The sequence below is a fragment of the Momordica charantia genome (assembly GCF_013281855.1).
Source record: "Momordica charantia cultivar OHB3-1 chromosome 4 unlocalized genomic scaffold, Mcharantia_2.0 BLBB01000004.1, whole genome shotgun sequence".
Lineage (NCBI taxonomy): Eukaryota > Viridiplantae > Streptophyta > Magnoliopsida > Cucurbitales > Cucurbitaceae > Momordica > Momordica charantia.
Genome location: NW_028275162.1, coordinates 24,510,861 through 24,786,232, shown reverse-complemented (window position 1 = coordinate 24,786,232; position 275,372 = coordinate 24,510,861). Strand labels below are relative to the sequence as shown.

Sequence of the window (275,372 nt, the reverse complement as noted above, 5' to 3'; positions counted from 1 at the left end):
GTTGTCCAAAGAATCATCCATCTGATAAGAATTCAAATTCATGCAGTGTTACTCCAGGTGATGTAACTGATAGTTACAATATGACTGCGAGTAAGGCAGAATTGGATGACTATACCGAGGCCGCTTCTCCATTCGGTCATTCTACCTCCTCGCTTTTCAGTGAGTGCACACCAATCAGTGCGACTGGAAGTTCATACGACGATCCTACACTTACTGAAGCCTTTTCTGGTAAGTTCTCCACTAGAATATTGATGAAGAAATTTATAATTACTTCTAATTTCAACTCTTACCTCGGTTGTTAAGGCGTATTGATCATTTAAATTACTCTTTACATACCTACCATTCATGTGTGGACTTGGATTTTAGTTTGCATTATAAGGGTTGGACCCTCATATTTTTGTCGGAGGAAGTAACATTATTGAATATAGATTTAGGATCTCACGTTTGATTACATGTTAAGTTGTGGTTAACTGTAAAAATTTAACTTGCAAACTCGAGGGAATTTAACGGTCTAGTTTATTCTTAACAAGAATTTTTGTGATATTCAACTTGGATACTCAGAAGATTCTTGAAGAACTGGTGAATTCTAATATTTGTTTGCATATTAGTTGAGATGGGACTATTTAATGGATTACATTCGGAGTAGCTGTATTCTGAGGTTACACATTTGAACCCCTGGTTTTTCTAAATCGAATTATAAAGTTTGAGTTTAAAGGACTAGTAATGTTGGACGGTATTGATTGAACGTTATATATCTACCACATTGGTTTGTGTGTTCTCTGCACTCAAAGAGTGTTATTACGCTTGAACTCTGCAGGAAGTAACGTGAAATCAGAACCAGTTGATCACACATGGACCCCAGATAGAGAAAAAGAGGCCAAAAGCGCTCTTGAATTCCCACGTCCAGATGCCTTGCTCGCTTCGGATTGGCCGGAGCGGAGTTCAGGATTTGTGAAGGACACAACCAATATGACCGATACTATCACAATGCTTCTAGGTGATGATTTGGCTGCAGACTACAAGCACTTACCGAATGGGATTTCAACGTCGCATTCGGGATGGGGTCTTGATTCTTGTTCATGGAATAACATGCCAGCAGTGTGTCAAATGGCTGATCTTCCTTAATCTCTCAGCAGTTGTTCAAAATGAAAGAGCTGAAAACTGTCTCTTTGGTTTACACGTCATCGACTTGTAAGAGGAAGACGGTTTCTCGGCTGCTTAGTCGACCAGGGGAGGTTAGTTATTCTGGTCCTTTTTCGGTAGATTTTGATTCCCTGTTTGTTCAACAGAAAAAAAAAAACAAGATCATTGTATGTGGAACTGTTTAGGTTTGTAATGGGCACAATGGAGTGCTTTCTAAGATGACTGTGTAATAACTTTGAACTTTGTCATGGTTTGTCATGGAACATTGGGATTCAATGGTCTATTCGTTTCTTCAAATTCTGGCCTCTTCTTCTTCTTTAATGGTTATTCTTTTCTTTTTTCTTGTCTTCCAAGACGAAAAATAACTAATATGGTGACAGCAAAAGGTGTATCGAGACGAGACGTTGCAGCGTAGACTGAATATAGAAAGAAGGGCTCGTATTCGACGGTTTGAGATGATTTCTTGCCCGTTTTTTACATTGTGCCTCTCTTGTCAATGCAGTTATTTGTCCATCTTGATAAATTGATGGACAAATATATAAAACTATTTGTGCCTGTCTTCTTCTTCTTTAATGGTTATTATTTTCTTTTTTCTCATCTTCCAAGACAAAAAAATAACTAATTTGGTGACAGCAAAAGGTGTATCGAGACCGAGCACAATGTAGACTGAATATAGAAAGAAGGGCTCGTATTGTATTCCACGGTTTACGATGATTTCTTGCCTCTCTTGTCAATATATGAATTTCCCCATCTTGATATATATATATATATATATATATACTTTTTTTCATTTCAATTTTTAATGTAGAAGGAAATTAAAAAAAATGGTTGTAATATTCTCCTTGTTGTGAGGTGGCATTAATTTTTTCTTTCTTTTTTTTAGCTCAACCGTGGGGATTATAATTTTTATCTTTTTATAAATGGAAGTAATATTTTTACTAACTAACTTATATCGTTAGATGAGAAAATATTAATTATTAGAAATGTTTTTGGAGATATTGGTTTAATTTGTCCCACACTTAGATATTTTTATTGTTATTATTATATAATATGTGTCTTCATCTCTAATTTGGTAGTGGTTAGATTTTCACCATAAGCATAGCACAATAGTTAATTATTGTACGTTGTTAGCTATTGCTTACTTTGATTGTTTTTTTGATCCATGTTCATAGCTTGGACCTTGAGATTTTTGTTGTTTTTTACAAACATAAAAACATATCATTATTAACCGAGTTTTGGATCCTTGAAATAATAAAATTATACCAGTAAAAAAAAAAAGGATCAATATTGAAATTATAGTTGAGTTTAGAACCCGCAAGAGAAAAGATAAATGATCTTTATTTAACATGTTTTCTTGTTATATATATTTCTAAAACTTAATAAGAACTAACACATGAAATTGAACCAAATCGAGCATAGTTCAATTAATTGAGACACCGATATTAGATTAAAAAATCGTGAGTTCAAATTCTCACTCATAGTCCATGGGCATATCCATGTATTTTGTTATGTGATTTTTTTCTCTAAAAGAATTAGCATTGACTTAATCGTTGACTTTATGTTTACGTGTCCGCTCATGATTGGGTTGATGTACATCATTTGACAAACTCTTGTGTACTGGAGCAGAATATCCACCGGCCAATTTTTTTTTATTTTTTAAAAATTTTTTTTTTCTCGTTGGCGTTTGGTTTTCGAGAAAGTGGCACTGGGAAAAAATTTTCCCGAGAAAACCCTACTCTTCTCCAATGAAGCTTCACTATTCTCTACTCTTATCACTTTCGACACTGTTGCTGCACTGCTCTCCTTAAGATGCTGTACAAATCGGCGATCTGAGTCTCGTTCTTCAATCCATTTGCTACAATTGGTAACTTCCTTTCGCTCATTCTTGGTATTTATCGCGAGCTTTCGAGTTTCTAAAATGATCATTTTGTTACCTCCATTAGGCCTCAATCTCAGTTTCCTCGGCTGAACTTGTGCTGGACGCGTGGTAAAGGTATTCATCTTCTCTCTCTGTTTAGCTGAAACTCGGATTCGGAGAGGAATTTGGATGGACTATTAGTTTGAGGAAGCCGAACTAAGTTAATATTGTAATATTGTTATATGTGTTAATAAAGAAAAATTTTCTTGAAGCTCTGATGTTTACTGATGTCAATTGCGTACTAAGTCTCACTTTCCTCATTTTTCCATGGAAATATCTGTTCTACAACTGCGGTTTTTGTTCATTTTTTGTTCATCTGAATCCGAAACTGCTCTTTTGAAAAAGTATAACATTGACTGCCTTTGCAAATGTTAATTTTCTAGTAACATTGATTTTCAACATGAATAATTTGGCATTGTAGTTCAAAGAGTGTATAAGATGTTTGTCCTGATATACTGGTGGAAACATTTAACTTAGTTTAGATTGATAGTTACGTGGAATTAAAGCTTTACAGAAAGGTACCTAAATTCAAATACTACTAGTTTCATTTTTATTTTCGAATTTTGTTAGAATTCTTATTTTTAGTTTACTACTCCAAATATATCCGCCTCCAATGGGCAGCCCAGTTGGCAAGGGCTGAGGTCTCAAGTTTGAATCTTCTAGTGAGCTTAATACCAAAAACCCTTGATGTCTCCCAGGTCTAGAACTTGGGGTAGTCGCGAGTGTCTTTGGGTATACGCAGCAAAACTCCAACTCCCAATTCTCGGAAAAAAAAAATAGTAATAACTAAATAAAACCACTACAAATATATCATTTCCATTGACAATTAACTTATCCGTTCTGAGAGCGAAGGTAAGTATTGTGAAATGGATTGTTTATGATGCATTCTCTCAAGTTTAGTAGTTCTTGTCTTTACGTTTGCCTAATTCAGGGCTTCATCTTCAATAAAAGGCATAGAAATGCCTGAGTTGGATTCGATTATAAGAATTTTTGCCACTGCAATTTGCTTTCGGTATATGTTGGGAAACAGTACCCTCAATTGCCTCTAACTATCCTTTAGCACTCCCCTCTTTATGGGAGAATTTGTTTAGGTTGTTGTACTAGTTTGATCAGCTGTAGCGCACATACGATGCTTGCTTTCCTGAGTAAAAAGTGATTGCGATTGTAATAATTTCATTTGGGAAGTTCTTGCTTGAACTTTGTTGGACCTTTCCTAACCTCCTGCAGATCCAATGCACCAGGGGTTGTCGTCTGTCGAATTGTTAGAGTCATGTACCGACTGCGGAAATGTTCTTTACAGCTATCCTTGTCATGTGATTTTAAGGGTTTTCTCCTTTTCTTCTCCATTCAAACAAATTGTTTGCGAACTAGTGTTAATTCCATGTCTAACTTCAGTGCAATATCCCATTGTCGTTCTCATTCTATAGTATCTCAATTATTTGTATGTTTTACTTCCATGATTGTTTCTTAATTCTTTTCAACTTTTATAGCTCCTGCTCTAGGAATAAGTACTGGATGTGATATTTGTTTATGTTCTGCTCTTAATTATTCTTTTGATTTTTTTTTTCTTTTTCAGTGGTCATCACAAGCATATATCCAACGCATGTCTCTAGATGACTAAAAGTAAGTAGACACTGACACGATATATTCTGGAATTGGAAGTAATTTCATTCTAATTTCCTCATTCAGAAAGTTCTCCAACTCCCATTTTAGATTAAAAGGCAACTGAATTGCCATAGCTGGTTGATGCGAACGAATTCCGACACTTTTTATACATTCTTCTTATACAGGAATGGAGTCATATGACCTTCTAGGGCAGAGAAGGGATGTAAAGCACAAAGGAAGGAATGTTGTTTGGTCAGTTGCAATGGACAAGTGCCTCATTGAAGCCCTTGCTGTTCAAGCCAGAACTGGGAATAAAATCGACAGATGCTTTAACGAAAATGCATATACAGCTGCTTGTATTGCTGTCAATTCTTGTTTTAACTTAAACTTGAACAACCAGAAAGTTATCAACCGCCTTAAGACGATTAAGAAGAGGTACAAGGTAATCAAGGATATTCTTTGTCGAGATGGGTTTCGGTGGAATCCAACTTCGAAGATGATCGACTGTGACAGTGAAGACCTTTGGAAGAGATATGTGGCAGTGAGTAGACGTTTCTCTCCCCATTTCTTCATGTTTAAACAGTCACAACTATAATGGAAATGTTCATGTATAACAATATTCAATTCGTGGAATAGGCGCACCCCGACGCGAGAGGACTCAGAGGGAAGCCGATAGAGATGTATGATGAACTGAACATTGTGTGTGGCAACTATCAGGCCCCGAGTCAATGGGCTAAGATGAAGGATGGAAACCATCCACTGCAGGTCAGGAATTTCGAAGAAGAGTCTGCATCGTTTCACTCCCCTAGCTCTGAAGATCTTAGTGAAACAGATGATACAGAGTCATACACCGGACCATCTGAATATGCAGAACTACCCAATGGCAGTCAGGAACCTCTGCAAAACAATCTACCGAGACAACATCCGAAGAGGCCAAGGGCATCTGAGGCTCTCCAGGATGCAATGCTGGCAGTGGCGTCCAGTATTCGTCGCCTGGCTGATGCAATGGAACTAAGCAAACACACGATAGATGCCAACGAACTCTTAGAAGCCGTGATGGAGGTCGATGGTTTGGAGGAGGCCAGACAGATGTATGCCTTTGAATATTTAAATGCTGATCCGGTGAAAGCCCGAGCGTTCTTGACGTATAACGCTCGGATGAGGAAAATATATTTGTTTCGCCAGTTTTGGTGGTGGAAGTGATCTTCAACTATCATAAAATTCTTGTGTACCATTTGAAATTGTATTGAACTTGTTTGATGGTGTTAAAATTTACACATTATTGGAACCATATCTGATTGGTAATTCTGAATGTAAATGTATAGATAAATTCAATTGAAGATGGATCATTGCCCAAATCTTTATTGCTTCCAATTCTGGTAGGGAATCAATTTCTTTTGATCAACCAATTCTCTGTGGAAAAATGTATGAAAATATATTGATGTTATTTACCCTAAATTAGGGCTACAAGTTTTCTAATCTCACGGATTGAAGACAAAATGGTTATAAACGAGTAAATCAGGATTTTGAAATAACCCTAGATCAAAGTATAAGAACTAAAATGTATTTTCTCTCATTTTTGTGAATAAATTCTACTATTGGATTGAATAAAAAATAATAAGAAAACTCATCGTGGAAATTAAATTATTTATGTTAGAGCATAAACTAAAATGCATTTTCTCTAATTTTTGTGAATAAATTCTACCATTGGATTGAATAAAAAAATAATAAAAAAATAATAAGAAAACTCATAGTGGAAATTAAATTATTTATGTTATAGCAGAAAATCAAAGCATACGCATAATCTTTGCACCTTGAAAAATGTGTTCGAGCCTTAACTTGGACAAGTTGAAGATGAATAGACAATCCGACAATACGTCAATTTCATTGGTAGAGAATCTTTTTACAGTCGACGACAGAATATCCGCTTAATGACATGTTCAAATATTCAACTAAGTTATATTTGACACCAGCTCAATTTAAGATATTAATAAGTATTCAACTAAGCAATCTTTTGTTTGTCGGTCGTTTGTTAATCTACTCAATCTCAATCACTCGCTGACGTGTAATCTCAACTATCGACAATTTCATAGATAAACTTTTATAAAAAAGAAAATAATAATAATAATAAATAAATATTCACCTAATCAACCAAACTGATGAACTCAAAAGAAGTTAGAGTTAGACTTCCAGACAAGTCTTCGGTACACGACAAAAATGGGTTATATACCATACATGCAAAACCATCTCACTCCATTATTATTATTATTATTTTAACAATAAAGATTTTAAACTTTTTCACAAAAAGGAAAAGAAAATATATTAAAATTTAAAACACCGAGGAAAAAAAACGTTGCTCTATAACACTTGAATAATTAAGGTTGGATTATATATTTTTGTCTTTTATTAAAATTAATAAATGTTTGAGCTATTTTTAAATGGACCAAAAATTCAATAATAAAAATTTAAAATTTTTAAACATATACTAATAATAAGAAATTAAAAATTTGAAACGAACATAGTTCAATGAGTCAAGACACTACTTATTTCTCTAAATATAAAAAGTTGGAATTTTTTTTTGCCTTAATCGAACTAGATTGAGTTTCATTAGGAGATGTTTAATAATAAAAAAAATTAACCAATTTACTTTAAAATGAAAAAAGAAGAAAGAAAATTGGCTTTGGAGCAATCTTGAATAGCTTGAGAATGGAGGATTAAAAAAATGAAATATTATTTTGGAAGGAGGCAAAAAAAGAAAAAAAAAATTAGAGGGAACAGAAGCCTCGTTAATGGTGGCAGAAGTAGACAAATGAAAATGGGGGGCTCATCATTACCGCATGAGGGTGCGAACATGGAACCATTTCCCCTTTGAATATTAAACAATCTCAAAGAACGAAGACTCAGAAAATTTGGCCAATTAAAGTTGGTTGTGTTTGTAAAATTCCTTTTTAAAAATGATTTTTTTTTTCTTTTTTTGCGTTTTCAGACAGTAAAAATTTCCCCTTTTGTTTTTCCCACATCCTCTCTCACACCTGGGCTTGTCCCTCTCCCTCTCTTCCATTTTTCCATTTTTCCCCCCATTTTGTTCTTCAGCCCCTCCACTTAGCTCTATTTTTCTTCCCCAATTCCTCTTCTGTGATGCATTTTTGATGCCTTCTTCTCAATTTCACCTCCTTTTTCCAACCCCACATTCTATCTTCTAGGCTTTTCAGATCGTGCTGTTTGTGTTCGTCGAATTCTTCAGGTACTGCACTTCAATTCCTTCTTCTCTCCCGTTTTTGGGTCTTATTTTTTGTTTCTCTGCATTACCCATTTGGGGTTTCTGTTTCCTGTTTGTTTTTCTTTTGCTTTATATTTCTGTCTTTCTCGGCTACTTGGGTTGAGCACAGAATGGTTTTCTCCTGTTTCCCCCATTTTTGATGTCTGGGAATTTTGAGGTTTTGAGTAGAACTCACTGATATCATTGCATGCAAACCCCTTTTCTTTGTATTCATCATCTGGGCTTGGGGTTTTGTTTATTGGGTCGCTTTGTTGATCGATTTATTCTCGTTGTTTTAAAAGTTGCGACAGTTTTTTTTTTCCTTCTTTTTTGGTTTGATCAGAGATTCAACATCTGTCAGTAATGGCCCTTTCCCCTCACCAAATTGTGACATTCTTGAAGTTTTCTTGAGAATAGTGGCTTCCGATTATTGTCTTGAAGCATCTCATTAAGCTGGAATTTTTCTTGTTCTCTTTGACATTTTTGGGTTATGGGTTTAGGGTTTTCTCAGTTCTTGATCAGTGGGGGCTATTGGCTCTGCATGCAGGGTTTCATCTACCATTAACTCTGTCCACTCTTGGCATTGGCAATCAATTTCTGGGTTTTATTGGAATGAGTATGTTCTTCTTTCTTTTCTGCCTTTGTCCCCCATTAAGATCAGATTTCTTTCAAAACCCTTTTCTTTAAGATGTCAGTGAAAGTTGTTGGAGTCTTAAAGTTTACTTTTGGGTTTCTACTTGTAAGCTATGTTACAGATCATGTTTCATGGGAGATTGTACTTTCCTCCAGTGCATTGCTGGATGTTGTCCTATTTTGGATCTGATCCAGTGATTAATCTAACCATCCCTTTCTCTTCCAGATTTTAAGATGTAAATATTTTTGAATTGGCACTTGCTTCATATCTTTTGCAGAAGCAGAACTTCATTGGCTTGTTTCAACCAGATTCGCTTGGGGTTCGCAAAATCAAGTTGAATGAGGTGGCATAACGTTCTGTGTGGAAGTTTGCATTTGAGATATGGATTAAAATTTAAGTTGGATTAGGTGAATGGGGATTCAAACTATGGGGTCTCAGGCCGGAGGTGATCCAAATGGCAAACAATCACAATTCCAGCCATTGGTTCGTCAAAACTCGCTATATAGTCTCACACTTGATGAGGTCCAAAATCAGTTGGGTGATCTAGGAAAACCATTAATCAGCATGAACCTTGACGAGCTTCTTAAGAATGTGTGGACTGCTGAGGCCAACCAGACCGCTGGTAAGGACAATGAGGATGATACTGTGTTGGCCCATCAAACATCCTTACAACGTCAGGCTAGTCTTTCATTGAACGGTGCTCTGAGTAAAAAGACTGTTGATGAGGTGTGGAGAGATATTCAGCAAAGCAAAAACAGTGAGGAGAAGAAGTCTCGAGAACGGCAGCCCACCTTAGGAGAGATGACATTGGAAGATTTTCTGGTGAAAGCAGGGGTCGTCGCTGAGACGTTGTCGGATAATAAGAAAGATGCGGGTCCTGTTGTTGAAATCGATGCGAATATCACACCCCAGTTTCCGCAACAAGGGCAGTGGATACAGTACCCTCAACCTCAATATCAGCAACAAGCAGCAATGATTTACATGTCAGGTCAGCCCATTACCCAACCACTACATGTGGGGACTGGTGGTGTGATCGATGTTCCATATGTGGACAACCAGTTGGCATTACCCACACCTTTGGTGGGAGCTTTATCTGACACACAGACATCTGGAAGGAAAAGGGGAGCACCCGAAGACGTGATTGAGAAAACTGTCGAGCGTAGGCAAAAGAGGATGATAAAGAATCGGGAATCTGCTGCTCGTTCACGAGCAAGGAAGCAGGTGATTTTTAAAATCTTCAGGTTTTGTAAAGTTTAAAGTAATTAGTACTTCATTTCTTTTTTCTCGTTCCGTTTTTCTAAGTTGCCACTTTGAACAGGCTTATACCAATGAACTGGAGAACAAAGTTTCACGTTTGGAGGAGGAAAATGAAAGGCTCAGGAAACGGAAGGTAAGTTTTCTTTAGATTTTGGATATGGATGGTTGTGGAATATTTTTTATGGCTAAATGGATTGAAATGAATCACCACGTATTAGGCAGATATGGTTTTAAGTTTCCACATTGTACTCGACCTTTCTATTTACTAGATCTTGTATAATGAATTTGAGGACAAAAGCACACACTTTAGATCTCAGTTCATCCCCTCACTAGTTTGCTGTTATTAGAACAAATTCTGCTAGTGGATACGCCTCCCAAAATTTATTTCTTCTTCCCACTCCGTTTAATTGGCAGTTAGCACAATACATTTGCATCATGGGAGGAGGTTTGGGATGTTTTTAGATATTATGCCTCTTTGGGCATCATTTTTTTTGCATCACTCCTTGGGTTAGATTTTGCTATATTGGGTTTGGCTCTTTTTCTTAGGTTGTTTTTTTGTATGCCCTCCTGATTTCTTTCAACTTTCTTAAGAAAGTTCAGTTTTTTCTTAAGAAAAAACAATACATTTGCATCATATTGAATAGGACCCGGAAGAGTAGATTTCCTTTCCTTTCCTCTTTTATCAGCTCTTATAGTAACCCCTGGCCATGCATCAGTAACAATTGAGAGTAGTCCAAGGAGCTTTCGACATCCACAGACATTGCCTCGATTTTTCAATGAAGTTCTCTTCCACAGAATCATCAAGTCTAATAAGAGTGCAAAGTTGAAAGTGCTTTACTTTGTCACCTCAATCAATCAACCATCCTGTTTACAACTTAAACAGCCACAACAACTTAGTCGAAGAAACCTGCTCATTCTGTTAGCCAATATCAAACCAGGTCGATAATTGTATAAGCATTATTTCTAACCTGGTTAGTTTCCCGAATGATATTCTTTTTGCGAGGGTTGTATTTGTCTCTTTCTGCATTTTGAACCATGCTAAGAAAAGACTGAAAGCTGTTTCAATGTTTCTATCATTGTCTCCTAGAAGTTTTAGAACATATCATTTCTTCGTGTACTTAAATTGGATACTGCACAAACTCCTCCATCTGTACAGGGGTGTTCCAAAATTTAGGATTTCATATTATTGTTAAAAGCTCTCTAACACGAGGCCGTTTGTATCTGTCAATAGCGAGAGTGGAAATGAGGCAGAGAAGCATTCCTCTCGTTAAGTTGGGATTCATTTCTGATGTAGTTCTCATGGAAGGGTAGGGAGGGAATAACATTTTATTCTCGAGTTCCTGTGGAATTTGCCAATCTTCATTCTAATTTATTTCTCTCTGGCCTTTTGCGTGGGTCCTGCATCGATCTTTCTATATACAAGACAGAAGTAATCCTCTTCATCCCATTCTGATTCAAAATAATTTTAGTAAATATACTACTAGAAGCACTTTTCTTAATCCTATCTATTTAATTTTGACTCTCTGCCTATTCTTATTTAAGGAATGGGCCCAATATCCACTGATATTACTTTTAGAATGTACTTGCATTTTTAACCTTGTTTAGCATTCAACATCAATCATGTATATGATCCAATGTTCTTTCTAGTGATTCTTTTACTTGAGATCCTCATTAGTCATCCCTTGGGTGGTTGTTAAAGCCGAAACACGATCGCGCGTGTGTGTGTGTGTTTTTTATGAAATAGCCAGCTTTCGTTGAGAAAAAATAAAAAAGAAATAATACAAAAAAGGAAGGCCCAAGTTGGTTCAAATGCTTTCCCCCATCTTTCTCCAACTATAGCTTAAACAATCTTTCCATTAGTTGGAGGGCCTTTTTGTAATTCCTGATCGGTTTCTCCCTTTTTTGTATATTTCATCATATCAGAAATATTTGTTTCTCATTAAAAAAGAAAAAAAGAAAAAAAAAAACCCAAGACAATTAGAGCCAGAAAACAAAAAGCTGTGTAACTACCAGACATGGGATGTCATTAGCAAGATTTCAGTTGGAGGACTTTTGCTTGACCCCTCTTTTTAGGTAAAAGGACAATTTACCCCTTTGTCCTTTAGGTTGTTTTGTTTTTGCCTTTGGCCTCTCTGAATGGATTTTTCTCCCTGTTTTTTTCTTTCTTTCCTTTCTTTTTTGATTTTTTTCATTAAAAAAAAAAAGAAGCAATGGTTCAGTTAATGAAACTGAGATATGGCTTGTTGGTCTTTTATGCTGTAGCAAGCTCTGAAGCTTGAAAAAATTTCAAGTGTTTTTTCATTCTTGGATCTTTTGGGAGCACCAACAGATACACTTACCCTTTCCTTTAGATTTTTAGTAGCCCAACAATTTTGTTAACAAGTAACACTTAACTTTTATCACCGACCCGAAAATCTATGGACAGCATACTACAGTGAGTAATAATAGTTTTTCAAATTGGTTATCTATCACCTGTTTAATAACATTCAATCATATATTACATAGACTCATTCCTTGCATAGCTCATTGTTCTTATTTTGCAGAGTTCTTACTTCTTAGGACCAAAATTTTATGTTTAGTGCCTATAGGGCTTTCTTGTTGTAAAAGATCATTCTGAAGGAACCAGTTCACCTGGTTTTAACTTTTAACTTTTAAGTAAGTGTCATTCTGACCGGGAGTTGAAGAACGGAATCTGTCTTGGATTGTGCATTTTGATGTTTAGAAATCTCGGATATTTGGTTATTGGTTGTGGATCTGATTGAATGTTATGGATATTTTGTGGTTGTGTAGTTTGTTAACCTTTATGCTTTTATACTGCCTAAGACATGTGGATGACTTGGCATTTTTCAACCCTAAATGTGGTTGGATTGGACAGTTTTGTACGATATAGAGGTATATTCAAAGTTCATTTAGATTAATATATCCGAACGAACACCCGTGATCTTTAGAAAAAAAGCTGCAAATAGTAAAAAACCAAAGAAAATAGGGCTAGGTAACCATTTATTAGAAGTTTTCCCTTAGTTTGTTGAAACAAATTGGGTAGTCCCAAGTTGATACTCTCTTCTGTTTGGTTTTCCAAAAGTTAACAACATAACAAGTTCTCATACAGTCTACTTTTCGTCGGGCTCAGACCAATACTCTACTCAATCAAAAGCGCCATCCCCATTCGGGTGTCTCGGCTATACAAACACAAAAAACTACTAATATAGTGTAACATTCTACCAATTTAATTGTCTTGTTTTTGCTTCAAGGAGTTTCTTTACCATGTAGGAACTGGAGAAGATGCTACCGTTGGCTCCCTCGCCCGAGCCAAAGTACCAGCTTCGGAGAACATCGTCAGCGCCGTTCTAACCTGCACATCAGCTCTCTCTCTCTCTCTCTCTCTCTCTCTTCCTCTCTCACTCATAAAGGTCTATGTTGGTTCTTCTTGTTGATAGTTTGTTTGTAACTATCATCAGGTTTTGTTTGTACTTATTAGAGCTCTGTTATATTAATCAGTGGTAGAGAGATTCTCATGGGACCATTGTAACTTTGAATGTCTCTATGATTTGTCATATAAAGTTTTTTAGTTGAGCTTCAAAGCAAAAAAAAAAAAAAATGTTTGAATGTAAATTTTCCCAGTTTCATAAGGAGAAAAAAATAATATAAATGGTAATTCTTGTTTCAGTTTCTGGGCTTCTCTTTGCTATATCTGATTACATTTACATTTTTCCCCCTGAAACTTTATATATATATATATATATATATATATATTAATGATATAGGGTGAATTTGGGATATTTTGGGTATTTTGAAAAAGGTAAAAGAATGAGTGCTTTCACTTTAAATTTGTTTAGCTACTATTTTGGTCGGTACTTTTGGAAGGTTTATTTTGGTTCTTATATTTTTAACTTATTTATTTTATTTATTTTAGTTTATGTACTCTTGAAGTATTTGGTTTGGTCTCTATATTCTAAAAAATGGTAAGATCTACTCAATTTTATTTTTATTTCAATTTTTAGATGTGGTTATAAATTTATAGTTTATTGGATGTAAATTTTGTGTTAAAAATTTTACAAATAGTGGCATCTTTTACATAGGTCAAAATAAACACATTTTGAGATTAAAATGAATAAACATTTTGAGTTAAAAATACACCGATTAAAAAAAATGTTTTGGGCCTGTCTCTCAATTGAACCCATACGTGATGGTCAACTTTTGTATATTGATTACGAAGCGCCAAGCGTTGGTACTTCGCGAAAGTACATGATTAAATGAACCAGAAACCACTCGAACCAAACCAAAATAACTATTTTTTAATTATTGTATGTACATCCTCATAAGACTATGATTTTTTTTATTATACAATTTGCTTCTACTTTTCACTGGTCAACGTTTATTTATTTATTTTTTTTAATAGGCTGTTTTCAATATGTTGTTTCATGGAAACTAGATACAAAATGTATTTAATAATAATGAAATATATTTATGATATATTAGATCATCAAGCATACATTAAAAGATCGAAATATAAATTAATAAAATTAGATTTATTTTAAAAAAATATTTTTTGTAATAGGTTTTTTTCACACGAATATATTGTTTTTTGAAATCTTTTTTCGACACGGGTTAAAGTGAAAATGATAAGACGCAATTTTATAAATTATTTGATTAAATTTTTTTTTTATAACAATTTAATTTTGTTAAAGATGATAAGTTAGAAAATAATTTATAGGAAAAGGACAAATTTGATAATAAGATAAGATAAAAGGGCATTTTCGAAATTTCGCCTATAAATTCTATCGTTTTACCGAAGCTTAATGGGCCGTTGTTCGAAGCCCAGCCCAAAGTTTCGTAGAAGAAATTCAAACGCCGGTTGCTGTGATACGATGCGTCGGTTAAATTTAATGGTCTGTTTGGCTCTCGATTTTCTCGATTCGGGAAATCAAATTCTGCCGCTGTATCGTCCTTTCTCCCTCCGAAAATTCTCTGCTTTTCCTCAGAAAATTCAAAATCTCAGTGCTCTCTCTTCCCTTTCTCTGCTTTTATGTTCGTACGTTTTTCAAATTTGATCTTCACTGTTAGGGCTTTTGCATTTCTGGATCTTTTCGGCTGTCGGAATCGTGACAATTGTCCAGAGAAATGTCGGCTTCGACCGTGTCGATAACGGCGAATCCGGCGGCGCGGAGGAGGCCGGTTTTGGCGACGGAGAAGAAGGGGGGTAGTATCGAATTGTTGGCCGCTGATGTCGCGAACCCTCTTTCGAATGCTGCTGCAACCGCTGGGACTGGTGGAGCCGCCGATGACAAGGTCGCCGTCGGAAATGGTAGGGATATGAGCCATCACTCGATTAGGGGAGAGGCTGTTCTTGAGCGCTCCTCTAGGGATCCACTTCAGATCAAGAAAGCCGTCGCGAATTCCACCATTTCCCCGCGGCGGAGTAGAAAGGTCCTTACGAAGCCGGAGAAGCCTCGATGGCTCACCATCCTTAGCGTCTTTACCAAGAATTTTGTTCTTTTGTTGGTTCTTCTGGGGTTGGTTCAAATGATTAGGAGGTTAGCCCTAAAGTCTGGGGAAGGAGCGGTGGGAAATCAGATGGGGTTTTCGGAAGTCGAGGGGCGGATTGCGGAAGTTGAAGCGTTCTTAAAGACCACCACTAAGATGATCCAGGTGCAGGTGGAGGTCGTCGATCGCAAGATCGAGAACGAGGTTGGGGGATTAAGAAGGGAAGTTGACAAGAAGATTGAGAAGAAAACTGCTGACCTTGAGAGCGGTTTGAAGATGCTGCAGACCAAGGGGGAGGACTTGGAAAGGTCTTTGAGCGAGTTAAGGGCTGTGGATTGGTTGTCAAAGCAAGAATTTGATAAGATTTATGAGGACTTGAAGAGGGCAAAGAGTGGTGAATTTGATGATCGATATGCAAGTTTGGATGATATAAGGGTCTATGCAAGGGAGATGATTGAGAGGGAGATTGAGAAGCATGCAGCCGATGGGCTTGGTAGGGTGGATTATGCTCTTGCTTCTGGTGGGGCTATGGTTGTAAAGCATTCGGAGCCCTATATAGGTAGGACAAGTAGTAGTTGGTTTCCGAAAAGTGCGAGGAATGGGGTTCACAATGATGCTGATAAGATGCTGAAACCGAGTTTTGGGGAGCCCGGGCAGTGCTTCCCCTTGAAAGGAAGTACTGGGTTTGTTCAAATTAGGCTACGGAGTGCAATCGTTCCAGAAGCTATTACTTTAGAACACGTTGCCAAGGTGATGCCTTTATTTCTTTTTATTACTGGTTGCTGTGTAATCTTTTTTTGTAATATTCAAATACACGCTTCTCTATAGTAAAGTAAGTATCTGCTGCCTTTGAGAATCTCGGAAATGTGCATGAACATTGATTAGAAAAGAGAAATAGATGTATAGATGCATAGATTGGATAAACATTGCAGTATACTGCAATTTCAGGCCTCTTCTCGAGTGTCAATGACTAAGGAATTTTGAGTAACTTATCTTTATTTGTCATAGATGTACTGGCCTGCTCGTCCACTTCCTTTCCTATTACCTTTTTTTTTCACTGAAACAAAACCGGCAAAGTTAAAGTGAAGGTAGAAGATAGTCATTGGATATTTGGGACTTGGGAAACAGATTTCCTAAACATTAACGGGTGTGAATTTTATATTAGGAGGGTATCTAAACGTTATTGTCTTCTGCAGTCTTTTTTTTTTTTTTTTAACGGTTGTTTAAAAGTGCTAAGAACTTGTTACAATCATCTATGCAGTAGACTCAATTTCATTGAAGGTGTATATTTATGGCATAAAAATTGATTTTCTAATGTTCTGAAATTGATGTATCTTATATTTTTTTGTCATATTTTCAGCTTTATAATTATATTCATACATAAATTTTCTTTTAATTGATCCGTAACCACTAGAGAGAGATACCATGCCCTCCAGAAGTGTTCTCTAGCCATTGTGCTTGGGACAAGTCCGCTTGCATGTTCTTATATTAATTTTTGTGGATCAGTGGATGTATGCCGGAAAGGATGATCTTGGTGACAATTTCTTATGGCTTGGTTAATAACTTTATAGTCATTTTGTGGATCGGAGGTGGAGAAGGTTTGAAAAGATTTTGAGGTGCAGAGGGCAGTGGTTGTGGATAATTTACATATTATTTAAGAATGTCGTACAAAGTACCTTCTTTTATTTATTTTGTGTGTATGAGACATACTTTTAGAAACATGTTTTTGAAAGGAGGATGATGAAGATCGGGTATCTTCTTTCTACTAATCTGATAGGGATTTCACAATACTCTTCAATGGCGTGTCTAAGAAAGGAAAACAGTACAGATGATCCTTGACCTTGACAAGGATCTCCACCTAGAAACTTGAAAAAAACATTGCCTCAAGGAGCGTCTTGAAACATTCTTTGCTTCCTCAGTTCCTCTGAATTCATAATCCCAAGTCCTGGCATAGCACATATTTCCGAAATACTTTCACTAGTTCTTCAATGTGTTACTAAGAAGAAATTTAGACAAATTATCCTCTGCATTCTGTGGGTTGCACCAGTGGTAGTTAGAAGGCTAAAAAAAACCTCCCTCGAAACTGCCTGGAGAAGTAAGACAAAGCAAGAGTGACTCTTTGTCCCAGTTACTCTTCATTCTTAATCCTTAAACAAACACTTTATGGCTGGGAGATAAGGGTATGTCTGGGATTCTTTTTGTGAATGTGAGCGTGAGTATTACTCTTTCCATGGTATAGAACCAAAAGAAGAATTTCATCTTTTGAGGAACTTTTGAGTTTCCACAGGTTATTGAAAGAAATCACTTGATGAGCTGTCTTGGTGATGCTCAGAGTTTAATTGTAGTTACTACCTGCTAGATTAGCTTTAGTTAAGTTGGTTTAGTTTCTTTTAAACGATGTACTTTCATGGAAATTAATTCAGGAGAAATAGAGAATCAGTTCATAAGATTCTAGTCCCAACTCATGGTATGAAAGACATTCTGAAACTTTCGTTCTTAATTTACCAAATCTGCAATAGCAGCAAACCCTACATCTAGAGTTCTTGCTTCTTCTTCTACAACCCCTTCTGCGGCAACTCTTACTCCTGATGCTGCTATACTTATATTAGACTTGAGTATCAGTTTGTTAATTCTTTGGTTGAGTTAGTAGGTAGATTTAAGTCTAAGTTGCTTCACTGTTGTTGTATGGTGTATTATGGATGGAAATAGAATTGTGGAGAGGCATTGTTCGGTCACAAATTGGCACCGTTTGTCTAGTAGACTAGTCCTATTGGTGGGTGATGAATATTCGATTTGGGATTTATTCAAGTGGTTGCTAGTTGCCAGTCTATAAGCTCTTCACCTACTTTTATTATCAAACATCATAATATTTTTGTTCTCAAATACCAAAATTTTAGGCGGTAGTTTTAAATTGGAGAACATAAAAAAAAAAGAACATATAACTGTTATTGGTTGGTCTTTCTGTCAAAACAAGTTCAAATCCTAGTGCTTGTCTAAAATATATTATTTTCATGATTATTTTCTTTTCTTTTCTTTTTTTTTTTTTCAACTCAGTCCCTTGGAATGATTTTTAAGTCTAGATTTTGTGAAGTCAAACAATAGTTCTTGAGATTAATTGAGGTATAAGAAATAAAGTAGAACATAGGGTGGGTGGAGGATTTCTGGCTACAAAAGGAAGAGAATTATTGGAGGAGTTAGAGCAAGAAAGCAGGTTAGATATATTCTGATCCTTCTAGTAATGGCATTTGGGCATTCGTAGGGAAGCTAGTTTTTTCAGCGGTTCCGTTAATTGGATCAAAAGTTCAGTGGTTCTCCATAATGGTGGTAAGCAGTCTCACCTCTATTTCCTGCCCAATTCTTTAATGTACGAAGTACAAATGGAGTATGAACCGAGGTAGTCTTTGTTTGGGATCTGTGCTCAGAATTACGAATGCTTTAAGCTTTTGATAATATTGAACATTTTGATTTAAGTTTATTTGCCAGTTTACTCTTAGGTTGATGAAATGCATATTTTATGTAATGGATGGATCTACGATTCTGGCTATATATGTATTATTAGCTTTTGCCATATTTCTGTTTCACCACCATTCGATTTGTTGCGTCGAATACTAATTAGACTTTGAAACTGACTTCTCTGGACAGAGTGTAGCATTTGATAGATCAAGTGCGCCCAAGGATTGCAGGGTATCTGGGTGGTTTGAAGGGCATGGTGCTGATGCCTCAGCAAATGCTGATAAGATGTTCCATTTGGCCGAGTTTACTTACGACCTCGAGAAGAGCAATGCTCAGACCTTCAACGTGGTGGAGACAGCTGGCTCTGGTCTCGTCAACATGATCCGATTCGATTTCTCATCCAACCATGGGGGCCCGTCGCATACTTGCATCTATCGCTTGAGGGTTCACGGACACGAACCATATTCTGTTTCTATGATGGCAATGCAGTCATGATGGATGGGATGGCCAACTAGCCAGCCCGCTTGTATTGGTTACCAGTTTGTATTATCCTTGTAACTGTTAAATTCCCTGTTCTTATTCTTTATTTTAGAACAATAGCCCTTTACACTTAGAATCTTCTTTTGGTTAGTGGGCACAAATGTTGTTCTCTACTTTTAACTTCATCTTCTTTGTTTTTCCTTGGGCCATTGTAAACAGATGGAATTTCGGGTTATGAATTTTTTGACTGTGCAGGCAAGGCATGTCGATTCGTAAACTTCTCGGAGTCTTACACGAAGGTGAGCTCCTAATTCTAATTGCTCTCCCTCTTGTGACTCACTGGACGCCTTCTTAGATAGTTGTTGGGTGGGGTTTAAACTTTCAACTTCAAGACAGGTATACTTGATCCGAGCTATGCTTGTATTGGTGCACCTAGTTATTGTTAAGTTGTTTTTTGGGGGTGGATATTTTGGTTTTGTTACTTATTTGATGATGCTTAATAATTACTTAAAATGAAGGTTTAAAATGAATAAGATGTTGACTACTACTAGGCATATACACATTCATAATAAAATTCTCAACTTTTTGAAGAGTAGGAGCCAAAAAACTAGTTACTGATGAATAACCAACTTTTAAAAATACTAAATGCAAATTTGTTTCCAAATGAATGGGAATGGAGTTATGAAATGACGATGTGAAGTGACAAAGAGAGAATATCTTTCCTTTCGACTTAGAAAATATTTAGTACAAGTCGATGATGATGTTAACAAGATCAAGCAAGAGAATATCTTTCCTTTCGACTTTGAAAATATTTAGTATGAGTAGATGATGATGTTAACTATTATTATATTCACTAGGGTACAATTGCTCCTCCTTTATTTAGTACGAAATAGGTTTTTTAAAAACATAGCTCAACTAGTTAAAGTCAGAAGTTTGAATCTCAATCTCACATGTTGTTGAACTTAAAGAAAAAAAGTATCTTTAACGCTATGAGAGTTATGCTCAAAGCAGACAATGTCATACGTACCATTATAGAGATACTTAAGTATACCATAGTCCTTAACAATTCAGTTACGCATAAACAAAAAGATTCCCGTTTTAAAGTGATTTATCCGAGATCTAACACTTTTGTTATCAGTTTGAAGCATAACTTTAGGTTACATATTCCTAGAATTGGCATCGAAATGCCCCCAAAAGGGTGAAACAATCTTCTTCATATCATAAATATCATAAGCTCATTTATTTATTATACTGTTCCCAAACATTATGAACTGAAACATCATAGTTGAGGACCACATTCTTCTTTCTTTCTTTAAATACAATAACAAAAAAAAAAAAAAATCAAAATTTCTTGAGAAATGAAGCACAGCCTGTCCAATTTCAGAACCAAAAACTAAGTTCCCTCTGCATTATCACCTTTATTTAAGGGCCTCTCTTTCTCTCTCTTTCTCTCTCTAACTTGTGAAAGAGGCAAACATGAACCCAACATTTGGTTCCCCTCATGTTTGGGTCCTTAATTATTATATAATTAAAAAAAAATTGGTGGATCACTAAGATATTCTCCCTCTTTCACTTTAATTGTTCTCTCATTTCTAATTATAATAATAATAATTTCAAGTTGAACAAATTGGGTGGATGGGAAATGGCAGTGTTTAATTATGTTTCTCATCTGTTTTTTAATCCTTTATGTTGAAGAAGAATCAAATTTGTTTAGGGGAAAAAAGGTTAATTTGATTGTGTGTAATGGGGTTTGCCAACTTTCCACTTGGAAAAAGGACAAAAATTTTAACATTTTATTATCCTTAACTAGAGAATTTCAAGGTTATAAAAAAAAAAAAATGTGTGTGTGTCTTTTTTTTTTTCCTAAGACATTTTTGTTGGTTTGATCCTTTGTTTCTTGCCCATGTTCATAATTATTGAGGTTGTGTTTGACAACTAAGAGTTGTTTTTTTTTCTTCACTTCTTTATGGTACAAAAGAGGGTATGTGTTTAATGATGTTTCATGGGTTTTATGTTCTTCAAAACATTTTTAAGAATTAGTGTAGGGACTAGAAATAGAAAATGATTGCTTGGGTTGGAAGATTGTTTTTCAAACCAGCTTCGGTTAGTGTTTTGAGAATTATGATCGGGTGATCTATAAAAGTTTTAAAGTTATTGTATACCTGAGATCGAGAACAACTTTAATTGTTATTAAAAAATTAGATTATTTAAAAAAGATAAATAAAATCAAGCGTAAATATTGCATGACATAGTGCAATCAATAAATGAAAGTTAAAAAATTTGATGGCAAGGAATAGATTATGTAATTGTGATAAAATAGGATTTACTAATCTTTTTATATTAAAAAAAAAGTGAAAAAAATATATTTGTTTTATTTTCTTAAAATTATTGATCCCAACAAATCCCTAAATTTCTTCCTTCTTGTTAATATTAATAACTTTTTAAGGGTTCCTTATTAATATTAATAAATAAATAAACATACCCAAATATTTTTTAATAAAATATAGGCACAATGAATGGACAAATATCAAACTAACCTTAAAAACGTGACAAATTTTTTAAACTCCAAATGGATAATTATTAGTATTATTCTTATTAGCTAAAATGAACATAATTCAACAGTAATTGACATATATCTCCAATGAAAATGTTCAATTTTTCATCCCTCTCTAATTAAGAAGCACCGTATCGTACTAAAAAAAACTCGGTAAAAAACAAAAAAATAATAAATAAATAAATAAAATCCCAAGAGAAAGAATAATGATTGTCCAAAAAGAAAGATACAAATAAAGTTGCTGTTTTATTTATTTATTTTATTTTTTGTGTTTTCAAAATAGTGAAAAGGCAGCCACAAAAACTATTGCCTCTTAGCTTTATTCAATTGCTTCATGCACTTGTATAGTGCACATAAATTTTCTTCCATCTTTTTCCATTGTCTTGAAACTTGAATGAAAAATTAATATTAATAATAAGATTATTTTTTCTTAAAACAATTATTATTATTATTCTTCCTAAAACAAGAGAGAGTGTGTTTTTTAAATGCAAATCTTAGCTTTCATGTCCAACTTTTTGGACACTATTTGGTCACCATCATACAATTCTCCATGTGCATGCCATCAATTCCCAAATTCATTCATACTTCTTTCCTACCATTAATCTAAACTTTGATTCATACTTTTTTTTTTTTAAGTCATTGGCATCTCTAAATCTTTGCGGGGAATGGGCTTAAAGATTATGTTTATAACATGAGAAATACGCTTCGAATTTACGAAATGAATTGCTCTTTATCGTATTTGAGAATCACGTTTTTTGCTCGTCTCTTCTCATCTTAAATTTCCTTTTATTTTTATTATTTTATAGCTTCTATACAACTGACTGAAATTTGAGTTTCGTTTTTTAACATTTAGAAGGTTTATTTCAATCTCTAAATTAAAATAATAATAATAATAATATTACTATTATTTTAGAAGGTTTATTTCAATCTCTGAATAAAAATAATAATGGTAATAACTACTTTTTTTGGTTCTAGAACTTAGAAAATGAACCCCTTTGGTCGTTATTTTTCCACTTAATATGTGTCTCACTCAATACTTGTTTTAATTTATTATTCTTATTATTGTTTATTTATTTTTTAGTTCATTAATAGTGTGTCAATTGGAGCATAGCTAATAAGGTATATATTCAGACTAAATATCGTAGGTTTAATGTTACTTTACACAAAGCTACCATTTTCATTTACTAAATCAAAATAACACTAGGAATCACTAAACTGACTTTTTTAAAAATTCAAAAAATAAATGGTTATGGTGAAAATTTGTGAATCAAAATAAATTTCAATTATTAAAAATGTACATTTTAAAAGTTTATAATAAATACAATCATCTTCTTAAATTTGAGACAGAAAAATGAAGTTGAAAGTTTTGAGTTCAACAAATACAAGATAAGAGATCCAACAGTAGAAATTGAATTGTTTTTTTTTTTTTTTTGTTTAATTTAACAAAGTTGAATTAGCTTTTCAAGTATTAAGAAATTATTATCTTTTATGGTTTTTTTTTTTTTTTAGTTTGCAATAACTCTTTTTGAGTACTTTTTTGTAATCATTTTGAATGACAAGACATAAATAAGTGAAAACTAAGAAACATAGAACAATACCCAAAACAGACTTTAACAAATAAAGGAGGAAAAAGTCCATGAACATAACTACCCAAATTAAAGTATTTGAATTTATTTCCCTTCAAAACTCTATAAAAAGGCCCCAAATTTTAGATCATCATTTTGTTGAGATTCACAAGATTCTTCATCTCTGAAATTTTTATGGAACGCATCACTTTCTTCTTCTTCTTCTTCTTCTTCTTCTTCCTCTGAATCTGTTGATGATCAACAAAATACCACAGCGGATCAAATGAATTGTTCCTCTTCCAATTTGCCGTCAACTTCTGAAGAATTTTGATCAAAGAAAACCTTTCAAGTGCAGCAGCAATGGCAGGAGCAAACTACAAACTGAAATCGGCGTTTCTTCAAAGGTGTTTTTGAGATTCTTTCTCTACTCTGCTTTTGACCGTTTCCAAATAAATAAAATTTTCTCTTTCGCTTTATTTTCCCGAGAAAATTTACCCCTCTTTTCAAAAACCCAAATCCCCCATTTGCACGTAAATCTAATCTATTGTCGATATTATTTATCAATCCCATTTCTATTCACGTAGAACTGTGCTGTGCCCCTTTTGTCAATTTCAATGCCATTCTATTTCTCGTTCGCTCCTTGGAACAGCAAATTTCTCGGACTATTCCATTGAATATAATCGGACATTTTGCTCCTTTCTTCTAGAATCTCCAACATTCAATTTCGAGTTTCTCTTTTCTCTTTCCGATTTTCTATGCATTTTCCGGGAAAATGTTGGAGTTCATTTTGTTTATATAAGCGATTGCTCCGACAGTTGACTTTCTCTGTGAATAAGAATAGCCTCCACCAACTTGTCAGCCCTCGTCATGGGTTGCCACTTCTCTTAGATTTGATCGAATTTGTCTCTCTTTGAACATGGGTTCTGCTTCTACATGTGGTAATTTTGATGTATCGTTGGATCATTGTTGTCTGTCTGTGTTCTGTTCTGTTCATTTTTTTACAGAAATTGATTTGGATAATGGCTGTTGAGATTTTGGAGCAGGGGATGGTTTTTGGTGTTCACTCCTCTGTTTCTCTCTTTAGTTTCTTGACATTCTTGAGACTTGAGAGTGACTATGAATTGTTTGTCATAATGTCATTTCAATTCATATTTACTTCTTTTTTTTTTCTCCTTTTTTCCGTAGATCTCTGATTTGGGTCAGTGGCATTGATGAGAAATTGCAATTTCAAGCATGACTCTCAGCAAAAAAGACTCAAGAAAGAAGGTTGACTCTCTCTCTTCCCAGTTTTTTTAATCCCAAAGTTCTTTTTGTTGCTTTGTTCTCTTGAATTTGTACACATCTTTTTATCTTACAAAGAAGTGGCACACATACAATATTGGCAACTTTTGAAGTAGTAATCATGAAATATCTTCTTTTTTCTCCTATGCTTTCAGTCCTTCATTAGAAAAATATTTGCCGTGGGAGAAAGAAATGGGAAGAAAGAGTTCAAAGGCTCATTTGAGTCCACTGGTGAGTTCTAAAAGGGATATGCTTTTAAGATAATTAACATCTTATCCTCATTTTTTATGATTAAGAAAGAAATCTCACTATGGAAAAGCAAAGTTTTCTTCAGATAAGTCATTGTTGATGATAAGTTTGAATTACCTTTTTAAGCATATTTTGGCTGACAACCTTTGGATTAGAAGAGATTTGGGAATGAAATTGCTTTGCTTGCCTGTGAAGATTAAAAAACTAAAACCGATAGTGATAGGAAGAGAATCTTGTCAACTAGGTCCAAATGGAGAATATATTCAATTCTCATGCTTAAAAACTAGTGTGCGAAAGGAAGCAAAGAATGGTATATTCTCTCTCTCCCTCTTAGTATTGTTCTTTTTCCTCAGCTGTTTCCGAAATTTTTTCGATCAGTTGGTTGAAAATATGAACTTTATCAAGAAATGAATTATCTTGGTTTGATTATTAGAAAGAGGCTTTGCTCAACTTCTCTGTTATGTAGAAAATAAGGTCGATGGATATTTGCTTGGTTCTTACGTCGATTTTGGCTTTTTCCTTTTCAATCTATATACAGAACCGCATTCGGACCTACAGCTAGACAGTACGTTCTTAAGCAGTACCGACTCTCTAATGGCCCCTGGTCAAGAAGTTCAATCTTTTCGGTACTTCTTATTATGACACTATGATCGCTTCGATTTTCTTTGGGGCTTGTTCTCCATTTGTGCATTAACATTCTTTTCCCTGGTGGAATTTGATTCAGTATTTTCGTTGCAACATGGAATGTTGGAGGAAAATCTCCCCATACCAATCTCAATCTGAACGATTTTCTTCAGAACGATAACACGGCAGATATTTACATATTTGGGTACGTTTCTTGCCTCTCTCTCCTTCCCTCTTTCCATCTTATTAATTTGGTGGTTGTTAGAACATAGAATTGGGTCCGTTCATCATGCTTTGCTTTGAAAGTTCATTACCAATCTTTCCTTTCCAAGAAAATGGATCAGTTTGTTTATCGGGATTGGATATCATGTCTACTCTGTTCACTGTTTGAATCCTCCATTTCATATTTTTTAAAAGAAGTCTCCGATGCTCTTGTTCTTCCAATGACACTGTGGATAGTAGATTTTATCAATTATTACCTTAATTAGTCGTTTCATTCTTTTAGTTTCCAATCATACCGGCAGATGGTATGTTCTTTATACTCCTTTTATTATCAGTTTTCAGGAAATTGTGCCTCTAAATGCTGGAAATGTTTTAGTCATTGAAGACAATGAGCCTGCTGCAAGATGGCTAGCCTTAATCAACCAATCATTGAACAACCCATCAAATGGCTCCACAAGAGGAGTGAAACCGACCACCAGTCTTGGAGGTTCACTTTTCTTTCCGAAACCTTCCCTTAAAAGCATCAGTAAAACTTTCGGGACGGTAAGTAGAAGGAAGCTAAAGAGTTGCAATTGTACACCTCCGGAACTCGAAAGGAAACGCAGCAAAGATTTCTGGTTCCGATGCCAGCCATCACATGTAAGTGAAGATGGTATTTCTTCAGAAGACGAGGATGACGAGGAGGATCCGAGCGTCTTTGATATTTCAGAAATCGCCATTCCTGAAAGCAGTAATGAGATGAAGTATGGTCTCATTGCAAGCAAACAAATGGTTGGCATTTTTGTCACAATTTGGATGAGGAAGGAGCTTGTTCCACATGTTAGTCACTTGAGAATTGCGAGTACGAGTCGCGGGATCATGGGCTGCCTTGGGAACAAGGTAATATTTGTATTTTTTTTGTTTGCTTGCCTACAAATATGGGATAATTCTACATAATATTCATCATAGTTTCATTTTGAAAACGGGCGGTTGGTTCTTGGCTTCCAGGGGTCCATTTCAGTGAGCATGTTATTTCACCAGACAAGCTTTTGCTTCATCTGCAGTCACTTAGCTTCCGGGGAGAAAGAAGGGGATGAGCTAAGGAGAAATTTGGATGTCATCGAAATTCTTAAGAACACTCAGTTCCCAAAAACCTGCAGAACACCTTACAGTCGAATCCCGGAGAAGATCCTTGGACACGAGTGAGCATCTTAAATTGTTTGATTTGAAAAAAGACATATATACATATATAAATAAGAACAACACTACTCGGTAATCCGTTCCATATGACATGTATATATTTTCTGGCTACTGAATTTCTCATTCGTATTGATGAAATGGCTCAAGACGAATAATATGGTTAGGAGACTTGAATTACCGGATAGCTTTGAGCTTCTCGGAAACTCGAAGACTCATGGAAGAGAATCACTGGGATGCACTTCTTGACAAAGATCAGGTAACCATTGGATAGAGTCATAATGACAATACCAAATCTCTCTAGCAGCATCGTTCAGTCAATTCTTATTTCTTCATTGTTTGAAACTAGGAGTGCTTACTGTTGTCTATCAAATTGCTGCCATAGACAAAATCCTATTCAAGTTTGAGATTGTGTTCGTAAATCAATGATGTCCCCTTTTTTGATTGGTGTTGTAGCTGAAGATCGAACGAGATGCAGGGCGAGTATTCCGTGGATGGAAAGAGGGAAAGATTTATTTCGCACCAACGTATAAATACTACTACAATTCAGACACGTACGCTGGGGACTTGAAAAAATCGAAAAAGAAGAGAAGAACTCCCGCTTGGTAAGTATGGCATATAAAAACAACTAACTCTTGTCTAATCCACCCTCGTGACACATGATCCTGAAAACTCCTAGGAGAATGCAGGTGTGACAGAATTTTATGGCACGGTGACGGCATACAACAACTATTTTACATTCGTGGGGAGTCCCGATTCTCCGATCACCGCCCTGTTTGTGCCACATTCTTAGTCGACGTCATGGTCGCCGAGGGAGGGCTAAAGAAGAAAATTTCTGGCTCTGATATGAAAGTTGGAGTTGAAGAAATTCTATCAACAAACAGTAGATACTACCCCTAAATCTAAACGTAAGTAGTAATATCAATTTGTTGAGTTATGAATGTCCATTTTAACCATATTCCATTCTCTGCCTCACATTTTCATTTATCCACAGATCCTAATATGCTCAGTAGCTTAAGCTAACCATTCATCACAACAACGATGAATCGATCGAAGTTTTGCCCGACACCAAAACGAAGTAGGATCGTGTAGAAAATGTTAGAAAACCAGAAAATTTCATTGGCAGATTTTGAATCCAAGGAAGGGATGTGATTCTCCATAACTTCTCTCTCTCTAACAGAAGAGACTATGAGAGAGATACATCATCATCATCATCGGCCATGGATGCAGATTGCTGCTCATAGATGCACCACAGCAGATTGCAGCCAATGGTCAGACCTGAAAAGGGAAGAATAGTTTAGGCAAAAGGTAGAAGAAACAGAGAGGAAAGAAACTTTGATTTATCTGAATGCAGCTCTCTCAGTCAAACCAGAGGGGCAAAAATGATCAGTTTTAGTTTTTTTATTTTGTTTTTTAAGCTCTGAGCATACTGCAGCAGTAACATTTGATTATCTGAATATAGTAATGGAATTCTTTTTGTTGGAGAGTAGAATCCAAAGTTTGACAACCAGGAAAAAAAAAAAGAAAAAAGAAAAAAAATTCTGATATTTGATCACGTGCTTGGTCACGTGATGGCAGGTGAACAAATTATTTTATATTTAGCCAAAAAATAAAAAGAGAACTCCCAAGTTTTGATTTTGCTTTGGAAATTGGAAGCTCCACAAGTCAAAACATGTATGTTTACATCACATGGCTCACACTCACAAATCCATTGGATCTGCATTGAAAACTGTGTTTGATCTTCACTTGACAATTTTTTTAGATTAATTGCAAACCACACCCTTATATTTTATTTCTTTTGCAAATCATACCCTTATAACTGGCAAAAGGGTATGATTTGTGAATTTGCAAACTAGTATATGGGTGTGATTTGCAAAATATACAAAATATGGGGTGTGACATGTAATATATCAGAAGTATAGAATATAGGTGAAAATCAGACATTTCAGTAGAATAACAATACTCAAAACTGAAGCAGAGAAGGCAGATGAAGACAAAAGTTGAGTAGTTGTTAACTTATATAAGTAGGCAGACCAAGTTGTTGGAATTGCAAGACAAACCAAAGACATTGATTCTCTCTGAGTTTCACAAAAAAACATGAAACCTTTGATCTCCAAATCATTGGTTCCAATTCTCCGCACTTTTCTACTGATTTGCTGCTGCTCTCTACATCTTCACACTCCTACTCAAGCTGCAAGAAGACTCATCCCATCTCCGTGCGTTTCTCCTACATCGTCTCCGTTGTTGTCGTTGTCGTCGTCGTATCAAGTTTCTCATCTTCATCTTCCTCGCATAGCTCGAAAGCTCGGCGAAACAGCATCGTCTACTTCCTCGAGTCTTCGTCGAATACCACGTAGCGGGCCAAATCCGACACAAAACAGGTAATGATTTTGAATCCTAGATAGCTTTTTGTTTTGTGTTTATGTTAAGTTTTGACTCAAAGATTCTCTCTGTTTTGTTTTGTTTTTTCGGATAGAATGAAGCCTAAGTTGAGAGGCTAAAGCTCAAAGTAATTAATCATCAAGATGAAGAAGAAGAAGAAGGTGTCCAAAGGAATCTCAAATCCATTCTAGTTTTCCTTTTATACTAAGAGAAAAGATTCATAGATAAAGAAATATAGTTTTAACTTTTGACTATTGTTTCTTTTTCAAGAACTTCTGTGTATGTGTACGTGTATGTGTACGTGTAGAGTCTCAAACATTAATCAACTTTTACATTTTTGAACTATTTTGTTCGATCTAATCAAAATTTCGAGTTACTCCACAAGTATATCCAATTTGACTCGTTTTATCATTTAAGCTTGGTCTGACTCAATCCATATTCAACTACCTCACATATTCATTTACTCGTAATGGAAGAAGATAGGACATCGAACTTCAATAGCCAGGTTGATGAGTTATTATCGATAGGGATGAGAGAGGAAAAAATTTGTCACTGATAATGTATACGTAGTTTTCGTGAGGTCCATGTAAGCGACCATTCGAGAAATAAAGACCCGTCATCTAATTCAATTTCTTTCTTGTTGGACATCATTTTCAAGTAGGTTCATCTATCCAAAGTGCGTTTTACATGAAGAATATGAAAGGCAAAATGCAAGGAATAAATTGGGGGAAAAAAGGAAACAAACAAATGAGAGAGATAGATGTAATCCTAAATCTTATGGAGGAGGGATGGCATAAAATCTAATCCAACCCATGTGGAGGGCCCAAACCTTAAGGATTGGGCTGGTGTTTGGATCTTAAAAAATTATCTATGTTTTCGAAATTACGTGAGCAATAATTCTTTTATTGGTTAAAATAATATTTCGGTTCTCAATTTTGGTCCATTTTAGTGACTTAGTTCATGTATTTAAACTGTTCATTTCGGTCTCTGTACTTACAATTTTTGTCTATTTTAGTCATGTACTTTCAAAACATTCATTTTGATCTCTATACTTTTAATAAGGAATTTTTTTTCTCTTCATTTTATTTTTTATCTTATATTTTCTATCACAATTTCAACACGACCCTACACTCAATATATTTGTTGAAATATAATCATGACTTTATATAAAAGATTTATGTTGTGTATAAAACTTTGTATTAAAATTTTACAAACAAAAATAAAAAGTAGTCACTTTTTAAAAGTAAAGGGACAAAACAAAAATTTTAAAGTAAGTAAAAACTAAAATGAACCAAAATGGATAGAAATCAAATTAACCCTTTGAAAGTAGAGGGATTAAAATATTATTTTAACCTAATTTTTATAAAAATGTGTCTTCTTATTCAAATCTGTACTATAATTTCTAGAGCGCGAAATATTTTGAGTAGAGAAATCGAAAGTGTAAATGTGTTCAAAAGAGGAATTGATGATTCAACGAAGGAATATAGATTAGTGAAATAAAGTTTTTATAGAGAGAAGTTAGTAAGAAAAGTATGTGGAGAAAAGATATAGAAAAAAAAAATTAATAGTAAGTATTATTTATGATTAAAAATAGTTAAAATAGGATTAATTTTTTTACTATTTTGTAATGTTCTCTAAATTATCTGTTTGTTTCTAATTATTGATTAGTTTTAGAAACATAAATTTGTTTTGTGTGTGTTGTGAATGTATAGAATAAATAATTGAAAGATTTAAAATTCTATTTAATTCTAAACTTTTGTGCTTTTTTCATTTAATTATGTCCTTAAAATTTCAAACAAAGCATTTATGTCCTTAAATTTTCAAACATTTGATTTTAGTATTTTAATTATTCTAGATGTCTACTTGGGATAAATGTAGGCTTTTATTAAATGGTTAATATAAAATTAACAGTAAATATAAAAAAAAAACATGCAAATTTACGCTAAAACAAAATGTATACATTTTCTTTTCTTTTCTTTTCTAAATAGACTATAACAAAATATTTGAAAATTTAGAAAACGGAAACAAAATAAATCCGAAATTTCAAGTATTAAATTTGTCGATAACTTAATTAGTTAAAACATGTATTATCGATTAAAAAATTAAATTAGATTCTCCACTTGTTAAACTAAAAAGAAAGACATACCTAAATTAATTATAAAAAAAACTCCTTAAAATTTTGAAGTGTTAAAGACGTAAATGATTCAAATAAATTATGGATATAAATTAACACCAGACAAACTTATCAATTTAAGAAAGAAAAGTGTAAAGCTATATTTCAAAAAATCAAGAATATATCACCCCGGTTGAATTTTTTTTCCCTTTTAAGTACAACACGTGGGATAGATATTCAAATTCATAATTTTTTTATCCTTGAAAATAGATGTCTTATCCAGTTAAATTATAGTTTCAAGTTGACACTACAAACGAAACCAATTAAAATCAAATCGACTTATTTTTCATGAAACCGAACCAACCGACACTATATATTTTGTTTTAATTTGTTGGACTTGTACTTACAAAACCATAATGTATTAAATAAAAAATAATCATTAAAATAAAAAAAAATAAAAACTAGCCATGAGAGAAGCAATATTATATGGGTCCTCCTCTTGAATGAAATCACATCGGCAATGGACGATGGCTTGACCGTTGACCAACTTTTATGGCTCTCGCCGGTGGGGGCTAACTTTTGACACGTGGCGCACTTACGCAACCCCTCCGAAACGATCCACACGTGGGCTGTGGGCCCCACCTCCTTGTCAATGCGGCGGCTGCGGACTCTGCCTTACATTTAAATCCGCTTTTGAAAAATCCATTGCAATTCCGCCGATAATTATTTATCAACTTTTCACTATTCAGCGGCGTCTAAAATAAGTTAAATCAAACTTATTCTTCAACTTTTTCAATTTTATAATTTATTATCCAGTTTTTTATAAATTCAAAGACTTATTATTAGACATAAAATTAGAAGTTGAAAAACTTGTCAGATACATTTTAAAATTTCAACATTTAATAAAGGCATCTCATACATCACTTAATTAAAATTTGAGAAAATATCTAAATAAAATGTGTATATTATGACCTTAATTCATACCATATTTATAATTTAACCTATAAATTGTGTAATTTATTTTTACTGAAAGTCTACATTTTAAATCATTTTATGAAAAGGACAATTGAGGGAGGTGATTTATAATTGTACTTTTTTTTATTTTTTATCTTTCTTTTTTTGGGTGGGCCCGGAGCAGACAACGTCGGTGGGTGGTGGGAGGCTTTTTTTGGGTGGCGTGGCATTGTCTAAAATGGAAATTTCCTGTACTACGGGAAAAATTACTCCCGTCTCCCAATTCAATAGTAACTGAAGAATAATGTGGATTTATTGAATAAAATAATATTATTTTTTGAAAAATTGCGAATAGCAAAAGTTTTTATATATATAAAAATATTTTTTAATTTTTAAATATAATACAAATTTTCACTTATATCAGTAGTATTTTACTGATATTAATAATATATCATATGTATATCACATACATATTGCTAGTATATCATACACTTATATCATTAATATATCAAATGTGTATCACATGCATACGATGTATTACATATATATTACAAATATATATCATTTGGGTAATATTATCATTCTAAAATCGGACCTTTTTTTTAAGTATTGTATTTGAAAAAACTAAATGGAGTTGTTATTTTGTTAATTTTACTAAATATTTAACTGCCTTATATTTCTTTTTAAATAATAAAATAATATGTTATTGATAATATATCAAATTGTAAATGGAAAGAGTATATACTCTCATTAAAAGTGTTACTTTTTCCCATAGGCTCCATCTTAATCGGAATGAAGATTTTCCGTTTAAGCCCCTTCGGAGCGAGGTCCGTGTAGGAAATATGTTCTCCATCTCTACCCTATTCATATTTGTATGAAAATTTGTCGAGACATTAATGTGATGCTAACATTTTGAGACTTATTTATCTTGAATTAAATTGTGAAATTTTAAATTTAAGATTGATTGTTTTATCAATTACGATGAGTTGTTGAAATTTTATAATTAATATTTAATTAAGAATTTTGTGAGTAGCAAAATGAATGGGAAATATAATTCACTTTCTTCGTGAGTTCTTACGTGAATTCCAATCCCGATCTCTACGAAATTTTATGAAAGTTTTGAGGGATGGATAACGATCTCATATCATCCTAATAATATTTCTACTTCTCGGTAGTACTAAAAAATATCATCTCAAATGAAAAGAAAAAGAGAAAATTAAATTAAAAAAGAAAAAATCACGTGATAAACTGTGAAAATTGAGTTGGTTTTCGGCGATGTGATGGGTTTTGGCTTTTGGGAAAGTAAAGTAAACACACCCTCCACATGAATTTATTTATTAATTTAATTTAATCCTAAACCCCTTTTATTGGTTGTCACGTCTCTCTTAATTAAATGTCAAAAGTAAATTAGTTTATATATTTTCAATTAAATATTAAAAGTACTCGAAAACTGAGTATAATTTAGTAGCAATTCACAATATTTCCAACCAATGGAAGTGTGTAGTTATAGACCACCTCACTTGTTGGAATTTTTTATTTTTAATGTATTTTTTAAATAATTAGTATAAAATATTTGTATTCAATTCTAAGATAAATAAAAAGCTATTGAAAAATCGTGATGAATCTTTTATTTTTAATTTTTTGTAAAACTACATTTATACGTGGAAGTGTTTTTGACAATTCTCCACTCATAAGTCATCGCGAGCCGAACTTAAAATTGCTTTTAGAAAAAGTTAAAATACTTTATGATATTTTGAAAGAAAATATTTGGTAGGCTACTTTTTATTTAGTGCTTGACTTGATAAGTACTTCCTAAGCATTATTAAACATCACAAATATTAAATGGTTTGTTGTAAAAGTGGTTTATGAAGAAAATACTTGGGCAAAAACATTCATTTTAAAAGCCTTTGAAACAAAACTTATTTTAGGTTAACTCAGTCAAAAGGTACGTGTCAATTCGAGCATAGTTAAATGATAAAAGTATTTATACATTCTCTGAAGTCGAAGGTTCAATCCATCATATTTGTTGAGCTAATTAAAAAAAAGGCATATCACGACATCATTTCATTAATAATATTAATGATCATAATTAAATAGAAGTATAATCCAAAGTTAAAAAGACATAATTACAAACTAATCTAATAATTTAATGGTTGAAGCATCGATTGATCTACATCTACAATATTGTAAAAAATAATACTTACCTCACCATTAAGTTAGCATAAGTTTGATCATGGCTAAAAATTTGACAACTATTTATCTTTCTGAAAAAAGAAAAAAATCTCTCCAATTGCTCCCGCTAACTACTGCTACAAATTCAACGACTATCTATCTTTTTTTAAAAAAAAAATATTCATTCTTACTCTCTCTTTTTGTATCCATTTATTCCACTTTATATAATATTGGTTAACAAGAGATTGAGAGGTAAGTACTATTCTCTGAAAAATGTAATTGAATTCTAAATATTCTATATTTAGAATTCATGAACAAATTCGTATTAATTTTTTTATTTTAGTAATTTGCTAGTTGAGTATAATGTTGGATGCATGACTAATGACCATTTAACGAGATTTAATTAAATTATAGAGATCAAATTAAAATTAAATCCGAATGATTAGAGGACCAAATAGATAAGTCCAAACCAAAACTTTTAAAATTATATTAACTAAATTCAAGCTCGCTCAAAATCAAATTTGCAATTTAATCTTTATATTAATACGAAATAATTTATAAAAGTTTTTTTTTAATTAAATAAGAAAGAGAGGGTGGGGCCCTCCAAGTCGAACCAAAGTGTTTGTGCTGTGCTGGTTAGTTGCCCCGTCACTCGCATTACCGAGCGTTGAAACCCAACGTGGGTCCCACCATTTACCAATTTTAATTATAATTCGTTTATTTATTGTTTAATAAATTATTATAACCAAAAAAATAAAAAAGTAGTAAAAAATGGAAGACTTTTTCCTGCTTCCACGAAGCCAGGCTTTCGCTTTCTTTCCCATGTTTCTCTCTTACACCTCAACGGATTGTTTTAATTAATTTATTATTACGACGAAATAAAGTAAGTTTTTAAAAAATATATTAATTCTTTCTGGTTGTATTATAATTACTCTTTAATTAAGTTAAATTAAAAAAAAAACCCTTAAATTTCGCTATTCATTTATAAGTTACTCTATCATTTTAGAAGTTTCAACATTACCTTAAATTTTTCATAAGGTTTTAAAAATACCATTTAAGCAGACATAGATTAATATTTTTAATAGAAAAACTTTTTTTAGTACAACGTGTGGAGGTGGGAGATCGAACTCACAACCTCTTGATTGGAGATATATATCAATTACCGTTAAGTTAGACTCGCTTTGATTTTTAATAGAAAAACTTGATGCAACATACTTTGAAACGACGTAGCAATTAACTTCTTTATTTTGTCTTAAAAGTCATCTTCCTTCATTATTAAAAGAGGTTGCTTCTTCGTTTTCAATCCAATTTTTCCCTTATTATTTTTTTTTTTGTGAAAAACATCGTAGCAATTAACTTTCTTTTCAAAATATAATCAATGTTTTGCTCAAAGCATATTTTAAAATGTCAAATATTGTATTAAAATTTTTGAAATGATAGAAATATTTTTTAAACAAATGGAAAAGTTATTTAGAGTATTTTTATAACAAAATCTAATAAGACATTGGTTAATACTACTTCTAACCTTCCAATTAACACTACAACATATTTCGTTACAGATTTTGCAATGGAAAAGTCACAATATTAAGAAACGAGGTCCAAGAATGAAGAAGGGGTAAAATGACTGAATGAATACGAGCTATGGCTAATACCCGAGGCATAAAAGAAGCATTTTCTACGGGATCCCGAAACCACCAGCCACCCCGACCTAATTCATGATGAGCCCACCAACTTCCTGGCCCGATTCGTTTCCGATATGCGCTTCCCTTCCATCCGACTACACTGAACTCCTCCTAAAAAAGCGCGTAAGGGGCAACCAACCCTTTCCCCTTAGCCCTCTCGTCAACTTCTCCCGTAGATAAATTTATGTATTTATTTAGTTATTATTATTGTCCACGAAATAAGGTAAGTTTCTTTTACGGAAAAAAATAAACGTTTGATTCTTTCTCGTTATATTATAATTACTCGTTTCCTTTTTTCCTATCACAGCAAATTCTATTTTTATTCTCCAAATTATTACTTAATTTACAATCATCATTTAAATTAACGCAAATAAAATAATATCTATAATTTTACCTTTTAATTTATTTGTTTTCCATGCACCTCCTGTCACTAAATCAACCATTCAAAACATTCATGTGAAAATATTATAAGTTTTCGTTGGCTTGTGTCTTTAAAATTTTAAAATATCTATTTTGATTTTAATATTCGATTTTTTTTATTGCAGTTGACATTAGTTTATAGTCGATTGTTTCTAAAATTGATATCTACGTGATTCAAAGTATGTCTACAACCTAATTATTTTCATTTACTAAATAATATATAGTATGAAAATCTAACACGTATGATTAAATTTTTTTAACACAAAGTTAAAAAATAAAAAATAAAAAGAACATTTATATAGATCAAAATAAAATAATTGTGAAAGTTCGAACTAATATAAACATTTCAATCATTAACTTGTGATTAAATCGAATTCTCATACGACATTCATTTGTCTATAACATATGGCTTGTTAGCTCGACTCGAATCAGACGATCGATGAAGATATGTCTCACTCATCTATATCTATTTTAAGGAAATCAGTAATAAGTTGTTACATAACTATAACTCTAAACTTATTTTATCACGGTATTATGCTCGCCTATCATGAATTATCTCTTGGCTGGATCTAAGTGTTCTGCTCGACTTTTGTCGCCACACAATAAACTTGTTCCCGCTCTCAAGTCTATCCCTAAGAATCCCTTCTTATCTTTATTTTTTTTAGTGTTTATCTCTACATGGCTTTTCTACATTAGGCAATCTCTTAATTTGTTATGGAATCTTATCAACACAGATTCATGAGCAATTAACAACCTTCCCAAATTGAAACCTTCATATATGACACTTTTTCATGCAATAAACGTTTGGTTGAATTTTTTTCAATCCCACGTCAGAGCGTTAGAATCACTTCAGAAAATATAAAAATAAAATTTTGACATCTACAAAGATAATATTTAACCCATTTTGACAAAACTACCCTTTCAACCCAACCATTGGGGTTATGGATTTTCAGTTTAGGGGTAGTATGGGATCTGTAGGAGGTGAGAAAATCACCCGTTTGATCGAGTATGCTAACAATCAATTTTTGAGCTTGATGCAAATGACAAAAATCTCTTCCGCTTTATATGATTATCAATCAAATAAAAAATTATTCTATGTATCAATCGTTACATCTCTTGAGTGACAGCTAGTTTTGGTATGCTGGAGATATCATTATTTGCGGGTAAAAGAGTATTTTTATCGTACACTTATAAAAAGTTCACACTATATTTTATATAATTTTAATTACAAATATTATTACTTTCCAAATAAGCCAATATTATTTATTTAACGAAGGAAATTAATTAAAATTAATAATTGGGCTGGGTGTGTAGAAGCCAAAGGGTACCTTTTATTAATAATTTGAAGCACGAAGGGTCGCCTCGCCTCGCACGTTTAATCAAAAAATGGAATTTTTTTTAAATAATTAGAACTAAAGGAGGACACGCGTCGGAAGGTGAGAGGCGAGAGCATGGATTTTAGTATGAGAACAAAACAGGGGAAAATAGCCTCACATGCAAAAGTCCAAACGGCAGCCCCCAAGGGATTTAACCGCGGTTAGAAGAGTTAACTCAACCAGGGTTAAATACTGGAGATCGTGTTAAGTCTCCTCCTTCCCCCTGGGATTTTACTGTTTGTCTTTTGCATTTGAGGCCCCACCATTTTCTCTCTCTCTCTCCTCTTTCTCTTTCTCTCTCTAGTTTCAGAGGAGAGGATAACAACAAAAGCCTCAGCACCGTCACTTCGTTTCTCTGTGTTCTGAGAGATTCAGTGGAGAGGTCAGAGTTCGGAGGAAGACTTTCAATGGCTTACGGAAGGTCAGGTAAAAATCTCGGCAACGGTAGCATGGTGTTCGTTCTCGTACAATTTCTTTTGTTTCTGGTTAATTGTGTTGATAATTGAATTTGATTAATGGAGCTTGGAATTGCGGAGTGTTTTCGTTTTTCAATCGAATTTGTTGGTGCCTGGTTTTTCTAATGAGTTGTTTTAGTTTTGTTTGTGTTGATCTCCTGCTGCTGTTGTTGAGGCCGGAGTTCGCGGTTGGAGGTTTTTGATTCTTCTGAATTGTTTGTAATTTACTGTGATATGCGTTTTTTTTTTCTAGGTATAGGCGTTTCGTTTGCTATTCTTCTGCTGTCTTTCTTTGCGAGTTCTGCAACTTGTTCTCTTCTTCAACGCTTTGATCCTTACGTTATTTGTTGAATGTCGTCGTTTTTCTATTTTTTTCGGGGAGGAGATTTGATTGATTCCGAGTTTCTCGATCCAAAGACGGCTGAGGTCTTCTTCTTATGTCACTTAAACAGATCATTTCAGTAGGCGTGAATAGGAATTCATGTCGACTCGTAACTCTATCTCTTTGTTAGGTCGTAAAGGTTAGCTTAGTTTTGCTTTAGAGATGGAGAAATTTGCTGGAAATTCTTTCGCGAAGATAATACGCGGATCGAACGTGGCGTTACTTACACGCAGAGTTTCAAATTTCAGTGTTAAGGGTATGGATTTGAAGCGAATAACCAGGAACACTCGAATTACTTGCAATCTGATGTTCGCGTTAATTTTTCTTTTGTGACGTTGAAAATACATCTCATGATAATTAGTTCTTGGATTTATTTTATATTATCTTCTGATTTTTTTCTCTTATTTAATATATTTTAATCTTCTTCTTTTTTTTTTTTTAATTAGTGAGGAAATGACGATTTAATGACGATTTCTCCTCAAGTATGAATGTTTTTTTTTTCCATTCTTAAAAATATTCAATTTATGGGTTTAATTCGCTTGTGCATATAGCTATGTGTTTCTTCTACGCTTCGTTTCTTTTATTTAATTCATCTGATGAGTTTGACTTTTTTATTATTATTATTATTTTTAAAAGTATTGGAGCCGTAACGAACTCAAAGTAATCGTGCTTCTTGAGGTATTATAGGATTATATTTAAGTTTTTAACCAACTATTGAGTTGTTAATTTTTGGACAGGATATCATGAATAATCAATTTTCTGGGATGTTTCGCCAGAACTTGGAATTTTGTGGATCCTAAGACTACTGCGACCATCATTTTCTTTGAACACTGCTTAGATAAGAGATTAATCCATCCACCAGCAAGTGGTTTGAAGACGAAGATACTGGGGCTTAATTAATTGGTTTGTAACTGTGGTATATTTATTTCAATGATGAACTCCATGGGAATCTTTGAAGATATTGGATTTTGCCGAAATCTTGACTATTTTTCGGCACCTCCTGGTGAACAAGAGATGGCTCGGGAGCATGAACCTGAGGCCACTTTGGAGGAAGATTATAGTGATGAAGAGATGGATGTTGATGAGCTTGAGAGAAGGATGTGGAGAGACCGAATGCTTTTGAGGCGGCTCAAAGAACAAAACAAAGAGAAGGAAGGGACTGATAATTCAAAGCAGCGTCAGTCCCAGGAACAGGCCCGAAGGAAGAAGATGTCTCGAGCTCAAGATGGTATCCTGAAATATATGTTGAAAATGATGGAGGTTTGTAAAGCTCAAGGTTTCGTTTACGGGATCATTCCCGAGAAAGGAAAGCCAGTCAGTGGAGCTTCTGATAATCTTCGTGCCTGGTGGAAAGAGAAAGTCAGGTTCGATAGAAATGGCCCTGCAGCCATTGCTAAATATCAAGCTGACCATGCAATTCCTGGGAAGAACGATGACTGCAATACAGTGACATCCACACCTCACACTTTACAAGAACTCCAAGACACAACCCTTGGATCACTTTTGTCGGCTCTGATGCAGCACTGTGATCCACCGCAGAGGCGTTTTCCATTGGAGAAGGGAGCTTCCCCACCGTGGTGGCCCACTGGAAACGAAGAATGGTGGCCTGAATTGGGATTACCCAAGGACCAGGGGCCTCCCCCTTATAAGAAGCCCCATGATCTGAAAAAGGCTTGGAAAGTCAGTGTTCTCACTGCTGTGATTAAGCACATGTCTCCCGACATTGCCAAAATTCGCAAGCTTGTTCGTCAGTCTAAATGTTTGCAAGACAAAATGACTGCCAAGGAGAGTGCTACATGGCTGGCCATTGTAAACCAGGAAGAAGCACTGGCCAGGAAATTGTATCCCGATAAATGCCCACCTGTGGCGATTTGCGGGAGTGGATCTCTTTTAATCAGTGACACTAGTGATTACGATGTTGAAGGAATAGAAGATGAACCCCATGTCGAAGCAGAGGAAAACAAACCGCACGATCTCAGTTTCTTTAATATGGGGGCTTCTGGAGCTAGAGAGAGGCTTATGATGCCACCATTGGGACCTCAGATTAAGGAAGAATTCATGGAGAACAATTCAGACTTTATTCAAAAGAGAAAGCAGTTGACTGATGAGTCGAATACAATGATGAATCAGAAGATATATACTTGCGAGTATTCTCAATGCCCTTATAACAGTCAGCGCCTCGGGTTTCTCGACAGGACTTCAAGAAACAACCACCAGTTGAATTGCCCATTTAGGAGTGATTCTTCCCACATATTTGGCATGCCGAGCTTTCAAACCAACGATGACAAATCATCTCCAGTTCCTCCATCCTTCAACCACTCTAAGCCACCTTCTCGGCCAATGAACCAGAATCATCCACCCTTCAGAGTTTCAGGACTTGGACTTCCGGAAGATGGCCAGAAAATGATTTCTGACCTTCTGAGCTTCTACGATTCTAACCTTCAACATGACAAAGCTTTGAATTCTGGTAACGTTGTCGAAGCTAGAGAGGATCATCACAACACACAGCTGCAGAAATTCCAACTTCAAGTCGATGATAACTTGTATTGCCAAGGAGCAGCAATGGTAGGAACTAGCATGCCAATCCAGCAGCACCCTGATTTTTCTTCAACAAAAGTCCCATTTGAGGAGTACAAGGCATTCGATTCTCCATTCGGCATGTATCCCAACGATAACATCGCAGACTTCAGATTCGGTTCTCCATTTAACTTGGCATCCATTGATTATGCAGTCGACCCGCCATTGCCCAAGCAAGATACACCCTTGTGGTATCTCTGAAGCAAAAAATGAGACAACTCGCATTGATGGCTCCGATGATCGGAAGTAAATATATTTTCAGAGGGAGGAGGAAGGCCATCTTCATGCCCTAAAGAAGGTGAAATCTTCTTCCTGTCTATATGCTAGTTGCTTACTATATAATTTATATATATGTGTTGTGTATTTAGATGTTCTGCAGCTACATACATTAAAGACGTTTTTACATAGTAGGTTAAAAAAAACAAGGTCACTGATTGAGGAATCTTAAGCTCTCAATTAATAGTGTATTTCTGGGTAACTTTTAGTAATGAATGAAAATAGCTGTTGCTTTTAGAATGTGGTTTTATGTTAATTATTGATTACTTTCTTAAACTAATGGATGCCAAATTTCCTTTTTGATGAGCATTTTGTTGCTCAAATTCCTTGTTCATGTTCATGCACTTGAATTTCACTTGAATGTTCTTGCTGGTCTTTTCTTTTTGGAATATTTGCATAATGGAATATCAAACGGATTCTGAACGATTTTCAATAAGATTTCTTTTGACCTTTCTCATTTGTATTGTTTTGTTTGATTTCTTACCCCTCTTTAAAAGATTGTTTTTACTTTTTAATCCACACACAGATCTTACTTCTTATTTATGTTGTAATATGAAATTTAATATAGATCAGCACAAGGTTTTAAATGTTTAAATTTGATGGAAATGTCGATATTTTTTGAAAAATTTGAACAAATATTTAAGTTAACAAAAAAATAAAGACTTTATCTTTTTTAAATGAGTAAAAGTGGTCTATTTTGTTGATATTTTTTATATTTTGTGGATTTATTTGTGATTCTATGAAAATGTTGATTTACCCACATAATGTCAACACGTTGAAATTTAATACCTTCTAAGGAAAAAGATTAGTTTGGATCTATTTTGGTCTCTAAAAAGTATTTATTTAGTCTATAAAATCATTTTGGATTTTACCATTATTTCCTTTTACAAAAGGGTAAATATGCTTTTTTAGGAAAAAAAACAAATAAACATGGATAATATGGCTGGGTACAAATTTCAATCACATCAATTGGTTGAGAAATATTGAGTGAACGTACGTCAAATTAGAGATATGGGAGTTTGAACTCGGTGCCAATTATTGTTAAGCCATCGGATGGTAGTGGTGTGATGATAACTATGATCAAAATAATTGTTTTTCTTTTTTATAATTTAGAAACTAAAAAATATATTTTTTATTAAAGTTTAGGATCAAACTTGCTATTTTAAAAAACTTTTAAGACTAAAATAGATATCTTTAAACTTGGCTCTTAAAGTTAAAAAAGAATTCTTTCCCAACAATGTTAAATATTTAACAATTAAGAGAGAGAAATGTAAAAATAATTAAAAAACTGACAAAATTAAATATTTAACAATTAAGAGAGAGAAATGTAAAAATAATTAAAAAATTTTAAACGCTTAAAAAGATTTTTTTAACCTTCAATCACCTCCAAAGTAAATCATTTCCAACCGTACTCGGTCTTTTCTTTTTTCGACAAAAATTTGGGATTTTTACAAAATTTGTCCCAACTCTTGTAAAATACTCGTCAGGTAGAAACAAGGAACCAAGAACACAAATGAACAAACATTTTGTTGTTGAATTTTTCATTTGTGGGAGTTAATTTTATTGGAACATGAATGTGTTTTTTGAGTTGTAAATTTTGTGGTCTTAGTTAGAGGCTGCGGAGTATAAATCAAACAAAGATTTTAGGGGAGGGAGAATATATATATTTCCTATACATTGAATATATAATTTAGTGTTGGAAAAATATACTATTCTTCTAAAAAAAGAAAAAAAAAGAAATCGATATTTTTTGTCAACATAAACATAGCTACACTAATCAAAGTATTATTTGTCTCCAATCTCCCTACAAGTTGGAAGTTCAAATAAGAAAAAGAGAAGGAAAAAGAAAAAAAAAATATTCCTTAATGTTCCAAGAATTTCTACCACTCTAAACATATCAGAAAAAATATAATCAAATATTTAGTTAAAGATTTGTATCTTTAAGCCATAATTTGAAAGCACTAATGACATTTTTCTAAAAAAAATAATAATAATAACTAACGATATTAAATATAAAAAAAATGTTAGCATAAAAAACATTATTTCCTATGAATGAGTGTGTTTTTAATATTAAATATCCACCTCATCTTACATACTTAGACCCTTTAATCGAATAGAAACTATTTTAATTTTCTAATTAAGTGGGTCCAATGTAAAGTAATATTCTTAAATGTTACCTTAATATTCCTTTTCTATGTATGTTGGATGGAGTAGTTAAACTTCAACCACCCATCAAACTTTTTCAAGTAAATAGGTGTTCAAAGCACTGTTTAAGATCCCGATCTTAACTGATCTGAAATTTGTATAAAGATAATTTTTGAATCATATGAATGAATTAAATTTACCCAACCTATTAGTTTGAGTTTTTGGATTGAATGGTTGTTTATTCATTTTTAACATGGTATCAAAGCGGAAGGTCGTATGTTCAAATCCCTGCATGGTTGTTTCCTCCCCATTTATATCTCTTCGTATGAAATAAGTTTGAAGTTTGATATTCACACCTTGATAAATAAGGCCAGAAGGGAAGGGAGGAGAACATTGGTTGACTTTTAACGGAAAACGCGGTTATAAAGGGCAACTTTCAGAGGAGAGAGAGAACAAAGTATGAAGAAAGGGGAGAGAGAAAGAGAGAGCTTCTATACAAAGTTCAAATTTGACTTTGTCTATGTCTGTCTTTCTTGCTCAACTTCTACTCTCCTTAGTTTATTCCCACAAATTGACTCATTTTTCTAATGAAAAATTCCATTAACAACCAATCCACAACTGCTCACTACAAAGCTTATGAAAGTTCCTCATTTCAGAACTCCCTTCCCTCGGTCTTGTCCTCTTCCTCAGCTGCTTTCTTCCACCTAATATTCTCAGATTCCTCTTTCTTTTTCCTCCCTTCTCCCTCTTCTGGCCACTTTTCCAGCAACAATGATACAGCAAGCTCGGAAACTCTCCGACGAGTACGAGATTTCAGATGTTTTAGGGAGAGGAGGATTTTCAGTAGTCAGAAGAGGTATCAGTAAATCCAGGAGAGAGAGAAGAGAAGTAGCCATTAAGACACTAAGAAGGATTGGAGCATCAAGTTTCTCAGGATTTCCACCAAATCGTAGTGCCCTGAGGAGCATGGCTTCCATGGTTCCAACAAGGAAATCTATGATTTCTGATGCTTTGCTAACAAATGAAATTTTGGTCATGAGGAAGATAGTTGAAAACGTCTCCCCCCATGAGAATGTGATCGACCTTTACGACGTGTATGAGGACTCGAATGGGGTTCACCTGGTGTTGGAGCTCTGTTCTGGAGGTGAGCTTTTTGACAGGATTGTGGCGCAGACGAGGCACACCGAAGCGAAAGCTGCTGCGGTTGTGAGACAGATTGCCAGTGGTTTGAAGGCTCTCCATCAGGCTAATATCATTCACAGGGACTTGAAACCTGAAAACTGTCTCTTCCTCGACGAAAGTCGGGACTCCGCCTTGAAAATCATGGACTTCGGGTTAAGTTCTGTGGAGGAATTCACTGACCCAGTTGTTGGATTGTTTGGTTCCATAGATTATGTCTCACCAGAAGCTCTTTCCCAGGGAAGTATTACCTCCAAAAGTGATATGTGGTCTCTGGGAGTGATTTTGTACATTCTTCTCTCTGGGTATGTAATGGAGTTTCCTTTCAATAACCTGCAAAAAATATAAATATATATATAACATAAATAAATTCAGGTCAAAGTTTCATAATTCTGCAGCTTGCTGTGGAAAATAAAGTGAACTCAAACAAGTTTCTTTGCATAGGTACCCACCATTTACAGCTCAATCCAATCGGCAAAAGCAGGAGTTAATAATGGCTGTAAGTGGTCTGCAATTATGTTTTCAAATCTATAAACTTGTAATTCAGATTTTTTTACTTTGATCAGAAAAAGAAAGAAAATGTTCTCTTTTTTTGGTGACTTTCTGGGTGAATACAGGGAGACTACAGTTTCCATGAGAAAACTTGGAAGACCATTTCTTCTTCAGCTAGACAACTGATTTCAAGTCTGCTGACAGTTGATCCTCAGGGGAGACCCAGTGCCCAAGAGGTATGAAATCCAGGAGGTAACTGGTAACCCCACCCCCGCAACAACACAGAAAACACACATAAATCTGAATGTAAAGCATCTGCAGCCAAGTATATTCATGTAACTGAGAGGAATATATTCTAGAAAGAGGAGGAGAGGGGGAGAGCGGCTGAGGTAAGTGGGACGTGGGGGAATCCTATTAGAGCAATGGGCCCGAGTTAGATAGGCATTATGGTAATTAGTAGTATACAGTATATGTGGGTTGGGAGTGTGACGTAAGGGCATCTTTTGTTTGGTTTTTGGTAGGATTTAGTGTGGAGAGGATAGAGAGCTGTCGAAATCTCCCTTGACCCTTGTAATTCCTCTCTGAACATAAATAATAGAATCGAGATTTTATCAGTGACCATGGATGCAAACTATAAAAACTAATAGTGAAATCCCAAACTCCAGCCCATCCACCAAATGCCTTGGAACAACCCCTATCTCATTCAATCCAAACTTAAATCGAAAGCCCACAAGTCCTTATTCCTTCTAGGAAAGGCAACTTCAAATTAAAAAGGAAAAAGGATGATCAGGAGTTTCATTCATTCCATTGCACATATCACATCAATCTAGAGACAGGATTTTCAAGATGAATTCCTTTCCAGTAATTTGCTGAAATGCCCTGTTGGTCTTACAAATGTCATGAAAACAGCTTCTAGAGCATCCATGGGTCACGGGCAATTCAGCCAAGCAGGATCAAATGGATGCTGAGATTGTATCACGACTCAAGAGTTTCAATGCCCGACGCAAGCTTAGAGCTGCAGCGATAGCTAGCGTATGGAGCAGCACAATTTTTTTGAGGACAAAGAAGCTAAGATCTTTATTAGGGTCTTATGATCTCACACCTGAGGAAGTCGAAAATCTCAGACTTCATTTCAAGAAAATGTAAGTTGTCATATATAACCAATTCAAATTTCAACCTTACTACTGTAAATAACAATGGCTTAAAAACATAGGCTGCTGAAAGTTATTGGCCATGCATATTTAAGTTATTGCTTTCTAATGGCACACTAACCTAATAACCTTATTAGACTAAAATTCATGAGAAATGATTTGGTGAACAAGCTAACTTGCCTAGTAGGATTTTTAAGAATTTGATGAATTTGCATACCTTACCTTGCAATACGCAGATGTGCAAAAGGTGACAATGCCACTCTTTCTGAATTCGAAGAAGTGCTGAAAGCAATGAATATGTCTTCACTTCTCCCTCTTGCACCTCGCATTTTTTACCTCTTTGATGATAATCGAGATGGAACAGTTGACATGCGTGAGATTCTCTGTGGCTTTTCGAGCCTTAGAAACTCACGAGGTGACGATGCTCTTCGCCTGTGTTTTCAGGTGCGTATTCAATTACAAAAGTACACCATAGGTACAATGCAGACATACACGACATTCCTAGAGAACATTAAAGTTGCAGAGTCTATTACCTAGTGGATATGAATCCACTGTAGCCCACATATTACACCTCAAGTCACATTAGAGTTGCATCAAATCTTGAATGAAACCCGAAAACTGACACTTGATTGAATATTGAAATACTTCAACAAGGAAAAAAATCATTCGAAAAAGAAAAACCAAGGACTTCTAGTTGAGTTATAGGAACAAGTTCGACTCTCAAACCAGGACTCTAGTTTCAACCTTTTTTTCTCTTTGGAACTGGTCATATTCACTGGAGTTAACTTTCTTTCACTCATAAGAAACCAAGTTTTCATTTAGAGAAATGAAAAAAAAAATATACAAGGGGATACAAAATGTAGTTAACTTTGTGCTAAAGAGAGTGATTGACTTCATTCCTTCTTCTGTTTCCTATACTGAGCCTCCCTCCCCTGAAGACTTCCCCTTCCCTAATTTATGCAGAGAAAATAATCTTTCCAAAACTAAGATTCATAATTACGTTGGATAATAGAGCATGAAACTGACCTTAATATGTCATGAAGGATGAAGAAATTTGTCATCAAACCCTTACAGGATGCCAGTCTCATCCAAATCTTCCCCTTCCCCAAAATTTCCAAGTGTTTTCAATGCAACATTGTGTCATGGCCTCCAAAAACGTAAATTGTCTGCACCCAATGGTCAGTCGTGGTGAGCACCTTCGAAAAGGTATTCACCTTGGCTGCCTTTTCTATTGCCTTTTGTATGTTAATAAGAAAGACAACTTTATAACTTTCAGAACAGCTAAACTAAAATATCCAGTTTTCGTTCATTATCTCCTAAAATGAAAATGGATTGCAAGAGTCAGCTATCAAACACAAATTTACATATGCTTAAACACATATATCTGTACGGTATTGTACAAAAAATATATATAAACTAATATGGAGTAACATACATATTTAGACACTGTATTCTTATTATGTTATATTATCCTGTATTTACAACTCACGTCTGGAGGAGCAAGAACCTCGTCGCCAAGAATATTCTGCACAAAAAAAATATTGTTACTGAATTCACTACTCTGCAGAGGATAAGGCAACCACAAAGCTTTAATGTTTATTATATTTGGTTGATAGATGTATGACGCAGATCGATCCGGGTGCATCACAAAGGAAGAAGTGGCATCAATGCTGAGAGTAATGCCCCCTTGATTTTTATTTCGTTCTTGGTACTTGGTAGTATGCTTTATATGTAGTTTCTTTAAGCACAATGACCTTCATAATTTTGAGCAGGCTTTGCCTGATGATTGCCTCCCAGTGGACATCACAGAACCCGGGAAATTAGATGAAATATTTGATCTGATGGATGCCAACAGTGATGGAAAGGTTACCTTCGATGAGTTCAAAGCTGCCATGCAGAGAGACAGCTCCCTCCAAGATGTTGTCCTGTCTTCTCTTCGCCAATAAATGTTGAACTTCCGACGTACACCATCAGCATTTCAGCAACAGATCTAGATTTAATTTCTAAATTATGTGTCCATTGCAGAAAATATATTATCAGTAACAAGGGGCAGCGGAAGTATTATACATTCAACTATTTGAAAGAAATTCAATAATTTTGACTCTCTTTATGGAATACGAGAAAAACTTCAGAAGTTTTTTTTTTTTTTTTAATCTCAAACCTCAAATTTTCTTAAATTTTGACACTTGAAGCTATATTTTCATAATATATTTCATTACTGTCAAAGCAAATCATTCAAGAACTTCGTTCAGCAAACATCAAAATAACCAAATTGAACAAGGGATACATTTTCAACCATCGATTTTTCCACAGATTATCCTTAACAAATAACAACAACCACTTCGAATTTGAATTTCCTTTGACTTCCTAACCTACAATCTCGTACAGTTGGACCTGCATCAGCTCCTTATATCTATTGATGGATAGTATCATTAATTTGGACTTCAATTGAGCTCTTCCAAATTGGGATCTAGTTTCTTTTCCAGAAAATAAATGTGTATAGAGCCTAATTCTTGCAACTGTTTGACAAAAACAAATTTATTTCCTTTTTTTAACTCCCTCAATTGAACAAGGTTCTATATCTGATGGAAATTAGATACTACGTACATTTAGCAGATTATAGAAGAGAATTAGAGCATTCATGAACTAATTATTTCTTGATGAGGTAATCAACTGCTTTAGAACAAAGCAGAGCCTACAAATCATTACCATCTGTATCTATTGTGTCCTCGCTGGCTCTCTCATCTGTGTTGTCAATACAACTATTCACATTGGAAAATTTATGTTCCACCGAGGTTTCCTGACTAGTGACCTTCACATTCATCCACCTCTTGTGCTCATCTTCCATTACCTCAACATCCGCCAACCAATCTTCCATCATCACATCAATGGCTTCCAAACAAACAGGATCAAGTGCACATATTGAGCACCTTTCTTTACCAATCTCCAGTCTCCTGCTTGAGCACAAATGGAAGAATATAAAGAAAATTCTATCATTTTTTATTCAAAGCATACAAATCCTTACCCCAATTCTTCTGGAGAGATTGAATTTTATCTTTTCCACTAAATTAATTCAAGGGCACAATAAGGACATAATTAGTGAATGTTGCAATTTTGCATTACGGTTCAAAGAAGAATGATTCTATACCTAGTCCATATAGCTATACGGAAGAAGAAGTACAACAAGGATATATAATGTAATATTAGTTGTTCATGAAACCCACTCTTTTTTCTTTTATAAGAATAGTATTAATCAAGAGAGCATGTATGAGAAGGGGAGATGAGATATCCCACAGTGCCAAAGGGTTACAGAAAGGCTTCCCAATTTTAGCTCATAATTACAAAATATCTTTTGAAAAGAGGCACCAAGAAGAAGGACATAGTTGAAGCAAAGTAGTCTTGCCAACACTTTCAAAGGATAAACATCTGAAAAAAAATGGAAGCAAAATAGTCCAAGTTACCTTTCCTGGAGTCGCAAGTTATAATGAACAAATTCAAGGTCATTCATCTTCTGCCTTTCTAGTCGGTTCTTCTTTAAATGGACATTTTTGAACATGCTCTTGCTTTTACGACATTGTATAATGCTGCAAGTCTGACTCAATATCCTGACGGCTAACCGTTGTAAATCTGGGTAATCAGTTCCATACAATGACCACCAAGTAGCTAAAATAAAACAGAACAGATGTTAATAGTTAGAATGTTATATCATGAAAGCATATTAGGAAGAAGGTAACCTGGGGCCAATGATTCTCGACCATGTAATGCCACCGACCGCCCAAAATCTCCAACGGCTTCCTCATAGAAATTTATGTTGCTCATAACCTGAGATGTTATGTCTGGCTCTAAGGCTTCAATACAATCAAGTAAACCCTTTTGAATTACTTTGCTGGATAAGAATGTAGGACTGTAGAATATTGATGGATTGAGGTAATATGCAGCCACGTGAAGTGGGCTCTGAAATTCCTTCTGCAAAACATGGTCAATAGCTTTCAGAAATGGCGAGTAATCAGATTCCTTCTCGTTAAAAGCAAGCATGACACTGTTCTTTGCTTTTTCAAATGCATCGTATATAAATCCAGCAGATGGCTTCTCCTCTGATTCAAGAAATTGCAACACAGAAAGTAAAGGCTTTGTTCCCGTTGTAACATGATCACACTTCGACCAGAAGAGTGGATCAGCAGTAATCTTTGCCACCTCAAGTCCAGCTCCATGCTTCGAGAAATTTGACTGCATCCAGTCACCACTGGTGAACGTCTGATGAAGATGATCTTTCAAAGACAGAATGTTATGCAGAGTCAAAAAGATGGAGAAAATTCTTGTAGATGCAAGCTGGATAATCTCTCTCCCACCAATTCTCTTCTTTATCAAATTTAGGACCCAAACATTGTTGTATATGAACTGAACTATCCTTTTAGCTTTCCCAACAACCTCTTCTACTTCTTCCATTTTCTCAATTTCCCCGAGGATTAACTCCAAACAGTGTGCAGCACAAACAGTTAAGAAAAATGTTTTGTATTTTTCCACCAAGAGTATACCTGCAGCTTTAAACAAGGGAGAAGTATCTGTCACAAAATTGACTATATTCTTCAGTCCAACTTCTTGAACAATGCTGTCAAATAAATTTAGAAGGCCCTCCGGTGATTCTGAAACTTCGGATAAATCAACAGACTTAAGGAACATGATACCCTTGGTACAATAGACAAAAAAGTTTACTACAAAACCAGTTCTATCCATCCACCTATCAACCAGGACTGTGCACCCGGTAACCTCCCAAGACTTTCTCAACTCTTCAACATATTCCCCAGCATTCTGGGCGCTTCTGTCAAGCAATTTACCCATCAAAGAATGATAGGTTGGCATCTTATAACCGGGGCCTACAGAAGCAATTGCATCAGCCATTTTTTGGAAATATTGTGAGCTTACGGCACTAATTGGTATACCAGCTTGATACATAAATCTGGCAACAGCCATATCAGCTTGTTCCATGCCTATTGGAGCAATATTATGGTTATCGGGTTGAGTAACAAAAGATGTTGGAAAAAATTGTTTCTTTTTCCTCTTTGCTTCCTTAGTACCTCCTTCTAATATCTCCTTTCCCTTTCTTTGGGAACAGCCTCGTCGAGTATTCCGAACCCAGTGTACCCTATCATCTATTCCTTCCCTGCTTGGAAAGCATGGTACTGCGTTCTTGTTACTTTTCTTCTGCCGTTTCAGCTTCTCCAGAACTTTAAAACCTAGAAGTTGTTGAATCTGCAGCTTAACTTCTTCTGGAACTTCCTCACATGGAGCTACATTTCCCCTTTCCCCGGCCAGATGCTGCTTTAGTCTGGATATGCCACCCCCAAGCATAACTTTATGGCAGTATTTGCATTTAATCTTCTGGCGACCCCCATTGACCATAATTCCATGAGCCCAACCAGGATCAGAAGCCCGGGAAGGTACCAAACCCTGTTTAAAATGTTCAGATACTCATCACTGCAATGTGACTAACTTCTTATTAAGAGGAAATTCAACCAACTCCAAAACCTTCATAACAAAACAAGCCATGCCTACCAGTGCACACAAGCCCACTTACTCGTTTTTCCTTGAATTGCACATCCGTGAGAGGCTCCTTAGGCTCCAACATTAGATGTTCATGACCTGACTAATCTTCTTGAATCAAACACAGATAATAGTTAAAATAATCAAATCATATTAATGGGATAAGAGTATGGTTTATCCACTGAAATCTTGAAATAACATGAATCAACTACAATTAATCAACCGATGTAAAAGATGGCCAAGAATTCAAAGAAAGCTTTCAGTCAATTTGAGATTACGTAACATAACAATATTATGCTATGCAACTAAAATTGCTTTTAGGAGACCATTTTATTTCCCAGTTTATTGTATTAGATATTATCATGACTTCAATCATTTCCATGGACATTTACTTTCAAACTGAAACAAGAAAAACCTAAAATCGGAGCTGGCATTCTGCACCAAATAACAAAATTATTTCCACCTTCAAAAAATGAACAATTAAAATTACAAAGGAAAAAAGTCTGCATGATTAAGAAAATAATAAAAATGCAAAAGCTCTGGATCTCAACAAATTCTTACATCATCAGCTTCCATCACAACATAGTTTAATATATGTCATGCTCTGTATATTTCCAATGCCCATTTCTAAGATATAGTAGTATCAGTGTACATAAAAAAATACGTACAAAGATACAACTATATTTGAGGTGACCATCTATCTATGATTTAATATCCTATAAGTTACCTTGACTACCAAATGTAGTAGAATTAGGTAGTTGTCCCGTGAGAATAGTCGAGGTATACACAAGTTGCTGGACACTTAGTATATAAAATATATATACACTATTCATATCTTCTAGCATTGCACATCACAAAGCATACAAGTACAACTATGATAATATGCAGTCAACACGTTACATGTCAACAAATTCCACTCAACTCATATCTATAATGCTTAAGCACCAGATTGTTGCATGGTTTAATCAATTATTATACCGTGCTCATCCAATTTCTAGACTGAATTTTTTAACTCGAGGTGTGTGTTTACATCATGAAACATGGCTCTGATGCCCGAGATGTTTAGAATAAAATTTAGCTAGCTTGTGCTTTTTGGGCAGTGTGCGTGCAAGGTTTGGTGGCCAGTGGCCCCCGTTTCTTATACAAGTTTTTTGTTGCTTGCGTTCGATTATGATTTCACTTCACCTATTGAAATCACTTCGTTCCATTAAATAAACTCAAGTAAGATTTCACCACAATAAGAATTCAACTTTTCAACCAAATCACTACCATTTCGCTGAACAACTGAGCAAATTTGTAAATCCGACATTTTCACCAAGGCAATGCAGACTCAATTAACAGTAAAAGTATGCATAGTTTGAAACCGTTGAAACTTAACCAAATATATGATCAAGTTCTCCAAAAAATTCCCCCCAGGTCATGATTCTGATAAGCTGAACTTTAAGGGAAGATAAACCAGTGCGCATCACCATTGTTGTAAATGACAATGATAAGAGGCAAAAATTGAGAAAAGAAGTTCATATTTAGTAACCAAATGAATGACAAAGAAAAGTAGAGAAGGAAACTTCATCTGCAGAAGAAGTTCAAGTAGACCTGATTGATCTGGACTAAGTTAAGCAAAGATCAAAAGTACATTCGCAAAAGAATTTCCCAAAATATAAATTTCCTTTGTTCTTCCTAAACTTCCAGCTAGCTGGACACAGGTTTTATCATTATCAAAGAACTTCAACTTTCGATAACGTTGGAGAATAAGCAAATCAAATTCAGCTGAAAAGTAGTTTCTCGGTCGAACTTACTCAATAACTAATGAACTCCGAAAACCCATGTTAATCCCGAAATATCGGACGGAATCGCCGGAGCAGGAGCGGAATCCGGCAAAGCATTTGAGAACAGAAACAGATTGATGGAGCTGAAAATGGAAGATTAAAAGATAAAATACTGTCGTAATCCGGAAGTTGAGATGAGAATCGACGAACAAAAAGTAAAATATAAGAAGCGTTTCGGGAACCTGAAATTTCCGAAATGAAGAGAAGACGAGTCTCGGGTTGAAGTTGGAAGTGTTGAACGCGAGATAACGCAGTGCGCTTACATATTGACTGACACGTTTCACAACTACACTATTTTTCAACTTCTACTTTACTTTCGTAGCTTGCATGGATTGTTACTCGATTAATATCACGAGGCAATGACATGGTTTTAAGATTTATATTCAATATTGGGTCAATATATTATTATTATTTAAAAAATACATATTACTCCCGTACGAAGTAATGACTTAGTCTGTAAATTTTAGTTTATAATAATTAGTGTCATTCTACTTTCAAATAGTTAGTAATTTAGTCTCCGAATTTTAATATGCATTAATTTAATCTTGTAATGGTTTAGTTGTTATTGTGAAAAATATTGTTCAAATTTAATGGAGTTTTTTATATATATAAATTAACAAATTGAGGAAGAACCAAATATATTTATAAATTACAAAGACCAAATCGATCCGTAATAATCAACACTTAATTTTAATGAGATTTTTTATAGTGGGACCAAATTGTTATAAAATTTAAACTGAACTAAATTGTTACCAATTTAAAAGTACATAGACTAAATTATTATAACTTGAAATTCAATGACTAAATCATAGGAATAACCTTATTTAACTTGAAATTCAAGGACTAAATCATGCAGGAATAACCTTATTTTTTATGTTAAATAATTACAAAAACTTTCAATTTCATAGCATCCAACCTGGTACATGGATGAGTATTTGAAAATTTCAGCTCTTTTTCTTTTTCTTTACAACAAATGTGATGATGGACAATTAATGTCTTAACCACTAAACTATTTAAGTTCATGATGGTCATTGTCATCCGTATGTGAAACAACCACCATTATCATTTTTAGTAGCGTTTATATAATTTGCAAGTTGATTTAGACGAGTTGAAATGATAATGTGGTTGGCCAAAATAATGGACAAGTTGAGTTGTAGCACATGCATACATAGCATGAATATGCCTAGTGAAGTCTCTATTGCGCTCGGTGATCTTAGCACTTAGCTCATGACTTGAACGAATAGTAGTCAAATTAAGCAATCATACATTTGATGCAAAGAGATCGAGACTTTGAGAGTGAATCTTTCGAGTCTCAAAAATCTTATTTCGATTAGTTTGAACATCCTTCAAAGTCCAAACTATATATGGTAGCAAGAATTTACAAGATTGTAAGACTAAAGTTAATGCAATATTAGACTTTTCTAGCTCGTGCGATTTGTGATAGATTATTATTGTAAATTTGCTTTATGTATAGCTAATCCAAACATAACTCAATTGATTAAAGCATATATCCCCGATCAAAAGGTTAGAAGTTCAAATTCTCACTCTTACAGTCAAACTAAAAAAAAAAGTTGTATGCTATAGGTATACACATGCCTCACTCATTTATTTAACCTTCTCATCATCTTAACAAATATTATTCCTCACAAATCAAACATAATTCTACAAGGTCAAAAACCAAATACAAACACAGTGTTCGAGACGAATAGTTTAAACTATGATGGTCACCTACCAAAAATTTAAAATCCATCGAGTTTCCTTATCACACAAATAGGTCTGAACAATTACAAATATTTGAAAGGAAAAAAAAACCCCACTAAAAAAGTAATCAAGGTGGAACAAAGAAATTTCCCTCAATTTTTAATTCAAATCAAGCAAGCAGATGGCATAATATTTTGTCTCACACAGCAGAGGCCCTACATGGGACAAAATTGACTATAACTCGGCTTCCTAGAGGATGAGAGCCACAAAGAACAACAAATTAGACCTAAAATTTAATTGAAAGAGCTGTTCTGATCTTTTAAGGAAGCATATTCATGTATCGGAAACTGACACATGTAGTAGAAGTTCATTCAATGCAAAGGGCTTCGGCTTCTTCACGTTAAGGGCAGAGGGCTTCTTCAATTTCAATAGGGCCTTTGCCTTTTCTGCTCCCCCTCCACGTGAATTCCTTGTGTCGTCTAGCAACTAAAAGCCTGCACTTCATGTTCTTTGAGCAACACATACCAAAATAATTTAGTCATTTCCCATTCACTTGGGATAATAATCTTTATCGTTCAAAATATTATTTTAGTCCATCTATATATTTTCAACTTTTGTCTATTTTAGTCTTTGAGGTGTTTGTTTTGGTCCATGTCCCTTTTAAACAATGATTGTTTTGGTCTCTTCATTTTATTTTTTATCTCATTTTTCTCCACCACAAATTCAACAAAAAATTGGCCCAATATATTTCTTGAAATGTAATCGAGTTAAAATTTTACAAGCAGGGAACAAAGACCAACATAAACGTTTTGAAAATACAAAGACTAATGAACCAAAGTTGTAAATTCACGGACCAAAATGGATGTTTTCAAATGAGGGGGCCAAAATGAACAGAAGTACAAAAATCAAAATAGTATTTTCACCCGATCCTTTCAATCCTCCTTAATTCAACTCACAAATCTAATTCAACAGATATCATCTATTCAGGAAGCAATGTTTCTAAAAAGAACACTTGCTCGTACGAATATTTTTTAACAAAGGAAAAAAAATCAATTAAATGCTCATCTTTGAAGTACTTGTCAAAAAATACCCTTTCACTTATCACCAAATAACATAAAGATTTCTAATTAGTAACAAGTACTCCTAAGATTTTATAAACAATCTATATAATAAATGGATACAAAGTTTCCCTATCTTATGCTGTTTTTTTTTTCTTTTTTCTGAAATCCGTGTGTCCGGACCAGTTTGCACGCACGTCGACTATAAATGAATGTAGCTACCCAAGCAATACATGAAAAAAAAAAAAAAGTATTGATGAATCCACGAGTCATCTCATATTTGTATTTTACAGGTCATGATGAGTAATAATAATCTAAATTTTCAAAATGTCTCGACTTCACATACATCCAAGATGCAGCAATTCAAAATTTGAGCTATATATACACTATAGAGTAAAATATATGTACCTGTGTACGTATGAGATCAAGTGCCACAGTTCATTTAAAGTTTCTGGATGGTCTTGAGTTTACTTGCCAAATCATGTGATCCTTCAAACCATGGCCGTGGATCATGTGAAGTGCAACAGATGTACCTCTTCCTACATTAAAAACTAACTCTATATAAAATGCTGGCAACATACTAAATCATCTGTCACCAACATTTCCAACAAACCTTGCAGTCTGTTTTCTCCTTTTGCTCTACCACTTCATTCTTCCAGGCTTCTGCATTATCAAAAAACAATGAAGAAATGTTCTCTGGTAGCTCACCTGTCTTTTATTTTTGTGGTTTTCTTCATCATTCTAATGATTGGCAGAAGTCTTGATGCAACATCTCGCTGGGAACACAGTAAGAAAACTCATCATCTATGCGGTTTACATTGTCTACTTATTTTGATATTCTAGTTGCGGAAGATATGCATCTGTATCCCTATAACGGATACACCGACATTTTTCTCTGATTTAATCAGTTATGACATCTAAGCCTTTCAAGTGTGTGATATTTCAGTGAGCTTTAATGCAGAAGATATTCACAGAACAGTGGACAGTTCAATGCACCAGAAGGTATTATGTTACTTTCAGCCCACATTTATCCACCCAGTGTTAAACCTTTTGCGAATAAATAAATAAAGGTCACCTAACTGAGACAATAATATGAAAAATATAAATAATAGATGCTCGCTTGAGAGTACAGTAAACAAGAAAAACCATGGCAACATACTGCAAAAAAGTCCTCATTCAGTTTCGTTATCATGTGTGACTGTGCAGGAAAGGGCTAAAGAAGTACTTGGTATGGAGTTATACCCTACAGGATCCAGCCTCCCAGACTGCTCCCATGCATGCGGTCCATGTTTTCCATGCAAAAGGGTGATGGTGAGCTTCAAGTGCTCTGTTGCAGAGTCCTGTCCAACTGTTTACAGATGCATGTGTAAAGGGAAATATTACCATGTACCCTCCAATTGAGCAAAAATTCAATCTGGAGGAATTTGCAGCAAAGAACAGAGAAATTAATGATTGGGTTGGCACTTAGCACTTATATGATGACTAAGGATATAACATAGACTAAGACTATAGTCTCTATTGGTTTCATTAGGGTTTATTTTCTTCTACCGGAATCATTTTGTAAGAGAAAATAGCTGAGGGAACAAATTTTCAAGCACGGGAAGTTTAATTAGGTAGTGATAACTCAGTTTGGTCTACTCTAGGAGTGTGCAAAATTGTTTCCCTAGTTATATAACTCTACTTTAAAGACATGTCGTGACATTTGGCTTGTCCTGTTTCTGCCTTCCCAGGTTTCTAAGTTGAGAATATACAGTTGAATGGAGGTTTGGAAAACAAGCCAGAATCAGAGGATAACCTTGTAAAGTTTAGTGTGTCAGAGGGACATACATCCATGTTTTCAAATTCAACCAAAATACATATTCATTCAGCCCGAGCTCAAGGAACTATGTTCTGCTCTTTAGGTTGAAGGAAGCAATACGGAAAAATTCATAAAAGATATGATCAAAACCAATGAACCAGGATCACTGTTTTTGTGAATGACCATCTGTAGAAGAGGATTTCCAAACAAAACAATCAATGAGGTAAATATAACAATAGTAGAGTATCCTATCATTACAAGAGCAAACAACAATGGCTGGTTTGCAGAAATTAATGAAAATGTAAACTAAGGGAAATTGTAGAAGAGAAAAAAAAGGCATAAAAATAGTGAGTTTTCTATAGCAAATAACACTTGTAATTCAAACATTCAAACAGAAATTAAACAGCTGCACGGACCCAAACTGCTAAACAATATGAATTTGAAAACCACCCAAAACTCGTTCTATAACAGATGGATTCTAGACCTCAAGCTCACTCTTAGGCATGAAAAAAACAAACTTTCTTGAGTCCCCGACAAAGACATCAGCATACTTCTGCCTTTATCAATGCTCATTCAAATATCACACTCACACCGAACAGGTTCGTAAATTCTTCATAACCTCAAACCTGGAATCCAGTACCCTATCAAAATTTCATCCGTTGTTAGTTTCTGATGGTTTCGTCATCGCAGACTATAAATTGCACCCTAATCTATGATATTCTTCTTTCTCGATGAGTGTTCAGAAGTAGGAACTTGGATAACTTAATGCAATCAGAACCCTAAGACTATCTCATCCACGTTCGTGAATACCATAAGGAACAGGGGAAAATACTCCGCAGGAATCATATGTACCATTATAGCAGATTTCGTGTTGATATCGAAATTCAATAGGAAATCCACAGACTAACCGAACCAGAATGAGAACAGACAAATTGATGGATGGAAATATTCTGTGAGAAATTTCCATGTAATTATGGCCGATTATCTAGCGAGATTAATTCCAGACAACCCCGAAACATGTCAAGATCAATAATTACGAATGCAAGACGATTATCCAGAGGATCGAAAATGATAAAAGGAACGCAAACTTCCACTGGTAAAACGATGGCACGTTACACCCACCTATAACGACTCGAATTATAGGGAAACCCCCTCGATTAGTAAAATAACATATCGTTGATCAATTACTTCGACAAACGGGAAAAAAAATTTAAGAGAATCTGACAATCAAAACGATAAAATCGCGAATTCTGTAACCAGCTTTACATCGAAATTCGGATTACCGACTGATTCTACTGGAATCATCCCCGCCGTTTCCCCTAGAGCAGCAAGGGCTTCCATTCTCGTGATTGTGATTATCCCCGTGGGCATCATCTTCCTGATCGCTGTCGTCCTCGTCAAACGGCTTCTGCTTGTGGAATATGCAGCACTTCTTCGAGCTCTTCTTCTGCATGAACTCGTTGTCGACGGTCCCTTCCTTCCAAGAAACCTTCTTCTTCTTCCGATTGAGACGGAGCACTAGGGTTTCGGGCTGCTGAGACGACGAAGAAGTGGACGAAGAGGATCCGGTGCCCAAGACGACGGTGCTGGTGAGGGAAGGGGAGGACGACGTCAATGCTCCGGCGGCGCTCATCGGTGCCCTGGCCATGGCTGATCCAGAATCGCTCTCTTCTCGGAATGAGAAATGAGGAAGACCAAGCCTGCTGCGATGGCCCTTTTCATTTCCCACCAACGGAATAGACGGCCCGCGGGTATCACCATCCTTGCCACCAAGTTGTATTCGAATATTCCTAATTCCATGCCCTAGCTGTTTTGCCCCGTTTTTCTTTTCATTAAATAAATGTAGAGATGGAAGATCAAGTTTTCTCGTAAATTTATTAGACAACTCTTAAAATTCAATAGTCATTAGACACGACGCTTGAGCTAAAGAGAGCATAGCTCAGCGGTAATTGACATATCATCCGATCAATAAATTGTGAGTTCGAATCTTTTCTTCAACGATACTTAAAATTTAAATATTCAACTTATAATTTAATCAAACATAATTAAAAAAATTGTTATCAAGTTTTTTTAGTACAACATATGGAGGCGGAGGATCGAACCCACGACCTCTTAGTTTGAGATATATGTCAATTATCGTGAGTTATACTCACTTTAGCAAATTGTATCAAGTTGGTTTTTTAACTTTCATAACTTAATCTAATAAGTTATTAAACTCTAAGTTTAACGACTTATTGACGTAAACAACGATACTAGAGAGGTGACTCCTGCAACCCTTCAAGTACAAGCACCGACTAAAAACGCAAACTAGAACATCTCACACGCACGAGTTTTCTTATAAGTAAAAAATATTGGACTTGAAGACCTAGTTTCAATCCCAAGATTCGAATCATTCCACACATTTGATGATCAACCCAAACTTTAATAATTCTAGGGTTTAACGTGCTTATGCTACTCACAAACGCAATGAGACTCTTTAACCTCAAATTTGAAGGAGATAAAACTCAACTCTTCATTTATGCGAAACAACTTTTATGCTTCAAAAACGAACATAAGTTCGCTTGCATATGGTCAACAAATAAACCCTAATTTGTGAATGTGCTAATGAAACCTCGAAACTAATATAGTAATTTTTTTTCTTTGATATCCGCAAAGGTTCAGACCAACTTACGCACACCTCAACTAATTACCTGACAATAATATTTGTTACGAAAAAATATTAAAAAAATTTATAAAATAGGTAGTCATCGTGTGGCTAACATAATAATTATGGCAAGTAAATAATGCCTAAATAAAAAGAGGTTTGGCCTAAGAGATAATGAGCTTATATATTGCAAAGACTACTAAAAGTCAAAGTCTAATGTCAACAATGTTGTACCTATAGACCAAAACAATTACAAAAGGAAAGACAAGTCCATGGATCCATTTGGTCTTATTGGCTTTCTTGGAGGACTGGGCCCTCTTGGTTTATACAACTTATTATAAACGAAATTAAAAAATGTGAGACTCGACCTTCTCGAAGGATTATAAAGTTATTAGGCACAAATTTATATACTCTATAGATCTATTGTACACTTTTCTCGATTCACGTATTTATTAAACAATTATCAAGCTTTTTATAATCGTGATAATTTTTTTAATACAATAATAATATATGTATGTGGAGATTCGAACCCATGATCTTTTGATTGAAGATTTATATCTTAACTAGCTAAGTTATGCTCAACTTGATTAAGTCGTGTAGATTTTAATTCATACCCTTAGATAAATATAAACAAGTATCTAAATGTTCAATTTTGTCTAATCTTGCGCTACTAAGTGCCTAAATTTGTACCAAATTAGTCTACCACAAAATTCTTAAATAATATATATCATGAGGTGGGAGTATTAAATTAACATAATTAATTACATCTATCTATTAAAATAAGATTGGAAGTTTAATGGCCTGCTTCACCAAACAAGCAAATGGAATTTGGTTAGATACAACATTAAAATACAATGAATGCATTTTTTTTGGTACAACATGTGGGATGAATGATTGAACCAACAACCTCTTGAGTCTTGATTTGAGGTATATGTCAATTATCGTCGAGTTAGGCTCGCTTTGATATAATGAATGTATTATAAACCTTTTAAAAGTACAAAGTATATATAGATGCAACTTTGAAAGTCAATGAATCAATGGTAAAAATAGGTGCTCCTCAACCAAATGAATTGAATTGACACCTATTTTTCTAAACCCAATAATCAAGTAGGAAAACATGTAATAGAAAAAGAAAAAAAAATGACAAACTCAAATCAAACCAAAATATTACCTAACCCATTCAAATCCTTACGGTAGATGGTTGAGTTTGGGTTGTTCGAGTTATCAAATGTTTTAAAGCACCCCTAAACCAAATCTCCAATATATAGCGATGCAGTTAAAGGAAACATAACTCGATCGTAACTGACATATATAGATTGTAAGTTTGATCCTCACCCCATATAAGGAGGTAAGGGAAAAAAAATTATGAACCATAAAAAACAAGAGACCAACATGTAATTTAAAATCATGAAAAGTCATATATATATATATATATAACAATATTGTATGGTGGGCTTTATAAAAAAAAGAAAAAAAAAAGGTACAGTTACAAATATGGCAAAAAAAATTTAAGGAAATAACAAATTTAGCATCTACAATTTAGATTTGTAAATATAGCAAAATTTTTAGAAAAAACGAAAGTCTAATAATAAAATGTCAAATTTATCCTCGTAGCATTATTTACTACTGATATATATATATATATATATACTTGATATACATTTGATTTACTACTGATATAGTATAACTGATATATTATTGATATAACTATGATATCTACTAATATAACTTCTTATATGATTATATTATTTACTATTTATTGATTCACCACTAATATATGTAATATATTATTGATATGTTTTTTATATACCACTGATATAATACTAATATACAATTGATTTACTTCTGATTTACCTATGATATTTACCAATATAACTTCTAATAGGGTTTACCACTGATATACGTATGATATAAATATAATACTGAAATACAATTGATTTACTTCTGATATATCTATGATATCTACTAATATAACTTATAATATGATTTACCATTGATATAACTATAATTTCTACTAATGTAAGTTATTGTATGAGTATATAATTTACTATTGATTTATCACGTTGATATAACACTTATATATATGTGCTATATACTTTATATGTCTTTAATTTACCACTGATATAATTATGATATCTACTAATATAACTTCTCATATGATTATATGATTTACCACTAATATAACTTTGATGCATCTATGATATATACTTAATACGTCTCTAATTTACCATTGATATAACCATGATATCTACTGATATCTAACATTGATGCATATGTGATCTACTGATATATATCAGGTATCAGTTACAAATATATTTAGTATCTCACTGATATATATCATATGTACATCAAATGTACATCAGAGATACATCAGATAAGATATACATAGGTATATTATTACAGATATATTTAGTATATCACAAATTAGAGGTACATCAGATGTATATTGGATGTATAATACATACATCTTATGTATATCAGAGATACATCGGATGTACATCAGATGTAGATCAGAAGTATATTAGAGATATATCAGATATACCTCTATCAGACGTATATCAGATATACATCTATCAGACGTATATCAGATATACATCTATTAGGCGTATATCAGATATACATCTATCAGACGTATATTAGATATACATCTATCAGGCGTATATTAGATATACATCAATGAGGCGTATATCAGATATACATCAATGTATATCAGATATCATAAAGATAAAATTGAAATAATAAAAATTCCGAAAATAAAAATTCAAATGTTTTACCATATTTACAAAATACAAAACTGGTTGACATTTTCGTAAATATGTATGAAAGTTTAGCTACCCAATATAATTTAAAAAAAAAATTTCGTGTGGGAATTAAAACAGTTTTTCAATTAAAAACCTATGATTCAATCAATTGATGAGGTAGAATTTGACATTAAAGTTTTGATACTAATTAACTCATGAACAACGAATCTAAGTTTATTAAATTAACGAATTCATACGAATGAATTCCCATTTCCCCACATGTCGAAGAAAAAATATCAAGGAAATGAATTGAACAGCCAAATACAGAAAACCCCAACCGTACGCTTCGAGCTCGTGGACAAAAGCAAGTCAAGAGCGAGTGGCGGTAGCTTCGCTTCGATAACATCGAGATCGAGGGCGCGGCGCTGTGGAGTGTAGAGGGAGTGAAGCTGTGCCTACTGCTCGAGTTTTTCGACGAACGGCGGCGGAGGAGATCGGCGGAGAAAGCTGAAGAATGGCGCTCCACTCGAGTTTCACAGCCTGTGCTTACGCGACTCCAGTTTCTCCGTCTCGGCAGCGGCAACGGCAACCTATTAATTTCCCTTACGTTTCGAGTAATTCGATATCGTCTAGCCGTCAATGCCGAGCCCTAGCTCTCCCGCGTTTCGACATTTCTCCGTCATTGAAGGCTACGTGTTCTCCTGTATTAATGGTATGATTTGATTGCGTTTCCATCTCGATTTGAGTCGATTATGGCGCTTGATTTTATCCGTAATCAGCGTTCTTAGTGTTAGGGGTGGAATTTAGTTGAATTGATCGAGAACAGGATGCCTGTTGCTTTGTTTGGTGATCGCTGGGGTAAATATAATGAAAGCTGGAGTTACTAATTGTTAGGGGACGGAAGAACGTTCGGCTCGAACTTAATTTACAATCAAACATGGTTTCGTAGCAGTACTTACAATGTCATGGTTTTATCGTTGCTAATTCACTTCCTCTTTCTAAGAATTCCGATAAAGCTTTGGAAAATTGCGAGTTTTGTTAGTTTTGACGATTGTGACTGGTTGTATATGTTGGCAGGTTACGGCGCGTGCAACACCAGAGCCTCTTAGAGTCATGATATCTGGCGCTCCTGCTTCGGGTAAAGGAACACAATGTGAGCTTATTACTCAGAAAGTAAGCAATCATTTACAATCGGGCCGCTGCAATGATCTATTCTCTTTTGGCCCTCACCGATTTGAAATTATGCTATTTGTTTTACATATATCAATTCATCGAGAAGAAATATAACCACTATTGTGTGTGATAGGGGGGAAAATCTAAATCTAGAGACTGTCAACTTTGCATGTGTTAAACACCGTTTATTTCGATAATTTCCTTCTAAAACTTTCATGATTTCCCCCCATTCGACGTAGTTTCTGAACCCTTGTTTTTTGGGAAAAGAATATCAACTGAAGTTTATCATACAAAAGGCTCTCCGATGTGTGATTGGAGGGGTACTACTTCATCTGCTCTTTATTATGGAAGAAATTCTCTTGAGTTTTTTATTTTTATTTTTTATTTATATTTGCTTTCGTATTAAAACACAAGTCTATTGCAAGGTGTAATAAAATTAAAGATTTTATATATATATGTCAAAATGCAAGAAATTTATTTTTAATTCAATATTGTCATACTTTGAAGCACCAGGTTAATGATTGTCTTCTTTTAACAGACTCAGAGCTGTTTATTTTAAGATACAGATGAAAATCATTCAATAATGACTAGAAAGTTGCCCTTCTTTTTCTTTTGCTTATTTATCTATATATATTTTATTTTACGCTTCCACTTTCTAGAAAAGTTATCAACGAGGTAACTGATTCTAAGGATTGAGAGAAAGAGAGTTAGCTGGGGTGTTGCCTAACATAGAGTTGGATCGTGTAAACCTTCCCCTCTTGGAGATAGAAGCATTATTTCATTTGGAAATCCTGCTAAAAATATCTTTTCTAATACAAAGTTCAACTGTAATCACATTTATACCAACGGTAACGGGCTTGCTGAGGTTGACTGTAAGACCAGAGGCATATACAACTCCAAAAAAGTTATTGGTTCTAGGCCACTTTGCTGAGAAAAAGAGGAGGGTGGGGTGTGTGAACTGAGATGGTTGTTCCAAATGTTCTCTTTCCCCATAAAGAAGTCCTAAAAGAGTTTAGAGTTAGCTACTCTAGGGAGAATATTTGATAATGTGTCGAAGAGTTTGGCGAGGGAAGATGTGAGTTGAGAAAGCAGATTATTGGGCTCTTCTCCATTTGTTCTTTTACTATTAAAAAAATGATAGAAATCGTATAGTATACAGTTGAAGATCATTTTGGTTGTGACTGTTTCTTACTCGGGAAAAAGGAGTATCAACCATAATTGCTTTGTGCGTTGAAACTGATTAGTTTCCAAATTAGTAGGTTTATATTACTTCATTTTTTTTTTCTCTTGATGCCCATATCTCCACTGTAGGCTGGTAGAAGGCTGTTTCAATTTTCTCTTTCCCCACAAAGAAGTCCTAAAAGAGTTTAGAGTTAGCTACTCTAGGGAGAATATTTGAATCGTGTCTAAGTATTTGGCAGGGAAGATTTGAGTTGAGAAAGCAGATTCTTGGGCTATTCTCCATTTGATACTTTAATATTAAAAAAATATAGAAATCATATAGTATACAGTTGAGGATCATTTTGGGCTGTTTCTTATTCGGGGAAGAAGAGTATCAAGCGTAATTGCTCTGTGCGTTGAAACTGATTAGTTCCCAAATTAGTAGGCTTATATCACTGCTTTCATTTTTTTTTTCCTTGATGCCCATATCTCCACTGAAGGCTGGTAGAAGGATTTGGCATCTAGTTATATGTTTTGATTGAACCTATCGTTTTCTCAGTTTGTACTTCAGTTTTGGTTTTGCCATTTTTTTGATAAGCGTACAGTCTTTGTTTATGCTTGCACTATAAATTTCTCATATTTGGTTGCCCAATGGAGAATAGCAGATTGAATCAAGTCATTCTCCTATATGCAGTTTGATTTGGTGCATATTGCTGCTGGAGATTTACTTAGGGCAGAAGTCAATAGTGGCAGCAAAAATGGAAAGCTAGCAAAACAGTACATGGAGAAAGGACAATTAGTCCCCAATGAAATAGTTGTGTTGGTAGGGAAATCTATACTATTATTTTGGTATGTGGTAATTTACGTCTGTAACTTGTCTATCAGTGTTCTTGTAGATGGTGAAGGAGCGGCTGCTGCAGCCTGATTCTCAGGAAAAAGGTTGGCTCTTGGATGGTTATCCTAGGAGTTATTCTCAAGCAACCGCTCTTAAGGAACTTGGCTTTGAGCCTGATCTTTTCATTCTTCTTGAAGTAAGAGTTGTTTCTTGATGCTGACTGAAATTCCAAAATTTGCAGTTTTACAATGAATTACCATGACAGAGGAATGGTACTCAGTACTGGTTGTTCTTTGTGTATAATTGGTTTTTTACCTGGAAAAGAAATAAAAAAACGAAATTTAATGTTGGCTGGTTGATTGCATTTGCATATGCAAATATGATCTTCATTTGTGGGATTTTGAATTTTTGCGTGTTTGATGTCTAGTGGATTAGCATAGCTTTTAGGAAAATGTCACTACATTTTGTGAATTGTACGCTAATGGGATTACAGCTTTTATTATATACTCTTAACAAACATCCCATCAAAGCTTGTGGACCATAACTTACAATAACCTCCACTTATTATTGTAGGTCTCCGAAGAATCTCTTGTTGAGAGAGTTGTTGGAAGAAGACTGGATCCTGTTACTGGTAAGATATATCACTTAAAGTATTCTCCTCCTGACACTGAAGAGGTTGCTGCCAGACTTACACAGCGCTTTGATGACACTGAAGAAAAGGTATTTTATTTAATACTATATCTAATTAGGTATCTCATTTCAAATCAATCTCCATAGTGGTATGTGTATTTCGGAAGTTTTTGTTTAGATCTTTCTTGGGCAATCTTCTTGATCTCTATCTTCTAGTTTTAAATGTTGCCGAGCACTTACATGGATGAAATATTGACCATGTTCCCCTGGACTTGGCTTTATTCAGGTGAGGTTAAGATTGCACACTCATCACCAGAATCTGGAGGATGTTCTTTCAATGTATCAAGATGTAACAGTTAAGGTATGTAATTTAGTCCCCACCCACCACCACACCCTTCCCTCATTGGGGCAGACAGAAAAGGAGGAATAAAAAAAGAACAAGAAAAATGTAGCTGTGTATTAAGTCAGGTGTCGATTTTTTCAACTTCTGGAAGAGGTCTCTGGTAAATGCCTCTATTTTACTCGAGAATCTGAATACTGAACTGAAGACACTATGCAATTGATTAATTTCCACTCATGACACTTTCTTTAGAGACTATTGTGGCATTCTAGATCATTCTTCGCCTCCATCTAATAGAAGAACTTATCACACACAAATTATGACTTTAGGATTTTTATCACACAAAAATTGTGACCCTAGGATTTTAAAACACACAGATTTCAAATCTAGGCCATTGACCTTAGGATTATAGCACACCACAAATAGACTCAAGCATCTAATCCACCACAGCAAATGGTGGGGAAAAAGGAGTCAAAGCATGCTTTGACCAACTGAATAGTCGTCCCAAAGTTCTTTTCTGACCATCCTTCAATTCAAAATCAAGTCTCTCCTCAACAAGTTGGCTAAGCCGTGGAAATACAAGGGCTGAAAAACATCTACATAGAGGCTTCTTTGTCGACCAACCATACTCATCTCTGCTCATACGTAATACAGCCAGTTTCACGTCCTAGGGTGAACTTCCTTGAAAACTGCCACTTCGACTTTGCTAATAAGGAACCATTCCTAAGGTCTTTGCCTAAAGTGATACTTCCCAACTATCAGGGAAGAAACAATGTTCCAGCTAGCCAAATGTCTTTGACTTTCCTAAAAGAAATCGAAAGGCAGGAAAATTATTGATTTTTATTGTAAGTATCAGCTAACTTGGTCATTCTGCATTAATTCATCAGTACTGTAATACTGGAGAACTGTTTTCCTCCTTTCAGGTGAATGGAAATGCGCCCAAAGCAGAAGTATTTGATCAAATAGATAGACTGCTATCCGGACTTATTGAGCAACGGAAGGCTGCTATAAAATCTCTGGCCGCATAGATAATTGTGCAGCATGGTTAGGTCCCTTTTAAGTGCGAGATCACATACTCATTTAATGGAAATTTTTTTGTTATCATTTTTCCCCTTCCGGTGGGTGGGTAAGGTGGCCCTTATCTATTATTTTTACATTTTTACTATGGCTTTGTACAGAAGCAATGAAAATGTGCAAATATCATTATGTAGTTATGTGGTGGCTTGAGATGCGAAAGCTTGAGATGAGAATAAACAGTACTGCATTCACTTTCTTCGTACCCAATGAAGCAATATCAGTGGATTGATTGAATGAATTGTAATTTTAAGGAAGAGTGATGAATTTATAGGATCAATATTTGATTTTCTCGATGGTAGACACTTAGTGGAACTGGATTGATGATTGGCTATGGAGAGAATGTCAGTGTGGTGCAAAATGTGATGCATTAAGTGAATGATTAATCGATCGTTACCTATCATCAACTGTTAATTCGCAATCTTTATATAAATTGAGATTATTGTTCTTATGAGTGTAACATGTTTGCTTGAGCATCCCTTTATGTTTAATTTAATACTTCCCTGTGGATCGGTTCCTAAGGAATTTTGTAATTATCAGTTTGGTATTATTTTAAAAAAAAAAAGTTTGCTTGAGCTAAATTGGAAATAGTTGAGAAACCTTTTAACCTTTATATCCCTGGCTTAGCACTGAGGACTCAACTAAATGTAGTGTTTGGCACCTTCTAACCTTAATATGCCTGTCTTATTACTGAGGACTCCAATTCAATGTAGTGTTTGCCTTTGGAATAAAATTGCGACTTAAAGCACAAACCAAAACTTCTACTTTTCTCTGTAAATCTCTTGCTCCTACTGTTTCAGCAAGCTGAGTTTTTCTAAAATTAGGAGGAATATGATATTAGTTGAAAATTTTGGAGACCAAAATAAAGGATGTGTAATATTATTTGAGGGACCAAAGTTCAGCTTTAACACTTTTTGGCGGTGGGTTTAGTCAATGATCTATGGTTGTAAACATTTTCAGAACACAACAGGAAGATATTCAAGGGTATCTATTTCCTCCAATCTCAATATACACACCCAACAAGACCTCTTGTCATTTTGTCTTCTCTGTCTTCTCCAATTTCTTGCCCATGTGCTTCTGTCTCTTCTTTTCTTTGCAGGGGAAAAAGGGCTCCTTGTGCAGAAGGGAAGGATGTACAGGATCTAACAAACGTTTCCAAAAGTGTGTTACAAATCAAAGAAACCTGTTTGTGAGAATTGCAAACAAATAACAAAGTTGTTGCAAACAGGCCGGTAGATATTCTCAATGCCATCATTGCAGGCAGGGAGGGTAGGGTGCAAATTGTTGAAAAGCAGCATCTGAGACTGTTTCCCACACGCAGCATGATCTCTTCTATTTTTGGTCATTATGGTTATTGGTTACAGTGATCTCATCGAGGGCACCATAGATTTCACTTGCTCTCTTGAGACTCGAAAATTTCCTGACAACACAATTCCAACTTGAAAGTTGGACCATGTTTTTGACAGCATCATTATAGTTGCTATAGCAGAAACTTTGTTTTTTAGATTGGAAGGAAGACGATTTATGGTAGTCTTCAGAAAAGAAAGTTATCTTATACACACTTAATTTGATGAGCTCTACAAATATATTATCCTTAGTTTTATGCTAAGGTCTGAATTCACGAGAGATCTCCAGAGCAGGATACAGGCCATTGCTCTTATGTACGATGGCCAAAGATTCTGATAGCAACCGCAAAAATCCTGAGTACTTTGATCATTACGGCAATGACCGAATCTTACATTCTCATTGATGAACTAAACAAAATCCTTCATGTTTTTATTTGAACTGTTGTTCAGGGACATTGACGAAGAGTAAGGATCAGCATCTAAAAGCATCTTCACTACCTCTCTCATTGAAGGGCGGAGTGATGGAAGCTTTGTCGTGCAAAGTACAGCAATCTTCAGGACTTTAATCATGTTGTTCTGGACGACTTCTGATGCAACTTTGATGTCTAGAAGCTTGAGGACGTTTTCACGGTCATCGAGGTGTGTTGAGACCCAATACACAATATCTTTTCCTTCTCCATATTCATCTTCGATCGGTCTCCTTCCGGTAACTAATTCTAGTAGCACCACACCATAACTGTACACATCACTCTTTTCTGAAACTTTTGGAGTATATGCTAGCTCTGTAGAAGAAAGTTGTTACCAGAATTAGTTCTTCATTTTCAACTTGAATCTTATAATGTTGAACAACATGCACAATACATCTATATCTGAGAGTTATAACAGAGCACAAACAAGTTGAGCCTTTGTAAGAAAGATGGCTAGTTGATCAGAATAAAATTACTAATATATGAATGTTAGGCTAGAAAATTTGAAAAGTATTGCAAGAGAAACTGGGAAGAAAAATAGGGGAGGTTGATTGGAAAGATATAAAACTCACCAGGAGCAATATAACCATGAGTGCCAGCAAGAGAGCTGTGCTCAGAAACACTTTGAAATTTCTCTGCAATTTTTGCAACCCCAAAATCTGCAATTTTTGGTTCATAATCTCCATCAAGAAGTATGTTTGTTGATTTTATATCTCTATGAATTATAGGTGGTGAACAATCATGGTGCAAGTAAGCAATTCCCCTTGCTGCTCCCAAGGCAATTCTGTACCTCTGAAACCAGTTCAATTCAGGCAGTCCACCTTTGATCTGTCTTTGAAGTGCTTCACACAAGTTGCCATTAGCCATATATTCAAAAACTAGATAACTAGATCCTTCTCTCATTAAGCAGGCATAGAGCTTCAATATATTTATGTGCCTTATCTTCCCCAAAATCTCCATTTCTGCTGCCAAAACCTTCATTGCATCTCCTTTCCAGAGTTGCTTAACCGCCACTGTTCCGCCATTTTTCTTCAGATCCAACCGATAAACTTTTCCCGTTCCTCCGCTCCCTATCAAGTTATCTTCTTCGAAACTGCATATTTCATCTGCATCAAATTCGACTTGATGGAATGATGCGATTTTCCATTCTGGAGCCCCTTCTCGGTCCCCCTCCGGACTACTGATCTCTAAGCCAGTCCCACCGAGCTTCAAGTAGTTACAACTTACCAACACTAACCCTGCTAATACACAAACCAATATGGATACTATGATACTGAAAAACACAAGTTTATCTTCAAACACCCCTTTCTGACTATGTTTTCCAGTACAAGTACTCAGACTGGTATTTACCCTTTCTCTGTAGTTTTCATCAACACAGAGTTCTTTGTTGTCCAGAAATGCTCTGTCTCCACTCATTGCCAGAAGACTGGAAGGAACTCTTCCAAACAGCTGATTTCCCGACAAATCTATCGAACTTAGTTTCATTTTCTCCAGGTACTCTGGGATTATACCTGTAAGTTTGTTGCTTGAGAGATCCAGTGAGTTCAAAGAGCTGATGAATGAAAATGAAGATGGAATGCTCCCACTTAAAGAGTTGTGAGTAAAATTTATGTCCACCAGTCTTTCACAATTGCCAATCTCTAGTGGGATTGATCCATTCAACCAGTTTCTTTCCAGATGTAATGATGAAAGTTGCCTCAGAAAACCAATTTCAGAAGGTATTTCTCCATAGAAGTCATTATTACTCAAGTGAAGCCTCTCTAAGTTTGTCAACTTGCCAAGCTCTGGTGGAAGCTTACCTGAAAACTTATTGTTTAGCAAAACCAATTGGCTCAAGTTGGTAGATAACCCAATGTTTGGGGATATGACTCCACTGAATTCATTAACACTGAAATCAATCATTTTTGCATAAGGAAGAGCCCATACCCCATCTGGAATCTTTCCAGACATTTGATTATTATTGATTCTTAATCTTTGCAGTGTCTTGCACTCAGAAAAGGAAAGTGGCAGCTCCCCTGAAAATCTATTTTCCAGAGCAAGTAAGAACTGCAGCTTCCTATTCTCACACAAGAACCTGGGGAAGTTCCCAGAAAATTTATTCTCCGATATGTCAATGCTGTTGAGCTGTGCGAATCGGCCGAAATTCGCTGGGAAGTCCCCTGAAAACTTGTTCCTATAGATTGAAAATGCACTAAGATTTTGCATATTTCCAAACCCTTCAGGAAGCTTTCCAGAGAAGTTGTTTTCATACGACTGAAAAACCACCAAATTCCTCAGATTCCCAACCTCTTCAGGCAACTCCCCACTCAAACTATTTGCAGAAATATCGATTTCTTGCAGAAGGGTAAGGTTTGCAATCTCTGGTGGGATTTCTCCAGTCAAATTGTTTACAAAAAGCTCAAGCTTATTCAGATTCTGTAACTTGGATATTGACTTGGAGATCTTCCCAGAAATCTTGTTCCTTGAAAGATCCAGTGTCTGTAATGCCTTCAGTTCATAAAGAGACTCTGGTATTTCCCCTCTCAGTTGTGCATTTGCTAGATATAGCCAAGTTAAGTTCTTCAGATTTCCAATAGATTCTGGTATTTCATCAGCCTCAAAATCATTTTCACCAAGACCCAGAGAAACCAATTCAGTTAAATTTCCAACCCAGATTGGGAATTGGCCAGAGAACAAGTTGCTTGATAGATCTAGAACCTCCAATTTTCTCAGCTGAGAAAGATCCGGAATCTTACCAACCATTTCATTGTCTGTAAGGTTCAGTACTCTAAGATTGCTACAGTTGATCAGTTGGTAGGGGAGCTCCCCAGAAATGTGGTTTGTGGCCAATGAAAGTGTTGTGAGACTTTGCAGAGCAGAAATTGACAGAGAAATCTCACCGGTAAGCGACTTGTTTTCCAAGGAAATTTCTACGACTTCTCCAGAAACCCGATCACAAGTAATCCCGGAGAATCCACAAGGGGATTCAGAATCAACCCAAGAATGAAGAAAACCCGAAGGGTCTTTGAGATTCTCTTTGAAACGAAGCAACGCTTGAGTCTCGGTCGGAAGAGGCAGACTTGTAACAAAAAGACTCAAAATGAAGAGAAAGATCAACAGAGAGTGGAGGAAACAACCAGGAAACTTCTCCATTGGAAACGAGTCTAAAATGCCAACTCAAGGAGTTGAGAATCCTCAGAATATATATGATGATTGAATCCGCTCGAACGATAACTCCATTCTTGGCAGCGGATTGGTTACTCTACACTCCAAACATCAGATATAAGAGAAAAGGAAAACAAACAGTTCCAAATCATCAAACTCAAAAGCTTCTAAAAGTTTGAAATATAGAACACAAAATCAGTGTGTTTGTTTGGATGAAAAGAAAAGAATCAAAAAGAAGGAAAATGAACAAGAGAGGGTGATGTTATGTTAGGATGTCACTTTTGCAGTGGATTTTTCTTCATAATTGGTAAATGATTCTCATGATTAGTGGAAAAGAAGAAAGAGATTTACTTAGAAGCCACTCATAGCAAAACTATTGCTCATTACGGAAGGAAAGTGGAAAGAAAAAAAAAGGTTTGGATATCATTCCATATTGAAATTATTATTTCAAACCCAAACTCAAAAATCAAACCTAAACCCAGATTTCAGATTCTTCCAATACTTCTTTTTTGTAGTGCTTTTAATCTTTAAATCTTACCTGGAGAAGTTAGTTCATCTCTACCATTTCCTCAGCCAGAAAGTCCATGAAATCCACTACTAGTTCCCATCTTCTCCTCAAACAGATAAAAGAATGCTCACAAATGACAAAATATTATAGTTTAGCCAATCAGAGCCTACCCAAGAAACAAACATCTTAGGAAGAACAAAAAAATCTTTGTGGGTTTCTGTCAACAATTCTTTTTCTTGTTCAGGGAAGAACAGCAAGAAGCTTTCACCAGAGAGATTCTTTTTTTCCTTCTTTTTTTCGGTCTTTTCTTAGAAGGGAAAGTGATGGAGGGTGTCTTGAGAAAAGGGTGTGTTTGGTTTGCTGGGGATTATAGAAGAAACGAAAGAAACTTATAAGTAGAACTGTAGAAGTGAAGTTCCTTGGTTTTGCTACTCACTTTGGTGGGACGTCACCATAATGAAAAACAAGAGAGGTGAGAGAGAGTAGAGAGAGAAAATACAGAGGAGAGAGTCGGAGAGAGACCAACTTTGTGACTTGTGAAGTGCTTCTGAATTGGTGAGAAAGAAAGTTTACAGACAGCAGAGAGAGAGAGAGAGAGGAGAGAGAAGCATGCAAACTGGTAAGGAAACTTGAGCATAGAGAGAGAGAGACCAACTCTGTGACTTGTGAAGTGCTTTTGAATGGGTGAGAGAGAGAGTTTACAGAAATCAGAGAGAATTTATTTGGTCATAGTTCTAATTATCATTGGTTGGCTCATTGGTCCCTGTTGGTCACTATATGTTTTCTTGGCAACCAACTGTAACAGGGTCAGACGGTTGTCTCGTGAGATTAATCGAGGTACATGCAAGCTTGTTCGAGATATCATCACGAGTTTGCTCATTGGTCCATAAAAACCAAGGTAAATCAGAAAGCATGATGACCACTTAGGGATTAATTTTCTATATGTTTTCTAAATATAGTAGGGTTATTGTCTCGTGAGATTAATCAAGTTGCATGCAGATTGAGATTATTTGGTCACAGTTTTGGTGTCTGACTGGGGAAAGTGTACAAACTTTTCCCTGTCCCATTTTTGGATCAGAACATACTAATTCCACTCCCTACTTGGCTTCTTCCACCATCCAACCATAGATTCCTCCTGGCTGTATATTGTGACTGCGAGTGGAATTATCAATTTTGGGATCACCATAGCTTCGAATTTTTCTGAAAACCTAATTTTTAATTTTTACCCTCTCTTTCAGCCCAATCATTGGAGATTCGAGTTATTATTATTCCATCCTTTTTTCCTTTATTTTATTTCTCTAAAATTTACATGTGACAGACTGGCAGGATCTCCAGGATTGGATCAAAATTCTTATGATTGCCATGTAAGTTTACTTCCCTTATATATACTTCTATTAAAATTTTTAGAACTGGTGAAGTTTTAAAAATATTTATTATGAATTCAATTTTGGGTTTAAATTCTATCTTTGTGGATGAATGTTCATGACAATTTTATTTGGTTTCTAAAATTTACACTCTATTTTAGTCCCATTGCATACAAATAATTTGTCTTTTGTCATTAATTTTCATGTATTTTTCTATTTATAGATGAATAAATGTCTATAACAATAAAAAAAAAATTGAATTTTGAAGTTGGGATGGGTCAGGTTTCATGATTATTCTAATTTATATAAAATAATATTTAATAAAAAGCTAACAGCAAAGGCTAAAAGAATTTTTAGGTTAAACTATAAGTTTCCCTCTAAACATTGTGTCTGATAAGTCTTAACTTAAAAAAAATCTGAACTTGTAATGGAGCGTCTAATAGATCTCTACATTTTTTTTTAAATTAAACATTGAATTATTAAATAAAAGTTAAAAGTTTAGAAATTTATTAGATACAAAATATAAAATTAAAAGTTTAGGAATTTATTAGATACAAAATTGGACGTACAGAGATTTGTTAGAAATGAAGTGGTTGTGAGCTCGATCCCCTACTAATATGTTGTATTAAAAAAAAATATTGAGTAAGTTAATAGATTTTTTTAGTAAAAAAAATATGTGGACATCGATATTGAATATATATATTTATAACTTATATACATAGCATCCTTAATAAATAAATACTTAAGGCCACCAATTTTTTTTTTAGTTAAAGTAACAAACAAAAATGGTTTGTTTATGAGTAAGCTTCCTAAATTCAATGCTTGCGCACAAACAAACCGGCATGCAAATTAGAAGGTATTGGTCCTCAAATCTTATACTAATTCTTACCATTATTATTATTATTATTTTTTAGTACAACATGTTGGAGAGAGGACTCGAACTCAACCTTGTAGTTGGAGGTATATGCCAATTATCGTTGAACTATGTTTGCTTTGGTTAATTTTTACCATTATTTCTCCTTTCCTTCAATACAAAGGGTGAATCCAACCAAAAATTTGACATTTTTTACACCAAAGTAAAAGTGCTTTAGAGAAACCCAAAAAAAAATGATCAACAATTTTATGGTTGCCCACTAGTAAAAATGAGCTCCTATTGATTCTTCCCTCTAATATACTTTTATTAAATAAAATATCAAATTACAAGTTTAGCACAGGTTTCTTAACTTTAAAGAGTCTCTAGCAAGTTCTTTCAATAAATCTCTAAATTTTTAAAAAATATTTAGTATATTTTAAAGTTTTTAATTGTGTGGTATGTATATGTGAACTATTTACTTTTTAAAAGTTGAATCCATTAGAATATTAAATCATAAATAAAATGGATATTTTAATAGTTACGAGAGTGACAACTACATTGTGAAAATCATATCAAATACTCTCCTTTTTTAGGGTTGTGAAGGGTTGAAAATGTTTTCTTTAAAAAAAAGTTATCCGCACCTTTGTTGAGCATAACTAAAATTTTTATAGGTAGGAGAGAGATAAGAAAAAAAAAACCAAAAATTTAAGGTACTAAATCTTGAAGAGCTCAATATTATTCTTGATAATATGTTAATTCCACCCATATATGTTTGCAAGTGAGACAATCGTGTCTTGAACAAAGTAGCATCTCTTTTCATAAAACGGTTGAGTCTCCCATCTTTTGTTCCATCCTCGAGCCTTCGAACTTATAGTCGAGCCATTCTCTATTACCAACTTTTTTTTCGGTAGTTAGCACAAAAATAAATAATAATAATAATAAAGAAAGAAAGATGAGATTTGAAAATATGAGCCGCACATGCATTAGGTAGGAGAGAGAGAGAGAATGGGAGCCCATCAGCATCTCTGAATTGTGAATTGCTGGAAATAGACAACCTTTCAAATTCAAAATGGCCCTTTTCGTTTAGGGCATGGGACCCCATTTTAGGGTTCATATCACAATATCAATTCAAAACCCACATTACACTCTCTCATGATTTACACGTTTGGCCGACACAATATAACACACCCAACCCTGTTTTCCCTTTTTATTTATCATTTTTTTAGAGTTAAAAAAAATACACGTCGGGTCCCCTAATTCTTACGAAAGTAACGGTTTCAGTCTCTAAACTTACTTTTCTATGTAATTATATAATCTTGTTAAAACCCTATTTATCAACGTATTGTCCGATGATCAGATGCATTTTTAAACTACATGTACTAAGTTATTGCATGGTAAAATTCGACATTTGGCACAAAGTTGGCAGGCCCACGTGTGAGGAGGTTACTTTCAAGGTGTATTGAAACATTACATTTTTTTTTAAAGGAAATTGTTGCATTTTTTACTCATGTGTTTGTATTCTTGTGATTGAAGTAATATTGTGAGAGGGAACGAAAAGAACCCACTAAAAAAGTAGAGGAAAAAGAGAAAGTGGATTGTGACAAACAAAAAAAAAAATTAATGCACCATATAATATCCAAGAAAAAAGAAAAAAAAATTAATCTAACATAGAAATACCCCAATCCAACTAAAATAAATATTCAATCCAATCTCACCGAGGTTAACATCCACCACCAAATGTAGCATTTTTTTTTTAGTATTTTTAAAAAGTAATGAACAGAATTAATGCTAATTTATAACTGTTTAAATATTGAACAAGTAAGATTGAATATTCTTCTTTCTCTGTTTTTTTTTTACTACAATGCGTGAGAATGAGATTTCGAATTCACAATTTTTAAATTAAAAATAGCTGTTTTGATCGGTTAGTTGAGTTAAAAGTTGATTTTTTTTTTCCTTTGAGAGTATAAACTTAAAAAGTTGAATAAAAGTTGACGTGAATTTGATTAAATTTGAAGTAAAAATCATCCTCCCAATAATTAAGGATAAAAGAAATGACAAAATAATTAAATTTCAAAAAGGAAAAGCAAAAAAAAAGAGAGAGAAAAAAGAAAGATTTTCTAGAAGAAGTGGATGTACGGAAGTAAAAAATAAAAGAGAGACGGCACGAGAAAGGAAAGAGGGAGGTGGGGCCCATAAGCGAAAGCTACTCTCGGCAAATGCCACGCGCGTGAACTCCACTTTCGACAAACCTATTATGTTCGTGTTGACTTGACCATCATCATTATTTTGGGCAAGTGGCCTTCCGTTCCCACACAGGCGCGTCGCTTTCGTGATCCAATCGAATCTCTATTTTTTGTCATATTCACCATCTTAGATTTTGAAGGGATTTTTTTTTTTTTAAGGTTAAAACAACATTTTGATCCGTGGAAATTGAGGTTAAATACATATGTTCAAGCAAAATATGTAGATTCAAATATTACAAATGAATTTATTGTACTTAAATCAATGAAAGAAGACTTTTAAGTGAACAATACTAATCGAGAGAATGTGTCGTCTAGGAGGTCTTGGGGTCGAGATGGTTGAATTGATATAACCACCAAAATCATAAGAGTTAAGTGGTCGATCCGACCTCAAGATTAAGAGGCTTTGACACTCTAACGTCGTTCGCAGATCATTAGTCTTTGGTGGTACGACATTTGATAGTTCATATATGTCTATGTAAGCTAGGTAAATGTTAAACCAATTCTTTTAGCCTCTTATTCGCATATCCAAAGAGAGCCGTGCAATTGGATTCATGCTTGAAAGTCCACAACTTATGCTTTTGAGTGCGGTTGTCCTCCTCATTGTGTGGAATTTTTGTGTCTCGTCACTTGTCTTATATCGAACACATTTCCTTTACGTATGAAGTACATTACACAATTATATTTCTTGCAATGCTCTACTTAACCTATTGTTTGACCTAGGCATTAGAGTGTGTCTGAATTTAGTACAAACCGATGTGCATAGTTTATTTGTGTGTAGGTGTTCGTTTGAAGCTTCTCGTATTACAACCAAAATCCAAATTGTGCGTCAACATTCAACCTATAGTTAGTGTGTAATTTTTGAAATGGATTTCAAAATGCTAGTATAAGTTTGACTAATTTAACTTGTAAAATTAGTAGATATCAATTATAGCGAGTTTGAGATGATTTTTGAAAATAATATTTCGAGTGAAAATACTTATCTTACCGAACATTAAAAAATAAAACTAATGAAAAGCTTCTCTTACGAATACTTTGAGTGCATTTTAAACGTTTTTTAAATTTCAAAATCACATACGAAATATTATAAAAATTACATTTAATGGCTAAAAGTATTGTCAAACTCACCCTTCTCAAATCCAATTTTTTTAACCACTTCATTTTTTAATAAAAAAAAGTCCAATTATTTCATCTTACTTTTGATCTAGCTGATAAAATTAAAATATATTTTTTCCTTTTTTAAAAATTACGACATATCATGTTAATATTTCAAATACTCTTTTATCGTTTCGTTGGGCTGCGTTCAAATGTCTAGCCCATAGGCCTTATACCGAGTAACCCAATGGGCCGACCGTACTGGAGTTGTGGCCCATAATTTTGAGCTTCATTTAAATACCTAGCCCAATGGGCCGACTGGACTGGAGTTGCTGCAAAATATGAAAAAATCCAGCTTATTTATTATTATTTTTTTAATTTTTAATCCAGCTGTTTCTCGGGTTTTCAAATTCTATAAATTCCCGAAAGTTCTGGAAAACTCCAGAAGGAAATGGCGCGATCCATTATCAAATTTCTTTTCTTACACAGATGCGCCAACTGAAACATTTCAGGAAAACGAAAACCCAGAAATCCCCTGCATTTCGACAAAGAATTCGAGAGCCAGAGATTGAATTCCATTGCTGAAGCTTCGATCTCGGCATTGTTCGTTCTTCGAGTCAATTAATTTGGTGAATCTTCGTTCAAATTCTTTCCATGGCTGTGGGACTGGAGGAGGAGACGGAGAGGAAGGGCGGAGTAGCGCTGTATTTTCCGGCAAATGACGGTGAGGCTTCGTCTGCATCGTCTTCTACTCCTCCTAGGCTGCCTCGTAGACTTCGCCGTCGTCTTATGGAGTCTAAGGCTCCGTCTACTGCCGAAGAGATTGAAGCCAAGCTCCAAAAAGCCGATCTCCGCCGTCAGGTTTATTTTTCTTATACACATTTCTGGTTTTTGTTCCGATGGTTGTTCTTTATTTAGCTTTGGAAGTAGTTTCAAGCATGAAGTATCATACTGGATAAAGATAGTTCAACTTTGTGAAATTTTGGAAGAAAGATATAGAATATATTTTTGTCGGCTAGCCTCAAAACAAAATCTAACAGAAGCTTGGCGACAACCTTCCCTAGGGGCTTTTTTGTGTGAATTACGTTTGACTTTGATTTCCTCTGTAGAGAAATTTGTTCTGACTCGCTTGCTAGTCGTTTCAATTGTTTTCCTTCTTCCCATGAAGATTTTTTGAATAATTTGTTTTCTTATGTAAATAGGCTAAGAGACAAAGAGCCGCGTATCTGATTCAGAGGAGAAGATTATGTGATATTTTTCGTCCTAATACAAAAGGGATGCCTAAGAAAGACCCATCAACAATAATAGCAAGGTACTAGAACACTGCTTTCTGAAATCTATCGTTGCCCGCTGACTATAATTGTAAATTTTCTCATTTAGCCATTTCGGATGATAGAATTGTCTTAATTTCGATTGCTTGTGTGTTATTTGGTATTTTCCAGTGGTATTGAAAATCTCGATAAGGTCAAACAGGACGCATATTTTAGCGTTTGCATTCTATCATAGACTGTCAAGTCAATGTAAGAAATAATTGAGTAGCAATAATAAGTACCATCATTTTCAGGGTAGGTATCTACGGCTCATAAGAAATCAGTTTTCTCTAATAGATTAGGATATTAATTGCACATGACTGATATCCCAAATGGTATGCTCAACTCACTTACCTTCCAAAGATGGATACGAAACAATGAGCTTAGCGCAACGCGGGGGTATAATGAAACGATTGGACATGAGTTTGATATTGCCTCTCATTTGATCCTTGGATCGCTTCCCCTAACTTCTTTTTTTCTTGAAAAGACAAATGGGCCATGTAAGTGAGACTTAATTAATTGACAACTAAAGTTAATGGTGGTGGGTAAGGCATAGATGAGGATATACTTAGATTGAATTTATGAAAGAATCAACGATTTAGGGGGTGATTGGGTTGAAGGAGCCATTGGAAAGGTCTTCTAGCTTAAGTTGGTAGTAAATTGTTACCTGACAAATGGTGGCATGATATGATAAATTTATACCCTACTGCCTAGTTGCTGTTGCTGTTGATGTCCAGCTGAGGTCATATTTGTATTAGTTGTTTTGTCCCTTAAGATAGGGACACAAACATCTCCACTGATTTCACGAAAGACGAAATGAAAAGTATTAAAGTAACGCCACGTTTTCGGTTGAAGCTAGAAAGGAGAATGTCAATGCACACCTGTTATTTCCTCTTCTATTTATCTAAGAACCGATTGAATCAAGTATGATGGGAGAAAAAAATTCCATTTTCCCTTTGTTTTCTGTACTCAGATTGTCAAATGATTGTCTGCTTGGAATTGTAGGTAAGTTTTATTAGGTGTAAAATCTAATGCATGGCCTTTCATTTCTCGGCATAGCAATTTGAGGCTTCATGGGTTAGAGTAGAAAGAAATGGTTTGTCCTTTGGTGGACTTGAAATGGAAATAAAGATTTCATATAGTTTTATTGCATTAGATTTAGACCTTTTAAGATGGCCATAAAGATGGTTTAACAAGTTAGGAGGATCCAAGGAGGAAAATCTCCAGACGTTGGTTTCTGTAATACTGTACAGCTTAATTGCGACTATTTCTATTGCTGTTGTGGATATTAATTCTGTTTTAGATTGTCCATCTTCTATGCTTTTCCAACTTATGTTCCCTCCAGTTGTTATTTATTTGTTTTGCCTGTGAAATAAAATAATGCAATCTGTACCATCTTCAGATACTGGAGGAATTTTGTACATGCGAGGAAAACTACTTTTGCTTTGGCAAAAGCATTTCAAGCATTAGATCTTAGTGTAGAATCTGTGAAGTCGATGGAATTTGAGAAGCTTGCTTCTAAGATCAATGCAACTGCAACCATACAAACTTTAAGAGCTTTGCTTGTTCGTCTAGGGAGTCGATATACGATCTTGATAACGACTTCTGGAAATAAATTGAGCACGGAGGATGTAGATCACCTTCTCAAGCGTGTTGGATTGCATGGTAGAAGCAGAAATCAAGTGACAAAAACAAGTAGGTCAGGGACTATTGGCAAAAGGAAAGCTGCAAAAAGCCCCTTCAAATTATCTAGGTACCCTGCTAAAGTTGTGCTTTTTGCTTACATGATACTGGGGCATCCAGACACGGTTTTTATTGGGAAGAGTGAGTTTGAGAATGCATTGCTGGAGTCAGCATCAAATTTTGTTCAGGAGTTTGAGTTGTTGACTAAGATCATATTAGAGGGTCCCTTGAGGACCCTTCATGAGGGCCAACAACAACAATCTTGTGCACCACCTTCTTTTAGATCCCAGTTGGAGATATTTGATAAAAGATGGTGCTCTTACCTTCATCACTATTTGGCGTGGAAAGACAAGGATGCTATATTTTTTGAGAAGAATATGACAGGTGTTGCTCACCAGTTGGAGCTTTTTATGGCGCAAACTTCTAAGCTGACGTTGGAAGGTGATAATGGTAATATCGCACATGATATGCAGGTAATTCACTTTGGCAGTAGTTTCTAAAGCATTTTTAGCAACAAATTCCTAGTTTGTTTTGCTAATGGTTTATTGTACATGCACTCCTCTGGTTGATGCTAGGCCAGTGAAGAGCAGAAGATACCGAGAGAAAAGTTACAGCGACTTGGGAGTTCAGAAAATTCTTTATCAATTTCAGGGTCAAGCTCCTCTGAATTTGATACTGTATATTCACCGGAGTCCCGACAAGCAGAGAGTTCTAAGTCAGGTATGCATAGTTTATCTGATGTTTTGTTGACTTCTTTGTCTACAATGATGAATAATCTCACTGAAGATAGATGTTTTAATTCTTCCTCTTTCAGTAAAAATGACAATCTCTCTTCTTTCAAACACGTTGCAGAACAACAAATCAGCTCCAGCCAAATGCTAGTCACTGAGAATGAGTTAGTTGCAAACGATATTGTCCATGATTATCACCATTTCCTTTCTGTCACCACAAATGCTCACACTGAGGCTGAAAATAGTTTAAAGGTTGACACTTGTAAATATTTCATTTTCCTTCCTAATATGTAAATGATAAGTAGGTAAGGAAGCATGGCTTTGTAATTCCTGGATCTTAACTATTTATACATACTCATTCATGTAGGCAAAAGTGAAAGAGACAATTGAAAAAGCATTTTGGGATGGCATCATGGAATCTATGGAACAAGATGAGCCTGATTTCAGCTGGGTTATTAAGGTTCTGAAGGAGGTCAGGGATGAACTGTGTGAGATGTCTCCTCCATCTTGGAGATCAGAAATTGCTGAGAAAATTGATATTGAAATTCTTTCGCAGGTACTTCTAAGTTGAATCTTTTTGTCAACAATTGGTGGCCACATTAAGCAGAAATTAAGTATTATCCCTCTGACTGACCTCTTATCCCTTTATCGGTTGAAGATTCTAAATTCAGGAACTCTGGGTGTGGGTTACTTCAAAGAACTCCTGGACTTCAGTTTAGTCACGCTGCAAAAACTTTCTGCTCCAGCTAAAGAGAAAGAGATGGAGGCAAGTTACCAGAAGTTGATGGAAGAGCTGGGGGACGTTACCCGTTCTGGAGAGAAGTCAAATTCTTCGTTTGCACTCTTGATGGTCAGAGGTCTACGTTTTGTTCTACATCAGATTCAGGTCCACATTTATTCAAGTATTTCCATATAATATGATACCTCACGTTCTGAGTATTCTACTTAAAAGTCATATATCAATTCCAAGCCAAGTATGAATCTAATGCAAGGGATGATAGGATTAAATCCTTTGAAAGGTGCATCACTCTCTAATGCAAGAGACGATAGAATTAAATCCTTTAGAAGGTGTAACACTCTCCCATCCATTTCTTTAAACTTATGATTGCCATAACCAGCATCTTCCTCGTGAGAAATCTCCTAAACATTTTTCGAAATAATGCTTTTATTATTATTTCTTTTTTTTGAAGTATCATAGTATTAGAGTCTAACCTTCCTTAAATTGAGTTCTTGAGTAACTTTCGAGGAGATGAAGCAATAGCTTTTATACTCTTCCACCCATTTTCAGAATGAAGTCTTCGTCGTTGTCTCAACCGTCTTTGCTGCTGAACAAGAAAGTTCATAAATGGAATTTATTTGGTCATGCATGCTAGATATCTTAACCACGTTGATTGAACTGAACTTCTATATTTGATATCAGAATCTAAAAGAAGAAATAGCAAATGCTCATTTAAGGATGGTGGAACCACTCATCAAGAGCCCTGCTGGTTTGGAATATCTGAGAAGTTCATTCTATAAGCGATGTGGATCTCCTGCTGATGCACCTACCTCTTTACCCCTCACAAGGCAATGGATCTCATCCATTCGGTTGGATGCGGAGCTGGAGTGGAGAGAACACACCGATTCCGTGGCTGCTATAACCGAAAATGCAGGAGCTCAGCCGAAGATCCTGCCCTCTACCATACGAGCTGGCGGAAGTAGTCTGATTCCATCAAAGATCAGCTCATCTTATTTGGGAACAGGTTTCCATGGTAACCCCAGTAATCATATTTATGCTCATATTCTTGTTCCAACTTTGTACGGTAGTGTTTATTAGATTTAACTATGGATCTTTAATGTATTTAGGAAAGGAACAGCCGGAGTGTAAGGGAGAAAGACTTGATTTATTAATTAGGCTTGGGTTGCTAAAGTTGGTTAAACAAATAAGGGGGCTGACCAGTGATACTCTGCCGGAGACTCTTAAGCTTAATCTCGCCAGGCTCAGGATTGTTCAGTCTCGACTTCAAAGGATCATTGTGATTTCTACCAGGTAGGTGAAACTCGCAACTTAAGGGTTCATTTCGTAATGATCTCATTATTTTGTTTCTTGTTTTTCGTTTTAAATTTTTTTAAAAACATGAGTGTTTAGTATTTCTTGTTTGTTATTTATAAGAACCGTTCAAAAAATGGGTCGAAATTTTGGAAATAATAAAATCAAATTTCTTGTTTTTTAACGGTTGCCTTTGAGGATTGCTTTCCCCCTTCTTTTGTATCTTCTTCTCCTCTTTGATAATGCATTCTAGATTATTGTTTTTGTTCCTATTTCTAGTTTTTTCAAAACCGATATAAAGACATTATTTTATCATTTTACCTCTAAAATGCATAGTACATATCAAGGATTAAATATAACATAAAAGATTTGCATATTTAATTTAAAAAATTAATTTCCATATAAAATTTTTACTTGGTTTTAGAAACAAAAACAAGAAAGGATTTCGTAGGAAAGAAAGAACGAGAAATAATAAACAGTTATAAAACACAATTATGTTTTTCTTGATTGAAAAAGAAGAAACGATCAACTAGAACAGTAACTGAGGAACAAGCAACAAGCAACAAGAAACATAAATATTACCAAATGGGTCCTAAAAGTCCTATTTTATTCTATAAATTTTCGTATTTATTCTACTTTTATCTCTAGACTCTGCATGCAACACATTTTAGTCTTTTGCCTTTTTAAGTTTTTTTTTCATAAATTATTTGACACAAGCTAAAGGAAGGCATATATGGAAGACATATTAACTGAAATAATGTCTTGCCTAAAATAGCATCTAAATAAAATTTGTGTTGCATTCCTGTGTCTAAGATTATGATAACATATGCCATAAAATCTAGTCTTAACATGTAAATATCCTGTCCAGCTTGTTGGTCATGCGTCAGATTCTTCTCCATGAGAGTTTGGTCTCCAATCCTAGTGAAGTTGATAGTATATTATCGACATGTGCCAAACGCCTCTGCGACCTCTTGGACTCGGTGGAAAATGCAGGAATACTGGAGATCATCGAAGCCCTCGGTAGGGTCCTTGAAGATCGCGATTCGGACCCTGGAAAGCTCGAAGCAAGAAAGCAGGTGATGGCAAACATGTTGATAAAAAGCTTACAAGAAGGAGACATAATATACTCGCGGGTGTCACGCAACGTTTACCTGGCTATGCAAGGAGTTGTGCTCGGAGGAAGTGGCACGAAGGGAAGGCAACTGGCAGAGGCGGCACTTTTGGCCATCGGAGCAGGAGCTCTTGCAGATAAGGTGGTTGAGGCTGCAGAAGTTCTGGTTGTGATGGCTGTTGTAACTGGGATTGTTCATGGAGATTGGTACACAGAACTGATAAAAAATTGGTGAGAATGTTTGTTTAAATGGTATCATATGAACTCTAAAATATTTGTACAAAGGTTAAATGCATATATAAGTGCTGCTATAAACAAAAGGAAGTGAAAAATAGTATAGGAATAATTGATGTGTCATGGAGGTTGGAGAGAGAGCTAAGATTTGTTTGAGTATTTTTTGTTTTTTTTTTATATTAGATTTGTTTGAGTTTGATTGTGCAATAGTTAAATAATATAAAGTTGAATGTTTGGATACATATAAGTATATAATATATGTTGTGTAGGTTTAATTTATGAAATTTGTATTTATCTAATTGGTCACGTGAAAAAACTCTAACTTAACCATATTATTGGTTAATTTTCTAAGCTATACTTATTTAATGTACAATGATGAATCAAATTGATTCAGTGTCAAAGCGAGCATAGCGTTTGACATATATTTTCAACTGAAAGGTTGTGAGTTCGTTTTTCTAACCCAACATATTGGATTAAAAAAATTGTAGTAGTTGACAGGCAAATGTTAAACAAGTCAAATTGATAACTAAAATATTCAAGGTTTAAATTAACTCAAAGAGAATAACAAAAATTTAAAAATGTATGGACAACTGAAATATTTCAATTTTTAGTATAAAAGTATAGTTTTTTTTTTCAAAAATTAAAAAATATACGAACAATAAAAGTAAAATGTTTTAATTTTTAGTATAAAAGTATAGTTACCTTGAGCGACCATAACTCGGTGGTGTTGGACAATATACGTCCAAATTACAACATTTATTTAAGTTTAGGTTTTTTCGATTATAGGGTATTAAAAATGTAATAGAACAATTTTAAAATGGCGATTGGGGTTATTGAAATTGAATAAGAAAAACGCAAAATTCATTTGTAAACCGTAAGGTTAAAACTATCGTCAACGACTCCACGAAGACGTTTCAAGAATCCCCCTTTTTTTTTTCTCTCTCCTCGGAGAGAGAAACCCGCCGGCGACCGCCATTTCCGACCAACCATGCTCTTGAAGCCCCTCAACACCGTCGCCGTCGTCTTCATGCTCGCTTTCGCATTCTTCATCCTCTTCTTCGCCGGCTTCCTCGAATTCCCGCCGGCATCCACTTCTATCGTACCGGCCGCCGACGATCTGAATCTTTCAGCAACCGAGTTTACTTCCGAACCTTTCTCTGACTTGATCACCGCCTTCAAGAAATGGGACTCTCAGGTCGGTTGTGATCGATTCCGGGATAAAATTTCCGGCGGTTTGGTCAATAGGTCTTCATCTTCTTCGCTGCAACAGGTCAGCGGCGACTCTGGTTCAGAATGCGGGGGGCTGAAACTGAATCACGTTGCGGTTTTGGTGAAAGGATGGACTTGGATTCCCGATAATTTAGACAATTTGTATTCGTGTTCCTGCGGATTGAGCTGCCTCTGGACTAAGTCTTCTGTTCTTGCCGATAAACCTGACGCCTTGTTCTTCGAGACCAGTACGCCTCCACGGCAGGTAGATTCTTCTAGTCCCCAAATTCTTTGCCCATTATTCTTTTCGAATTCTACAATTTGTTTGCATGCCGACTTTTTAAAGATCTGGATCTTTCTCTCTGGTAGTTGTAATAGAAAGTGCATTCCGCTGAATTTTGGATGATTATTCTGCCTCATTGTGTCTATATGATCTGTTTGGATGGAGCGTTCTAATGGCTTGAACCATGGAGGATATTGAACAATGCTTGGTGTTTTGGATTAAATCTCTACAAAGTGCTTGAATTACTGGTGTTTTTCGCCGTTTTTCATTAAGGAGTTTATGGCAAGTAGTTTTTAGTTTTTGAACAGATCACTATTAGTGTTTTTTGTGCTTTGTATTACGAATTTAGTGGAGACTGCTGATGATGTTACTTAGTACACTATGATCTGAGTTCTGATGGGTCCTGGCCTGCCTTGAAGCTGTTATTTAGTACTTATGGTTTGTCTTAAATCGGTTCTTCAATCGTTCAAATGAACATGAAGATTGCAGAGGATTCGAATTTAATGGTTTTTGGGTTTTGGATTTGACTGGATAAATATTCAGGGCTTTGTTTTGTTTTGTTTTTCTTTCCTGTCATCATATTCGAACAATTGATGTGGCTGTGTTCTTGTTGTTTCAGTTACAATGGCCTGCTATACCATTGCATAATTAGGGTTACTTTGTTTTCTTTGTTACGAAATTGAACCGTCTTTTAAGCATTGGTTCTTGCCTAGGAATTCATAGACTTCAACAAACAATTAGATTTTGCCTTGTCAGCCACACGACACCACAGATATCGAGCAGGTAGGAAGTTCTGATGCACCATCGACTCACGTTTATAAATGGCCACTAGGCAAAAAATTTCATATTTATCCTGAAAATTCAAATAGACGGGGATCCATTGTTGAAATAGTACAAATTCATCCTGTTCAAAGTGCAGCTAACATTTTGTGAGCTTCAAATCGAAAGGGGTATCTACTTGAATATCGGTATGTTGTTTGGGATTGTTTCAACCTGTTGTTCTATTGGATGATATTATTCAGATATTACTTTTGAGAAAAGAAAATCGAAATGAATCCATAGATAGTAGAATAGATTTTCTCTACCATCATGTACGCTGAATGTGCCAGGTTATTGTAGGGTGGAACTGCTGTAAGCTAATTTGTTGTGATTCTAATCCTAGTAAATACCCTTCGTACATAATTTCATATGATACACCTTGTCAGCTTCCTCTTTGATACTTCATTATTTTACACTTGACAATGTGGTCGGTACCAACTCCTTGGTCATGGTTATTGTCATGTCGTAGTTGGACCAATTTAATTCACTGTTCTTTTTAATGTTTGTTAGAGGCGCAAGGGAGATCCTCTTCGCATATATATGGATCTTGAGTCTGGTCGGAAGCGCTCGGGTTTTGAGGATCTATTTGTTAGTTATCATGCAGAAGATGATGTTCAGTCAACTTATGCAGGAGCACTCTTCCATAACGGTCGAAACTATCATGTATCTTCTTCTAAAAACAATGTGAGTTTTCTGGTTTCCCATCCGATTCTTGCCTTTGCAACTCCACCGATTCTCTCGTCTTTCCCGTGCTTTACAATGAACGTGATAAAATATTGAAACTTTTTTAGGATACACTTGTTTATTGGTCGTCGTCCCGTTGTCTTCCCCAACGAAATCAGCTCGCAAGGAAGCTTCTAAGCTTGCTCCCACACCATTCATTTGGCAAGTGCTTGAACAATGTAGGCGGGCTCGATATGGCCCTTTCTATGTACCCTGAATGTGCAAATGATGCCAATGTCACCCCAAAATGGTGGGATCACTTGCATTGTGCAATGTCTCATTACAAATTCGTTCTCGCAATTGAAAACACGATGACCGAGAGTTACGTGACGGAGAAGCTATTTTACGCGCTTGACTCTGGCTCGGTTCCGATCTATTTCGGTGCCCCTAATGTGTGGGACTTTGTCCCTCCACATTCTATAATTGATGGATCTAAATTCAGCTCTTTGGAAGAGTTGGCTTCTTATGTGAAACGACTCGCAGATGACCCGGTAGCTTATGCCGAGTACCATGCTTGGAGACGATGTGGCACGTTGGGCAACTATGGAAGGACACGGGCTGCAAGTCTCGACACGCTGCCGTGCCGGGTTTGCAACGCAGTGAGCAGAAAGGGTGGTAGAAATGCTTGAAGGTCATCCAGTTTTCTTGTTTGCTATTTTCCCACTCTCGCTGTTTATTTGCTGTGAGTTGCTGTATAAGAAAATGGATGTAGGTAGTAAGATCATACAGTAATGAGAGTAAAATCTATTTGTTTAATTACAATTAGTTGGGGGTATAAGTTATATTACCTTCTAGAGATTTTTTTAATTAATTAATTAATTATATATTTTTTGCCAAGGTCTTGGAGAAATTTTAAACTTAAATGTATTTTCTTCTTGTAAGTTTTCGTAATTACTTTTTTTTTATTGGTTATAAAACACTTTTAGTGTGTTTTTTTTCTCTGATCTACTTTGGTATTTGGTTAATGTAAGCTAGAGAGTTTTTTTTTTTTTGGTTGGCATAAACTTTATAGATTCTCAAATTAAGACAAAAATAATTCTTTATATAAAGTTTTAGAGACTAAAATAGTATATTCTAAAATTTAGAGATAAAAACATGAAAATTTAGAATCAAAATAAGTCTTAAATCAATAATTACTTTTTTTTTTTTTTTAGTTTAAAGATGGTTTGAAATTGAGAAAAAACATTCACTATTCTTTTTTTAGTTGTGGTTTTATTTTTAGTATAAATGTGAAATATGTAACATCATTAAAAAAACAAATTGTAAGGTCAAATGAGAATTTTAATGTTGTTTTTTTTTGGGGCAAGTTTAATTTTAATTTGATTCTTTTAATTTTGACTGTGTCATATATACTTTAACGAATTAGCTACGTTGAGACTGACAATGATAAGTTCAACTAGACCAAATTGAAGTTTTGAATTATCTCAATTCTTAATTTAAGATTCTCAAAAAAAAAAAAATCGTAATTTAATATTTTTGAAATTTATTTTTAACATTTACTAAGGATAATTGGAGTCAAAATTAGAAGAGGTTGAAAATTAGAGACCGGGCGGGAGAAGCAGTAGCGTAGTTTTGAGGTTCGAGGGAGCGGCCATGGAATTCCAATTCCTTTCTACAAAGCCATGAGAGTGATTCTCTCTTTCAGAACAGCTCTGAAACTCAGCGCCATCATTCTCCCACCACTTTCTCGCCGCAGTTCCATCGCCAAATTTTCGACTTCTCTCGGCGCCCCTAAAATCACCAGAAGCAGAGCCCCGTTGATTCTGCATCCGAAAGCAATGGCGTCGTCAATCTGTACGATGAAGCCGGTGGTTCAAGTGAAAGAGAAGATTGAACTCACTGAAACCGAGGAAAAGATTTTTGATAGGCTTCTCGGGACTCTTCGCCACTTCAATCTCCAAACCCAGCTTCGTGTTGCCGGCGGTTGGGTTCGCGACAAGGTCCTTCTCTCTAATTCTCTCTGGGATTCTGTATGTTGTTGTTTGTTTGCTTAAACAATTCAGTGGGGTTTTGGATATTTTTTAATTTGATCGTGTTTTTGATGATTTTCTGGATTATTGTTTCTGCAGCTTCTCGGGAAAGATTGTTACGACATTGACATCGCTCTAGACAATATGTTGGGTAGCGAGTTCGTGGACAGGGTTAGAGAGTACTTGTTGACAGTTGGGGAAGAAGCGCAAGGAGTCGCTGTTATTCCATGGTATGAGAATCTCGTGCCATTCACTCTGTTGAGTACTTAAAACTAACGTTCATGCTCACCCTTAATTTTTATCTCTGTAGATAATAAAGATGAACTTTTATCGTTTTCCGTTTTACTGTGTGTTTGTAGATCTCAATTGTTGGTCTTGGGCTGGTGTTTTGAATCATAATTTTCATAATCTATTGGTGCTTGCGCTTTTCAAGATTATTAGATATGCTAACAAGGAGGAGTACTGAAGAGGACATTGGATTAGGAGGAAAAATTTATTGAAGTACGAGATAGTTTCATTTTAATTTTTCAAGTTTGTTATGCCGTGGCCTTGTTTTCACTGTATGAAGTCACTGACAAAATAATATGTCTTAACCGCATGCTTTTTTATGATTTTTGGGTTTTATGAATTGTTTGGATGCATTTCCTAACTTCCATTTATATTTTAACAGTAACCCTGACCAATCTAAACATCTAGAAACAGCAAGGATGCGTATCTTTGATATGTGGATTGATTTCGTAAACTTGAGGTGTGAGGAATACAGTGAGAATAGCCGTATTCCTACTAAGGTATGTAATCATTTTCTGTTTTGTGCGTACAGTCTAATTTTCGCATTCATATTTTGTGGTTTAAAAGGTAAATTTCATTTGTCCTTAAAAATATAGATAAAAGTTTTAGTGGGCATTGACCTGGGAGACCAATGTCCTAAAATGTCAAATGTTGTAGGATGAATAACTCTTAAGTTTTTTGGACCATGTGTTTTCCCCGTTAATTGTCAATATTTGTTCTTATGGAGACAAAAGTTTTCTACTTGAGACTGTAAGAATAGCGTCTTTTTGGTCAGTAAGATGACTGGTTTTTAGAGTAGAAATTTTCCTCAATTACGAAATTTGGGCTGAATTATGGTTAGGTTTGCAAGTGCTTACTCAGGCACCTTTCATAAAACTTTTGTATTTAATCATGTAATCTGCAACATTTTGTATAATTAATGCTTCATGTTCTGTCTAAATTTATGTCATATGCATGAAAGTTAATCGTTGATTTAACCTCACAGCAAAAGTTTGGGACAGCAGAAGAGGATGCATATAGAAGGGATTTAACTATCAATAGGTATGTGTCCTTATCACATAGCCCATTGTAGATGCTATCTTCCTTCAAGATTATATATTTTGTTTTGTTATATTAATGCTGGTCTCCCTTTTTTTTTTTTTTTTAAAGCTTGTTCTACAACATCAACTTGAGTTCAGTTGAAGATTTTACCAAAAGAGGTTTGTATTGATTTACTTTCATTTATAAATCCATGTCAAGAACTTATTTGTTTATTATTTTGAAAAAGAAACCAACTTTCATTTCTTATCAAAAGAATAAGAGATGAAATGGACTATTTAATGCATAAAAATATGATTGAATGTTACAAAATTCCTTGATGATTGAGGTCCAAAAAGAGTACTAATTGTTCATTTTCTTTATTTCTCCCCTCCTTATATGACCTTACGTTGCAGGCATTTCGGATCTAAAGTTTGGGAAAATTGTGACTCCTTTACCTGCTAAAGCTACATTTATGGATGATCCGCTCCGAGTACTTCGAGCCATACGTTTCTGTATGTTTATATTTATATTTATTTATTTGTCTTAATAGTTACATGAACCTAGCATCCGTTCTTCTATTTGTTTCTCCTCTATGTACGTGGGTAAATTGGCATTGTTTAGAACTCTTATTTCTATTAAGTGGCATGGCTTACTTGTATTCTCTGTTTTTAGATAAGAAATTCTTTTGAAGGCATGCGACATGGCTTACGTGAAATAGTACCAACATATGGAATCTAATATATCTTTTGAGAACTTGATGTCGTTGTAGATGATGGTATGATATTAGGGATGGAGATATTTATTCTAATTATGATCACTCTAATTGGTTTAGTTGGTGCTTTTTCAACTTGTCTACCTTCTTCCTCACTCTCTTCTTCTTTCCTAAATTTCTATCAATTCTCAGGCGTTTTGCATTATTTTGGTCTTAGAGTGAAATTTATTATCATTCCGTACTACTTTTTACTCTTTCCACTGTCTCTTTATATTTGTTCAGTGAGGTACACTTTCCTAATTTCCACTCTATAATTACGTACACCAATCATCTATCAATATTGTTCACTGGAAAAGTAGAGTCTATTATTTCTGATCCAAGATCTGTATTTACACTTGATATTTATGGTGCGCTGATGTTTACTTTATCCATGATTTTTTGTATTGTCATGGATACATTAATGTATATCTCCCCTTACTTTACTCCCTTGTCATTATTTCAGGTGCAAGATTTAAGTTCACATTAGACGAAGAACTTAAAGAGGCTGCTGCATGTGAAGAAGTAAAGGCTGCTCTTGCTGCTAAGATTAGCAGAGAACGTATTGGAGTTGAAGTGCGTTTCATATTGAATATCTCATGTTCTGGTTTCTCTGATGAATGATTCAAGTCCAATATAGCTTTCTGTTCAGAAAACTTCACTCAGCTTTAGTTGCTGTTTTACGTAGATTGACCTCATGGTTGCTGGGAATCAACCAGTTAAAGCAATGAGCTACATTTGTGAATTGACGTTATTTTGGACCGTCTTTACTCTTCCTTCTAACACTGAACTTGAAATATCTGAGGTGTGTAATAGGTATGATTAATTCTTCTTGCCAAAAAGCTGTTTAGGTAGTTTGCTAAGCGTATCATGTTGCATAATATTTGCATAAGATTCTGAGAAGTCAGAAAGCGGATACTCTGGGTGCTATCACCTCATACTGTATACTCGGCATTATACTTAATTTTCAAAGAAAGAAAATTGACGCTTATTTTAATGAATATATATCATTTTAGTTTTTACCACATGCCTTATAATCAGCCTCAGAAACTTGGTCTCTCTCTCTCATGCTTTTGGGTTACCCCTTTTGTTAGGCTTTGCATTGCTTGTCTGGATGCTACGTGGAGCCTCATTCATCTAATAAAATGCTTTACCTTTAATGTAAGTGAAAAGGCTATCGAATGTTGCAGTTGCATGTCCTTGCAGTTTCTCCTACGATGGCTTTATTTCTTTTACATGGATAAATTGATTATTGGTATTTATTTAGTTATTTATTTTTTACTAATTTTAATCTTTAACATTTGAGTTTTAGGAAGAACAGAAAAGGCTCTCTATGTATGCTGCTCTCTTCCTTCCATTCAGAAAATTCACATTTCAAGATAAGAAATCCAAAAAGGTATTCATTTAAAGTTATCTTGGTATTTAATGTTTAACTCATGTAGTCATGTTATATTGTATTTATAAGATAAGAAATCCAAAAAGAGAGTCTTTAGTGATAAGGAAGTTTCCTTGAGAGAGATTTGGGGCTTGACTAAGTTCCATGCTTTCCTTTGGGCTTCCATCACTAGGATTTTAGTGAGATTATCCTTTATCTCTCATTCTTTTGAATTGGAGCTTTTTTTTTTTTTTTTTGTTCTTGTAGCTTGTTGGATCCTTTTGCCTTGGACTTTCCTTTTTGTATTGCACTCTGTATTCTCTAATTTTTTTCTCAATAAAATCTATTTTTCACATAAAGAAAATATTCTTGGCTGCCTCAAAATCTGGATTTTCTGCTCTGCAGATTCCTGTTGTCAACTATATTTTTCGGGATTCTCTCAAGCGGAAAGTTAGCGATGCTGATACAGTTAGTTATACTCTGACCTTTACGATTATATATATCTGAGTTTTCACACTTCCACGAATTTTGAATCTGCAGAGATTGGTTAACAGATTACATCTTTCCCATGTAGGTTGTTAACGTACATCAGGCCTTGGAGAAGTTTTTGTCCTTGATTCCGATTCTTGCATCAAAAGAGGAAATCCAACCGAATGGAGTTGATTGGGGTGTTGAATGTGCAGATGTTCCTGTTACGTCAAGAATTCGAGTATTGACTGGTATTGTATAAAACTCTATATATAACAAATTTTAGCAATTACTTCACAATCAAGATTCTGCGTAATTTTTATCTTTAAAAGTAAATTTAGCCATTTCCATGAACTTAGAATGTAGATTCATAATAAGCTTCTTTTTTTTGTCTAGTAATTATCATAATTTGATTTTCTCCCTATTCATTCATCTTAAGCAAACTCACGGATATAGAAAAAAGTAAAAACAAAAATAAGTTATCCATAACAGGGAAATGGAAGAATATTATGAGTTAACGTGCTTTTTCGCTGGGACTTTGAGGATAACCTCAATGATCTACTTCTAATCCCTTGATTGAATCTTCTGTTGGCCTCTCCTATCTAACCATAGGGGGTAAAAGGAAAAACTTGTTCCAATGCCTTGTTTTTGTCAACACATTTTTCTTCCTCCGCAGGGCTTCTTTTGCGGGAAATCAAAGACTTCTGGCCTGTAGCTTTATTGATGGCCACTTTGTTATATCCTGCTAATGTAGATTATACAGAAGATCTGTTAAACAGGCACTTTGAACTGGAGAGGCGAAAAGAATTATTCGACGTTGCTTACAATGAGATTGTTAAATTAGGTGAATCCAAGAACCCTGTAGCAAAGTATTATGGTAAACGTCATTTTTCTTTGTCGATCTGTGGCATCTAATCCCTCTCCTTGGGCGCGCTCCCGTTCCCTGTGGCTTTCAGGTCTGGAAAACGTGTGGGAGGTGAAACCTCTAGTGAATGGCAAGGAGATTATGAACATTTTGCAGCTAAAAACAGGAGGACCACTTGTCAGAGAATGGGTGAGTGAACCTTCAAGTGAAGGCTTTACCAGTCGTAAAATGTCGATACGTTGATATTTTCATAAAATAAAGGATCTGATATTGGTATTAGGTGTCGGTCAATCGAAATTTCTAATATATCGCATTAAAATGGAATATTAAAAATGCCACTAATATGTGTATATAGTAAATAGGTCCAATGATAAGATTTATAGTTTTTTCCGCCGTTGCAGCGAAAGTAGAAACTGAAACTGAAGCCAACTTCCTGGTACTGATCGTTTACATATTCTGCAGCAACAAAAGATACTTGCATGGCAGCTTGCTCGTCCCTCAGGGACGGCCGAAGAATGCCTCGACTGGATTCGACAAACTCACACAAAACGCATCAAGTTGGAATGAGGTTGGCTCTAATTCTTCAAACTCTGAACATTTTTTTTAGGTTCTGTTTGTGGTAGAAGAAAGGAGAGGTAGTTTTTTTTTTCTTTTTCTGTTAACAATGATAGAAATGGGAAGAATGGTGAGTTTTGAAGTACTAATTTCAATATGAATGAGTTGGAAGATGGGGCAACTGTATATAGTTAATAACTAGAACCTACAGGGGGAAAAAGGAGGATTTAGAGGGGATTTTATTGTTCATTTTGCATTTGTTTTTATTTATTTAAATATTATAAAGATTTTTTTGTTTAATGGTATTTATTTTTTACTCTTAACCTTTGGAGTTCATTTTTGTAATTTTTGTTTTGACTAAATAGTTTACATTATTTTGGTTAAATTCATACCTCAGTTTGGTAGAGCACCTCGTTTACATATGTGCCAATATTTTTTTGGGTGATCTTATTGGGAAATCGACGTCTTATATTTATAGGATTTATATTTATTATAATTAATCTTTTATTTAAATGCAAAAGATTAATATTCCAAATTTGATTTTGTAAACATTAAATTTTTGTGAGGTCTAAATCAATCATTCTCATAATTCTCCAATTTACTCCTTTAATATATTCTACTAAAGAATATATATTCTATTAAATAATAAAATTTATTACAAAATATTCAATTATTCTCATAATTCTCAAATTTACTCCTTAATATACTAAATAATAAAATTTATTTCAAATATTTATTCATTTCATTACAATTTTTGTCAAATTTTAATAATATAGTCATTATAACATACACTTATATGGATATATTATCCGGCTACCTTTTCATTTATATGAAAATATAAATTATATCTAGCTATAAATTTAAAGCAACATAAACTTAACAATGGTGATATAAACTATAATCATTATAACATACGTGATGGGTACCAATCAAATGGACAATCTGATTTTTTCATCTAACTTATCAAAATCAAATTGAAACCTTTTGAAATTGACAGAATCAAGTTGATCTTTCTGGATTTTATTTTTTTAGAAAACCAAATTAATCAAACCAATTGAAATTGACAAAATCAAAGTTGATATTTCTGGATTTTATTTTTTTCTCGTTTGATTTCTTCGATTAGATTTCTTAGTTGTACACCTTTTTATTAAATTATTTTGTTTTCACTTTGTATTTTTCCAATCACAAAGTAAAAAATGTGTTCGATGCTTATAGATTTTCTCTTCTACTCCAATATATATATATATATATATATATATATATATATTTTTTTTTTTTTTTTTTTAATTTTTATACTCGAATTTGACACCCTTACTCCATGGGACTGTTTCTTCTGTTGACGAAGTTTCGGGCAATTTGACTTTGTTTTCATATGATTTTATGTTATAATTATTTAGATAATTAAACATAACCAATTTTAGTCTATTTGGTGATCTAAATTATTCAAACCAATACTTCTTCTTCTTTATTTATTTGTTTTTTCAAATTGGAATCTTTAGTTTATTTATGGCATACCTGTCCAATTTGTTCTACATTCTTTTTAAAATAGCTATAATGGCATTCAAGTCAATAAATAAAATAAAATTTTTAAAATGTATTTATAAAAATAAAATAATGCACATCCAATTAGAAATAAGAAGCTATGATTCTCTCACTAATTAACCCCTAGGCTTCAACTTGACTAGTAAAACTTGGATTAGGTGAAATTTTATCATTATAATTTATTTATTTATTATTTTTTTTAGGGATCGTAAGGGGTCGTTCATGTCATTTATTAATCTATGTTTTGTACTTAAAGTTATATATCAATAAAACAATTTAACAAAAATTTAATTTAAAGACGTAAAATTTTATGAGTTTCTTGACATTTATTTTTTAATAGAATTTCTTGATAATTATTGGAGTCATATGATAGTATGGAGAGATTAAGTTGATGGGTACATAAGCTATCTCGAATACTCATGTATATTAAAAACAAAAATAAAAATGGACTATTAGTATATTATATTTTAATCTATGGCTTTCTTTTTTTTTTAACAAAAGATTTTAATTATGTTTTATATAGCTATAGTACATGTAATATACCTAAAATATAGATTAAAAAAACTTTTGGTCCTTGTACTTTCATTGAAGTAGTGATTTAGTCATTTCACTTTCAAATTAATAAACAATTTAGTCCCTGAACATTAGTACGTAACAATTTAATTCTATAGTCTAAAGTTCGTAACGATTTAGTCATTGTTGTAAATTTTTTTATTAAATTTCTTATATATGTAGATCGATAAGTGATCAAATGTGTTTATAAATTATAAAAACTAAATCGTTATATAATTAAAATCGATATTTAATTTTGATGAAATTTTTTAATAGTAGGGCCAACATGGTTATAAAGTTTAAATGGTAGAAACTAAATATAATTATCAGTTCTCTCTTTTTAATTTTTTTTTATTATGAGGAAAAAGACAAAAAATAGGATCACGACACGTAGGGTTGGAAAATGAATTAATGGCTTCAAATTGGAACCCCGCGAATTAGGGCAAAGAAATATCTCCGTTTTGTATGTTGTAAATAAATCAAATCTGTTTGGTAGAAAAGAAAATTTGACTGTTCTGAGAGTCGTTTTCCTTACAGACCCGAGAAAGTTGACCGGTGGATTGGATTCACGAGTGGAAGAACAAAGAAATTACAATCCAATGATTTCATGGGCATTTCCATTTTCCAGTCTTCTGTTTCCAGATGACTGCGATTTTTCTTCTGTACTTTATATGCACAATCCGTTGCTTCGATCGGAGAAGCAAATTCTTCTGAGACTTTTCCAAGCTTCTCCTATTGATTTTCTTCGATTTCGTTGCGGATCCTGTGATGCGAGATCGAAGAGAAATGAACCTCCATAGCCATTTGGTTGTTTTCTTTCTTCCTTTGCTTCTTCTTCTTTCAATCTCTTCATCGGCAGCCGCCATATCCCTTGGTTCATCGTTGAAAGCTTCCAATCTCGAGCAGGCGTGGAATTCGTCTAACGGGGATTTTTCTTTTGGTTTCCGTCCCTCGGGTGTATCCAGTTCCTCTCCTTCCTTCATCGCCGGCATAGTCTACACCGGTGGTGTTCCTACGATTTGGTCCGCCGGCGGCGGTGCTGCAGTGGATGCTTCAGGTGCTCTTCATTTTGATTCCGACGGTAACCTTCGTCTTGTCAATGGCTCTGGTGCCGTCGTTTGGGAATCTAACACCACCGGCCGTGGCGTCGCCTCCGCTGTACTCGATAACACCGGCAACCTGGTTCTTCAAAACAGTAGCGGCGAGCCCGTCTGGTCTTCCTTCGACCACCCGACCGACACGATTGTTCCATCGCAGAATTTCACGGTGGGTATGGTCCTGCAATCCGGTCGGTATTCTTTTGAACTACTTTCTGTTGGAAATATAACTCTGATTTGGAATGGAAATGGACCGAATAGCGATGTAGTTTATTGGAATCACGGCTTAAATACGTCGATCAATGGGACTTTGAATTCTCCTAGTCTACAATTAGATCCTATCGGGATGTTGGCTGTTTTTGATTCCAAAATACCAGCCGGATCATTTGTGGCTTATAGCAACGATTATGCAGATGGGGCTGATACGCTTAGGTTTCTGAGGTTGAAAAATGATGGAAATTTAGAAATTCACAGCGTCGTTAGAGGCAGTGGGTCCGAAACAGTGGGATGGGAAGCTGTTCCAGATAAATGTCAGATTTTTGGATTCTGTGGGGAACTTAGTATTTGTAGTTATAATGATACAAGTCCGATCTGTGGTTGCCCATCTGCAAATTTTGAGCCAGTTGATCCAAACGACTGGAAGAAAGGGTGTAAGAGGAAGTTTGATATCGGAAACTGTTCCATTGGCATTACCATGTTGGAGTTGCCAAATACAAAGTTATTAACATATCCAGTAAATACAGAGGTTTACTCGATGCAGATATCGGGGTGTCAATCGAATTGTCGACAAAGTTCTGCTTGTGTTGCCTCCACTGCCCCATCAGATGGAAGTGGGTTTTGTTATTACGTACCATCAGGTTTTATTAGGGGATATCAGAGTGCTGCACTGCCAAGCACTGCATATCTCAAGGTCTGTGGACAAGTGATCCCAAACCAACTGCAATCCCCTGATGTTCCAAGGCAGAGTGAGGGTAGAAATGTGAAGGCTTGGGTATTGGCAGTCGCGGTTTTGGTCACCCTTTTTGCCTTGGTTGCTCTTGAAACTGGTTTATGGTGGTGGTGTTGCAGAAACAGCCCCAATTTTGGAGGGATGTCCACTCAATACACTCTTCTTGAGTATGCTTCTGGTGCTCCGGTCCAGTTCTCGTATAAAGAACTTACGCGCGTGACCAAGGGTTTCAAGGAAAAGCTTGGAGCCGGTGGATTTGGAGCTGTTTACAAAGGTGTTCTCACTAATAGGACGGTTGTTGCAGTGAAGCAACTCGAGGGAATCGAGCAGGGAGAAAAGCAATTCAGGATGGAGGTAGCAACTATAAGTAGTACGCACCATTTGAATCTGGTGAGATTGATTGGTTTCTGCTCGGAAGGACGCCATAGGCTATTAGTATATGAGCTCATGAAGAATGGCTCTCTTGATGGTTTGCTTTTCAAGACAGAAGACGGACACTCTGGGAAGTTCCTCAACTGGGAAGATCGATTCAAAATTGCAGTTGGAACTGCCAAGGGGATCACATACCTTCACGAGGAGTGCCGGGATTGCATCATTCATTGTGATATAAAGCCAGAGAACATACTCTTAGATGAGAATTTGAATGCTAAAGTCTCAGATTTTGGCCTGGCAAAGCTCATAAATATGAAAGACCACAGATACCGAACATTGACTAGCGTGAGAGGGACGAGGGGATATTTAGCACCTGAATGGCTTGCGAACCTGCCCCTGACTTCAAAATCTGACGTTTTCAGCTATGGCATGGTTCTATTGGAGATTGTAAGTGGAAGACGAAATTTCGAAGTTTCTGCAGAAACAAATCACAAGAGGTTCTCCTTGTGGGCTTATGAAGAGTTTGAGAAGGGAAATGTGATGGAAATTGTTGACAAAAGGCTTATGGATCAAGAGATTGATATGGAGCAAGTGAGTAGGGTGGTTCAGGTGAGTTTTTGGTGCATCCAGGAGCAACCGTCTCAGAGGCCAATGATGGGAAAAGTGGTGCAGATGATCGAAGGAGTCGTCGACGTCGAGAGGCCTCCCGCACCCAAAGTTACATCCATGGTGTCTGCAAGCGGAACAAGTACTTATGTCAGCAGCAACGTGAGTAATTTCTCTACCACGGCAGATTCAACGGCTACACCCGCTACACCGGCCTCGTTTTCATCATCTCTTGCTGCTGCAGACTTGACTTCTGGTGGCAGGAACCTTGAGAAAACAACTTCATCCCTTCTGGAATCAAGGTACGACTAAGCCCTTCAGTTCTTGTCACATTTCATACACCGATCTTGGTACAAAAGTTGCTCAAATGTTTACTAAAAAGCTTACAGTTTCAAGTCATGGTGGATCAACAATCAAAGTTATCTTTCCATGTAAATGTGAAAATATCTTGTAAATAGTTAGTTGCTAAGTTTTGTTTTGGTGTTGAGGGCGCAAGCCCAGCTAAGTTCCTTGGAAGATCTAATTATAGTAACTCCAAATAAAACTGTATTGATCGCCAAATTTACTGTCTCCTTTATTATTTGTATGATCATTATGATAAGTAATTGTGTGTGTCTATATATATATTTCAAAGGAGTTTACATTAATTCACTACTTTGAATTCTAAATTCTTAATATTATATTTCGAGTGTTTTTTCCTTTTCTTGATACAACAAATGTGGGGAATTTAAGGTAAAAAAATTAAATAGACACAGCCAGGAAAGTTTAAGACCCATTACAAACATTCAAAGACAAAATAAACACATCCCTAAAAATTAAGTGCCCACATTTATTATTTAGCCTAAAAATTTTAATTCAAAGACTTTGAAGCATTACATTTTTTTTTTGGTTAAATATAAAGACTAAATTTTTATGAATAAAAGTACGATGTGTTTAAAGGGAGAGTATAGACATGATAATCAAGATTAAAATTAGAAATGTCAACGTCTTTAATTTTATGAGAATGTATTAAATATCGATGTCGATATCGAGGGATATTTCTGCATGGACATATGAAAATTTCTATCTATATTGACAGAAATTGAATATCACGGTAATATATATTTATTTTTCTAACGAAGAAAATGCATTAAAAAGAAAGATGACCACTTACTGTCAAATAGTTGTTTAAAGAACTAAGAATATGAATAAATTTTAGCCCACTAAATACTTTCTCCAAAGTCACAACATCCTCAATCTCATTAGATGATGTCGGGGGAGACTCCTCAATTAATGAAGGTATCTTGTAAATTATGACACCATTATTCACAATTGGAAGGAAAATAATTGTCTCCAAAGTTGTCTTATTCTCCATCATGACAGGTAATGAACAGTTAAGCAAATTCTCTAAATCACGTTGGTTACATATCTCAATACAATTAAGACGGATAGCCTCCTTAGATTCCAAAACGGTATTTGAGCCAATCGTCGCTGAATCTCTATCGTCGCCCACCTTCTACTCCCTCATCGTGGACTATAGACGTTCTCTGAACCAAGATGTAACGAAAAAGAAAAGTGAGCCTCTGATAACTCTTCAAAGAGCCCAAACGAAGAATACATACATACCAATGTTGTTTTTATTTTCTCAATCGCAACACCACTATCAACCTCCAACCGGAAGATGTCGACAACTGACCATTATTCGTCGTCACAAAAAGCTGTAGGGGTGAAGGATTCTCTCCAAAAAAAAAAAAAGAAAATCACGACAAAATCGATATAAAGCATAGAAGAACCTCTTCTGAAAAAAATTCAATCGGAGAATTGGAAGAGAACGCACCCCCTCCGTAGAGGAAGGGCCTTCAGTTGGAGAATTGAAAGAAAACTCACCCGCTCTCCAGAACGGAGAAGGCCTTATGACCGTGACCATCCCCGAACTTTGTTTCTTACTGTAATAAAATTTAAATTTAATTCTCTGGTCTCTCTATTTTTATTGAATTTAGTTTTTTTAGTACCATTTTTATTTTAAATTTATAATCATAAGAAAATAAAAAAAAAAAAGAAAAAAGAAAAAAGATGAATGAGTCTGAATGACTTCAAATTTGAAGTTTGGAACCCGCAAATTGGGCATAGAAAATCTCACTCTCATTCTCAGTATCTCATACGTAAGAGTAAATTATCAATCAGAGATCAAAAAAATTCTACTGGACTGGCTTGATCTACACCAAGAGTCGTTTTCGTTTCATTTCAAGATTGACTGATGGATTCGTGAGTGGACGGAAGAACATTCCAATGAATTCGCTGGTAAAATATCTTGATTTTCCATTCTCTACTTTTATACTTCCACTTCCAGATTGCTGCCATGTTTCTTCTGCAATTTGTATGAAGCGAAATCATCACACTTCGATCGGAGTAGCAAAATCTTGTTTCGGATTCCGTGGTGAATTATGTTCGGATTCCGCTGCTGAGAAATTTCCCCTCCGTTTTCCGTTCTGCTGTGTCGTGAAATCTAGGAGAAATGAACCTCCATTGGCGTTTGTTTCTCTGCATTCTTCCTTTGCTTCTTGCATTTCCAGTCTCTGTTCTGGCAGCCGCCATATCTCTAGGTTCATCTTTGAGAGTTTCCAATCCCGACCAGGCGTGGTCTTCGTCTAACGCCACTTTCTCTCTTCGTTTCATTCCCTCGAGTGTATCCAGTTCCTCTCCTTCTTTCATCGCCGGCATTGTGTACTCTGGCGTCCGCCGGCGGTGGTGCTACCGTGGACTCTTCTGGTGCTCTTCACTTCCAATCCGACGGTAACCTTCGTCTCGTCGATGGCTCCGGTGCCGTCGTTTGGGAATCTAACACCACCGGCCGTGGCGTCGCCTCCGCTGTACTCGAGGAATCCGGCAACCTCGTTCTTTTAAATAGTAGGTCACAGCCCGTATGGTCTTCCTTCGACTACCCGACCGACACGATTGTTCCACCGCAAAATTTCACGGTTGGGATGGTCCTGCAATCTGGCCAGTTTTCTTTTAAACTACTTCCTTTTGGAAATATAACTCTGATTTGGAATGGAGATGGACCTGATGTAGTTTATTGGAATCGCGGCTTAAATACGTCGATCAATGGGACTTTGAATTCTCCTAGTCTACAATTAGATCCTATCGGGGAGTTGGCTGTTTTTGATACCAAAATACCAGACTCATCATTTGTGGCTTATAGCAACGATTATGGAGATAATGCTGGGGCCAATACGTTTAGATATCTGAAGTTGAAAAGTGATGGAAGTTTAGAAATTCACAGCGTCGTTAGAGGCAGTGGGTTCGAAAAAGTGGGATGGAAAGCTGTTCCAGATAAATGTCAGATATTTGGATTCTGTGGGGAACTTGGTATTTGTAGTTATAATGATACAAGTCCGATCTGTGGTTGCCCATCTGCAAATTTTGAGCCAGTTGATCCAAACGATTGGAAGAAAGGGTGTAAGAGGAAGTTTGATATTGGAAACTGTTCCAGCGGATTTACCATGTTGGAGTTGACAAATACAAAGCTCTTAACCTATCCAAGGGATGCAGCCATGTACACCATGCAGATAGCAGGGTGTCAATCAAATTGTCGACAAAGTGTTACTTGTAATGCCTCCACTGCACCATCAGATGGAAGTGGGTACTGTTATTACATACCATCAGGTTTTATTAGGGGATATCACAGTCCTTCACTGCCAAGCACTTCATTTCTGAAGGTTTGTGGACCTGTGATCCCCAACCTGGAATCTCCTGCTGTTCCAAGGCTGAGTGAGTGTGGGAGTTTGAAGGCTTGGGTGTTGGCAGTTGTGGTTTTGGTCACCCTTTTTGCCATGATTGCCTTCGGGGTTGGTTTATGGTTGTGGTGTTGCAGAACCAGCTCCAATTTTGGAGGGATGTCCACCCAGTATACTCTTCTTGAGTATGCTTCTGGTGCTCCGGTCCAGTTCTCGTATAAGGAACTCCACCGTGTGACTGAGGGTTTCAAGGAAAAGCTTGGAGCCGGTGGATTTGGAGCTGTTTACAAAGGTGTTCTTACTAATAGGACAGCTGTTGCAGTGAAGCAACTCGAGGGAATCGAGCAGGGAGAAAAGCAATTTAGGATGGAGGTAGCAACTATAAGTAGTACGCACCATTTGAATCTGGTGAGATTGATTGGTTTCTGCTCGGAAGGACGCCATAGGCTATTAGTATATGAGCTCATGAAAAATGGCTCTCTTGATGGTTTGCTTTTCAATGCAGAAGACGGACACTCTGGGAAGCTCCTCAACTGGGAAGATCGATTCAAAATTGCGGCTGGCACTGCTAAGGGGATCACATACCTTCATGAGGAGTGCCGGGATTGCATCATTCATTGTGATATAAAGCCAGAGAACATACTCTTGGATGAGAATTTGAATGCTAAAGTCTCAGATTTTGGCCTAGCAAAGCTCATAAATATGAAAGACCGCAGATACCGAACGCTGACTAGCGTGAGAGGGACGAGGGGATATTTGGCACCTGAATGGCTTGCGAACCTGCCCCTGACTTCAAAATCTGATGCTTTCAGCTATGGCATGGTTCTGTTGGAGATTGTAAGTGGAAGACGAAATTTCGAAGTTTCTGCAGAAACAAATAACAAGAGGTTCTCCTTGTGGGCTTATGAAGAGTTTGAGAAGGGAAATGTGATGGAAATCGTTGACAAAAGGCTTATGGATCAAGAGATTGATATGGAGCAAGTGAGTAGGGTGGTTCAGGTGAGTTTTTGGTGCATCCAGGAGCAACCATCTCATAGGCCAATGATGGGAAAAGTGGTGCAGATGATCGAAGGAGTCGTCGACGTCGAGAGGCCACCCACACCCAAAGTTACATCCATGGTGTCTGCAAGCGGAACAAGTACTTATGTCAGTAGCAATGTTAGTAATTTCTCCACCCTGGCAGATTCAACCGCTACACCGACATCGTTCTCATTGTCTCTTGCTGCTGCAGACTCGACTTATGTTGGCAGGAATCTCGAGAAAACGTCTTCATCCCTTCTGCATTCAAGGTACGACTAAGCTCTAGCTGCACAAATCTTTGTGCAGAAGTTGATCAATTTTTAACTAAAAGTTGGTGCAAAAGTTCGGTATCCAAGTGTGGAAGATGAAATTATAGTAACTGTAATAGAAGTATTGTTTATTATTTGTATGATGAGTGAAGAAATTGTTTTTATTAGTTCTTGTCCCATTGGAAACTGTAATAGAAGTAATTGTTTATTATTTGCTTGGAAATGGTTACAAGCTTTGGATATTATTTTTGCCCATTTGGGATACTTCAGATGTGCATCTACTTGGAATAAAGTGACAAACTTTCTCCTTCTTTTTGTATCTGATTTTTTATTTTTTTTTTGCCCAAGTACGACCGAGTACAACAAATTGGTGTATGGGATTTGAACGTCAAAATAAACAATAAGTGTCAATTACGTTTATGGTGGTTTGTCTCTAAATTTTTATTTTGCTTAACAATGGACAATCAAAGCGTATTACATTAATGCCTCTCGATTGAATTTATAACCTTCGTAGCATATTCTTTTCTTTTATTTTCTTTTTCTGAAATTTCCTTTATCAAACCATGCATGACATTGAATAAGGAGTTGCGACAGCACGGAAAATTAAATTTCTAGATGATCTAAAATAAGATGTTTCACCCGTATAATGTTATATAATTTTATCATTAGTTAATTTTGTGAGAAATTACATTGAAAAATATTAAAAAAATAAGAGATTAAATTGAAACTTTATAACGCTAAATTAAAAATTCCACTGATGATTCACAATTTGCTTTAAAAAATCTAAAATTTTATTTATTAACTTTATTTGTAAAAACAAATTTCCAATTTTATTACTATTTTCATAAATTTAAAAATTCCACGTTTCCATAGAATGTCGACAAAAAAATGGTATATATACAAAATTTTTGTTTATAAATGAAGTTAAAATACTTTTGCGCGCCATTGAGACTTGAGAGGTTTCCCCGCCACACCATTGTAGGGCTTTGAGATCTTGAATCAAATTAGGGTTTCGACTTGACCTCGTCCATGGAAGAAAATTCTTTCAGAGTCTTGGATTGCAATTTACGACGAGGATAGTTTTTTCCTTCCCTTGCATTGTCTATTAATTGAAACTATCACCTTCCATTGAAGGTCAAAATCTTGAAGAATTCTTTGTCAAATATTGCAGGCGAACAAACGGAGACTCACCAGAGGACTCGCATGATGTGTTCGATCGTTCGATTTGAAGAGATCGATCGCATCCGTTTTCTTCAATCCGAGCAACACGGTAAAAAAAAAAATAATAATTCTTATCAGTAATAGCTTTCTGAATGTTTTATTAAATTTGAAGCGAATTTTTCTTTCGCTTCGTGTCCTGCTTCGTCCTCTGTCATTCTCACTTTCCTCATCAATCCTCTTTTCAAAATATTGGAAGGAGAATGAAATGAAAATTAGTAAACATAGGATCATTTGAATAATAGCTAAACAAACAATCTACATTTTCGAATTTGTTTTTCGAAGAATTTGAGGTATGGAATTCATATAAATCCAGTGCAAGAAGAACAGTCTCATGTATCCTCTCTGTTCATGTATACACATTGACATAGAGTGAAATTGTTCAATCATTCAATCACAATATAAACAAATAATGTTAAATTTTGGAAAGAGCATCATTATATTTGCACCAATAAGTGCATATATCGTTTGATATCATTATCATTTAGTTTATTGGAGGATTTTATTCCACAAATAGAATCACTATAGTGGGTGCTAGATTTCTTTTCTATTGGAGATTGGTTTTCTTCTTTTCTTTATTTTGAATTTTCAACCCCATACTTCAAGCCAGATTGTTGATAGTCTTTTTCTTGATGGAATGGTTTTTCACCTCTTGATAATTCTTGTGGACACGACTATTTATATTTTTGTAATCTATTATATTGAAATACAATTCTTGTGGTGTTAATTGATGTTGATAATTATTTAATGAGAAAATTCTAGGTAGACTGACATTTTTTTTTTCTTTTTCTATTACGTATACTTCCACATTATCTTTTTAGTATTATTTTAGCCTTCTATTTTCATATCAAAAGTATTGAAATCTTATTCAAGATTCTCTTGTTTTACAACATTTTCTTTCAATTGATTTCTTTTCCTTAGGTTGATGTCTATTAGAGGTGGAAACTTCGAGTTACTATAAAACAAGGTAGAAAATAAAATAGAGATTAAGAACTTCTTTTGTTTTTGTTTTTTTTAGCAATTTTGATGAGTACTCCAATTTTGTTACCCATAGAGTTAGCATTTAAAGTTATGTAGGAATCATTAAATAAAATGATAGACAGACAGTAGTGTAATTAGATATAAAGAGAAATAGTATATAGGAAGAGTATTTCCATGTGCCATATAGGATATTCGTTGGACTGTATGAAACTTAAAGCTTTAAATATTGATGTAAATGTCAATATCTCAATTTTATGAAAATGTCGATATTGATTCGGTGGATCTTTCTAGAAAAAAAATAAAAGTTGAAATTTATTAATATTAATATCATGTTAATATTAGTGATATTTGGTATATTTTGTCAATTTTTTGTAATATTATAGAAATATTGATTTGCCAACTCTTATATTGTTGAACTCAAAATAGTCATGTGCATTATCGAGAAAGATGTTTAAGTTAACAGAAACCGGTACGTACAGGTCCACAAAAATCCATTATTTATAGTTTAGACTTGCAATTATTTAATACCTTTAACCTTTTCTATTCATCAACATCTTATACACGCCCCGATCAAACTATGATTGTTGCTAAAATTATAGTCGGATTCATGAATTTTTACGTATCTTCTATTTTGGTTCATTGATTGCCTAGATAGACAAATATTGAAAATCACATGTAATGAAGTATTAAGTTTTCAAGTAGGCCAACACAAACATAGCTTATGCATTGGAAAAATTAATAAAAACTTCCCAAGTAGATTAAGATTCTTGGTATATGATTAATGAAAAAATATATTATGATAGACATCCAAATTAGTTTTTGTACCATGCTAAGAAATTAAAATAAGATATTTTTAAAATAGACGACCAATCCTGCGAGGGCATTTGTGAAAATTCACGTGAGTATTATTACCTACTGTGCTGCCTAAGAATGTTAGAAAAAAAAATATACAAAGTTCTTGTACACAACCAATTCCTCAAAAAAAAAAAAAAAAAAAAAAAAAAAAAAAGAACTAAGTGAGCTTCCTCCAAATAGTTGCTTTGGACTGTGTTAAGCTCTTGACCCTTGGGAAAACAAAACCTGATTTTGGGGGTTTACCTCCAACAAGCGAATTCTCGTATATCTCTCTGCACTCTTGTACAACCTGTTGCAATCGCATATACACCACCCATCATTTTACTTTTTCATAACCAATCTCGTTTTTATACAATTTCATTACTAACAATTTTGGTTTTCCATTCCCTCCATCATTTTTGGTCTTCTGTTTACCAAATATTCTATGGTCAAGCAATAGTCAAGGTTTTAGTTTAAAAAGATGAAAAAAAAGAAGCTTCACTAATCAATATATGATGATTAAAATAAGTATGAGAAATAATATACCTCCTTAGCATCCTTCTTGGGTATGCCTTCCCGAAGTCCAACAAGCTTCTCCACCACCTCGGGCTGTAATTTGATATCATCAGAAATTCAGTTATAAGGTTTTCAAGATTGCTGTCCTGTGTTTACGTATTTGGTTTCACTACTTTCGCCTTTGGCTCGTTTTAGTCTCTTTACTTTAAAAAAACGTTCATCTTGATTCTTGTACTTTCAACTTAGGTTCATTGTAGTCATTGTACTTTCAAAATGTCTATTTTAGTCTCCACACTATTGAAAAGTGACCAATTTGGTTCCTACTTGAATAATTTTAGTGAGTGAAATTTCATGCAAAAACTAGATCAAAAGAAATGAGTTAAAAATTAAAATAAAGAGACCAAAATAGTCGCTTTCTAAATATACAGAAACTATATATACATATATGTATATATATATATTTTTTTTTCTCAAAAAGAAAAAGAAGCTATATATAAATATTTTAAGGTCAACTTTTTTGAACCTCAAGAAAAGGAGTAGGACCACTAAAGTTAATGCTCGTATTTGGCAGTATAGGGTCAATTTGCAGGTAGAATAGAATACTGATTTAATTTTTGGTAATTAATATGTAACCTATAAAGGACATGATGAAGGTGAAGAAAGTTTTACCGGGCAATCTGGTTGGTGCTCAAGGATATTTGTATAAATGAGGGTGAAAAAGTCCAAACTCTCAGCCGAAGCAAGTTCCCTTAGATCACTCAGTATCCTTACTCTGCTTTCTACTTTCTGTTACAAATAGAGAATACAAAAAATAAGCTTAAGAACTAAAAATAAATAAATAAGTAAAGTAACGATAAAAAAAAATCCAGAAATTACTTACAGAGATGCTTATATACTCCCTGAAAAAGTCCATGAGGACCTCTTCATCCAGCCTCATCCGCTCAATAGTTTCTTCCTTTATGTAGTTTTTCTAGAATCACAACATTTTTTTTTTAAATTTAGACAATTGCATCGTATGGGTATAAGAAGTCGAGATTAGGCACGTGTCAGGCCAGAATAACACCTGTGTCAGCAAATGATCTACATAGACGATGGCAGTTTCCTCTAGGCAAGCCTCGACAAATCTCCTAAACGATCTTTCTTCAATGTACCTTAAGTATTCATATATACAGATTACAAAAAAAGCTTAAAGACAATAATCATGTTAAACCAAAAAGATAAAAGATTTTATACTGTAGAAGGCAAAGAATGAACAGAACTGGTTAAATAGATAGGCAATTGAGAGCCCGTTCGGTAACGTTCGTTCTTATTTCCGTTTCTTCATTCTCAATAAATAAAAATGAACTACATTGCCCCAACATCATGAATTTAATTATGATAGAACAATCTTTTTATTTATGTTTTGGAACAAATTAAAAATGAGAACAAGAAAGAAGAAACTTGTTTTGGTTGTTTCCAAAATTTTAATATAATTTTGAGAATGTTCTCAAAAAAGGAGAATGCAAAATGCTTAGGTTTCTTAAGCATAGAGGCCATGTCTTAAACATGATGATGATTTCCTGTATAAAATCTGTAATGTATCTATGATTTTTTTATCATGCAGGTTGCATTACGGAAAATTTACTCCAAGAAAAGGAGTAGATTTAACTCAGTCTAACACTGATGTAGGGTAGCTTATTTTATATATATTAAAAATAAAAATAAAAAAATCATGACCAAATGAATAGTGACAGCGCATGGTCTAGATTTCTATCTTGGATTCTTTTCATGATTCAATAACAAATGATTTTCTTCGTTCCGTTTTTTTTTTTTTCAACAATGCTTTGTTTTGGACTAGAATACTGAAGGAAAAAAAGAATGAGAACTTACATCTTCACATCTGTGAAATAGTCTCCAAATGTTGCGACTAGGTATTCAGTAACGAGCCCTTCGCACCATTCTAACATAGGAAAAAAGGGTAACTTTTGTAAGAAAATAAGGTAATAGCACAGCGTTTAAATGGTTTCAAACTATTCATAGATGGAGGACCGAAGTTAATTTGGAATAATACGTTTAAACTATTCATAGCTAAACTCTTCATGCATTCTTGTTGTTCTTTTTTCTTTTCTTTTTTTAATAAACTGAGCTTTATCCTTCTCCTCTCCCTACTATTTATAACAACTCACCCCTAACTAATTACCATAATACCCCTACTAATATACTAATAATATTCCCAAAATATCCCTACTAGGACTCTTACATTTTCGAAGGCTAACTATACAATATAACTGGAAGATGACAAACACGACGCAACATAGGGCATGGTATGATCATAAACAATATATCCTCCAAACCAACCACAACGCAAATACAATCTGCCTAAAGAGAGAAGAAATATTACCCTTCTGATAAAGCTTGACAAGTAACTCCTGCACCCCAGGATCCTCAAAAATGACACTGACGGTTAGATGCACAGCTTCCTAGCATCAATTAATATGAAATAATTGTTCAGTCCATCTTTTCCATAGACAAGCTAATGAGCAATTTAACACACGGGATGTTGAAAGACAAGATCTGTGTCTACAGTCTCTGGAATAACACAATAATTGGGGAATCATGCCTTTTTTTTTCTTTTTCGTTTTTAATTAAGAAACATTTGAATTAACAAAAAACCTAAATTACAAAAATAAGGGGGCAAGGAAGAGACTTAATTACACATTTTTTATGCCTGACATTGCAAAGGTTTACACATTATTTAGGTTTTAAAATCTTCATATAGGTAATCTGCAGGAGTACTTAGTCTAGGGTCAGGTAATATGGTATTTCGTTGGAGAACTGACTCAAACCTATCCCAGAAATATAATATGTTGGTGCATAAGCGAATAGAAATATAATATGCTTGAAATATCCGGTACCTTGGCAACTTCTAGGAAGCCTTTGCAAGTGTCTTCAAAATTTATCTGTGAAATATACGGAGAAAACAAACCAGGATCAAATGAAGTTCCCAGGGCCCTATCTTTGCTTATTGGTATCTCACATTATTCGTGCGTTTCCTCTTCCACATGAGTATGTGGCCCTATCTTCCAAAATGATCTAAGGATTTGGAATACTTGCAGATAAGGGACCTATTATCTTCATTGAGTAATACAAATGTCTCGCACCACATACGATGTTCAAAATTTTTGAAATATAAGGACCTAGAATTTAATCAAAAAGGAAGAGATATTGGCCCACATATTCACACTTTTTCATTATCCAACTTTAAGAAAAACTGGAAATGGAAACATTTAGTGTAAATTACATATTCAATATCATTCAAAATTCTATATTAAAAAAAATTGTATACAAATACAATCCAAAAATAGGGTAGTGATTATTCATTAATAGGCAGGTTCAGTTTTTTTTTTCCCTTTAAAAAAGGAATCATTAGGAGACTAGATTTTTCTTTGAAAATAAGTAACAAAAGTTATTAATAGCAGAAAACATTTAAAAGAAGCATCAAGGTACAAGATGAAATTCAGAAGGAAAACGCACAAAGAGATCAGCACTGCATCACCTGTTCAGCATAATTCTGAGGGAGCGCTTCTATCGTGCTATTACTTAGCTCCATAGCAAGATCATAGCAACGCAAGTTGTTGTTGATCTGTAGGCATTTTCAATATCAAGTAATAAGAGCACGAGTTTCAATGCAAACATTAAAAATATAATCATTCCTACATAAGGGAAGACAAACCATTGCACACAAAGGTTCTAGACCAATTTCGGAAGCAGGTTCTTCAAGTCTCTGCCTCTCAGCTGCTTGAAAATCAATCATTACCTTGGAATAAAAAACTGCCTCAATAACCATTTAAAAGAGGAATTATAGTAACAAAAAGCAAAAAGTGCATGTTATACTTAATAAGTTAAAATTTCCAGCTACAAAAATTAGATAAGCATTATACAAAAAGTGAAAACTTTAAAATGAGCAACACTAACGCCAAGACTTCCAGAAAAATCTACATATTTCATTCATTTACTACAGAATATGTCTCCATGTGATTTGAGAAGAATTCCTCATGTTATCGAGGCAACAATTGAAGAGCAATCTAAATCTAAAGTGCCACTGAAATTGTAGCAGGGTAAAAAAAATTCTGACCTGAATAATTGCCAATGAAATCCTGTAAAGCATGACATCCGTGCTATTATCACGAACAATTTGCACTTGCTCACCAAGAATCCTAAACAAATCAACAGCAGCAGGTGTATACAGCTTTCCATCTTCAGTTTTTTTGGGCGGTTGAACCTTATCAGCCTCCAAGATATTCAAGTACCATTTCTAGGAACCATAAGAATCAACAATGGTAACAGCTGAAAATGATTAGCGACCCCAGCATTATCATCCTTCCAATTACTATAGAAGATTCATATTAAGTCATTACCCTCATTGTAGCTTGCATTCTTTCAACGTACGAATTCATCAGAGGATCCATAGAACCGCTCTCAGAACAAACTTGAGCCAGGGACTCATCAACACCTAGTCCAATCAGATTTTCTTGAAACTCTACAACCCAACCAGTCACCTAACTCCAATAGTGAAGTAAGAGTAGAATCTAGGAACTAAGATTTTCATGTGATGATAAAAACTCAAATAAAAGGACATCATTTATAATTACATACAAGCAGTTGGGTCACTCCTAAGATGTTAATTTTTTAAAATTTTTCTCACAAAGATTAATGCCAAATACGTATGATGTCATACTACATAGAGTGCTAAATAATAATTATCCTGAAACAATTTGTTCACAACGGAAGGGTCAATCCATCTGGCATCTATTAAACAGATCCAATATGATCTTAAAATAAAGTTATCTTGCGATGAACCAAAGCTAGGGACAAATCCCTTCTTCGACAGGGATATAAATTATCACAAAACCCATGAATTAATCAAGCTATGTATTTAATAGCAAGCTTTGTACAAGTTTTTGTTCCACTCCTGAAATATCAATGGAAAGTATCTACATATGAAGCAAACTATTATGAGATCTCTTCTCTAATCTATATTTTCTGTATTGAGAGTAATTCTATCGAACTATAAACATAAATGTACGTGTTTGTCAGTTATTCAGTCAAAACTAAAAACCATTTCTCTGCCCACAAAAAGGCCGCTGTTACATGGAATCTAGAAGGAAAAGGCAACATTCATCACCCCAAAAAAGGATTATAATTATTAGATGGAAAAACTGACTGCTTATACAGTACAAGTACCTTTAAAGTTTCTATGTTGGTTAAATCATTTGCCCTGTCACTGAGTAATCTGAGCATCTGAATGAACCTTTCAGTGTACAGATTGACCATGAGTTGGAATATCTCATATCTACAAAAGCATAAAGATCAGAAGTTACAAGGTATTATTTCAAAGAAAAAAGGATACTTTTTTCCCAGAGAAACAAAGTGTCTTATCAACAAATAAGAAACTTCAAAAATAATCTTCAAATCATATATTCTTTACAAGCTGAAATGAGTAAGGACACATACGATTAATGTGGATCTTTTGTTGGGCTCAATGAAGTCCTTGTTTGTTATAAAAATAATAATAATGAACAAATAAATAAATCTTAATGAGACCACTAGATCAGCAAACCTTGGTGGGAAACAAGGAGCCACATAGTCATAGACATCACCAAGCTCTTCTCCAATCTAAAATGTTAAAAATGAAAACTCAATGCAAATATGCAGAAAAATGTAATTCTAAGAGGAAGATTAAAGCATAATTGCTCATCCTCATTTGAAACCATATATAAATAAATAAACCTAGAACGCTTGATTGATGATGCTTACCGTTCGAGCTTCCGCTAAAGCTGCCTTCAGGTCTTCAAAAACTAGCTGATGAGAAATAGTTTTCATGAGATACAGTTACAAGAAGCCAAAAAGGTAATATATATATATATATATATATATGTATGGATGTATGTATGTATGTATTTCAATTTTCTCTTTTTATACAAAATTTTGAAGATAAATACCTCATTCAAAAGTTTACTAAACCTTCCCTCAACAGTCTTCCTTATTTGTTCATAGCATTTGTCTTTGTATGCTTTCCCCTGAGCCTTCAGTTTTTGCTGTGTTAGGTTTCTTGAAGAAGCTGTTGCTGTGGTGGATTTTCTGGTTTGATAAATTGAAAATTGATTGATCATCAGAAATGAAACTAAATCAGTTATCAAAACGCGTGTAAAATATGTCAAGATAATTACTTTGTGGTTCTGCGAGGGTTTGCTACAGTTGCCATTGCACCACCTCCCTCAGCCTCAGCTGCTTCCTCAGCAAGTTGTTGATCGAGAATTTCTTGCATTTCGACGACTCTAAAAAAATATGATTGAAAAATTATCCGTAAAATCATTTCAATTAATCAGATAGCAATCACAGAAATTCCTATCAAGGATTTCCCAGGAACTTCTATCTGAAGATCAGTGGAATTAAAGAGTTGAAAGAAACAATTCATTGAGGATTTTTTTCATTTCACCATCTCCTTATCAAATGGCAGTTGTTCTTTAATTTAGAAAATATAATCGCCTCAAATAGTAAGAACATCAAATTAAAGGCCTTACCCACCTTTTTCTTCCTTTTTTTCTGGGTCATTAGGTTGGAATCAATTAATTTAATAGATAAGATATAATAGTTGTTGCTTCAATTAAAGGAAAGGACTTAAAAGTTCATCGCATACCGTTCAGAAAATCGACAGCATTAAAATAATGGACAAGAAAGTCTAGCTTACATGTAACAACCTACGACCTATATAAAAGAATTACAAATATGCCTTCCAATTGTTTGCAATAAAAGGTCAAGATTAATTTTTAAGGATGGTACATGCCCATGCAAATTTAATATGCAACTACTCTAAACTTTTTCTGTTTTTCTACTTCACTTTTAGACTGTTTCTAAGCGCCTAACGGGCAGCCCAGTTGGCAAGGACTTGGAGTCTGTTGGTCATAATAGCTTAGAGGTCTCAAGTTCGAACCTACTGGTGAGCTTAATACCGAAAATCCTTGATGTCTCTTGGGTCCAAGCCTTGGGACAGGCGCAGGTGCCCCTGGATATAGTGGACTCCCAATTGTCCCAAAAAAAAAACTTTTAAGACTATTTCCAACTTTCCATCCAAAATTCCCAAAACAAAACCACATTATATTTGGTCTAATAGTAATGACTGATAACCAATGGAAGCTTCATATATTCAACAGCGTTCCATATCTTCACTGGGCCCTTCATGTCAAGAGCATACACATAGGGTAGCAATAAGAATGAGTTCCAATTTTTACATTTGTGTAAATGTATTCAGTTTCCAATAAACCAAAATGTATATACGTGTACAAACGTTACTTAGGGACTTGCTTTCCATAAAAGTTTTATTGTATGATCACAAGATTGAACAAGAGAAATAATACTAGGTGATCTCTTTCAGCCTCTTCGTGGAAGTTAGAAATTAACAATCACAGAGAAAATTCCATCATTTTTGACATGTTGAAAATTGGTTGTCCTGTACTAAAAATAAATAAAAAATAAAAGAAGAAGAAGAAAAAGAAGGAAAGAAAAGAAAAGAAAAAATAAAATAAAATCGGTTGTCCCATTTTATATTTGTATCCAGTTGGTGATTATATAAATTTTTATATAACTTGGTAGAACTCTTAGTCCTCATTTTTAACAAACTGCTAAACATCAGACAACCGCTTTTCCTTTCTCTTTTTTTTTTCCCTTTCTTTTTCCCCTGGGAGTATTTAAATACCATACCAGCTTCATTGCTACTCACGTTATGCATTATTAAGCCACCGAATCATCTTTTATCCTTTCAGCTTAAATAGTAAAAAAAATATTTGTTGGAAACCACTTCATTTGTTATTTAATAAGTGTCTTTCTTAAACAAGATAATGAGGAAATTTGAAACATACAAGAAGGATGGGTGATTCTAATTTCTATAAAAAGTTTTGAGTTCTTTCTCAACACTATGATATTCAAAGCATATGTATGATTGTTCTAACTGAATTACAATAAACTAAATTTACCCCCATGCCAATGGACGTACCTTATAGCACGAACCAATGTTTGTGGACTGCAAAATGGAAAAATCACACAGTTGGAAAATAGTACCAAAAGGATCAAAATCATATTTATAGCTATTAATGAAGCTTTAACAATGAATGAGTTCTGTAACCTACTGTTTTTAACAATATTAATCCATAGTTGATTATATCCCACACACATACACACACACTGTAATCGACATTAAATATTACCACAACAATTTGGCAAGATTTCATCTACATAAAACTTGACTACTCAACTCCATATTGTTCAAAGCAAATTATTTGGGGGAAGGGGGTGAGAGAGGAGGAATCATCTTGCAACCTCAAGGAAGCCAAAATTGCTCTCCTATAAAATTTTCCCACATCTTCCTCAGCAAGTCACTATCCCAAAAATCCTTCTACTGTGCAAACCAGATATATATATATATATGTATAAATTTTTTTATTATTATTCACACAAATAATAGTCACGAGTCTAAACATCAAAATTTTGAAGCACGGATATCATCTTTTGAATGTCCACCAAAATGAAATTGTATAATGATAATTGTTGTTTTGGATTTGCCAAATGCCCAAATCAATCCAATGACTCAACAAGCTAACCTGAAGACATTAATTTTAGCATATTTGCAAGCTAGATAATACACACCAATGATGGGATAAGAAAAGACAGTTTAAAAAGCATGCATCCCAAAAAAATCCCACATAGGCTGTCAGAATTTCACTCCATCTGTTTGCAGATTTACTAGCCCATAGGTGCACGAAGCATAGCCCCAAGATTCTTTTGAGACGAATGAATGCCAAAGAATGAGAAAAGGCTTAGGGTGGATACCTAGGCACTCAAAAGTGAGGAAGGGTTCAGTAAAGGGACGAATTGCTTCGAGAAGTTGAGAATAAGTGTAGACCCAAAGGTGGGAAGACAAGCTTCATACGCATGAAATTAATTTTTTGTTAATGTCACCAAAATTATACACAACATACCTCTCTTTAGAAAGTTTATAAAAGTTGGATATATGTTCCCATAACGTCTTCTCAAATGTTTCCCATGTTCGATCCACATCTTCAAAATATTCTCTGTTGTTTATTCCAAAGGTTAGAAGGAAGCAAGGAATGTCACGCTATGTATCAAGAAAAAAATTGATGAAACTATTATACAAAAATTAATTTTTTTAAAAAAAAATAAATAGGAAAAAAAAATGAAACATAAAATTTCACTTTTGCCATCAAACCTAACCACGTTCAATTTAATTGTTCATTAATATAATAAAATGACATTAACCCATATAGAGTTTCTAAAGATTGAACTATTCTATCTTTTGTCTTATCATTGTCCCACAAACTATATCTAGTTCCTTTAAGAACTTCAAACACTCCCGAATAAACAGGCCACTTAAGTCTATCATTAAATTCCATTCTTATTCTAGTCATGGTTAGACATTTTTCTTAATAAGAAACGGATTCCATTGAAAAATAAAATGTACAAAAGGAGGGAAGGCCAGGCCCTCGAACCAAGTGAAAGAAGTCACAGATATAAAAATTATAAAGATTATTATAAAATCCCATTTTTCAAGGTAACCACAAATAAGGAATTTAAATAGATAGAAAACTAAAGGATATTTGCATGTAATTGCTAATAGTAAGTAGTTTTTCCTTTTCCCCCAATGAAAATAAGATAGATCTACATACAGAAAAGAACAGATACCTTAATCTTCCAACCTCTTCTTTGTGAGATGCTGCAGCTGCTAAAGCAAACCTCCGTTTTCCATCAAGTGCGGTTAGCCTCTGTGACAATTGTGCACGTCATGGGAAAAATTATGAGGACCAAATTATAATTGCATGAAGATGCTACTCTTATATTTTAAAGAAAAAGAAAGAATGAAATGTCCTAAATGATGAGAACTTTTTCAACCTTAATAACTACAATAAGACCACTTCACCTCATAAGTATTTATAAGCTCTTTATCATCACTCAATGAATCACGGGCCTCAGCTGCCTCAACAGATATGGACATCATACCCTCAACATCCTATTCAAGGCTAGAACATTAGTTCTATAACACCATATAATGCAGCCAAGCACCAGAGAGAGAGAACAAAATAGATAGAATTAAAAGTTCTCAAACTTAAAGCAATAAAAATCAGTTTCTGGATTAAATATTTCATGCAACATTTGTGGAATAGCAGTTGATTGAAAAAAAAAACAATTTTAATATAATAATAGTGTTGAGCTAGGAAACACGGACACACATTTTTGGGCGAAGTATCTGTGTCGGACACGTGTCCGACACGGATACGCCCGGACACGTGCCGGACACGTATCAGACACGCATTTTGGCGTGTCTGATTTATTTATTTTTTTTTAAATCGGACACGGCTGGACACGGTATGGACACGGGATGGACACAGGATGATAGTTTTGTGGGTTTTCTGAGCCCAAATAAGAAGGCCCAATGCCCATTAGTAATTAAAAAAAACAAATAAATGATAAATAAACTAATATCCACCCACGAAAATGAAACACACCACCCACTCCACGAAGCCGACGCCGCTCGCCCTTGCCGCTGCCACTGACGCCGACGCCCGCTTGCCCTTGCCGCTGCCGACGACGCAACCCTGCCCTCTGTTTTTCTTTCTTGCTTCTTAGGTAAACTCTAATAACCTAACTTTTTTATTTTTCAACCCTCTGTTTTTCTTTCATTTTCATATACTAAAAAAAATTCTCATTTTTTAAACTGCTTTTTGAATTTTGACCATTTTATTTCACTAAATTTAAACTTTATTTTTCTTAGTACCTGCGTTTTGTTTCTGTCCCTTTCTTTTTTTTTTTACAAGGACTTGATCTCTGTAAAAAAATATTAAAAAACTTTTACAAGGACTTTTTAAATATTTTTTGTGTTAAATTTACATATATCCTAAAAAAAAAATGTATCCCAACGTGTCCGTGTCCTAATTTTTTAGGAATTGACGTATCGCCGTGTCCTATCGTGTCCGTGTCCGTGTCCCGTATCCGTGTCCGTGCTTCTTAGGTGTTGAGCATGTAAAACTAGACCAACTAACCTTATTAATAGTGTCTACAAAATAATCTCAAAGGTTCTAGCATAGAGCATTAAGATGGTGCTCCCTAGAATGATTTCTAATAAGCATTTTGCCTTTATTAACGAGGGAAAATTTTTGGACCCTATCCTTGTTGCCAATGAGGATATTGAAGACTGTGCTAGAAGAAGAGTTAAAGGTTGAATTGTTAAGTTCATTGCCCGAGTACTAGATGATTAACTGTTAAAGAATCTTCGAAGATAAGCTCCTTGATTGGATTGATTGTTTTCAACTCATCAATCATCAAGATCAAAGTCTTTCGTTGGTGCTCTTTATCTTAATTTTTTTTTATACCTATTCACTTCCAAATATCTGTTCCAGTTGGGGGGCTTTTTTGTATGATTGTTCTTTTGCTTTCCCTTTATCACTTTTGCTTTCTTCTTTTTAGTCTACACTTAATAGACTTAGTATTTTTGTACACTTTTTAGCTTTTTGAAAAGTTATGTTTCTTGTTTATAAAAAAAATATGCGCCTAAAAACAATTTAAAAACAATTTCTGGAGGTTTGCGCCTAAAATTCTATCAAGATCTAAAAGATGGTGAAAATAATAAGATCAAAAATGATAAAAAGACAGCCACATAAACCATCCAATAATGTGTTCAATACCAAGGTACATTTGAGATATACGTTAGAATTTATTTCATTTATAATTAAGTATAAGAGCCTTAGTGTAACTCCATTCGTTGGGCTTATTCCCTTTTTGTAATTTCATACATCAATAAATTGTTTCTTATCAAAAAATAATAATAATAATAATTAAGGAGAAGAGCTGACCTTCAAGGTTGTTAACAAGTTATTCCTTGCATTGCTAAGGAGCTTTATCTGATCATGGTTCTCTATTAATGTTTGGCATTCTTGACATAACCTGAATCCAGAGACAATCAAGTTATCGCAATACTTGAATCAAAAAATTTATGTGAAAGCCAATGCATCTATTTTCATACTTCTCGATAGAAATAAAGTTTTCTCGAATCTGGTTTATTGACTTTTCAGATAAAGAAAGCGACTCCAACCCAGCTTGTGCTTGTTCAACCTACATTCATGTTGGGAAGGCAAGACTATTTGAGCAACACAAGATCCTTTATCTTCAAGTGGATCTCAGAACGTTTGGTCCATTAGTAAATATAAAAAATACACAATGGTGAGACAGCAGATATATTCAAAAATTATGGAAGAAAGATGTCTGCTATACCTGCTCTGCAACCATTGTACTGAGTTGTGCATCATTTGCCTGAAAATGAAGTATGATTGCAACATTCAGAAGACAACTTTTAAGTTCAGTCAACCCCACAAAACAAGGCCAACATTATATGATTAGCAGAAAGATAAGACATTCATAAGCATCACAGTAATTGTGCCTGAATACAACATCGGAATCTAGGAAATTATGCTCCAGCTGTACACACAAAAAAAAATTGAATAACTATGAGCATTGAGCCCTGGTACCATTGACCAATACTATGGCAGGAAGTTGAATTGAATCTGTCTTGACACTGTCTCAACAACATTAAACTACAAGACTTCCACATCAATTTGTTAGACCTCCTGTTATAAATGTGTATGTTAGGAAGGCTAAGGAGGGTAAATCCACTTTATCAGTTAGTTAAGTGGTTAGAAGAGAGAGAAAGGAGAAGGTGGGATAAATAGGGGGAAGTTAGTAGGAAGTTCCTATCTTTTGGTATTTTGTGTAAGCAGTTGTACTTGGTGGAGAGGTTACCAGCCCTCCCTGGAAGTTGTTGTGTATTCTGTATTAGTGTTTGTATTTTGAATTCCAAGAAGTAGTAAGTTGTTGTGTATTCTGTATTAGTGTTTGTATTTTGAATTCCAAGAAGTAGTAAGGAGTATCCTTACAAATTGGTATCAGAGCATTCGTTCCTGGAGATTTTGACCACAATGGTTTCAACACGGTTGGAGGAACGGTGTGAGGCTACTGAAGCGGAAGTTTCTGAGTTGAAGGTGTTAATGTTAGCAATCCGTGAACAAGTTGCACAGAATCAGAAGGCACTAGATGCTTTCATGGCTGAACAAAACACTATGGGACAGGTCATGACGGACCTTATCAAGGGGAAGACACCGCACACTGTTTCAGTGGGTGAGGCATCTACCAGGAGGCAAAAGGGAAGTGATGGCGACATCAGGATTGTGGAAGTTCCGGATTCCAGTGGAGATCGAAGCAAATTCAAGAAGGTTGAAATGCCCATTTTCACGGGTACTGATCCAGATTCATGGTTCTTCAGGGCTGAAAGGTATTTTGATATTCACAAATTGACAGATGAAGAGAAGTTGACAGTGGCAGTTATCAGTTTTGAAGGGATTGCCTTGGCTTGGTTTCGATGGAATGATCATAGGCAGCATTTCACAAGTTGGGAAAATCTCAAGTCCCGTATGTATCGTCGATTTCGATCGTCCAAATCTAGGAAAAGGTGTGCGCAGTTGCTGTCTATAAAGCAGGAAGACACTATCACGGCTTATCAAGAACAATCCGAGGCACTGGCTGCGACGGTTCCCCATCTGTCCGAAGAGGTTCTTGAGAGTGCTTACTTGAACGGTTTGGATTCGGTTGTGCGTGCAGAGGTGTTGGCTATGGAACCGAATGGGTTGGATGAAATTATGTGCAAGGCTTCACTTGTGGAGGTCATCAGTGTGGCAACGATTGAGGCAACCGACGTTAGCCATAACCGTTTAGGAACCAAAGCGGTTTCATCTTCTTCGAAATCCGCCCCTACAGCCATCGAACTTGTTCCTATTCGCACAGTCACCATAGCAAGTAAGAACGTTCCGACGGTCCCCATACAACGAACGCCTGCAGGTCATAATGAGAAGTGATTAACTGAGGCGGAGTATTTAAAGAGCAAGGAGCAGGGGCTCTGTTTCCGCTGTGAGGAAAAATATTCCATTGGGCATAAGTGTAATAATCCTCAACTTCGTGTTTACGTCGTGCACAATGATGACATTGGGGAGGACGATGATGAACAAGAGGTAATTGAGGAAGTGTGTGCGCCGGTTGACGAGAAGGGCAAAGCTGTTTAGTTTGTTGCCTTCAACACGGTTGTAGGGTTTACAACGCCGGGGACCATGAAGCTAAAGGGAAAGATACAAGGGCGTGAAGTGGTTATTCTTATTGATTGTGGGGCGACCCATAATTTTATTGCTCAATCTTTATCAGAGGAGTTGAAACTACATTGCTCGGAGACCACTCATTATGGAGTCATCATGGGGACTGGATTAGCAGTCAAAAGGGAGAGGCATATGTAAGGGAGTTGTGCTGGAATTGCTAGAGTTAACAGTTAAGGAGGACTTCTTACCACTCGAATTGAGCAGTTTGGATGTCGTTTTGGGTATGCAGTGGCTGAAACGAATGGGAACAATGAAGGTTGATTGGCCAGCTTTGTTAATGACGTTCGAAAGGGATGGCTGGAAGATCCAATTGAAGGGAGATCCATCATTAACTCAAAAGGAAGTCACCTTCAAATGACTTTCACGAGCATGGGATCCTCTTGATCAAGGTTTCTTGGTTGAGCTTCGTGCTATAACAACTGTGGACGGGGACGGATCAAATGAAGCTGGTGAACAATTTCCCGATGTTCCGATGGAAGTGAAGAATTTATTGACAGAGTTCGATACGCTTTTTAGGCAGCCAGATGAACTTCCTCCATCACGGGCTATCAACCATCGCATACAACTGAAAGAAGGTGAACAATCGGTTAATGTGAGGTCATATAGATATGCTCATGCCCAGAAAGCTGAAATTGAGCGTTTGGTCGGGGAAATGTTAGCCACCGGCATAATCAGACCTAACATCAGTCCCTATTCAAGCCATGTGATTTTAGTGAAGAAGAAGGACGGGAGCTAGCGTTTCTGTGTGGACTATAGAGCTCTCAACAATGCTACCGTGCCGGACAAGTTTCCTATACCGATCATTGAAGAGTTGTTAGATGAACTGTATGGATCTCGGGTGTATACCAAGATTGACCTTCGGTCAGGGTATCATCAAATACGGGTGGCCGAGGCAGATGTTCCTAAATCGGCATTTCGAACTCACGATGGGCACTATGAGTTTCTCGTCATGCCTTTTTGGTTAACCAATGCTCCGTCCACTTTTCAATCACTCATGAATCAGGTTTTTCGTCCCTTTCTTCGACATTGTGTGTTGGTTTTCTTTGACGATATACTGATTTATAGACCTGATATGAAGTCTCATTTGACTCATTTAGCTATGGTGTTCAATGTCTTGTGGGATAATGGTTTGTTTGCTAACTTAAAAAAGTGCAGCTTCGCACAAGACAGAATTGAATATCGGGGCATTGGATATCTACCAATGGAGTCGAGGCGGATCCGAAGAAGGTAAGGGCAATGTTGCAATGGCCTCAAGCTAAGAATCTGAAGGAACTTCGAGGATTTTTGGGGCTCATAGGTTATTACAGACGTTTTGTGGCCAATTATGGTACGCTAGCAGCACCTTTAACTCAACTGTTAAAGAAGGATTCTTTCATTTGGAGTGAGCAAGCTACACAAGCTTTCAAAAAACTCAAGCAAGCCATGGTTACTCTACCGGTCTTAACACTACCTGACTTTAGTGTTCCTTTTGTCATTGAGACAGACGTTTCAGGTTATGGTTTGGGAGCTGTACTGTCACAACGACAACGGGCGGTGGCATACTTCAATCATACACTTTCTCTTCGGGCTCAATCCAAATCAGTTTATGAAAGGGAGCTTATGGCTGTGATTATGGCTGTGCAGCGTTGGCGACCCTATTTACTAGGTCAACGTTTCATTGTCCGAACGGACCAGCAGGCTTTGAAGTTTCTTTTGGAGCAGCGGGTGGTGCAACCAGAATACCAGAAATGGGTCTCCTCGCTACTCGATTATAGTTTTGAGATTCAATATAAACCCCATCAAGAGAATAAGGCCGCTGATGCATTATCTAGGGTCACTCCGGTTGCTCTCTTGGGTGCTTTAACAGCTCCCACGCTCTTGGATGTTGACCTCATATCTAAGGAAGTCGCGGAAGACCCTTATTTATCAGCTATCCTAGCGGAATTATCGGCCACACCAGACAGTGGATCCAAGTTCCAGCTCCATCAGGGTGTATTGAAATACAAAGGGAGGTTAGTTCTATCAAAGACTTCTTCTCTAATACCAGCTATCGTAAACATGTATCATGACTCAGTGTTAGGGGGACATTCTGGATTCCTACGAACATATAAACGCCTCACGGGCGAACTGTATTGGCAAGGTATGAAGGAGGAAGTTAAATCCTATGTGGCTCGTTGTTCGATACGTCAAAGCAACAAGACTTTGGCTATGGCACCAGCAGGGTTGTTGCAACCGTTACTCATCCCTACTCGCATTTGGGAGGACATTAACATGGATTTCATTAAGGGGTTGCCCAGATCTCACGGCTTCACCTCCATGCTAGTTGTGGTGGATCATTTGAGCAAGTATGGATATTTCATTCCTATCACTCATCCTTATACGGCCAAGTCCATTGTTGCGGTGTTTGTTAAGGAGGTTGTTCGCCTACATGGTTTTCCTCAATCCATTGTTTCTGATCGGGATAAAATCTTTGTTAGCCATTTTTGGTCGGAATTGTTTCGCGTTCAAGGAACACAACTACGTCGCAGCACCGCATATCACCTTCAATCTGATGGGCAGACCGAAGTAGTGAATAAATGTCTGGAGACTTATCTCCGTTGTTTCGGCAATGACACTCCCAAACAATGGAGTTTGTGGGTTCCATGGGCTAAATTCTGGTACAATACTACTTATCCTGTATCGATTACTACTACACCATTCAGATTGTCTATGGTCGAGCTCCTCCTCCACTTATATCTTATATCTTATGGGAGTCAAAAGACTGCTAATGCAACGCTTGATCAGCAGTTAGTCAATCGGGACTTGATGATTGACCGACTTAAGGAATCCTTAAGGCACACTCACAACCGAATGAAAAAATTTGCATACCTGAAAAGAAGAGATGTCGAGTTCAATGAAGGAGATTGGGTCTATCTGAAGATTCGGCCCTATAGACAGCAGTCTGTTGCCAAACAAAAGAATGAGAAGTTAGCTCCAAAGTTTTTCGAACCTTTTGAGGTGCTACAATGCATTGGAAAGGTGGCTTACAAACTTAAATTACCCCCCAGGCAACTATCCATCCGGTGTTCCATGTCTCTCAGCTCAAAAAGGTTGTGGGCTCTCATGTTGCGGTTCAACCTTTTACTCCTTGGATCACTTCGGATTTAGAATGGGTTGCGGAACCTGAAGATGGTTTTGCTACTCGCCTGGATCCGGTTACTGGAATGGAAGAGGCGCTAATTAAATGGTCTCATTTGGCGCTAATTAAATGGTCTCATTTGCCTGAAGAGGAAGCTACGTGGGAATCAGTTGTTGACCTTCGGCACCAATTTCCAACATTCCATCAGAAGTTCTTTGTTGATCCTCACTTGGGGATCAGTTAGTTAAGTGGTTAGAAGAGAGAGAAAGGAGAAGGTGGGATAAATAGGGGGAAGTTAGTAGGAAGTTCCTATCTTTTGGTATTTTGTGTAAGCAGTTGTACTTGGTGGAGAGGTTACCAGCCCTCTCGAACTGGCTGGAAGTTGTTGTGTATTCTGTATTAGTGTTTGTATTTTGAATTCCAAGAAGTAGTATGGAGTATCCTTACACAATTAAACATATGTTGCATCTGCACCAAAAATTTTATAAAGTACCTCAATTATGCAACAATATTAGGCACAGGCATAGGAAAAACGGGAGAACGTAAGTTCTGAAGTCCGCATGAGGTGAAGTACCTGAATTGTGGCATAACGTGCAACATTCAAACTTAATTACCAGATAAATTCAGTGCAGGCAAAAATTAGCCTCAGCTTATGGAAGCTTACTTGAGATCCGCAATTGATAACATGGACAAGTGTTTTTGTTAAACCCTGCACTCATGCTTTGTGTGCAGCATTGTTTTTAATTTACCATTTGTCAATTATTTAAAAGCATCGACTACTGAAATTTAGTAGACTACATACCACAAACGTTCCTAGAAATGAAAAATCGAAAAAGATTCTTAAGTGCAAGTGCTATAAACTCTGAAATGCATAAGGCAGAATTCTGTAGGTGAGGAATTAAGAACTTTTGAGGCTAAAAAATAGCTACGACCACTGTCCTGACGAGTAATGATGCAACATTCTGGAATTTCTTGACTAAACTAAATCAAAGACTCGTCGTCATCGGTAACTCTCGCAACAAAACGTAAAACAAAAATTGGGTTACTTGCTCAACATCCTACCATTAGCATCAATACCTGCAAAACTCCAGCACAAAAACGGGAAACAAGAAATTACGCGGGAGAAAATTCAGGCAGAAGCTAGTACCTGCTGACGAGTAATGTAATCGGCCTTGATCGAACTAATTGAATGCAGAAGCTCCGGAAGCGGCAGAAGCTTGGCAACCTCGCGTACGGCTGCTTCCTTCGCTTCGATTCCGAGATCCTCGACCATCATCTTGCACTAAGAGATTGCAAAACACAGAGAGACTCGAAAATTGAGCAGATAATCGAAGTAATGAAATGAAAAGTTGATTTCTGAAAATAGTAACGATCTCTGATGTTTGATAAACAGATTTTTTCGGCTTCGAAACAATCTTTTTCATCCGAATGAAGATGGATCTGATTGACGAAGCAGCTCCCAGAATTTTCTTACCAGATGGACGACGTTTATTGGGCCACAACATGAAATGCCAGGCCGAACGAAATTACTTCGAAATGATTTTTAGACTTTTATCTGTCGCCTGTAAAATGATACATTATATTTGTTGAGAAAATAGCAAATTGTAAATCTTTTTTTTTATATATATAAAGGTAAATTAAATTTAGTTTTACATTCTAATTCAACTTTTTTTTTTAAATTAAATTTTTAATATTGTCTTTTTTTCAAACTTATTTTAAAAATAAGTTTACCACCAAATGTATTGTAAGAAAAATGCTTGAAAATTCAAAGTTCGACCTCCTAAATATGTAGATGGTCGAAGCTTTTGAGTATACTTGAGAATGAAAGACTCTTGATAAGTCTCTGGTCAAGATAATAATTAAATCTCCAGGAAAGTACATGATCGATGGGACAAGATCCTTGACTGACTTTTTTGTCCTTGTCCGACAAGATAGGACAGGACCCTTGTTAATGGTAAATCTTATGTTTATGAAATCTAATACAAAAGTGGAAAAGTAAATACACATTATTACAATTTGACAAATAACTTTATAAAGATAGATCTGCATTATCTTCAAGCATCTTATGTCTTGTCATCAGGAAAGCATCGAGAAATCGATGACTTATTAAATGACTTTCCAATGACTAAAGTTGTTGCCACTTGGAAGTACCTTCTAGACTTTTCTTTGACAAACTGCATAAGCAATTGGTGTGACTCCCTGGAAAAATACTGTGAATCTTGCCGTCCTGGTTAGTTAAAGTAAAAAAAATTTCTTTATAATGTATTTTTATTTATAATTTTTCAAATAAAATCCTAATCAAAAGATCCAATTTTTTTCTTTATACTGTAATTTTAATTTTAATTTTGCCAAGAAAATCCTCAATCAAAAAATCCAATTTTGTCTTCATTGTTGAACTCAAAAGATTTCATTAATTAATTAATTTTTAAAATAAGGTTTAGTTTTTTTTAAATCTCTAAATATCATTATACTCCTTGTTTCCAATTTTCTCTAAAGAAATCAACATCTTTCACCACATTAGAAAGATGTTAGTCTTGGTTGACTCTAAAATTAGAAAACTCTAGAAAACCATTTTATTTTCCATTTTCCATTTTTAAAAATTATACTAGCAACTTTCGTCAATGGTCGTTTTATAAATTTGGTTAAAAGTTTAAATATATTTTTAAAAAATATAAGAAATCTACCAAAAAAAAAAAAAAAAACTGAGAGCAACACAAACTAAATTGACCAAAAGCATGCAATTATTTTCAAGGAAGGGCTTCTCTCATTGTCTTTAGCTCTTCAAGACTTCAGTAAATCTTTGATGAATGCAGAGCTTCCCAAGCTTGATGCAAGCCTAAACATCATACATATCAATAGAAGCTAAGCTTGGTCCAACCACTTCACACCCATAGACCAACAATTTGAAGTTCAATACAAAGCATCATACAGCAACAAGATATGAAAAGGTCAGTGGAATCACTTCCCTACTTCGACGGGTTCGGATCCTCGATCGAGTGAGGCCTTCACTGCATCGACCACGAGCTGAGTCTTCCGAGAGATGGTTGGCCACTTTTTCTCAGGTTTGGAGCCATTTGCTTTGATCTCTTTAACCAAATGGGAAAACTCTCTCACCATGCGAGCCTCCTGAGGAAGATCGGTTGGGACGATGTGTTTGCTTGGTAATGGTTCCCAACCAGTCACGAGTTCGGTGAAGCCAGATTTAGAACCAGTAGTGAAATGGGCCTCCTTCTCTCCGTAAGGTATGATAAAATCATTAACATGTAATGCCCCATTTGTTCCTATGGCAGTCATATCCATGGTCAAGTTTGACAAGAAAGAGCAATGGAAGGTTGCTACTTTCCCATCATCCCAATAGAGAGAAGCTCCACACGACAAAATCACCCCCGATTCATTCAAGACGGGATTAGGCAAGGCAATCACTCTTTTAGGCAGCTCGAAGTCAGCAGCAAAAAGGATTGAACGAATACAATACCACCCGGCATCTCCCAAAGCACCAAGGCCATCAAGGTCGGATTTAACACGAATATCATTAGCCAAAAAGTCAGCATCAGCAGTAAAAGAAAAAATGCTGTGTACCTAAGATATTCAGAACATAAAATAGACAAACCATTTGTCAACGAATTATCCAAATCCAGAAGAAAATTTCAACTTTTAATAACTGACTGGCTTAAGTACGACGAAAACAATGTGCAAAAAGTAGTAAATAACACAAGAGTTAAATCTTCTCCTCAGCAATTAAATTAACAAACTTTTAGCCTAAAAGTTCAAACTAATTCACTGAAACCTTATAAACACTTTACCATATGTCAGCACTCAGCACTACCACGGCATATAATTGCAATGTTAGGATATATAATAACAAATATGAAGTTATCATCAAATTTGGAATAGCAAAGCCCAATCTGATTGTGACGATAAAAAGTAAAGAGCAACCCATTTCATTTCATCTTGTTCAAACAAGACAGACCATATACTCCTGCTCCTGCACACCTATTTTCCAAGTAGGAAAGGCTGCACTAAAAAAAAATCCTTATTTACAATCTTTATTCCTGTGAAAGTAAGGGTGAATATTGGATATCTTAAGTGAAACTGCAAACACTTATAAAAGAAAACTAATTAAATGTTCTGTACAAAAGCACTTTTAAGTGCTTTTTATCTAATTTTATAATTTTTTAAAATACTTTGAATAATAAAAAATTTTGTAAAGTACTTTTAATTGGTTAAAAACACTCTTCAAAAACATCGCTACAAATCTTTAAATAACACTTTTAGTTATCCACAAGCATTTCAAAAGGCATGTCATAAAAAAGCATTTCAAAGTGGATAACACTTTTAGCTATCCACAAGCATTTCAAAATAACACTTTTAGTTATCCACAAGCATTTCTTGACTCTCCCTACTGTTTGCATCATCTATTTTGTGCTTACTCTAACTACCTCGCTCGAATGGGTCCCACATCCTCTACTGTACAAAAGATATCCGCCCTATCGCGATATGAACTAACTAACTAGTCATGCAAATTTCCTCCATTCTTCCTCCTAGACTACCTATACTTGATAAGTGGTTAACCATTCCTGTCAAAAGGACCAAAGGAACTGAACTCACATAAGATGAAATGGTTTTAACCTTCAGGGAAATCCAGTGAGTTCAATAATCAGCAAGGAAAACCCCAAAGAACAAGAATAAAAACAATTCAATTATAAGATTGGGCTGGCTGTCCCGATAGCAGACGGTCCACTACTGGCTTCCGCGTATTTCTATTTTGTAATGACAATACAATACTTTTTGAAACTGATATGATTTTTCGAAAAATGTAACAAACTATCATCAAAGATAGATATCTAGATACAAGGAAGAACGCAGACAAGAAATCTCACTTGCAAAAACAGAACAACCAGGTAAATATCACATCAAAACGTCCAATAATACATAATTATAAGTAAATAAATGTAATAAATCAACCCCATCATCAAACTTATCAAATCCTTTTGTTTAGTTTCCTTCCAAATGCTCTAAATGACCATACAGAATTTCACAAAGTAATCACATGTTCTTCCTCTTCTTTTTCCACAAAATATGAAATCATACCTCAACTCATTCTTTTGCCCGCTGCCATCTGTTATCGTGATTGAAATTATTATGCTAAACAAAGTCATTTTTAGAGAAGTTTCTATCTCTCAACTTGATTAAGCTAACAACCCATATTTTGACTCCAATTTTTCTAAACAAAAATTTCAGACTAGTGGCGCTCCTAACAGGCCGATCTGCAGTGTATCATATCCATTATACAAGAAATAACAGAGGCGTTCAGAAATTACCACAAAATTGATGCTTAGCATAAAATATTAAAACTCCTCGAGTAGGAAACCAAATTATTCAAATTGCATTTAGGATATTTCGAATTTCCCGCACGAGCACATTCAGTCATAGATTCAACCAGATGAATTACAACGTTGTAAATGGAAATTGACTCGCATACCGATTTGAGCTGCCCAAACTGGTCTGCATCGGAAAGAAACTCCTTCATCTTGGCCGTGCGAGGGTTGTGCATCCACATGGTACCGTCCATGAACTGAACTCCATTGGACTCACACGCTTCGAGTATCTTGTCCAACTCCGCTACATTAAGAGCCACAGGCTTCTCGAGGAGCAAGTGCTTCTTCTTCTCTGCAGCAAGCACGGCCCAGCGCAGGTGAAGACTAGTCGGAAGGGGGACATAGACGGCGTCGACTTCGGGATCATCGAGGACAGCTTCATAAGAGCCATAGATTTTGACTCGAGGAGTGAAGCCATTATCGGACGCAAATTTCGAGGCCTTCTCGAGTGTACGACTACCGATTGCCGAGAGCGTGGCGTTGGGAGCAAGGGCAATGGCTCTGGCAACCTTCCGAGCTATCTCGGCGCAGCCGATGATTCCGAAACGGACGGTGGCGTCGGCCATATCCGCGCTCGCTCGAAGCTTTGGACGTTGCTGGAAACAGTGATGGAGATAAGGGAGCAGGTGATGACTGATGGGGACGTGTTTGAACTTTGATGTGAAATAATTCATGAAATTTATATGCTCCAAAAATGGGGAAAAGTGAGGTAAAGGTCAAATGTTTTTTTTTTTTTTTTTAATATGGCTCCTCGAAGTTGAGCAACACCGCTAAATATGTCAGAACTCATTATTTTTTTATAATTTTTTTAGTTTTACATTTCTTTCTTAACTTTAAAGAGCAAGTTTTTTTTTTCATCCTCGAGGGTGACAAATGCGATTAAGGTTTGTAATTTATACTCTTTGGCAAGTTTTCAATTGAAAATTTATTATAATTGGTATGAATTTGATAAGATTTAGATAAAAATGATATTGTAGCTATTTGTTTTGTTGAAACCGGTAAATTTTAACAAAGTTATTTAATGGTTAATTTTAGTGCCTAGAGTTTGAATGTAGTATCCCTTTGTTCTTCGCCCTCTTTTGCTTAGGTGGACAATAAAGGTAAAATACTATACTAGGAATTTAGTATCCATTTGTTTTAATACTCCTCTAAAGTTTTAAAACGTACACTTTTAACTCTAAAATTTGAGAGCCAGATTTGGCTGTTCACCGAGGTCACTAAGCTAATAGCCTGTGGTGCAAGACTCTTGCTAGATGGTTTTAAATGGTTCAGAATCGTTTTACTGTTAGTTGACTAACGCAATCGTAGCAAATAATACTAATATTATAATAATAAATATGGAACGAAGTCTTAATAATCCTGATCTTGCAATTTGCCCTTTTATAAATTAGCCGAAGTAGGAACAAAAAAAAAATAGCACACAACGTAACAAGAACATGTAACGGAATTGTTTAAAAAAAAAAAAAGAAGAGAACATGTAACGGAAGGAACAGGAACAGCACGATTTAAAGAACAAAAAGATCCAAATATAGAAACGCAGAATGAACGAACTCATTAAAGCGACAGCTCGAGGATCTGAAAACGACGATAAGAACGTGCAGTAAGGAAATTGGTGCAAAAGTTGCAAAAAATATAATCGAAAATCTAGCGGCCAAAAAGAGAGATCCTAAAAAATCAAAATTCCTCCACCGTTGGATTTTCCCCCCTTTCTTCATTTGATATTATTCAGGCATTATCACTATAAATCACAAACTTGTAAACCTTACATGAATGTTGTTGTTATGAAGAAGCTCATATGGGTTGGCAGGACCCGTTGCCTTCGACCCGTCCGGTAAGCAATAATTTTACAGGTGTTTAAACTGTCGCTGAATCTTTCTGGACCCGAATAATTTACAATCTACTAAAGCTGAATCTGGTACCTGCCAGCATCGGTTGCCCGGAGCGGAGCTGAGCAGAGCATTGATCAGCTGCAATCCTCTTTCTAGGATGGCCGAATTTGATCTCTGCGAAGTGCTTGCTGGAGTTGAATAACTTGCTGTCTTTGTTCGAGTGGCAATGAGTTAAGCTGTTCGGGAGTTAGATTCAAAACTTGTTGCAGTAGTGCAGACTCGACGTCGCGAGGAAGCTGTGGAGGAAGAAGGTACAAGAAAACAAGAAACAGAAATGCTAGTTTCTTCAGTTGTGATTCAGAAGAAATTGGAATGAACTTCACCAGAATGTTAAATTTCAAATACGCCCAAATCTTGCCAATGGTGATACAACTTACTAACAACACGTTAACACATATCTAACAACAGTAACAATTTTATAACCTACCTAAGAGTCGACGAATTTTCTTGCCGATCAAATGTAATAGGAGTACTTGAAAGAACAAATTTATCTTGATTTTTTTCTTTAACATACGTGGGTGTCTAGACTAACCTAACCCTAAAACATTTAATCGTCAGAAAATACGTACGATTTTTATATTCTAGATAGGTGACTCGTAGAATTTGAGCGTGCTCCTAAAAACCTTTCTACTTTTTTTTCATGGCTCGATGCTCAGATTGGAAATTGGCGCCACGGTGCAACCACATGAACACGAGTGAGCACACATTTTTCAATTATTGATAATGCAATAAATCACATACCATCGCAGTTGGTTTCTCAGAGTTTGGCGCCAAACGGGGATCTGAAGCAACTCCAAGTTGTCCAGATCCGTTGGTATCTACTGATGCACTCAGGCCTCCAGCTGAGAAAGAGCTGCCTTTCCCATCCTCTAGTCTCATCTGCTTTACAGGGCGATTGATTGTTCCTGAAAAGCTAGTTTTTTTACCATCTACACCAAGAGGACCTCGAGAAGGTTTATCAACATCACTGCCCACTATCTGAGATGCACTGTAAGCTGTGGAGGGGCCGGGCTGTTACCGAGAGCAAGTCAGAAACAAGAAGACATCACCACAAAGAATAAATAACATCAGATTTCCGAGGGGAGCGAGAAACGCAAAAGTATGCATATAACCATACACTACAAGATTACAATTATTCAAAAGCGAAGTCATATTTGTTGATCATAAAGAGTTCTCCCTAAGTGCATTCATAAACAAAATAAAAAGAAGAAAAAAAATAAGAACACTTCTACTATACTACTATCAGCCAGCAAAACATAAACTTAAAAGTTAGTTGCATTACTGTTTTCCCTCCACCTTGGCCACCTGCTCAGTTAAAATCAACTTATCATTACATGTACGGTAAACTTCTTGGATGGGAAGCAGTACTACTAGTCTTTTGCTATACTGAACCTACCTGATTTCCAAGTAAAAAATGGTAATTTTTTGCCAAGGTGACACCTATATTCTCATTCTGAGTCATTTATATTTTAAATTATATATGTAATAATTATTTAAAAAAAAAAAAAACAATAGCATAACATCAAACCTGAAAGTCTGCATCTGACAAGGAAGGGTGAGGCAAAAGAGAAGGTCTAGCTTCTGGATTAGCAATCTGAGCATTATGCGCTGGAATTACAGCTCCACCATGCCCTGAATATTGTTGAGAAGGGGGACGCATGTGCTGCTTTAAAGAAGAGGAGGTGGGCACCTGAACCTGTTGCCTAACAGGTAAATTTCCCTGCAAATTTATGGAAGGAAGTGATGAGGTTCCAGGCATCCCAGTCAAAGTGCCTTGTAGAGCATGTGATAGCTGAATTTGAGACTGGAGTGGAGGCCGTTGGGATGCAGAAAACTGATGTGCCAAAGGATTTTGAGGCGGGAGAGATATTTGAGTTTCTTTAACTTTAGGTACAAAACCAGTCTGCATCCTGTTAGGTGCAAGAGGGGGCAGCCCTGGTTGAATTTGAAGAGATGATGGCTGACCCTGCTGAATGTCTTGCGAAGGAAGCTGAGGATGAGTAGAAGGTTGCCGTAAATTAGGCTTCTGCAACTGCAACAATCAGAGAATGGGAATTTTTCGTGAGAAATTTAACAGCTATCGATAGAACACCGGGAAAAAAGAATCTAGCCAGTGAAGAGAAATACCACTTGTGGTGTGACCATTCCAAGCATTATCTGTGACTGCAGACACAATTAGAGAAAAGGGGAAAAATAAGATGTTTAGCTGGTGTTGCATACAGGGAGAGGTATAGTCCATTAAATTGGGAGGAACAAGAAAGACAGACTCTTGTCAAAGAAATCGGGTGAAACTAAAAATATAAACATATTGCAGGACTCTTCTTAGTTATTTCCCAAATATTTATTGAAGTCTTCTTTCCCTATTTCTCTCTCTCTAAATTAGTTATCTACTAACAATTGAACACAAAAATTGATTCAGAGATTAGGACCTAAAGAGGTTTTGAGGCCTAAAAGTTAAAGCTAATGGTCAAAGAGTAGCTTAACTTAAACCTGATGAGAATGGTTCTGGGGTGTACATTTCTCATATCAGTGTTCTAGAAATTTCACATAAGACAGGTTCATCCACTTATGTCCTTGCAAAATTTTCTTAATTTAAGTCCTCTAGTTATGAGCATCTGCTAAAAGAATGGTATGTGACAGGAATGTTCTATAATGGTGTGTTTTCCATTCAACTAGATCCTGTACTTATCAAAATGTGACGCACCCTGAAGTGCAATAAACCTATGGAGCTTAAATGCAAGTGACAAATATGAGTGTGTTTTTTATACTTACATTCTCAATATCATATATAAGGATGACAGGCCAAACGAAAAAATAACTAGCATGAAGAGCACCAAATAGATTTTTTCACCATTAATGTTAACCCAAAGAAATACTATAGTAGGAAGAAACGGATTGCATAAACAAGTTTAGAAAGTTGACACACACAGACAAAAGATCATAAGAGTAACATAAGGCAAAAACTTATCAACATCTCTTTCACGCAGAGATATTGGAATTGGATGCAGAGCTGAGAAAATAACTTTACTTGTAATGGATAGAAAAGTAATATTCTAAAGAAGAAAGAAAAAAGTCACAAACACATGATATTATGGAGGATCTCCACGCTTGAAGAAACTACAAAAGAGCAAAGATAACTGTACATAAGTACCTGGAAAAGAGCTTTTGCCAATTGTGGTCTTGCCAACAATAGCTGACGAGCCAGATCCTTGTTTTGTGTAGCCATTACCTAAGTCCAAACAATGTACCAATCACTAGGAGCCATTCAGGAAAATTAGGAGAGAGAAGGGAACATACTCAAAAGGTTACCTTCAGCCCCGACATAATTTCAGTAAGCTGACTCCTAGAAAGTTTAGCCAGATGTAAAGTTAAAGGATCATTGGGCATTGCTGCACTCTGCAAAATATTCTGATTAGTAGCAGTTTGTGCACCACCAAGGGCTCCTGCCATGACGGCTGCAGCAGTTATTGCTATATGAAGACCAATTGGTTGATGTTGACTGGATTCCCCATGGGCTGTTGGGCCGCCTAATTGTTTTTGAGCAGCTTTGAAATTACACAAAAATTGCAGAAAAAAATAGAAAACTAACCAGCATTTGCAACCAAACTATATGCCAAGAAAACATTTAAGATAGAAAACTAACCAGCATTTGCAACCAAACCAGGTCCACCACGACCCTGCAAGTGGGAAAAATGTTTCAAATAAAATAACAAGTAACGTGCTACAGAACTCAGTGGATATTGGTGGAAGGGCACATAAAATGAGGGTTTATATTTTTAAAAAAATATGTTTAATCTCAAATTCATGGCTTTAGCAATTTTCTGAGTCATTTGATTGGAGAGGAACATAATGATAACTGAAGAAAAGGTAAATGCAGCTAAAGATGGGTTATTTCACTTATAATCAGTCAGTGTATTTGATCTTTGGGACATTTAATTTGCATTTATGCATTCGAGATACCTTTTATAATTTCAGTTTTCAACTCAGAGGATTTCTTGAACTCTTAATTCTTTCCGTTTTTTTCATCACTAATAAGTAATAACATAACCTTTCCAAAGAACTGCTTACTCAACTTGCCTTTATGTTTTTTGTAATAACATTATTAAAATAAGATTGAAATGTTATGTAGAACTTTTAGTTTCGAAGTACAATTATTCTCCTTTCTCCTGGAACGACATTATCAACATTCCCAAGAAATCCTATAATTAACGTCACAAGCACCAATTTTTTCATCCTTGTGAATAAATGTCAGGACAATATCAGTCTTTTTTTATAAAGAAAAAAAATATTCAAATTCTTAAATCTATTACAGGCACCTAAGAAGGCTATAGAAGCAATCGAACATGCATTTGAACTGATACCAGAGTAAAGACTGCAAAAAAGCTTCCTTAGAACCTGTCTTTTTAAACTACTGGTTGAAAATTACTCTTGAGCAGAGTAATGAAAACAGCCTCCAAGGTTTTCAAAAATTAAATCTATATAATATTTACAGGATCTTCCTTGAAAATATTGGCTGCATTGTAATCTAGAATTTCATACTATTCCGTCGAGAATATTTTAAAGTATTTCATTGAGAATTATACCAAAAACCCAATGTAACTACTAACTAGCTGGATGGACAAGAATATTCAAAGAGTCAAATTGACAAATTGCAAGAGTTTAAATCCTTCACCTGTTCTCTATTTCTGTCCGAACCCTTGTCATTCTCAGCAAAATCAACTCTTAACTGCCGACCATTAATTTCATAACCTTGAAGATTACGACGAGCACTCAAAGCTGTTTCTTCATCCTTGTACTCACAAAACCCGTAGCCTTTCGGTTTTCCAGTTTCTCTGTCGATAACTAATCTAAAAATAGGATGGAACTGTTAATTTTAACATTAAAATATACTGGTAAACAATAGATGGAAATGATAAATCAATATGACATTCAAATTATTTTTGGATGGGAGACTCAGGATATTATGATTTTCATAATTGATGTCCTGCACTTAGTTTTTTTTCCTTCTTTTCTTAGGACAAGAGACTTAGATTATAATAATTATCAAGATTCATGCCTTACAATTAGTTAAAAGTTACAGCTTCCAATACTGTGCTCAAATTCCAAAAGTAGTACATTAGTTCAATTTTTACAGATCAGAGAAAGACCCCATTATCATGCCCACTATACCATGACAGAACCAAAAAATGAGTTACATTTGTTAAATAAAAAGGCTGTATATCTGTGATGTAATAAGAGCAGTATAAACACTAGAACTTCAATCAAGTACCCTGTCACTCCACACCACCCCCTCGATCATGCATTCTGATAATATGATTATAATTCGAATTAGATCAGACAAAAACAAATACTCGGGCATGTCATAGTTTTAATTAGAGTATATCACTTATTTGATAAAACATTGTCATCTTGGGTAACTGACCTAAAGAAAGCCATTAAGAAATGAAATCTCAACCCTTGGCTACCATAACAGGGTTGGCTACTGAAAAAAACTAGAAAAAAAGAATAATTCTATTATAGCATGGGATAGCCACTGTGTCTGTCTCAAATGCAGAATGACAGAAGGACAGAAGTAAACCCCCATAACAAGTCTTAAAAGCGAAGCAGAGATACAAAATCCATGCGCAGGCCGCAGAGGAGAAAATGATGAAGGTAAGAGAATAAAAGAAAGAAAACTACATAAAGTTCAAGGAGATGTTTAGGTAACTATTCTCTACGTGGTAAGACCAATAAACTTTGAAATGGGGAAAAAAATCCAACTTTACGATTTCAAAGCTCCCAATCTCATTCTAGATCCCAAATTTCAACCCAATAGAAATTTTAGGGTTCAGTTCCCCAAAAAGAAAAGAGCAGAGAACACGGACCTGAAAGACACTACGGGCCCAACTTCTTGGCAGATTTCTATTAGCTGCTCTTCAGTAGCATCGTATGGTATATTGCCAACTGAAATCAAAATTCAACAAGAAATTAAGACGCGAAAAACCACGAGCAATCAAATCACCAGAAAATTCCAAGCTTCCGCGCCAAGATTAAGAAAGCCCCACACAATTAAAACTAAAATAAAATGAAATAAGAAGCAACACTGAAGATTTGACAAGATGCACTACTCAAATCCGCCTTTCCCCAATACCAACCAACAGTTCCCCATCAATGAAAGAGCAAAAACAGACAATCAAATTGGCAACGTACCGAAAACACAGCGGTGCTGAGAGGAGGCCATGAATCAACAGAAGAAGAAGAAGAAGGTGAAGCAGTGCTTCATCTTCTTCCTCCTCAGCATACTTTTAACTTATCCTCCTACAACTAATGCTGTGTAGGTCTAACTGCACAGAAGCTCCGCAGATTGAACGCAGATCAATTGAGTTCGTAACTGAGCGGCGGTTCGTGCTCGAGAAACAAAGATTTGTGGAGAAATCGAACGAGAGTTTGAAGATTACGAACAAAACACGGCGACGGCGAGGAAGAAGGAAGCGCTCCGAGAAGATCCTGTTCCAGATTTAATTCCAGAGGTCGCCCCTCTTTCTGTAAGTGTTAATATTTCTTCGTTTCTAGTTTTATAATTAGAACAAATCGGCCGGATTTTCTCTTTAATATCTTTATTAAAGTTAATTCAAAAAATAAAAAATATGTGTATGTATATTAGCGACGAAATTAAACTATATATATTTAATAGGGGAGTGGGAACTGAAAAAATAAAAAGAAAAAATCAATTTTAACAATTTTCACCCCAAATTTGTAATTTTATACTCTTTGATAAGTTTTCAATTGAAACATTAACAGAAAAAAAAATACTATAGATATGTCAAATAAATTATAAAATTTATAATTGGTATGAATTTGATGAGATTTAGATAAAACTGATACTATAGCTATTTATTTTGTTAAAACTGATAAGTTCTAACAAAGTTGTGTATGAATCAAACTTAATTTATGCTTGATTTTAATTAAATTATCGAGTATTTAGAGTTATACATAGAATCAGTAAGCAAATTAACTGAAATTTGATAAAAGGTAAACATTGCTGCACTTATATAAATTTTCCAACACTTACATAAATTTAAGGTTTTTGATAAAATTGAAAGCTAAATGTGAAAATGGATGAGCTGGCCAAATAAGATAGAGAAAAATGAGTACATTTGTTGCCTTTTTTTTTTCTTCAATTTGATATTTAGATAACCAATTAGGATGGAGGATATTCAAATTTGGCATTTCGAAATTGATTATCGAGTCAATAATGAAGAAACTCGAACATGTCGCTAAATTCATGCATATCATTACAGGTTAAATTATATATTTAACCTAAATAATAGGTACTATTTTATTTACTAATCAAAAGACAACTCTTCACACTCACTATTAAATTTCATGATAGAAAATAAAGTAAGATCCAAACTCGTTACTATAATTTACTAGATTTATAACTCTCATCTATCAGCAGCCATGGCTGGATTACTTTGCATCCAATATACAGATTCCAAGAAGTCGAAGCTTCCATGAATATTGGAACTACAAGATATGCATATAATAAAGGTATAAAAGAAGTTGGCAGAAACTTTCGTGAAATAGTTCATGAGGCAATGCATCTTCCCCACAATCTAACATTTCCTATCAACACCCATAAAATAGCACACAGTACTCCAAGAATCGAAAAGAAAAAGAATCCCTTGTTCATGCCCGTTCGCCTTGCGCCCGTACCTGGATTACGTACGGCGACATTGGTGTTTAGGGTATTTAGTCTTAATCTGCTAAAACTAGACATGCGCTCGAAAGCACGGTTGACATTCTCTGAAGCTGATGCGGGAGTGGTCGGTATTGACTCCACGAAGGCCCACAAATTGGAAGAGAACCAACTTGCAGAACTGCCTCCTTCGTTTGCTCTTTGGTTTTCGCTAGTTCCTGCGGCTGCTGCTGCAGAACTTACAGATTCACATCCCACACCTAAACAAGACCAGAAAGTTTCAGAATTAGCAACTGCCTACTGCCTCACATTGATAAAATGGCACCTGGGATTGGCACAAAAATGGCAGTTTATGATGAAGTCGACAAATATAATTGGAGAATAGCTCCTTTTGAATCAGTGAATTCGTTAATGCACGAGAAGAATACTCGTTCTAGGTAGCTGTTGAAGCTGGCTCAACATTTCACAGAGGGGTTCTTGCCATGTGGAGTATAGTATGGCTTAACAAACAAACCCCATTTATCTCAACAAGACCTCTGTGCAGATGAGCTAATCGAGCCAGCGACTTTGTGAAAATCAAACAGAAAGAGATCGCTCAGTAAAAATAGACTACGGATGGTTTATAAAAGAGGGCATAGATATCAAGTTTGAACTGAATTATATACCTAAAGTTGGTTCAGTATCAAACTGTTGACGCAATTCTGGAAAGCCAAAGGCATTTTCTGTCTCATTGTTCTTCCAGAACAGATTCTCCATCTGATTTTCGACATAGGGACCAGATTGCAAATGACCATTTAAATTGTTCACCAAAGTGATATCATCAGCATTTAAATATGGGTCCAAAACGGTTTCTGGGATGATGGGTCCCAAGTCACGAAGAAACATATCTGCATCATGGAACAGGTCTAACTCACTCAATCCATCCAACTGTGAAGGTGGCACATTTTCCAAGGGGTGGTTGTTTGACATAGAAGTTGGTTCGGGATCAATGAGATCGTCAATCTCCAAGAAATCTTCTTCTTGTAGTATATTGGAGGCCCCAGAATATCTGGGAGCTGATGATACCTCGCCCTCAAATGATTGCAGTTGAGAGATACCTGACTGGGTAAACTCGAAGTTTCCATGCAAATCACTTGGCCGGCCACTTAAGTGAAATTTATCTGCTTCAGGAGCTACGCAATCCCGAGAGTATACATTGATCATAGTACTTACAGTTTCTTCTTCCTCATCAACCTATACAGAGAATGAAGGTACACAAATCATAAGCTACCCGACAAAATGAACAAATAAAGCACACAAAGAAAAGAATGACTTAGAAGGATAATCTAGTAAGAGCATCCCACTGACCAAATAACCAATGAAATACAGCATATACGTCAGGTTAGAGCAGATGTTTCTCCTTGAACCACTATCCAGAATATCACTTATAAAGCTTTTAACCATTATTGGCAAAAGAAATTATTTTTTATTACAACTTAGATGTTAAGATATGCAGTTCATATGTTCCAATGTCCCAATTCCTACTGCTATATTTTGATATCAAACTGATGACCAGTCTATTCATAATTCACCAAGGAAAGTTAACATGGTAATGTAAACAGAATATTGGAATGCAACTTTCAGAGCAGCCAACCTGCAGATCAGAGTCAAATTGACAATAATCATTGACGGACGGCAACTCTAGCACAGGATCATTTGCAATTTGTTTCATGAACTCCTCGATATCATCTGACGAAAGCAGAGCTTGACCATTCTCTTTTTGATGAGCTACAGAAGTAACCTCATCTGTTATATTAACTTGTGGTTCCTGAACATCAGAGACATTAAAACCTTGGCATAGGTCATCAGCCCAATCTTCCTCTCTAAATGGTGCCCCATATTGCTCACCGTTTTTAGGGCCCGGTCCACTTTTCTTATAAAGTTTGTAGAGCGCATAGTAATCCTGCAATAAAGGCTCCAGATTAATTAAAAAAAAAAAAATCGCACAAGAAAATTTTAAGTTAGAAAAAGCTTAAATAATAAACACGCAGTTACCTTAACATTCTTACACCTCTTGAGTTCATCTTCATCCAAGGTATACTCATGCATGACCCAGTCAGTGCGGTCACCATTGGGAGCACGGCCTTCATAGAATACTAGGGTCTTCTTCACTCCAACATTACGTGAATTGCACCTTATTATTCGATCCTTTCCAGTTGCTTTCCAGTAGCCACTTCTGGTAGCTCTACTCAATCTTGTTGCGTTTGGATATCTTCGTTCCCTAGGACTGAAAAAGAACCATTGTCTATCACCAGTTTTTAACTTAGATTGACCTGCATTTAGTCATTCAATGATTAGAAAAACCATCAATATTCATTGATATCTGAAAATAAGAGAAGCATAGAGCAAGACTTAACATCTACAGAAAGAGAGAGACCAACTCTCTAAAATTCTGAAAAAAAAAAATTATAATCCACGATCAGTTATCACTATCAACTTATCACATAGATGATGAATTGGCTCTACTCATCAAATTCCTGATTGGGAGGTTCAGGGGGCTTATGTCTTCGGCAAGTACATGATTCCCTTTGGGTAGTAAGGAATGAGTAGATAAAAAAGATTTACACGGAAAATAGAGACCAACTCTCTAAAATCTATCATACACGATCAGTTATTATTATCAACTTATCACATAGATGATGAATTGGATATACTCATCAAATTCCTGATTGAGAGGTCCAGGGGGCTTATGTCTTCGCCAAGTACATGATTCCCTTCCGTAATAAGGACTAAGTGGATAAAAAAGATTCACATGGAAAATGATGAAAAAAAAAAAGTAACAAGAAATAGCTACAAGCCTACAACTACGAATCAAGAGTTTAAATGTGTGGCCTTCGGCAACAACCAACCAAATCGGAAAAATGTATCGGAATATACAATTGAAAATTGATGATAAACTTGAGTAGCCATCTGAACAAATCTTTGACTTCCAGCAAAGCAAAATCATCGAAACACGAAAATATAATTCAATGGCAAATCACTCAAATATCCCAACATCCATCCTAAACAATTAACATATATCAATCCATGACAAACTTTATCAGAACCAGTCGGACAAGGTCAAATCAAAGATAAACCGCAAGAACATCAATCGACCAGATCAAGCAAGGGAAGGAAACTTTACCAGGCAATTCCTCGGGTTCCCACTTGTAGACATCGGTATCGCGGATGATATCCAGCTTTAGCTTGCGTCTACAGATCTTGAACTTCAAGTAATACAAAACCAGCTCCTCATCCGTCGGGTGAAACCGAAACCCTGGTGGCCAATCCCCCTCGTCGCAGAATCCCATCCCCGACGACACCGTTGACATCAAATCGTTCACCTTAACCACAAAAATGAAGAAAACAAAACTCGGAATTACCGGACAAAATCCACAGCGACGCTGAAGAAATTCGTTCCGAAGTTCAAAGAATCTACATAATAGAAATTGAACTTGCGAAAGAACAGCAGATTCCGATTACCGGCGACGATCGAGAGAGAGAGATAGAATTATGGTTTTTTGGTCAAAACAAGTAATGGGATGGAGCAGCGAACGGACAGTGGTGGCGGGCTTCTTATTATATTATTACAGTAAAACGCCGAAATTTCCTCGAACCAGAGGGTGAGATTATTTATTTTATTATTTTAATTATTTAATTATTCTCTTTTTCCTTTTTTCTTTTTCTTTTTCTTTTTTAGCGGCAAAGACCGGTGAGCCTGAGTCAACTGCTTACGTTGGACTAATTACGAACGGATCAGTGGTGAGGTGGAAGGATCCTGATGGCTTCATGGAGGAAGGAGCACGGATCACCGCTTGATTAGAGGCAGATGTTTCGGTTTCACGTGATCCCGGATGCAGAGGATTATATCGGTTCACTGTGAAACAGAAGTAGGTTCAAAGGCGGTATCAGCCACCATGTTTCAAATGACCAAAAAAAAAGCTATCCCATTTTCAAATTAATTATTTTACAAATAAAATTTATTAATGTTTATATTGTTTATTAGTTTAATTAAGTCTTGGACTTTCATACTTATTTGCTGTGTATTTGAATAATTTTATATCCATATCCATTTTAGTCAATATTTTATTTTATTTTTTGACAGCATTTTAGTCATTATTATTAAATTTCAGTAGTGTGCTAAAAAAACCCACATTTCTATTGTCACCTAGACTAAAAAATTTAACAAAGACCAATTCTTTTGTAATAAAAAATATAGAAATTAGAATAGAGTATTTAAAAAACAAGGAAAACAAAATACATTAAGAGATTCAAGTTGAAATAAAGTATTTTAAAAGTACAAGAATTAAAGCAAAATACCAACTTAAACTTAGCGATTAAGATACTCACTTTTTAGAGGTTGAACGTTCAATCTCTATCACTATATTTATTTTACTGAAAAAAATTATAGCAAAATATATTTAAAAGTTCAATAGGTATGTTCTTTTTTTTTTACAAAAAATTGGAGCTACGAGAGAAATAAGTGCTAATTATTGCTGAGTCATGTTCATGTTAACCTTAGTAAACTTTCCAATGGTAAAGAGAATTCTATTTTTGTCAAAAAATCTTAGATTATTACTTTTAACCAAAATAATTGCCCATTAAGTGACGAAGAATAAACATAAAAATCCGAAGCGATAAATTAGTGTATAATACATTAAATCCGGACCACAAAAAAAGAGGGCGATATAAAATAGGAGGTTTTGGAAAAGTTAATCCATGGAATCTAATATCTTTTTAATGTCTCTGCAATTTAATCACTAAAAAAAGAGGCAAACATACTATAAAATAAATATAGTAGAAAATTTAATATTTTACAAAAATATCATAAGTGAGATTCAAAGTAAAACTTGTAATGTAAAATACATTTAAAAAAGTCAAAATTATAACATATTAAGAATACATATTAAGTTTGTGCATTTTATTTTAATATATCGTTTCCTTTATTCAAAAATAGAAAGTTTATTTTACAGATAGTATTTTTTTTTAATTTTTAATTTTTTTAAAATAAACTTATTGATTAACATTTATTTTATTTTGTAGTTTCAATGAGAACACGTGAGGGAGAAATGCTTTCCCACTTGGGGTTGTCTAATTTCTACCTGTTTCTTTTTCTTAATTTGAATTAGTTTCTTTTGCCTAAAAAAAAGCTGAAAATTAAAATGTTCTCAAGTAGATCACCCTTTATAAAATTAAAAAAAAAATAGAAAAGAAAAAGAAAAGGAGTAGATAAACCAGTGTCAATTTTCCAAACAAAGCGCGTTATTTGCGCAGCCCAAAAAGGGTTCCTCTATTCTAAACATGTTTATCTGATAAGACACCAAGAAATGAGTACTAAAAAAAGAAACAAAAATCTGATGAGACACTTATAATTTAATTAATTTGCACCTAAATTAGCAAAATCAATAGATTCTCATCAACCTTCGGTAAAAAATTTAGACGAAACTACGAAAATATCATAAAATATGTATTCACCATTATAAATATTTGATAATTAAGAGAGAAAGGTAAAAATAGAGAATTTTTTTAAATAAAACAATAAGTTGTCAAATTTTTAACGGTGGTGGTCAGTATATATAGATAGGTCCCTTGCTAGTCAGAACAAAAAAAAAGGTTCTAAGACAAATTTAAAGACCAAGGAATGATGAAGAATCATTCTGACGACAAGCAGGATTTATAGGAATGATGAAGAATCATTCTGACGACAAGCAGGATTTTTATAAAGCCAGTATATGCTCGAAGAAACCACAGTCAAGCTACAAACTCCAAGAAAAGGATAGGGATTTACCAGATTCACTGCAGATTGTAGTTGTCCATTGCCACTTTTTGTCTGAATCTTCAAAGGAAATCGATCCCGGTTCCAAGTTCTATATTCTGTTGTTCTTAGCTGCCTTCTTCCTCTGTCGATTTGCACCATTTCTGTTATCTAAACATCTACATTGAATAGATTTCACTAGGGGTATCAGCACTGAATGGAACCGATAAACCGAACCGAACACAAAAATCAACAAAAAGGTAGATTGATGAAGCTGAAGTGATGTTACCATGATTGATTCATCCTTGGCATTGGAATTGCATTTCTGAAAACACTGCCCACCTCTCCAAATCCTTCACTTTTGCTATCATCAATGTGGTAGAGCAGTAACATGAAGAGTCCTGCAAGGCCTGGATATATTTATATTTATATTTCTTTTCAAGCCAGAAGTTCGGTGCTTCGGAAACATTAGACATAGAACAAGACTTACCTGCTAGCATTCTGAAGAACATTCACTGCAAGTCTAACGATCTGCTAAAGCCCAGGGCAGAAACTGCACATTGCAGCATGAAATGGTTGTATTATAATTAAATTCATTATACTAGTTAGTCTAATGAACATATGACCTGGAGATGAGATACATTAGAGAAGGCAGTTCAGAAAAGATCTCACTGGGGAGAGATATCCAAAGTCTTGAGTCCAAATCTTTAAGTTGAGAATTTAGTAACTCAAAACTTTTGTTGCCTCCCAAATCTTGACTCAATGGAAGAGCTCGGTAATTCTACACCAAAGATATGTGATGTTTTTCCGAGACGATTTCATCTCGTTTTGAGAAGTATTGAGCCAATAAATATCACCAATAATCTTTGCAAGAACACAAACCTTCTTTAAATCGGTGAAATCGAGTTCGGTCCCTTACAATAATTTCTCGATTATAAATCTTTGATATAAGTTTAATCACAACATGACAATCCACACAGATCCTCAAATTCTTAATCACTTGAATTAGGGTCCCCTCTTCCGTACAAATCAATCCAAAAGCCACAGCGAGCTTCTCACTGTGATAACACAGTGCGTTCTCCTTGTCCTCCTCTCCAATATCATGCAATACATTGCCAGTTTCAGCTGCATACCCGCAGGCTTTGATCCTGAACTTGATCTCATCAAGCTTTGCATAAATCTCATGGCAACTCGAGTGGTTTTGATCACCATATGCAAATTTGTGCATCTTGCCTTTTACTTCTGTGTAACTAAATCCTGGTGTCTTCTTCACATCCCTTCTTCTCATGGCGTCCCTAATTCTCCCAACATCATCCCATCTCTGACAAGCCGCATACACATTCGACAACAAAACAAAATCACCACAGCTAATAAATCCCATCTCTACTAACTTCCTTGATGCCAGTTCTGCCATTTCTACATTCCCATAAGTCCTGCAAGCACCAAGCAAAGTCTGCCAAAGTACCATATTAGGGAAAGGCATTGAATTTACAATTTCATAAGCTTCTTTCAGACGCCCGGCTCGACCCAACAAATCAACCACACTTCCATAATGCTTTATATTTGGTGCCAACCCCCTTTTCCCCATAGAATTGAACAGCTTAACCCCATCCTCTACAAGCCCTCCATGGTTGCAGGCGCAAAGCACGACTAGATATGACACTGCATCAGGGGAAATTCCAGATAGACCCAATTTTTCAAAAAGATCCAGCGCTTTGTATCCATGGCCATGAATTGCAAATGCCATTATCATTGTATTCCATGAGATTAAACTTTTCTCACACCTCATGTTCTGAAACACCCAATACGCTTTATCCACAGATCCACATTTAGCATACATATCAATAACGACATTGCAAACTTGAACATTCATGTCTAGATTCTCCTCTATTATATATTTATGAACTTCCTCACCTTCTTTCAGAGCACCCAATTGCGAACACGCCAACAGAGCACCTTGAACGGTTACTTCATTGGGTCTCAAATATCCATCCTCCTTCATTCTCTTAAACAAGGCTATAGCATCGCCCGGTCGACTCCCCTGAGCAAACCCAGCAATCAAAGCGTTCCACGAGGCGATATCTGGTTGCGGAATTTCGTCGAACAGTTTCTGGGCACGATCAAGATCCCCAACTTTCGCATACGCATCAAGCAATGTAGTTTGCAGGAGAATATCCGCATCGAACCCGAATCGCAAAAGCTGTGAATGCAATTGCATCGCTTCAGAACGAGCCAGCGCGCGGGCACAGGCTTTGAGAGTAAAGGAGCAGGTGAGAGCGTCGACTCGGTGAGGCCCAATTGAGGCAGCCATGGCCCTGTACCAGAGAACAGCATTTGCGGGATCGGAGCTCAGGGCGGTGCCGCGAATGACGGCGTTCCAATCGTTGGTGGGAGGGGCGCGGATATGGCGGAAAATACGGATAGCATGGGGAAGATCGCCGAAGGGGGAGATGGCGCAGAGCTCGAGGAGCTTGGTGCGAGAGGAAGATAATTGGAATCGGCCATTGGTAATGAGATTTGCTTGAAGTTGCTTGATTTGCGAGAAGGAAGAACATTTCTGTAAGAGAAGGTCGAAGTAGGCCATTCCATGGAGACTCGCTCGCGGTCTCTGCGCAATAAAGGGCGGGCTGGCTTCAACCTTTTGGTTTTGAACTTTCAATTTTCCATTTTTGTTTAAATCAATTTCCACAGTGCAATCTTCAATTTCGCCAATTTATATTTTAAGGTTTACTTTGGTCGTTGAGTTTTGGTTCAGGTTAAATTTTCTATTATTTTTTCTACTTTCAACTTTAGTTAAGTAGTTTTGAAAAATTATGATTTCGGTATCTTAATTTTATTTTTTATCTCATTTTTCCACCACAATTTTAACATGACACTACATTTAATATATCTATTGAATAAAATATATTCAATAATGAACACGACAAAAATGAACTAGAGTTGAAAATACAATAACCAAATATTTTGAAACTACAGGGACAAAAATAAATAAAAGCGTAAAGTACAGTGACAAAAACAGTATTTTAACTTTATTATAAAATTAAATATTTATTTTATAAATACTTTGAAAAGAAACTTAATTAAATGTTGGAAAAGTATTTTAAGTGTTTTTTCAATTTGTTTTTACCTCGTCTTGAACTATTTTGAATATTGCGGACTTGGTGTCGCTCAAATAGTTAACGCACAAAAGATTCGGATGTTTGATTATTCTTCAGGCATGTTGAACTAAAAAAATCATTGAGAAAATTTTTTAGTGGTTTTAATAAGTTAGAAATACAAAGTTTTTAACAAAATATTACATGTTAAAAAAAACACTTTTAACATTTTTAAGTGAAGTACTTGTCATATCAACACTTGAAATAAAATAAAATCAATCATATGCTCTCTAAATATACTTATAAGTGCTTTAAGAGATTCATGACTTTCAACAGATTTTCAGTCCCGATATCTCTTAAATCTCACTTGAAATTCTTAGGGTAAAATTCTCAACGACGATTCAATTGTTCTAACATTTTCCTTTCTCCTATTATCAAAGTGGGGTGGTTGGTTTCGATTCGACATACCTGGTTAAAGGTCCAAGTAGGTAGCATGTATTTTCGTGTTGGTTCCCGAACAAGAACGAAAAATAGGCGATGCACCGTCCTTATTGCTACCTACATTTACCTTGACTTGGAATAACATAAAAACGATAGTCATGCCCAAAAATATTGATGATCCAAAATTATCGAAATAGAAATTGCATTTACCTTAACTGCATATATTATTTGTACAAATAAGATTAGTTTTAAAAGCGTAATATAAACTAAAATATAAAAAATTACGTCAATTTGAATATAAATTATATAACTCAATTGATTAAGACATATATTCTACCGAATTAAAAGTCTAAAAGTTGAAATCTCCAACCCATTGAACTAAAAAAATCAAATTTACTATAATTTCATTATAATATTAAAAAAAAACCGTTTGCAAAATTTGCATTTATCCTTCACTTCGGCGAACCGCCATCCCATTGTTTTTATCCCATGGCTTTGTTTCCCTCGCTCCATCTCTCTCCTTCCGAAGCGATTAAATTATCAAGCAAATCCGAAGCGGCGGAGCTGTGCAGCCTGTGTTCGCGATTCCGTTCATCGAGTTCCGAAGATGAGGTAATTAATTGGACAGTCGTTATTTCAATTCTCTTTGTTGCTTGTTCTATATCGAATAGAATGACGAGGAATCGATGATGTTTACAAGTTAAATTGAGGTGGTAAGTTCTTGTATCTGTCCGGTCGATTCGGAAGTCGATGGAAATCGAGAAGAATGGAGAAATTAGGGTTAATTGTTGGAGTTGTATGTTATTGTGATTGTTTTCTGCATGTTTATATACGATTGTACTTGAAAATGGAGTTTCACTCCGATGCGATGATGAAGAAACTAGAAGCTGGATGATCGGGTTGAGTATTTCACTTTCCATCGTCGAAACTGATACTCGATGTTTAAGAAGTTCTGAGGCGTTGGTGAAATGTGAAAATGGCGGTAAATCGCTTTATTACGGAAGCATATTTTTCTTCTTGAAAATTACAATGGATCGTGCCCAATACAAACTCGATTCCTGTTCTTTTTCTTTTGAAGTTTTACTTTTAGCTATCCGAATTTCAGAGTGTAAATCCTGCTTCAACTGTTAGAAATTGAGGTAATATATTCCCCACTTTTTATTATTATTATTATTTTTTTAATGTTTTGTATGGCATGTTGACTACTAAGTATTCAACATATTTATTGAATATGATGGTTATCCCTAGCTATAAGTTCACAGGTAGTCTAAAAGTTTTCGTTCAACTTCGAACGATAATTCTAAGTCATGCAAATGCTACACTGTACATTCTTTCTATAATAATGAAGTTTTTAAGTCTTGTTTGATAACTATTTTGTTTATGATTTTCTAAGTCATGCAAATGCTACACTGTACATTCTTTCTATAACAATGAAGTTTTTAAGTCTTATTTGATAACTATTTTGTTTATGATTTTCTAAGTCATGCAAATGCTACACTGTACATTCTTTCTATAACAATGAAGTTTTTAAGTCTTGTTTGATAACTATTTTGTTTATGATTTTCTGCTTTCGAAAATTAAGCTTACAACCACTCTTTCCACTCATGTGGCACTCTTTCTACTCATGTATCCCTTTGCCTTTGTCTTGTTATCAATTTTTTGAAAACGTTTTTAAAATCCAAGCCAACTTTTGAAAAAAAAAAAAGTAAATTTCAAAAATTTATTTTTGTTTTTAAAAGTCGGCTAAGAATTCAAATGTCTTATGAAGAAAGGTGAAAAAGAAAAATACTGAAGAAATGGTGAAAAAACAAGCATAATTTTTTGAAACAGAAAACTAAAAACAAAATCATTATTAAACGGGACCTTAATTATCTCTAATTATAAGTTTTGGTGCCATGTATTAGTGTCATTCCATCTGAGTTTTGTGTGTATTTATCTTACAGCCGACACCCTACATTAAGATGGGCACAAAGATCAGACAAGCTATTCGTAACAATTGACCTGCCAGATGCCCAGGATGTGAAGCTTAAGTTGGAGCCTGAAGGGAAATTTTTGTTTTCTGCAATCAGTGGAGCAGAGAAGATACCATATGAAGTTGACATTGATCTCTATGATAAAGTTGTCATAAATGTATAATCTCATTAACTTTTTGCCTTTCACTCTTCATTTTAGTTTTCCTTTTAAAAGCTAAGGCACTAACCGTTGAAACACAATAATTGCAGGAGAGCAAGGCTAATGTTGGCATGAGAAACATTCGGTACTTGATAGAAAAGGCTGAAGAGAAGTGGTGGAGCAGGTTGTTGAAGCAAGAAGGGAAACCTCCTGTGTTTGTGAAAGTTGATTGGGACAAATGGATTGACGAAGATGAGGAAAAAGGAAACAAGCGTGAGTTTGTATCTTTTGGCAGCCTTCTCTAATAGTCTCTTTTTTTTTTCCTTTTTTTAATTTCTTTTTCCCATTATCTGTTGGCAAGTTTTGATTGAAGAGGCTTTCTTACCCTGTTAATCTAATTCGCAGCTGGAAATGATATGGACTTCAGTGACTTGGACTTTTCAGTAAGTTTATTTATTTATTTATTTTTTGTGTTATATATAAGATCATCTCAAATGTCATATAAATTTCTAATCATATTTAACTTAAGCTTTGTGAATATTTTTGCCAATTGGAGTGCTTTCTTTTAGGGGTTCCATCCCCTTTTGTAACAGGCGATAATGAAATCTACCACAGTTTCTTATTTCTATAAAAATAATGTTGTGATCATCTTTGATCTCTAGAAACTTGGTATGGGTGCTGGTGGAGGCATGGATGCTGATGACTTGGGAGAGGATGATGGTTAGTTTGACGAGTTTCAAATCATATATCTGAATATTTCTAACGCATTTGTGTGTGCACTGAAATCGTGTTTTTATCGCTGTAGAAGACGATAAAGAGGGAGAACAGAAAGACCAAGCACCTCTTGCAGAAACCATTGAGCCTGGCTCTACAAGCAGCGAACCTGATGCTAAAGCTTAACCTTGTGCAGCTCATGCCCTGCAGCCAGTTGATGCTAGCTTCTCCGCGTGAAAAAATGCTAAGTTTTGGGTTTTGTTTTTTTTGTTTTCTCCTACGTTTTAGTGGCAAGTGTGGGTGTAGTGAGTTGTGTGTGTATTTGAATTTTGGAATTCTGAGGTCTAGAGGGGGAGTTTTCATATTTTCTTTGCGTTTAGTTGTAGGATTCTTTACTTTGAGGGTGTTGATATCTTCTCCACGTTCAGTTTAAAAATTGTTGCTTCTATTTCGTACCATAGGCATTGTGCTCTATAATTTCATCTATTTGTATACTCGAAGGGAAATTTTAATTTATAATCTTATAGCAGTATCTACTATTTTCATCAATATCTTGACACATCTTTAAGTGATATATTATTTTATCTTACGAATCCCGTCCCAATTCCACCATTCTGATAATTGAGAGTTGGAGCTTTGCACTCTAATACTCAGGGGCATCCGCGTCCACTCCAAGGTCCGACCTCGAGAGACATCAAGGACTTTTGGTATTAAAGTCACTAGAAGGTTCGAACTTGAGACTTCTAAACCAATATGATCAAGAGATCTCAAGTTCTCAAGTTCTTGTCAACTAGGTTGTCCCTTGAGGTTGAATCCCACGCCATTCTTAACATGTAGCGATGGTATCAAACAGCAAATTGTAGCATGGAAAGTTTTTGGTACTACTGTAGACAAGAAATTTCCTCAAATTGCCTTTCACCATATCTTGCCATCCATTTTTTAGATGAACACAACTTGGAAGGTTCCTATTAGATCTTTATTTTGATTGCTACATTGTATTTAATAAATTAGAGGGTCTCGTTACTATATTTCATCTGATACATAGAAGCCAGATCAAAAGATGTGGTATTTTGTAGCATTAATAATGAAAATCAGTTGACATTGTAATTAATTAGAGATGCAAAATTCTCTCCTTTTTAGTTTAATTTTTTTTATAATTAAACAATAACTAACTAAATGCAACCTTCAATTTAGAATTGGGTCCCAAATATGCAACATGACAACTAAACTACCAAGCCTACAATACAACCAATCAGTACACACACAATTAAACAGTATTTTTTTAACATGAATTAAGATTTGAAAGGACAATCAAAATAAAATCACACTGTTACAGCTGCATTAAAAAAAACAGACTTACAAACTATCGAGCCGCTATGATGCAGTATCAGCAGCAGCCCTCACTTGGCGGGTCTCATATGCACCACTTCAGAGTGTGGTCGCAAGGTGCAAACCATCTCTTTTGTTTTTCCAAAATACACCTGTTGAGAACATCACATAGTATAATAATGGCATGAGGATCAACAATCAAGAGATAACAAGGCAAGAGAGAAATGAAATATCAAGGTTCTGTTTGATAATGATTTTGTTTCTAGTTTTCTGTTTCTAGAAGTGGTTAGGATGACTTCCTCACGATTTCTCTAGTATGTTTTTCAGCTTTCTTAAAGACATGTTTTAAGCCAAATTAAAAAATAAAAACTAGTTTTTAGAAACTGCTTCTTCATCAAACATATCTTAGGGGAGACAATTACCTGATCTAGTGAATTCCTCAGCTTGCTTTCCATTTCTTCGATCATTCGTCCCATGTTACAAAGATGACCTTCTGCAACTGAGAGCTTCATCTTCATCTATCATGGAAGTAAGGGAACTAGTATTACAGACTAACACATACACGCATGGATGAAAAAGGAAAACCATCAAACTAACATGGTAGAGCATGGCAGAACTTTTAACAGAGGAGTCCTATTTACAGGCATCTTTGTTGTTGACTCATTATGGGGGCAGAAGGTAAACTATCAAAAAATACAACTGGAAGAAAACTGTGTAATGGTTTCACTACAGGCTTAACTTTTACTTCCAGTAAGGAAGGGAATTCTTGAAGGTAGTCACATTTATATCTTTTAAAATGGATGTTATGTAGTGCCTAAAACACTCACTCAAACAGTCAAACACATGATCTAGAATGAAGAGAACAGGAGTAGATGAAAATAGAGGAGTTTTGGGCCCCGTAGAATTTTTCTCAGGAATAAGGAGGTTGGAATGCTGCTCCCACCCTGGTAATTATTCATGCAACATCAACTATTTGAATCTACAGAGTCAAAATACAAAGTTCATTCCAATGTACCTGTCTTCTAAGCGAACCAGACAAACTAAAAGTTCCCGATGCGTTGTTATCAGTTGTCAATGACAGCATGACCGTACTTGTTAAACAGTAACTAGCTGTTCCCTCATCTTCAAGCCGGACCTGAATTTAGAAAGAGATTAGCAGAGTACATGAGAGCACGTGGCTCTAAATTCTAATAAATGATCTGTCATCGATGATAACAAAAACTACCTCAATAACATGAATAGCATCCCATGCTCCCTCCTGTAGAAACCCCCTTCGACCGTGACCAGTCTTTGAGCCATCTTTATCCTCAAAAATAGCATCACATGAGTAAACCCATCACTTTTAATAATGCTCACACTCCTTCACTGGTTAGTCTTACCTTTCTTTATCAAGAAACAGGCTACAAAACTATCACTGTCATCTTCCCACATATAGACAGATGAAATGCCACCTTCATAATACCTAACCAAGCATTTGTTTAAAGCAGCTGTCGTAAGAAATACATAATCGCACAAGGCAATTGGGTCTTAAATTCAAGGGAGTAGGTTTTACTTTTGAAACATAAGAAAAAATTATAGAAAATGCCTCTTGAATTTAGAAGTATACACTGGCTGCAGGTAGTATCTAGAACGTAATAATATTCTATTGCACAGGTGTCAAAAAGGAAGCAAGAAAAGGACCTCACTGGTCACGATAGATTGTGAATACATCATTTGCTTCAATTTCAAGTTTCCTCAACTCTATAGATGGCATCGCTCCATCTTTCAATGGTGGATGGTATTTGTTTGACCATGGTGATCTATATGGCAAGAAAAAGAACATGGCATCATACAGTGCATATATAAATTAATGACCCAAGATATTGTAAAAAAGCAGAAAAAAAGATTCAGTCAATAACCTATTTTTTCAATCTACCCCAACAGATCATACAGTCGTATAAATATTTCCAAACTTGAAATTCTTGAATTTTTCAACAGATTGTGTTTTTCTGATACTTAAATGCTGTAAAATTTGTTAGCTTACATAATTGGTGGTAGAAGGGAAAAACAGTGGTCATAGACTCGTAGCATTCATTTGACATTGAACCCCAAGAAATGTATGCTCTCCAATGGCACATATATATAAAAAAAATGGATTTATATATTGCACACCCACTGGCTTTGCCCATTTAAAAGAGAGGTACAAATACACATGGAATTGTAAAACATGCAAAGAATTTGTCTTGATGTTAGGAATGTATGTGAAACATGCTAAGTGCTAGTCATAACTGAACAACCTCTAATATTAAGGGCAAGGCAGATATTAAAATATCTATTAATTTAGGAAACTTGCTAAAACCATTGTGATGCATATTTATCATGCCTGGTGTCCAGATGCTGCAAAAGTTGATTCAAATACTTACCTATATGAATCAGCATCTCTGTTGTATTCACACAAAATGAACTCCTTCCCATTGTCCATATCACATATAACCTGTAAATGTTGTGATTTCTAATTCAGAAAACTTGGAAACTTTAATTAATTTTAACAACCTGAAGGGCTGTCAATTGAAATGAAAGACAAAACAATTCACGTTATTATAGAGAACTTAGCACCAAAGGTGACTTGGACAATAGTTATTAGCATGGTAGTGATAATCCAAGAGAGGGCCAAAGAGGGGAAAAAAGGGAAAGGAAAACAGCACCTATACACTATAACTTAAACAAGAAAGACCTTAAAAATGGAGTAAAAGAGAACTTGAAAGCGAATTAAAGAACCACTAACACATCCAACCTTGCCACCACAAAATATTCATCCTTAAACCCGTGGTTTTAGAGTATGTTATTGAGAAAACACAGAGAGTGAGAAACTCTCCTCTTATGATTATTGTAAAAGTTTGGTTTCAGGGTATCGTCTTCCAGGGGCCTTTAGAGATTAGTGAAATATTCGGATACAACCTTCGTTGTTCCAGAATTTGATCCTCAATCCTCATCATTTGATGCAGAGCCCACTTAATGAGAACCAGCAGGCAAGATAACGGCAATAGTTATGGGAATTGGGTTGAATCCGAACACAATAAGGCCGACAAACAATAATGGAGCGGGAAATTTCATCAAATCCCACCCCACCCCAAAAAAAAAAAAAAAATCGACAGATTAGAACCCTAAAATCCCACGAAATTTTCTGCGAGGGAGCACAGACACCGACAATAAACAAAAACAAACAACATTTCAGGGAAATTTCAAAACCACAACCGATTAACAGGGGAAAAGAGAGGAGAAACAGCACCTGCAGAGGCTGATCAATCTGGGACAGTAGATCGGAGGAGTGGTGGGGTAAGAGAGTAAGAAGAGCGGAGAGAGCAGTTTCGGAGTGCTTCGGAGGCATTCTCCTCATCAATCCCATTGCTGCATCCATTTTTTTTCCTCGTTTTTCGTCTCAATATCAACGCAAACACCACCGCGAGACGCAATTTCTGAAACCAGATTCAAATGAGAACTGAAAACGAAGGGAAATGGAAGAGAATTCGAAATGAGAGAGAGAGAAAATTTTGTCTCTCGTTCCTTTTTGTTGGTTTTGCCGAGAAAAAAAGGGAGAGCCTCTCGTTTGATCCGAGCTTCCCTCGCGGGAACGAGATCTTTCTCTGTACTTCGGATAAATATATTTTTCAATTTGTTAATCTTTTTGGGTCGCAATAATGACTTCACGTAATATTGTATTATTGTTTGAACAATAATAGAATTCACAATTGTCCCCATTTTCTTAGAGAGAAAGTTGTCTAGAATTTAACTCCAGGTCATTTTTCCATTTTTTTTTGGTTAAAAACAAATATGAACATGTGGCTTGTGTAAAGGCACGGGTGTCGAGCTTCAACTTGGACACATCGTCTGCGTAAGAGTCAACGTGTACTTGAACAGAATTTAACTCAACTTCACGTTACCTCGTATTTCTATTTGTAGGTTGCCAACTATGCTCACATCAACCTTACATCAAACCACCCGCAGACATGTCCAATAAGCCAAAACTGTTAAGGATCCCACATTGATAAAAGAAGGGACTTGTTTGTAATAGACATGGGCTACTCCTCTCATTGCCAATTGATTTTGAGATGGAACCCCATGAATATTAATATGGTATGGAACCCCATGAATATTAATAAAAACTACACCATACATATAATTTTACTCAACTAAATGATTGTAACGGAAAAAAACAATTTTCAATATGTTAATTATATAATTTTGTAAAAAATAGCCTTAACCCACTAATCTTGGGAAGCTGATCTATATTTCAAAAGTAATTTAGTCTTTTTTTTTAATTCCTAAAAAGTGGTTGGGTAGAAAATAAATCTAATTTTATAATAATTGTTCAAATATATGATTTCTTATAAACATCTTAATGAAAATCGTTTTCAACAAAATGGTCAATCTAATTTCGGTTCAACTTTTCAACACTAAGTCGCCCTTTTTGTGTTTAAAAAAAAAAGTTACCTTTTTAGACCTTGTTCTCAACACACTTTGAATCAAAATTAATTGTTTTAAATCGTCTTCTTATTTGGACAAAATATTTTATTAATTTTTTTACATTTCTAAAAGATTCAATATCTCAATTTCAATAATAAATAAACTGATATAGACAATTTTACTTCGGTTCAATTAATCATCGATCTAAAGCATAATTCTGTTCAAACCCATCTCTCTACAATATAATTTATTTCAAAATGAAAAATATTAAAAACCAGATTCTTTTTAAAAGAGTTTATTAAAAAATAAACAAATAAAAAATCCAGTGGGGGCACGAGCAAACAGTAAACTAATGGTTTCCCCACATACGATATGGAAAATTGAGTGTGTGACTGATGATAGAAATTTGACTTTAGGTCTTGTCCTGGTTGTCTTCTTTATGAGCTGTTCTTGCCTTCAATCTACTCATTCTTCCTCATTACGAGGAGAAAAGAAAAAAAAACAATTAGAAAAATCTTCCCTTTTTAGTGTATTAAAGATTAAAGATGAAGTTGCAACTTCCAAGTAACTTAGAAAATACTTTTTCACTGTATTATTTATATAATTTAACAATTGTCTATAATTTTAATATATAACAATAATATTTTAGTCTCTACAATTTAATTCAAATCTCATCAAAACTAAATATTATTTATAGTAAGAAACAATTCAAGTTTGGTGGTTTAAAAACACATTTTATCAATTAAACTTCATTAATTTAACAACATTTTTCACAATTGAAACTAAATCGTTACAAATTTCAAACCTTACGTACTAAAATTTAAGTACCAAATTGTAAAAAAAAAAAAAATACAACAATCGAATTATTACAAATTAAAGTTCAATTACTAAATCGTTATTTCCACGAAAATACAGAGACCAAAAATTATTTTTCACCTAAAAAATTTAATTCGAACATAATTTAATAAATAAAACACCTATTATCTTCTTTAATGTTCTTAAATATATCCTAAAATAATTCGAATTAATTGAGATACTTTTAAGGAAGATAAAAGTATACCATTGAACCCAATTCAGCTTAGTAAGGATGATTAAATGAAAAGATTAGAAGATTGCGAACATTATGTATAATTATTATTCAATATGTACCGATTTTGACAAGTTTAAGACAGAATCATAACTTTTTTTCTAATAAGGTTAAAGTGAAATCATAATTAACTTGAAAGATCTTTTTTTCTTTTGACCAATCACATTGACCCTATTCTTTGGCATACCCAAAGTAAAAAAAGCCAATCAGCTGTGATGCAATTACCTGATATCATTGCTATAATTGTCATACTAAATTCCAAGACTTTTTATGCATTAAGAAAAAATTTAACTTTTAACCATAGTAAATCAATATAACTGCTCTGGTTAATTATCAATCATCTGATATTTTTGCTATTATGCCCCCTTAACTAATCTTGTCTCAAGCACCTAACTCAATGACACCAATTGGCCAACTCAGCCGGTTAGATCGCTACTCTGATTTGAATCTCTTCTCTTTAAGCCCTTTGCTTATCACTAACCCCAATGATACTACGCCAACTCTGAGTAGTTCATCTCAGATTATTATTCAGAAGCAAAGAAAAGAAAACCTAATATTTGTGACAAAAACAAGTTGAACTTTTTGCTGAGTTCAGAACATTAAAAAACATAAGGCACAGAACGATCACTTGTCACAGTCAATATAATAAAACCATAAAAAATCATTAGGCCAACCCAGTCAGTTAGATAGTTACCCTGGTTCGAAGTTCGAACCCATTTTCTTAAAGCCCTCAACTTATCACTAACTCCAATGCAGTGCCCCAATGACACTGCAGGGTAGTTCATCGCCAATCATTTTTCAGAAACAGAGAAAAGAAACCTAATCTTTGTGACAAAAACAAGCTAAACTTTAGCTTAGTTTGAGAACATTAAAAAACATAAGGCAGAGGACCATCACTTGTCACTGTCAATATAATAAAACCATAAAGATATGAATAATAATTGGAAGGAAGGGGGGGGCAGGGTAAGTGAGAAAAATGATTTGGTCTGAGTTCATGCACCTGGATTCATGATGATGGTGCAAGTTGATGTTTAGGGACTGGTTGGGCTGTCAGCTTTTGGTCGCAGGAGGGATCGGCTGGGTCGCCTCCCCTTCATTACCGGTGCTCATGATTACTGCCTTCTGCTCTTTTGATGTTTGGCATTCAAAACTCTGCAAAACTACAGATACAGTAATTATTAAATTTTACTCCCTGTTGTACTCATTTTATTTTTACCCGATCGAAATTATAAGTTAATGTAATCCTTTAGTGAGGGTGGGTTTTTTATTTCGAGATACAAGAGGGCTTGAACTTGAACTGCAGATGTCAACACGCAAGTCTTTTGCCACCGTGCCTAGGGTGAGTTATAAGTTCACTATTAAGAATTCTTCTCGTACTTCTAAAAAAATTAGATTAAATAATAAGTTAGATCACTAGTACTACACAAAAGTTTGTGCATGTTTTTGAACTTCTTTTAACTTTTAAAAATATTTAATAAGTCTCTAAAGCTTTCAATATTGTGTCTAATAAATCGCTAAACTTACAATATTGTATCTAACAGATCCATGAACTTTAAGGTGTCCAAAAATCAATTTTGTATCAAACAAGTCTCACACTTTTAAAAAATTTAAAGATCTGTCATGAAAGATTAGGAACTAATTAGACACAATTTTAAACATTAAAAATCTGGTAAATATTTTTTAAAGTTCAAAGAACTATCGGAGAAGGGACAATAAATTTAGGAAAAAAATATTGAAGTACTTTCTTTAAACCACTCTTTCTAAGCCTCATAATGTTTTATAAATTTGAAAAGCGATTATAATGTGGAAAAGTATGTAATTCATGCGCTATGTTACCCATGCCTACGGAGATGTATTTGATCAACTCCTCTTTGAGGCTGAGTCAAGCTTGGCACGCCGCTCTTCATATGAAGCTGGACACAAGTAAAATTAGTTGTTAGATTTAAAAGAAAAGAGAACAATAGGGTTTAGAACAGTATCTTCAGTTGTGTAGTCAGTGGTTATTTAAGGTATTGTACTACATGACATTACCGAATAGATAATCCCTAGCCAACTGAGTCTTAGGATGCAGAACTTACGCTCAGTTGGTCTTGACAATAGGGCAACATGACAAATTTTCTTCTTTGATTTTCTATTCTCCGAGGAACTCCGATCTGGAGGGAAGAGAAAGTGGCCACATCAGTATCATAAATCAATTGGAACAGAAAAGACTCATGAATTATAATAGGGAAACTTTTCAATTCCAACCGTCTGTGATGGGCAAACAGCTTAAGAGAGCTTCTTTGAAAATTGCAGCTTGGAGCTCGTATGCTTGGACTTGATTCGTTAAATGCGACTCTAGAGCTTCTCCAGCATCTACGATCAGAAACAATGTAGACAAGAAGATCCATTAAATATAGAACAATAATATAGTGACAAATGAGGTGAAAAAAGAGAGTATATATGAGGCAGTAATCGGGTTATCTTTATGATCACTTGTTAAAGGTTTCATGTAGTAGTAAACATATTCATAAATGTACCTGATGAACACCCAAACTTGACAACTTCAAATTCACAAGAATGAAGAACCAGAGGATTTTCTGAAGCCATAACGTATTGAGGCTTCCTTGGTATTCTTGATGGATCCAGTAGAATATCTATGACCTACAAAATTTACTAGTCCACTTCATCTGTTACCGCAATCATTGAGGAAAAACAACAGATGCCTTAAAAGAGCAGTGAAGTCATGCTTAGGGTTTACCAAGACCAAGAAATAAGAGTAATAATTTGGGTGTCAAATCTTAAAAACAACATCTGACGGTTACTAGATTTACCATTATTTGTTTGTTTTCTATTTCCATGGTCAAATGCAAGTACTTTTAACGTATTAAAAGCAACTTATTTAAGCAGGATTCAGATAAGGGGGAAAAAAATAGAATTCAAGACTTCTGGCACGCACATCAGGATCCTCAAGGCCTTGGCCAACCATGAAGACTACAGCAACCATGCAGCGGACCTGATGCCAAAGGAAAGCACTGCCTTCTATGTTGAATACCCATAATTTATTGCCTTCCATCCTGCCAAAGTGCCAAAAATCTCCAATATAAGAAACTAAAAGAATCCGAATTTCTCATTTTCTTTTTAAGAAACAAAATATTTCCATAGATGCGTGCATGTGAGCGAGAGAGAGATAACTTTATTTTAGATATGGTGATGCACATTTTTGGGCAAGGTGACATGCCAATAGTCGTCCTGTGTCACTCTGACGTGGGCTTCAACAGAACTTACAAACAAAAACTTGTACCGGTGTGGTGCTCAGCCAACTGTATTCCGACACTTAAGTTAGTACTGAATAGTTAGAAAGAAGTTGTCTCAAGCCGAGCTGAATCGGATTGCAAGAGATTATGCACTCTGCCGTTATAAGAGGAGAGTTGTAGCTCTACCACTGCAGTTCCAGTATATGTCCTTTAACTGTTTTTCAACAGGCAATTAGAAAATCCTTTCATAGAAAAATTGTACTTCCACTGCCTCTGTGCCAAGGAGAGCTCACCTTTAGGAAGGGCTTACCCTTTGGACTTGATCATAGGATGGTCCCCAAGCCTCTGTGCCAAAGAGAGCTTGTTTCGCAAGGGGTCATCCTTTAGTCTTGGTCTTGGGGTGGACCCCAAGCCTTTGCGTCGAGGTGATCTTCTTTTGTGAGGTCCCATCCTTCCCCAAGTCTTTGTGCCGAGGAGAGCTCTTTTTGTGATAGCTCATCTTATATGCTGGTTCTTGGGATGGTCCTTGAGCCTTTGGCCAAGGTGAGCTCCTTTCATGAAAGCTCATCCTTTAGGTTTGTTCTTTAGGTGGGCTCCGAGACTTTGTGCCGATGAGAGCTTGTTTCACAAAAGGTAACCGTTTAGTCTTGGTCTTGAGGTGGTCCCAAGCCTTTGGGCCAAGGTGAGCTTCTTTCCTGAAGACTCATCATTTAAGCTTGATCTTGGGGTGGTCCCCAAGCCATTGTGCTGAAGAGAGCTCATTTTGCAAGGAGTCATCCTTTAGGATGAAATGGACTTAAAGGTGGTCCCCTAGCTTTGCGTTGGGGTGCGCTCCTATCCCAAGGACTCATCCTTTAGGAATGGACTTAAAAGGTCCCCAAGTCCCCCCTTTGTGTCAAAGAGAGCTTTTTTCGCAATAGCTCATCAATCTTGATCTTTCAGTGGTCCCCAAGCCTTTACGCCAAGGTGAGCTCTCCTTTCGCGAAGGCTCATCTCCTTTAGGGATGGTCCTACGGTGATGTCCAAGCCCTGGTGATAGTGGGAGCTCTTTTCGCAAGCGTTCATCCATTAGTCTTGATCACGGTGTGGTCCCCAAGAGTTTCCACAAAAATGAGATCCTTTCGCAGATTTTATCCTTTAGGTTTGGTCTTGGGGTGGTCCCCAAGCCTTTGTGCCAAGAAAATCTACTTTCACGGGTGCTCATTTTTTAGGCTTGGGCTTGGGGTGGTCCCCTAGTCTGTATGCCAAGGAGAGCTAATTTTGCGAGGGCTCATCCTTTAGTCTTGGCCCTAAGACTTTGCACCGAGGTGAGTTGTTTTCGCGATGGCCCATCCTTTAGACTTGGTCTTAGAGTAGTCCCTAAGCCTTTGTGCCAAGGAGAGCTTTTTTCGCATGGGCCCATCCTTTAATCTTGGTCTTGGGGTGGTTTCTAAGCTTTTGAGCCAAGGTGAGCTCCTTTCGCAAGCATTCATTTTTTATCTTGGTGTTGAGGTGTTTCCCAGGCATTTGTGCTGAGGAGAACTCCTTTCGCGAGTGCTCATCCTTAGCTTTTTGTCTTAGGGTGGTCCTAAGCCTTCGTCTCGAGGAAATTTTCTCTCACAAGAGCTCATCTTTAATCTTGGTCTTGGGATGGTCTCGGAGCCTTAGCGCCTTCTTGAGCTCTTTCTCCAAGGGACGGAAAAAAGTAACATAAGCTTGATCAATAGCTACAAGATAGTTAATTCAGATGGCCCGAGAAGCAAACACGCAAAGCAACCTTGAGAATACAAATTGTTCCAGTTTCCAGTGACACCGAAGGCATTTTTAATTAAGCATGGCATAAAAAGTTCAATTGAAAAAGAGATTAAGAAGAACTGGTACCAAAGCCAACCTCATATCACAAGGAGAGATGTCAAATGACAAGATACGTCGCCTGTAATTGTGAACATTTGCTGCATCCATTTTGCAGAAATTTCTAAAGTCATGTTCCCCTACAAATTTCTTACCAGCCCTCTCCATAGCCTGGTGAAAAACACATATCAAAATTTTCACAAGCACCATCCAAATTACTTGTGCAAAAAGATTATAAGCTTAGTGCATAGTAGTTTCATACCGAGATATTCAAATTTGCTCCCCAAAATAAATATTTATACTTTCTCCTTAAACAACTAAATCTGTGCTGCACAAAGAGGCAACAAAAAATGCCAGAGTTAGCATTAATATTATGCTGAAATATTATGCTAAATAGACAAGTTTTACACTTAAAAGGAACGAAAAAACACAATAAGTTATTTAAAGAGGCATTGGCCATGCATTAAGTGTATGTGTGTGTGGAGCATCATGAAGTACTGATATGATTATCGGGTATAACACTTGAAAAGGGCATTATAAATGGAAGACGAACCTTGCACTGAAGCCAACTGGTACAGCACACCAGCCCAAAACCCGAATGTCATTAGGCAAGACTCTATTCATTACTCTCACATAATCAATTTCTTCATCTGAGAGTAAATATGAATGGAAGTGAAATTAAGATAATTGAATGGAAATAATAAATATGCACTATTCCAATTAGATCTTAAAAATTTCAGAATACAGCCATGTAAAAGAGAAAGCAAATTGTCTGACGTGCTCGACGTCATCGTTCAGCTGATTATAATGTCTCAAGTATTCACAAGTTATTAATAATAGGGAACAACTTTGGCAACATCAACTACTGACCGTGTTGCTCTTCTGCATTATGATTATTATTTTCAACACTGGAGTTGTGCTTAAGCTTTGACCGTAAATAAAGAGCGATTACCTGCATCAGAGTATGATTGCTATGAAATGAGAAAATTGAATTTAAATAATGAATGAAATGTCAACAGTCGCCTAATTAAACTTCTGTTCCTACCTCCTAGGTGACTAATGACTTACGGAACCAGAAAAGCTTTTGTACTTGGAAATTAATTTAAAAACCAAATTTCGTCATGAAAACTGTAGCCTTGATTATAATATTAGAAGTATGGTAAAAAAACAAATAATTGAAAGAATTGCGTTATCCATCTTCATCTCTTTGGTTTTCATATTAAAAAAATTAAGCTTTTTGAGCCGGATTCACGTGTGCATGCGTGTATGTGGATATAAATGAGGGAGACATATAGAATATTACAATATTTTCCTAGTCAACTTCATAAAAGAGATTGTATTAGATAAAAACTTTCATGCCTCAACAAAACCCCCAAGGACATGGAAGAGCTGGCAGGAAATATCATTTTGAACAGCTAGTAGAATAACCAAAGGTGAATTAATTCATGACAAGAAACTCAAAGTATTCTGAAAATAAGCATCGGCAACATTACAGTTATTATATAATGCTATCTAGATGTACAATCTTATTCCTTACATATTTTAAATGTCTTACTTGTCCAACAGATGAGACCCCCCTGTCTGTTCTCCCACATCTTGAATAACAAGACTCCTTCCTACCACCAACAAGAAGCCTAGCCTTCTCAAGAGCTCTGAAAATTTCAGACTGCAGGAAGATGACATAACAATTAAAATTTATTTTCACCCAACATTCCTCACATCCACCAAATCTACCTTCCCCTTACGGCCTTACCCCTCCCTTAAAACAACTTGGTGCTAAATGTTTACACCCACATGGTCCATTGCCTTAAGCATGAGGTCATATATTCCCTGGTTCCCTCAATTCTTTTTTCCTCAAAAAAAAAAAAAGATACACACACACAGAATTTAATTTATGTAATGTATTTTGACTTGTGAGGAGGGGAGGAAGTCTCAAAGAGGTTAGAAAGGCCCTCCACACTTCACACACACACACACATATATATATATCAAAAAGAGACATGATCTAGTGACGGCTGCAAAAATGGCTTGATCTAGAAAGTAAATGAGATATTATCTACGCCAACAAAAATATGATGGTTCTTATCTATCCTGGTGTTCCAAATAAAGCTTCTTATAGAGCATTTGCTTCGTTCTTGAATGGATTATGGACTATATTACTATTACTGGAGTGAAGCTCTAGTTGGGAGAGTTCCAAGCCTCTTGCAAACTTAGAGTCTGGTTACCTCATAATTCATGCTTAGAAATTCAAGAAATTTATGGCTCAAACTAATACATTGGTCAGAAGAATCAAGATGGACTGTTGAATGTGCTAGCATTCTTTAGTAAAATCCAAATCCGTGATTAAACAAACCATCAAAATAATCTTAATGGTATTCCTAGGCAACCAGGGATGGAAAGATATTTGTCAAAAAAGAAAGCCTTATATTAACTATTGGCATTTGCATGATGCGCATCCTAGCAGATGGTGTGATCAACAATTAGAAATAAAGGCAAAAGAATTGAACTAAGAATAGATCCTCTAAAAGGCATTATTAAATGTTTAGGCACTCCCAGTGAACATTGACAACCAATATTGAGCATTCTTGACAAATATTCCCACTACTAACATCATAATTGATAAATCATAAAATAAGATGTTGGAGCTTAATGTGAAACTGCACCTCAACTGTTGGTTCCATTTGGGCCTCTGAAGCAAAACCGTAGAACCTATACAGATGAAGTAACCAGGATTTCAGTCACTATCTGGGACAATGTAGAGATTTTCATAGTGCAGCAAAAAGAAAATAATTTTAAATACTATTTGCATGGATTCATCTTTTTACAAGATTTCTCTTTCGACTATGGGAGCAGATATTGAAGGACTTTGATGTACGGAAAAATTAATACAGGGAAAGTAAAAGGCACTGGTGTTGTCCATTATGGTTAGATTACATACCTCTGGCCGAAATACATGACTTTTAGAGCAATGTATCTCTTTGAATAGTGATCCATGGTCCTTGCATCATATCCTTCATTAAAAGAGAAAAAAAACTAAATTTGAGAGTAGAAACAGGCAAAGCATTCCAGTAAAATAATACATACTAGAGAAAGATTGAGGACTTTTGCGATATATGATAAACAACGTTGTAAGGTTTAATACGTCTTTGTGGGGTTCGGTCTCTAAGGCCTTTTATAATTATCAGTTAGGTGTCAATCAAGCCATTTTCTTTAATGGGCATCCTCTTCTTGGGCTGTTTTTTTTATGTCCTTTCTTGTTCTTCTTTTCATTTTTCTCAATGAAAGAGTGGTTTCTTATCAAAAAATTAAAAAAATAAACAACGTTGATGATATGCATGATAACTACCATGCATGATAACTACCGTAAATTATTTGATCTAAACTCTATAAACATTCCAAATTTGCTCATAAAAAGGGCTTGCCACTTTTAGACTGAAGCTTGCCATTTTCACCTTTCACTCAAAGTGGTAGCAACATCATTTTACTGTAGTTCAGACTCAGAGTCTTGGATTTCATAGTAATCATATATATATTTCATTGTTATGTATTACAATATATGACAGCTTATTTCACGATCCCATCACTACATTCTCCTCCATTCATATTTACGTGAGCTAAACCTACCCCCTAGGGTAGGTGAGAAAATGGCACCTACGCTGCTCAAATAACTGAGAAAAAAGGTACTTGCTCACCATTATTAATCTAGTTAGTTAATGTCTTATCCAAGTGATACTAAAACAAATAAATATTGTATATGAGATTTAGTTTTGATAACTTTTTTGTGAGTTGTTCTAAATCACTTTAATTCTTTAAGATTGTAAAAAGTGAGAAAGTGTCGGACCTTTGTGTATCCACCTCTATCCTCAGTCTCACAGTTGCCTTTTGGATCTTATCACAATGCGGCAGGACCTAAAAGTTGACTTTTTAATGGAGTTTCTGTAGATAATAACGTGACCAAAAGAGCAAGAAAAAGTTAAGAATTTTCTTTGAATAATTGGTTCGGAAGTGTCTGGAACTTGTTTTGATTTTTTTTTTAAATAAACTAACAGAAAACATGTTTGGTAATATTTTCTAGAACTCCTTTTTTTTTTCATAATTTTATTTTACTTTGTCCTCCCTTCGGCATCTCTCCGCCCACTCTTATATAAGTGAGCTACACCTATTCACCAGAGTACCCTGTTTCGGTATCCTCTTTTACACAAAATTAATAGGATTTTTATCAATATGATGAGCAAATAGACTATTCGTTCATAAAGTAACGACTGACCTGTTTTTTCTACTGCTTTCTTCTTAATAGTCTTGTCTCTCGGACTTTCATATTCCTTGCTTTTCTCGATCAAGCTATTGCCGTCCTCAAATTTTATCTTCCTCTGCACGAATTCATGTTTAGTCCCTAACGGAATGTCTACCATCAAAACTAGTGTAGGATGACAGCTAAAGAGCTCTTATTTCAATTCTAATATATGCATATCACGTAAAACACTTGTTACGCCATTCTACATTGATGAATGGACATGTCAGGAAAGGGAAAAAAAATTACTATTAGTTATTAAAGAATTAGTCGACCAAACCTCAGAACAGCAACAACTTGAAAGCCGAGTGGATAGTTTCGAATTTTCATCTTCTAATTCCTGTTTCGATTGGGATCAAACGTCAGCCATGGCTCTGTCGATACTTCGCCAGTTTTCTCTTTAGAAAACGAATGTTGCAATAGGAGTAGCAGGAAATAAAGTCAAACCTTAACTCTGTCTTGGAGAAGACGAATCTGGGATTTCAGATTAGCGATTAGGTTTTCATCCGAAATTTGAGACTCCATAGCTCCTGACAACGCCTCGATTGCTCCGGCAGCTTCTCTGCGGTCGAGAGAACGTTCCGCACCGTCCATTAATCCTTGTAAGTCAAGAAATGCAGCCCCAGAGTTCAGAAGGCCCCTGCAAAAGAATTATTGCGAGGCAAAATACGTAAAACGGCCCCAAAGTTCAGACGAAATTCGGAATTCATCGCGAGGCAAGAGAAAATCCACGAGAAGCAGAGAAACAACACGTACTGTAGCCCTTCTTGCAAGGCAAAAGAAACACAGTGCTACTGCAATGGGAAGATCACGTCACACAACTGGTTGCACACAGAAACCCTAGAAAAACCCTAACAAAGAAACTTCTCTGAAAACTGAGATTCAGCTGTTGAAAACGATAAGAAAATCGACGAAGAAACAGATAAATGTGAAGTTCCTACTTCTTGGAGCCATTTCAGAAGGCGGGAACGTATTTATAGAGCAAGTATTCATGTACGAGTTATCGGACTTTGTACGCTATCTGTCGTGGGCTTAAGCTAAAGGCCCAATTCTGTTCGGAAGCCCACGTTACGAATCCATCCAGATCGACTTCTGGGCTTTTTGTATCCCACGGCCCACTATACCATCTCTCTTTTTTTTTTTTCTTTCAATCAATTTAAAAATATTATAAACATTGTAAAAACTAGATGCCATTAAAAAGAAAGATGTCTCAATAGCCTTTCCTTTATGTGTCCAACTTTTCCATTTGGTTAGTGTCCCCGAGTTTCAAATTGGTCAATCTCCAAGTGCTTAATTTTCAAATGTCTCATGTGTTTCTTTTCTATCTATTATTAGTATCAAAATGTAACACGTCACGTTGTATATATTACTTATAAATAGTGGCAGTTCATGATTCATTTAAGACGTTGACTTTTTTTTTTTGAAAGTTCATGTTGAATTTCTAAGTAAATTTGTATTTTCTATTTTCAATTTTCAATTTTATATTATGTTCAATCCTGTATTCTCCCGTTATTCGTGTACTTGTGGTGCCTTGTTTTGTTCCATAATCTTACAATACAAATAATAATTATTTATGTTAGTATATGTATATATGATATTGCATGCTATTCTGGTATGGTACGAGAAAAAATACATTATATTTATAGACTAAGGTAAAACATAAATGAACACAATTATGAATATGATCAATGTAATGCATCAGGAGTCAAGATGGACGAGTAGGTAATCTCGTACATTACCGTATCCTGATCACATACGAAGCTTAATTTAATACTTATTGTGAGCTGGTGTTGAGTCGAGTTTAGTGAGATTAGATAACCATTACTCATACATCAATGTCTACCAATTGCAATTAATACATATGCTACCGAACATTATCACATTGTGGAGTTGAGCTTCTATTTAGTGTTGGCTCATTCCTTCTTAGCCATGTGTCCAAGTTTAGGCAAGTTTTAGGTGCATTCGTCCTACCCTAACACTAATAATAAACAAATTTCGCGTGTTAATTATGTTTTATCTTTTCTTATCTTTTCATTGAAGGTTTAATTTGATTAATTTATCTATTAATCAATTAAAACTTTTCAAATTAATAGATTCGATACTTTAGCAAAATATGTAAAATAAAATTAGTATTTGTCTCAATCTTAAAAGTATTTTAATTTAGTTTTCAAATCAGATTTTTTTAATACAACAAGACTTGGAATTTAAATTATTTTTTATGGGAGATGACGTGGAGCTTATTTAAGGTGTAATTTTTAAGTCGAGATTGATAAATTTTTTAAATATGTAGTGACATTTTGACAAATATTCATATTTAAATCATTTTCGACATTTTCCTTAAAAAGAAAAACCAGTTTCGACATATTCGTTTCTTGTACTTTGTAGCACCCAATTTCCCAAACAATTTCCGGTTACAAATAAAATCCTCAATTCACAACCGTACGTCAACACGGGGCGCGAAAATGGAGAATCCACAGAACGAGAGCGAAATTCGAGAAATTGAAGAGACAGGATCGAACTCCGAGCAGCAACCTCTTCTTCAGAGCCAGAATCCGAGTTCAGACTCAAAAAACGTGAAGACGAAGGTTCCGGAGGTTGAAATCCATCTTTATCGGCAAGGCAAAGGTCCGATCGATGTGTTTAAATCGAGCCTTGGGGGTTGGGATCAAGACCAGCTCGAGATCCGAGAGATTCTCGACAAATACGGGTTCAAGTCGGCATTCGCCTTTAAACCTGAGGCCGGCCGTGGCGTCCCGATCCGATTCAACCCTAGAAATGGCAGGTCTATACTGACGTACAGAGATGGAGCGGAGATTTACATCGACGGAGAGCCCAAGGTAAAGGTTCACTGTTCTATTCATTTCGAATTGCAAATTTGATCCATCTTTACTCTGTCTACTGCGTGGGTCATAGTAACTCATAATAGAAACTGGTAGACCAAAGTCAAGAGGGAAGAAAAAGCCATTAATATCCCGACTAATAGATTTTTTCGTGGTTTTAATATCCCATCTGTTCGGTGCTGGAGTCATGAGTTATGGATAATAATCATAAGATACAATATAACATGTTTTCTTGAAAGTTGTTATTGATTATATGGGTGCATTAGTTCTGCAGATTGTTTTCTTGAAAGTTGGTATTGATGAAATGGGTGCATTAGTTTTGATGTTTGTTCTCTAAGCCTATATTTCACCTGGGATTTTACTATCAGCAGACCTGAAATGAACTGTAACTGTAAGGGCAGCTTAAGATTTGGTAATTTAGGCTTTTAGCCCTCAAGAATGTGGGCTCTTCTTACAGTATGCCTTGGTGCCCGATACCGTCTTGGTTCCTGCACAAGGTTGTTTCTCTTTGGGATCCCTTGGAAAGCTATTTCTCAATGTTTCCCTCGTTTTTTTAAACTTTATTAAGTTTCATGTTTGGAATTGGATGATAAGCAGACTTGAGTTTGGGATGATCACCATACTAATTCAGCTCTAGTCCATCCTGGTCTGTTTAGTCCTTCAGCTACTTGTTTGGAGGGTCCTCGTTTCACAATTTCCAGTTTAGAAAAGCCTTATCTGACTTGGAAATGATCGAACCTTTCTTGTTTGTTCCTCCCCCTTTTCTCCTTTTTCTCACCAAGGTTTGGAAGGTTAACATCTAAAAGAAGGTGAAGTTATTTTCTTGGCCAATTATCCTTGGAAGGCTCCAGACTGCCAATGTTCTTAAAAGGTTTACTTCTTTTGTGCTTGGGCTATCATGCTTAGAGGAGCATGTTTACCGCTCGTCTGTGGAGAAATGTTTCGAAACATTTTTGGCGATGTTGGCTCCCTCTTAGAGTTGTCATGGTATGATGGAGGAAATTGTCTTACATTTGCTGTTCTCTGGAATATTTGTGTCTTGATATATAAGAGGACTTTTTAAGAGTATCCTAGGTTTTTGGAAAAGATTTGTGATGTAGTTCAGTTTAACGCTTCTCTTGGATCCACGAGTGAGTTTGGAATGGCTTCTTAGTGGATTACTTTTTAGTTGCTTCGTCTAGAACTTAAAATAATGTTTTTAGATATTTTGGAAGTACTTAGTTTTAGTCATCAAGACAAACATTACAGTAAATTTTATTGTGAAAAGTGCTCTTAATTAGTTTAAAACACATTTCACAGTTTTTTGTTTTAAAGAGTCTGAACATTTCACTGTTCTAAAAGTCAATACCAAACACACTCTTAGTATAGTATCTAATATTCACCGTATTAATCTCATGTGACAACTGTGTAGCATAGTAACTTTTGACAATAAAAAAGATTGAGTCAAAGGAGTATCTAATTTTCTTTTGCTATCATTTGATTCTTTTGGCTAGAATGGAACAAGCAGGTTTTTGTGAGTGTAGAGGGATTTGTAGAATGAAGTCAGGGATGTGATATTTTTTACACTTCCATTTAGGCTATTTCATCTAAGTCCTATTTTGTGTTCCTTTATGCTTGATTTATGTGCATTCAAGATAATTCTTATTTTTGTTCTTTGCCTATTTGGAGGGATCCTCTGCTTTGTCTACGATCTTTGTTTCTCGCTGCCATCCGTCCATTTTAGAAAATGAGGACACGAATGTAAATCCTTCCTTCTCGAAACTACAAATTGCTTGATGAAGAATCAAACTTACCTATCAGAAATCAGAGGAAGGAATTGATTAATAGTTGTTCTATCCTTCCTTTGGAGATGGTTCTCTATAAAACAGCTATTTCTATTTTTGACGACAAAGGTGTCCAGTTATCACGTTGAGATTATGTTTGTCAATTGGCAAATGGGTGGCCATTTTGATGTAGATATGCACTGATTTTGTTTGATGCTGTCCATATTTATTGTTTTGCATCAGATTCAAGCAAATAGCTAACTTCATATTTTATCATCTACTGTAGGATTCCCTGATCAAACCAATAACCAGGATTATTTTTGGCGTGGCGATTTTAACGATTTTGATAACTTTTCTCTCTCGAGAGTCGCAAGGATTGATGAAGAAATTAAATATAAGTGGGAACTTCCCTCCTTGGATTCTTGCCTGTGTAGTTATCGTTTTTACACGCTCAAGGAAGAGAACAAGGGACTTGCTGAAAAAGTTCGGTTGGTAAGATCCACTTCTCCAGTTCTTCCTCAGTTTTCTGAAATCCAATAGGAAATGGAATTCAAGTAATATATTGATTGTTGTTTCTTGATTTAGAACTTGGGAAGTAGTAGATTTGATACTGTTATTGCCAGAAACAATGGACCATGAAACATTTTTGGTCCATTACTGTAAACGTCCGGATTGTTGCTCTCATAAGTTCGCTGCCTCGTTTTGTTCTTTGACATATGGGGAAAAGCAGTTTAGCTTACAGGTTTGAAATATTTTCATCGTCTTGGTGAACATATATAAGGAATATGTTTGACCCATGGTCTTAATTAGCTCAGTGATAGATTTCATTAATTTGAGTTGTATATTATTTGGATTAATGTTGCTAGATTTTATTTTATTATTATTTGTTTAAGAACAACAAATGGAGGTATATTATTTGTATTAATGTTGCTAGATTTTATTTTATTAGAATGAACATAAGCAAATGTCAAATGTCAAGTAAATAATCTTCGGGTGTTGGCACAGTGACAAGAGGCTCGGGTGTTGACACTCAAGATCTAGGTTCAAACCCTCAGAAATAAAAAATAAAATAAAAAAACCTTGCCTCACCATTTATTTTTTTAGCATTATATGGTATAAAATATAGTTCTTCAGTCTTTAAAACATTAACATATGGTGGGTAATAAATTCATTGTCATTTTAATTAAAATTAAAAAAAGGGGTAAAATGAAGTAGCTATTAATTCCTTACATAGCTCTTTTACTGTTATACTAGTCCCAATGACCACCCCAGATATTTGTACTCGCATTAAAAGGAAAAATAAAAATAAAATAAACTTTACTTGAGCATAAATCCACTTGTTATCAATATTCTTGAGATTACATTAATGCCAACATAAACTTTATCATTAACAAGGTTTAACATTAACAACTAATCAAGATCGCAAATTTTGCAGTGTTTATCACGAAGATTCGCAATTGTTAAGAAAAGTCTAGAGTTACTCCGATGGATGTTTTGACGGTAGGATGTACGGTGGTAATCTTAGGCGTGGATAGCCATTTGTTCTAACCTTAAGGGTCGAGACTTATGAGTATACTTATAAGACTGGCTCACAAGCGTGATCAACGAGAAATCTTATCTTTGAAAAAACTTTACAAAAGCAAAATAAATATATATTCTACATTAGCTTCAAGCATCTTTCTGCTCCATCTTTGATAAAACAGTTTGATGACGTCATCCAGCTTCTTCAAGATACTTCGCATGGTCGTAAGACAAGAATTTATAGGTAGATACTCCTTCGAGATTCAGGATGAAGAATTGCGGACTTACAAACGGCTATCAACGTCTAAAGTTGCCGCCATACATCCTATCGTCGAAGGATCCATTTTTAATGGCGGATTCCTTCCTTCTTAGATAAGCAGCTCATCATCTACTTTAATTTACTATTATTTTTCTTTCATTTCCAATTTTGATATGAAAATTTGTTATGAAGATATCATTTAAGATACTGTTATTTATGTTTCTTTTTCAATAGAATCTTGGCTTGGGATCAAGTAGAAAGTAGAAAGTTCTAGAAAAAATTTATCTCTTCGCCCATACGTCAATCTAGTTACGTTTTAAGCACCTTTTATTTAATCGTTTTTACCCATTATTTGACTTTGTTAGTTAACTGGTGAAATCAATACATATTTTTACTTAATTTTTTTTCCCAAATTCATGGGTAGTTGTAGATGTGTAATTAGTTTTATTTAAGTGGATGTTCATTTTTTAAGTCGTGGTTATTTGATTTTGTTTCTCTCAAGCTTAGGAGGGTATTGATTTAATTTGACTACTTATTCTAAGTTTAAATTTTAATTAGATGAAATCAACACTTAAAAAAATGGTTATTTAAAAAAAAATTAGAGATTAAAATAGACTTTAATGTAAAAGTTTAAAGATCAATTTTGGAAGTTTAAATTAAAAAAAAATTCTAAATGATCCCTATGGTGTGATTTTTTAACATCAATATTGACTTTTATTATTATTTTTTTTAAATCACGAAGTTTATAAGGTGAACTAGTATATTTATCCAAGTTTTTATACCCATTTTAAAATTTTAAATTCAATTTATGAAAACGGCAAAAAGTATATAAAAATATTATTTTCATAATTTTCACTGCTTACAAAATCCTATAACAATTTTCAGAAAACAAATTTGACCAACATAATCTTATATATTTTTTTTATTTGTTATGATTTTAATTTTTTTTAGAAGTTTGTTGTGATTTTGATTAATATTTTTTCTTGTGGGTATTTGAATTAGGTTTTTTTTCTGTCTGGTACGATAAGCGGGGCGGGGATTCGAATACATGTATTAATTATTGTTGAGTTAAATTCATGTTGGCAATATTATAATTAATTTCGATAAGTTGACATTGTTTTCTAAATGCTAGGGTAGACTACTAAAAAATTGCTTGGGCAACACGATTAAGTAAATATAGAAAATTGAATATTCAACGTCTCTAATTAAATTGAGGTTTGTAATTTGACACGACGTAACAATAAATGACGTGAAAAAGTAGGTAAATATAATACAATTAAGCCAACATGTAGTTGAGATTTAATATAATTATATATATTATTTATAGACGGTGACTAATAAATCTCAATATATAAATGAGCTATAGAGAAGATCAGTTACTTTTCAATTTTTCCGTCAATCGTTTAATAAATAATTATTTTATCGTTATATCTTTCATGGGATGCAATTGTTAGGTCGAGATATCTGTTGAAAAAAGTAGTGTTTTCATTCATAATTAGGATTGATAACTATTTATGTATAACACGACAGACATATATACATATATATATATATCTTTATAGAGATAAGTTGACTCGGGAGGTGCCATTTGATATACGTCATTTCTCAAATAGATACGATTACAAACCTCTATATAACAGGTAAGAAAAACAAGTAGTTATGGTGTGTGTACTTATTTTACCCCAAAATGCCTACGAAGGTAAAAAGATTTGATTAGCAAAGAAACACTAAAGTTTTGAGAATTAATTGATTTATTTTATTTGACTATAAGGTAGAGTATAAAACTACATTTTAATTATATTAATAATTTATTTTAATTTTAATGTTTGTATTTGTCATGGTTGCTATCACGTGATAAGTTAGTTATGACCAGTAGTTTATTTATGCACTGCGATCATATCTTAGTGATTATTTCATTAAAAAAATGTTACAAAATTTAAAATTTAATATAACTTTAAAAATTTTTTAGAAATAATTTTAATTTTGTTTACATATGATATATAATTAAATTTATTAAATGTCAATTTTTTCTTGAACAAAATTAAAGGTGGTCGTTAATTTATGAGTTTGAAGATAGGTTTCTATTGGGTCAATAAATTTAAAAAATGACACTTTGATCTCTAAACTTTGAAAAATTGTTCTAAAAGATTCTTGAAATTAAGATTAACAGACGTGACACTAATGAGTTTGATATATATTAATTTAATATTATTTTTAATTATGTATCAATTTTTTTTTCATTTTCGTAAGTGGGGAAGTGAGAGAAAAAGAAAGAAAAAATGGAAAAAAAAAATTGACCCATAATTAAAAACAATATATATGAAATCAACGGGTTGTTGACATTCAAAGAGCAGCGAACTCCCTGATCAATAAAGAGTTGGGAGTCGAAGTCCTCCTTCTCCTAATTCATCATTGCCACGTCAGCATTCTGTTAGTGTCGGAATGTTAATTCCAAAGACATTTTAGAACCATTTTTCAAAGATTAGAGATCAAAGTGTCATTGTTTGAAACTTTAGGACTAAATAGAAATCCACGTTGAAATTTATGGACTAAGAATTTATTTTAAATAAATATTTAATTCTACCGTGCAGCACCACGTGATATGTTTAGAAAAAAAGCACCGCGTGATTAGCAATTATTGGTACGTGGTCCAGTCCCATCAATTTTCCCCGTCTTCTCCATTAACTTCCGACGTCTTCAATCCCTCCGGGTTGCTTCAGTTGGCTCCCTGTCTCCCTCTCTCAGAGCAGCACCGCGTCTGCAATGGCGAGCTCGGCAGTAACTGGGTGGAGGATTCTGTTCGCTGTGTTGGGCTGTACAATGGTTGCAACTCTTGCATACACAATCGCCATTGATGGCTCTCCTTTCCGCAGGGAACTTCTGTCACGGTACTTTCTCTTCTACACTAGACGTTTTCATCTATTTTCTTCCTTATAATTCCGTCTCCTTCCTCGTCTTGCTGCCTCCCTCCTCCCTCTCAATGTACAGAATCGAGCTGCTTCATTTACTCTGTTCATGTACCTACTGATCATCTTATGTATATTTCTGTGTCATGAGTATGACTATGAGTAGCTTTTTCTTTATGCGATCAAAATAATATAGTGTTTGAAGAACTGCCTTGACTATAAAGCGAGTTAAAAGTGCCAGAATCCACAGGCATGGCGGTTTTGGGAATTTTCGGCAACTGCCCTAAGAAACACATAATTTTATCTAAATTTAAATTATATATTTTGTAACTCAATTCCGATGGTCGCGAATATTTAATGATAAACTTCAAAAAGTTTGAATTGTGATGTTATGAAGCTGATATCGTTAATGATGATATGACGTTGCTAGTGGACAAATTTAGGTTGGTTTTACACGACCTTATATTACATGGTGACACATAACATACCATTATGTCATCATTTAGTTGATAGTGTCACAAGAACTTCATAAAATCACAATTGAAAGTTTAGAAACGTAATTATATTATGAGTTTGATGAGCTAATTGTATAATTTTTCGAGTAAGGAAAAGAGGCTTGTTTGGATAACTAAGGCCTCTTTAGGCGTATGTTTGAAAACTGTGTTGTATTTCACCTTTTAACATTGTTTTCTACTTTCTGGAAAAATATTGCTCCGGGAAACCAAAACATTTTGTGGATATTTGGATTTTGTTAACAATATATTGATATCTGTGTTGAATTTTCATATTGCATTTAACATAAATTTGGCCTATAACTATAATTCTCAAATTGACTCCATCCTTGTGTTGTGACTAAGATATTTATTTAAAGTCAATTTTTCTATATAAAATCTAGGGATCAAGATAAAATATTTGTAAGTAGTACTACACTACAACAATAAAAGTTAAATAATTAAAACGGAAAATTATATATAAAAAATTCTTATATAAATTTTTTTTTTCCTTTGACTGGAACATATATTGTCTCTAAGACTTGCTCAAACCGCACGTTTTTCAACTTAAAAATTATAAAGCCAAGCTCTGATCATGTAGTTTATTTTAAGAAGACTGAAAGTAATTAGTCATTGTTTAACTAATTGCTATAACATTCTCATTGTAAGCAATTAATTACTGGGGAAAGTTGTGTAATTTGGTGTTCTTTCTTTTACTGTCATTACAATGTGGTGTCGAGTCATTATTATCTTTTTTCTCTTTTATTATTTCTACAAGTCTGAACTTGTTCATCTAAGTTTCTAGATATATGTTTCAGGTTAATGGTGTCAACCTTGATTGATTTTTACATCAATGTCGTGGCTATTGCGGTATGGAAAGTTTAAGCTTTCATTCGTAAAGTTTCCATTTTACGAAATTTTGACTTTGCATACATTTAGTTATTTCTATAGCTTAACCCATTTATGTCGTGAATAGAGCTGCTGTAGTGCTAGGAAAAGGTCCTGCTGGTGTCACTTCATGTTATGTTGATATGAAGTCTACAAGTTCGCTTGCTGCCAAATTATTGTTTTGAAATTGATCATTAATTTTTGGTTAAGATACACTCTTAATCCCTGAGTTTTGAACTAAGTGTCAATTTGGTCCATAGAATTCAAAAAGGGACACTTTAGTTCCTGAGGTTTGAGAAATTATTCTAAATGCTCTCTGAGTACTTCAATTTTAAAAAATGACGTGGCATCTGAGATGTTAATTTTTAAAGGTGGTAATTTTTAATAATTTTATATTAATTTAGATTTAGTTATTATTATTTTTGTAATGGAAAAAAATAATAATAAAGCTAACTAAATCTAAATCAATATAAAATTAATAAAAATTGCCACCTCATCTAAAAGCACCTCAAATGCCACGTCATTTCTCTGTTAGTCAAATTAACAGTAAAATTGACTCAAGGATTATTTAGAACTATTTCGGGACTAAAGTGTCGCTTTTTGAACTTGATGACGAAATTAACACTTCTCTTGAAAGGGAGGGTTTACCCTTAATCTTTTCTTACTGTCCTTCCACAGTAGCCTTTCTCTTTCATTTCTCTTACTGTTTTCTTAATCATTCTTTTTAGGAATCAAACTCCACCAATTTTTTTCAATCTCTCTCGTTCCTTCTCTCTCCGCCATAATCTTGACCATCTCTCTCGTCAGTTCATTATGCTTTATAAATTTCATCACTCTAATTTAAGAACCTATCTTAGGTTTTTGCTCATTTTTTGAGATTTTGATGTACTTTTTATGCAGAGAATACTCATATAAGATTGTTGGTTCAAAATTATAATTTTTATACCACCCGTTTATGCTCGTCATTTAACAAGCTCAAAGGATAAGCATCTAGCCATCTACTTCAGAATCATCTATAGACAGTAGAATTAATCTTACATACGTGTTCAAAGTAAATTTTCTCCTAAAGTCTTGTATGCTTGTTCTTTCTCCCCCTAATTTATCAGGCATGGGTTTCCTATAAGGAATCAAATTGGATTACTGCAACCATTTGGATAGCGTTTCTTGTATGTTTTGGCAGGTAATTACTTGTATCCTTATCAAGCTCACCTTCCTGTGTAAACCTTGTTTAACCATAGGATATGTTAGTTGAATAATATTAGTGAATTCTTCTGAATTTAATGTTATTTCTTGTTGGGGTTGATAACATCTTGATAATCTTATTTTTATTTATTTCCATTAACGAATGGGAGAAATCTCCTATGTTTTCTAATGCCATTATCTAAAGTTTAGAATTCTTTATGCATTTAATTAGTTAAAATATTTTTACTTATTTAATGTTCTTGAATTTCCTTTTCAACTTTATTCACAGATTCTAATTACAGTTACTGTTTTCTTTGTGCACATGTGTTTATCTGTTTTATTGTGCATACACAAATCTAGAAACTGTGATCAGGTTTGTCAGAAAAGGTGTAATAGTTATTTTATATTAGTAACGACTTTAGTAAAAAAAAAAAAACTGTTCAAGGTGGAAAATTTCAACTAAAACTGAATATGTATTGGTGGTGAACATTTTTTATGCTGATTCTTGAATAACTTTGATGAATCTTTAATTCTTACTTGTTACTAAGACCGAATTTGTTTCTATTATGGGCTACTTTATTTCAATAAGAAGTGGCATTGCTTTTTGATTGGTAATATAACCGTAGACTGAATCTTCATTTAATTTTTATTACGTTTATTTTAGAATTGATTAACTCTTCTTCCCTTCTCATTTTCCTCAGCATTGCTACATGTGTCTACATTCTTTGGCAGTTGTGGCAACTATCATCTCAGGAATCCTTTGAAGATATCATGTACCATGTTCTGATCAAGAATCCAAACAAGTGTGTATGCAGTATACCTAGTATAGTCTGTATTTTGAGTTTTAGGTTTCTTAAATAGTTAATAGAAAGCTTCCGTCATATTTTATATTTGGAAGTTTTTTACTGATATTCCTGACTATTATGCTGCACAGTTAAAGAAGTCCATTTTTTTTCTTCATCATGGTGTTAAGAAATTGAATGAAATAAAAGAATGTTTTTTCTTCACTCTGTTAATAACTTCAGCATCTCTGATTTTTTTGGACTATAGCTTATGTTGGGCTTGACTTGCTGCTATTACCATAACTCTTTAAATACCAGATGGCTTGGCCTTCCCATAGTACAGTTTCCTGGTTTCCTTTTTACAACTCCCTTCCTTTGGCTTGTGGGGTTTAGGGTGATTCCTTATCCCCCTGCTTTTTATGCTTTGAGCTCTCTTTTACCGTAAGTATTAGTTTCCTATCTACCACCCCCCCCCCCCCCCCCCCCCAAAAAAAAAAAAAGGAACTTGAAATAAGGGTGTGGAGTTGTGGTCTTAGGATTCTACTTTAGAAATAGACTAATATAAACTATGAAGTTTAGATAGAGGAGTCCTTCTGCATCTAAAGGTGTTTTTTTCTTATTTGTCGTGGATTTTTGTTGGTCTAGAAAAAAAACAATTGTTAAACAATTATTATGTGGTCAATCAAATATTTAAAGGGTAGACAAAAGTTCAATGAGTATGAACATTATTGAGAATTTCAGTGGAGGGATTAATGTGAATTTTTTTTATATCTTAGACATGAAGCATTACTTATATAGTTTTATGTGATGGTATGGTTATTATTTGTAGAGTTTTGGAAGCTTCATTATTGTTTTTCCTCATCCTTAAACATAATTTGCTTGTTGGCATATAGGAATGGCATGGAGCAGCACGGGAAGCACTCTGGTGTTATGATTGCAAAAATAATTTTCAGTGCTTTGGGCTGTTTGATGGCAGTAAATTTGGTCTATGTTTTCAGTGATGGTTTACCTTTTCGCAAGGAGTTTTTTACACCGTAATTTTGCTTTTATTTTATTCGTAATTTTATTGTTCTCTATGTGCTAATGCTTTGGAATTATGTTTTCTCATTATGGAAAAATGAAAGAAAAAGAAAAGTGGTGTTAATACCTAAACTAATAGTTAATTCATCATACTTCTGTAATCCACAGGTGTATTTTAGAGACTTAGTTTTACTACAGTTTATAAAGACAGTTAGAAATAATACCATGGATAACACCTCTTCCTACATGGAGAGAGAGAGACTCTAGCCAATTGTCATCAAAAGCTTGAAATCTTTGCTTATATGAATTGTTTGAGAGTGAGATATGTGTACCCATCTTTTGTAGCAATACCCTTAGTTATACTTGTATATTTTTGGATACCGAATTACATGAGGTGTTTAATAAATTAGATGTTTGGAAATGAGCTTTATTTTGTAGAGACTTGATCTTAAGATCTTTTCCAGTCTTTTCTGTTGGAGTAAGGATGGAATCAGTGGACTCATTTCCATACTTGAAGTGTAATTTGTCTAGCATGAATAGCACTTCTATAATTTAAAAAACTAGACTCTAAAGTGATAATCTCTGTTCTTATACTGCATTTGTTTTGTTAATTTGAGAGAGTAAAAAATATACTCCTTAATTCAAACATGTGACTTAGGTCTTCTTATATAGGAGAATGACCAACTACAAACAAGGAAAGTAATAAACACCATAAAGACTGAATATCAATAATAAAGACTAAATATTGACAACTAATATTGATACCTAATATTTACACAAATATTGATAAATCCAACATGTTATCTTTTAGAAGTTAACAATCTTTTAACCCATTTGCAGTTGGATGGTGGCTACACTGATCGATTTCTATATAAATGCCACAGTTTTGTCGGTATGTCTTAAATTCCTTATCATCTACTCTTGTTGCTTTTAGATGGTTAAATACACCATTTTCTTGCTAGGATGCACAGATTCAACAATGCCTCTGAACTGTTGAAATTAAGCCTAAAGAAAATTTACATCTTTACTTAAAACTGGGATAATTTCTTGATAGTTGTTTTTCATGACTTTGTTAGTCATCTGATAGCTGAATAACATTATTTGTCTTTCCATATGAGATCAGGTCTGGATGTTCTATAAAGAATCATGGCTTACTGCAATCTTTTGGATAGTTCTATTACTAGGTTTCGGGAGGTAATCTGTCACTTTTGTGCTGAAAGTCACATATCTTTCTTGCATTTGAAACCTGCCATTGGTCAAGCAAACCATGTTCCTTCCTACTTGTAATTTGTGCCAGCATATGTATCTCTATCTTGACTGTTTAAGATTCTATCAACTTAGTAACTGAATATATATGACTGACAAACTAAATAAAAAAAAAAAAGGAAAAAACTAATCAACGGTGGTCTAGTTGAACATTTGATAGCTCTCTATATCTCTAACACTTTATTACCCTCCCAATATTTCAGCACCTCTACATGTCCCTTTATTGTTAAGGAACTATTCAAGCTCGGCCCCGAAGATCCAGCATACCTTATTTTATTCAAAAGTTTTAACAGGCAAGTCCCAGTCTTCTTGTTAGATGGCATAAGATGAAAAAAAATTGGTAAAAATTGCTATATTTTAAGTTATTGGAATCAATTCTTTTCTGAGCTTTGGTTTTTCTTATTTTATGAATATGAACCTGGAGGACTGTCACCCGTGCTAACTTGTAATTTACAATTTCATCTACAGTTTTTTTTTTAAATCTTGATTAATATTTTGTGATTAAGTTTCTTTTTTGAAAGATTGTGAAATGAGTATCTTGGTTGTGATGAATCTATATAAAATTCTTTCTTAAAAAGTCGAAACCTGAAAAAAAAAAGAGGCTAAAATGAAATTATTTGAGGAAGCAGATATGTATCTAAACTTTAAACAGGACTAGTTCAAATTTCCACTTAAATGTGCAGATATTATTTTGATCGCCATGCATCCTAGCAGTTATGTTTACAAATTGTCATTATATGTCAAATACATAACTTCAAGTGATATAGCTCAAATTAATGTCACTTATGACTCCAAAATTCTAAAAATAATGCGGAGGAAAGTAATGACAACAATGATTTAAATGATATAAAGTGGCAACACGAGAGAAGCTCCTGGAAAGAGAGGAAAAGAATTGTATTCTTTAAAGTTAACTTCTTTATGGGAACTGAAACCTCGTTTAGGCTATTAATATATTTTTATTACTTAAAACTCTTCCTATTCAATCAATTACCATTTTGGATTGAGAGGAATAGTAGAATTTTTATGGGTGAGAGGTCGTGGGAATTTAGGAGCTAGTTAAATTTAATACCTCTCTATGGGTATTGATTTCTAAAGCTTTTTGTACATTCTTAGATTGGGATCCTTTCTTATTGGTTGGTCTCCTTCTGGTGGACTTGTTTTTTGTATGCCCCTGGTATATTATTTCATTTATCCTCAATGAAAGTTCAATTTCTTATTAAAAAAAAAATCTCTCTACATATAATAATAATAATGATTGCCCTGTATTTATTCATGTCTCTCTCACTAAATGTCAAAGGTAGTTGATTAGTTGGATCAATGCCACTGGCTCTCTACTAAGCCTTCTGGACTGACAGAGAAAAAACGTCACTATTGAATTCAGGTCAGAAAGAAGATATGAGAGAGCATTGTCCTCATAAGCTGCAAAGGAAGGTAGAGGGATTTAGCTCATTCCGGTACGTATCGAAATGTTTACATTGAAAGCATAATCCATAAAATGTCATACATCTTGTTTGATGGAAGAGGTCAGATCTTATATTTCTTGATGAATTCGTAAAAGAAGTTTCATAGCATAGAGTGTAACTTTAATGTATACAGAAAACAACCATATGATGATAAATCTGTAGTAGTACTAAAGCAAGTGCTATGTTCAGTATAAACCGATACAGTTTTATGCTACCTTTTGTTGTATATAATGCATGTATCTCAAGTTTCCATTTTCCATCTTAAGGATAGATTGCAAACAGAAGTTAGTACCTCTGGGATTTAAAGATATTTGAATGCAGGAACTTGACATTACTTCTGAATCAATTGAGGGTGTTTCTCTCTATTTGTTAGGAAATAATTTAGTTCCTAAAATTTAAAAAGTTTCAATCATGTTGGTAAATTTTGGATTATACTTCTATTTAGTCCTACATTTGTTATAATATACTTATTTAGATAAGTTTTAAATAATAAACCATCCATATTAGCCTTTCATAGCGGTGTTAACGGCAGAGAGAAAACATAAATATAATTCAATAACTACTATGGGTTGGTCGGTTGATCAATCTGGACAAATATAAATAGTTAAGGGTTAGAAAATATGAGTTCTATCTATATTGGTCACCTACCTAAGATTTAATATCTCACGAGTTTTCTTGTCAACCAAATATAGTAGGGTCCTGTGAGAATAGTTGAGATACGTGCAAATTAGCCCGGATACTTACGGATACTCAAAAGAGAAAAAAGAAAGGAAAAACTTTTAAGATACTCAAAGTTCGTTCGAGGACTACACTCATAACTTTACCATATTTTAGTTACCTGTTCGTTTGTTTCTTCTTAGCCTTTACTTTGCCATATTGTTTGTATATAATTTTTATGGAATTTGAAATAATATTTTTGTGGTATAGGGCACAATTCAAGAATGTCCAGGAAATGATTATGGTAATGTTCTCACCAAATGAACAACTCATCTCTTTTATTTTCTGTAAACTAAAAACTTGGTCTGCTGTCTCTACTACCTAAGGCTGTGTTAATAGGTTGAAAATCTTTTAAGGAATTTGTACCATTTACTGGAATTGAGCTTTTTATTACGTATAATAAAATTTAGTGAAATTTAACTTTCTTTTCTGTTTATATGGGGAAGCAAGCTGATTTGCTTACCATTTCATAAATAAATAGGCTCCACTATTGGTCTGAGAAATAGAAATCGAAAATGGTTCTTAAACAAACTTCTTAGAATAACGGGGAAAGACGAGAATAACTCAAGTAAATAAGACATGTATTATCGTATAAAAGAAAAAAATCTTGCTCTATTCATGCTAAATCAACTTTAACTTAACCACATATCTAGGTCAAAAAAATAATAACGTTACATTAGTGATATATCATACATACAATGAATGAAAGCTTTAGGGTGTGTTTGGTTGGTGATTTGAAAACATAAATCTATAAATTACAGCGTTGTATTTCGTATTTCATATTTTGAGTGTTTATGAATATGTGTTTGGTAGTTAATTTAGAAATTGAATCTTAATTTAAAAAATTGTTCAACATAAACCTATTTTAAGTGTTTATGAATATGTGTTTGGTAGTTAATTTAGAAATTTAATCTTAATTTAAAAAATTGTTCAAGTTGTTTGGTAATATATCTGTAAAATAGTGTGTATATGAATGTATGTATATTTATATTCTTTAACTATATTGATAGCTAGTTTGTACATTTGGATGGAAAGTAACATATATGCTCGTGCGCCTAGAACGGGTATGTACTTCTTATTGCAAAGTCTTTGTCGAGTTTAAAGGCTGTCACATTCTGACTTCTTCCGGTCTGAAAAAATGACTTTTTCTTTTGGCGGCTGTTTTACTTATAATTCTCATTGTCATTTTCAATCATCTTCTTCATCTTCTAAACTCTCAACAATTATATTACCTTAAATATCAACTCCTCCAATGTTTTTGCTTCTAAGTTTTGAAAATTAGGACTCAAATGATGAGAATCAAACGATGCAATTCACACAGAATCAAGCTAGGACAGAGTTTCATTTCGAACGAATGTGACAACAAACAGTTTTGATGACATATTTTGTGGCAAAAAGCCATCCAGAAGAATAATAAATTTTTCAGTTCTCGTTGAATTAAAATTTTATTATAATTCGAATGCATACTATATGAATTTCGATCATGGAATCCAGGTTAAATCTCTACAAGTCATTATCCCGATTTTATGGAGAATTTAATATAATTTTTAATTAGTTTGAAATACATTCAAATTAGTTTGATTACTATGTAGGTAGATATTTTAGGAATTCACAACTAACCAGGAATCTATGACTACTTAGATGTAGGGGTAAAATTGATAGATGAGTCTAAACCTACCTAGGGACGACATATGTGGGTAGAGGTAAATTTTAATTTATCTCCTCCCATAATTTTCTTTAGAAAATATTGATTTGACCATTTTTTAAAATTATTTTTCAGAATTGTGGAGGTAGTCATTACTCAGTATTTCGCTTTTTACTATTTAAATCATAGAATGTAAAAACAAATTTGCCACATACATTTACAGAATTCGAATCTCTCTTTTTTTCCTTATTTCTTTGTTTAGAATTTTGTTGGGAAATAATTTAATGGGCTTGAGTTGAAAGCCCAATATTGCCTAGCGGACGTTACAAACCTCAGCTTCTGGACTTGTTATATCCCACGGCCCATTCCAGGAGTTCTTTCTTTTTCTGTTTCTTTTTCTTTTTTTGCCATAAAAAAATGTTTTCTACAGCAATAAATATGAATTTTTGAGTATGCCCCCGTTTGATGAAAATGTATTAAATCAGACCTTTTCCTAATAATCATTATACGTGGATTTGAAAATCTTCATGTTTTTTCTAATGGCCGGATATATCATAACTGCTGGATATAGATTCGATATACTTTCTTAATCTCTCTCGTAAATCTATTAGTGCAGAATTATTAGTCATATTACGGTGGTCTCATCAAATAGTTTCTCCCGTGGTTTAGAGATTGTACTTCCATCTCTACTCTTTAGTATTTGATTTGAACAACTGTATGTGAATATGTGGCTGCCATTGAAAATTTGAAATCAATTACACCCTTGTCATTTAAAAATAAAGTTTCTTCAAGTCCATTAAATTAAAATTTTTTTAAAAAAAGTTCATATTGATTTCCTAGCTTTCATTTCATTTAGAATATTAGAATATGGTTCTAAAATCACGTCGACATTTTCATCGACATATCCATATGTTTCCAAGGATTTGACATCAATATGATGGATAAATCGACATTTTCATCATAGTACAAAAAATTGACAAATATGAAAAATATCAACAAAATGTCACTAACTATATACATAATATTAATATTAATTATTTTTAACTTATAAGTTGGAAAATGTTTATTTGTTAATTTAAATATCTTTTACAATTTTTTAATTTATCTAATTTTTACATAGGTATCTATCAATATCGACATTTTATCAATATTTTCGTAAAATTGAAATCCCGACATTTACATCAACATCGACATTTAAAATCTTTCGTTATATTAAAAAAAAAAGGAATTAAATCCTTCACGTGGTTCATGCCTGTATGGACCGAAGGGAACAACGTTGAGATTTCATTTCTTATCATTGTCAGAAAATAAATATATATATATATATATATATATATACCTCGTCCAAATTAAAATATTCTTTTATTTTTTAAGTTAAACAATTATGGACATCAACCATCAATTTTTTTTATATTATATTATTAAAATATTTTATTCACTTCAACTATTTGTTTGAAATATCATTTTATTATCTAGTATGATGTGATATAAAATCATTGTTCGTGCAATATTGTAAGTATATTATTCTCTTTTAATGAATACTTCCATACTTATTTTCTTGCTTAACAAATTTTTGAAACACACACATTATATCATCATTGTTCACATAATTTACTTTTGATAACAAAAATGCCAACACGTTTTGGTTGTTCTCATCGTTACACTTATTAAAATTTTCCTAACTTTTTAATATGTCAATAATTAATTTTATCACGTAAAAAAATTGTAGGATCGTTTTATAACGAGTGAAGTGTTCAGGTTGGTTTGTGCACATGTTTGATAGTATTATTGTTTCACTATTGTAACTAAATAAATTAATAATCGAATGTTGAATTATAATTTAACCCAAAATGGTGGTATTTATTTATGGTCAAAATTTTGTAACGTTATAATTATGTCTCTTTCTAATTCTTAATTTTTATTATAAATCATATTTCTTTTCAACAATATTGTAATGAGTCTCTATTAATTTGTTGACACGGCACACTAATTCACTTAAAGAGTTGTGATTTGATACGTGTGGCAACAAATGCCATATAAGAAGTAAGATTAATTTATTATTAATATTATTATTATTTTGAAAGGAAGTGACTAAAAATTCATTAAAACATATAAATTTTATTTTAAGTCTGTGATTTTTTTTTATTTTTTTTAATACAATAAGTGCTGGTGGATATTCAAACTTATGACTTTTTTGTTAGAGATATGTGTCAATAAGCTCAATTCATACTGACTTAAATTTGTGAATTAAATTAACTAAATATCAATGATTCAATTCATGTTCACTTAAATTTGTGAGTTAAATTAACTAAATATCGGAGGGACCAACCTCGTGATTAAGAGAATGAAAAATAAATGTCAAATTATAGTCCAACTTTGATGGATGACTTTAATGGACCTCTAAGTTTTAATAAACGTCTAACATAAATTATAAACAAAAATTTGTTTCTTTAAAATTTCTATAATCACTCTCTAAATGTTGAGATTTTTTTTTCTTTTATAGAACTTTGAACTTTATAACTTTATTTATTTTTAACATTATTTATTATGTTTAATTTTGTTTCTTTAAAATTTCTATAATCACTCTCTAAATGGTTAGTTTCATGTATTTTATAAGTTTATTTCTAAATTTATCTGTCTAATTTTTTTTTCTCCAATCACTTTTATTTTTCTAAAATTTCAAATTCACTTTTTAAATTTTAAATATTAATAATTTAAAATCATTTTTAATTATATAAAAATCACTCTAAACAGTGTATAACAAAACGTTAAAATAATTATATAAAAATTAGTTACACAAAAACAATCGTTATTAATATTTTTTTTCCCCGCAAACCATTAGATGTTATCACCATATTAAAAATGAGGTACAATAGGGTATTAGATTGTTGTCCAACATCCACATAAGGAATAAATCAATAAAATATACAAAATATCAATCTAATATCCCTAATATAGATATAATAGTAGTCATTATCGGAATGTTTATTTGTTAATTTAAATATTTTTTATAAATTTTCTATCTTCACAACATTCCTCGACATATTCATCGAAATCGACACTTATTGATATTTCCATAAAATTGAGACATCGACATTTCAATCGACATCGACATCGACATCGATTTTTAATTTTGTCCGTGCAAACAAATATAATTTGATGTTTTTGTTGTACTGAATTTGTCCAGACTCAATTCCTCCGCTTTTAGAAACTATTAGAGAAAGCCACGCAATTCTAGTACAATGAAGATCAACATAAACTTAGTTCAACTGATTATTTCTTCGGTCAAGATACGACAAAATATTGTAAACTAAAAAAACCTAACTGTTGTGTGACGAGTGAGTAGTAAGTAAAAAAAAAAAAAAATAATAATAATAATAATCAAATGGTTGTCGACTTGTCTGAGAGTAAGGACATTTTCGAATATCGCATACAAAGTGATTAGAGGCAGCAACAATGGCCGCATTGTTCAATAATCTATCCGGTTGTTCCACCCTCTCTCTCAAAGTATCACGCGTCTGCAATGGCGAGCTCGGCGGTAATTGGGTGGAGGATTCTGTTTGCTCTGTTGGGCTGTACAATGGTTGCAACTCTCGCATATACAACCGCCATTGATGGCTCTCCTTTCCGCAGAGAACTTCTTTCACGGTACTCTTTCTTCTGCACTATATGTTTTTCATGTTTGTTCTTACCATTCCACCCTCTCAGTTTACAGAATCGAGCTGCTTCAGTTACTCTGTTCATGTGCCTAGTGATCATCTTCTTTATGCGATCAAAATAATTTGGTGTTTAAAGAACTATCCCGACTATGAAACGAGTTAAACTGCCAGAAATAACTAGGTCAAGTGCTTTTGGGAAATTTTGGCAGCTATCCTGAAAAACAATTCAGTTTTGGAAAACTAAAACGTTTTGATTTGGCCTCTGAATTTTGTTAACATTACATATTGATTTTGTAGTTCGATTGTTCATTTTGTAAACATAGATTTGTCCAGTTTCCAAAGTTGATACCAGACTTATATATGTTTGGGATGATTTTTTCTTTTTCTGAAGTGCTTTTTAAATAAACATACATTTTCTGTAGCCACTCTCGGAAGAATTACTAATTTGGGTGTGTTTAGTATAAATTTGTTGACAATATGAGTTTAGTTCAACGATAATTCACACGTGTATCGGACCGAATAAAATAAAAATTATTTTAATCAGAGGGAAAATTGTGTTACTTTGTAGTGTTGAGTTATTAATTTCTCTCTCTTATTATTTCTACAATTATAGACAAGTTTGTTCTTATATGTTTCAGGTTAATGGTGACAGCTTTAATTGATTTTTATTTCAATGTCATAGCTATTGCGGTATGGAAAAATTAAGTTCTCATTATATTCTCTTTTACGAAAATTTGACTTTGCACACTTTTAGTTATTTCTATAACTCAAAATCTCCTGTCGTGAATAGAACTGCTAGACCATTTAGGAAAGAGCAAAATTTCCTGTTGAATACACTTAATTGTCTGTTCATGTAAAGTTTACAAGCTCGCATGCCTCCATATGTTCTTTTCTTACTGTTCTTCCTCAATAGCCATTCTCTTTCATTTTTTTTTCTTTTTTGGTGTGGATGAAAAACCATGCTTTCAAGGGAAGAATATATTGATGTAGAAATTTGACCTGGATTCCACCAAATTTGTACAAATCTTTTGGAATAAAAGAGATCGACGAGACCTACAAAACAAGAATAGCACTAAAGACCGGTGTGGCTCTTGCCACACAGGCTTCGATGCTTATGGAGTAGTCGAGTATGGAGAGTAGGGTATTTCAGCGTATCAAAGAGTAGATATTTGTAGCGTATTTCAGCGTACCTTTAGGGTTTGGTTCACACTCTTATTTATAGAGGTCGAATCCTAATCTTTTAGGATGTGCTTAGGAGATCTGGACTCCTAGGCCCATGTGTTTCGTCGTGGGCGCCGAGCACTGCTCGGCACCGACCTCGGGTCGGTCGTGGTCGACCCGGGTTTTGGTGCTTACCTGGTTCGGCGCTTCTTCTCTAGTCCAGTCTTTGCTTCTGTCGCTTGGTTCGTTCTCCTTTTTATCTTCCTAGGACGGAATACAAAAGCGCAATATGTTGTTTATTTCATTCCATAAACCCCATGTGAACCGTGAAAAAACCCGCCTGCCACGAAACCACCCTTATCCCTAAATGGAAAGTGGATTAGAACATCTTCCAACATTGAACTACACTCCCTGGTGCGAACAAAGCAAAGCCCAAAAGCCTAGAACAAACAATCCCAAACAGAAGAAGCAAATTGGTAAGTTCAAAGGAGGTGATCGAGATCCTTTGCTACTCCTTTACAAAGAATACAACATTGAGGTCCAATTTGAAGAGAAGAGTGTCTCGTGATACAATCCAAAGTATTAACCCTGCCGTATAAGACATGTGAAACAAAAAATAGATCTTCTTTGGAATTTTAACCTTCAAAAGCGAGGAAAAACAGAGGAGAAAGAGGGGAGAGGATCCGCCCGACACAAGGAAAAGGATTTGCAGGAAAATCTTTCAGAAAAATTAGGGGCCAAAGACGAGAATCCCTCTGGCATTGAGTAACAACAAAGTTCCCTGTCAAGGACAACAAGGCCACGAGATTTGACGTCTCCCTATCGGATAAAGGACGACGAAAACAAAAGATTGCATTGCCTAAAGAAGGAAAGATGGGATGAACGGATTGAGAGATGGTTCAAGCAGGGAACAATGAACAAAAGGGGCGATCCCCCTAGCCACCTATCCTCTTCCTCCCAGAAGTAAGTATCATTGTCATCTCCCACCAAACAATGAACAAACTAAGAAAAGAAGGGAAAGCTGAAGGAGATTGCTTTCCAGGAATTCTTGGAAGTGCCTTTAGAATCCCCATTCAAAGAGATGAGGACCATACTTGCTCACTATGACCCTATGCCACAAAGATTCCAACTCCAAGTGTCATAACCATTTTGCCAGGAGGGCTTCATTATGTAACTTCAAATTTCAAATACCTAAACCTTCTAGATCCATAGGCTTAGACATCAACCCCCAATAACTAAACGAGTCCCTTTCCTTCACCAACTCCCTCCTAAAGAAAGTCTAGCATAATTTTCTCTAAGTTTTTGTTGATGGACACAAAAATTCTAAACAAAGATAGGAAATAGGTTGGAGTTCTGCTTAAAATGGGCTGAATAAGAGTTAATCTTCCCAAAGCTCAATTACTGTGCCCTAAGGAAAAACCTAGACAAGAAGGAAAGGACCCTACCTAACATCCCACCAAAGAAGCCCACCTGACCAACTTAGGGATCATAGTTAATGCCTAAGACGAAACATTTACTTCTATTAATCTTCATACTAGAATCTTGAACTCAAGCTACTATACCCAACTGAAACTTGACCTTAGAGGTCTTCCCTTTGCAAACCTCTTCAATAAGGGTACATCTCCCATTGTATTTCCTATAGAATAGGAAGTACTTTCTCTCAACTCTCACCACGAGAAAGTTGCTCTCTCCAACTCTCATGAGGAAGATTGTTGTGGCCGTTCCTCCCTTCAGTCTTTTTCTGCTGTGGTTGTATTGAATCAATCTGACATATGTGTTCAAGCCTTCATGATAGCTTTTCTCCTACAAAAGTCTTGCATGCTTATTATTATTATTTTTTAATTTATCAGGCATGGGTTTCCTACAAGGAATCGAACTGGATTGCTGCAACAATTTGGATAGTTTTTCTTGTATGTTTTGGCAGGTAATTACTTCGTATCCTTGTCGAGCTCACCTTCCAGTTTAAAACTGGTTTGACCATGGGATACATTAGTGTGAACAATACTGTTGAACTATAATGAATTAAATGTTACTTCTTGTTGGGGTTTGGTGTAGAGATATCTTGACCCTTGAAAATTCTATTTTTATTTATTTTCATTAATGAATGGGGGAAATATCCAATGTTTTTGAATGCCATTTTCGAAATTTCAGAAGATTATGTGTATTTAATTAGTTAAAATACTTTTACTTATTTGATGTTCTTGCAATGCCCTTTTCAACTTTATTCTCAGAATCTAATTGCAGTTCGTGATTTCTTTCTTCACATGCATTTACCTTTTCTTTTGTGCATACACAAATCTGGAAGCTGTTTAAGGTGGAAATTTGCCACTAATACTGAATGTATATTGGTGATGCACAGTTTTATTCTTGAAAAACTTTGGTAAATCATTAAAGTTTTTGTAGACATTTCGATTTCGAAACTCTTACATGTTACTAAGACTGAATGTGCTTCTATGTATGGGCTACTTTATTTCAATAGGAAGTGGCAGTGTTTTTTGATTGGTAATAGTTGCAGGCTGAATCTTCATTTGATTTTTGTTACTTTTATTTTAAGATCCGATTAACTCTTCTTCCCCCCTATCATTTTCCTCAGCATTGCTACTTGTGCCTACATTCTTTGGCAGTTGTGGCAATTATCATCTCAGGAATCCTTTGAAGATATTATGTACCATGTTCTGATCAAGAATCCAAACAAGTGTGTATGCTGTACACCTAGTATAGTCTGTACTGTGAGTTTTAGCTTTTAGGTCTCTTAAATAATTATTTGCATTAGAAACCTTCCGTCATATTTTATATTTGGATTTTTTAGTGTTCTTCCTGACTATTCTGCTGCACAGTATGCAGATATCAGATTTGTTTTGATGGGCTTGACTTGCTGCTATTTCATAACTCTCTAACACCGGAAGGGTTGGCCTTACCATAGTACACTTTCCTGGTTTTCTTTTTACAATTCCCTTCCCTTTGTCTTGTAAGGGTTTAGGGTGACTCCTTATCACCCTTAATTTTGAAATGAGAATCTTGGGTTCTTTAGCAATAGACTAATATAAACTATGAAGTTTAGAAGAATATAAATTTTCAATTCGAGTAAATTTGTAAATGAATTTTATATTTAGTTACCTGATGAGTCAATAAATTATTAAAATTTCAAAAGATTCCTCCTCTATCTAAAGATCTTTTTTTCTTCTTCTTTGTTGTGGGTTTTTGATGATTTGGTAGTTATGTGATCAATCAAATGTTTAAAGGGAAGAAAGAAGTTCTTTTGGGTATGAGAGAGAGGGAGGGAGGGAGGGAGGGAGGGAGGGAGACGTCAAGCATTACTCATAATTTAATGCTATGCTATGGTTATGGATATTATTTCTAGCCTTTGAGAAACTTCATCATTCTATTTCCTATTCTTAAACATGATTTGCTTGTTGACATATTATATATATAGGAACGGCATGCAGCAGCACAGGAAGCACTCCGATATTATGATTGCAAAAATAGTTTTTGGTGCTTTGGGTTGTTTGATGGCGGTAATCATGGCCTATCTTTTCAGCGATGGTTCCCCTTTTCGCAAGGAGCTTTATACACCGTAATTTATACTTTTATTTCTTCCTTAATTTGATTGTTCTTTAAGTGCTAATGCATTTGAATGATGTTTAATTGATATGGCAAAAGAAAAAGAAAAGGAAAATAAAAAATGGTGTTGATACCTAAACCTTAGAAAGTGAAAAGTTATTACTATTCCATGGTTGCCTAATTGTAAATTGTTATTATTATTTTTGGTTAAAGTTAATTGTGAAGTACAACTATCACGAGTTGATTAGTGGTTAAAGGAATGAGCCGTATATGCTTTTTTCTATGTATTGGTGTTCTATATAATATAACTGACATAAGACTCAACTTGTTAGATATTACGAAGGTTCAATAAGTACCATGTCGAAATTGTCTACCATTTTCTTCTTTTTCACTTTGACCAATATGAGTTTATCTGGTACTAGCAACTTTATTAAAAAAATTTCCATCTTAGCAGCTCTCCAAAGAATAGTTTAGTAGCCACGTTAGCGATGCTTGGGATGATTTTAGGCGCAATTACCTGTCTAGGATATTAAATATCAGCTTGGCCACCTATGATGATTAAATAAGAAGGAAAAAATTACTTGCTGGCTGGTCATCTTTTTAAAAATGAGGGAGCTACTCCATGGGTTCAAATTATCAGGGCGGAGTTTATGGTCGTAAAGGAACAATAGGATCTTCCAAGCCTTGTCTTCCTTTTGAGGCCTTTAGTGATAGAATGTTTTAGCTCTTGGGTTGTGTAAATGTTTCTACTCAGTTACACTCTAAACGACCTAGCCTCTAATTGGAGATCGTTCTTGTAATTTGCGCTTGTGGCTTTTTATATATTTCATATCATCAATGAAATACTCGTTTTTTATAATTAAGGAAAAAAAAAGAAAAAAAGGAAAAAAATACTAGTTATTGAGAACAAACCATGGAAGTCTTTGAAAGTGTTTTTGAAGGAGCAAACAATTTGATGAGTTGAGATCTCTTGAGCTCTATAACAATAAAGGGTTTTGGATGAAGATGTGATCTAGATTGTAGGATATTAGAACCTTGATATGGAAGAAAGCCAAGCCTTGGCCTTGGAAGATGACAAAAACGTTCTTCCAAGAAGCCAAAAGATTACAAGGACTATAATTTTTAAAGGAAAGCTTTCTAGGGGGTTCCCTCTACCCCTGCCCTTAGGCTGTTGCCTTTTTGGCTTTCTGCTGTCAGTAACGTTCTCTTTCTCTAAAAAATGAATTTTGAAAGGAAAGCAACATTTAGACCAAGACAGCCTTGTCAATATAACCGAGTCCAAAAAAATAAAAAGGCTCTCCCTTGTTGAAAGTTTTGTTATTTTTTGAAGCCAAGTGGCCCGAACGAAGGCCCTGTTAATCTGAAGCTGAATAGTCTTGCTCCCTCTAAACCCTAACCAGTATACTTGTTGAACTACAATACCAAACAGATTGGAAGCTAGGAGTTATTGTGATAGGATCTCGTCAACAACCTAGACCAAATTCATTGATGGTTAGTTTAGTCCATCATACTTCTCTAATCTGCATGTGTATTAGAGATATTAGTTTCATTACGGTTTACAAAGTCAGTCACAGATGATTACCATGGATAACCTCTTCCTAATTGGAGAAACAGAGACTCTTGCCTACTGTTATTAAAAGCTTGAAATCTTTTCCCATATGAAGGGGAGTGGCCTATGATATCTGTCCCTATCTTTTGAAGCCAATGCCCTTAGTTTTGCTTATGCATTTTGGAATACAGAGGTACATGAGGTGCAAAATAAATTAGATGTTTGGAAATGAGCTTCGGTGATTCTAAGATCTTTTCCAATCTTCTTTGAAGGTGTTAAACTCTAAAGGATGGGTTCAATGGACTCGTTTACATACTTCTGTAATTTGTCCATCATGAATAGCACTTATATAATTGAAGAACTAGATTCTTAAGAGAGAATCTTATGTTCTAAACAGTAAACAAGATTTCAAAAGATTAAAATATAAAATATTGCCTTGTCCATGCAATCCCAGGGTTTTGCTGTGAACAGACTTTGCATAAATCGTAAAAAAAATTTCTTCTTGTTGATAGAATATCCTCTTTTGAGATTTTGACCGATTATTATGCAGTATTTATCTCCTTTTAAAGGTTAACAAGCTGTTAGCACATTTGCAGCTGGATGGTGGCTACACTGGTCGACTTCTATATTAATGGCACAGCTTTATCAGTATGTATTATATTCCTTATCATTCTTCTTGCATCCCTGAGGTGGCAAATCAACCTAGATTTTTATTTCTGGCTCTCAGTCATTACTGTGTGTTGTAGCGTATACTTTATATTCTATCCACCTTTTCATTTATTTGTCTTGTTAAGATATTGTTGTTATATTACTCTCTTCATTTTTCTGTTATTTATTTTTAGTTTTCGTTAGAACTTTCAACAAGCTTATTGATGACCTTTAGCTGCTTGAGCTCCCCATGGCTAAAGGTGCCTTTACTTGGTCTAGTGGGAGAGACAGTCCAACGTTTTCCCTAATTGACAGATTTTTAGTTAAAGAGTGGATCTCCAAGTTTCAGAACTCAAGAGTTCAGAGCAAGTCACACATTACTTTTTTTTTTTTTTATATCCGTGTGTCCGGGCCAGCTTGCGCGTACCTCGACTATTCACGGGCAGGGCCAACCGTCTGACCCTACTACGTTTGGTTGACAAGGAAACTCGTAGGATATTAAATCCTAGGTAGGTGACCACCATGGTTTGAACCCATTCCCTCTAAGTCCTTTGCTATTTACATTGGCCTTCATTGACCACTTGAGCCATCCCATGATGGTTAAGTCACGCATTACTTCAGACCATTTTCCTATTATTTTAGACATAGGTTTCTTTAGGTGGGTTCCTATTTCTTTCAAGTTTGAGAACATGTGGCTGCTTCACAAGGATTTCCTATAAAAATTTGATTCGTGGTGGAAAAGCGTCGATGTTGATGGTTTGGCCAGGCTTTGTGCTTATTTAGGAGCTCAAGTGTGTAAAGCAGAAGATCAACGAGTGGAATAAGGAGGTTTATGGCATCAACTACACTACACCAAAAAGCATGAGACTATAAAGGAAATTGACCAAAGAGCGGGAGTCATTGCTTAATGACGAGTAGGGTGAGAAGGAGGAATTTTTCCTAATGAATTTCTACAGAAAGGAGAATATAGCATTTACAGAATAAGTGAAATTTAAGAGCTTAAGAACAAAACAAAAACAAAAACCTGAGGGTAGAAACATATAGTATGTTAAGCATTGGTCGAGGCTTAGGCCGCAAGGTAGAAAAATTTCAGGACCGATACATAATGGGATGGGTATAGAAAGAAAGTGATGTAGAGATTTCGAGATTTGTACTGCTCTATCTACTATTCTGGATTATAAGTATCACGTGGTTTTCAAAATTTTGTACATGGATATGTGACATATTGTTGGGGAGACCGTCAAATTAGACAATACAAACAAAGAAAAACTATACGAAATAAGATTGTCCTTGTAAACAAAGCTGAAGAAGCTACATTTGGTAAACTCTTTCTTTGGAGGTTATCTCTCCCGAGGAGTTTGTTAGTGAATGTAATAGCAAAATTATATCTCAGCTTGTGTTAAGTGATGGTTTTGGTTTCCTCCTCAGTAGTCTGTCCTTTGGGAGCTTGTATCCTTGAACTTTTTTCTAGAAGCTTCAAAATTGGATGATTTCTCCCTCTGTGTGCTCTCTTTGCCTTAGAAATGAGGAGAACATTGATCATTTTTTTCTCCATTGTAATTTCGCATCAAAGTGTTGGCTTTTTATTATGAGGGAATGTGGCATTTCGGACTGTCTCCCTAAGAATGTCGATGATTGGCTGATTGAAATTATACACGGTGACACTCTAAAAGGAAAAGCGAGGGTCCTTTGGAGTTGTTCTGGGAGAGCTTATTTTTGGAGTATTTGGAAAGAAAGAAACCAAAGAGTCTTCAGCGATACCTCTCAATCTTTTGATATTTTTTGTGAGAATGTACAAATTACTACGGCATCTTGGTGCCTTACTTATAGGAGATTCTTTTGTAATTACAATTTAGCCTCTCTTTCACGGGATTGGCAAGCTGTAATGTGGTAGTTTTCTGGGGAGGGCCTCCTCGGCCCTTACCCGTAGGTTGTTCCCTTTTGCTAGTTTCTAATATATATCTTTTGTTTCTTATAAAAAAAAAAAAATATATATATATATATATATATATATATATTATCAATGAAAAGTTTGTTTCTTGTTAAAAAAAAAAAGGTAAAATTATATCTCTAAGGTTCAGAGGAAATAATTTAGTCCAAGGTAGGCCCACAAAAATAACATTGTGAAGATAGATACCTATGGCTTGTTCTATATCATTGAAGAATCTGTTGTCTTTATAACCAAAGATTTCAAAGAAAAGATCTGATACATGGTTCTTTCTTTCTAATGCCTCTAGTTTGAACTGTTGAAATTAACCCTAACATTCGGAAGAAACTTTACTTCTTTGCTCTCTTATGACTTGTAAATAGGTAAATACTTAAAATTGGAGTAGCTTCTTGATATTTGTTTTCATGACTTCATCTGTTATCTGAAAGCCGAATAACGTTATTTGTCCTCCTATATAAAATCAGGTCTGGATGTTCTATAAAGAAGAATCGTGGCTTACTGCAATCTTTATAGCCCTATTCATAATTTTTGGGAGGTAATCTGTCACTTTTGTTGGAAAATCACATATTTATCTTTCTTGCATTTGGAACCTGCCCATTGGTCAAGGAAATAATATTACATTTTTTCTCCACTGATGATCTTTTTTCAAGTTCATTTCTCAGCTTTCTTCTCACAAAATAAGTTAAAACGAAATTTCTCTTTGGTCCAGAGTACACTGTATATGTACATATATCTTTGCATTCTTACATTCATTTACATTAAGATGCTCGAGAAGACATTAACGATTTGGAGGGCGTACAGAAAACTTGCTCTCATCCATTGAATTTATATTATGGGATAGAGATGCCTATCCAACTTGATAATATTGTTTTAGTAACTGAAATTTCCCAGTCCATATGGGCCTTGGTGAATATGTGATGTCTTTTTCTTTTTAAGAAACCAAAAAAAGCTTTCCATCGAAGAAATGAAAAGGACAAAAAGAGACACACAGTCTATTTCAATAAAGTTTACAAAATATTACTCCAACTAGAAATGATGTAGCCGTATATGGCCTTAGTTAGCTTTTAAGTCTTTGTGCATAGCTTGTACTTGTAATCTTTTAAAAGCTTTCCTTCTACCGTGTAGTAACTTCAAGTTACTTTTAGTTTGTTAGATCAGAACCCTCTATAAATAGGGTTCCTTTTCATTTAATAAACATCAGATTGAAGCATTCTAAATTCCTTTGTGCAAGACTGCTTCAAGAAATAACTAGGAAGATATTATAATTACAAAAAAAAAAGGGTAAAGAATGCAACATGAATATCCCAACAGTTTATTCCTTCCCAAATTCTATCCAGAGCTCTAGAATATGTGATGTCTTCAATATGGAAGCTGTCTGCTGAATGTCATCTGCATTGCTGCCTGATGACCTTCCTTCCGTTTTTCTCTCTCATCTCTCAATTAGGCACATTCCTAGTTGATGGTCAGTCTGTTTTATAGAACTTTTATCATATCTTCTAATATTCTCAATTTGTCAAAATACAGAGAGACATTTTGCTGTATGCATGTGAGGGGTATAAATTTGATATTGGCAGTGCTTTTAATCAAAGTTATGTTTTACCTGTTCCTCCTTTTCGACATTTTACATATTGTGTGACATGGGCAAATCAATGTTCCTTGTTACATATAGTGGTGTTGAACTACATGGAATCCTACTTGTTTGTGCCAGTATAATCCGTATCCATTAAAAAGTTTATCACAACTTAAAAACTGAATACGTATATATGGCCGACAAACTGAATTTTGAAGAAGCTGCAAAACAATCAACTAGTTGAACATTTGATGGCTATAAATCATTAATATTTTGGAGTGTGCAAATCACTTTTATGCTTCATATATAACCCAAATGGGCATGCAAATGGCTCTGCAAATATCTATAATTACTGAGTGTATCTTTCTCCTAATATTTCAGCGCCTCTTCATTTCCCTTCATTGTTAAGGAGCTGTTCAAGCTCAACTCCGAAGATCCAGCATACCTTGTTTTATTCAAAAGTCCCAACAGGCAAGTCCATTCTTCTTGTTAGAGGGCATAAGATTGAAAAGATAATGAATGCTACATATTAAGCTATTAGAATCAATGCATTTTCTGAACTTTGATTTTTCTTAAGTTTATGAAAATGTGACCTGGAGGATTTTCACCTGCCCCAACTTGTTATTTACAGTTTCAACTGTAATATTCTGAAAAGAAAAAAAAGGAAATATCATTAACTCTTTGTATTGTGCTAGGGTGAGTTTGAATGTTTTAAAGAACACATTTTATTTGTAATCCATTATGAAAACTTTAAAGAGTATATTTAGAATGTCGGAAGTTTGTTGGGAGTTTAGGGAGGACAAAGTGGTAGTAGGTTTCTTTCCCACTCCCGACCATTACTTGTGGTGTAGTCAGACTAGATTATTTACTATTTATTATTACTATTATTATTTTTTTATTCAGGACTAAATTAATATTTTGGGATAAGTTTCGTTTTAGATAGATCGTGGTTGAGCTTTTTTTTAGTACAACATTTAGGTTGGGAATTGGAACTCATGACCTTTTGATCAGAAATAGGTGCCTTAACCAGTTGGGCTATAGTTAGGTTGGTGATTGTGGTCGAGTTATTTGTTCTTATAATGACAAAGTCATATTGACACATGTCTCAACCACTGGATTTTTCTTTCTAGTGGGTGTAATTTTTCTCTGATTTAGAGACTGACTTTGAATTCTTCTTGCACATCGTAATTTATGGTAGGTCAGAAGTAAGGTATAAGAGAACATCATCCTCATAACTCATAAGCTGCAAAAGGAAGTTAAGAGTGCTTCAGCTCATTCTGGTACGTACCAAAATGTTTACACTGAAAGCATAATCCATAAAATGTCATACATCTTGTTTGATAGAAGAGTTCAAATCTTATATTTCTCGTAAAAAGGTTTCATAGTACAGACTGACAGAGTGTAACTTTAATGGGTATATACAGAAAACAACCTTATGATGATAAATCTTTAGTACTGAATCAAGTGCTATGTTCAGTATGAACCGAGCATTTAAAGATATTTGAATGCAGGAACTTGCCATTGCTGCTGAATCAATTGATGGCATTTCTCTCTTTGTTAGAAAATATTTTAGGCTAATTTAGTCCCTTAGTATTTTGGTTATTATACCTCTGTTTAGTCTCTGCAATTACTACTATGAATGAGATGCTGGTATAATATAACTCATTAGATAAGTTTTGATTGAATTGATATCGTGCTATAGATAGTTAAATAAATAATAAACCTTCCCTATTAGCACTTCATTAGTAGTTTTAACGGGAAATACTAAATAGAAATATAATTCGAAGTCCAAGACATAATTGAAACTTTTTAAATAACCACTAGTCAATAAGAACCAATATAAATAATAAAAGGCTTAAAGAGAATGACCTCAAGCCATAGTCACCATCTACTTAGAATTTATTATCCTATACATTTTCTTGTCATCCAAATGTAACAGGGTCTTGTAAGAATAGTTGAGGTGCGTGCAAACTAGCCCGATACTTACAGATATTCAAAGGCTAGATCTATAATTTTACCGTATTTTGTCTTCTTTCGTTGCTTACCTATCCCTTTGTTTCTTCTTAGCCTTTACTCTGCCATATTGTTTCTATGGAATTTTTACAGGGAACAGTTGACGAATGTTCTCACCAAATGAACCACTCATCTTTTGTTTTCTGTAAATTAAAAACTTGATCTGTTGTCTCTACTACCTAAGGCTGTGTTGCCATGCAAGTTAATAGCTTGGAATTCTCTTAGGAAATTTGTGCCATTTCTTGAAAGTGAGCTTTGTATTATGTGTAACAAAAGTTTGTGAAATTTTACTTTCTTTTCTGTTTATATGGGCAAGTAAGTTTATTTGCTTACTTGCTTTATCATGTGATAATTAGTTAGCATGATTTATAGCCAGGTGTTTCGAAAATAGTTCTTAAACAAACTTCCAATCCGGGTATTAAATACCCTTCGTCACATAGACATTTCTATCTATAGGTTCAATGTTGACACGAGGGATGAATTGAAATTTCGATGTGAAAGATTGACAAAATATAAAAAAAGTATTAATAAAATATCACTACCATGGACATAATATTAATAATTTTTAACTTTTTTTAAATAGAGTTAGATTCTTATTTGTTAGTTTAAATATTTGGTATGAATCTTTTATTTTCATAGTTTTTCTAGAATTATACATCGACGTCGATATTTAAAATTTTGCTTCTGATAACAATGGAGAAAGATTTAGCGTTTTTTTCCTTTATTAAAAAAAGAAAAGGGTAAGGCGTGATTTCTTGCTTTGGTCTAAATTGATTTTAACTTAACCACATGTAAATAAACATGCAAATGAAAACAAACTTTTGCTCTGTGAACTTTTTAAATGTTACCAGGAATCATATCTTGATTCTCCTTTTACCTTGATAATCTGTTTAAAAATTAAAAATTTAGAAAACTATCCTTTATATATAAACATTTCTATATTTTCCATCTTTAACAAGTACTAATTTAAATTAATTTTATCTAGAAAGAATAAAACCAATTTAACTTATGTTTATACTTTCATATTGGTAACTCGTTTCCTCTTTAAAGTAAAAAACTCATATCTAGATAAACTTTTTTTTTTTCATCTGTTGGGGACAAGTATCGATTAATAATATAAATATAATTGTACATGTAAATTGAATATTTGAAGCCAAGGAAATTAATTAAAATAATGATCTCAAGATTCAGATGGAGATATTAGGTTTAAAATAAAATCCCAATTTACAAGGAGCTACGAGAACAAAAGCCTTTTGAAACTTATTTTCACAAATGTTTAATATTTATAAATTTTACACTTTTAGGTTTCTGGATTTAAAACTTTTTTCAAAATGTAAAAGATTTAATGTTCCATATTTGATTTTCTAAACATTAAATCATTGTAGGTTCCAAATCAATTATTCTCGTAATCTCCTAATTTACTTATTTTTTTCATTTCATTCCAATTGTACAAATGAATTTTTGCGCTCAATGATTGGACCATGCAAACTAGAAATACATTTTCTTCGTTAAAGGAAGAGATTACTCGATCTATTTCCGTATCTTTCATGATATATATAATAACTTGGGCACCTGTTTCAAATGCATGTCCCATTTTTTCACAACAAGATTATGAAAATTCACAAGAAGCAACCGGGTGTATTGTCTGTGCCAACTGCCATTTAGCTAATAAGTCAGTGGATATCGGACATACAAGCTAAAAACACATACAAGTTAACAGCAAAACATGAGTACAAAAGCATAAAAATAATCTCATTATAACAACAACCGTTATAACATAAACTTATATGGACATATAAACTATATCCGGCTATAGACTATAAGTATTGATTGCAACATGAAGAATCAATTCACCAAAATCAAGCTCATATGAACTTGTATATGAACTATAAAGTATATACATCTATATCTCACAACAATTAACAAATAAACTACATAATCAAATAAAACACTAGCATATGCTAAAATTCATAGACTAGGATAATCCCCCATATTGGAAAATTGTTATTAACAATACCCCAAACTCGAACACCTAAAATCGGAAATAAAAAACAAACCTAGAAGTTTTAAAATGTAAACGGTATAAAATGGGCTGTCAAACAATGATGAAAAGCGAGCGAATCGAAAATGAGTTGCCGAAGACGTACAGAAAACGAAGAAGACTAGGAGACGACTTGCCGGAAACAATGATGAAAAGCGAGACGGGTTGCTGCCGGCAAGGGACTAGGGAAAATGGAGAAGACTAACGGAAAAAATGGTATTTTTAATGAAGAAGACGAAGAGATTTGGATATTTGGGAATTTTTATTTTAGAAAAGTAAAAAGTTTGCCCAATTTAAAATTTAACCTCTCAAATCAATTTCCATAATTTAATAATATTTAAATGTATATAAAAAATGATATATTGGTAAATGTTGATGGAGGTTTATTTCAAGACGATCTGAATTTTGTAGAATGAATTCTTTATAGGATTATAATATCCAAAAGACCTATCAAATGTACTAATCCCAAAACAAAATTGAAATCTTATAATCCAAAAAGGTAAGTTTCTGGGCGCAAACTCAAAGAACCAAGTATGGTTGAAAAAACTTGCACATGAGATACGCTACCTTTTATACAAACTCGCACATGATTTAAATATTGAAGTGTATTGTTGAGTATTGTCTCTGTATTTATAGGTTTTGTTGAACCCTCTTAATCGGGCTCAAATTTAGAAGATATATTATAAATGACAAAAAAAAAATTGTCAATGAACAAGCATGGTTTATGAAAAAAAAAACTAAATTATTATAAAATAGACTATTAATAATTATGATTTTTTTTTCTTTTTGAATAGATGAATATAGATATATGAATTAGTTGAGCTAAATTCAGGATATCACTTAATTATATCAAATGATTAAAATTTTATGTACAATTTGGTCTTAACCAGGGGAAATAATTGTCCCACCTTAGTACAAATTATATTTCCTATTGTTTATTAGTGGTACCGACCAATTTAAATAATCAATTTGACTAATCGCTTTTGTATTTAAAAATGGAAAAATAAAAAGACCAATCGCCTTTATTCGACTTGGTCTTTAGTGGCAGAAAATAAATAAATAAAAAGAATCAAAGTGACACGTGGCGTTCAGAGAAGCTTGAAGGTGTACCGTAGGGAAAAAGGGATTGACAACAGGCAAAAAGTTCCCGAAACGCCACGCGGTTAAGAATGGCCCAAAAGCGCACGACAACGTGATAAAAGATACGGCCTCGGACGCCACGTCATCAGCGGAACCGCGCTCTGTTCCAAACGCACCGTTTTGGGACCCCCCGCTTCTCTCTCCCACGTATAAATACATTCGTTTCGCTCCGTTTCGCTCCCTCTCTCTCTCTCTCCCTCTCCGTGGAGGAACTGAAGAAGGAAAGGAAAAAAAAACCCAAAAAAAAAACTTCGATTTTCCATATTTAGAGAGTTTAGAAACCCTAGTGTTTCTTGTGTTCTTGTTTGTTCTTCCTCGCTTCTTCGATCGCCCATCCGTAAACTGCCTCCGATTTTCAGTCTTCTATCTGTTTTAATTCCGTTTCCGCCGATATTTTTTTTGCCCCGAGACGGCGATGGCGGCTGCAGTTCAGGCATCGGTGACGGCCGCACAAGTTCAGCCGGCGGCGATTCCTCCTCCAGTGGGCTCTGCGGCCACTGGAGCCGGGTTTTTGAGTTCGTCATTGTACGTGGGCGATCTGGACCAGAGTGTGAACGAGGGACAGCTTTTGGAAGTGTTCGGCCAAGTCGCTCAGGTTGTCTCCATTAGGGTTTGCAGGGATCAGACGCGCAGGCAATCGCTTGGATATGCTTATGTTAATTTCAGCAATCATCAGGATGGTTCGTCAGTTTGTTCTCCATCTTTCCTAATCGTTCTTTACGTTTCTTCGGTGGATTATTTTCATTTCTCAATGCTGCGCTTGAGTTTGTTCTGATTTTCTACTCCGAATATTGCATTTATAATTTAAAAAGTGAGAATCACGCTATCATTTAATCTAATTTAAAATGTACATGTAAAGAATTATCAGTCGCAGAGAATCTGGAGTTCATTGGTTATTCTGTTTGATTGTCTGTGCATTTATATCGGAGAATTTTGATTCTGAATGATTCTGTAAACCAGTGATGATTAATTTGTAAGTGACGAAATATGCACACTTTTTCTGGACTCATATTTTAGTAATATAATGATTCAATTTTAACCCTTAAGTTTTGATTTCATGCCATTCAACCTTGAATTTGAATAAGTAGTAAAAAGTATAATTAAAAAATTTCTCAACACTGAGCCCAATAAAACACATCCAGTTACAAAAATGCGTAAAACCCAACCACATAACATACGAGCCCAACCATAAAACAAATGAGAAAAAATTTAGGAAAAAAGAAAGTATGAAACTAAACCCAACACCAAAGTCCAAGTTAGAGCAAACCCTGTACACGGTCATAAAAATTAACACTCATAGAAATAGTCTCAACCAGCCATATGACCATCCTAACCAAAAAATATTTGTAAAGAGGCAACCCAACTAATGAAGCAAATTACTTTCGTCTCTTGTTCAAGTTCAAGTTAAAATTTTTGAAACAATAACTTTACTGTTGAATTTGACTAGTTCTCCTCTAGCTATAGGGGTAAGGAATGATATCATTTCCCCTTTTTCGATTTGTGTTAGATCTTAGACAAATTCAAACATGCTTAACTACTTTGTATATTTGATTAATAGATTTGTCTTCTTCATAGCTTTCTTTAGGCTGAAAAATATAATTTCTTGATTGTGATCTACTGTTGCTAGTAACTGTAAATGATGGGCGGGCATGTCAGAACATTTAGTTTATGATTATTGTTCAATTTTTGAGTTACATATTCATTCATCCAGATATGAACTTTATAATTTGCAACACATATTCAATGATGTGATAATTGGAGATATTTCTTTATAAGCATCTTTTGGGACCAATATAAATATTTAATCTCTTATTGTTTCCTTCCATAAATTCTCAGCTTCCAACGCCATGGAACTTTTGAATTTCACCCCTGTTAATGGGAAGCCTATCAGGATTATGATTTCTAATCGAGATCCAAGCATTCGGAAAAGTGGACATGCAAATGTTTTTATAAAAAATCTGGACATATCAATTGATAACAAGGCATTACACGATACATTTGCTGCCTTTGGTACTGTTCTTTCTTGTAAAGTTGCTGTTGACAGCAATGGTCAATCAAAAGGTTATGGATTTGTACAGTTTGAAAGTGAGGAAGCTGCAGAAAGTGCTATTATAAGATTGAATGGCATGCTGATCAATGATAAGCAAGTTTATGTTGGACATTTTATTCGACACCAGGAAAGAATTCGAGCAAATGGATCGATGTTTACTAATGTTTACGTGAAGAATTTACCAGAAACTACAACAGACGATGACCTAAAAGATATTTTTGCTGCACATGGTTCCATTACTAGTGCAGTTGTCATGAGAGATTCAAATGGGAAGTCCAGATGTTTTGGTTTTGTGAACTTCCAGACCTCAGATGCTGCTGCTGTAGCAGTTGAAAAGTTGAATGGTACTATCCTTGGTGATGACAAGGTTCTGTATGTAGGCAGGGCTCAAAGGAAATCAGAAAGAGAGGCTGAGTTGAAAGCAAAATATGAGCAGGAAAGACTGAGTAGATTTGAAAAATTACAAGGTGCTAATTTGTACATCAAAAATATTGATGACCATGTCGATGATGAAAAGCTTAAAGAGTTATTCTCTGAGTTTGGAACAATCACATCATGCAAGGTTCGTTTTTGTTTTGGCAATCTCCCTTTCTGCTCTCCATTTTTTGTCTTCTATATACCATCGGAACCTATTGGCCAACTTTTGTCTATATAGCTGCTGCATGTCGATATTTCGTTGATCGTTGATCTCAATGCTTGATTGTAATTATTGCCAGGTTATGCTTGACCAACATGGGCTGAGCAAGGGGTCTGGTTTTGTAGCCTTTTCTTCATCTGAGGAAGCGACAAAAGCTGTAAACTTTTTTTCTTTGAGATCCATTTCTGGGTTCTTTATCAGAATATGATATGAAAATTGAAACTAATTTTTTTAATTTTTTTATATGTACTCTTTTAGTTAAATGAAATGAATGGAAAGATGATTGGAAGGAAACCTCTGTATGTAGCTGTTGCTCAGCGCAAAGAAGAGAGAAAGGCTCGGCTGCAGGTGCGATTTTTTTTTTCTTGGGAAATGCCCATATCATTCTGAGTTGTTTTCCTCTGATGATTTTTTTAACGCAAATGACATACATTGATTATTTCGTGATGCTTTATCTTGATGTTATTTTAAACCCCTAAATTGCAGTTAGAGGTTTCATTTATAACCAATTAGAGGTTTTTTTGGAAATCAATTATATGAATTTTCATGGTCCTGTGTGGTTGATGGTGATTGTGCCTCACTCTCAATTTTCATATCCAGCTATAGCATGCTTTTCGAGCAGCACATTCTGATGATAGCATATTCTTCGTGTTCAGGCTCAATTTGCGCAAATCCGAGCAGCTGGTGGAATGTCATCTTTGCCTTCAGGAATTCCAGGATTTCATCCAGGGGCACCAAGACTTGCTCCTCAGCAGATGTATTATGGTCAGGGTAACGGGCTGGTTCCCCCACAGCCTGCTGGATATGGCTTCCAGCCTCAACTCATGACCGGGATGCGACCTGGTATGGCCCCCAACTACATGGTGCCTTATCAGTTTCAGAGGCAAGGACAACCAGGGCGTGGCCCCGGAATGAGGCGAGGCGGAAATTCGCAACCGGTTCAGCAGCAGCAGGTAAAGTGAATTATGTTGTTAAGATCTCTGTCTACTAGTTATTATATTTTTTTGATCCATCTCATCCATGGAGATACTATTTGGATGTTTGTGCCAAGCTTATCTGAGCTTGATTTTGCATCACTCTGAATTCAACAGAGATCTATTAAATTTACTCACTTCTTTAACCCAGTTGCTGATCCAAGTGCTCCTGAAGTTTTTTCTTTTCTTCGGATGTTTGCCTATAAATTTGTTGACTCGTTTTTGCAAACCCAGATGGTGCTCCGTGGCTCTGGACAAGGTTTTAGATACATGAACAATGCACGAAATGGTTTGGAATCGCCCGTCCTGCCCCAAGGTCTTGTTGGCCCTCCAATGATGCCTCTGGCTTTTGAGAGTTCGGGAGTGACTAGCTCCCCCATCGACATCCAGCGATCAAGGACTGTGCCTACTTCAACACTTGCTTCTGCATTAGCTTCCGCTACGCCCGAAAATCAGCGTGTGGTACGTTATCATTTTTCCTCCCTTCATTGTAGAATATGAAACCATCTTTGTAAAAGACGAGACATATCATTGACTGCTGTACCTCTTCTTCTACATTATATCCTTTTACAGATGCTCGGCGAGCAGCTGTATCCACTCGTGGATCGCCTCGAGCCAGGTCATGCAGCAAAGGTTACTGGAATGCTGCTGGAGATGGACCAACCAGAGGTGCTCCATCTCATCGAGTCACCGGATGACTTGAAGAATAAGGTGGCCGAGGCTATGGAAGTCCTCCGCAAAGCTACATCAGAACCCGAGCTTACTGATCAGCTCACTTCACTGGCCCTGAACAAATGAACAGAGATTGAAACAAATGAGCACAGGTTCCCTGACCTTCAATTTTCCTTAGACCATTCTTTATGCCGCATGGTGAACATAATTTCTGGTTGGGTTTTATCTTTTTTTCTCCTCTTTTAGCTTTCCTCCTTAAATTAACTCTCTAGGATACTATTTAATTTTGCGAGGTTTTGTTTTGACCGGCTGCATTCATTTATTTTATTCTACATTTGGATGTTTTAGAATTTTGGTACTCTGGAGTTCTGTTTTGACAATTATCTAGTTTATTGGGATTTAGGACTATGGTTTCATCTTTTTGTTATTGTTATTATTTTGATTCTGATTTTATGTTCTTATGATCTTATGGCTCAAGATTTCAAAGCTCTCTTGACCAGCTATGATATTAATGCTAAAATTAAGCATGACATCAAGGAGTCTGAAATTGAATTTAAAGGAAGTAAAACGTATTCAATTAGGGTTCTTGAGGATCTTGCCCATTTCTTCACTTCTTCCTGAGATCGATTTTTCATTTGAAATCGGGGTGGATATCATCTTCAACCATTTCATCATTTGTCATCGTCTTCAAGATATCCATGCTCGGTTCTGTTGCCATATTTTCTCCATTGTTGTCTTCTTCAGTTATGTATTCACTCCACTTGGAACTGGAAGGTCCTCTTATCTTCGCCATTATGCAAGCTTTTGTCCTTGCCTTTTCTTCGTCTTCTGAGATGCTTTGTTTCCATTTTGATGGCGACTCCCAGTTTCGAATCTCATCTGCAATTTTACGGCCGTTTTAGCTTAATCTTTCTCTGTCTTCCGACTTACACTCACTTAAAGTTTTACCTTGGGAGCTCAAATCCTTGGCCATGAGTTTCCTCTTTGAGAAATTTGGTTCCAAAACTCCGTTTCTTGATCCATCTTCTGACCAGCTTGAACGGCACGTTAATTTGGATTTACTGGCTCTCACTTCTGGAAGCTCTGTCACGATCTCTACGTCGGCAAAATCACTCCCTGCTCCAGAAAAAAAAACTAATCATCTGATGAAGATTTTAGTTGTGGAGTTTTCGAATAAACAAATGGTAAAATAAGCATTTACGAAATGTGTGACCTATTTCTGGTTCGTTTCCTCTTCCACTTTGGCTGCGATCTTCCTCGAGATCGAGGTAAGCACTCCAATCGCTACGCCTTTTCCTCGTGCTGCAGGCAAGCTGGCCGTCATCAACAATTACTCCATCTACTAGTACTATCTCCTCGACTTGCTTCTGTTCATCCGCATATTTCCGAGACATGTTGAAACTCTGTACGAATTTACGGACGTCTTTAGCCATTGGAGCTCGAGCAAACACCTTCTGCACCGATTGCTTCTCGTTGCACACTGCACAGTTCCATTTATTCCCGCTCCTCCGCTGCTGCTTCACCTAAATCGGAACCACCGCCATCATAGATTTTGCAGAGAGAGAGAGATAGAGAGAGGAGCAGAGAAAAACAGGAAGGAGATCTGTACCTGCATGGTGGAGCATTGGAAACACTGGACGGCGATGAAGATCGTCGACATTTGCTTGCTTCGAAGTAAGCTTCCTCGATTCTCCGATGCTCTCTGTAGATTTCGATCCGGATTTCGACTTCCTGTGCTTGTGTTTCGATTTGGAGGGATCAGTAATTTTGGCGCCAAATTTTGGTTATATTTGGGAATTTTGGGCCCATGTCTTAACTCGTGGCCCATTTTGGTACCTGCATCATTTCGTAACTTCAAAAATCAAATCGCCCGCGTTTCTCCGTAAAGCCGGCGTCGGTACGGTATGCTTCTTCCGTTATAAAAGTATCTCATTTTCTCGGCTAAATATATTTTAGTTTTTATTGCCTAACAAATTTAATTTAGTTTCTTATGTGAAAATTTTTCAACTTTGTGCAAAATGCTCAAAAGATTATTAAAAATATAAACATTTTTTCGTTGATTTTGAGAAAAAAATGATCAAGGTAATACACAATCTCTTGAGATAAGATAGTTCTGCGTACATTGTATAAGAGGCGGGTATTTCTATTTATAGAAGTGAACTTCTAATGCGGCGTTTTTTCGGGTAATGTGTTAGTGCCTTTGTGCCTTATGTGTAGGTGCTCTTACTTGATGTATGTTAGTTAAAAAGTTGAATATGGTTGATCTTTCTTTGTCGAGCTGCTTTGAGTTGTCTAAATAGAAAAATTATTTGAATCTTCCCAAATCTTTGATGTTATTTAATGGGTGATTCCAATATTTCAAAATCAATGTTAATTTTTAATTTAAAAATAAAAAGTTTTGTCTTTTAAAATTCGTTTTGAATTGAGAGGGTGAGGTAATGAGGTTTCTATTGTGGGAAGAGATAACGTATGGAAGACAGATTAAGAAGGGAGAGGAGACTAATTATTAATTAACCAATGATAAGTAAATAGAAAAGCAATAAATAGATGAGAGATAAATTTTTGTCTTTTCGCGCATTTTAAGTCAACTCACAATCAAATACGTTTATCCTAATAATGACAAACAACTTACCAACTTTACTATATAACTTCAAAATAGCTTCTTTTTCATAATTATTTTCTTTTTAAAATACTTTTCGAGAATATAGGAGTGGGGATTTAAAGTTATTCAAAAAAGTTACTAAGTTTGAAAAAAAAAAAACTAACATACTATCTTGCTGAGTATTATTACGAGCCGAGTGACTATTTTTTTTCATTTACAAGTAAAAGATAGAAATATAAAAAGAAAAAAATATATTTATTTTAGTTTTTTATTTCAATTTTTGTTGATTTTAATCCTTATAACTATTTTGGTCCTCTTTCTATTGGAAAATTGAAAGTAATCAATTTGGTTTATTTATAATTTTGAACACAAATTTTATACCAAATAAAAACTATTTAATACAAAATGATGACTATGTTAAAAAAAATTAGTGAGTAAATGTCATACTAAATAAATGAGATAAAATGAGAATGAAGGTTCGATTCCAAAATAGATATTTTAAAAATATATGAATTAAAATAAACTAAGAATTACATAACCATTATGGTATTTAAACTCAATAAAAAAAATCCTTATAAATACTCACTGCCAATCATAAATATACCATGAACAAGATAAAAAAATAAAAAAATTTAAATAGCCTTTATTTAGCACTATAGTCTTTTGAGCCCAGAGAGTGGAATCTTGTTGGAACATACCATTTGTTCAAACTATCCCTACCCTCGTTCATGGCGGTACACTCTAAAATTGAGACAGTGCTATGGAACCAGGACCAGATTTCGGCTCGAGTCGCCGACATCGCCTCCCGAATCTCTCTCGACTTCCCCGCATTCTCTTCGCCGCCGGTCCTCGTCGGCGTCGCCACCGGAGCTTTCGTCTTCCTCGCCGACTTGGTCCGTCACATCAACCTTCCAATTTCTGTTGACCTTGTTCGGGTTGAATCCTACGGTTTCGGCACTCACTCTAATGGCGCTCCGAGAATCTCGTCCGACTTGAAGGTCGATGTCAAGAACAAGCACGTAATTCTGGTATCTGCACAAAATCTTACCCGCTCCGTCTATGCTTTTGCCTAATACTTGTGCGTGTTCTGTTCGCCATTGAATCACTTGAATCGCTTGTTTTTGCCGATTGAAAATTTCGCATGTTTGATGGTCACGGTTTCATGGTCGCCATGAACTCTTTTTCGGGGATTTTCTTTGCTTTCGCCTTTATACTGATGCACGGTGGAGTTTGTGGTGACTGAGCGTACTTTAAGGAAATTTTGCATGTCAGGTTTCTACTATTATTAGGGTGGCGTGGGAACATAAAGAAGAAAGAATTTAAAAATTGGGGAGAAACAATTGCATAGGGTCGATGGAACTGAATTCCGAATTCTTCACATTTGGGTATATGTTTTAAAGGCGATTAAAATCATAGTCTAGATCAGATTATGTCATTTAAGACAATTATATAAACCTTATTAATTTGTACACTTTTTTTTTTTAATAAAATAAAAACAATATAATGTTCAATTTTCCTCATCATTTTCCTTCGGTTGATGTTAACTCCGTGAGTATCAACAGAGAGAAATTATGGTCTTTTGCTCCCTGTTTTCCACTTTTCGGGATCTCTGAATAGAAATGAATTGTAGATCCATTTTTTTTCCTTTTTAATTCTTACTAATTGGAGATCTATTTGTACTTTTCTTGACTTCGGGTGGAATTTTACCCTCTTCCCCTAGTACATCTTTTCTAGCTGTTGGCATATTGATTTGTTTCCTATCTAAAAGAAGAAGGGGGGAAGAAAGTAGATGAAAGATTCTCTCAACAACTTGTCTGGGCTGGGGGATTGCCCATTTGGAACATTTTGACGTTGGTTGATGCATCATTGAATTTCTATTTCTTGTTCATTTTCATATCTGTCTCTTAGATCTTAATCGTGTCTGATCTGTGACATCGAATTTGAGCTTATGGATCTTGCATGTAGGAAATCGTGGGATATGGACAGGGCAATGCCATGAATTAAATCTCCTTGAAACAGTAGGCTTTTGTTTCATGTTTTTGGGTATAAAATATGTGGCTTTTTCCATGTGTCAGGCTTTAATAGATTGATTGTCTTCCTGTATTTGGCATGGGTTATTGGGTTGACAAATGATAATTGACTGATACTTATCCATATATTTGAGAGTGATGAATTTCTCCCACAATTCTTCTTGTAAAGCACATTTAGCATCTTCTTGACTAATTTTGTAATGAATCTCCTATTAGGTTGAGGATATTGTAGACACTGGAAACACTTTATCGTGTCTCATTGCTCATATGGAGGCAAAAGGAGCATCATCTGTATCAGTCTGCACTTTTCTCGACAAACCAACGAGACGAAAGGTTCATTTTCAGCTAGTAGGCGAAGGAAAGTTCTACTGTGGGTTTGAAGTAAGATGAAATTGAATCGAACTTTTTTCCCCTTATAAGAATGCATATTAAACTAGAAACATTACCTGGCTTTATTCTTAATTGCATTGAAAATTTTCCAGCAAGTAGACAAATGAAAGTACCTCAAGTACCAATCACACGTTCTTCAGTTGCTATTACTTGATTCAGTTAAACCATTTTCTTATATAGTTTGTTTTGAACAGTGTCCAGATTACTTTGTCGTGGGCTACGGAATGGACTTTGCGGAGCAGTACAGAAATTTACCATATGTTGGCGTCTTGAAGCCCGAGTGTTACCAGTGATTCGATCGACCGTCTCTACAAGGGTAGCGATCTATTTACTATTTATGTGCAGTCTTTAAGTGTTGAACTTGCAATGTTTTCATTACATACCTATGAACCCCTTCCCACATTCATTGCAATGTTGTGGGGAAAATCAAGACATGATAAGGGAAATGGTACAGAATTTGAACATAGTTAGCTTTAGATGCAATTGGAATCTGGAAGTTTCAAAACTTTAGAGAGCCAATTCATGAGTTTCTACTTTTCTCTATGGTTTTTTTTCCCTTGAATTTTACTCTTCTGCACTTGTTTTCGTGAAGTATTTGCAAGTTCACAACAAAAGTTAGGTCCACTGTTTCTCTTTATTTTGCACTTTTGGAGGAATATCAATATCTTACGCATGTCCTTTGGATTTTGAGCTGTCTTGTGGAGGTTTCAATAAATCCACCTTCTTCAAAGGTTCGCTTTATGAACATCTTTCACGTGTGTCCATATAGGTTGAATTTTTACCTTTTAGCTAACAGTTGCGAGAATTCTAGCATATATAATAGCTCAGATTTTACTTTTTTTTTTTTTGCCCCCTTTTTCATTCATTTTTTGTATGGGTTGGTAACTTGGTTGTGTGCTTGACATTATTAATCTCTTTTTGTATGCTGAAAACTTAAATGCTTACTACGTTTTTTTTTTACTAACCACCAATAAAAATTTGAAAGCTTTTTAGTTTTATGAAAAATATAAAAAATATCTCTTTTTCTATATTTCCTTCTCGTGCAAGACTCTCTTTTGTTAACCATCAATAAAAATTTGACAGCTTTTAGTTTTATGAAAAATATAAAAAATATCTCTTTCTATATTTCCCTCTCATATTTGTCATTGATGGTGATAACTTTTTAGTTTTATGAGAAATATAAAAAATATTTCTTTTTCTATATTTCTCTCTCATATTTATTAAGAATTCAACGATGGTTAGCACAAGATGGATGTTGATTAGTAAGCATCTAAGTTTTCTTTTTTCTCTTTAAAAAAACCATGAACTATTTTAAGTGCCATATATAGTGATCACAATCACAATCCTTGCCTTGCATGAAGTCAAATTTGGGGTTATCCTAAGAAAGTTTTAATGTTGTTGGGTGTATTTCGATGTTCATTTCAATATGAATATTTGTCTTTGGTATGCTTTCATTTTTAGCACATATCTGATTCAAGATATGTCAATACATTCTTAATTTTAAGATAAATATTTGTGGTTTAAGTTTACATGTAGATTCATATGGCTGAATTAAGGCACTAACATACTCCGATCAAATGATTGATGAGAATGAGTTAAGATTGATTCACACTATTAGTACATGTTTTAATTGAGATTGTGGTCAATTGTTGGTCAAATTCTATAAATTCGATATTGCATCTTGAATAAGATAAAGAATATATTTTAATGGAGAAAATCTATCGACCTAAAATTTGAGGCGTAACAAGTATTTGGACTTATGAATTTTGTTAAAGTTACTTATTGTTGAAGATCTTTTCGAAAGTGAGTATAACCAAACATTTAATTTGTAATATTAATTCTAAATCTATCTCATTTTAGATAAAACTTAAGAATATCAAATCATTTGTATCATTTCTTAAAACTTTTTTTTAATATATATTTTTATTTCTAAAGTTAAGTGGACAAAGAATTTAATTTTCATTAAAGACAAAAATAATGCATAACCCTAATAACGACCTTATTAATTTTAAAAATAAGATTTAGAAATTCAAACAATTTGATGAACTGAAAAACCAATCTTCGAGGCAAATCGGGAATTCGAACGTCCGACGCAAAGGTACCGCACAGCGACGCCATGGGAAGCAGAACAAAAGCTCTTCTCGAGCTCTCGCGCCGCGCAAAACTCCTATTATGTCCAACCAATCCTTCTACGCTCCCCAAGCCCTCATCCTCTACGACTACTTCTTTAATTTCTCGAATTTATTCCTCTTCCTTCTCCAGAACCTCCGCCGGTGACACCGCCGCCGAGAATGATCGACCGCCGCAGTCCGACAGGGACTCCATGCTTCTTGAAAAGTTCAGACTCAGAAAACTCAAAGGCTCGTCGAAAATCACGCAAGAATCATCGAGTTCTACCTCTGCTGAGAAGGTAATGACAGGTTTTAAGGAGTTGGGGCTTTGTAATGAAGTGGCTGAAGCTGTGGAAGAAATGGGATTCTTCGTTCCTTCTGAGTTACATTGTGTAGGGATTCCTGCTCTTTTGGAAGGAAAAAATGTAGTGTTGGGATCTCTTTCTGGACCCGAAAGGGCTTTGGCTTACTTATTGCCTTTCATTCAGGTATTTTTCCTTCATTCGTTTTAATATAACAATCCATCGGCACTTTCTTCAAAAGTGCATTTGATCTAGATTTCTGTCACTTATCTGACCATTTCTTGGATTAGAATTTACCTTTGGATTGATTTCTTAGAATTTTGATGTGGTTCTTCGTAAAATGGGTACCTAGAAGCAGCTTATCCTGATAGATTATGTTCATCTTTTAATATATCTACAAACATATTCGCTTGAATATTAATATATGAAATAGGGAAGAAACAACATTGGAAGAGTTGAACTTAGGACCTAGGGTGATGGCATGTTGAATCTTCACTAAACCCATAAGCTTTAAGTTGATTAGTTATGATAATTGTTATCTTTTAATTTGTTATCAGCGATTCAGCATCATACATTCATTATTTTCATTCCCTGTTCTTGAGTTGTGAAATTGGCTAGAGTTGCTGTTCCCTCTCCACGCCTTTTATCTGTTCTACTTTTGGAACATTTTGATTTTCCCTCTATATTTGAAGAAACTAAGATACTAAATTGCTTGTTCACTATCATGATATATTGGTTTTAATCGTTATGTCTGCAATTGGCTCTTTTTAGAGTCTAAAAAGGGATGGAAAAAAGAATGATATAAGGTCCAAGCATCCTCGAGCCTTCATTCTGTGCTCAACGGCGGAGCTATCTGATGAGGTATCATTTTTCAATGTGAGTAAGATGTTAAGGGCAACTACAATTTGTTTGACATAGGATGCATTCTGCAGGTATTTCAGATGGCAAAGTTCATCAGTGGTTACGGGCAGTTGAAATCTTCAAGGGACAACAATTGTGCTCAATTAGAACTTCAGGAAGGAGGATCAGATGTCTCGATCGGTATGTTAGTTGGCACCCCTGATGAGGTCTCTGAACTCATCGAAGAGGGGAGTGTAGTTCCAGACGAAATCAAATACTTGGTATGTAGTCTACCAGCCACACCAAATCCTCTTTAAGAAGAATTTCTGAGTTAATAATCTTATGAACCTGTCAAGGTTGTGATCTTTTATAAATTTCCTCGTGTAACAGGTACTGGATGAGTTGGACACAATGTTCGATCTTGGATTTGGCCCCAACATTAAGAAGATTTTAACTTCATTAAATCATTATACGTCAAGACACTGCAATCAAAAGTGTCAATCTGTTGTGGTTACTTCAACAATGATAAAGGTTATTTCGTCAACTCCACCTCATTACACACTATAGAACTTTTGTGTGACTACACTATAGGTAGAACGGTTTGTGGAACGTTTCTCTGAGTTAATTATTTGTCTTATAAATTATAGATGCTACACGAACAACATTCATCTCTTGTGGAGTCTCTCAAGCGTGATGATGCAGGAGAGATTGCTGCTATGCTTCTAGAAATCGATGAAGATGAGGCATTCCATCTTATGGAATCTCCAGATACTATGAAATGTAAACTTGCTGATGCAGTCAAGTCGCTTCATGCATCCACAAAAGGAACTTAAAATTCATCATCAAATTATTTCACTCTTACTGAACTTTCAAGTGTTGTTATCATGTCTATGTTTACAGTCGTTGGTTAGACGTTGGTTTGTGAATATCGATCAGTTCTCGTAAGATAATGTCAAATGTGCTGCCATTGCCGTGTTTTTTGGTGATTCAATTATCATTTCTTTTCAAGGAGGGCGAGAGCGCCTCCGTAAAATACTGCAGGAGTTTGAAAGATACAAAGACTGCATGAGTGCATACAATTGTGAATTTGTGAGCTCTTAGGTAAGTGTTTCTTTTTTGACAACCACGTAAGATTCCTAAGGAAGAGAACAGAAAAACAAAAGAAAAGATAGATTTTGAGGTCCATATCTTATCATCATTTGACTTTTTCGTCTTGCAATTTGCGATATGTCTCTTCACTTCCAGGTGAGTAACGGATAGGGAGTTTTGGCAGGGGTTACAGCATTTCCATCAGCGTCGTATAATATGACGCCCGAGAAGTCTGGCAGCTGACACTTCCCACCCATGAGTATGTTCTTCTGCCATACAGCAGCTTGTTGCTCTCTGCTGAAGAACATTTCATCATTGCCATTCTCCAGCTCGGTGGCATTCGCTCGGTGCGTAGTCACAACCGTTGCTTCCTGGTTCAGCTCTATTACAGGGTCCTCAAACTCAAAGCCGTAATCCAAGCAAGCATTCCAGCGACGGCGCCATTTCCGGGCGTGGGAAGCACACATGAACAATGCAAAAGCACAGAAGAGAAGGCTCACACCAGCCATGCCAATCTGAGCTGTGCCTTGTGGAGGATGCAGTATTTGCAGTTGCCTTGCCATTTTGGGAAAATCTGAATGTTTGTTTTCTCTGAAGACTTTGTTTTGAAGGCTGCTTCTATTTATACAAGAAGTTTGGTTAGTGGGGCTGTTGGTTTTGGAGGTTTTGTTGACCTTTCTTTCCTCTTTTTTTTTTCTTTTACCCTTAAGCAGGAGGTTTTGTTGACCTGATTTGTGGTTTTGGTGATCATTTTCCACTTCTGCTTTTGATTTTTTTTTTCTTTTAAGAACATTGAATAAAGGATCATCAAACTTTGGGTTATTTGATAAAGAAAAATTTTTAGGTACTTAATTGAGTACTTATCTTATACTAACCATCATTAAAATTTTGACACAACGTAGTAAAAAGGGGCCTTCTTTTTGTCTTTCAAAAATAACTGTTAAATTTTATCACTGTGGCTCATATATCTTTTTCAACTTTTGTTTTTTTTTTTTATGGATATTCATTCTTTAAATATGATTTTATTTTTATATTTGTCATTGAAACGTACCTTTCTTTTAAGTCTAATTTCTTTAATTTATACTACATTCAGAGTTCACATTTAAGGATTTTTTCATTAATACGTACCATTTTTGTTTACTGTTTCTCATTCTCAACTTTTAAAAAACATAATCATTTGGTAACTATCATTTCTAAATGAATGGTTTCCAAGTGAAAAATTTTAGAAACAACAAAATTAAAAGCTTGTTTGGTAATATTTCGTTGTTTTATTAAAAAATCTAAACATTTGAAAACTATTTATGTTTACAGAAATAAACATTTCTTATTTTTTGTTTCCAATTTATTAAGAAAACTAAACCTTTGACAACTATTTATATTTCTTATTTATCATTTTTTTTAGAAATATTATCAAACGGGTTTTACATATATCTAAATATAGCATTAGCAGTAGAGGATAAGCTCATAAATTAAATTTGATATTAATTAAAAGGGAATAAAAATACCAAAAAAATGTACATATCCATCTAAAATAAAATACGAACTAAGCAATTAAGATATATTTGCTTTGAATAGGAAAAAAAAAGTAAGAATACAGGTGTAAAAGGGTATCTATTAGATATTATTATATTTTTTTAATTAAAGCATTTAATTTGCTAGACTAAAAACTTCTGTGAAAGGTTAGTTACGTGTAAAACCCTTATAAAAAGTATCACTGTAGCTTAGCTGAAGATTTAGGCTTCGTATCTCTCCGAACGGTGGTTTCCTCCTTCTTCCTTGTTCGGAGTATCGAGGAATTGCAAGAATGACTCATCGTTCACGCCTTCAACTCTGCAGATTTCTTCTCGGGAAATCTCAGGCATCTACTTCTTCATCTTCGCGTAGCATTCGGCGGATTCAGGACTCTGTTCTGTGGCCAAAATCTGAGTTTCCCAACGTATGGCGGGCAGGTGATCGCCATTTTTCAAATCTTATGAGGAAGAACCCTCCGTTCGTAACTCTTCAGTGTTTGAGGAGGTACAGTGGTGCCTCGGACGACTCGGAGCCCGAATTCGATCAGGTCAGAGAGGTGGACATGATCAATCTCAAGTTCGCCGAAGCGAGGGAAGAGATAGAGTCGGCCATGGAGTCTAAAGAGACTGTATATTTTGATGAGGAGGCCGAGTGTGCTCGGGATGCTGTGAAAGAAGTTTTGGAAATGTTCGAGGGGCTACTAGCGAAGTTGCCCGAGAGCGAAAGGAAGGCGTTGCAGAGATCCATGGGGCTGAAGATTGAGCAGTTGAAGGCCGAGCTTAAACAGCTTGACGAGTAATTGAGGTTCATGTATTTTATTTTATTTTTCCCCATTTTAAAGGTTTCCAATGGCGATTCATTTTTCTTATCTGATTGCTGCTTGTCACTGTGAAAGCAAGTCTGGCGTTAATAACTGAGCTCTAAGGTTTGGAACTGCGAGTAGAAACTTGTTTAGTTGTTTCTTCCTTGTAGTTTTGGAAGAAAAGATGCTGCTGCTACCGTCCCCCGCCCACCCAAAAAAGATATGTTGCACTTCATTTTTCCAATCTGAAATTTGTTCTAATTTCTATATGGTCTGGTCATCCTAGATCTTGATTGCTGTTTTGTAATTGAACTACCCATGAAAGCATCATATCTATATACATCTCAATTCAGTATGGCCTTGGGGGTAAAATAGAAATGTCCTATTTGAAATTATTAGTTTCTTATTCGAGATTTCACCGTGGGATCAATTTTCTATTGAGCTGGTTCTTCAGAATACTGTTGTGAGGATTATTTGGAAGCTTTGAAAAAGAGAAATAGTATTTAATAATGGCTTCTTGGACAGAGACGTCTTTTAAGTGTTTTTTTTTTTTTGTTATTATTGTTATAACTGTGTGTTTTTACGGGGGGAGGAGGGAGAGTTATGCTTGAAAAAATATATTTTTCAGTAACTCAGGTCAAGATAATTCTGAATTTTTACAGAATCTGGTGTAATTGGCGATCCAATGTTTTTCTTTTGGGGTTAAAGCCAAAGTTACAGAACTTTTTAATGTTAGGCTGGGGTTTAGTCATGCATGAAGTAGGAATAGTCTGTTTGGAATGAGTCTTTGCTGCAATTTTGTAACCAGTGACTAAATTCCTATGCAGACGAAATTAAATCCACATAAAAGGAATATTTGTATATTAATTTTATTGATCCAAGAAAGGGTAAGCAGGAATAAGATTCAACTTACTGCTGTCATCTTAATAGCAGCATTATATTAGTTCTAGAGGGTGATGGTGGATTGTTCCTGACTGCAAGATTGCTTTAATTTTGATTTGCCTATACAAAGAACCAAAACTTCATGAATAACTCATAGCTGGAAATTGTTCGTGAGGACAACATGACAACAGTACTAGTACTACAAGTTTTGCCCGCCAAACTACATGGTGGTGCCTAGTGCATATTAGTTTTTAACTAACTAAACGTGAGTAGATAACTTGTAACAGTGACATGTTTAATTTTTGCTCTAAATGTGGAGGGAAGAAGCATATTGGTAAAAAATATGACGTGATTTAGTCACGTTCATGTTCTTTTGTTGTCCTTTTATCTCTCAAAGTTCTGAAAGAGCCTGAATCCTAAAATGCATGTTTTACTCTTGATAAAAAAAAATAAAAAATAAAATAAAATTGCATAGACTCTTCATTGTAAGGGCCAAGCAAGACCTTGTCCTCTAAAGGCCCGAAACGCACTAATTTCCCTGCTGCTGGATAGTCTGAATCACTTTGTTGCAAGCCAGATAAGTGTCATATGGACTCGTCCATAAATTATAGATTGTAGAAAGTAGCCAATATGTGTTCTTCTTCTTGAAGTACGTACTTGTGATGCAGAGGGACCGCTCCACAAAAATTCTTCCAATACCACTTTCATTAAAATTCTCCTCATGTCAGCCCTGTCCTCTCTCGGCTAGGCTCCTAGTGAAAGACAAGAGACTGCTAACTTTGCTTTGGTATCTTTGCTAACTTTGCTTGGTATCTTTCTACAAGACAGCTAAGAATAGTCTGAAGACACCTCTGAAGAATAAAGGATTCAAGATTAGTATGTATTATTTTATTCCTAATTGCAACACCATATAATGGATCAGCTTTCCAAGTTAAAAATCCACCCACCAATGTCATCATTTGTTCAAAGGAATTGAGGAATTTCCAGACCACTTGGTCTACTACAACTTTAGGCATAAATTTCGGTTCCTGAATTTTCTAGCAGCTTGGGTCAGAATCTTTCTGAAGGACCACAAAGAATGATTTGATTGACGCCCAAACTAAGAAAAGTGGTTATGGTAAGGACTGTGCTTGAAATTGAGGGGGATCATATATATGTAGGAAAGAAAACTGGTACGTATTCATTGTACTTGTAAACTAAATATCTTTAGGCCAAACATTCGTTGTCAACTTACAATCCTAAAATGTGCTCACACTGGCTGCTGAATCTCATTGGAAAATTTTGGGGAGAAGTTAACAGGGACATATTTCAAAGTTATTACTTCCAAGTTTCAACAGCTAGATAGATAAACCTTGTTGTATGACTTCTTGATTTTCTGTTAAATATTTCAAATTTACATACCTTTTGCAGGTATAGCTGTATGCTTAATTTATAATCTGATTTCGTGCCTTTTTCAAAGATCTCTTTATTTCTTTCTGGGTCCAGTGTTTATTTACTTTCAATTTTCTTGCATAGAGGAACAGAATGATTTGTAACTAAAGAAGGCTGGCCTTTTTGTATTCCTTTCCTTTGATTTTTGTTTTTACTTTCTGAGATTGGGAAAATAAAATCAGTGATGATAATCGTTGTGCAGTTATCAATTGTCATTTTGCTTCATCTTCTAACAAGTGGTTAAGATTCTGTGTCCTATTGCACCGACACCGACTATTTCTTTTAAAAATTATTGCACCAACTTTTGCCCACAGTTAATTTTATTGTAGACTCACTGATTTATAATTTTATGCCTGCGATTGATTTTGGCTTCTAATTCTTAAAGCTTGATGGGGAAGAATGGCATTGGTGTTAGAGTTATTTGTGCCTGTAAAATGGAAACTTCTTCAAAATTTGAAGTTGTTCTAAACCAATTGGAGTAGCTTTTTATAGGATCCTGTGGCTCCTTGGCAGAAGATACTATTCTTTCCTTTTACTTTTACTTTCCTCTTCAATGTTATGGATACTAGATGCCCAACTCCAATATAAAATGAAAGAACAAAGGAGTAAAAAAGATAACAATTTACGAATGTGGTAGGGTCAGGTGGTTCTCCAGTGAGATTAGTTAAGGTGTGCGTAAACTGGCTCGGACACAGATATAGAAAAAAAAGATAAAAAGATAACAATTTATATATCAAAATTTAAAGTTCTAGATGAACTGAGGAACCTGTTTACAGGTGATGGATTTAGTAGTTTCTTTGAAGTCACAGCTGCAATTCATTAGCTTATATAGACTGAGATGAATCTCATCTTTAATTCTTTATATAGGTTATGAAATTTATGAAGTTGTTCATCAGGTATCTTGGGGAACTTATATTTTATTGACATCGGTTCCTCTCCATTGATGTATAGATTTTAAAATGATTGATTGAATAGAGCCAGAGAGTTATTTATAGAGTTGCAGATATTGATTCTCTGTCACTTAATCAAATTGATTCAGCAGAAGAACTCTCTTATCATCAACCACTCAGAAAAGGGAAATGAAAAAAAAAAAAAAAAAACCTCTGAGAATTTTATGATGGCAATTATTATTATTATCGGTACAAACATATGGCAATTATTGTTGAATTAAGCTCATGTTGGCGATGACAATTATTAAGGCTATTGCACATTATTGGATGGGATGAGATGTATATGTGGTGATTACGAAAGAACTTCTAGCAGAGTGGATTTTTTTTTTCTTTTTAATAATTGGGAGTCAAAGTTTTGCTCTCCTACATTCATGGGTATCCGTGCTTCCCTCAATCTCCCTCAATCGAAGGTTCGAACTTAAGACCTTTAAGCCAATATGACCAATAGACCGTTGATATCTCCCAAGTCCTAAGGTCTTAAGTTTAAAAGTAGAAGGACTAAATTGAAAAATGAATAAGGTTGAGGGGTCACAAGTTTAAGGATGAAATTGGAAACGATTAAAAGTTGACGAAAACCATAAAAGAGAAAATGAATGATGAGTTTTGCAACTTTTTTTTTTACCACTATTTTGTGTTGGTGGCTTATATGATGGAAGGGTTATGGGTTGTCGAAAAGAGACAAGATTTGTGTCCTTAGGCATGTGCCCTCCACAGTAAAGGGCAAAATGCCCTCTTCTTTTTGCCTGGCCTGCCTTTTCACTGCAACAAATGACCTGCCCTACCCTACATATATTCAAAGAACACTGCCTCCCATTTTTATTCATTTTCAGATGCCCAAAGTTTATGGTTTGAGAATAACAAACCCTAGGGACAAATTTTAAAATTTTAAAATCATAAGCTCTGAATTTGTAATTTAACACGTATATATAAGGTTAAATTATAGAAGTTTGTCAATAACGTTCAACATGTTCTAATTTTTTCCTAAAAGTCTTATTCTTCTATTGTCAACTCTCAAGTGATAACTTTTTTCGTATTTACTTTCTTTTTAGACTTAATCCAAGCAGAAAATACTTGCATTTATCACCATGGAATATTTGACAACTCATTATTTAAAAAAAAAAAACTTTTTGTTTTTGTATTTCTTTTTTTAGTTGTCGGATATTTAATGGTGGTAAGGAGGAAGTTGTTCCTTATTAGTAAGGAAGTATTCCCAATTCAGGCAAGCTCCCACGTCAATTATTACATCATTTTAGATTTTGTCACATAAAATTTCCATTCAAATTGTGTTTTTTGAAATATGTTAACGATATATGGAAACTTTTGAGACGATACAGGTATTTTTGAAACAAAAAGTTTAAGTTCAAGAATATGTTTTTGTGTCAACTCAAGTATGATTCAACTTGTTCAAGCATGTATCCTCGACTAAAAAGTTGGAAGTTCGAATCTTCACCCTATAGTTGATGGTATTTTTTGTAATTTTGCCGGTATATAACCTGATGTTTTTGACCTAAAGATAATTTTCAAATGTGTGAAAAATTTTGAGAATGGAAAAATGCAGTGCAAAGGAAGTTAATCTTAGCTAGTTGAAGTATAGAGTTCAGAAATATGAAATCTCTTCCATAAAGCTAAAACTGTACAAAACTCCAAAGTTAAATTAGAAGCCACAAATATCTCTCTATCCAAAGCCTTTCCCTTGATTCTCACCCAAATATTTCTCGAGGAAAAGAAAGAATTATTTCAACTCAAGTTTGAGGATTGCTTTATTAGAGGTTGGGAGGTTTTGCCCCATTCTTCTGGAGGACTCTTTACCTCCATCAATAATGCTACCACTTCCTTCATTGTTGGCCTTTCTGCTGGAGAGGAATTCACACAGAACATTGCTATTCCAAGTGTTTGAAGCATTTCTTGCACAATTTGATCTGGAAGCCCTTGGAGCTTTGTGTCGAGTATCGTTATGGCGGGTTCGTAGCTTGCCATCTTCTTCTTCACCCACTCTACGATGTGAAGACCATCTCCGAGTTGTGTCTCGATTGCGCTGCGGCCACTTAGTATCTCCAGCAAAACGACTCCATAGCTATAGACATCACTCTTCTCCGTTATGTTCATGGTGTATCCATATTCTGCATTGGTTTTGAAAGATGATCAAGATCAAACACATGAAAATCTAATTGATGCAGAGATTAAATCTTCAACTTATAATGTCCAAAAAACATTGTTATAACATGTTCTTATCATGAGTTCTCTGTGTGTGTGAAATGATGAGTTGAAAAGGAAGTTTACCTGGGGCAATATAACCGTAAGACCCGGCTACTCTCGAAATTGCATGGTGATAATTTGGAGTGTTCATCAACTTTGCCAGGCCAAAATCTGCTAGATAAGCTTCATACTTCGAGTCTAAAAGTATATTATTGCACTTGACATCTCTGTGAAGAATCGCAGGCACACAATCGTGATGAAGATAAGCCAGACCCTGGGCCGTCCCGACTGCGATCTTATACCTAGTCTCCCAATCCAAATTCCTGTTTCCTTGCAAGAGTTGTTGCAGATTACCATTTGAAATGTAGTTGTAGAGAAGTAGCTTGACACTTCTATTGGAACAATATCCTATGAGCTTCACTATGTTGCGATGTCGAATATGCCCGAGAATTTGAATCTCCGCAGCACATGAGTCAATTGCTTCTTCATCTTGCTTCGTTTTCCACAGTTTCTTCACAGCAACTAATTCCCCATTTGGCATATCTGCTTTATAGACAACTCCAGAACAACCTTTTCCAATTATATTTTCATCTTTCATGGATTCTAAGATGTTATCTATGGTAAAGTTCAGCTTCTGAAAGGGGATGAAGGTCCAGGGATAAGAGAAATCCTCGGCAGCCGATGCAGAGGACAATGTCCCGGAATATTTCTCCGCCATGTACTTACGATTTCGTGAAACTAGCATCCATGAAGCAAAAATTAGGATGATAACTGCAGCAAGAATGATGGAGATCAAAGCTGCAGCTTTTGCAGACTTTAAGCCATTTCTTCCCATTGAACTCGAAGAACAAGTAAACCCATCAAGTGATTCACAAAGATTCAGGTTTCGATAATATGCATCTTCCGATAGGGTTCGGAAGAATGGCGTTACAGGCATAGGACCTGAGAAATTGTTGTAGGAGATATTAAGTGAAGTGAGACTAGTCAGGAGACCCAACACTTTAATATTTCCATAAAGCATGTTGTGGGAAAGATCGAGTGATTGTAACTGTGTCAAACTAGACATCGTCTCGGGAATTTCTCCGGTTATCCCGTTGGAGCTCAAGTCTAGACTGATTGACAAGCTCTTCATATAACCAATTTCTGGTGGTATGGAGCCAGAGAGGCTGTTGTAACTCAAATCAAGTAGAGTTAGTTTCTCCAGGTTCTTAATGGACTTTGGAATTGACCCTGTCAGCAGATTGTTGTTGAGAATAATTTTATTCAAATAACTAAAGTTTCCAAAGCTCTCAGGAATTTCACCAGTGAAGCTGTTTCGACTGAGATCAAGCTGCTCCAAGTTCACCAGCTCCCCAAGCTGGGGAGGAATTTCTCCAGTAATATAATTATTATGCACATCGAGTAGCTCAAGAACTGTGATATTAGCTATCTCGGACGGAAGACCACCTGAAAAATGATTCATATACAAGTCGAGAAAGACGAGATTTTGCAACCGGCCTACCTCCTTCGGAATCTGACCTGAAAGCTGGTTTTCTCCAAGCCTCAACCTCACCAGTGATTGACAATTCGCGACACTTCGTGGCAACCCGCCAGATAAAGAATTTCCAAGGAGCAAAAGCTTGCTCAACTTCTTCAAGCTGAAAATTTCTTCTGGGATTATCCCAGTGAGCTTGTTTCTTGAAAGATCAAGGGCATACAACTCAGTGCAGTTGCCAAACGAAGATGGTATGGTTCCTGATACAGAATTTCCCCATAAGAAAAAACTCTGCAGGGATTTCAAATTGCCAAGTTGTGGTGGTATAACACCTGATAATTGATTATTATCAAGCTGAAGGGCAGTTAAGCTTGAGCAGTTGCCCAACTGCCACGGTATCGTCCCCGAGATTGAATTGTCAGATAGATGAAATTGTTCGAGAACGACCAACTTCCCTATATCACTTGGGATTTCGCCTGAAAGATCATTCTCAGAAGCATCAAAAACAACAAGTGCAGAACAATTGGAAATCTCAGACGGTATGGCTCCTGATAGAGCATTGCCCCAGAGAAACAAACTAGTAAGCTTCTGCAACCTACCCAGCTGAGGAGGAATCTCACCATTGAGCTTGTTCATGTGTAAATACAAATCCCTCAGCTCAGAACAAAGTCCCAGTTCAGGAGGTATTGAACCAGACATCTCAGTATCATAGAGTGCCAAAGTTTGAAGGTTGATTAGGTTCCCGAATGTAGACGGTATAGCCCCAGAAAGGGCGGTAGCCGCTGCTCCAAACGTCGTGAGATTAGTAAGCAGTCCTATTTCTGGCGGAATCTCTCCGGAAAGATATGGATTCCCTCCGATCCGGAACTCTTGGAGGGACACCAAAGAACCAAATTGTGATGGAATGGAGCCGTTAAACAGATTGTCCTGGAGGCAAAGACTTTGCAGAGAAGTCAGATTAGCAAGCTGCGGAGGAATCTTACCAGACAGTCTATTGGAATTCAGGAAAAGGAATTGAAGTGAAGAAAGAGAACCAAGCTGTGAAGGAATGGGGCCATAGAGATTGTTGGAGGAGAGGTCCAGCAGGCGAAGATTGGTGAGTTGCCCAAAAGAAGGAGGGATTGAACCAGAGACATTGGTGGAGGAGAGATTAAGAAGTTGCAGAGCAGAGAGAGAAGACAATTCGTGAGGCAAAAACGAGAGATTCAGAAATGTTTTGGGGAGAGAAATTGAAATGACTCTGTTCTGAGGAGAGCAAGTGATGCCTTCCCAAGAACATGGATTAGGACTAGATGGATTCCAAGAAGCAAGAACAGAGGAAGACGATGATGCAGAAGAACCAGCAGCAGCGATGAGAGAGAGAAGCGCTTCTCCGTCAGGAGAGAGAGAGACGACTAATGAGCTCCCCATGGTTAAGCTTAAGCACATGGCTATGGAGTACAACAGATACCGGTTAAGAAATCGACTGATTGCTCCTTCCATTAGAGCTCTGAAATATGGATTGAACTTCAGAAAAACGAAGAAGGTTAAGAAATGTAGCTTGTCGTAAAGCTAATTACCGCCGTCGTCTCGGTGGTTGCTTTGCTTCAATGGCGGATAAAAGAAATTTACTCTCAGAGACAAAATGCATGTGAAATAGGGTCTCAACGGATGCTTAAATCGGACTCATAGGGCATGTGAACGGAAAAATATGAATATATTATCCAAAACGCAATCCCACACGCCGGAAAAAACTGCCTCAAATCAATCAAAGGCAATTAATGAATCATCATCATCAAAGGCTCCATTGCTTACCATGAAGAAACAGCGCCCTCCACCGGCGGAGCCGAAGCCAGAGCCGGAGATATTTCCACCGGCGGCCGCTTCAGTGCCGGAATCGCAATAGAGCCAATATTATCGGAGCAAAGTTAAACGGAGAGAAGACAAAAAGGCTAACTCCGAGGAGCTTGGAAAAGGTCCTCAACAATGGAAGCCATGGCAAGTGGTGAAACTTGAAAGTTGCTTCTTCTGCAGAGCTTTGGTACTGTTGCTTCAATGGCGTTCACACGAGTGCGATTTTTGCTTGGCGCTCTGGTTAAAGAAGTGTGCATGTTTATGCATTATATCATGGAGACTTGGAATTGGAACTTCTTTTTCCTATTTCCTGTTTTTTAAATGGAAACGGCGATGACTTTATTTTGATGCAGTGATTAATTAAGTTTTAAATATATATATATATATATATATATATATATTTACTCTTGGTTTCGGATCATTTTAATTATTGTATTTTTAAAATATCTTTTTTATTTAAAAAGTAACTATTTTGATCTCTATTTATAAAATTTTATAGTCGATAAAAACTTCTTAATATATCATTTTAATTATTGTATTTTTAAAATATCTTTTTGTATTTAAAAAAGTAACTATTTTGATCTCTATTTATAAAATTTTATAGTCGATAAAAACTTCTTAATATAAATTTATGACAAAATATAGGAAGTAAAATATCAAATTAAAATTTTGATTGAAATAAATAAGATAAAAATAAAAACAAGATTATCGATAATGAAAATATACATTTCAAACGTGTGGGATTAAAAAATTAGTTGAGTAATTGCAAAAACGAGCATAGCTCAGTGATAATTGACAATTGACATGTATGTTCAATCAAGAGATTGTAAGTTCAGTCCCCCGAAAAAAATTTAAAGCTGATTTGTACTCTACCTTTTTATTCACTTTCGTATTTAACCATCTCCCCACTATGTTCAATTTATATTTTCACAAGGGCATTTATGTCTTTTCATGGTATTTATAATATCACTTTGTGTACGAGTACGTGTCTATGCAATGAGCTGTGGGTATTTGTTTGTTATTTTTTATAAATAGATGTGATATTTGAGGGGTGATTTTAAGAAAACACTTCATTTATCAAAGATCAAAATACATTAAAAAAAAACACCAAGACGAATAGTTATGAAGACTCATGCATCAAAAAATTTAAATTATGAATTTAGCCTCTAGATATTGAATGTTTATATCTATTTTGTTTATTAATCTTAAAATATTTCAAATACATTTTAAAACTTAAATATCTTTTTGTTAAAATGGTAAGTTTTTCAACTTAGCTACTTTATCTAAACAATTTAGTAGTTCAAAAAAATATCAAGAAGGGTGTTTTAGGATGAGGATTTGAGTTTAAGTGACTTTAATTTAATTTAAGATATCGAATTCATGTTTGTCTCGTCGTGGGTTCGTCAACCCTGACAAATTACTGTTTCAACAATATCCTAAACTGGCCTACTCTCTCCAAACTCATGTTGTGTTGCATTTTTCTTCAATTTAGGTTTCATAAATTTGCACCTAGTCGAACATAAGTTTGTCAATCTCATGCTTCTTAAATCCTTCACTTACGCTCCCGAATTAATATTCATTGACTTAAGTTATTGAATTTCACACCCCAAACAATTATAGCAACGTGTATAAAGTAGCGCCAAGAGGTTTATTAGTACCTTTTTTCATACAAAGACTTATCACAATAATGGAGAGAATAAACACATTTGGAGCATTTGAAATCATCAACCCTATGTTCACACCTTAAGTATATGCTTCAACAAAACTTTAACAAGAATAGCCAAACTTAATACTACAAAAACGGGTGTGTTTCACAAAATATGGAAACATTTCTATAGTTTCCCACCAAGGATATCACCCCAACCTAGAGTAGCTATGTGGGAACTTAAAAATTATTTACTTGTCGGTGTGAAATTAACCACTTGATTTTTCGTGGTTCAGATCATTACCATCAATAAACTAAACGACAATGTGATATATATAGCAAAAGAAAAAAATTTCAAAATCTGATCCAATTTATTATAATCGTAGGTTTTCCAACAAGAATTAGAATTACTGCTTACATAACGAATATACTTTTCGTAACAGGTCACAATATCTGTGATTTTTTCATTATGAGTAGTCATTTATTGTGATCAAACAAAATAAGATGACACAAGAACATATTTTCTGGTTGGGACATAATTTTACTTATTTTAATAAATAGGAGGTTGGAATCTTCGTCTTATATTCATGATACAACGTTCTCAAAAAATAACTTCCACCATATGTTTTTTTTTGGTTAAAATTTACTAATATTACTATATTTTTATACATGTGATATTTTTTTATATTTTATCAATTTTTTATGTAATACTCTAAAAATGTGGATTAAATGTATAAATTTCAACGAAAATACCGACACCTCAGAAATAAGGGTAAAATGGGAATTTCGAGCCTAGGGCGGGCCGAAAGAATCAAAGATTTCAGGGCCATGTCCAAGGAGGTGCCTTGGGAAGACAATAATAAACCACCGAGGCTGTGGCTTCGTACATTGTGAAACCTTTTAGGGGATGGCATTTCCGTAATTTCACCCCATTAATAACCACCCCCCAAACGCGGCCTTAGGGCCGTATTATATTGGAGGGTAGCCTCAAAAGGGGAGCACGCTCAGTTCCAGCGCCAACCTCAGAGGGCATAACAGACATTTCGCCCCCCTTTTTACTGCGTCATTAATTACCCTGGTCGGTGAAAATACGAAGTTGAGGTGCAGGTTAGTTTGGTTACCGAGGTAAACGTGGTGGGTTTGTTTTGGGAACGGAGCAAAAAATTAAAAAGGAAAATTACAATTTACAAATTTCACATGCTAGAGAGAGAGAGTAGAGAGAGAGATTTTTTACTTTTTTAGGGCACAGAGAACGATTAGGGCGTGTTTGTTTGTTATGTTATGTTATGTTGAATTTTTAGCCGCAAATTCCAGGTTGGAGCCAAAGTTTGAAATGAGGTTGCCGAAAGACGGTTTTGCCCTCACTCCCAGGGGTATTTTGGGGATTCTGGTTGTGTGCGGCGCTGGTAATTGGGTGCTCTGCTCCATACTAAAAATTATCAAAACAAAACCCTAATTTAGATGTACTTTCTTTTTTTTAATTGTACTTGATTGGCTTGGCATTGGCAAGTCCCCAAGTCTAAAACAGTTAATAATTTGGTGTTTTTTTTCAATAAATTTTTAGATGCCCAATTGATCCTCATCATCTTTTTTTTTTTAATTCAAATCTTTTTTTTTATTTTAGATATTTTTATTTGATATTTAAGCTTCTTATATCATGTTAAATGTAGCACAAGAATTTGCAAAACTTTTTACCCTCCCTTATTATGATTTTCTCCTAAAGTTCATGGTATAGTATAATGAAATATTTACCTTTGTATAAATAACAATATTTTTATATTTTGACAACATTTTATTTAATTGGACATGTCGTAACTAAGCTATTATTTTTCTACTAACTTTATAAATCTTATTCTTATAATTTCTCGTGTTAGAATTGGCATATTAAAGTAAATTAATAAAGCATTTATTTACTTTTGTATAAATAACAATATTTTTATATTTTGACAACATTTTATTTAAGCTATTATTTTCTACTAATTTTATAAATCTTATTCTTATAATTTCTCGTGTTAGAATTGCACATTAAAGTAAATTAATAAATCATTTATTTACTTATGTCAACAATATTTCTAATCTAGTAGATGGACGAGATTAGAACTTTTAACAATGCATCAAAGAAATTGATGCAAACATAACAAAATAAAATAATCAAATTATATGATTTAATATTTTTAAATAAAAAGTGAATTAAATATTTTATTTAAATATTTAGATAGGGCAGCAGTTCTTGGCAACTTCTGGCTTTGGTGTCTTGGAGCCCCAAACCTATTGACATAGAGGAGGTGACAAACAACTTTTGGACATTATAATCTTTATTTTATAATAGTTATAGGTTTAAATATTATATTTTTGTTTATTTTGATTTTTGTATTTTTTAAAGCGTTAATTTTGGTCTTAGTGTTTTCAATTTTTATTCATTTTTAGTTTATGTATTTTCGAAATTTTGATTTTGATTTCTGTACTTTCGAAAAAATGATCATTACAGTATTATTTCTTTCTATTTCTTTAATTATAATAGCATAATGCTTCATCGACTAAATTTCTTGAAATGTGACTAGTCATATATTTGTATTAACAAAATTCATCGTGCATAAAGTTTTGTTTTAAAATTTTGCAAATAGATATCAAATTAGTCTTTTTCAAAAATACAACGACCCACATGAATATTTTGTTGTAAGTATAGAGACCAAATTAAACGTGTTGAAAGTACGAGATTAAAAAAGTGACTATTTTAGTTCATTCATTTTCATCTTTATCTCTCTTTTTAATCATAATTTTAACATGATACTTCATTTATAAACATAGCTATATATGTGTATTAAAATTTTCGTGTATAAATTCATGTTAAAATTTTACAAATAGGGACCATATTGGTCATTTTTCAAAAGTACAAAGACCAACACAAATATTTTGAAAGTATATATAATGATTAAAATGAACAAAAGTTAAAGTATAGAGATCAAATTGCACATTTGAGAGTACGAGAGACCAGGACCAAAATAGTAGTTAAACTTATTTATACGAAATGAATACGTATTTCTTTTTTTAATGTTAAAAATGACTAAAAGGTAGGTAGTAAAACTTTCACTTCATGACATAATAAAACAATATTTTTAATATATAATCATTCTTTTAAACCGTATTTTATATTATTTTTTAAAATATATTGTGGGATGTGGTATTTTGAAAATTTTTGTATGTATTTTGTTATTATTGTAAATTTAAAATTATCCGGGAGTATAAATTCTACATTTTATCTTTCAATTTCATCTCATTGAACTCTAAGTTTAGACAAATATTGTACTTGTTACTTTATGTTCAACATCGGATACATTTATCCACTAATTTTGACAAATAAAAATTTCTCAAATTTCAGAAAAACAAAAAAAAAACACTCTAGTTCTTATTTATTTTTTTTTTCAAAAAAACTTCTTTATTGAAAAACATGAAGATGAAAATGAAATAAAAGTGTATCAGGAAACAATTTTGAAGTAGAAGCTAATTAGGGCAATAGAATAATGTTGATAAAAAATTAAAAGTAAATAAATAAAAAATTCTCCCACCACTTTCTTCTACACAGACAAAATATTGCAGACAAATCTTACAGAATTTATGGCCTCAACTTCCAATTTTTAATTACTTTTTTTCCTTTTATCTTATAAACTATCCTTCCTGTTTTTCTGGTTTTTCTTTTTTCCAACAAGGATTCATTTTTTTAATGTAATAGACAGTAGACACCCATATTCATAATATCCTATTAAATAAAAACGACGAGGTGATATGAGATTAAGGGAAGAAAGCTAACCTTCATATAATAAAGGGTAGTTTACATTTTATCTATATAATACAAAAATGAAAAAATATTATTTTGGTCTACCTTCGATCTTAGTTGTACTTCCAACTTTTGTTTATTTTAGTCAATATACTTTCGAAACGTCTATTTTTATTCCTATACTATAGAAAAATAACTATTTTAGTTCATTCATTTTCATTTTTATCTCATTCCATCATATATAGCCTATAACTTTATATTTTTAACCACTTTTTAAAAGTATAAGAACCAAACATAATATTTTGAAACGATGGAGACTAAAATGAACAAAAGTTGAAATTAAAGAAAGATAAAAATAGTATTTGAACTTTTTTTTTCTTTTTTTCAAAAGATTAAAATGTTAAGATGACAAAGTACAACAATTACAAATATATTTTATTGTTTTATTTCTAGATATGCATGTGTAAACGTCCAACAAAATATGGAGGTTTACATGATACAGAAAAGATTTTGTTCATCATTCTATTTTACACCACAAACAATATTTAGGCGCAGGAGAATTGAGGCAACAGTAATGAATAAAATTCAACTTACTATGTAAAAGCTTACATAAAACAGCTGAACAAGACAGAATGATGTTCAAAATTTGATCTTTACACTTCCCATTCCATGGATTTCGCTATTCCCCAGGATCGAACAGGACCGATAAACGATAACGAAAAAACGATTCGTTTAAACTAAGGGAACTCTTGCCCGTTGAATACATTACCAATTCTTTCCAATGGAGTAAGGCATGTTTGGGAAGCATGAAAGAGAGATCGTTTAACTTGACAACTACCTTTCGAATTTGAACCATTTCCAGTTCGCGTACATGCTCGATTCGTTTTCAAATGGAAGATCTGTAGTCAGAACAGGTTCGGATGTGGGAATGCCTTCAATAGCAGGTAGCTTCTGCCTGTACTTCTTCGCCATGACCTCAGCCTCTGCAAATACCTTCTGGTGAAGGAGAAAAAAGAGCGATTCTCGTCAAATTTAGAAGAAAATGAAGTTCGTTTGTGAGAAAGATTAATGAGTTCTACCTCTTTGTTCAATATAAAGAGGCCGGGCTCGCTTTCAAGGTCTGCAATACTGCAAAACCATGAAAGCAAAATCATCAATTATAATAAGCACCAACAATGACTGTTAAATTGAGTAACATACTCCAGAGTTACCTTAGAGATATCTTGTCAGGAAACATTGACTTCACAACAAGAACTTTGACATTTTCGCCCACTGCAAGTAAGTCGCTCACGGAGGTAACTCGGGAACGGGTGATGTTTGAAACGTGGAGTAATCCGCTGAGAAACATTCGGGAAGATGCATCAATAGTTATAAACTTACAAAGGTTAAAATGAAAACCTGCATCAACACTTCTCATTGTATATTCCATTATCTGTTCTTGAATTCCATTTATTGCAATAAGATGCATTCTTCACTCTCTCAAAAATCCAGAAAATAAATAAATAAAAATAAAAATAAAAAATTCCAAAATATGGAAATGCAATTACCTTTTCGAAAAATTTCATTATTACCCCTGCTTTTCTCGGTCAGTCAATTTTAACATCAATCTTTCAATTTCATCCAATTGAATCAATGGTGAAATTGATATACAAGATTAACTATAGTGTAAATCAGGACAAGTTTGCAGGCAATCTATAGAAACTCACCTTCTGTTCGTATCACGTATTCTTATTTGAGCTCCATAAGGGAATATTTTCTTCACGGTTCCTTCTAGAAGCGTTCCCTCACGTAGGTATAGCGTTTCCTGAGATAAACACAACAATTTGGTTATTTAGAGGTATACTCCTGCAAAAATGAATGGAATGGAAAACAAAACGGAACGAAAACCGACCCAAGCTTGTCTCTCACTTAGTATCAAGTCATTCTTAGATTCATCTATTCGCATGATCTGCACAAAGATCCGACGTCCCACCTGCACGATAGGAGACCAATACAGTGAGCCGAGATCATCCATACCTTCCTTTCTCTGATGCAAAAGGCAACAATTTGAAGGGGTTTGGGTAATCATGAACTAGAACAGGTTGCATATCTGAGCTAGACAAGGCACGTTGTGGTAAAAGGTAAGGCCAATTCTCGGTTTTACATGCATATTATGAAATCATAATGTGAGGTATTATACTCACTTTTGGAATGTATATTCAAAGAAACAAGCCCTAAGGCGTTACAATCACCCCACCAATTCGAGATGGTGGGTGTTCTCTCCAAAACCGCTACAGAGTACTCACTTCCAAGATGCCCTCCCCTCACTCCCAGGCCTTCTTTTCTACTCCCCTACTATTCTATTCGTGGGCCCCATTCTCCCAAAACCGTTATTTCTTTCCCTTTGTACAAGTTACTCGATTGCCCCTAAACAATCCCCTTTCTACCCCTCCTATAATACGTTTTCTCAATCGGAGGCCTAACACATAAGCTTTAAATCCCGCTCTAGAATAGTATCACGAGTCAGCACAATGCTGGCCTCATCGTTTTACAATAAGGCAGTAATGTTGCTTATTATGTTGTGAGGAAATTATCCATAGGCATGTCTTTTTTTTTTATTGCCTAGTTCAGCATCACAAATTTCCCCCTTGCTTACATGCTTTTGCAAGGTTTTATAACAAATCTTGCAAAAGACTACAAAGTTAAAAGTGAAATTTACAATCATGGACTTCCATGATTCAGTTTAAAAGAAACGAATTGTATGGACAACTAAATAATAGAGAATCTTATGATCTAAAGCAAGTCTATGTTCTGTCCTAATAAAAGCGACATGGAAAAACATGAGGTTTGAACAGTATTGAGCGCTTTCAGGTCTTCTGCAAGTTTTGAATGCAACTAATGAAAATCATAGTGCAGGGATTCTATCAAAGGTTGTGGACACTGAAGACCAAAGTGAGTCTAATTGGAGGAAAAAAAAAATCATATATATCAGGCGAGTACAGTAACATGCCATGAAAGAAAGAAACACATCAATGTTTGTAGAACAAAGTAAACTCATCAATGTTTGTAGAACAAAGTAAACTCGTCTTCTCGAGGCAATGAAGATAGAAGAAACCGAAACCTACTCACATTTTCTTTCAACTCCGTGAAATTATTTACTCTATTCAGTAACTCGGCCTTTGGAAGAAATGCTCGCAAACCCTGCATTACAAAAGTTCAAAACCAAAGCGAAACATAAGCTATCCAAACAAATGAACGTATGCAAACTAAAAGCCAAATGAATCACTATTGCATAGGGAACCTCAATTCTTGTAAGAAGGCCTCCGGTATTCCACTCTGATATTTTGACTTCAATCGGCTCATCAAGTCGTTTAATCTGTCGAACAAATAAATCACAACAAATATATACACTTATTCTCTGTGAGACAAAAAATTCAATAAACAGAGAAGCCAATCAAGAAAAGAACCTGCCTCACTCGATGCCAAGCTATCCGCCGAAACAACCTTCTAGTCGAGAGCAATGGCCGACCACTGAGTGTTCTTCCCAGAACCTCAGCAAACAAAACCGTGCCGGTCTCCACAACAGGCCGTCCCGACCCCGGTCCACGGCTAACAGCATCTTCATATTTCACCAACCCCATCTTCCCATTCACCATAAAAGACTCAGCATCCTTGTCAAAATCACACATTAAGAAATCCATCTCTTTGTCATACAATGGAAGCACCTCTTTTGTCAACATTGTTCCCAATAAATCCGCCCCCACGTTGATATCAAGCTTGTTTTCATTACCTGAAACAACCACACCAACAACAACATCTCCAGGTTTGGGCTCATAGTACTCAACATTCAACTTATTGGCTTTCTCAGTTTCGTCCTCTCTTTCAACTTTCTCCTCACAAACTTGTAGCGTTTTTTCCTCTTCCTCTACGGAATCTGTAGTCCTAAAGAATTTCATAAATGGCGCCAATGCCTCATTCTCATCAGGCTTTTGATCCTCTTTGTCAATTTCTGATGAAACCCCATTGCTTACAGGAGCGGGAGAAGGCTTACTTAGCAGACCAAGCTCATCAATCTCTTGAATTCCCTCCTCTTTAGGCCTATCCGGCAATTGGGTGCTCGAGAAATTATCAAAAACGTCATTCCTAGAGCAAAACACAACGCTATTTCTTTCCCGAAATGGAAATTTCTTGGATTTATTATGGTTATTAGACCAATTAGAAGTGGAAAACAACTTGAAACTTGAGATTTCTGGAGTTATAACTCTGGGGACGTTGATAAATGATGAATTTCGCTGGGGATTGGATGAAATTAAGAAATCTTGTGGCTCGAATGACGAATTGGGAAGACAAGGAAACTTACAGGGTTGAATTCCCGCAAGGATTAGCATCTTTGTTTGGTGGCCACCTCATGAGCTGAGCTCGGCGTCGTCGCAGACTACTGAGATTAACGGAGCCGAAGAAGCTTTCGATTGAATTCGCATTATCCGTTCATTTTCTTTCCGCGCGACCGCATCTGGGCCTGAGGAGGGTCTCTAAAGTGGGCCGCTCATTGGGCTTGTTCTGCTTTTGAGCTCATTGGGCCTGTTTTATTGGGATGAAGAGAAAAGTAATTAATTAATAGTTTGAATTTTGGGATGTAAAATTAGCTTATGGCTCTATTATTTATTTATAATTAAGAATATATAATTTTATTATTTATAGGTTTTATTCTCATAGCCCAAATTTAAATAATGAAGTAGTATTATAAGTATGTCACTGTTTAAGTTCTTTATTGATTACTTGGTATGTAACGTTTTTTGATATGGTAAAATTTATTTTTTTGTGGATCACATATGTTATGTTGTGATAGGTAGGATAATGCGATTAGACGGGTATCTAAGTCGAGTGATTTATGTGAGATAAGGGATGTACTAGTATTGCTCAGTGTTGAGTTAAGAGGTTTCTCGAGCAAAATATGGTTGAGACTATTTGCATATTGAGATTCGGTTTTTACTAAGATATGTCAAGTTAATGCGAGTCATTGTTGGCATTTAGCATTACGTAATTAGCTAATTCGACAGTAAGTTATCATACCGAACAAGTGTGTCAAATTTATCCATATAATAGTTATGTCAAGTTAATGCAAGTCTTTGGTGACATTCTTTCTTCTACAATATCCTCTTCTTTCCTTTACTGTTTGTATTCATCTTCTTCCATTAACTATTTTTATTCCTTTTATTATTTCGTCGGTTCCTCTTCTCCATCCCACATTTTCCGTGATTGGTTAGTCATCTCTACTTTCATGTTTGTCGTTGTCGATTTGTCTTTGCTTCAAACCCATTTATCGCTGTCCTCTGTTCGTTTCAAATCACGCGAATTTATCTAGAATGAGTTTGTATTTCAAATCTAGAATGCATATTCTATATCTAAATTGGAACTCATTCGTATCTAATCAAAATAAAAATAGTACACATTGAACAAAATCTAAATAAACATAGATTAATAGATCCAATAAAAAACGATATTTCAAAATAAGAAACCAATAAAGAACCGAAAGGAAAAAAAAAACAAACAACATCAATCTAAACTTTTTAATGTTTATTTATTATTATTTTTTTTTAAGTGAAGGTTGGAGATTGAAAATCATAGATCATGATCTTTGGATCAGATATAGATACCAATTATAAATCGGCAAATAAAATAAAAAACGTGAAATTTAAATATGACATTTTATAAATCTAAAGAACCAAAATTTGCCACATCCACACAATATAAAAATAAAATATTTAGTTTACATGTACATATACACGTTAGCAACATAATAATATAAATTTAATATATTTATGTCATGTCAGCCTCAAATTTTTAAGGAAAAAAAAAACCAGTAATTTTTTTGTTAGCTACAATAACGAAAAAGCTGACGGCAAGGGTTACAATCTCAAATCTCAAGGACAAAAATATGGAGATTTACATCCTGGACACATTTTTGCACAAATCTGCCTCCTCGACAAGTCAGGTGGACATGCAAAATAAAAATGTGCACTTTGACACTCGAGTTAAAGAAAAGTCTTAATTAAGTTTCTCTCAAATATATTTGTAGATATGTGCATGCCTGAAACAAGTTCATTTCAGATATTTATCGGCATCGAGCGATTAAGATCCACAATGTACATTCTACAAGGTATAACACATAACTTGAAATAGTGACGAGTAGGGTATTGGACAGCTTCATGAAATTTGAATCATCCAACCATCCGACCTTTGATAGGTTGGTTAATAAGAGTAGTTTAAAGGTCGGTTTTAATCGTCCAAAGTATATTTTGACTATAGCAAAAGGCTTATAATGATACGCAGTGTGGTATGCTATTATTCGTCTTCTAACACCATCTAAGTCAAAGTGTATTTTTCAAAAAAAAAAAACCCTTCATGGACCAAATTATATTTTTTCATTAGAATATACATATCATATACATCTTCCATTTAAGCGAAAAAAAGGAGGAAGAAAAAAAAAAGGGCAATGTCATTGTCTTAGTACCCAAGTGTCAGGCCAAGACAAAACTAAAATAAAATAAACAAAATCAAAGGCTGAGGAAGTTCGATGACTTGACCTGAAATCGAGATTTATGATATTATAATCAGAACTGTTGACTTTGATCACATGGAATGGAACAGCAGATAAGGACGATGGATGTCTCCTGATGTTGCCACGTGTCGAAATCTTAAAGATGCTATCCACATGACGCACATCGTAAGCCACGCTATGTCAAACGCAGCAGATTCCAATCATTTCGAATTAATTACGATTAATACTCAAGAAAGGAAGTTTTTTTTTAATTACGATTAATAAGGTTGGTAGTGAGAATAAAAGAAAAACGACAAATAAACGGCATTGGACGAAAACCTGGAAGTTAATTATTATTTTTTAATTTTTTTGGGGGCAAATAATTTATTTGAATATTCGGCGTAATTAAATTAAATCACGAAAATGTGACACCGGCATCTTATTCATTATGGAATTATTCGTTAAAACCTTTTTTTTATTATTTATTTATGTAATTTGAGCCACCTAGCATATTGGAGTTTTGATAATTTTGTTGTTGCGTAACATGAAAGATAGGATTGATATTATTTGTCTTGATTCAATTAAAATATTAATGCATTGTTTTATTTTGTAATAATAAATGTCACGGGTATCTAACGTCACGTCACACAATATTTTAATAGAAAGTGTCTATTAATATTTATTCACTATATTAAATTATAGATCAATACATATCAACTAATAAATAATAAGTTAAGTGGTGGCATAACTAAATATAAATAATTATGATATTAAAATTTAGTACTCATGAAGGATTTAATGGACAAATTTTAATCCAAGATTTATTTTTTGGACATCAAAGATTAGATTTTTAAAAAATAAAAATAAAAATGGTTGGAGATTCTCTAATAGGAAATGAAATGTATTAGAGGATAATGTTGAAGTACGATCAAGTTGATTATGCTTTTTGCCTTATTATTGTTTGTGGATTAATAATGCAAATAATTTATATTGTCCACTTGCTCAATACTCAATGAATAAATACAAAGACAAAAGGAGCAAAAATATAAAAAGTCTCAAGAACAATAAGAGCTTTCAATTTTTACTCTCCCATTATATTTATATAATAAGTTTTGGATGATTATTCAACCAGCTATTTTAGCAACAATAATGAATAAAAAAATCAAAACTATTATTTTTTTTAATACAACATCTGGGTGGAAATTCAAAATTGATATCTTTCGATCAAATATAAATGCCTTAATTTGGTGTTTTAAATATGTTTTTATGGGAGAATAATATATAAACATTATTCTAAATTATGGTATAATAACTCTAAATATTTATTTAGTTCAATTTATTTTTTTACAAAATGTTTAATTATATTATTTTAACTTGAAAATATATATATATATATATATATATATATATTAACTCTTTTAACTTCAATTATACTTGTATTTAGTCAATGTTATACATGTGACCTATTAATTAAAGTAATGCTGACATCATATATTCACTATTTACGTCACTATCAGCCACATCGCCTCCAACTTAACCCACTACATCTCTAATAGACATGTTACACCAATATTTAGTTAATAATATTGATAACATGAATCAAATAGAAATATAATCTAAAGCTAAAAATAGTAAATTGGGATTAGAAAAACAAAAAAAGGGCAATCAACCAATACATGCACGTATTCAAAACATCGCCCATGTCACATAAGTGTTTCAACAAGAATGAGAAAAATAAAAAAAAAGCTAAATTAAATATTGTATCGAATATGAGTAATAATTCAACAATAAATAACATCTACTTATTTCCTTGAGGTTAAATGTTCAAGTTCTTGTACCCGTATTTGTTATACCACAATATTTGAACCATGTACGAAGAAAATAGTCTAATTTTTTTATATAAATTTGTGTTTTTGATAATAGACATATCATTTTATATACTGTTGTGTCTTTTAAATATATACATATTTTCTCGTGAAAAGTTGTAGTTGTTTATTTTGTTATTAAAAATTGTATTCACAAATTAAAAAGAAAAAAGAAAGATGACGTCATTTTTGTTGGCATATGAAATCCAACCATTATTTACGAGTGAAATTAGATGAAATCAACGTGGGAGAAAAGACATCACTTGGTAGAGAATAGTGTCTTGGCTGTCTGTCTTACGTGCAAAACATTTCTATTTTTGTTATTTGTATTATTTGTTTAAACTTCATCTATAATTGACTGCCTCTCCGCAATATCTTTGATGTGATTTACGTCGGTCAAAACAATTTAAAGATTATATTACAACTTTCAAGTTTCATCCTAAAATTTAATTTTAATTGGTATTTGAACATTAAAAATATCTAAAATATCATAATTCATTTTTAAATTTAATGATTGTTAGAATATAAAATTGGAAGATAAAAGACTATTGTACTTAAAACAAAAAACAAATAAATAAAATAAAGATGTGTTCATGAATCTTATTAAATATTATTTAAAATTCAGAGAAATGCAAAGTTTAAAATCTTTTATATACTTTTTAAAATCTAAAACCAAGCCTTAAGGAAAAAAAAATGTCTATTTTCAAATCGACAAAATCGAGTGAAAAATTGATGTCTGACCAACCCACCCCTCTGTCTAAGTTTGATTTTCTATCAATTCTCACACAGTCACTACTAAAAAAACTGCAAAATAGAATATAATTCCATTTTAAACCTCGAGTAATTGACTTGCTTTTATGGCATTTTGGTAAATTCCAATGTGGTCGAGGTGCTTTTACTTTACACGTGTCACATTAAGAAATATTTTCCAATTTTACTCGAGTAATTATTTAAAAAGTCAATAGATGATTTCGACTTGTAATTTCATTTGTCCCAATAAAAGTTCACCTCGTGGTTTAATTATTATATAAAGCTCCTTTTTTTTTCTCTTTTGAAATAAATATAAAGCTCTTAATCATGTCTGAATTTGGTACAAATATATACACATCAAAGATGTTAATCGTGTAGATTAGTTTAATGCCGTCACCAAACAAAGAAAAAAAATCACTTTTAATATTGTTTAATATTGTTCATTAGTAGTTTAATTAAAATTTTAAAATTGTATTGTTATCTAAAACTTAGTTTGAAAGTCGTAGTCAGAATGTAGTTGAATTAGTTAAAATATTTATTTTCTAAAGAAAAAAAATCGTAGGTCCAAATTACAACTTTATTGTACCAAAAAAGAATTTTAAGTCATGATTTTTGTTTAACATTATTATTCATAATTTAGATACTTCTTCTACAAGTTGGTTTCAATATAATAATAATAATAATAAAATATTACTACAAGTCTGACTTTTATATTTACTCCAGTTTCATTTTATTTTTAAAATTAAATTACTTATTCAGTGCGGAGGTATATGTTAGGTATATGTTAAAACTTTTTTTTTCAGTAGAACAACATATAGGGTGGAGATTTCAACTCACAATATTTCGATCGAAAATATGTATCTTAATCAATTAAATAATGTTTAAGTTGGCATATATATGTTAAACTAAAAATTATAATATGATAGAAATAGCTATAACGATCAAATTTGTATTATAACATAGAGTAATGGAAAAGTTATCAAACATGACCTAAACTTCGAACCTTGAATAAATGTCATTTTATTTTGAGGTGTGCTTGTATTAATTTTCTTAAATTATGATTTCCTTAATTTCTTATGAATTATTTATTAAATTAAATATTTTAAAATTAATATAAATATAGTTCAACTGCCTAACAATAAATTCTTTAATTTCGCAGGAGTTATTTATCAAATTGAACATTTTTAAATCAATATAAGCATATAAAATTCAATGGCAGTGATGCATTGAACTAAATTTCTTTTTGAAAACTTCTAATTTTTATACTCTAATTTCACACGGCTCTAAAAGAAAATGCATGCACCATCCTTCTCAATTAATCTAAATTTAGTGTCTAAATTAACTGCTTGCAACGTAGAGAAAATTCGTGAAAAACGCCTTCATGAGACTATTTTCGCAACAACGATTTTTTTTTTTTCTTTCAGAATAACGCGTGGATAAGAAATATTATTTCACAAATAGAAAGGAAAATATTAAAAAGAAAAATAATCACTATTTACCCCACCTTTCCAAGTTATTATAAGTTGATAATTATCATTATCATTATTATTATTTATTAGATTAATGAAGCGCACTAACTACTAGCGAACATGAATATATAGCTTTCAAAGTGAACAAGTTCAGCGGTAATTGACATATATCTTCAACCAATAAGTTATCCCCCACATGTTGTACTAAAAAAACATGAATATATAGTTCAGCATTAATTGACATGTACTCCTTCTCTCGAGGTCAGAGGTTTGATCCCCATATCCCAAATTATTCTACTAAAAAAAGTGTACTAATTTTTTTTTTTATATTCACGAGTGTCCGGACCAGCTTACACGAATCTCGATTAATCTCACAGGATAACCGTATGACTCTAAATTCCTTTTGTATTAGTTAGTTTTTTTTTTTACATGAACTTTGATATTAGTTAATTCTTTCTTTTGTCACATTGTATACGTGACACTTTTTTCTTAGTACAATATGTGGGGGTGGGAAATCGAACTCACACCCTCTTTGATTGGAGATATATGTCAATTACCACTGAACTATGCTCGATTTGACTTGTATTTGTGACACTTGTTATATATATAGAAGACAATTGTATGTTTGTAAATACTTGATCAATTAGTGGAGAATATTCATTTTGTCCCGGATTCAGTCTTAATATTATTTTGGACAAACCAAGATGTCGCGCGCAAAAGTCACACGCAACAGGAAAAGTCTCTCTGTGATCTAAAAATTAGGAGGTAGATACGTTGAGGAAAAATGATGAATTAAAAATGTAAAATATTCTTTATAATTAAAGTATAAAAAAATAGACTCGTTGTGGAATTTGATCCATCCCAGAGGAGATAAGGTTTAGCAAGAAATTAAATAAAATTTGTGCAAATTGATCTTTTAATTACTTTGTTTGTACTCTAACAACGTGAGAAGATAAATATTTTATAAAAATAAAATGTAGATCACATATTAATATAATTAATATAATTATATGGTTAGATTGTTTAACGTGCCACAAATTGATCTATAATTTAATCAATCTAAAATTGTAATATGAACGGATATACAATAGTTCTTATTAGAAAGTAAGGATTACAATTTCCGTCGCCAAACATATTTCATTTTCCTACTTCCCATTTGATAAATGAAATTGAATCTAATCACGATGGTTCTTATTACATCTTTAATTATATGCATGATCTTGAAGTCATTGTTTTTAGTAGCAATTCAACCTACGTGGTACATAAATTCAAATGATTTGATTAATTTATATGTAAAAGAATGAAATTAGAAAAAGAAAAAAAAAACTTGTCACGTTAAGTCGACATAATTAGAACGGCAATCCCCAACGAAGTTTTGTTGGTAAATAAATGGATGTGAATTGTGAAGTGATTGAGGTACGACGACGTCGCATTGGGCCTTATCTTGGTGCATATTTTATGAGGACTAGATCTTCGGTGGGTTGTTGTCAAATGCCTACTTTCCAATTTATACCATTATTATCAACTAAAAGTTGCTCAAATAAGTTTCACTATACAAGGCCTTCGCTACTTTAAATCGGATAAAATAATTGAGAATCCATTTCGTAACGTTTTCAATTATTTTTTCTCTGTTTTCTCTTTTTCGACAAAGGAAAATGTAATTGCATTTGGTAACTGTTTCTTATTATTTATCTATGATTTCTTTTAGTAAAAATAATTTAATTGTTATGAACTATGCTTGTGTTAGCATTGTATGTGTTAATTATTGTATTTTAATAAATCTAACAATTGAGTCTCGTTGATTTAAAGATGTTGTTGTAATTAATAATATAGTGATTTTGGATACCACATTTGATTTTGAGTTTTACCAAGTTAATCAGCTTCCTTAATTAGTTCTCACTTCATGTATAAATTGCATTTTTATTAGTTAGTTTGAATATGTTTAATAGATAAAAGTATTTATTACCATATCAAAGTATCTTCCATCCTTCAAAAGGTTGGACTAAAAAAATGGTTTCTTATCAATTTTTTTTTTGTAAAAATTAAATCCAAAATGTTACATTTTTAACGTGGGCTAATATATGTTTTAGTCCACGTGTATATTACATTTGAGTGCTTCTTTAATTTAGTCTTTTTTTTAAAGAATTCTAATCAGCCCGGTGCATTTAAATTTTTTTCAATTATACTATATTATATATTAAAATTGAATGATGATAAGTTTACCTGACAGGATAATTAATAAATTGATATAAATTTAAAGGAATAATGAACCACCTGAACGAAGAGATAAAGTCGAGATCTACGTGAACTTTTAAAAAATGTTTAGAGGAAGAATTATAAACTTTTTTTCTTTTTTAGGTATCCTAATTCATCTCAACAAATAAATTGAAAATTTTAAAACAGGAATTAAATGGACAAAAAGCCAAATCTTGAGACTCAAACTTATATCAACTAAATACTTACTTACTGTAAGCACTTATCTTCATAATCACTATTAATAAAATTTTAGTTTCAGTTTTTTGTAAAATAGAAAAAGTACCTATTTGTCATTCTACTTGTAAAAGTGATCATCGAAAAAAAGACAGTATCATTTATAATAATTTTATTTTCAGTTTTCTACTTTTAAAAATTAGGCTTGTTTTTTCTTTTTATGAGTAAGTTTTTAATTCCTCTATAAAACACATTGGAAGTTTGGGTCAAATTGAAAAACAAATTTAAAAGAAAAAGTTTGAAGGTTTATATTTTCAAAAAATTGTTAAAAATTATATAACAAAAAAAAACATACAAGTAAAAACAATGTTTTTAAAATTTAAACTTATTTTTCCGAAACATAAAATAAAAAATATATATATATACATGGACGAAATTATTGAAAAAAAAAATACAAAACCGAAGAAGTCACAGTTGTGAGGGAGACAGAATGCAATGATTGTCATATTTTTAACCTTAATTTTTTTTTGAATGTTTGAAACATAATTGGATTAATATAATATATAATATTGGTCACTGTGGTTAATGGCGATGCGATGCGACTGCGAGGCCCATCGAAATTTTTCAGAACCTTTCTCTCTCTCTAGCTTTTTCTCTCTCCCACTATCCATTAGTATTATATATTATAATAACATCCAACAAAGTTCTCCAAACAGATCAAATTTCCCAAAGAAAAATAGAACTAAAAACGCGTCCCCTCAGTTTACCCAAGAAATTGAGGCCGCCCAGAGATTCTGCAGATACAAAAACACGGCCTCCGTTTGCAATTCAGCTTCCAGGTTCTTCTCTCTCTTTCTAAACCAGCAGAAATTTTCAGTTTCTTTAATAAAAATACAAAAATAATTACTTCCCATTTTCACTTAATTCATTTTTTGTGTATAATTTTTTTTTTCTTAATTCGGTAGAAAGAAATATGTTTATTGAATTGTTTTTTCTTTGATTTATTTTTGATTTATTTTAGTTTCTCGACGGATATTGTTCTTGAGGTTCTTCGTTGGTTTTAGGTCCTTTTCTCAAGGATAATTAAATTTTGTTTTTTTCTTTCTTTTAAACTTTTAAATCATGAATTTTGTAATAAATGTAGGGTAAATTTGATGTTTATAAAGTATGCCAAACAGGATATAGGAGTAAAGAGAGGGAAAAAGAAAGTCCCACCGACTAAAGTTTTACTGTCCATCTTACAAGTTTTTACGAACCAATAGATTCGTGTGGAACGATAGAATGACACTGTAAAACAGACGGTTTGCATAAGTTGTCGTCTTAATCAATTGAGTTATTCAATTCCGTTATGTTCTATTTCTCTTAAAATATAATTTATGTTTTTTACTCCAAAACAATTTCTAATGAATGATAAATTTATCATATTTATAAATATATTACAAGGATTAAAATTTTTTTTAAATATGATAATTTTGTAGCTTGAGTGTTTGTCGTCTATACGTCTATAGACTAATAAATTTGTAGGAACATGGTGTCATATTTACAAACTTTTTTATTATATTTTTATTATTTATTTGCTTTATTCAGACTTGTTATTATTTTGCTATGTACACAACTGCTCATATTTTCATTTGTAGTCTTTAATAAATAAATTTACTCGATAATATTTCTTATTTCTTACTTCCTGTATATTTTAAAATGCCTTTATCTTGGTTTTTATATTTTTATGTTATAATTAAAAAAAAAATTTTGGTAAACTGCCATTTTCATCGGTTTGGGCCGCTTGGCCAAAAATGTTCTCATTAATCATTAAAAAGAGGTAGAGACCACAACAAATTAAAAATAACAAAATAACAAATTAAAAATAGTTACCAAATATATTATAGAAAAAAAAACGGTGAGATACAAATAAAACATTTTATTTGACTATGTATAGTACTTAAATGCTTATCGGTTAATACTTATATTTTTTGTTCATCGCCGTTAAACCTTTTACAAATAGAATAATAGAATGGGAAAAAATAATATTTATTTTTCTTTTTCTTTTCCTATTTTTCATTTAAATAAAGATCTATCAAATTTTGATTGATGATCCATAATAGATATATTGATTAATAAAAACCAAGTATTGTTGTTCGATCGAAAATATGACATCTCATACCTTGGACATTAAATAAGAGACAACAATTTCCTAAAAAAAAAAATAAAATAAAAAATAAGAGACAACAAAAAGGGTGCATTTTTTTCTAACATTGAGGGCCACCCTATGCCAACGCTCTTGTCCCATTTGTTGGCAACACACAATCACAACAGTTAAACTTCCCCAAACTCCACACCTCCTTTTTTCCCCTATATTTTAGGGAAGGGAAAAAGTATAAATTTTAAAGAAAAAATTTATATAGTGAAAATGTTAAAAATAATTTACCTATATCTCTTATCGTAGATTGTTGATTTGAATTCTTAATTTGTAAAATGCATTAGGTAGAGATATATATATATATATATATATATATATATATATATATATATATTAATTTTGTTTTCATAATTTTATTATTTTAAAAATGATGAAATATGAACAATTTTTTTTCTTAGCACAAACGGTGGGGTGAGATTCAAACTCGAGACTTTTTTGTTGGAAATAGATGTCGATTGACGATAAAATATGGACAATTGAAAACAAAGGAACTAAGTCAATATGTACATATTTTAGTGGTGATTGACATATTCTCTTTCTCTTGAGGTCGGAGGCTCAAACTTCCGTACACTAGATTTGTGTTATTATTGAAAAACAATTAAAGAGAAAAAAAACAGAGGAATTAAAATATTTATAATCAACATTGTCAAGATTGGAATGAATTTGATGGTACAATAGAAGATTGAGCATATCATGTGCGTACCCTTGGTTTTGCTTTTTCAAGTGGAAGAGTGGACAAAAGTTCTCGAAGGGCCAAAAGTCTAAAACTTTTGTAAATATTTATTTTAAAAAATTCCATGTAATTATTGGGTTGGATTATTGGAAAGCCTGTTTTATTTTTTTTTATTTTTTTTAAATAATCAAATTCGTCAATATGACGCCGTGATTCTACCTGATTTCTTAACAAGGAAGTAAATATCATTTCGACTGCGAAAATTAAATTTAAAAGTTAATGTGAAATTACTCCTCTCTCTTTCAACTTTTTTTTTTCCTGAGTACAATCTCTCTTTCAACATTAACCTTACGAAACTATTTTTTCAATGTCATCATTTCTGATTATTTAATAAATTGTAATATTATTTTTAAGTGAATGTGTCTTTTTTAGTTAAAAACGAAAATGTGTATTTAAATACTATTTTGATTCATGTAATTTTGATTTTTGTTCATTTTGGTGTCTGTACTTTTTTAAAATATCTATTTTAATTATTGTATTTTATTTATTTTACACTATATACTTTCAAAACATCAATTTTAGTCATTGTATTTGTAAAAAGCGATCATCCTGCCTATTTCATTTTCATTTTGATCATTTATTTCAATTTTAACATACATTTCACTCACTATTTTATTTTTAAGTGTAGTCATAAATTTGAATTAAATAATTTTCGTTATGCGCCAATTTTGTGTTAAAATTTAACATATATATATCAAATTTGTTACTTTTAAAAATATAGAAACCAAAATAATTTTTTTAAGAATAGAATACTAAAATGTAAAAAAAGAAAAATTTAAAATATAAATAACAGATTTTAAAAGTACATAAACCAAAATAAACCAAAGTATAAATATTTAAACCTATATTTTCTTATTTTAAATGTACGAAATAAAATTTACAGTTGAAGTGGTTGACATATTAACTGTGAAACATTTTTCTCGTGGTTCTGTAGGGCACGAATTAAATGTGCATTTATATCAAACAGTGCCATCAAAACTAACCAGTTTCATTGTCAAATTAAACTTGCATCTGTAAAAATAATATTTAAAAATTGAATCATTACGAAATTAAAAGTGTTCAATATCTATTTCTAAAAAGTATGATGAAGTAAAATACCCATAATTTTATTATATAAAAAAACACCCATAAATTTTGTCCATAAAGCAAGGCAACCAAAATTGAGCAACTTTTTTACATAAATAGGAAGCAAATTTAAGTATTATGGGGCAGAAGTTAGGCCATTTTTTCCTTCAAGAAAAAAAAAAACAAATAATAATAATAATAATAAATAAATAAATATAAAAAAGAAGTTAGACTTCTATCTAAAAGTACCTGTGTTGAACTTTTTCTCTTTCTTATGACTGAAGTTCAAGTTTTAGTTTTTTGTACAAATTTTCTAAACTACTTACTGTTAATTTTTTAATAAAAAGATTATCGTGTGTGATTGTTTTTTTAATACATAAAAATTTAGAATATGAAGACTTGAATCTCCAGCTTCAAATGAGGATTAAATATTAACATCCCTATCGTTAATTTTTGCAATGTTTATGTTGGTATCTTTCATTATTGTTGATAATTTATTTCAATAAAATATCAATTACCACCCAATTTATTGGAGAATTATCTAATACACTATAAATTTAGAGGTTGAGAGCCTAGATAATGGAGAGAATCGAAATGGTTGGCAATTAAGGACGGGCCCACCCGATTGACCGGCGACCGGCGAGGGTGGCGACGGCGTATGAAGAGTGGCGGGCAAGAATTTGCCACGTTGGCATGGTCCACGTGGTATTCTACCATCTTCTATATCTCCCGCGTGGGCGTGGGCGGTTGACAGATTTTTGCCCGCCATCTACCGTCCAATAGCCAAGCAGCCCCTGCCTTTAAACATGCCACATGGCACACAATAAAAAAATTAAAATTTAAAAGTCCACAGTCTTTAAACCGGTGGACCCCACCATGAATCGGCCGACCTCAAAAATTTATAATTTATTTTATTATGCCATAATTCTTTTATTTATTTATTTTCACAAGGGCACAATTAAATTCTTCCAAGGAAAAGATTTTTAGGTTAAATGGCCTATTTGGTTTATGAAGTTGCATAACTGCATTTACTCCGAGATTCACATAACATAGGTTTCTATACTTAAAAAGAAAAATATCTAATAAACTTTTAAACTTTAAATTATAGATGACATAAATTAATGAATTAAAAAAATATCTCATATATTATGGTCTACTATCAATTTAAACTTAATAAAATATCTATTACCATTATGGCAGTTGAATCTTACACCTCTGTAATTGTTGAACTAAAAACATTACAAATTTATTACAATCATGATAAAAAATTCAACGATACAAAATAAAAAATTCAACTACATCAAATATAACCGTGAAAATGAGTGCAATTTTGAAATGTCATATATGAAGTTTATAATTTAACCAGAAATTTATATTTACATTGTGTAGTATTCGTTTCAAATTTTTAATTCCCATGTAATGTTGAAAATAATTGTGGATTATGATTAATTATATTAGTAATTACAGTTGTTAATGACAAATTATTTTCATAATTAATAAAATAAATTAAGAAGCATCTGAAAACGAGGAAGTCATACACTCCCACAACGCATAACTGCCGAATTAGCACTGGCTGCTCGTAGACGCATTCTTCTTCTTCTTCTTCGTTCGTCAACTACTCAAGCTCCTGCTTCGTTATTCTTCATTTTCTCTCTATTTCTCTGTTCTTAGTTTTTTGCTTAGCAGATGAGGCACAGTTCCAGGAATCAACCTCAGGTACTTAGTCTCTCCCTTAATTTTTTTGTCTTGGCGTTTGATTGTTGTTGGTGTTAATTTCGAAAAGATGAGGAAATTTGCAGAGAACATGGGCTGAAATATGTTGTTTCGGTTGCTCCTGCCTACAGCTTTTCTGGCCGAGAGTGGTACTGCGCAAATGGCTCAATATCAGCGCCAAAGAGTCGGATTACAGCGCCGACACCGAAGACGACGAGGATGTTAATTCTTCTGATTCTGAAACAGAAGGTGACGATTCTAAACCCTTGAAATTTATTGAGCATTTTGAAGTTCTTGGATGTTGGAAATCCACGTTTTGGGTGAATGTTATGGTGGAGAAAGTGCATTTTTGGTTTTTGGTGGTTTCTGTGCTCGGTGTGATGATCCCATTGAATATTCACAAGTTTGATTCAAGACAATGAGCTATTTTAGGAATGTTTCGTGTTCTGATTTGAACATTTGATTGCTTTTTGTAGAATGTCATAGGGGAAGAGAATCACGCTTTAAGGTAGACAACGGAGATGAACCACTGGTTGATTCTAATGGTAAATTTTGAAGCACATTAGTTTTCCCCTTGCATTTCTTTTTATGAATTATACCAAGTGCAACTTTTACTTGGAGTACGTGTCAAAGGATTGACATTTGAAGAATTGGACAGGAATATGTACTTAATTTACTCGAGGTGTTTGAGAATAGAACTGGATCTAGGGAAAAGATACAGTGCACGGAGAAAATTTGATGCATCGTATTCTTTCTATGTGGAGAAATGGATTAAATTAGGCATTTCTTTAAATTTATGAAATTAATTCATATTTGATTTCCTATCCAATTTGATAATCTTCGAACTAAGGAATTGATGTTCATTGCGTGTGCTTGGACATCCTGTTACTTCCATTCAATTACTGTCAGATTTCCAGCAGACATGTTCTTTTCTGTTTGACTACTTTATCTCCAACTTCCCATCATCTTCCTGGTTTACTTGAAGTTGTTTCTACTTTCTGGCTAATCGTTGCATTTAATATACGATCACCATTTTTAAGAAATGAAGCTCTATTTGACCATTAAATCCAAATTCCAGAATCCCATGCTCTGACTTTATCTTTTGGATGCAATGTGTTATGCTTTTATCCTAAGACGAGAGTAACTTTCAGCTGTATAAATTTCAGCCAAAATTTTGTTTGTGTGTGGGTGGGGATATTCTACAAAACCTGACTATTTTACTTATTTTGCTCCTGAGGTTTTGTAGAGAAACTCTCAATTTTTATTTCAATTCATTGACTCATCATCAAATTGCTTGGAAATTTAGATGTACTGCCGAGGCTGAGAAGAAGAAATTCAGAAACATTTAGGACACAATACATAAACACGAAAGAACTCAGGTACAATAGACCGATTGAAATTTTAGTAATATGGAAATTTCTGATTAGTATTTCTTTCTGTTGAGTTGAGCTATCTACTTTATCTTTTGTTAGAATATGTGTGGGGACTTGGAATGTTGGAGGAAAACTACCTCCCGAAGATCTAGATATTGATGGATGGATAGACACCAGCGAGCCAGCTGATATCTATGTCCTTGGGTGAGTTTTTTTTTTTCAATTATTTTTTTCTTTTTGATAATTGATTTTTGCACTTCCAGGCCATATGATGCTTATCTTGAATATTTTATTGCACCAATTTGTGAAAAAACTTTTCCAGATTGATTTAATGAGTTATTATAATAATGCTATAGCACATTCTCTTTATATATTTATTTTATAATGTTTTTCTCATCTTTTGTTCTTAATAGATAGTTTTGCTTTGTCTTTGCAGTCTCCAGGAGATTGTACCATTAAATGCTGGAAATATATTTGGCGCTGAAGATAGTCGCCCAGTTGCAAGGTGGGAAGACATTATCCGTGAAACATTGAATAGGGTTAGACCTGCTACAACCAAGATTAAATGCTTTAGTGATCCACCATCTCCGTCAAAGTTTAAGCCATCTGACGACATCCCAGATTTAGAGGAGGAAATTCTGCATGAAAGTGATAGTGACATTGGTGAGGAAGTGCATCCATGTGATGAAGAGTTCTTTGACAAGGAAAATCAAGATGGACAAGTAGCTGATAGGAATCTGTGCTTGAACAACCCAGTTTCAGAACTTTCTGCAAATACCAAATCAGGGATACCCGTCGAACAGGATTTAGTGAGACAATACTCTTCTCCAAAGAGATTGGACCGACTAAATTGCTTACGGACTGAAGATAGCTCAGAGAATGATGGGTCCGTCTTACAACAGAACAGAAGATTAACTAAAATGCTTAGTGGCTCAGAAAGGATTGGTTTATGTTGGCCCGAGCCTCCACTACATTTACTACCCCATAATGTTTTAGAGAGACCTAACTCATTCAAATCAATAAGATCATTTAAAGCATCCAAGTCCTTTGCGACATATAATTCTTTCAAGTCAACCATAAATGAAATGCCATCAGGGGTGGCTTTGCTAGGAGAAATTGATCTTGAGTCTCTCCTAAAACGAAAGAGAAGATCATCATATGTTAGAATAGTAAGTAAACAAATGGTTGGCATTTTCCTCACAATATGGGTTCGTAGGAGTTTGCGAAGGCACATTCAGAATGTAAATGTCTCTACTGTTGGTGTTGGTGTAATGGGCTATATCGGTAACAAGGTTCGCTCCCTTTCCCATTGTTCTTTAACTTTTGTTAATTTGTGGATCCTGTTGCATTTAGCTTGTTATGCAGTCGTGTGAATTCTCTCCATCCATAATTTCATGTTCTTTTGACCATCGTGGATTGGTTCATTGGTCCAAAGAGGTCAAGGTAAATCAAAGGGAATAGGTTAAAACCCCATGATGGCCGCCTATTTAGGAATTAATTTCTTATGTGTTTCTTTGGCAATCAAATGTAGTGGCGTCAGGCGATTGTCCCGTAAGATTAGTCGTGGTGCACGCAAGCTGACCCGAACACTAATGGATATCAAAAAAAAAAAAAAAAACTTCATGTTAGTTTTGGCTTTCTACTAGAGTATTTATGCAATGCAATATTATATGATATGGTTGAAAGGAAATTGATAATGCCTGTCATTGGTCAATACCTTTAGTTTTTAGGTTTTATTCTAGATCCTCTTGTGCATCTTTCATAACCACAATATCCTGGCAGGACAGCCAGAACCTACTAGTAAAGTCCGTCTGTAGTTATAAATTTCGACATCTCTGCATATTATGCAGATTTGTATTTGGCAAAAGTTATGTCAAACTGCATCGTTGAATGATAAGTGTTAACTTACAGTTTGTTTCTTTTATTTGGTGTTCCTAATAACTTATTAATTTATATTATTTTCTTACTGGTGTCTCAGATAATGAATACTTGATGTCCATGCAAACCACTAAATAATCGAGATTCTGTTTTTTTTTTGAACTTTGATTTATATGAACCTCAACACTAACCAGAGTTTTTGGCACTCCAATGTTGTCATTGTTGGTACCTTGAAATGTCCTGGTATACTACTTAAGAAAGAGATAGTTGAAAAGTCATAGGGGAAGTGACTGTCAGTTATAGTGATAAATTCTTCAATGACGGAGATCTTGTAAATGGTAATATAGATTGAATTTGCTTCTGATTGCCATGGCTTGTCCCGTATTTAATTAAACCTACAATTTTTCAGGTCTAATCTTCATTGCTAGTCATAATGCGTCATGAATTTATAGTTCTAGTTGTCTCTTTATAATTTATCAAAGCATCTGCTTGTTCAGGGATCCATATCTGTCAGCATGTCCGTATATCAGACCCTATTTTGCTTTATATGCACTCACCTGACTTCAGGTGAAAAGGAGGGAGATGAACTTAAAAGAAATGCTGATGTGAGCGAAATACATCGAAGAACTCAATTCCATTCACTTAATGGTATTGGGTTTCCTAAAATTATCCACGACCATGAGTAAGTATACAAAAATTCCTATGAATATCTTCATATCTCTCTCAAATTGGGTTTTATTTTTCTCTTCAAGTAATATAGATTTTCATACAGCTTCTTCTTTGAGGTTGAGCCAAATATGTCCTTTGATCTCTTCATTGTTGGATTGGTTCCATCCCATCCTGCATGTTAGATACCCATATTCCCCATTAGCCTGAAATAGCCTTTGAAATATTACTTTCCTGCTTGAAGTTTGACAAATTTTCAGAGGAAAAGGGATTGTATAGTGTACATGCTCCTAACCATCTGGCTCATACACTTGGTGTTAAGCACATTGTAAGGGCTATGTGGGGAAGGGATTTGAATTTACACCTGTCAAGCTATGGTTTGGGACCTTATGCAATTGATTTTTGTCTTTTAGTTTCTTGCCCTCCGGGCCTGTATTTGAAATAGAGCCACAACCTTCTTATTTGTGTCATACTGGGTATAATTTAGTGAAGGTAACCTATGAGAGAGTGTTGCTGCTGTGTGTGACGGGGAGGTATAACCTTTTGGTATTTAATTTTTTTAAAATTTAATTTCTAAAAATGATGACTCTTCCTAATTACCATATGCCTGTTTTTGTTATCCATGTGGGACCTTGATGAGGTTAGGAATAGGGTGTAAGTCATGTGCCTTTGACATTTTACTCGAGGAGTTTTGTTATCCACTAATTAGAGAGATTTTTGTAATTTCTTTAGCCTTTATGTTGAATTTGGGGTAGTACATTATTATTTTTTGTAAAATAATTGTTTCTTATTCAAAATCAAAGGGAAAATGCTTGTGCAACTGTCTTAAAAATCCTCTGAATAATCTTAGAAAAGGGCCGGAACATCTCAAATTAAAACATACCATGTAATAACTGGCTGCGACTTATTCATTGTTATAATTAGGGATATTTTTACAATTAAATGCTCTATATCAGACATAAATTCCTTTTTTCTTGTTGCTGAACTACATAAGGTTCTACGGCGTGCATGTTACCAGATATGGTCATACATCTGCTGCGAGGTTTTGATGTAGTCAATTCAGTTCTATCATCTTGATTTCTTTCTGAAATGTATCATCCGGTGATTCTTTTGTTTAAAATGTTAATGCAATCATTTCTGAAGCTTAAAGATAGTTCCTCGTATGTTGGTGTGCAGCATGCGTTGTTGTCCTTGATAATGCTTCTTTTGATGAAATAAAAATTTCAATTGTATGCTAACTCTTTGTCAATTCATTCTCTTTTATTTGCAGGCGGATAATATGGTTGGGTGATTTAAATTACCGCATCAACTTGTCTTATGAGAAGACAAGAGAGCTTATCTCTAGAAAAGAGTGGTCCAAATTGGCTGAGAGTGATCAGGTACTTCCGTAATGCAAATGTCTTAGTGTGTTTCATTATGTTGAGAAATAGTCTACGCCTGAACTACAAGCATTTCTAGATTTTCTTAGTTTTTTTCGTTGCTTTTTTAGTACAACATACGTGTGTGTGCTTAAGGTAATTGATGTTTCATTCACTTATGGTCACTCTGACCATCTCTTTTTAGAATCAAGGAAAACAATATTTTCTTAATTGAGACATGAAAGAAAAAAAGACTTTGTCGGCTAAAAACATATGTACTTGCTTAAAAGCCATGTTCAAGGCATTTCAATCTAATTCTTTTGTAACCCGGTTTTTGGAAACTGAAGTTTGTTATCAAAATTATTAGGCATCTGGGATTCTGCGGACAATATCTTATATCAGCTGGAAAAAACAATTACTTCACAAGTTCTTTATTATGCTGTTACAAGTAGATGGGAAATGATTGAAGCAGGGGCCCTTGGTTATTTTCTGTCAAGCTGTGAATGATATGAAAAAGTGTCTGCTTGTTAATCGAGTGTTTTTCTTATGCTTTGTCAGTTATCGCGGGAATTTAAGAAGGGTCGTGCATTTGATGGATGGACCGAGGGAAACCTAAGTTTTCCGCCAACTTATAAATACGAGAACAATTCCGAAAAGTATTACGGTGAAGATCCAAAAGTTGGAAGGCGTACTCCAGCATGGTAAGCTTTTATTATTGCAGTCTGTTGATTTCAACATCTGATTTTATCTAGTTGTAGAGGGTTATCCATGTACCATCTAAAAATGCAATGAAGTCCTTGTTCTTTTTCTTCTAAATCCAAACAATCATTTTGTATGTCCATGTTCATCCATGTGCAGTTGAAAATTTTAGTTGCTCTCCAGTGTCTTCAGTGTCATTTTCTTCTCGCTTGTGTTCGATTCTCAAAAGGAGAGGGGGACCATAAAAGGAGGACACGATAATATCAGAATACTTAGTCTGAACATACATAGAGAAATTTACTTTATGTAACAGTCATAGTCCATCGTCAATATGGTCTTGTTTAAAAGAATAACTTCGAACTTGACAACATATTCTCTGGATATCCTCTTAAAAAATATTCGACTCTGTCGAAATTTATTGTATTCCTTGAAACTACTAAATTTAGCCTTTGAATCTTCCTAAATTGGGAAGAAAGATCTATTCTACCCCAGGAGGATTCCAAATGTTGCTTTATGCTGTAGCAATTGATTTTCTTTTGGAATGTTTATGATAACAAATCTCACGCATGAAATTTATTGTTGGCTGCATTTTCAGGTGTGACCGCATACTTTCATATGGCAAGGGGTTGAAACTGTGCAGTTATAGAAGGACTGAGATTAAATTTTCTGACCATAGACCAGTGACAGCCACCTACACGGCCGAGGTCGAGGTCTTCTGTCCCCGTAAGCTACAGCGAGCTCTAACATTTACAGATGCAGAGATCGAAAATACAGATGCAGCAATCAATGGATTCTGATTTTTGACGCGTTGCTTAAACTTAGCTTCGGTGAGCATTTATCTGATCTTTCATACGCCTCGGAACGATTATGGAGATCATGTATGGGGATTCTTTTAGCAATTAACAAAGATAATGTGGAGTGAGCTTTGTGGTGCAGCAAGCAATGCAAGGTAAATAATCTAAAGATGGAGCTCAATCTTTTATAAAACCAAGATTTAACTAACAAGGTTGTGTTTGGACTTGGTTGATGTTTTGTATTTTAACCTTCATTCTTTGGATCACATTATATTCTTTGTGTTAGCTAGAGATGTGAATTGCAGTTGTTGTGTACATGAGTTAGCTGGTAGGGTTTCATTTTCAAATTAAATAAATAGGAATGTACTACTCTTACTCTTAGTTTGTTTCTACTGGCAGAGGTTTGTATAGCTTTGCATTGTACAGCAATAAAGTTTTAATGTTTTGGGATTTGTGTTTTCTTTCTTAGTTTGGAGTGGAGATTCCGAACTTTAAATTGAGGGTATATGCCTTAATCCGTTGAGATATATGTTCGTGTGGAGGGATTTGCGTTAGATTTTCTATTTTCAAAAGTAAATTAAACTGTGATTATATTCATATTTCATAGTTATAAAACTTGAAAGGCAACAACCAGATATTTCTCAATTCATCATTTTTATTTTGTATTCTGAGATAACCATATTGGTTTTTTGGTTTTCTTTTAAAATGTTTATTGTTTTAGAAAAGCAAAATTTTTAACAGTTTTTTTCTTTTTTCTTTTTCCTGAAAAACAAAACATATTTGATAAATATTTTTTGTTTTTTTTTTAAGTTAGAGAGAGAAAGAAAAGAAAAGTTAGAGAATTGATAAGGATATATGTTAGAGGAAGAAATATGAGGGAGGGAAAGAAAAGTTACACACAGATGGAGAGAGATTTCAAAGAATGAAGTTTATTTCTTTAGGGCTAATTTTTGTAACTATCTTTTAGAAAGCAATTTCTTTGTTGGACATATTCCTAGATTATTTTTCACTGCAAATTCATTAATTTTACTAATTTAAGCATCTAAAATTCTCAGACAGTTAAAAGTAGATATCTAAGACTACAAATTTATCTATAGTTGGTCAAACTAAAATCAAAATGTCATGAGATTAAGGAATAAAAAGAACAAGTATATATATTAATTCATGAAAACCTCAATACATTTATAGATGTATCATTTATTGATATTAAAAACATATAAATTACTTTAAATGTCTAGAATGGCGCGGCGAAAAAGCTTCGAGCCTTCTAGCACAATTGTCGTAAACTTTCATAGGATTAGGCTCATAGATTTCCAAACCAGGAAAATGGTACCAACTAGCAAAATTAGAAGCACATCTCTTCCCCATGGCTTTAACGAAGATGCAACAATTTAGATCCAATTCCTTCTTGCTTATATTGAAGTGGTAATTATAAAGTTCCACTTGACATTTTGCATTCTTCATTATATCTAAACACGGTCTTAGATTGTATCCTCTATCCTCATCAACCCATCCATCCCATATCGGTGAATTGTAGTCGTCATCAGCCATTGAAGGTTGAAGTAAAGTTGTCAAGTTTGTTGCCAATAAGAGAACCACCACTGCTCTCATTGTGTTATTCACTTTTGCCATTGCTAAGTGTTTTTATTTTTCTCTTGGAATGTGTTTTGCATTTTGTTTCGTGTGAGTCTCCAAGCTATTTATAGACTAATGTGGAAAAGAAAGTAATGCACGAAGATCACTTCAACGAAGAGGTAGAGAGAAATTTTCTTAACTTGCATATGTATTGATTAAAGAAGTTTTTTGTTTTTTGTGTTTTTAACGGGATTAAAGAAGTTATTGTGTAGGGGAGTTATTGAAATGAAGATTTAAATCACTTTGATGGGAAACATATTTTAACATCCCTATTTGATACACATATGCTTAAAGTTGAAGAGGCTTTTCATTTTTAGAGAATGTAGACGTTTACGGTTCATGGGTAAATATCTCGACAAGTCATACCTATTAAAGTAGTCATTTGCATTTACACCGAACTCCAAAAAATTGAACTTAAAAAAAAAACTCAGTTATTGTCATCCAACTAAGATGTTTTAATATAATTGAACCTATAAGTTTGAACTCTAATTTCTTGTTTTTTTTTTTGTGTAATACTCTTTAAAAAATTTGATATGCATTTGAGAATGTTATTTTTAGATATAAGTTAAAATATATATATCTTTACTAGATTACTCAATGCTATCCAACTAAGATATTTGAATATAATTAATTTTCAAAGTTAATATTTGATATAAAGGAAGTACAATGTAACATAATTGCAGAGGTTTATAATAAAGGCGTAAAATATTATTCATTTGCTAAAGGTTTTTGATGATATATGTGTTCATTTGTTTTATTTGGTAGTTTTTATAAGTAATTTCAAAATATACGTCAAATTTTACCGAACGAAAAATAAAATAAAATAATAATAACAATAAAAAGTAGTTTTAATTTTTTAAAATGGGCTAAGAATTCAAATTTTATGTTTTTGAAGAGAGTCGAGAAAAACTTAATAATCATGAAATTGTACAAAACAAGCAAAAATTTTTAAAATAAAAAAGTAAGGACAAAATAATTATCAATTAGGCGTAAATAATGGAGGGGGATTTTAACAACTTCTCAAGAGAAGTTACTCACACCACTATATGGCAATATTTAATTTTATCTGAACCATGGAGTATTATTGTGTTCTTATATTCCTTTAGAGAGAGAGAGCACTTAAAATCAATTTGGGATTTACTTTTATAAATAAGTTATGTTTTGTCGGTATTTTTAATCTGTTTTAATTGTGTTGTTGACTTTCTTGTTGGTATTCCTCTAACTTTATTGACAGGTCTCTTTAATATGTTTCTACGATAATCTATTTTTTCCTAAATATACATATTTTTATAAAAGATAAAGTTTTAATTTTTTTTTTATAAAACCAAGATCTTGCTTATAAAGTAGTGCTCGGAGAAAAAGGAGAGAATTACGAAAAGTTATTACAACACCATCGATAATTGGTGCAACTATTAGAATATGTTGAATTGATCGTGAGCATCACATTATTAAATTTTAATAACCCTTACTTAAAAATATTGCTCTCCGGAGGCTAAAACTATCCTAAATATATAATTCGAGAGCCAGGTTCTCTACTCTTAAGGTAAAATAAATTGTGTTGTCTCAAAAAAAAATGTAAAATAAATTGTGACTATATTCATATAGTTCCAAGTTATAGAATTTGAAGGCAAAAAACAAGATATTTCTCAATTAATCATTTTGTATTTTTCTCTCTCATCATTCTGTTTTTCTTGTTTTTGTAAAGAGCAAAAGTTCAACAGCCCTTTTGTTTTCTATTTCTTTTTTAAAGAAAGAGAAAAAATATATTTTATGCTAATAATTTTTTAAAAGAAAAAAATTAGAGAGAGAAAGAGAAAGGTTGAGAGATATATATAAATATGTTTTGAGTCTTTTAAAATAATAAAAAAAAAGAAATATGTTTGAGGGAAAAATAAGAGAGGAAAAAAAGTTTTTTTATTATTTTTTTATTTTTTTGTACAAGAGAGGAAAAAAATTGCTACGTATTGGTATCTTATTTTTCGAGATATGTTGTAGTAAATTCATCAATTTTACTAATTTAGCCAAATCGTTATTTAAGATAAATTTTTACCAATAGTTAGTGAACTAAAATAAATTAATTTTTCACGCTCAATTTAAATATGATCAAAGATTAAAAAAGAGAAAAGAAAATACGTGAACTAATACTCAAGAAAAATAAAAAAGCAATAAAATCGAGTGAAAATATTATTCATTTACTAAATGTTACATGATATAAATAATTGAGGGAGATTTTAGTAACTTCTCAAGGGAAAAGTTACTTTGCACCATAAGAGTTATGTTTATTAAGGTAGTCATTTATATTATCCCTATTTTGACAATCCCTATTGTGGGACTAAATTCGCGAGATTGAAATTGATGCCTGTGACAACTTAAAAGATAATTCAACAATTCAATTGAGCATAATTCTTATCTTCATTTGCGTTTAATCTATTGACGTTTTTAAATAGAAACCCTCGAGGATATAAACAACAAGATTAACAAAGGAAAAAACATCATCTCTCCAAACTTTCAAAATATCCATCTAACATGCTTGGTAGGCTAGATCGAGACTACTTCAATCTCACCACGTGGTCGCGGCGTATGTTTAAACGACTCCTCTCAAGTTGTTCGCAAGACGATGAATCGCTTCTAAAATGAACTTCATTCGGATCAGAATCCTCTCAGTTAAAGCCAAAAAGAAAAAAAAAATAATAATAATAATTCCAAATATTCATATTCGACTTGAATATTTGATGGTTGGCTAATTGTTTACGTGCTTCAACCTTTGGCAGAGGGCCGAAGTATCCAATAGGAGCACAAGAAACTTTGAAAGGGAATTAGATTCGGCGTTGAAAAAGGACGCAGAGGCATCCAATCCTATTCTTGTTTTCACCGTTCAAACTTCTCCACGCCTCTTATTTTCATTACTATTTTCTTTTTATTAATAATAAATTAATTTGAAGACGGGTGCTTAAATCAGTTGAATTAGGCTGACTCATATTAGATCAACGACATACTTTTATCTTTTATAAGTTATGGTTTACTTAATTTTAAAAGGTTCGTTTTTCCCCCTATAATTTGGTTAAAAATTTAAAACATTATTTTAGGAGTATGTCAAAAGACATCTAAATCGTGAATTTGTTAATAGAAAATTTTTGTTCTTTTTTTAATAAAGACTAGCAAAGCGAAATACCAAATTAAATTTGACTTTATAATCATAAACATCTTGAGATAGCTCAGTTGGTTACTTATTTTCGACCAAAAGGTTATGAGTTTGAATTTTCACCCCTACGTGTTATTAAAAAAAAAATCATAACTTTTTAGGAGTTTTTTTTTTCTTTTTAATATAACGTGAGGGATCAACTCACAACCTCTTGATTGGAGATATATGTCAATGAGTTATATTCGTTTTGACAACTTTTAAAGAGTTAATTTTACATTATACCTATAAATTTTTTTTAATAATTTAAAACATTAAGTTAGCATTATAAATATGTCTGTCCACATTTTTTATATTGTATTAATACTTAATGGAAATTATATAGACCGTTACGAGGAGGAATAGTCTTTTTTTCTTTGGAAGAGGTATACAAATAGCATGACGCCTCTCTTCTAATCCTACATACCATCACCTGTCGAAATCGACTCAGTCAATACATCAGCTATTTGATTTCCTTATCGCATCTTGTGAAGTTGAACTTCATGACTTAATTTATATTAGGAGCCTAAAGAACCGAACTGAATTGAAAAATCAACTCGAATCGATTCGATTCGGTTCAAGTTGGATTGGTTATAGGTTCCGTTTTACCTGATGGTTTCTCTTTCTAGATACATTTGTCCAAGTAAAAAAACTATCAAGATCCAAACTTTACCCCAATCTAAAACAAATATTTTTCTGGTCAGTTCGGGTTTGTACAAAACCAACCCAACCCGATCCAATTACACCCCTAATTTATATAACAGATTTTTTTTTTTTTTTTTGTAATTACAAGACAAAAGTTTAGACCAGAAAAAATAATCCAAAAAGATAAGAAATAAATTGCATGAAAAATTTAAAATTAAAATATCCGATAATGTAAGAAATAAAATAAAATAAATAGGAAAGTTAAGTAAAAATATGATTTTATAATGAAAAAATAGTAAAGCTGAAAGTCTACAATATGGCGCGGGTCATCGTCACGTGCTTATCACTCGCGATCGACTCTCCTTTTCAGTCTTCAGATCGCTCACCACATAAATCGGAAGAGCCAATAGGATCCAAATTCGCGATCGCCGAACCTCACAGAAGCAAAATGAAGTTCCTCTTTTCGTTCTTTCTTCTCTCTGTTACTTCTCCCGCTCTGTTTCACGTTGCACTCGCCCGAGGCGGCCTCAATCGCTCGATTTCTCCAGGTTTCTGCTTTGCTTTCGACGTAACGCTTCTTTTTCTTTGTTTATGTTCGTGCGAATGCCATACTTTCTGTTTGGCTGCTGAGAAATTGGTATTTATTGCGTAGTTGATGATTTTGAACTAAGGAAAGCACTCCTCCGGTTTATCTAGTTTAATTCTGCAATTTTTTGTTCATCTGAATCGGTTTTTTCTTTGTATTCCTACATGACATTTTGATTTTCTTCTGTATGAGTTGAGGCGAGGAAAGAGTAAATGTGATCCAACGCCTTTTCTCAGTTCTAAATTTTCTTGCATTCTTCCTTTGACATGTAGCTTACGTTGCGCTACTTGGACTTCGGATTATTAACTTTCATTGCTTCGATTGAATTTGAATGTACTTTTTAATCGGTGTTCAGTTTCTTTATGCAGTTGGTTTCGGTGGTAGTGTATGATGTTTTCTCGTTTTAAATTTTCTTTCCTTCTTCCTTTGTTATGTACCTTAGGTTGTGCGATTCGGAATTCTGATTGTTTTCTTTGATGATTTGAACTGAGTTTGAATGTATTTCTTAATCGGTGTTGTGCAGTAGGTTTCAGTAGTAGTGTATATGGCGCTTCTGCTAGATTTTTACTGGACGACAAGAAATCTCAAGAAAGGTAGCTAGTCCATGGAGACTTCGTATATTTTGTGTTTGTTTTAGTTTTATTTTCTTTATGTTACTTTGAGGTCTGGAAGATTTGAAAACTTATTCAGTGGCAGCATCTCACAAGGTTATATGACCAATGAAGAGCTTGAAGAGGCCGTTAAAGCTTTTGGTCAAAGATGTAGTAAAATTTCTAGGATATACAGGTAACTCTTAAGAGTTTTGATTCCTTATTATCACGCAAAGAAGGTCTAATTAATGTGCTAATTTTTCTGTCGCACTTTCCTTTCCTCTCTCTTGGATGCTTGATCATGATTAGTATTGGAGAAAGCGTGCAAGGGTTTCCACTGGTAATCATTCCAAAATGTTAGTTCTTTTGTTTATTCTAAACATCCTTCCCTAATAGCTATTCTTTTAAGTCAAAACGTACAATATCTGATGAAGTGCTGTCATCTGATTGGTAATAGTGGGTAATGGAAATTTCTGACAAGCCTGGCCAAGAAGAAGCTGAACCTGCATTTAAGGTGAATGGTCTGCCACTTGCATAATAGACTATTTGTGACTTCACGTCCCCACAGCTTTAGTTTGTGAAGTCTTTTTTCCTCTTTAATGATAAGCAATTCAGTTATGAATCTTTAAGGAAGCATCTGCAGTATTTTGCCTAATCTTACTTATATGATTAATAGTCTTGACTCTAAATGATTTGCATTGTTGAACACAATTTCTTGAGAAAGATGAACTATTGGATAGATGAAATGTAGTATATTCAATAGATCCTTTGCAGTGAGGAAAAGAAAACGATTCTAGTTGTTAAGTCAGCACCACTTCTAGGGGAAAAATGCATCTCCTGAATGAATGGTAGATAATTTAAATCATGAAATTATAAAATAAGAAAATAAAAACATTTTCTGTTGTACTAGGTCCAAGTACACTAATTTTACTATTGCTCTTTACCTGTTTTATGGGGCTGTATGCCATGATGAATTAATGAAGAACATAATGCATGTATACTCGAACTTTTTATTTAGTAGCCATTCCAGCCTTCCAGGCCCACTTTTGATATAATAGCGTTTGCTGTTCTGTGCATGTGTTAGTTGTTCTTTGACTGCTCGCACGATTTGAAATGAAAATTGTACTTTCTGACTTTTCACCATGTGCATTGTGTGAGTGTCTGTATTTCCATATGTCTGTCCCAGGTGTTGAATTGAATCAGAGTATTTTGGTAAAAGTGCCTGTATACTAACTTTTGGAAGTTTGTTATTTATTTGATATCACAGTACATAGGAAATGTACATGGAGATGAACCTGTTGGCCGCGAGCTTCTTTTGCAATTTGCAAACTGGATATGTGATAATTACCCGAAGGATCCATTGGTAACTTATATAATATTTATTTTCATTTACATACATCTTCATTCTCATTCATATGCACCATTCCACATGCATTCTGTTATACAAAGATATTGTTCATCTTGATTCTTCATGGCTTTCTTGTTTATTTATGCCATTTTCATAACCTAGTTGTCAAATCGTGTTTGCATGAGACATGTTTATGTTTAAAAACTGCATGTTTTTATGCAACAACCTGGCTTTTTTTTCCTTGTGTTATAATTCCCAGATTTGAGAAAAGTGATGGACTTACACTTTTAATTCATAGACTTTTGTTGTTCTGATTTTATACCATTATTATTTATGTTTTCAGTTAGCACCCGTGTATGTGCACTCTGTACTCTAACATTCCCAAAGAATAGCATATTTATGGAAGGTGTTGATCTCTTGTTAAGTTTTTAATTTTTATTTGGGAAATTAGCTTGGGTGGTATAATACCGAAGGCAAATTCAAAGAAGGAATCCTTTTATTTGCCTGAAACCCAATTGGAGTTGTCTATGCAAAAGACCTGTGTTAAAGAACTTTTGCTTTTCAGATTGATTTTGAGATGCAATATTTTATTTTCCCTTATGTAATTTGTTCTACTACTTTTGTCTCACTCTGAAGTTTCAATTTATTTCTGAAGGCTACACTGATTGTGGAGAATGTTCATCTTCATATACTTCCATCTATGAATCCTGATGGGTTTTCTCTTAGGAGACGTAACAATGCAAACAATGTCGATCTAAACAGAGATTTCCCTGACCAGGTTCATTTACTGACCTCCTAATTTATTGTGAGTAAATTTAAGTCATATCAGGCTTTCCAACTTTGATTAAATTCAGATACAAGTTTGGAGATCTTTCTTATCTAGTTTCTTGAGGGAGGTCCCTACCGTCCCTCTGAGGCTGTTCTTTGCCTTAATGAAGAAGTTTCTTGTCAAAAAAATAAAAATAAAAATAAATTCAGATACTATTGCAGAAGAGGTTGTATTTTGCAAATGCATGTTATTTTAATACATGATTAAATGATTAATGTTAAGTGGAAAATTATGGGATATTAAATGTCCATAAAGCATATGAAAAGCAAAATAGTTAATAGGGAAGATCTACCGGAAGAATTAGGTTTTTGAAATGTTTTAAATTCACAATCATACATTGGTGCAATGCGAATAATAATAGGTAGTAATAATTAATAAGTTGGGTCTCTTTGTTATAACTGTTTTGAATTCTGTTATCCATTTTCGGGTGGGGCTTTTCTTTTTGTGAGCCTTTGCCTGTATTTTCTCCTTTGTTTTTCTAAATAAATAGTAATTAATAAAATAATAGGTAATAATCTATTCTAGCTTATGTTATTTGCGCAGGTTATTGATCTCAACTGCGATATTTGCTTGCTTGGATATGAAAACCCATTTCCAATTTGATATATATATATATATATATATATATATATATATTCCCATATTTTATTCTCCTGATTATTGCTTTTGTCTGTTCATCTTAACTGAATATATCAAGCGATTAGGCTCTTACCGAGATAAAACAGATATTAAGTGATTAAGCTGACATATCTGTTAACCATAGCGTGCCATATGTAAGTTCATCGATCCTCTAAGAGAATGCAATACCTTTCCATCGCTCCATCTTTTTTAATTTGCCTGATATGTTGGAAGTGGGCATCAATATATGTATAATTTCATAATATTAAATTGTT

General features: G+C 34.5%; 39 protein-coding genes and 1 long non-coding RNA gene across 91 annotated transcripts in view; 25 read left to right on the top strand and 15 right to left on the bottom strand.

The window, feature by feature from the left end:
- Window positions 1-1,440, top strand: part of LOC111006385 (transcription factor MYB33) — a 5,491-nt gene extending 4,051 nt beyond the window's left edge. For both annotated transcript variants that reach the window (XM_088123157.1, XM_022278304.2), the window contains exons 4-5: window positions 1-228; window positions 818-1,440. The exon at window positions 1-228 is cut by the window's left edge and continues 781 nt beyond it. In XM_088123157.1, the coding sequence (XP_087979283.1) occupies window positions 1-228; window positions 818-1,125 (536 nt within the window). In that variant the 3' untranslated portion in view covers window positions 1,126-1,440. The remainder of the gene's footprint in view (window positions 229-817) is intronic.
- A 1,365-nt stretch (window positions 1,441-2,805) lies between these two features.
- Window positions 2,806-6,006, top strand: LOC111006759 (Myb/SANT-like DNA-binding domain protein). The gene is made up of 5 exons (XM_022278849.2): window positions 2,806-3,007; window positions 3,087-3,136; window positions 4,638-4,684; window positions 4,852-5,207; window positions 5,303-6,006. The coding sequence occupies exons 3-5, from the start codon at window positions 4,675-4,677 to the stop codon at window positions 5,867-5,869; spliced, it is 933 nt and encodes a 310-aa protein (XP_022134541.1). The 5' UTR covers window positions 2,806-3,007; window positions 3,087-3,136; window positions 4,638-4,674; the 3' UTR covers window positions 5,870-6,006.
- Window positions 6,007-7,646: 1,640 nt separating this feature from the next.
- Window positions 7,647-13,482, top strand: AREB3 (ABA-responsive element binding protein 3). 2 transcript variants are annotated; one of them, XM_088122638.1, is made up of 5 exons: window positions 7,647-7,910; window positions 8,473-8,541; window positions 8,837-9,780; window positions 9,878-9,949; window positions 13,087-13,482. In XM_088122638.1, exons 3-5 carry the CDS (start codon window positions 8,971-8,973, stop codon window positions 13,165-13,167), a joined length of 963 nt encoding a protein of 320 aa, XP_087978764.1. In that variant the 5' UTR covers window positions 7,647-7,910; window positions 8,473-8,541; window positions 8,837-8,970; the 3' UTR covers window positions 13,168-13,482. The 2 variants fall into 2 exon arrangements, with proteins under 2 accessions (XP_087978764.1, XP_022133799.1); XM_022278107.2 differs by lacking the exon at window positions 8,473-8,541.
- Window positions 13,483-14,654: 1,172 nt separating this feature from the next.
- On the top strand, window positions 14,655-19,510 carry SUN1 (SAD1/UNC-84 domain protein 1). Its single transcript, XM_022278465.2, has 2 exons — window positions 14,655-16,050; window positions 18,943-19,510. The coding sequence occupies exons 1-2, from the start codon at window positions 14,938-14,940 to the stop codon at window positions 19,246-19,248; spliced, it is 1,419 nt and encodes a 472-aa protein (XP_022134157.1). The 5' UTR covers window positions 14,655-14,937; the 3' UTR covers window positions 19,249-19,510.
- Window positions 19,511-23,498: 3,988 nt separating this feature from the next.
- LOC111006011 (DNAse I-like superfamily protein) lies at window positions 23,499-28,388 on the top strand. 4 transcript variants are annotated; one of them, XM_022277740.2, is made up of 11 exons: window positions 23,500-23,756; window positions 24,538-24,618; window positions 24,789-24,864; window positions 25,421-25,508; window positions 25,607-25,711; window positions 26,064-26,607; window positions 26,716-26,909; window positions 27,055-27,163; window positions 27,361-27,509; window positions 27,594-27,812; window positions 27,899-28,388. In XM_022277740.2, the coding sequence occupies exons 2-10, from the start codon at window positions 24,586-24,588 to the stop codon at window positions 27,802-27,804; spliced, it is 1,509 nt and encodes a 502-aa protein (XP_022133432.1). In that variant the 5' UTR covers window positions 23,500-23,756; window positions 24,538-24,585; the 3' UTR covers window positions 27,805-27,812; window positions 27,899-28,388. The 4 variants fall into 4 exon arrangements, with proteins under 4 accessions (XP_022133436.1, XP_022133432.1, XP_022133434.1 ...); XM_022277741.2 differs by lacking the exon at window positions 23,500-23,756 and adding an exon at window positions 23,890-24,290; XM_022277744.2 differs by lacking the exon at window positions 27,899-28,388 and having other exon boundaries at window positions 23,499-23,756; window positions 27,584-27,736.
- Window positions 28,389-38,236: 9,848 nt separating this feature from the next.
- Window positions 38,237-41,933, top strand: LOC111006261 (ETHYLENE INSENSITIVE 3-like 1 protein). Of its 3 annotated transcripts, none has more exons than XM_022278083.2 (2): window positions 38,237-38,424; window positions 39,578-41,933. In XM_022278083.2, the coding sequence occupies exon 2, from the start codon at window positions 39,771-39,773 to the stop codon at window positions 41,616-41,618; it is 1,848 nt and encodes a 615-aa protein (XP_022133775.1). In that variant the 5' UTR covers window positions 38,237-38,424; window positions 39,578-39,770; the 3' UTR covers window positions 41,619-41,933. The 3 variants fall into 3 exon arrangements, with proteins under 3 accessions (XP_022133775.1, XP_022133774.1, XP_022133776.1); XM_022278082.2 differs by having other exon boundaries at window positions 38,237-38,429; XM_022278084.2 differs by lacking the exon at window positions 38,237-38,424 and adding an exon at window positions 38,971-39,096.
- Window positions 41,934-44,609: 2,676 nt separating this feature from the next.
- Window positions 44,610-48,777, top strand: LOC111006241 (calcium and calcium/calmodulin-dependent serine/threonine-protein kinase). The gene is made up of 7 exons (XM_022278035.2): window positions 44,610-45,322; window positions 45,462-45,516; window positions 45,635-45,745; window positions 46,419-46,651; window positions 46,897-47,104; window positions 48,277-48,336; window positions 48,433-48,777. The coding sequence occupies exons 1-7, from the start codon at window positions 44,610-44,612 to the stop codon at window positions 48,604-48,606; spliced, it is 1,554 nt and encodes a 517-aa protein (XP_022133727.1). The 3' UTR covers window positions 48,607-48,777.
- Window positions 48,007-54,350, bottom strand: LOC111006240 (uncharacterized). The gene is made up of 8 exons (XM_022278032.2): window positions 54,210-54,350; window positions 53,998-54,110; window positions 52,236-52,309; window positions 50,395-52,108; window positions 50,122-50,323; window positions 49,370-49,614; window positions 48,531-48,650; window positions 48,007-48,185 (listed from the first exon to the last, which is right to left on the bottom strand). The coding sequence occupies exons 3-7, from the start codon at window positions 52,284-52,286 to the stop codon at window positions 48,631-48,633; spliced, it is 2,232 nt and encodes a 743-aa protein (XP_022133724.1). The 5' UTR covers window positions 52,287-52,309; window positions 53,998-54,110; window positions 54,210-54,350; the 3' UTR covers window positions 48,007-48,185; window positions 48,531-48,630.
- A 1,406-nt stretch (window positions 54,351-55,756) lies between these two features.
- On the bottom strand, window positions 55,757-57,879 carry LOC148212056 (uncharacterized). Its single transcript, XR_015790481.1, has 2 exons — window positions 57,400-57,879; window positions 55,757-57,325 (listed from the first exon to the last, which is right to left on the bottom strand). It is a non-coding gene; the product is annotated as an uncharacterized LOC148212056 (long non-coding RNA).
- Window positions 57,438-58,187, top strand: LOC111006622 (protein EPIDERMAL PATTERNING FACTOR 2). The gene is made up of 3 exons (XM_022278645.2): window positions 57,438-57,573; window positions 57,733-57,788; window positions 57,993-58,187. The coding sequence occupies exons 1-3, from the start codon at window positions 57,468-57,470 to the stop codon at window positions 58,185-58,187; spliced, it is 357 nt and encodes a 118-aa protein (XP_022134337.1). The 5' UTR covers window positions 57,438-57,467.
- Window positions 58,188-59,653: 1,466 nt separating this feature from the next.
- Window positions 59,654-60,350, bottom strand: INH3 (inhibitor-3). Its single transcript, XM_022278644.2, has one exon. It carries the CDS (start codon window positions 60,230-60,232, stop codon window positions 59,864-59,866), a length of 369 nt encoding a protein of 122 aa, XP_022134336.1. The 5' UTR covers window positions 60,233-60,350; the 3' UTR covers window positions 59,654-59,863.
- A 3,911-nt stretch (window positions 60,351-64,261) lies between these two features.
- Window positions 64,262-69,423, top strand: AMK2 (adenosine monophosphate kinase). The gene is made up of 7 exons (XM_022277829.2): window positions 64,262-64,681; window positions 65,047-65,142; window positions 66,998-67,126; window positions 67,200-67,334; window positions 67,712-67,858; window positions 68,055-68,129; window positions 69,032-69,423. The coding sequence occupies exons 1-7, from the start codon at window positions 64,484-64,486 to the stop codon at window positions 69,134-69,136; spliced, it is 885 nt and encodes a 294-aa protein (XP_022133521.1). The 5' UTR covers window positions 64,262-64,483; the 3' UTR covers window positions 69,137-69,423.
- A 1,230-nt stretch (window positions 69,424-70,653) lies between these two features.
- LOC111006081 (Leucine-rich receptor-like protein kinase family protein) lies at window positions 70,654-75,272 on the bottom strand. The gene is made up of 3 exons (XM_022277828.2): window positions 74,678-75,272; window positions 71,568-74,236; window positions 70,654-71,310 (listed from the first exon to the last, which is right to left on the bottom strand). The coding sequence occupies exons 2-3, from the start codon at window positions 74,125-74,127 to the stop codon at window positions 70,937-70,939; spliced, it is 2,934 nt and encodes a 977-aa protein (XP_022133520.1). The 5' UTR covers window positions 74,128-74,236; window positions 74,678-75,272; the 3' UTR covers window positions 70,654-70,936.
- A 5,372-nt stretch (window positions 75,273-80,644) lies between these two features.
- On the top strand, window positions 80,645-87,537 carry LOC111006371 (uncharacterized). Its single transcript, XM_022278271.2, has 10 exons — window positions 80,645-81,060; window positions 81,402-81,511; window positions 82,912-83,665; window positions 83,768-83,912; window positions 84,045-84,175; window positions 84,291-84,479; window positions 84,582-84,809; window positions 85,344-85,674; window positions 85,769-85,952; window positions 86,821-87,537. Exons 1-10 carry the CDS (start codon window positions 80,854-80,856, stop codon window positions 87,296-87,298), a joined length of 2,757 nt encoding a protein of 918 aa, XP_022133963.1. The 5' UTR covers window positions 80,645-80,853; the 3' UTR covers window positions 87,299-87,537.
- A 619-nt stretch (window positions 87,538-88,156) lies between these two features.
- FUT13 (fucosyltransferase 13) lies at window positions 88,157-91,168 on the top strand. Its single transcript, XM_022278556.1, has 3 exons — window positions 88,157-88,771; window positions 90,119-90,292; window positions 90,400-91,168. The coding sequence occupies exons 1-3, from the start codon at window positions 88,286-88,288 to the stop codon at window positions 90,958-90,960; spliced, it is 1,221 nt and encodes a 406-aa protein (XP_022134248.1). The 5' UTR covers window positions 88,157-88,285; the 3' UTR covers window positions 90,961-91,168.
- A 412-nt stretch (window positions 91,169-91,580) lies between these two features.
- Window positions 91,581-97,943, top strand: LOC111006653 (Polynucleotide adenylyltransferase family protein). 4 transcript variants are annotated; one of them, XM_022278685.2, is made up of 15 exons: window positions 91,581-92,271; window positions 92,401-92,531; window positions 92,972-93,089; window positions 93,575-93,630; window positions 93,739-93,788; window positions 94,023-94,121; window positions 94,824-94,933; window positions 95,046-95,173; window positions 95,452-95,518; window positions 95,670-95,753; window positions 96,138-96,200; window positions 96,307-96,451; window positions 96,877-97,044; window positions 97,157-97,254; window positions 97,467-97,606. In XM_022278685.2, exons 1-15 carry the CDS (start codon window positions 91,954-91,956, stop codon window positions 97,473-97,475), a joined length of 1,644 nt encoding a protein of 547 aa, XP_022134377.1. In that variant the 5' UTR covers window positions 91,581-91,953; the 3' UTR covers window positions 97,476-97,606. The 4 variants fall into 4 exon arrangements, with proteins under 4 accessions (XP_022134377.1, XP_022134376.1, XP_087978996.1 ...); XM_022278684.2 differs by having other exon boundaries at window positions 91,588-92,271; window positions 97,528-97,943; XM_088122870.1 differs by lacking the exon at window positions 91,581-92,271 and adding an exon at window positions 92,735-92,802 and having other exon boundaries at window positions 92,399-92,531; window positions 97,528-97,943.
- A 2,276-nt stretch (window positions 97,944-100,219) lies between these two features.
- On the top strand, window positions 100,220-103,362 carry LOC111006322 (G-type lectin S-receptor-like serine/threonine-protein kinase At1g34300). Its single transcript, XM_022278185.2, has one exon. It carries the CDS (start codon window positions 100,483-100,485, stop codon window positions 103,048-103,050), a length of 2,568 nt encoding a protein of 855 aa, XP_022133877.1. The 5' UTR covers window positions 100,220-100,482; the 3' UTR covers window positions 103,051-103,362.
- A 1,433-nt stretch (window positions 103,363-104,795) lies between these two features.
- On the top strand, window positions 104,796-108,053 carry LOC111006321 (G-type lectin S-receptor-like serine/threonine-protein kinase At1g34300). Of its 2 annotated transcripts, XM_088122868.1 has the most exons (2): window positions 104,796-107,743; window positions 107,781-108,053. In XM_088122868.1, exons 1-2 carry the CDS (start codon window positions 105,702-105,704, stop codon window positions 107,785-107,787), a joined length of 2,049 nt encoding a protein of 682 aa, XP_087978994.1. In that variant the 5' UTR covers window positions 104,796-105,701; the 3' UTR covers window positions 107,788-108,053. The 2 variants fall into 2 exon arrangements, with proteins under 2 accessions (XP_087978994.1, XP_022133876.2); XM_022278184.2 differs by having other exon boundaries at window positions 104,799-108,053.
- A 2,726-nt stretch (window positions 108,054-110,779) lies between these two features.
- Window positions 110,780-130,247, bottom strand: SEC6. Of its 4 annotated transcripts, none has more exons than XM_088122490.1 (26): window positions 130,107-130,247; window positions 129,780-129,922; window positions 123,611-123,649; window positions 123,363-123,451; window positions 123,193-123,283; window positions 121,263-121,352; window positions 121,028-121,107; window positions 120,307-120,399; window positions 119,325-119,351; window positions 117,502-117,609; window positions 117,274-117,412; window positions 117,089-117,133; window positions 116,892-116,947; window positions 116,516-116,624; window positions 115,690-115,830; window positions 115,407-115,586; window positions 115,005-115,088; window positions 114,828-114,914; window positions 114,187-114,231; window positions 113,673-113,751; window positions 113,162-113,231; window positions 112,356-112,443; window positions 112,173-112,262; window positions 111,962-112,078; window positions 111,323-111,385; window positions 110,780-111,086 (listed from the first exon to the last, which is right to left on the bottom strand). In XM_088122490.1, the coding sequence occupies exons 2-26, from the start codon at window positions 129,906-129,908 to the stop codon at window positions 110,955-110,957; spliced, it is 2,271 nt and encodes a 756-aa protein (XP_087978616.1). In that variant the 5' UTR covers window positions 129,909-129,922; window positions 130,107-130,247; the 3' UTR covers window positions 110,780-110,954. The 4 variants fall into 4 exon arrangements, with proteins under 4 accessions (XP_087978616.1, XP_087978617.1, XP_087978618.1 ...); XM_088122491.1 differs by having other exon boundaries at window positions 129,780-129,914; window positions 130,107-130,207; XM_088122492.1 differs by lacking the exon at window positions 130,107-130,247 and adding an exon at window positions 129,126-129,206 and having other exon boundaries at window positions 129,780-129,916.
- LOC148212055 (uncharacterized) lies at window positions 123,662-125,244 on the top strand. Its single transcript, XM_088122493.1, has one exon. It carries the CDS (start codon window positions 124,312-124,314, stop codon window positions 125,242-125,244), a length of 933 nt encoding a protein of 310 aa, XP_087978619.1. The 5' UTR covers window positions 123,662-124,311.
- Window positions 130,248-131,355: 1,108 nt separating the features above from the next.
- Window positions 131,356-134,682, bottom strand: LOC111006693 (putative oxidoreductase At4g09670). The gene is made up of 2 exons (XM_022278757.2): window positions 134,115-134,682; window positions 131,356-132,211 (listed from the first exon to the last, which is right to left on the bottom strand). Exons 1-2 carry the CDS (start codon window positions 134,574-134,576, stop codon window positions 131,591-131,593), a joined length of 1,083 nt encoding a protein of 360 aa, XP_022134449.1. The 5' UTR covers window positions 134,577-134,682; the 3' UTR covers window positions 131,356-131,590.
- Window positions 134,683-135,677: 995 nt separating this feature from the next.
- CSTF64 (cleavage stimulating factor 64) lies at window positions 135,678-142,435 on the bottom strand. The gene is made up of 10 exons (XM_022278334.2): window positions 142,089-142,435; window positions 141,764-141,842; window positions 140,572-140,746; window positions 139,543-139,576; window positions 139,209-139,426; window positions 139,051-139,128; window positions 138,027-138,062; window positions 137,428-137,931; window positions 136,641-136,910; window positions 135,678-136,135 (listed from the first exon to the last, which is right to left on the bottom strand). The coding sequence occupies exons 1-10, from the start codon at window positions 142,117-142,119 to the stop codon at window positions 135,992-135,994; spliced, it is 1,569 nt and encodes a 522-aa protein (XP_022134026.1). The 5' UTR covers window positions 142,120-142,435; the 3' UTR covers window positions 135,678-135,991.
- An 845-nt stretch (window positions 142,436-143,280) lies between these two features.
- LOC111006230 (NAC domain-containing protein 17) lies at window positions 143,281-149,751 on the bottom strand. 3 transcript variants are annotated; one of them, XM_022278020.2, is made up of 7 exons: window positions 149,640-149,751; window positions 149,384-149,529; window positions 146,741-146,939; window positions 145,612-145,889; window positions 145,211-145,519; window positions 144,243-144,810; window positions 143,281-143,837 (listed from the first exon to the last, which is right to left on the bottom strand). In XM_022278020.2, the coding sequence occupies exons 2-7, from the start codon at window positions 149,510-149,512 to the stop codon at window positions 143,467-143,469; spliced, it is 1,854 nt and encodes a 617-aa protein (XP_022133712.1). In that variant the 5' UTR covers window positions 149,513-149,529; window positions 149,640-149,751; the 3' UTR covers window positions 143,281-143,466. The 3 variants fall into 3 exon arrangements, with proteins under 3 accessions (XP_022133712.1, XP_022133713.1, XP_022133714.1); XM_022278021.2 differs by lacking the exons at window positions 149,384-149,529; window positions 149,640-149,751 and adding an exon at window positions 147,331-147,471; XM_022278022.2 differs by lacking the exons at window positions 149,384-149,529; window positions 149,640-149,751 and adding an exon at window positions 147,079-147,216.
- Window positions 149,752-150,203: 452 nt separating this feature from the next.
- On the bottom strand, window positions 150,204-153,094 carry LOC111006231 (Tetratricopeptide repeat (TPR)-like superfamily protein). Its single transcript, XM_022278023.2, has 2 exons — window positions 152,914-153,094; window positions 150,204-151,958 (listed from the first exon to the last, which is right to left on the bottom strand). Exons 1-2 carry the CDS (start codon window positions 152,938-152,940, stop codon window positions 150,204-150,206), a joined length of 1,782 nt encoding a protein of 593 aa, XP_022133715.1. The 5' UTR covers window positions 152,941-153,094.
- A 244-nt stretch (window positions 153,095-153,338) lies between these two features.
- Window positions 153,339-157,063, top strand: LOC111006038 (co-chaperone protein p23-1). 2 transcript variants are annotated; one of them, XM_022277773.2, is made up of 6 exons: window positions 153,339-153,498; window positions 154,830-155,016; window positions 155,109-155,271; window positions 155,404-155,441; window positions 155,661-155,718; window positions 155,804-157,063. In XM_022277773.2, the coding sequence occupies exons 1-6, from the start codon at window positions 153,494-153,496 to the stop codon at window positions 155,896-155,898; spliced, it is 546 nt and encodes a 181-aa protein (XP_022133465.1). In that variant the 5' UTR covers window positions 153,339-153,493; the 3' UTR covers window positions 155,899-157,063. The 2 variants fall into 2 exon arrangements, with proteins under 2 accessions (XP_022133465.1, XP_022133466.1); XM_022277774.2 differs by having other exon boundaries at window positions 153,340-153,498; window positions 155,807-157,063.
- Window positions 156,882-163,713, bottom strand: CPB (Subunits of heterodimeric actin filament capping protein Capz superfamily). Of its 2 annotated transcripts, XM_022277903.2 has the most exons (9): window positions 163,572-163,713; window positions 160,310-160,496; window positions 159,444-159,514; window positions 158,727-158,840; window positions 158,421-158,503; window positions 158,267-158,340; window positions 158,057-158,176; window positions 157,464-157,559; window positions 156,882-157,193 (listed from the first exon to the last, which is right to left on the bottom strand). In XM_022277903.2, exons 2-9 carry the CDS (start codon window positions 160,436-160,438, stop codon window positions 157,113-157,115), a joined length of 768 nt encoding a protein of 255 aa, XP_022133595.1. In that variant the 5' UTR covers window positions 160,439-160,496; window positions 163,572-163,713; the 3' UTR covers window positions 156,882-157,112. The 2 variants fall into 2 exon arrangements, with proteins under 2 accessions (XP_022133595.1, XP_087979617.1); XM_088123491.1 differs by lacking the exon at window positions 163,572-163,713 and having other exon boundaries at window positions 160,310-160,923.
- On the bottom strand, window positions 163,181-172,873 carry LOC111006132 (Pseudouridine synthase family protein). 10 transcript variants are annotated; one of them, XM_088123481.1, is made up of 17 exons: window positions 172,685-172,873; window positions 172,376-172,568; window positions 172,209-172,268; window positions 171,905-172,007; window positions 170,576-170,648; window positions 170,301-170,346; window positions 169,175-169,303; window positions 168,508-168,589; window positions 168,191-168,287; window positions 167,900-167,960; window positions 167,678-167,808; window positions 165,510-165,627; window positions 165,091-165,214; window positions 164,819-164,926; window positions 164,603-164,724; window positions 164,408-164,484; window positions 163,181-163,950 (listed from the first exon to the last, which is right to left on the bottom strand). In XM_088123481.1, the coding sequence occupies exons 2-17, from the start codon at window positions 172,520-172,522 to the stop codon at window positions 163,878-163,880; spliced, it is 1,551 nt and encodes a 516-aa protein (XP_087979607.1). In that variant the 5' UTR covers window positions 172,523-172,568; window positions 172,685-172,873; the 3' UTR covers window positions 163,181-163,877. The 10 variants fall into 10 exon arrangements, with proteins under 10 accessions (XP_087979607.1, XP_087979610.1, XP_087979609.1 ...); XM_088123484.1 differs by having other exon boundaries at window positions 163,181-163,731; XM_088123483.1 differs by having other exon boundaries at window positions 163,181-163,723.
- Window positions 172,874-174,291: 1,418 nt separating this feature from the next.
- On the top strand, window positions 174,292-178,435 carry LOC111006735 (WD repeat protein). Of its 2 annotated transcripts, XM_022278818.2 has the most exons (3): window positions 174,292-174,765; window positions 176,818-177,023; window positions 177,967-178,435. In XM_022278818.2, exons 1-3 carry the CDS (start codon window positions 174,391-174,393, stop codon window positions 178,004-178,006), a joined length of 621 nt encoding a protein of 206 aa, XP_022134510.1. In that variant the 5' UTR covers window positions 174,292-174,390; the 3' UTR covers window positions 178,007-178,435. The 2 variants fall into 2 exon arrangements, with proteins under 2 accessions (XP_022134510.1, XP_087979662.1); XM_088123536.1 differs by lacking the exon at window positions 177,967-178,435 and having other exon boundaries at window positions 174,295-174,765; window positions 176,818-177,345.
- A 2,514-nt stretch (window positions 178,436-180,949) lies between these two features.
- LOC111006539 (uncharacterized) lies at window positions 180,950-189,451 on the top strand. Its single transcript, XM_022278541.2, has 10 exons — window positions 180,950-181,199; window positions 182,527-182,578; window positions 183,703-183,776; window positions 184,480-184,581; window positions 185,454-185,594; window positions 186,421-186,472; window positions 186,704-186,774; window positions 187,050-187,139; window positions 188,228-188,300; window positions 189,237-189,451. The coding sequence occupies exons 1-9, from the start codon at window positions 181,075-181,077 to the stop codon at window positions 188,262-188,264; spliced, it is 744 nt and encodes a 247-aa protein (XP_022134233.1). The 5' UTR covers window positions 180,950-181,074; the 3' UTR covers window positions 188,265-188,300; window positions 189,237-189,451.
- A 4,631-nt stretch (window positions 189,452-194,082) lies between these two features.
- Window positions 194,083-207,132, top strand: LOC111006414 (uncharacterized). Of its 6 annotated transcripts, none has more exons than XR_015790195.1 (11): window positions 194,083-194,319; window positions 194,969-195,020; window positions 197,342-197,415; window positions 198,085-198,186; window positions 198,336-198,398; window positions 198,925-199,065; window positions 201,198-201,249; window positions 203,662-203,732; window positions 205,149-205,238; window positions 205,971-206,047; window positions 206,874-207,132. XR_015790195.1 is itself a non-coding variant. In XM_088122473.1 (11 exons), exons 1-10 carry the CDS (start codon window positions 194,195-194,197, stop codon window positions 206,000-206,002), a joined length of 807 nt encoding a protein of 268 aa, XP_087978599.1. In that variant the 5' UTR covers window positions 194,085-194,194; the 3' UTR covers window positions 206,003-206,047; window positions 206,874-207,132. The 6 variants fall into 6 exon arrangements, 4 of the variants coding, with proteins under 4 accessions (XP_087978601.1, XP_087978599.1, XP_087978600.1 ...); XR_015790196.1 differs by having other exon boundaries at window positions 206,707-207,132; XM_088122473.1 differs by having other exon boundaries at window positions 194,085-194,319; window positions 205,966-206,047.
- A 3,012-nt stretch (window positions 207,133-210,144) lies between these two features.
- On the top strand, window positions 210,145-214,721 carry PAB5 (poly(A)-binding protein 5). The gene is made up of 7 exons (XM_022278115.2): window positions 210,145-210,641; window positions 211,798-212,573; window positions 212,728-212,805; window positions 212,907-212,996; window positions 213,305-213,601; window positions 213,857-214,084; window positions 214,196-214,721. The coding sequence occupies exons 1-7, from the start codon at window positions 210,377-210,379 to the stop codon at window positions 214,418-214,420; spliced, it is 1,959 nt and encodes a 652-aa protein (XP_022133807.1). The 5' UTR covers window positions 210,145-210,376; the 3' UTR covers window positions 214,421-214,721.
- A 56-nt stretch (window positions 214,722-214,777) lies between these two features.
- LOC111006279 (uncharacterized) lies at window positions 214,778-216,249 on the bottom strand. Its single transcript, XM_022278116.2, has 4 exons — window positions 215,904-216,249; window positions 215,508-215,817; window positions 215,243-215,410; window positions 214,778-215,173 (listed from the first exon to the last, which is right to left on the bottom strand). Exons 1-4 carry the CDS (start codon window positions 216,120-216,122, stop codon window positions 214,926-214,928), a joined length of 945 nt encoding a protein of 314 aa, XP_022133808.1. The 5' UTR covers window positions 216,123-216,249; the 3' UTR covers window positions 214,778-214,925.
- Window positions 216,250-217,550: 1,301 nt separating this feature from the next.
- On the top strand, window positions 217,551-219,859 carry HGPT (Hypoxanthine-guanine phosphoribosyltransferase). Its single transcript, XM_022277771.2, has 3 exons — window positions 217,551-217,924; window positions 219,143-219,307; window positions 219,511-219,859. The coding sequence occupies exons 1-3, from the start codon at window positions 217,625-217,627 to the stop codon at window positions 219,607-219,609; spliced, it is 564 nt and encodes a 187-aa protein (XP_022133463.1). The 5' UTR covers window positions 217,551-217,624; the 3' UTR covers window positions 219,610-219,859.
- Window positions 219,860-221,251: 1,392 nt separating this feature from the next.
- On the top strand, window positions 221,252-223,546 carry LOC111006682 (DEAD-box ATP-dependent RNA helicase 39). The gene is made up of 5 exons (XM_022278740.2): window positions 221,252-221,915; window positions 222,501-222,590; window positions 222,662-222,850; window positions 222,960-223,100; window positions 223,217-223,546. Exons 1-5 carry the CDS (start codon window positions 221,433-221,435, stop codon window positions 223,400-223,402), a joined length of 1,089 nt encoding a protein of 362 aa, XP_022134432.1. The 5' UTR covers window positions 221,252-221,432; the 3' UTR covers window positions 223,403-223,546.
- Window positions 223,547-223,804: 258 nt separating this feature from the next.
- LOC111006683 (nucleolar protein) lies at window positions 223,805-224,221 on the bottom strand. The gene has a single exon (XM_022278741.2). It carries the CDS (start codon window positions 224,219-224,221, stop codon window positions 223,805-223,807), a length of 417 nt encoding a protein of 138 aa, XP_022134433.1.
- A 1,125-nt stretch (window positions 224,222-225,346) lies between these two features.
- LOC111006046 (embryogenesis-like protein) lies at window positions 225,347-226,327 on the top strand. Its single transcript, XM_022277784.2, has one exon. The coding sequence runs from the start codon at window positions 225,463-225,465 to the stop codon at window positions 225,967-225,969; it is 507 nt and encodes a 168-aa protein (XP_022133476.1). The 5' UTR covers window positions 225,347-225,462; the 3' UTR covers window positions 225,970-226,327.
- A 4,504-nt stretch (window positions 226,328-230,831) lies between these two features.
- On the bottom strand, window positions 230,832-234,387 carry LOC111006088 (Leucine-rich receptor-like protein kinase family protein). Its single transcript, XM_022277834.2, has 2 exons — window positions 231,516-234,387; window positions 230,832-231,355 (listed from the first exon to the last, which is right to left on the bottom strand). The coding sequence occupies exons 1-2, from the start codon at window positions 234,385-234,387 to the stop codon at window positions 230,973-230,975; spliced, it is 3,255 nt and encodes a 1,084-aa protein (XP_022133526.1). The 3' UTR covers window positions 230,832-230,972.
- Window positions 234,388-240,718: 6,331 nt separating this feature from the next.
- Window positions 240,719-244,620, bottom strand: PDE338 (Nucleic acid-binding proteins superfamily). 2 transcript variants are annotated; one of them, XM_022278585.2, is made up of 8 exons: window positions 243,605-244,620; window positions 243,439-243,513; window positions 243,267-243,338; window positions 242,050-242,130; window positions 241,865-241,962; window positions 241,370-241,495; window positions 241,238-241,286; window positions 240,719-241,151 (listed from the first exon to the last, which is right to left on the bottom strand). In XM_022278585.2, the coding sequence occupies exons 1-8, from the start codon at window positions 244,523-244,525 to the stop codon at window positions 240,993-240,995; spliced, it is 1,581 nt and encodes a 526-aa protein (XP_022134277.1). In that variant the 5' UTR covers window positions 244,526-244,620; the 3' UTR covers window positions 240,719-240,992. The 2 variants fall into 2 exon arrangements, with proteins under 2 accessions (XP_022134277.1, XP_022134276.1); XM_022278584.2 differs by having other exon boundaries at window positions 240,719-241,154; window positions 243,605-244,619.
- Window positions 244,621-253,816: 9,196 nt separating this feature from the next.
- LOC111006271 (DNAse I-like superfamily protein) lies at window positions 253,817-266,120 on the top strand. 10 transcript variants are annotated; one of them, XM_022278103.2, is made up of 11 exons: window positions 253,817-254,031; window positions 258,874-258,903; window positions 258,987-259,149; window positions 259,377-259,445; window positions 260,207-260,279; window positions 260,373-260,477; window positions 260,710-261,565; window positions 262,649-262,833; window positions 264,088-264,196; window positions 264,734-264,876; window positions 265,470-266,120. In XM_022278103.2, the coding sequence occupies exons 2-11, from the start codon at window positions 258,874-258,876 to the stop codon at window positions 265,669-265,671; spliced, it is 1,935 nt and encodes a 644-aa protein (XP_022133795.1). In that variant the 5' UTR covers window positions 253,817-254,031; the 3' UTR covers window positions 265,672-266,120. The 10 variants fall into 10 exon arrangements, with proteins under 10 accessions (XP_022133795.1, XP_022133794.1, XP_087978644.1 ...); XM_022278102.2 differs by having other exon boundaries at window positions 258,859-258,903; XM_088122518.1 differs by having other exon boundaries at window positions 257,751-258,903.
- Window positions 266,121-271,496: 5,376 nt separating this feature from the next.
- The window catches only part of SOL1 (carboxypeptidase D), a 9,885-nt gene continuing 6,009 nt past the window's right edge, over window positions 271,497-275,372 (top strand). Inside the window, exons 1-7 of one of the 9 annotated variants that reach the window (XM_088122579.1) lie at window positions 271,497-271,674; window positions 272,236-272,305; window positions 272,385-272,498; window positions 272,612-272,642; window positions 272,760-272,816; window positions 273,570-273,665; window positions 274,306-274,428. In XM_088122579.1, the coding sequence (XP_087978705.1) occupies window positions 271,575-271,674; window positions 272,236-272,305; window positions 272,385-272,498; window positions 272,612-272,642; window positions 272,760-272,816; window positions 273,570-273,665; window positions 274,306-274,428 (591 nt within the window). In that variant the 5' untranslated portion in view covers window positions 271,497-271,574. The remainder of the gene's footprint in view (window positions 271,675-272,235; window positions 272,306-272,384; window positions 272,499-272,611; window positions 272,643-272,759; window positions 272,817-273,569; window positions 273,666-274,305; window positions 274,429-275,372) is intronic. The other 8 variants (XM_088122578.1, XM_088122577.1, XM_022278001.2 and 5 more) reach the window with 8 other exon arrangements.

What these genes read in the sequence shown, in the direction of transcription:
- LOC111006241 (XM_022278035.2), top strand. Translation starts at nt 44,610, where the DNA reads ATGATACAGCAAGCTCGGAAACTCTCCGACGAGTACGAGATTTCAGAT. An exon ending in TTGTACATTCTTCTCTCTGG is followed by an intron (nt 45,323 to 45,461) that starts GTATGTAATGGA and finishes TTCTTTGCATAG; the next exon opens with GTACCCACCATTTACAGCTC. An exon ending in AGCAGGAGTTAATAATGGCT is followed by an intron (nt 45,517 to 45,634) that starts GTAAGTGGTCTG and finishes GGGTGAATACAG; the next exon opens with GGAGACTACAGTTTCCATGA.
- LOC111006230 (XM_022278020.2), bottom strand. Translation starts at nt 149,512, where the DNA reads ATGGTGCAAATCGACAGAGGAAGAAGGCAGCTAAGAACAACAGAATAT. An exon ending in TACAATCTGCAGTGAATCTG is followed by an intron (nt 146,940 to 149,383) that starts GTAAATCCCTAT and finishes TTTGTGGTTAAG; the next exon opens with GTGAACGATTTGATGTCAAC. An exon ending in AGAGGTGTAAGAATGTTAAG is followed by an intron (nt 145,520 to 145,611) that starts GTAACTGCGTGT and finishes CCTTTATTGCAG; the next exon opens with GATTACTATGCGCTCTACAA.
- FUT13 (XM_022278556.1), top strand. Translation starts at nt 88,286, where the DNA reads ATGCTCTTGAAGCCCCTCAACACCGTCGCCGTCGTCTTCATGCTCGCT. An exon ending in CCAGTACGCCTCCACGGCAG is followed by an intron (nt 88,772 to 90,118) that starts GTAGATTCTTCT and finishes AATGTTTGTTAG; the next exon opens with AGGCGCAAGGGAGATCCTCT. An exon ending in TATCTTCTTCTAAAAACAAT is followed by an intron (nt 90,293 to 90,399) that starts GTGAGTTTTCTG and finishes AAACTTTTTTAG; the next exon opens with GATACACTTGTTTATTGGTC.
- LOC111006231 (XM_022278023.2), bottom strand. Translation starts at nt 152,940, where the DNA reads ATGCTACCTACTTGGACCTTTAACCAG. An exon ending in CTACTTGGACCTTTAACCAG is followed by an intron (nt 151,959 to 152,913) that starts GTATGTCGAATC and finishes TTTATTGCGCAG; the next exon opens with AGACCGCGAGCGAGTCTCCA.
- HGPT (XM_022277771.2), top strand. Translation starts at nt 217,625, where the DNA reads ATGGCGGTACACTCTAAAATTGAGACAGTGCTATGGAACCAGGACCAG. An exon ending in AGAACAAGCACGTAATTCTG is followed by an intron (nt 217,925 to 219,142) that starts GTATCTGCACAA and finishes ATCTCCTATTAG; the next exon opens with GTTGAGGATATTGTAGACAC. An exon ending in AGTTCTACTGTGGGTTTGAA is followed by an intron (nt 219,308 to 219,510) that starts GTAAGATGAAAT and finishes TGTTTTGAACAG; the next exon opens with TGTCCAGATTACTTTGTCGT.
- LOC111006682 (XM_022278740.2), top strand. Translation starts at nt 221,433, where the DNA reads ATGGGAAGCAGAACAAAAGCTCTTCTCGAGCTCTCGCGCCGCGCAAAA. An exon ending in ACTTATTGCCTTTCATTCAG is followed by an intron (nt 221,916 to 222,500) that starts GTATTTTTCCTT and finishes GGCTCTTTTTAG; the next exon opens with AGTCTAAAAAGGGATGGAAA. An exon ending in CAGACGAAATCAAATACTTG is followed by an intron (nt 222,851 to 222,959) that starts GTATGTAGTCTA and finishes CTCGTGTAACAG; the next exon opens with GTACTGGATGAGTTGGACAC.
- LOC111006693 (XM_022278757.2), bottom strand. Translation starts at nt 134,576, where the DNA reads ATGGCCGACGCCACCGTCCGTTTCGGAATCATCGGCTGCGCCGAGATA. An exon ending in AGTTTGGGCAGCTCAAATCG is followed by an intron (nt 132,212 to 134,114) that starts GTATGCGAGTCA and finishes TGAATATCTTAG; the next exon opens with GTACACAGCATTTTTTCTTT.
- LOC111006322 (XM_022278185.2), top strand. Translation starts at nt 100,483, where the DNA reads ATGCGAGATCGAAGAGAAATGAACCTCCATAGCCATTTGGTTGTTTTC.
- PAB5 (XM_022278115.2), top strand. Translation starts at nt 210,377, where the DNA reads ATGGCGGCTGCAGTTCAGGCATCGGTGACGGCCGCACAAGTTCAGCCG. An exon ending in AGAGAAAGGCTCGGCTGCAG is followed by an intron (nt 212,997 to 213,304) that starts GTGCGATTTTTT and finishes CTTCGTGTTCAG; the next exon opens with GCTCAATTTGCGCAAATCCG. An exon ending in AACCGGTTCAGCAGCAGCAG is followed by an intron (nt 213,602 to 213,856) that starts GTAAAGTGAATT and finishes TTGCAAACCCAG; the next exon opens with ATGGTGCTCCGTGGCTCTGG.
- LOC111006046 (XM_022277784.2), top strand. Translation starts at nt 225,463, where the DNA reads ATGACTCATCGTTCACGCCTTCAACTCTGCAGATTTCTTCTCGGGAAA.
- LOC111006081 (XM_022277828.2), bottom strand. Translation starts at nt 74,127, where the DNA reads ATGGAGAAGTTTCCTGGTTGTTTCCTCCACTCTCTGTTGATCTTTCTC. An exon ending in TCATGGTTATATTGCTCCTG is followed by an intron (nt 71,311 to 71,567) that starts GTGAGTTTTATA and finishes TTTCTTCTACAG; the next exon opens with AGCTAGCATATACTCCAAAA.
- LOC148212055 (XM_088122493.1), top strand. Translation starts at nt 124,312, where the DNA reads ATGGTTTCAACACGGTTGGAGGAACGGTGTGAGGCTACTGAAGCGGAA.
- AREB3 (XM_022278107.2), top strand. Translation starts at nt 8,971, where the DNA reads ATGGGGATTCAAACTATGGGGTCTCAGGCCGGAGGTGATCCAAATGGC. An exon ending in GTTCACGAGCAAGGAAGCAG is followed by an intron (nt 9,781 to 9,877) that starts GTGATTTTTAAA and finishes CACTTTGAACAG; the next exon opens with GCTTATACCAATGAACTGGA. An exon ending in AAAGGCTCAGGAAACGGAAG is followed by an intron (nt 9,950 to 13,086) that starts GTAAGTTTTCTT and finishes TTTACCATGTAG; the next exon opens with GAACTGGAGAAGATGCTACC.
- LOC111006371 (XM_022278271.2), top strand. Translation starts at nt 80,854, where the DNA reads ATGGCTGTGGGACTGGAGGAGGAGACGGAGAGGAAGGGCGGAGTAGCG. An exon ending in AGCAGAGAGTTCTAAGTCAG is followed by an intron (nt 83,913 to 84,044) that starts GTATGCATAGTT and finishes AACACGTTGCAG; the next exon opens with AACAACAAATCAGCTCCAGC. An exon ending in ATCATTGTGATTTCTACCAG is followed by an intron (nt 85,953 to 86,820) that starts GTAGGTGAAACT and finishes TATCCTGTCCAG; the next exon opens with CTTGTTGGTCATGCGTCAGA.
- PDE338 (XM_022278584.2), bottom strand. Translation starts at nt 244,525, where the DNA reads ATGCTAATCCTTGCGGGAATTCAACCCTGTAAGTTTCCTTGTCTTCCC. An exon ending in GCCTTCTTACAAGAATTGAG is followed by an intron (nt 243,339 to 243,438) that starts GTTCCCTATGCA and finishes TTTGTAATGCAG; the next exon opens with GGTTTGCGAGCATTTCTTCC. An exon ending in TCACGGAGTTGAAAGAAAAT is followed by an intron (nt 242,131 to 243,266) that starts GTGAGTAGGTTT and finishes CCTATCGTGCAG; the next exon opens with GTGGGACGTCGGATCTTTGT.
- LOC111006240 (XM_022278032.2), bottom strand. Translation starts at nt 52,286, where the DNA reads ATGTTGGAGCCTAAGGAGCCTCTCACGGATGTGCAATTCAAGGAAAAA. An exon ending in TGCAATTCAAGGAAAAACGA is followed by an intron (nt 52,109 to 52,235) that starts GTAAGTGGGCTT and finishes CATTTTAAACAG; the next exon opens with GGTTTGGTACCTTCCCGGGC. An exon ending in AACTTGCGACTCCAGGAAAG is followed by an intron (nt 49,615 to 50,121) that starts GTAACTTGGACT and finishes GTGCTCAAGCAG; the next exon opens with GAGACTGGAGATTGGTAAAG.
- LOC111006132 (XM_088123481.1), bottom strand. Translation starts at nt 172,522, where the DNA reads ATGGACGGTGCGGAACGTTCTCTCGACCGCAGAGAAGCTGCCGGAGCA. An exon ending in GAGCAAATTTGAATATCTCG is followed by an intron (nt 167,809 to 167,899) that starts GTATGAAACTAC and finishes GTTTTTCACCAG; the next exon opens with GCTATGGAGAGGGCTGGTAA. An exon ending in AAGGCCTTGAGGATCCTGAT is followed by an intron (nt 165,215 to 165,509) that starts GTGCGTGCCAGA and finishes TAAATTTTGTAG; the next exon opens with GTCATAGATATTCTACTGGA.
- CPB (XM_022277903.2), bottom strand. Translation starts at nt 160,438, where the DNA reads ATGGATGCAGCAATGGGATTGATGAGGAGAATGCCTCCGAAGCACTCC. An exon ending in TTCACAATCTATCGTGACCA is followed by an intron (nt 158,504 to 158,726) that starts GTGAGGTCCTTT and finishes ATGCTTGGTTAG; the next exon opens with GTATTATGAAGGTGGCATTT. An exon ending in ATGCTATTCATGTTATTGAG is followed by an intron (nt 158,177 to 158,266) that starts GTAGTTTTTGTT and finishes TTCTAAATTCAG; the next exon opens with GTCCGGCTTGAAGATGAGGG.
- SUN1 (XM_022278465.2), top strand. Translation starts at nt 14,938, where the DNA reads ATGTCGGCTTCGACCGTGTCGATAACGGCGAATCCGGCGGCGCGGAGG. An exon ending in CTTTAGAACACGTTGCCAAG is followed by an intron (nt 16,051 to 18,942) that starts GTGATGCCTTTA and finishes TTCTCTGGACAG; the next exon opens with AGTGTAGCATTTGATAGATC.
- LOC111006038 (XM_022277773.2), top strand. An exon ending in ATGATAAAGTTGTCATAAAT is followed by an intron (nt 155,017 to 155,108) that starts GTATAATCTCAT and finishes CAATAATTGCAG; the next exon opens with GAGAGCAAGGCTAATGTTGG. An exon ending in TCAGTGACTTGGACTTTTCA is followed by an intron (nt 155,442 to 155,660) that starts GTAAGTTTATTT and finishes TTTGATCTCTAG; the next exon opens with AAACTTGGTATGGGTGCTGG.
- AMK2 (XM_022277829.2), top strand. Translation starts at nt 64,484, where the DNA reads ATGGCGCTCCACTCGAGTTTCACAGCCTGTGCTTACGCGACTCCAGTT. An exon ending in CCAATGAAATAGTTGTGTTG is followed by an intron (nt 67,127 to 67,199) that starts GTAGGGAAATCT and finishes GTGTTCTTGTAG; the next exon opens with ATGGTGAAGGAGCGGCTGCT. An exon ending in ATCAAGATGTAACAGTTAAG is followed by an intron (nt 68,130 to 69,031) that starts GTATGTAATTTA and finishes TCCTCCTTTCAG; the next exon opens with GTGAATGGAAATGCGCCCAA.
- LOC111006622 (XM_022278645.2), top strand. Translation starts at nt 57,468, where the DNA reads ATGAAGAAATGTTCTCTGGTAGCTCACCTGTCTTTTATTTTTGTGGTT. An exon ending in AACATCTCGCTGGGAACACA is followed by an intron (nt 57,574 to 57,732) that starts GTAAGAAAACTC and finishes GTGATATTTCAG; the next exon opens with TGAGCTTTAATGCAGAAGAT. An exon ending in ACAGTTCAATGCACCAGAAG is followed by an intron (nt 57,789 to 57,992) that starts GTATTATGTTAC and finishes GTGACTGTGCAG; the next exon opens with GAAAGGGCTAAAGAAGTACT.
- INH3 (XM_022278644.2), bottom strand. Translation starts at nt 60,232, where the DNA reads ATGGCCAGGGCACCGATGAGCGCCGCCGGAGCATTGACGTCGTCCTCC.
- LOC111006759 (XM_022278849.2), top strand. An exon ending in TTTGGAAGAGATATGTGGCA is followed by an intron (nt 5,208 to 5,302) that starts GTGAGTAGACGT and finishes TTCGTGGAATAG; the next exon opens with GCGCACCCCGACGCGAGAGG.
- LOC111006271 (XM_022278103.2), top strand. Translation starts at nt 258,874, where the DNA reads ATGAGGCACAGTTCCAGGAATCAACCTCAG. An exon ending in TTCTGATTCTGAAACAGAAG is followed by an intron (nt 259,150 to 259,376) that starts GTGACGATTCTA and finishes TGCTTTTTGTAG; the next exon opens with AATGTCATAGGGGAAGAGAA. An exon ending in GCTGATATCTATGTCCTTGG is followed by an intron (nt 260,478 to 260,709) that starts GTGAGTTTTTTT and finishes TTGTCTTTGCAG; the next exon opens with TCTCCAGGAGATTGTACCAT.
- LOC111006653 (XM_022278684.2), top strand. Translation starts at nt 91,954, where the DNA reads ATGAGAGTGATTCTCTCTTTCAGAACAGCTCTGAAACTCAGCGCCATC. An exon ending in ATAGCCGTATTCCTACTAAG is followed by an intron (nt 93,090 to 93,574) that starts GTATGTAATCAT and finishes TTAACCTCACAG; the next exon opens with CAAAAGTTTGGGACAGCAGA. An exon ending in GAGAACGTATTGGAGTTGAA is followed by an intron (nt 94,934 to 95,045) that starts GTGCGTTTCATA and finishes TGTTTTACGTAG; the next exon opens with ATTGACCTCATGGTTGCTGG.
- CSTF64 (XM_022278334.2), bottom strand. Translation starts at nt 142,119, where the DNA reads ATGGCCTCCTCTCAGCACCGCTGTGTTTTCG. An exon ending in AAATTATGTCGGGGCTGAAG is followed by an intron (nt 139,129 to 139,208) that starts GTAACCTTTTGA and finishes GTTTGGACTTAG; the next exon opens with GTAATGGCTACACAAAACAA. An exon ending in TGTCAGATGCAGACTTTCAG is followed by an intron (nt 136,911 to 137,427) that starts GTTTGATGTTAT and finishes TCTCGGTAACAG; the next exon opens with CCCGGCCCCTCCACAGCTTA.
- LOC111006539 (XM_022278541.2), top strand. Translation starts at nt 181,075, where the DNA reads ATGGCGAGCTCGGCAGTAACTGGGTGGAGGATTCTGTTCGCTGTGTTG. An exon ending in TCAATGTCGTGGCTATTGCG is followed by an intron (nt 182,579 to 183,702) that starts GTATGGAAAGTT and finishes CTAATTTATCAG; the next exon opens with GCATGGGTTTCCTATAAGGA. An exon ending in CGCAAGGAGTTTTTTACACC is followed by an intron (nt 185,595 to 186,420) that starts GTAATTTTGCTT and finishes ACCCATTTGCAG; the next exon opens with TTGGATGGTGGCTACACTGA.
- SEC6 (XM_088122490.1), bottom strand. Translation starts at nt 129,908, where the DNA reads ATGATGGTCGAGGATCTCGGAATCGAAGCGAAGGAAGCAGCCGTACGC. An exon ending in CTTTAGCGGAAGCTCGAACG is followed by an intron (nt 116,948 to 117,088) that starts GTAAGCATCATC and finishes TTAACATTTTAG; the next exon opens with ATTGGAGAAGAGCTTGGTGA. An exon ending in GAATGCAAGCTACAATGAGG is followed by an intron (nt 115,587 to 115,689) that starts GTAATGACTTAA and finishes TATGGTTCCTAG; the next exon opens with AAATGGTACTTGAATATCTT.
- LOC111006321 (XM_022278184.2), top strand. Translation starts at nt 105,702, where the DNA reads ATGGTCCTGCAATCTGGCCAGTTTTCTTTTAAACTACTTCCTTTTGGA.
- LOC111006279 (XM_022278116.2), bottom strand. Translation starts at nt 216,122, where the DNA reads ATGGGCCACGAGTTAAGACATGGGCCCAAAATTCCCAAATATAACCAA. An exon ending in TCCAATGCTCCACCATGCAG is followed by an intron (nt 215,818 to 215,903) that starts GTACAGATCTCC and finishes GTTCCGATTTAG; the next exon opens with GTGAAGCAGCAGCGGAGGAG. An exon ending in AGGAAACGAACCAGAAATAG is followed by an intron (nt 215,411 to 215,507) that starts GTCACACATTTC and finishes TTTCTGGAGCAG; the next exon opens with GGAGTGATTTTGCCGACGTA.
- LOC111006735 (XM_022278818.2), top strand. Translation starts at nt 174,391, where the DNA reads ATGGAGAATCCACAGAACGAGAGCGAAATTCGAGAAATTGAAGAGACA. An exon ending in ACATCGACGGAGAGCCCAAG is followed by an intron (nt 174,766 to 176,817) that starts GTAAAGGTTCAC and finishes CATCTACTGTAG; the next exon opens with GATTCCCTGATCAAACCAAT. An exon ending in TTGCTGAAAAAGTTCGGTTG is followed by an intron (nt 177,024 to 177,966) that starts GTAAGATCCACT and finishes CAAATTTTGCAG; the next exon opens with TGTTTATCACGAAGATTCGC.
- LOC111006683 (XM_022278741.2), bottom strand. Translation starts at nt 224,221, where the DNA reads ATGGCAAGGCAACTGCAAATACTGCATCCTCCACAAGGCACAGCTCAG.
- LOC111006011 (XM_022277740.2), top strand. Translation starts at nt 24,586, where the DNA reads ATGACTCTCAGCAAAAAAGACTCAAGAAAGAAG. An exon ending in AGGCTCATTTGAGTCCACTG is followed by an intron (nt 24,865 to 25,420) that starts GTGAGTTCTAAA and finishes ATCTATATACAG; the next exon opens with AACCGCATTCGGACCTACAG. An exon ending in CAAGAAGTTCAATCTTTTCG is followed by an intron (nt 25,509 to 25,606) that starts GTACTTCTTATT and finishes AATTTGATTCAG; the next exon opens with TATTTTCGTTGCAACATGGA.
- LOC111006088 (XM_022277834.2), bottom strand. Translation starts at nt 234,387, where the DNA reads ATGGAAGGAGCAATCAGTCGATTTCTTAACCGGTATCTGTTGTACTCC. An exon ending in TTACGGTTATATTGCCCCAG is followed by an intron (nt 231,356 to 231,515) that starts GTAAACTTCCTT and finishes AAACCAATGCAG; the next exon opens with AATATGGATACACCATGAAC.
- LOC111006414 (XM_088122473.1), top strand. Translation starts at nt 194,195, where the DNA reads ATGGCGAGCTCGGCGGTAATTGGGTGGAGGATTCTGTTTGCTCTGTTG. An exon ending in CTGATCAAGAATCCAAACAA is followed by an intron (nt 198,187 to 198,335) that starts GTGTGTATGCTG and finishes CACAGTATGCAG; the next exon opens with ATATCAGATTTGTTTTGATG. An exon ending in CGCAAGGAGCTTTATACACC is followed by an intron (nt 199,066 to 201,197) that starts GTAATTTATACT and finishes GCACATTTGCAG; the next exon opens with CTGGATGGTGGCTACACTGG.
- LOC111006261 (XM_022278083.2), top strand. Translation starts at nt 39,771, where the DNA reads ATGATGAACTCCATGGGAATCTTTGAAGATATTGGATTTTGCCGAAAT.